The following is a 288,358-nucleotide window of genomic DNA, read 5'->3' as shown; positions in this document are numbered from 1 at the left end:
CAGAAGAAAAAGAAGGAGAAGGACCTCCACTTGAAAGGATGACTAATGAATCGTTTGATGCATGTGTCTTTACAGAGGAAGACGTTCTAAGATTGCTGTCTAAAGTGAAGACAAATAAGTCACAGGGTCCTGATGAGATACACCCAAAATTATTAAAAGAGCTTAGTGGTGAGCTGGCAAAACCACTAACAGATTTATTTAACCAATCATTAGTAACAGGAGTCGTCCCGGAAGATTGGAAATTGGCAAATGTCGTGCCCATTCACAAGAAAGGTAGTAGGGAGGAATCGAGCAACTATAGACCAGTGAGTCTGACATCAATAGTAGGCAAATTAATGGAAACCCTATTAAAGGATAGGATTGTGGAACATCTTAAATCCCATGGATTGCAAGATGAAAAACAACATGGGTTTACTTCAGGGAGATCATGTCAAACAAATCTTATAGATTTTTTTGACTGGGTGACTAAAATAATAGATGGTTGAGGTGCAGTAGACATTGCATATCTAGATTTTAGTAAGGCTTTTGACACTGTCCCACATAGAAGACTTATCAATAAACTGCAGTCATTGAGCATGGACTCCCATATTGTTGAATGGACTAGGCAGTGGCTGAGTGACAGACAACAGAGGGTTGTAGTCAATGGAGAACATTCAGAACAAGGTCATGTTACCAGTGGGGTACCTCAGGGATCTGTACTGGGACCAATTTTGTTTAATATCTTCATAAGTGATATTGCAAAAGGCCTCGATGGTAAGGTTTGTCTTTTTGCTGATGACACAAAGATATGTAACAGGGTTGATGTTCCTGGAGGGAAACGCCAAATGGAAAAGGATTTAGGAAAACTAGAAGAATGGTCAGAACTCTGGCAACTGAAATTTAATGTGGATAAGTGCAAGATAATGCACCTGGGGGGTAAAAACCCAAGGGCAGAATATAGAATATTTGACACAGTCCTGACCTCAGTATCTGAGGAAAGGGATTTAGGAGTAATTATTTCAGAAGACTTAAAGGTGGGAAGACAATGTAATAGAGCAGCACGAAATGCCAGCAGAATGCTTGGATGTATAGGGAGAGGTATAAGCAGTAGAAAGAGAGAAGTGCTTATGCCGCTGTACAGAACACTGGTGAGACCTCACTTGGAGTATTGTGCGCAGTACTGGAGGCCATATCTCCAGAAGGATATAGATACTCTAGAGAGAGTTCAGAGAAGAGCTACTAAACTAGTACATGGATTGCAGGAAAAAACTTACCAGGAAAGGTTAAAGGACCTTAACATGTATAGCTTGGAAGAAAGAAGAGACAGAGGGGATATGATAGAAACTTTTAAATACATAAAGGGAATCAACTCGGTAAAGGAGGAGAGCATATTTAAAAGAAGAAAAACTACCACAAGAGGACACAGTTTTAAATTAGAGGGGCAAAGGTTTAAAAGTAATATGAGGAAGTATTACTTTACTGAGAGAGTAGTGGATGCATGGAATAACCTTCCTGCAGAAGTGGTAGCTGCAAATACAGTGAAGGAGTTTAAGCATGCATGGGATAGGCATAAGGCTATCCTTCATATAAGATAGGGCCAGGGACTATTCATAGGATTCAGATATATTGGGCAGACTAGATGGGCCAAATGGTTCTTATCTGCCGACACATTCTATGTTTCTATGGATGCCAGCTATGATGGATTGGGAGGAGTCTTCCATCAAGAGTACCCAGGAGGGCTAAGGTCTGTTGCTTATATCAGCCGCAGTCTAAGTCCAGCAGAAAAGAATTATCCTGTTCATAAACTGGAATTTCCTGCCCTGAAGTGGGCTATTGTTGAAAAGCTGCATGACTACCTGTATGGAACTCAGTTTGAGGTGAGAACCGACAACAACCCCCTGACTTATGTTTTGACTACAGCTAAGCTAGATGCCACAGGTCATAGGTGGCTTGCTGCCTTGTCTAATTATCAATTCACTCTCAAGTACAAGCCGGGTCCCAAGAATATTGGGGCTGATGCTTTCTCTAGGCGCCCTGGATTACCCATGAACTTGGAAGAAAGTGACTGGAAGTACCTGGGCCTATTGTGGCTGCTTATTGTGCTACAGCTGCTGTACAAGGAGACAATATTGTTTTCTCTGACCTACAAGCTATTGATTCCCTGGGAGCTGGTGAAGAGTGTATTCCAAACATGTATTGCTGCCCCACTGCTTTAGGGGTGCCAGAAAACATCCTTCTACAAAAAAGAGATCCAATAATCAGACATGTCAGAGAGTCTGTTTTCCGGAAAGATCCTACCTACATGAGAAAATACCTACCTGAGCAGAGTACCTACTATCTTAAGGAATGGGAGAAGCTCAAAAAAATCAATGGACTTTTATACAGGGTACATTTGCTTCATGATCATCCTGGAAGGAGACAGCTAGTGCTCCCTCAAGTCTATAGAAACTCTGTTTTGAGAAGTTTGCATGACCAACATGGGCATCTAGGAGTTGAAAAAACCTATGGATTAATCCAAGACCGATTCTTTTGGCCACGAATGAGGGAAGCTGTTGTGGACTATTGCCGCCGTTGTGTGAGATGTCTGCAACGGAAAACTCTGCCTACTCGAGCTGCTCCTATGGAACACTTGAAAAGTTCTGGTTCCATGGATTTAGTGTGCATGGACTTTTTGTGTATTGACAATGGCAGCAGTGGTGTGGGAAATATTTTGATTGTGACTGATCACTATACTCGCTATGCTCAAGCCTATCCCACCAAAGATCAGAAAGCAGTAACTGGAGCTAAAGTGTTGTGGGAGAAGTTTTTTGTTCACTATGGATTGCCAAATCGACTTCACTCTGACCAGGGGCGGGACTTTGAAAGTCGCCTAATTAAAGAGATGTTAACATTGCTTAACATCAACAAGAGCCGCACCACCCCTTATCATCCAGAGGGTGATGCTCTCCCTGAATGTTTCAATTGTACCTTGTTGAACATGTTGGGTACCCTCCCTAATGGTGCTAAGCAGACCTGGAGCCGACATGTTGGAGCTATGGTACATGCCTACAATTGCACCAGACATGAATCCACTGGCTTTTCTCCTTATTTTCTCATGTTTGGGAGAGAAACCCGTCTCCCTATTGACATTCAGTTGGGCGTGTCTACTGATGGAGTGGAACAGAGGAATCACTATCAGTATGTGGCACGACTCAAACAGAGTTTGAAAGAGGCCTATCAGATGGCTGAGGAAAATGCTGCGAAATTAAATGCTGCCAATAAAAGGCATTTTGATTCCAAAGTTCGTTACAAAGACTTACAACCTGGTGATAAAGTGTTTCTCCGCAATTTGGGACCCTCAGCCAAACATAAGTTAGCTGATCGCTGGAGAAATGAGTTGTTTGAAGTTGTAGAAAAACTGCCTAGGATTCCAGTATACAGGATTCGAGGACCTGAGGGTCGGATCAAAGCCTGGCATTGGAATCATTTGCTTCCGGTACCACAAGTTGCTACTGTTGATGAGGAGCCACAATCTGACATTGCTACAGATTCTAATAATGTGCCTTGTGCCAACAGTGGAGACCAGAGTGATGACAGTGACTGGTTTACACCTCCACCAGAGTCTCCTGTACAGGTTCCTTCACCTAGTACTGATGGGGGCCTCCACCAGAGTCTCCTGTACAGGTTCCTTCACCTAGTACTGATGGGGGCCTCCACCAGAGTCTCCTGTACAGGTTCCTTCACCTAGTACTGATGGGGGCCTCCACCAGAGTCTCCTGTACAGGTTCCTTCACCTAGTACTGATGGGGGCCTCCACCAGAGTCTCCTGTACAGGTTCCTTCACCTAGTACTGATGGGGGCCTCCACCAGAGTCTCCTGTACAGGTTCCTTCACCTAGTACTGATGGGGGCCTCCACCAGAGTCTCCAGTACAGGTTCCTTCACCTAGTACTGATGGGGGCCTCCACCAGAGTCTCCTGTACAGGTTCCTTCACCTAGTATTGATGGGGGCCTCCACCAGAGTCTCCTGTACAGGTTCCTTCACCTAGTACTGATGGGGGCCTCCACCAGAGTCTCCAGTACAGGTTCCTTCACCTAGTACTGATGGGGACCTCCACCAGAGTCTCCAGTACGGGTTCCTTCACCTAGTACTGATGGGGGCCTCCACCAGAGTCTCCAGTACAGGTTCCTTCACCTAGTACTTATGGGGGCCTCCATCAGAGTCTCCAGTACAGGTTCCTTCACCTAGTAGTGATGGGGGCCTCCACCAGAGTCTCCTGTACAGGTTCCTTCACCTAGTACTGATGGGGGCCTCCACCAGAGTCTCCTGTACAGGTTCCTTCACCTAGTACTGATGGGGGCCTCCACCAGAGTCCCCTGTACAGGTTCCTTCACCTAGTACTGATGGGGACCTCCACCAGAGTCTCCTGTACAGGTTCCTTCACCTAGTACTGATGGGGGCCTCCACCAGAGTCTCCAGTACAGGTTCCTTCACCTAGTACTGATGGGGGCCTCCACCAGAGTCTCCTGTACAGGTTCCTTCACCTAGTACTGATGGGGGCCTCCACCAGAGTCCCCTGTACAGGTTCCTTCACCTAGTACTGATGGGGGCCTCCACCAGAGTCTCCTGTACGGGTTCCTTCACCTAGTACTGATGGGGGCCTCCACCAGAGTCTCCAGTACAGGTTCCTTCACCTAGTACTTATGGGGGCCTCCATCAGAGTCTCCAGTACAGGTTCCTTCACCTAGTAGTGATGGGGGCCTCCACCAGAGTCTCCTGTACAGGTTCCTTCACCTAGTACTGATGGGGGCCTCCACCAGAGTCTCCTGTACAGGTTCCTTCACCTAGTACTGATGGGGGCCTCCACCAGAGTCCCCTGTACAGGTTCCTTCACCTAGTACTGATGGGGACCTCCACCAGAGTCTCCTGTACAGGTTCCTTCACCTAGTACTGATGGGGGCCTCCACCAGAGTCTCCAGTACAGGTTCCTTCACCTAGTACTGATGGGGGCCTCCACCAGAGTCTCCTGTACAGGTTCCTTCACCTAGTACTGATGGGGGCCTCCACCAGAGTCCCCTGTACAGGTTCCTTCACCTAGTACTGATGGGGGCCTCCACCAGAGTCCCCTGTACAGGTTCCTTCACCTAGTACTGATGGGGACCTCCACCAGAGTCTCCTGTACAGGTTCCTTCACCTAGTACGGATGGGGGCCTCTACCAGAGTCTCCTGTACAGGTTCCTTCACCTAGTACTGATGGGGGCCTCCACCAGAGTCTCCTGTACAGGTTCCTTCACCTAGTACTGATGGGGGCCTCCACCAGAGTCTCCAGTACAGGTTCCTTCACCTAGTACTGATGGGGGCCTCCACCAGAGTCTCCTGTACAGGTTCCTTCACCTAGTACTGATGGGGGCCTCCACCAGAGTCTCCAGTACAGGTTCCTTCACCTAGTACTGATGGGGACCTCCACCAGAGTCTCCAGTACAGGTTCCTTCACCTAGTACTGATGGGGACCTCCACCAGAGTCTCCTGTACAGGTTCCTTCACCTAGTACTGATGGGGGCCTCCACCAGAGTCTCCAGTACGGGTTCCTTCACCTAGTACTGATGGGGGCCTCCACCAGAGTCTCCAGTACAGGTTCCTTCACCTAGTACTGATGGGGGCCTCCACCAGAGTCTCCAGTACAGGTTCCTTCACCTAGTACTGATGGGGACCTCCACCAGAGTCTCCTGTACAGGTTCCTTCACCTAGTACTTATGGGGGCCTCCATCAGAGTCTCCAGTACAGGTTCCTTCACCTAGTAGTGATGGGGGCCTCCACCAGAGTCTCCTGTACAGGTTCCTTCACCTAGTACTGATGGGGGCCTCCACCAGAGTCTCCTGTACAGGTTCCTTCACCTAGTACTGATGGGGGCCTCCACCAGAGTCCCCTGTACAGGTTCCTTCACCTAGTACTGATGGGGGCCTCCACCAGAGTCCCCTGTACAGGTTCCTTCACCTAGTACTGATGGGGACCTCCACCAGAGTCTCCTGTACAGGTTCCTTCACCTAGTACTGATGGGGGCCTCCACCAGAGTCTCCAGTACAGGTTCCTTCACCTAGTACGGATGGGGGCCTCTACCAGAGTCTCCTGTACAGGTTCCTTCACCTAGTACGGATGGGGGCCTCTACCAGAGTCTCCTGTACAGGTTCCTTCACCTAGTACTGATGGGTGCCTCCATCAGAGTCTCCAGTACGGGTTCCTTCACCTAGTACTGATGGGGGCCTCCACCAGAGTCTCCAGTACAGGTTCCTTCACCTAGTACTGATGGGGACCTCCACCAGAGTCTCCTGTACAGGTTCCTTCACCTAGTACTGATGGGGGCCTCCACCAGAGTCTCCTGTACAGGTTCCTTCACCTAGTACGGATGGGGGCCTCTACCAGAGTCTACTGTACAGGTTCCTTCACCTAGTACGGATGGGGGCCTCTACCAGAGTCTCCTGTACAGGTTCCTTCACCTAGTACTGATGGGTGCCTCCATCAGAGTCTCCAGTACGGGTTCCTTCACCTAGTACTGATGGGGGCCTCCACCAGAGTCTCCAGTACAGGTTCCTTCACCTAGTACTGATGGGGACCTCCACCAGAGTCTCCAGTACGGGTTCCTTCACCTAGTACTGATGGGGGCCTCCACCAGAGTCTCCAGTACAGGTTCCTTCACCTAGTACTGATGGGGGCCTCCATCAGAGTCTCCTGTACAGGTTCCTTCACCTAGTACTGATGGGGGCCCCCCTCAGAGTCTCCTGTACAGGTTCCTTCACATAGTACTGATGGGGGCCTCCACCAGAGTCTCCTGTACAGGTTCCTTCACCTAGTACTGATGGGGGCCTCCACCAGAGTCTCCTGTACAGGTTCCTTCACCTAGTACTGATGGGGGCCTCCACCAGAGTCCCCTGTACAGGTTCCTTCACCTAGTACTGATGGGGGCCTCCACCAGAGTCTCCTGTACAGGTTCCTTCACCTAGTACTGATGGGGGCCTCCACCAGAGTCTCCTGTACAGGTTCCTTCACATAGTACTGATGGGGGCCTCCACCGGAGTCTCCAGTACAGGTTCCTTCACCTAGTACTGATGGGGGCCTCCACCGGAGTCTCCAGTACAGGTTCCTTCACCTAGTACTGATGGGGGCCTCCACCAGAGTCTCCTGTACAGGTTCCTTCACATAGTACTGATGGGGGCCTCCACCGGAGTCTCCAGTACAGGTTCCTTCACCTAGTACTGATGGGGGCCTCCTTCAGAGGGGAGGTTTGAACCCAGCTACTCCTGCTTTTGAACCAACAGTCCAAAGTTTTGTGCCTACAGTTCCAGGCATGGTTGGAGCACCAAGTTTCCCCACTAATGCTGTCCCAGAGTTCTCTGGATTTATGCCTAGGGGTTGAGGAGAGGAGATCGTGTTCGACGTCCTCCACCGGGGTTTACTTATGACACTTTGGGAAGACCCTGCTATGCTGTACAGAACTACGTACAACCTCATGTTCTGACGGACATGATTGCAGCTCATTCTAGACTGGTTAGCATGATGCCTATTTGTTACTAACCATACTTTCTTTGCAGCGAAGCACTGTAATAGATTGCTTCTGGAGAAGTGGTCTGCAGAAGGCGACAATGATGTTAATTTTTGTTGTTATTTTATGTGTATATCCTTGCCAGGTCGGAAGGATTTTCAGCAGGAGGAGAATGTAGTGATGTGATAATTTCTTTGTCCATCTTTCAAGTGTGTATTCCTGTTATGCAGTGTTTGTTTTGCCCTTTGTCAATATGGCTGCTGTGCTTTCTTTCTCTCTCTGCAAGAAGGATGAGGTCATCAAAAAGGGCAGAGCAAGGATTTCTGGGTAAGACTGGAGAAATAAGAGACATGAGGAGACACAGGAATTTCATGCTTAGAGAACAGAGACTGTAAGTGCTGTAAGATCCCCTCACTGAGACACACAGAGACACTGCTGATGATTTCATGTTCCTGAGGAAAATATCTTATGTTGTATGGATCACTCAGTGCTGGGACAAGGTCATTCGGTGCCCAGGGCGAAGATGGCAAACTGCGCCCCCCCCCCCCCCCCCCCAGGTGTAAAGAAAGATTCAGTGTCATTTCAAAACAAGAAAATACACAATAGTAATCCACAGCATCCGCATCAGTTTCTATAACAATGATCCCTAGCAATGGTGCTAGCTTATTTAATAACCCCCAGCATTGATGGCAGTGACTGAGATCCCCATGTGAACTGGCTGCAGTGGTTAACTCTCTGGGAGGTTAATTAACCAATTGCGCTCTAGAAGATTTTACCCCCGTCATGCAACGCTGTACCCAAATAAAATGTATGTCATTTTTTTTTTAACACAAAAAAAAAAGCTTTCTTTTGGGGGTATTTGCACACCACTGGATTGTGTTCGCTTTTATTATGTGAATGAAAAAGGAAAAAAACAATTTTGAAAAAATATATATATATATCTTTTTTACTTTCTGCTATAAAACATCCAATAAAAAAAAAATTCTTCCAAAATTTAGACCAAAATGAAATCTGCTGTCATTAGTAAACAAATAAGTGTATATTAATGTGTTTGTGTGAAAGCTAAAATGCCTACAAATGAGATATATAATGGAATTTCTTATTTTTTTATATATACCAGAAATGGTGGTGATCAGCAATTTAGGGTCCTTTCACATGGTCCGCATCCGCTGACGGAGTCCGTTCTGCTCAGCAGGGATCGATCCGCTGATCCCCACTGAGCAGGCGGATGACAGCTCCGGCTCCGCTCTGTGTGTGGAGACAGAGGTGTCAGATCTCCACTGTCCTCTATGGAGGAATCGAATGAGAATGGACCACCTGTCCGTTCTCATCCCATCCGATCCGCTGGACGGATGGAAAATAGGGTTTCCATCCGTCCGGATTTCACGGATAGGATCAGAAGAGGATAGCAGCGGGTGTCAGCGGAGATGTCTCCGCTGACATCCGCTGCCTCATAGGGACGCATGGAGCATCCAATCCGATCCGCCTGAAAAACTTACAGGCGGATCTGATCGGATTGTTTGTGGGAAAGGACCCTAATAGTGGGACTGTGATCATGACACGAACTGACACTTTGTGGGAACTGACTAACTACCACATCACCAGTGACACTAATAGAGTAATCAGTGATAATACTATACACGGTCACTGTACTAATGACACCGGCTAAGAAGGGGTTAACATCTAGGGGCAATCAAGGGGCTAATTGTGTGCCTAACAATGTGTAACGTGTGCTGCTTTTTACTACCGATCGATTTGTTTATTTCCTCTGCTTTGCGGGGAGAAAAAAAAAAAAGCGATAATTCCCTCTGTAAAGAGCCCTGTATTGATTGTCAACACAGAGCTCTGGGCTGTGATTTCACACAGCCGATCAGCAGGTCTCGGCCATGAATCATTGGCTGAGATCTGCTGACAGTCTCCTGCTGTGTGAAATCACAGGGGAGTAGGTGGGTGAGAGCATGTGCGTACGCCTGTAGCTGCTACCCCATCACAGTACATATACTGCGACGGGACAGCAAGTGGTTAATTGCCAATGATATTTGTAATATGCAGCATGATGGTATAATGTATTTCCACTGGTCACGGATGCACTAGTGACCGGCCAGTGGCAGTAAATTAACCCCTATGTGCTGCATTAGTGGCACCAATGTTAGTGTTAACACTGACACTGGTGCCACTAATGCAGCACATAGGGGTTAATTAACAGCCATTGTTCGGTCACTAGTGCATCCGTGACCAGTGGAAATACACTATACCATCATGCTGCATATTACAAATATCATTAGTAATGAACCTCCCCACAGCCTCAGCCTCTCTCTCACCAAGCCCCCCCCCCTAAGAGGTATTGCTTGCTTGTGCGATACTAACTTCGTTCCTCCTTTGCGCTCCTCTGGCAGCACACTCTGCCCCTCCGCTCTGAGTCCTCTCCCATCCCGCCGGTGCATCAGTGACGTCATGCCAAGCCGGTGCCTGTCAAGGGGGAGTGTCTTTGCTGCGAGGGAAGGGAAAGGCTCTGCTGCTCTAGGCTTGTGCAGAGTGCAGGAGTGCACTCGGCACATCGTTGCAGGCTTGCAGCTATATAGCGGATGGTGTGTAGTGTACAGTCATACACACACACAGAGTGTACTCTGCGGGCACTTCACCTGCGCCCCCCCTCCTCTAGTAAATGGTACCGCCCAGGGCACCCGTCCCTTCCGCCCACCTCTTGTACCGGCCCTGGGTTCACTGAATGTTATTTCTTCAATACATGGAGATTTATACTCTGCTGTGTGGATTATTGTCTATATGGAAATGTTTTCTCAATTGGGATTTCACTTGCTAATCACAAGCCCTGATTGAGTGGAGGCACTGCGCTTACTATAAATCCTGTCCTGATCACACAGATTATATAGACTCTGCTCCTAAATACTACACAGGTGGCGTCATCAAGAGTGACTAAAATAGCGCTACAAACGCAAAGTCAGTAAAAGACCCCTGGTGTATTTGGGGAGCCCATAAAGCCTATATGAGGGGAATCTGCATTCAGCAGAACTCCAGACTCAAAAAACAATACAAACTTAAAACTACACGCATTTTATCCCAAATTCACGACCTTGAATCCCAAAATAAGATCATTCCAGACCCCCAAACGACTGCTACCTTATTTAAACTCAGAGCATAACTCCGTTCTATTCTAATGAAGCAAAATGACGCCCACTTTCGAAGACTTAAACTATTCTGCTATGCACATGCCAACAGAATAGGCAAGTCACTAGCCAACAGAATTAAATCCCGACAAATCAGATCTAAAATCGCAAACCTTAAACAAACCCGTACAGGACATATACTTACCCACCCCCAAGACATAGCAGATGAATTTGCTGACTATTATCACACACTCTATAAACTGCACTCAGACTCCTCTACTTTCCAGCCATTACACGCCAACATCTCTAAATTTTTAGACAACCTCTCCTTACCCCGATTATCAGCATCCCAACTCCAAAACCTCAATATGCCCATATCACTTGACAAAATCAGAAAAACAATCCTATCACTACCCCAAGGGAAATCCCCAGGTCCAGACGGCTTTCCCAGCGAGTATTATAAACAATTCCATCACACCCTATCACCGTTTCTATTAGAAGTATTCAATAAGGCAATTGAAACATCCTCATTCCCGAAAGAAATGCTGGGAGCATATGTTACCACAATTCCTAAGCAAGGTAAAGACCTGACCCTACCGGAAAGTTACCGGCCAATCTCACTGTTAAACACGGATTTAAAAATATTTGCAAAACTGTTGGCTAAAAGATTGCAAAAAGTCCTTCCTTCTCTGGTCCAAAATGACCAATTAGGCTTTATACCTGGACGTCAAACGTCAGACGCCACTAGGAGAATTATCAATATCACCAATGTCGCGGAAAAACGTCAAACGCCTTCTCTGTTGCTCACGCTTGATGCAGAGAAGGCGTTCGACAGGATCAATTGGAAATATATGTCGTTAGTTTTGCAAAAATTTGGCTTAGAAGGCAATGTATACTCAGCAATAATGTCATTATATTCCCAACCCTCAGCCAGGGTCTTCACCTCTGGAACACTGTCTAAACCCTTTCATATCTCAAATGGAACCAGACAAGGTTGCCGTCTATCCCCAACTATTTTCAACCTATCAATTGAACTGCTTGCAGAAGCGATCAGAACAGCACCTAACATCAAAGGTTTCATTATTGGTAATGCCGACCATAGGATTACTCTATTTTCCAACGACATTATTCTAATGCTAACTGACCCTAAACTGTCCCTACCCACGGCCCATACTATTCTAAACAGTTTTAGTAAGATTTCTTACTATAAAGTTAACTCAAAATCCCTAGTCCTTAACCTAAATGTAGAACCAGGCCTAAAAAGCAAGTTGCAACAAGAGTGCCCTTTCTCATGGACAGAGGAAAAAATACCTTATATAGGTATCCTCATCACTCCCAAAACCTCTGACCTAATTCATGTAAACCTCAAATCCCTAAAACACAAATTCGCGGAAGATCTAAAGTCCCTAACTAATATAGACCTTTCCCGGGGTGCCAAAATGTCAATAATCAAAATGACGATTCTCCCGCAAATCCTATACCTATTTAGAACCCTACCTGTCCCTATGCCCAAATCCCAATTGAATGCCCTTACCAACCTGATGAGGAAATTCATCTGGTCGGGGAAGAAAGCGCGTATAGCGTTCGAATTACTAACAGCACACCAATCCATGGGAGGAGCAGGTTTACCCAACCTTCAAACGTATTGGTGGGCCTCTAGACTAGCCCAATTTAAATACTGGTTCCTAGATAATGATAAACCAAGATGGGCACTGATGGAAGAACAACTTATCCCAACCAGAAACTTAGTACACATGCTCCTGAGCGACCTTTGGATTCCTTGGCAATGGTCCAAAATACCCATCACAATCAAAGCCTCATTGCAGGCCTGGAGGATCATTTCAACTTTCTCTCCCAAAATAAACCTCTTCCATACCTACAATATCCCTATCAAATTAATTGAATCGAAATTTAGTAAACTTGACACTGACAACTTAAGGAAGGCCGGACTATCCCTAATTTCCCAGTTATACGATAATAACATACTCAAAACAGTTGAAGAAACTACACGCGATCACTCTCTCCCTCCACAGACTTCTATCATCATCCCTAAGATAACTAGCGAAACACCCCATTGTCAATTTAAACACTGACTCCAAAACGTGGAGTTTCCTCACAGCAACATCACAACAAACTAAGAGTATTTCCTTTTTCTACTCTAGACTAACATTTACCTCCCTTACAGTCAAATCTACTCACATGGAAAAATGGGAAAAATCCCTAAACAATTCCTTTACCCTTAAACAATGGCAAAAAGCTTGTCAGGGTTATTTGGGGAGGTTAAATTTATGAATAGAAATGAAATGTTATATTTTATTTTACATAGAAATGTTGAAGCAATGACATCCATTTTTTGTTAGGTTACTGAAAGGTTAAATCTCCTTTAAAAGTGCCTATTCAACAGGTTTACACCAAACATGCTGTGTTGACCTAAGGTAATAAATAAATAGTCTGTTTAAACTTTAAGATAAAGTCTAGCTGACGCTATACCAGGATAATCTTGTCTGTATGGTAGTCATAAACCCTGGTCAGTAATTTTTTTTTTTTTGTGTGTTTAGACCCATTTAAAAAAAAAAAAGATTTAAATATATATTATAATTAGAGTTGAGCGGACACCTGGATGTCCGTGTTTGGCGGGTTCGGCCGAACTTGAAAAAAAAGTCCGGGTCCGTGTCCCGGACTTTTGCCGAACTTTACCCGGACACCGAACCCCATTGAAGTCAATGGGGACCCGAACTTTCAGGCACTAAAATGGCTGTAAAACCCCAAAGGAAAGGGCTAGAGTGCTGCAAATGGCAGCAAAACGTAGTTAAGAGCATGGCAAGTGCTCTGCAAACAAATGTGGATAGGGAAATAACTTAAAACAACAAAAAAAAAACAGAAAAATAACAATGTTCTTCATCTGTGAAGGACGAGGCCCATATGGAGTAGGAGGGAGGTTGAGGTGGTGGTGGATGTGGCGGTGTCATAGGCGTGCGCACAGGGTGTGCCAGGTGTGCCTGGGCACACCCTAATCACCTAGGGCACATTAGCATTATCGCTCTGTTTGCCAGTGAGGAGATGGGAAAGATCTCCCTCGGACCTGCTCTGCCATAAGAGAAGTGCCACACACTTCTATTTCACTTTGCCAGCAGGGAGAGTAATGTACCGGGGCCATATACATGTAGGCAAACACATGCATGTGTATTTAAACTTTGGGGTGCACACCCTAATGCAATAGGCTGCGCACACCTATGGGCGGTGTAGGTGGAAGCGGCGGTGGAGGAGGACGAGGTAGCCAACACTGCTTTTTTTCAGTCATTTTAAATTAGGGTACACCCCAAAAGAGTGAGAAAGAGCAAAAATATAACAATGGCTGGGTAAGGTCGGTATCCCTCGCTATTCTGCACAAGGTACGGAAAAGTCCCGTGGGATCCATGCCTGGTTCATTTTAATGAACGTGAGCTTGTCCACATTGTCTCTGGACAGGCGGCTGCGCTTGTCTGTGATAACGCCCCCAGTCGTGCTAAATACACGTTCAGATAATACACTGACTGCAGGGCACGCCAGCACCTCCAAGGCGTAAAGGGCAAGCTCAGGCCATGTGCCCAATTTGGAGACCCAGAAGTTGAAGGGCAGACCCCTTTATTCACTACATGTAGGCGTGTGCACACATACTGCTCCACCATGTTGGTGAAATGCTGCCTCCTGCTAAGACGTTCCATATGAGCTGCTGGTGCTGCTGTTTGTTGTGGCGTGCTGACAAAGCTTTTCCACATTTCGGTCATGCTAACCCTGCCTTCTGAGGTGCTGGCGGTGCCCTGGTTGCGTTGGGGACCTCTTCCTCCTCCTCCTCCTCCTCTGCCTTGGCCTTGTGCTTCCACTGTGGCCCCGCTGTCAGGTGGGAATGCCAGCAGCATTGCGTCTACCAGCGTGCGCTTGTAATCGCGCATCTTGCGATCGCGCTCCAGTGAGTGAATTAAGGACGGTACGTTGTCCTTGTAACAGGGATCCAGCAGCGTGGCCACCCAGTAATCAGCACAAGTTAGAATGTGGGCAACTCGGCGGTCATTGTGGAGACACTGCAGCATGTAATCGCTCATGTGTGCCAGGCTGCCCAGAGGCAACGAAAGGCTGTAATCTGTAGGAGGTGTATCGTCTGTGTCCTCTGTATCCCCCCAGCCACGAACCAGTGATGGCCATGAGCTGGCCTGGGTGCCACCCTGCTGTGAACATGGTTCCATCTCCTCCTCCATCTCCTCATCCTCCAGAACTGTGCCCCTGCTGGAAAATTGTGTCCCTGGCGTTTGTGGGTGCAGGAACCCACCCTCGGAGCAACTTGCGAATGACTGCCCTGAAAGCCTTGGAAATGTTACCTCTTCATCCTCCTCCTCCTCCTCCTCATCCTGTGCCACATCCTCTTCCATCATTGCCCAAATTGTTTTTTGAAGGAGGCATAGAAGTGGGATAGTTAAGCTGAGAACGGCGTCATCGGCACTGGCCATGTTGGTGGAGTACTCAAAACAGCGCAACAAGGCACACAGGTCTCGCATGGAGGCCCAGTTATTGGTGGTGAAGTGGTGCTGTTCCGCAGAGCGACTCACGCGTGCGTGCTGCAGCTGAAACTCCACTATGGCCTGCTGCTGCTCGCACAGTCTTTCCAGCATGTGCAAGGTGGAGTTCCACCTTGTGGGCACGTCACATATGAGGCGGTGAGCGGGAAGGCCGAAGTTACGCTGCAGCGCTGACAGGCGAGCAGCAGCAGGGTGAGAACGCCGAAAGTGCGCACAAACGGCCCGCACTTTCTGCAGCAGCTATGACATATCGGGGTAATTTTTAAGGAACCTCTGCACCACCAAATTCAGCACATGCGCCAGGCAAGGGATGTGCGTCAAACCGGCTAGGCCCAGAGCTGCTATGAGATTTCGCCCGTTATCGCACACCACCAGGCCGGGCTTGAGGCTCGCTGGCAGCAACCACTAATTTGTCTGCTGTTCCATGCTCCTCCACAACTCCTGCGCGGTGTGTGGTTTTTTCCCCCAAACAGGCAAGTTGTAAAACTGCCTGCTGTCGTTTACCCCTGGCTGTGCTGAAGTTGGTGGTGAAGGTGTTACGGTTGAGGAGGCGGTAGAGGATAAGGAAGCGGAGTAGGAGGAGATAGGAACAGGAGGCAAATTGAAGCGCCCTGCAATCCTCGGTGGTGGAAGGACATGCGCCAAATTGCTATCCGCCTCAGGCCCATCCGCCACTGCATTTACCCAGTGTGCCGTTAGGGAGATATAACGCCCCTGACCGTGCTTACTGGTCCACGTATCGGTAGTTAGGTGGACCTTGGCACAGATGGCGTTGCGCAGTGCACACCTGATTTTTTCCCCCACTTGGTTGTGCAGGGAAGGGATGGCTTGCCTGGAAAAGTAGTAGCGGCTGGGCACGACGTACTGTGGGACAGCCACCGACAGCTTTTAAAACTGTGCGTCTCCACCAGACGGAATGACAGCATTTCAAAGGCCAAGAATTTTGAAATGCTGGCATTCAGGGCCAGGGATCGCGGGTGGGTAGGGGTGTACTTCCTCTTCCTCTGAAGTGTTTGGGAGATGGAAAGCTGAACGCTTCCACAGGACATTGTGGAGATGGTTGGTGACCCAGGTGGTGGTGTTGCTGACAGATCGTCTGTTTGCGGGGTGGCAGGTGCCGGTATCACTACAGAGGTGGATGGAGAGACCGAGACTGCAGCAGAAGAGGAAGCAGGAGGAGCCAGAGACCTTTCTTGGTTTTGAAGGTGTCTACTCCCCTGCAGCTCGTGCTTTGCACTTAGATGCCTGATCATGCAGGTTGTGCTCAGGTTGAGAAGGTTTATGCCTCGCTTCAGGCTCTGATTGCACAGGGTGCAAACCACTCGTGTCCTGTCATCAGCACATTTTCTGAAGAACTTCCACGCTAGAGAACTCCTTTGAGCTGGCTTTAGTGAACTCAGTCCCTTGCTGCGTTGGGCAGTAGCAGGCGTAGTGTCTAGGGCACGGCCGCTCCGCTTCTGCACCCTGCTCCCTCTTCTGCTGTGCTGGTGGCTCTGTGTGACCACCGCCTCTTCCTCCAAACTACTCAGGTCACCTGCATGACCTTCATTCCATGTGGGGTCGAGGACCTCATCGTCCTCCACATCATCTTCCCCCCAGTCTTCACCCTGCCCTCCTTGTCGGTCTCCACAATTCTGAGTGCCGCAGCAGTTGGCACCTGTGTTTCGTCATCATCGGAGACGTGCTGCGATGGTCCTTCCATGTACTCATCTTGAGAAATAAGTGGTTGGGCATCGCTGCACTCAATCTCTTCCACTTCTGGGGCAGGGCTAGGTGGATGGCCCTGGGAAACCCTGCTGACAGAGTCATCAAAAAGAAGAAGAGACTGCTGCATGACTTGGGGCTCAGACTGCTTGCCTGATTTGCAAGGGGGTGAGGTGAAAGACGGTTGGACATCGGCTGCAGGTGCCAACTCTGACCTTTCTGCAGTAGACTGGGTGGGAGACAATGTGAAGGAACCAGAGGCACTGTCAGCAACCCAATCTACTATCGCCTGTACTTCTTCTGGCCTCATCACTTCTAGAGGCGCATGATGCCCTACCAAATACTGCTGCAGGTTCTGTCGCCTACTCACACTTGAGGAAGGTGTTTCACTTGTGCGTGTAGCTGGCACAGATCGACCACGTCCTCTCCTTGCAACAGGAGCTCTACCAGCAGCACCACGACCCAGGCCACGGCCCCTATTTGACGGTCTCCTCATATTTCTGTAATTTATGATCTTGCCCTAGAAAGGTGTTTATTGAATAGCGGAACAAAACAACAACAGTATCGCACGGGTGAATCTCACGGTCAAATATGCAAACTATGCCGCAATTTAATTTTTTTTACCCCAAAAGGTTGTTTATTAAATAGCGGAATAGAAAAACAGTATACAAATACAACGGGTGTATCTCACAGTCAAATATGCAAAGTATGACGCAAATTTAATTTTTTTCACCCCAAAAGGGTGTATATTGAATAGCGGAATAGAAAAAAGGATATAAAATGGTGTATCTCACACGTACAAACACAGACTAGGCCCCGATTACAATTTTTTGTACCCTAAAGGGAGGATGAGGAAGAAGAGTAGGAGGAGTTCAGAACAGGAGGCAAACTGAAGCGCCCTGCAATCCTTGGCGATGGAAGGAGATGCGCCAAACAAATTTAAAAGGTGTATCTCACACGTACCGATACAGACTATGCCGTAATTAAATTTTTTACACTCAAACAGGGTGTATATTGAATAGCGGAATAGAAAAAATTTTATAAAACGGTGTATCTCACACGTACAAACACAGACTAGGCCCCGATTACAATTTTTTGTACCCTAAAGGCAGGATGAGGATGATGAGTAGGAGGAGTTCGGAACAGGAGGCAAACTGAAGCACCCTGCAATCCTCGGCGGTGGAAGGAGATGCGGCAAACAAATTTAAAAGGTGTATCTCACACGTACCGATACAGACTATGCCGTAATTAAATTTTTTACACTCAAACAGGGTGTATATTGAATAGCGGAATCGGAAAAATTTCATAAAACGGTGTATCTCACACGTACAAACACAGACTAGGCCCCGATTACAATTTTTTGTACCCTAAAGGCAGGATGAGGATGAGGAGTAGGAGGAGTTCGGAACAGGAGGCAAACTGAAGCACCCTGCAATCCTCGGCGGTGGAAGATGCGCCCCAAAAGATTGGAAGGTGTATCTCACACGTACCGATACAGACTATGCCGCAATTTAATTCTTTTTACCCCAAAGGGTGTAGATTGAATAGCGGAATAGAAAATATGATATCAAAAGGTGTATCTCACACATACAGACCCAGACTAGGTCCCGATTACTATTTTTTGTACCCCAAAGGCAGGATGAGGAGTAGGAGGAGTTCGGAACAGGCAGGAGGCAAACTGAAGCACCCTGCAATCCTCGGCGGTGGAAGATGCGCCCCAAGATTGGAAAGGTGTATCTCACACGTACCGATACAGACTATCCCGCAATTTAATTGTTTTTACCCCAAGGGTGTAGATTGAATAGCGGAATAGAAAATATGATATAAAATTGGTGATTTTTCAATAGCACATGTGAACACAGCAGTGTCTTATGTCAGTCAGTTCTGCTGCAGGCTATGAAGGGAAAAAAAAAGAAAATTCCCCTTTAAGTATTGTAATTTTTAAATAGATTAGTACAGACTATGCCACAATTTAATTTTTTTTAACCCAAAAGGGTGTATATTGAATAGTGGAATAGAAAAAAGTGTATAAAATTTAAAATCACTCAATAGCACATGTGAACACAGCAGTGTCTTATCACAGTCAGCACTGAAGCAAAAACGCTGCACACAACTGACTGATAAAAATAGATTTTTTCCTCCCACCTCCTCCTCCTCAGCGGGCTTAACTGAGGGCAAAAAGATTGTGTTCACTGCACCCCCCCCCCCCCCACACACAGCAAAATCGATGTAGAACACTGACCCTGCCTATTCTCCAGCCTGTCCCTAATATGTTCGATAAGATCATTCACTGGCACTGCACAACCCTCCACTCAGTAAAATCGATGTAGAACACTGACCCTGTGTCACGGAACCATGAACCAGACGTACAACAACAGATAAGTGAAAATAAGAAGGCTTTATTGAAAATCAGCTGTAAAGCAAAAGTCCAAACGGATGGCGAAACCGGAGCAGTCTCGCGAAGCCAGAGGTCAGGAACCAGGAGGGTAGTCAGACGAAGCCGGGATCAGGAACCAGCAGGGTAGTCAGACGAAGCCAGGATCAGGAACCAGCAGGGTAGTCAGACGAAGTCAGGATCAGGAACCAGAAGCAGCAGCAGTCTTAGAAGCATGTGAACACAGGAGGACCAAGCAAGGAACTGAAGCCACAGACCTCCTATATATATGAGCTAGGCATCCAGCTCCTCCCAGTGGGAAGGAGGAGCTGCAGGGTGGGAGGCTACAAGAAACCCAGAAACCAAGATGGCCGCCAGCACATGTCAAACGAAGGAGAACAGCAAGAAGGTAAGACCATGACAGTACCTCCCCCTCAAGGGCCCCTCCTCCGCGGAGTAAAGAACGGTTTCTGAGGGAAGCGTGCGTGGAAGGCTCGGAGCAAGGCAGGAGCATGGACATCTGCGGAGGGAACCCAGGAACGCTCCTCTGGACCATAACCACGCCAATGAACCAAAAACTGCACCCGACCGCGGACCAGGCGTGAGTCCAGGATATTGCTCACCTCATACTCCTCACGATTGCCCACTTGGACCGGACGAGGCCGAGGAACCGAGGAAGTGAAACGATTACACACCAGTGGCTTCAACAGGGAGACATGAAACACGTTGGAGATCCGCATGCCAGGAGGAAGCGCAAGGGCATAGGCTACCGGGTTTACCCTGCGAAGCACTCGGAAGGGACCAACAAAGCGAGGCGCCAACTTGGGAGTGGGCACTCGAAGGTTGAGGTTGCGGGTGGACAACCATACACGGTCTCCGACCTGGTAGGAAGGAGCAGGCGCTCGTCTGCGATCGGCCTGGAGTCTTTGGCGCTGCGCAGAGACCTCAAGGGACTTCTGGATCTGTACCCAAGAAGCACGTAGAACGGAAAGGTGATCCTCCACAGCCGGAATCTCCTGGGGAGAGAATACCTCCGGTAACACGGCAGGTTGGAACCCATAATTGGCCATGAAGGGAGACGTCCCAGAGGTGTTCCTGGCAAACTCAGCCCAAGGCAGGAGGTCAACCCAATTGTCTTGGTGATCGGAGACATAGCAACGAAGGAATTGCTCCAAGGCCTGATTGGATCGTTCTGCGGCCCCATTGGACTGAGGGTGGTAGGCCGAGGAGAAGGAGAGATGAATCCCCAACTGGGAGCAAAAGGCGCGCCAGAACCTGGACACAAACTGACTCCCTCGATCCGACACAATCTCCTTGGGCAAACCGTGCAACCGGAAGACCTCCCTGGCAAAAATCGTGGCCAACTCTTGTGCAGAGGGTAACTTCTTGAGAGGAACACAGTGGCACATTTTGGAAAACCGATCCACAATCATGAGAATGACCGTATGGCCTCGGGATGCAGGGAGGTCCACAATGAAATCCATCCCCAGGTGTGACCATGGGCGCTCCCCGGTGGCTATGGGTTGCAGCAGGCCCAACGGAAGGTGCCGAGGGGACTTACTCTGGGCACAAACGGAGCATGCCGCTACATATGCGGCGATGTTGGAACGTAGGGAAGGCCACCAGAACAGACGTGAAACAGCCCAGGACAGCTGATTCTTTCCAGGATGCCCCGCGGTCTTGGAGTTATGGTAGGTTCGCAACAACCGAGTGCGCAACTCCTCAGGCACAAAACACCTGCCGTTGGGTCTCCCAGAGGGAGCACCAGATTGAGCCGCCAAAATCTGCTCACCCAGGGGAGAGGTCAGGCTGGTGCGAATGGCGGCCAGGATCTGATTCGGAGGTATGACCGAAGTCGGAATCGACTCCTCCCTGGACAGGTCGGAGTACTGCCGTGATAAGGCATCCGCCCTGATGTTCTTGGAACCGGGTAGGTAGGAGACCACGTAATTAAAACGTGACAAGAACAGAGCCCATCTGGCCTGACGTGGTGTCAATCTCTTGGCCTCAGAAAGGTAGGTCAGATTCTTGTGGTCCGTCAGGATGAGGACCGGAACCACCGAACCCTCGAGCAAGTGCCTCCATTCTTTAAGGGCCTGCACGATGGCCAATAACTCCCTGTCACCAATCTGATAGTTGCACTCCGCGGAAGACAGTTTCCGGGAGTAAAACCCACAAGGAAGCAGAGGGCCCTCTGGTGTCCTACGCTGAGACAGAAGGGCGCCTACTCCCGTCTCAGACGCGTCCACCTCGAGGACAAAGGCAACCCAGGGTTGGGATGCGACAGAATCGGAGCCGACACAAAGGCGGACTTTAGAGCCTCAAAAGCTCGGATGGCCTCGAGCGGCCAGACCTGGGAATTACTGCCCTTCCTGGTTAGATCCGTGAGAGGCTTGGCTAGCATGGAAAAGTCCCTGATGAACTTCCGATAATAATTGGCAAAGCCCAAAAAGCGCTGCAGGGAGCGAAGACCACTGGGCTGGGGCCACTGTAAGACAGCCGAAACCTTCTCAGGATCTATGGAGAACCCCTCAGCGGAAATGATGTAACCTAAGAAGGTTACCTGGGATCCGTGAAATTTGCATTTCTCAAGCTTACCGAACAGCTTGTTCTCTCGTAACCATTGCAACACTCGTCTGACATCCAAAATGTGGGTCTCCATGGATTCAGAATATACCAAAATGTCATCCAAATAGACCACCACACACTGCTGCAACAGGTCACGGAAAACATCGTTGATGAATTCCTGAAAGACTGCGGGCGCATTGCACAACCCAAAGGGCATAACCAAGGATTCGTAATGACCGGTCCTGGTGTTAAACGCGGTCTTCCACTCATCGCCCGCCTTGATCCTTACGAGGTTATATGCCGCCCTCGGGTAAGCATTCTTGATCGTGATGCGATTGAGACCCCTGTAATCAATGCAAGGCCTCAACTCACCGCCCCTCTTTTTCACAAAGAAAAATCCAGCCCCTGCCGGAGACGAGGATTTGCGAATGTGTCCGCGTGAAAGCGCCTCCCTCACGTACTCCTCCATGGCCTCATTCTCCGCTACCGACAGTGGATAGACTTTGCCACGAGGAGGAACGGCACCAGATTGTAACTCTATGGCACAATCGTATGGGCGGTGCGGAGGCAGGGCAACCGCGCGCACCTTATCGAATACATCCCGGTACTCCTCGTATTCAGGAGGCAACAGAGAGTCCGAGGAAGTACACAGCAACTTGACAGGCCCATGGATGCAACTAGCCCCACACTGCGGTGACCACGAGAGGATCTCGGCCGATCTCCAATCGAAAGTCGGATTATGCTTCTGGAGCCAGGGGTACCCCAAGACCACCGAGTAGTGTGGAGACGAAATAATCTGGAAGCAGGCCGACTCTCTGTGAACGGCACCAATGGCTATCCCCACTGGAAGGGTCTCATGAGTCACGTGTGGCGGCAGAAGGGGTCTGCCGTCTATCGCCTCCAGAGCCAGTGGGGAACCTCGAGCCTGCAGAGGAATGGAATTGGCGGCAGCGAACACACTATCAATGAACAAACCACCAGCACCAGAGTCCACCAACGCCTGGGTCGTCACCGAGCCCCCGACCCAGGAGAGGACAACAGTAATCAGTGGTTTGTCAACACGGGAAACCGGGGACTAGGAGACTCCACCCAAGATCTGCCCCCGACAGGATCTCAGGTGCGAGCGTTTCCCGGACGGTTCGGACATGCCAACCGAAAATGCCCACCGAGACCACAGTACATGCATCGGCCCTCGCGTCTCCGGAGTACCCTCTCCTCCTCGGACAGGCGAGCAAACCCCAGCTGCATGGGTTCACCCCCAGGCAAGTCATCCCCAAGAGGCGTGGGAGGAGAGGGAGGCACGGGTGGGACAGCAAACGTAGGGGCCAATCTGTTAGGAGACCTCCGCAGACTCTCCTTAAAGGAAGGTCTCTCCCTGAGTCTGGTGTCAATCAAAATCAGGAAAGAAATAAGAGACTCGAGCTCCACTGGTAGGTCCTTAGCTGCAACCTCATCCTTCAAGGCATCCGAGAGACCATGAGAGAAAGCAGCGACCAGAGCCTCATTATTCCAGCCCACCTCTGCTGCCAGGGTACGAAACTCAATGGCGTATTCAGCTACGGATCGTGAACCCTGTCTGATGGACATAAGGAGCTTCGCAGCAGAGGCAGCACGAGCCGGCACATCGAATACCTTCCGAAGAGAAGCAACAAAACCGGAAAACTCGGCAACCACCGGATTGTTGTTCTCCCATAAAGGGCTGGCCCAGGCCAAGGCCTTGTCCGAGAGCAGCGAGATCAGGAAGCCCACCTTTGATCTCTCAGTAGGAAAGGCATGTGGCAGCAACTCGAAATAAATGCCCACCTGGTTAAGGAAACCTCGGCACTGAGTTGGCTCTCCCCCAAAGCGCTGTGGAAGAGGGGCAGAACCGGTCATACCCCGAAACACCGCAGGCGCAACAACAGGTGTCGGGGTAGACACTGGCGCAACAACCGGAGCGGCAGTAGGAGCGGGCCCAGGAGCGACAACCGACCCATCGGCAACGGGAGCGAAATGAGCCGTGCGTTCAAGTAGGGTTTGCAACGCCACGGCGAACCGACCCAACAGGTGATCCTGCTGATCAAGTCTGGCAACCAGCGTGGGTAGCGAGGATGGCCCTGTACCGTCAGAATTCATGGCTTGGTCCTAATCAGGGCCGGATTAAGAGCATCATGGGCCTGGTGCTGAGGATTTTGGTGGGCCTTTTTATGAAAAAAAATAAAATGAAAAGTAAAATAAAATGAAAACGCAAACATTTTTTTGTTAAAATAAATTAAAGAGAGTGAGAGATGGGCTGAGAGAGAGAGAAGGGGGTCGAAAGAGAGAGAGAGGGGGCTGAAAGCAAGGGGATGAGAGAGAGAGGGGGGTGAAAGTGAGAGAGAGAAAGAGGGGGTGAGAAAAATGGGGATAAAGAGAGGGTGAGAGAGACAGTGAGTGGTAGGAAAGAGGGGGTGCGAGAGAGTGGGGGGAAAGAGAGAGAGAGTGGTAGGAGAGAGGGGGTTAAGGGGGCGAGAGAGAGAGAGAGAAAGGGTAGAGGGGAGGTGAGTCTGTGGGGGGGCACAGTATAGTACAATACATGGGGGTAATAGCAAAGTACATTACATGGTGGGCACAGCACACTAAATGGTGGATACATGGATACAGTACATTACATTACATGGTGGGCACAACACATGACATAGTGGGCACTGCACAGCACATTACATGGTGGGCACAACACAGCACATGGTGGGCAAATCACCTTATATGGTGGGCACAGCACATGACATGGCTGGCACAGCACATTACATGTTGGGCACTGCACATCATATGGTGGGCACAGCACAATATATGGTGGGTACTGCACATGGCATGGTGGGCACTGGACATCACATTACCTGGGGCACTCCACGGCACCACATTGTGGGTGCAGAACATTTCATGGTGAGCACTGCACATGACATGGTGGGCACTGCACAACACAGCACATTACATGGTGGGCAAAGTACATGACATGGTGAGCACGGCACAGCACATTTTATAGTGGGTACTGCATGGCACACGACATGGTGGGCAATACACAGCACATTACATGGTGGGTACAGCACATTACATGGTAGGCATTGCATGGTGCAGCACATGACAAGATAGGCACAACACAGCACATGACATGGTGGGCACTGAACAGCAATTGACATGGGAGGCCTTCATGGCATAGCACATTACATGGTGGGCAATACACATGACATGGTGGGCAATGCACAGCACATTACATTTTGGGCACAGCACATTACATTTTGGGCACAGCACATTACATGGTGGGCACAGCACATTATATGGTGGGCACTGCATGTGACATGGTGGGCACTGCTGCATAGCACATTACACAGTGGGCACAACGCATTACATGGTGGGCACAGCACATTACATGGTGGGCACAGCACATTATATGGTGGGCACTGCATGTGACATGGTGGGCACTGCTGCATAGCACATTACACAGTGGGCACAACGCATTACATGCTGGGCACAGCACATTACATGGTGGGCACTGCATGTGACATGGTGGGCACTGCACAGCACACGACATGGTGGGCACTGCTGCATAGCACATTACACAGTGGGCAAAACACATTGCATGCTGGGCACAGCATATGACATGGTGGACACTGCACGTGACATGGTGGCCACTGCATGGCACAGCACATGACATGGTGGGAACTGCACATGACATGGTGGGAACTGCACGTGACATGGTGGGCAATGCACAGCACATTACATTTTGGGCACAGCACATTACATGGTGGGCACAACACATTACATTTTGGGCACAGCACATTACATGGTGGGCACAACACATTACATTTTGGGCACAGCACATTATATGGTGGGCGCTGCATGTGACATGGTGGGCACTGCTGCATAGCACATTACACAGTGGGCACAACGTATTACATGCTGGGCACAGCACATTACATGGTGGGCACTGCATGTGACATGGTGGGCACTGCACAGCACACGACATGGTGGGCACTGCTGCATAGCACATTACACAGCGGGCAAAACACATTGCATGCTGGGCACAGCATATGACATGGTGGACACTGCATGGCACAGCACATGACATGGTGGGCACTGCACATGACATGGTGGGCACTGCATGTGACATGGTGGGCACTGCATGTGACATGGTGGGCACTGCATGGCACAGCACATGGCATGATAGGCACTGCACATTAAATGGTAGGCCCTGCATGGCACAGCACATTACATGGTGGACACTGCATGGTACATCATATGGCATAGTGGGCACTGCTCATAACATAGTGGACACTGCATGGCACAGCACATTACATGGTGGACACTGCATGGTACATCATATGGCATAGTGGGCACTGCTCATAACATAGTGGACACTGCATGGCACAGTACATTACATGGTGGGCACTGCATGGCACTTTACATTACATGGTGGGCACTGCATATTACACTGCAAGCACTGCATGGCACAGTACATTACATGGTGGGCACTGCATGGCACAGTACATTACATGGTGGGCACTGCATATTACAGGGCTCAAAATTTAAAGTCCTGAGCTACTAGCCAGGCCTTAAGGGTTACTCGCCACCAGTTGCCCCACCCAACTCCTACCCTGCCCCGCCCCTAATTCTGCCCCTAAACACGCCCTCATAAATTATCTCCTAAAATTACACTGTTAAATGTTTTTGCTTTAATGCAGAAGTTACAAAAATAAATATTAATAACAACGTTTTCAGTGACCATCAGTGCAACCTATCAGTGACCATCAGTGCAGCATCATCAATAAAGCTTATCAGTGCGGCCTCAACAGAGCCCATCAGTGAAACCTAAACAGTGCCCATCAGTGCCTATCAATGCAGCCTCCCCTGTGCCCATCAATGCAGTCTCCGCTGTGCCCATCAAAGCAGTTTCACCCATGCCCATCAAAGCAGTCTCACCCATGCCCATCAAAGCAGTCTCGCCCGTGTATGTCAATTCAGTCTCGCCAGTGCATGTCAATGCAACCTCACATCAGAAGGATGCACGTGTCACATGGCTCAATCCATTGCAGACCCCGCATGTGACACAATGGGGCATGCACATGTTGGGGAGCAGGCCAGCCCTATACCAGGACATATAGTGCCAAAGTAGTATAATACCCAGTGACAAACGATAGCGATTGTAAACAGCATCCAGCCCCAATATATATGTGGCTGGGATGAAGAAAAGCCAGGGAAGGAAAAGCAAAGCATATATCCGTCCCCAAATATTGGAGGTGGATCCATAGAGGACAAAAATAAAGGAAACAAAAATGAGATGGGTAAAAAATAATAGGAATAAATAGTAAAGTGAAAGTGAGCACGAGTAAATATCGGCAGACTAACTCTCTTACATCTTTACAGATACCAGGCAGATATATTTCCAGCAAGAGAAAACATGGTATCGATACAGAGGACATATACAGATACATTGGGGTGTATATAAAAATGTATACAACATGATGCATGAATATACATGAATCATAGACAAGCTTTCGATTAAACCAAAAAGAAGGAAGTGAGAATTGGGAAAACCAAGAGAGAAGAAAGGAAGTGCAATCATAGATTCACCTCAGAACCTGGCCGGATAATGACAGAGCGGCGGATCATCCCACTGTTACAGTTGTAATTGTAATTGCCGGGCGCTCGGTGACACGCACAGTCCCGCCTCCTAGCCCGGCTTCTTTGATAGACAGAACACCTGGCCAACCAGGACGTGAAGCGTCTATCAAAGAAGCCGGGCTAGGAGGCGGGACTGTGTGTGTCACCGAGCGCCCGGCAATTACAATTACAACTGTCCATTTACATAGATGCATCAGACAGAAGCTCCTGGGCATGAGAGGATGTATCGATCATAGATTCACCTCAGAACCTGGCCGGATAATGACAGAGCGGCGGATCATCCCGCTGTGACAGTTGTAATTGTAATTGCTGGGCGCTAGGTGACACACACAGTCCCGCCTCCTAGCCCGGCTTCTTTGATAGACGTCTCATGTCCTGGTTGGCCAGGTGTTCTGTCTATCAAAGAAGCCGGGCTAGGAGGCGGGACTGTGCGTATCACCGAGCGCCCGGCAATTACAATTACAACTGTAACAGTGGGATGATCCGCCGCTCTGTCATTATCCGGCCAGGTTCTGAGGTGAATCTATGATCGATAGATCCTCTCATGCCCAGGAGCTTCTGTCTGATGCATCGGCTGGGCTGGCCGGCTTTCCTCCTCCTCTCCTCTCTTCACCTGATCGGCTCCCGGAGCAGCCCCACGCTCGCTCGCCATAAATAATTTTCCACTCGCAAAATGCGAGCAGGCGAGTGGAAAATTTGAGGGCTGGCATATTACACTGCAAGCACTGCATGGCACAGTACATTACATGGTGGGCACTGCATATTACACTGCAAGCACTGCATGGCACAGTACATTACATGGTGGGCACTGCATGACACAGTACATTACATGGTGGGCACTGCATATTACACTGCAAGCACTGCATGGCACAGTACATTACATGGTGGGCACTGCATATTACACTGCAAGCACTGCATGGCACAGCATATAACATGGTGGGCACTGTATGGCATAACACATTACATTGTGGGCAAAAGGGAACACATTACATGGGGGGAAGCAGCAGTCTCTCCAACAATCATCACAGCCCCCAGGAGAGTTTTTGCACAATCCTCTCTCCCTAATAAGTTTACTAACCTCATTTGAGCAGCATGAAATATTTCCTTTCTCCCGGGCTTCTGATGGTTAGGATGACATCAGCACCCCTCCCCCTGACGGCTGCCTGCATCTCCTTTACACTGAGGATCTGTGTGAGTGTAACAGATCCTGTGATAGGACCCAAGCATCGGCAGGAACAGGACTCAGCTGCAGCAGCTGAGACTTCTCTCCTTCACATGTGCAGTGCAGAGGGGACTTCTTCTTCAAGACAGCACACGTAGATATCGATAAGCCACTGGCATAGGCCTATATTCAGGGAGGGGCCTGGAGCTGCAGCTCCAATAGCCCCTATGTTAATCCGGCCCTGGTCCTAATGTCACGGAACCATGAACCAGACGTACAACAACAGATAAGTGAAAATAAGAAGGCTTTATTGAAAATCAGCTGTAAAGCAAAAGTCCAAACGGATGGCGAAACCGGAGCAGAGTCTCGCGAAGCCAGAGGTCAGGAACCAGGAGGGTAGTCAGACGAAGCCGGGATCAGGAACCAGCAGGGTAGTCAGACGAAGCCAGGATCAGGAACCAGCAGGGTAGTCAGACGAAGCCAGGATCAGGAACCAGCAGGGTAGTCAGACGAAGCCAGGATCAGGAACCAGAAGCAGCAGCAGTCTTAGAAGCATGTGAACACAGGAGGACCAAGCAAGGAACTGAAGCCACAGACCTCCTATATATATGAGCTAGGCATCCAGCTCCTCCCAGTGGGAAGGAGGAGCTGCAGGGTGGGAGGCTACAAGAAACCCAGAAACCAAGATGGCCGCCAGCACATGTCAAACGAAGGAGAACAGCAAGAAGGTAAGACCATGACACCCTGCCTATTCTCCAGCCTCGCCCTAAAATGCTCTAATAATTCTCCCTGCCTGCACTCCGACCTGACCCTGCATTCTTTTCGGACAACATTTTTCACAGAATCACTGTCTTTCCCTAATTAGCAGCCAGCACGTATGATGTGTGCTCTGTTCCTAAACTACAGCAGAATGACGCAGCGCGCTGGGGCTCTCGAACTTATAAAAACATAGTCATATGCTTCCAGAGATGTATAGTAACGAAGTAGAACTACTTAAGTACTGTACTTAAGTACCGAAATGCGGTATCTGTACTTTCCTAGAGTAGAATTTTTTTCTCCTACTTCTACTTTTACTTCACTACATTTTTTCGATGATTTTGATACTTCTACTCAAGTATTTTTTTTTTGTGCTGCATAGTTACTCGTTACTTTTAAAAAAATTACCACTGCCAGAACAGTAGATGGCAGGTTGCATAAAGCTCAAAAAAATGTGTATAATGTCATTTGTAAATCAGCGCATACGAAAATAAAGGCTGTGTATAATAAAAGCTGCTATACCAAATCTTTCCAATAAAAAGAAAATATGAAACAAACAAATAAATGGTGCTACAGAGCTTAAAGTGCATCAAGAAACTACTAACAAACACAGGTTAATCATTTGAATAAATCATTTGAAATAATAAAAAAACAATATGATTTTCAAACTTTTGACTTCTTTCTTTAATAACTACATAACACAGTACTTGTACTTCTACTTTCAGTACTTGAGTAGAAATTTTTTTTCAAAACTACTGGTACTTTTTACTTTTAGTACTTAAGTAGCACATTTTTTGAAAAAACTACTTGCAATACTTAAGTAAAAAAAATGTTGAATACTTTAGTACTTCTACTTAAGTAACTTTTTCTGCAAGCACTTCCACTTCTACTCAAGTCACTTTTTGATCGAGCACTTGTACTTTTACTCAAGTAGAAATTTTGAGTACTTTATACAAGTCTGTATGCTTCAGATGGCCAATCACAGCTACTAATACATTTGTAGGCATGGCTGGGATGGCTTAAGGTACACCAGTTAAACGCTTGTTGATTGGCTGTTGAAAGCCCGCCATTAAAAGCGCGCCATTACATACAAAACAGGAAATAAAATGACCGAACACGGATTTTAAACCCGAACATACAGTAAAGTTTTCGGGTCCGTGTTCAGGGAACAAAAATCCAATTATTCGGTACGAACACGAATAATACAGTCCGTGTTCGCTCAACACTATAGATGAGAGAAAAGCCACGTGTCACATCTGTCATGTTGGTTGCCATATTTTATGTCTTCCTGGTAGACTATTAATCATCTTCTAAAAGTCTTTGGTTATGATCATTTTATTATTCTGAGACAAAATTCTTTGATTTTATTCTCATATTACCTGTGTGATTTGTTTCATTGTATTTTATGCTAACTTTGTGTTTATCACCAATTATATTTTAACATTTTATCTTGCACTTAAGTATTCAATAAATATATATATTTTTGCACAGAAATTGTATAATCCTTATCTTCAGTTTAGTGTCACTTAAAACGATCTTGCATTTTGTCGATTTATGGAAATAAGTTCAGAATCTCCTACTTACAGATCTTTGCTTATTTGCATAGATAGACACTGTTATATCAGAGCAGTATAAACATTCTGACAAGCTCTAATCGCAACGCACAAACTATCACATTGTAACAATCACTGGGAGATGATGACAAAAATTACCAATAGATGGTACTTTACCCCGTATAGATTATCTAAAATGAGCTCTACTCTCTCCCCATTATGTTGGAGGGAATGTGGGAAGATTGGTACCCTACAGCACATCCTATGGAAATGCCCCTCTCCCACAAGTTTCTGGAGGTCAATATTCAGGTGCATAGCATCCACGACAGGAATCCTGTCTCCCCCGAAACCAGAATTAGCACTACTAAACTTAAATATTGATCTATACCCACTCAATTTTAGACAGATGGTTCTGCACCTCCTATTGGCCTCCAGAACTCTAATTCTATGCAAATGGAAAACCACTGAAGTCCCAAATCTTTCCAAAGTGATAGCCCTAGTGAATGACAACTATAAAGAGGAAAAAGCCCTCTCCTTCAATAATCTATCCTACCAAAAATTCCAAAAAGATTGGTTGGCATGGCCCTACTTACCACCTGTAATTAAGAATTAACAAAGTGTTAACAGCTGAGGCTTCAAATCCTTCCTCAAAGAGGAGAGGGAGGCACCCGCTGCCTCTGACCCGGTGTCATTGCTCCCTATGGGGTTCCGGCCTGGAGGCAGTGGTTGCTACCCCTTTCCTCTTCCAGTCAGAAATGTACTTGTATGATATATTGCTAAGACATTACTATGATACATGTATACAATTCTTGTACCGTATTTGCTAATTTTCATATGCACTCTACAAGCTCACCATGGAAGATGTTCCGCTACCCTGTTGTTTCTTATGTTACCTACATCACGTTGATGTTTTCTTGTTCTCATGTATGTTTTCCCTTTTTAAAATGCAAATAAAAATTTATTGATTGAAAAAAAAATATCTGTTATATAACAGGGAGGGGAGCATGGATCCGTTCTACTATGGGAGGCGGGTAAAACGGTTCTATGGGGCAACATACTAGCATATACCACAAGATATAAAAAGACCCTAATGGCTACATATACACAACTTAGCGAGCAATTACGAGCTGCTCAACAGAACATGACACAGTCCAACACCCTAGAAAATATTATTCTGTGGCACAATGCTAAACAAAATTTCAATCTTTGGGCCGAAAGGGTGGAACAAATGAAGCGCTCACACACAGAGGCCAAAATTCATCGGTATGGTAACAAACCTAGCAAATTAATGTTGAGATTGATAAAGGGGGCACATATTCCGACACAAATGACATCTCTTTGCGATCAGCAAGGAAAGGTTACTCATTCTCCTGTGGTCATCACGGCCATCCTGGAGAAATATTATACAGAATCATATGCAAAGGATTTTATAGATTCAGAAGCGGCGGTGAAATTATTAAATAACATAAATCTTCCCTCCCTTTCAGAGGCCCAAACAGATATGATTAATGCACCGATATCCAGAGATGAAATAAATAATATAATTAAAACCTCAGAAAATGAAAAAGCTCCGGGACCTGACGGGCGGCTATACGAATGAATTTTATAGGGGAATGGTAAATAGTTTGTTACCTTATCTTACATCAATGTTCAATGAACTATGGAATAAAGGTACAATAAATAATAATCCTCAGCCTTACGCCTAAACTGTAGAATTATCTCTGCGCTTCAGGATACACCAGCAAACAGCTGGTAGAGGAAAATACCAATAAAGCTGCTACTTGAACAAATAACGAATATACTTGATAACAGAAACAGGAAGAATGATAGTAGCGCTGAAACAGTATAAAAAAGTCTCATAAAATAAACTGTAGAAATCCCCCAAATGACAGTGTGGTTAGTGACTCAATCCTCACAGCATTCAGTGAATAGTCCCACAAGCTTATTGTGACAACGGTATACTAAACATCAATCCCCTCCAGATCACCGATAACATCAAGCGTTCCTCATATACTAAACATCAATCCCCTCCAGATCACCGATAACATCAAGAGTCTAAGCGTTCCTCATATAAACATGAAGGCACACACTGCAGAAACGCCAATGTTCCGTGTAGTCTGGTAGGGTCACCGCTAATCCACCACCAAGTGCAGAGGGGAAGTAAGAAATGGCCACTCACCGACTCCCAATGCTCACTTATTCTCATAAATGAGCACACCTCGCATGCAAATAACAAATCCACACATTGTCAAACGTAGCCACAGGATAAGCAGGTAACAGCAAGGGATGGTTCAAGGTCCAGCTCAGTAGCCCTCTTCCACTATTCCTCCCATATATGTGGAAAATAAGAGATATCTCCACTAGTGCAATATGTCTGATACTGACTTTATTAAAGAAATAACAACATACATCGCACTCACTTGTAGTAGCATAACAGTAGGCTCATCTCACATAAACGGCAAGTTTAGGGCCTCCACTCCTACTCTGATGTGGCTCCACGCCAGATCGGGTAGTCCCAGAAGTCCCTCACCGCCGTAATCCACGATTGGGTGCGTCGTCTGGCCACATCCCGACGCGTTTCGTCACTTCCTGACTTCAACTGGAGGCCCCAGTTATTTCTTTAATAAAGTCAGTATCAGACATATTACACTAGTGGAGATATCTCTTATTTTCCACATATATGGGAGGAATAGTGGAAGAGGGCTACTGAGCTGGACCTTGAACCATCCCTTGCTGTTACCTGCTTATCCTGTGGCTAAGTTTGACAACGTGTAGATTTGTTATTTGCATGCGCTCATTTATGAGAATAAGTGAGCATTGGGATCTGGTGAGTGGCCATTTCTTACTTCCCCTCTGCACTTGGTGGTGGATTAGCGGTGACCCTACCAGACTACACGGAACATTGGCGTTTCTGCAGTGTGTGCCTTCATGTTTATATGAGGAACGCTTAGACTCTTGATGTTATCGGTGATCTGGAGGGGATTGATGTTTAGTATACCGTTGTCACAATAAGCTTGTGGGACTATTCACTGAATGCTGTGAGGATTGAGTCACTAACCCCACTGTCATTTGGGGGATTTCTACAGTTTATTTTATGAGACTTTTTTATACTGTTCCAGCGCTACTATCATTCTTCCTATTTATGGAATAAAGGTACCTACCTTCCAACAGGATATGAATCATACATTAAACTCATCCCCAAAAAGGGCAAAGATACCTTACAGCCTGGCTCATATTGTCCAATCGCGTTATTGAACATTGATGCAAAGATTTTGGCTAGATTGATAGCCACTAGATTAGCCACAATATTACCATCCCTCATACATGAGACACAATCAGGTTTTGTCAAAGGTCGATCAGCCACTTTAAACATCCGGAAGATCATAGCGGTCTTAGAACATGCAAGAGCAAACCCGTTGAAATCTATGGCCATTGTCTCCCTCGATGCAGAAAAGGCCTTTGATCACATCAATTTGGAGTGGCTATTTCTGAGTTCGGGGAGATTGGGCTTTACGGGACGTGCTTTAAGCTTTTTCTGAGCAATGTACACTAGACCCACAACAAAAATTGTGTCTTCGGCTGGGATGTCTGCCTCAATACTCTTATATAAGGGTACGAGGCAGGGATGCCCTCTTTCCCCAATCCTTTTTAACCTCGCCTTGGAACCCCTATCCAGATTTTTTCTGGAACAGGCCCCTATGTAGGGTATCCAAATAGGGAACAAAGAAATACGAACGGCATTATTTGCCGACGATAAACTGCTTTTTGCATCTAATCCTAGGGCCGATTTAAAAACCATACAACAGATTTTAAACGACTTTGAAAAATTGACAGGCTTTAAAGTAAACTATGATAAAAGCGAGGTTCTCCCGCTTACTTCACCTACCATTCTTCATTGGGACATATCCTGCCCTTTCCCTCTAGCACAGTCATATATCACATACTTAGGAATCAAAATTAGTAGAGATGTGTCCTCTCTATATATGTTGAATTTTACTCCACTGTTTAAAAAAATTAGGAAAGAACTGCATATGTGGCAGAATTTACCCCTGTCATTTTTCGGGAGATGCCACTTAATTAAAATGATTAGTTTCCCACGCCTATTATATCAGTTACAAACTATACCCCTATTATTGAAGCATAAAGATGTTCAACTCTTGAATAGGGCTTTTTCAAAATGTATTTGGCAGGGAAAACGCTCGCGAATTTCGCTGGCTAGGTTGCATCTCCCGAAGAACACAGGGGGGGCTGGACTTCCAAATGTTAGGTTATATAATCTGGTATGTTTGATGAGATATGGGCTAGACTGGTTAGTGGAAGGAAATCGTTATACTAACAACGCCCTGGAGGAACAAATAGCTTATCCCTTCAGCCTGGCAGGTATCCTGCATAGCAAATTTTCATCATTACCAAAAAGTATACAACAACATGCTGTATTAAGAGATACCTCTTATAGCCTGGAGAGAAACTACACCTACCACTTAATATCTCAAAATATCTTCCGCTGGTGGGGAACCCAATGTTTCCTCAGGCAAGGGACCAACCAGCTTTTGAACTATGGAAAACTAAAGGCTTGGTGAAAGCTTATTCTCTAATTCAAACAGAAGATGGGATTTCTAGACTCAAACCTAAATCTTTCCCGGCTCTTGCTGCAGAATACGATCTTCCTAAATCACATTTTCTGGCCTATTATCAAGCAATTTCATATATCTCTTCTTGTGCATCAAGTCTGTCAGAAGGCTTTCAGCATACAGTGATCGATACCTTATTGCAACAACGGTCTTACTCAATATCAATGATTTTCAAAACCTTACAAGATGAGATGTCTCCTCTCTCTGCAGATAGATCTTTTGAAAAGTGGTATACAGACTTTCCTGGACCAGAATTCTCACATCAAATTCTCCAGCGCTATAGGCTTATCAGGACACTTACCGTGAATGAGATATGGAGAGAGACCCAATTTAAATTTATACACAAAGCCTACAGTGGGTACGGAAAGTATTCAGACCCTCTTAAATTTTTCACTCTTTGTTATATTGCAGCCATTTGCTAAAATCATTTAGGTTCATTCTTCTTCCTCATGAATGTACACATAGCACCCCATACTGACAGAAAAACACAGAATTGTTGACATTGTTGCAGATTTATTAAAAAAGAAAAACTGAAATATCACATGGTCCTAAGTATTCAGACCCTTTGCTGTGACACTCATATATTTAACTCAGGTGCTTTCCATTTCTTCTGATCATCCTTGAGATGGTTCTACACCTTCATTTGAGTCCAGCTGTGTTTGATTATACTGATTGGACTTGATTAGGAAAGCCACACACCTGTCTATATAAGACCTTCCAGATCACAATGCATGTCAGAGCAAATGAGAATCATGAGGTCAAAGGAACTGCCTGAAGAGCTCAGAGACAGAATTGTGGCAAGGCACAGATCTGGCCAAGGTTACAAAAAGATTTCTGCTGCACTTAAGGTTCCTAAGCGCACAGTGGCCTCCATAATCCTCAAATGGAAGACGTTTGGGACGACCAGAACCCTTCCTAGAGCTGGCCGTCCGGCCAAACTGAGCTATCGGGGGAGAAGAGCCTTGGTGAGAGAGGTAAAGAAGAACCCAAAGATCACTGTGGCTGAGCTCCAGAAATGCAGTCAGGAGATGGGAGAAAGTTGTAGAAAGTCAACCATCACTGCAGCCCTCCACCAGTCGGGGCTTTATGGCAGAGTGGCCCGACGGAAGCCTATCCTCAGTGTAAGACCCATGAAAGCCCGCATGGAGTTTGCTAAAAAACACCTGAAGGACTCCAAGATGGTGAGAAATAAGATTCTCTGGTCTGATGAGACCAAAATAGAACTTTTTGGCCTTAATTATAAGCGGTATGTGTGGAGAAAACCAGGCACTGCTCATCACCTGTCCAATACAGTCCCAACAGTGAAGCATGGTGGTGGCAGCATCATGCTGTGGGGGTGTTTTTCAGCTGCAGGGACAGGACGACTGGTTGCAATCGAGGGAAAGATGAATGCGGACAAGTACAGGGATATCCTGGACAAAAACCTTCTCCAGAGTGCTCTGGACCTCAGACTGGGCCGAAGGTTTACCTTCCAACAAGACAATGACCCTAAGCACACAGCTAAAATAACGAAGGAGTGGCTTCACAACAACTCCGTGACTGTTCTTGAATGGCCCAGCCAGAGCCCTGACTTAAACCCAATTGAGCATCTCTGGAGAGACCTAAAAATGGCTGTCCACCAACGTTTACCATCCAACCTGACAGAACTGGAGAGGATCTGCAAGGAGGAATGGCAGAGGATCCCCAAATCCAGGTGTGAAAGACTTGTTGCATCTTTCCCAAAAAGACTCCTGGCTGTATTAGATCAAAAGGGGGCTTCTACTAAATACTGAGCAAAGGGTCTGAATACTTAGGACCATGTGATATTTCAGTTTTTCTTTTTTAATAAATCTGCAACAATGTCAACAATTCTGTGTTTTTCTGTCAGTATGGGGTGCTATGTGTACATTCATGAGGAAGAAGAATGAACTTAAATGATTTTAGCAAATGGCTGCAATATAACAAAGAGTGAAAAATTTAAGGGGGTCTGAATACTTTCCGTACCCACTGTATATATGCATATACCTATATGTATCACACACAAGAGGATATAAAAAATTATACAAATTTTATTTGGACATACACTGTAGAACAAATATACATCAATACATCTACAAAAATCAACAAGGTAGACAAATTTGTACAGAGTTATCAAATATAAGAGATTGCTGGAGCTACGCGTTTCGCAACAGGTGCTTCCTCAGGGTCCAGCGTTTGATGTATATCTTTTTAGAAAATATATCAATTTTAAATATCTAAGGGTACATAATGCATTTATTAAATATATAGACAATGTGCTTTCAACAATAAAAACATCTTTTATCTAATCAATTGAACATGATATTTTTGCTCTATTTATTCATCTTTTTTTTTTTTTGAAAATCATAGATGAAGAGTTGTTATATCATATATTATTATGAATTACATCTCTTATTGGAGAGAGATTCTTTATATACTACATAGATAACAAATTATGATTCGTTTCATTAGTTAAATTCCTTATATGTTATCCTGTATCAAATACATTGCAAGATCAGGAAAAGAGGCAAAAAAGTATCTTAGAAATTGTACATAAAACTTCAAAAAGAAGAAGGGGAGAGGGAGAAAAAAAAAAAAAAAAACAAACAGAAGTGGTGTAGAAAATGAATCATCAGGTAGCTCAGAGGGGGGGGCAGTAAGAAGGTAGACCAGTGCACTGGGCTGACAAACAGACCAGGGAGTGGTCAACTGACATCAGGGACAGGGCAGGGAGCCGAACAGATAGAACATGAAAGGGTCTTTGTCAAGAATATTCAGACCAAAGGAATAAATAAAGGTATATTCTTACCCTAGTTTGATGAGATAAGTAGATGGTGTAGATGCTACTTGTTAAATTTAAAATCGAATAAAAACGGGGAGTGAATCATAGATCCTTTAAATTAGAAGATAAAGGAAAAAATATCTTTAAATGTTTGTTCAAGTATATTGGGGTATGTCAAATAAGGGCATAGAGAAAAGTCATGAAGTATATACTTACCGGAAAAGACTTTTCTAATGAGTTCATTTAAAGTGATATGTGCAATATAGAGTGGCCAAATTTGTAAGGGTAATATCAATTAATGTAAGATCTACATATTGTGCATAGAGTGCAGATAATAATTCATGATATGTGCAATGACATGTATCAATAGGGCCACATGTAATACATAAATTCAAGGGTTGAATATAACAAGGTGCTCAAAGTCCAGTGGATATTTATTCCGGATATAAGATCTATGGGAATAAACATTAAAAAGTGCGTGATTATTAATGGGGTATTGCAAAAGAAAACAGTGTGTGAAAGATCAGTTAGGGATAAGTTGCTTACCGGTTACTCCGACCATGTGTGTCTGCAAAGGTTCGGCAGTCTAGATATAGCCCTGCTAGCTCTTGTTCCAATAAACTTACCTTAAATACTTTTTTTTAAATGAGTCACATCCCGCCCCTCCCCTATGTCTCCCGCCCCCCACATCCGCCCGCCAAAGGCGTCCACATGTGGATGCCGCGGGAGGATGTTCCCGCAAACCGGAAGTAGTCATCACTTCCGGTCCGCGGATCGGAAGTGACGCTATATCAACAGAGACTGTGCATGGCCGATAAAGCTGAGCTTATGAGAGGGATCCCTAGCGACATCTAGTGGGAAACCAAGATTAGTACATATAAGTATTACACAGATAGGGGATATGAATGAAAAAGGTCTATCTATAATAATGCTTATTTTGATGGAAATCTCAAAAATAGCAAATTCATATATTAGCAACATATCAGATTGTAGTCAAGGATTTTTAACACTAATATCACTCGGTGCCAATTATTTTTTCCAACAAGAAGGACTAAATTAATGAGATAGCCTCGCCATATAATAGAATTTAATTTTTGGCCATGCAGAGCTCGGTATGCGAGACAATGAACCACATAATGATCAGATTCACATCAAATGAAAAATAATAGAATCAGAATAAGAAATAATGAATAAATAAATAAATATAAAAAAAAATAAAAAAATTTTATAAAAAGTTCTATTCCCAATTTAAACAATATTAATCCTCCAGAAAGGGAGCGAAGCTCAAATGCTCAAATTTTCTTTTCTTGAAATTGCAAGCAATTTTGGCTTTAGTATATGGTTCCGTTGTGATGTATTCTTTATGGTAGATTAACTAAATAGAAACATATTTTACCAAAACTAACCTGGGCTTTTTGAGGCATGGTACAACAATGTTGATCCATGCAACTTTATTTAAAACATAGGAATTGAACATCTGTTAGATGAGAGAAAAGCCACGTGTCACATCTGTCATGTTGGTTGCCATATTTTATGTCTTCCTGGTAGACTATTAATCATCTTCTAAAAGTCTTTGGTTATGATCATTTTATTATTCTGAGACAAAATTCTTTGATTTTATTCTCATATTACCTGTGTGATTTGTTTCATTGTATTTTATGCTAACTTTGTGTTTATCACCAATTATATTTTAACATTTTATCTTGCACTTAAGTATTCAATAAATATATATATTTTTGCACAGAAATTGTATAATCCTTATCTTCAGTTTAGTGTCACTTAAAACGATCTTGCATTTTGTCGATTTATGGAAATAAGTTCAGAATCTCCTACTTACAGATCTTTGCTTATTTGCATAGATAGACACTGTTATATCAGAGCAGTATAAACATTCTGACAAGCTCTAATCGCAACGCACAAACTATCACATTGTAACAATCACTGGGAGATGATGACAAAAATTACCAATAGATGGTACTTTACCCCGTATAGATTATCTAAAATGAGCTCTACTCTCTCCCCATTATGTTGGAGGGAATGTGGGAAGATTGGTACCCTACAGCACATCCTATGGAAATGCCCCTCTCCCACAAGTTTCTGGAGGTCAATATTCAGGTGCATAGCATCCACGACAGGAATCCTGTCTCCCCCGAAACCAGAATTAGCACTACTAAACTTAAATATTGATCTATACCCACTCAATTTTAGACAGATGGTTCTGCACCTCCTATTGGCCTCCAGAACTCTAATTCTATGCAAATGGAAAACCACTGAAGTCCCAAATCTTTCCAAAGTGATAGCCCTAGTGAATGACAACTATAAAGAGGAAAAAGCCCTCTCCTTCAATAATCTATCCTACCAAAAATTCCAAAAAGATTGGTTGGCATGGCCCTACTTACCACCTGTAATTAAGAATTAACAAAGTGTTAACAGCTGAGGCTTCAAATCCTTCCTCAAAGAGGAGAGGGAGGCACCCGCTGCCTCTGACCCGGTGTCATTGCTCCCTATGGGGTTCCGGCCTGGAGGCAGTGGTTGCTACCCCTTTCCTCTTCCAGTCAGAAATGTACTTGTATGATATATTGCTAAGACATTACTATGATACATGTATACAATTCTTGTACCGTATTTGCTAATTTTCATATGCACTCTACAAGCTCACCATGGAAGATGTTCCGCTACCCTGTTGTTTCTTATGTTACCTATATCACGTTGATGTTTTCTTGTTCTCATGTATGTTTTCCCTTTTTAAAATGCAAATAAAAATTTATTGATTGAAAAAAAAATATCTGTTATATAACAGGGAGGGGAGCATGGATCCGTTCTACTATGGGAGGTGGGTAAAACGCCTACGGGGCAACATACTAGCATATACCACAAGATATAAAAAGACCCTAATGGCTACATATACACAACTTAGCGAGCAATTACGAGCTGCTCAACAGAACATGACACAGTCCAACACCCTAGAAAATATTAATCTGTGGCACAATGCTAAACAAAATTTCAATCTTTGGGCCGAAAGGGTGGAACAAATGAAGCGCTCACACACAGAGGCCAAAATTCATCGGTATGGTAACAAACCTAGCAAATTAATGTTGAGATTGATAAAGGGGGCACATATTCCGACACAAATGACATCTCTTTGCGATCAGCAAGGAAAGGTTACTCATTCTCCTGTGGTCATCACGGCCATCCTGGAGAAATATTATACAGAATCATATGCAAAGGATTTTATAGATTCAGAAGCGGCGGTGAAATTATTAAATAACATAAATCTTCCCTCCCTTTCAGAGGCCCAAACAGATATGATTAATGCACCGATATCCAGAGATGAAATAAATAATATAATTAAAACCTCAGAAAATGAAAAAGCTCCGGGACCTGACGGCTATACGAATGAATTTTATAGGGGAATGGTAGATAGTTTGTTACCTTATCTTACATCAATGTTCAATGAACTATGGAATAAAGGTACAATAAATAATAATCCTCAGCCTTACGCCTAAACTGTAGAATTATCTCTGCGCTTCAGGATATACCAGCAAACAGCTGGTAGAGGAAAATATCAATAAAGCTGCTACTTGAACAAATAACGAATATACTTGATAACAGAAACAGGAAGAATGATAGTAGCGCTGAAACAGTATAAAAAAGTCTCATAAAATTAACTGTAGAAATCCCCCAAATGACAGTGTGGTTAGTGACTCAATCCTCACAGCATTCAGTGAATAGTCCCACAAGCTTATTGTGACAACGGTATACTAAACATCAATCCCCTCCAGATCACCGATAACATCAAGAGTCTAAGCGTTCCTCATATAAACATGAAGGCACACACTGCAGAAACGCCAATGTTCCGTGTAGTCTGGTAGGGTCATCGCTAATCCACCACCAAGTGCAGAGGGGAAGTAAGAGATGGCCACTCACCGGATCCCAATGCTCACTTATTCTCATAAATGAGCACACCTCGCATGCAAATAACAAATCCACACGTTGTCAAACGTAGCCACAGGGTAAGCAGGTAACAGCAAGGGATGGTTCAAGGTCCAGCTCAGTAGCCCTCTTCCACTATTCCTCCCATATATGTGGAAAATAAGAGATATCTCCTCTAGTGCAATATATCTGATACTGACTTTATTAAAGAAATAACAACATACATCGCACTCACTTGTAGTAGCATAACAGTAGGCTCATCTCACATAAACGGCAAGTTTAGGGCCTCCACTCCTACTCTGATGTGGCTCCACGCCAGATCGGGTAGTCCCAGAAGTCCCTCACCGCCGTAATCCACGATTGTGTGCGTCGTCTGGCCACGTCCCGACGCGTTTCGTCACTTCCTGACTTCAACTGGAGGCCCCAGTTATTTCTTTAATAAAGTCAGTATCAGACATATTGCACTAGTGGAGATATCTCTTATTTTCCACATATATGGGAGGAATAGTGGAAGAGGGCTACTGAGCTGGACCTTGAACCATCCCTTGCTGTTACCTGCTTATCCTGTGGCTACGTTTGACAACGTGTGGATTTGTTATTTGCATGCGAGGTGCGCTCATTTATGAGAATAAGTGAGCATTGGGATCCGGTGAGTGCCCATTTCTTACTTCCCCTCTGCACTTGGTGGTGGATTAGCGGTGACCCTACCAGACTACACGGAACATTGGCGTTTCTGCAGTGTGTGCCTTCATGTTTATATGAGGAACGCTTAGACCCTTGATGTTATCGGTGATCTGGAGGGGATTGATGTTTAGTATACCGTTGTCACAATAAGCTTGTGGGACTATTCACTGAATGCTGTGAGGATTGAGTCACTAATCACACTGTCATTTGGGGGATTTCTACAGTTTCTTTTATGAGACTTTTTTATACTGTTTCAGCGCTACTATCATTCTTCCTATTTATGGAATAAAGGTACCTACCTTCCAACAGGATATGAATCATACATTAAACTCATCCCCAAAAAGGGCAAAGATACCTTACAGCCTGGCTCATATCGTCCAATCGCGTTATTGAACATTGATGCAAAGATTTTGGCTAGATTGATAGCCACTAGATTAGCCACTAGATTAGCCACGATATTACCATCCCTCATACATGAGACACAATCAGGTTTTGTCAAAGGTCGATCAGCCACTTTAAACATCCGGAAGATCATAGCAGTCTTAGAACATGCAAGAGCAAACCCGTTGAAATCTATGGCCATTGTCTCCCTCGATGCAGAAAAGGCCTTTGATCACATCAATTTGGAGTGGCTATTTCTGAGTTTGGGGAGATTGGGCTTTACGGGACGTGCTTTAAGCTTTTTCCGAGCAATGTACACTAGACCCACAACAAAAATTGTGTCTTCGGCTGGGATGTCTGCCTCAATACCCTTATATAAGGGTACGAGGCAGGGATGCCCTCTTTCCCCAATCCTTTTTAACCTCGCCTTGGAACCCCTATCCAGATTTTTTCTGGAACAGGCCCCTATGCAGGGTATCCAAATAGGGAACGAAGAAATACGAACGGCATTATTTGCCGATGATATACTGCTTTTTACATCTAATCCTAGGGTCGATTTAAAAACCATACAACAGATTTTAAACGACTTTGAAAAATTGACAGGCTTTAAAGTAAACTATGATAAAAGCGAGGTTCTCCCGCTTACTTCACCTACCATTTTTCATTGGGACATACCCTGCCCTTTCCCTCTAGCACAGTCATATATCACATACTTAGGAATCAAAATTAGTAGAGATGTGTCCTCTTTGTATATGTTGAATTTTACTCCACTGTTTGAAAAAATTAGGAAAGAATTGCATATGTGGCAGAATTTACCCCTGTCATTTTTCGGGAGATGCCACTTAATTAAAATGATTAGTTTCCCACGCCTATTATATCAGTTACAAACTATACCCCTATTATTGAAGCATAAAGATGTTCAACTCTTGAATAGGGCTTTTTCAAAATGTATTTGGCAGGGAAAACGCTTGCGAATTTCGCTGGCTAGGTTGCATCTCCCGAAGAACACAGGGGGGGGGCTGGTCTTCCAGATGTTAGGTTATATAATCTGGTATGTTTGATGAGATATGGGCTAGATTGGTTAGTGGAAGGAAATCGTTATACTCACAACGCCCTGGAGGAACAAATAGCTTACCCCTTTAGCCTGGCGGGTATCCTGCATAGCAAATTTTCATCATTACCAAAAAGTATACAACATCATGCTGTATTAAGAGATACCTTTTATAGCCTGGAGAGAAACTACACCTACCACTTAGTATCTCAAAATATCTTCCGCTGGTGGGGAACCCAATGTTTCCTCAGGCAAGGGACCAACCAGCTTTTGAACTATGGAAAACTAAAGGCTTGGTGAAAGCTTATTCTCTAATTCAAACAGAAGATGGGATTTCTAGACTCAAACCTAAATCTTTCCCGGCTCTTGCTGCAGAATACGATCTTCCTAAATCACATTTTCTGGCCTATTATCAAGCAATTTCATATATCTCTTCTTGTGCATCAAGTCTGTCAGAAGGCTTTCAGCATACAGTGATCGATACCTTATTGCAACAACGGTCTTACTCAATATCAATGATTTTCAAAACCTTACAAGATGAGATGTCTCCTCTCTCTGCAGATAGATCTTTTGAAAAGTGGCATACAGACTTTCCTGGACCAGAATACTCACATCAAATTCTCCAGGGCTATAGGCTTATCAGGACACTTACCGTGAATGAGATATGGAGAGAGACCCAATTTAAATTGATACACAAAGCCTATATCCCAGCTCTCTTTACTAGGGACAACAAAACCAGAGCAGTATGCCCCCTATGTACGTCAACAAGGCCTACATTGGCTCAGAGTGATTCCATTCTGGGACAAGGTGGTTCACTATGCCAATACAGTAATGGATACCCGTTTACGGAAGTCTCCGCATCTTATGCTATTTGGAATTAACCATCCGAACACCATAGATCAGTTAAGCACGTTGGCCACTGCCCCCCTGTGGTCACATTTGTGCTTCTTGGCGGCCAAAAGAACTATCTTAAAATCATGGATCCAACCTAACCCTCCTACCTTATCTGCCCTTAAGACGGAGCTCAGGTCGTTATTGTACAATGAACGTATGGACACAGTCCTACAACATCATACAGTATCTTTACCAAAAAGTTCTTTGACAAATGGAAATTCTTTATAGAGCAGGAACTTACGGATGAGGACATTCAACACTTTATGAAGCCCTTCAGATATACGGATCGGTACTCAAAGGCGGAAGCAGCACAAACTTTGGGTAGATTAAAAATAGATTGAAAAAAAAAAAAAATAGATGTTTTGTAGGTCTGATTACTGTTACTGTTATCACTTTCTCCCTCAAATTAATCTATTTTTTTTTTTATATATATATCTAGGCTCTATGCCCACATATATAAGGGTGACGTGCTAATACTAATACTATCACTTAAATGGACCAGCCTATGCTAGGATGTTGAGAAATTATATTTTATATATTCATTATATTCTATGTATTCCTTCTTTTTTTTTCTTTCTCTCTTTTCTTTCTCTTTCTTTTTCTTTTTTCTTTTCCTTTGTCTTCTATTATAGAATAATGTGTTTTGATATTTGAGATTGTTTTCCATTTTTTTTTGTATGACTTGTTAGTTTGTAAAATTGAATAAAAAGAGATTAAAAAAAAAAGGAAGCTGCCATGATGGATGGACTCTTTGGGACTTGTTACCCGACTAACTCAGGCACAGACCGATTGGAGGTCTGGTACCTGGTTCGTCTACCTTTGGGGGAAAGATATGTGACAGTATTCACCGTCCCTGGAATTTAAAGACAGATAAGTAATGGTTTGGATTGCTTCATATTTGCCAGCAATATCTCCATATAGAAATATTAGGATTTATTCCCATTTGCCATGAAATCTGTAATTCCTAAATAGGCCTGCGGAATATAATCGAAAGATCTATGCATCGCGATTTGACCCTTCGCGATTCTGCATCGATGCGGGTTGCCGGCAACATCGATTAGGAAATGACGTCATCAGCCGCGGCCACGCCCTATCGCGCAAGGGAGAAGATCGCAGCTGATTGGTGGATTAGTGCGGGAGCTTAATAAAAAGGCTCCGCCCCTCCTCTTCCGTCTCTTTGACCCGGCCGAGGCGCAGCAAGAACATCCCCCACGTGTATCGGCGTCCCACCTGTGGCCTTGCAGCCAAGAAGCCAGCCAGCCAGCCAAGCCAGAAGCCAGTCCACACTCCACACACAGAAGCCCCAAGTGCGTCCCCATTGCAGCCAGCCAGCGCCGCCCGCCTCACCGTAGCCATCCCAGGCCCAGCCGCCACGCCACTGCCAGTGACGCCAGCCTCCCGCCACTGAGCCCAGAGAGCAGCACAGCACCTGTCCTCCTCTGCAATGCAGTGCACAACAACAACCCACACAGTCACACAGCAGGTATGTTAAGTCCGAACGAATAATTCATAATTGTATTAATCATGGGGGTCTCGAGTCTGTATCTCTGGGGGATGTCTGTGATGGGGGGGCCTGGGACAGGGGACGGTCGGTCGGGGCCCAGGGGTACTGTTCTGCTGTGGCAGGCTGGCAGCCAGGGGGGCTCTCTCTGAGTGTCAGTGGGGGCACTGGGGGGTCTCTGTCAGTGTCAGCTGTGGGGGTCTGGGCAAGGGGGGGACTCACTCAGTGTTTGTCAGTGCTGTGGGGGATTGGGGAAGGTGTGGGACAGTGGGACATCCAGGTCTCTGTCAGTGTGTCAGGCTGTCAGCTCAGCTGTGGGGAGAGGGGGGGTCTCTGTCAGTGTCACTGTCACAGGCAGCTGTGGGGTAAGGGGGGGCCCCGGGGGTTTTGGCTCAGTGCGTGCATAAGGGAGTCTGACAGACAGACAGACAGTCATATTTTATGAAAGATGTTGCTTGGTTGGCTTGTTGCGGCTTAGTTTACAAGTGGTATTTTTATTTTTTTTAAACACTGACAGAGTTTGGCAACTTACGTCATCCGTCTCCGTCACATACATGGTAGTATGGTAATGGCAGAAGGAGAAAAATATAGAGAGATAAAAAAATGCACCTAGCGTTTTAAGAGCAAACATCTGGGCACATTTTGGATTTTACGAACACACAGGGAAGCGTGAGTTGGACAAGACACACGCCGTGTGTAGAGCCTGTCACACAAAAATTAAATACCTAGGGAATACTACGAACTTGAGAAACCATGTTAGCCGTTTTCACTCTGAATTAGTAACACCTGTCGCCTCCAGCAGTGCCACCACCGCCAAGGAAAGACTGCTAGACCCAGATCAGCCAAGAATTGATGCCATACTGTCAACTTATCCGCCCCAACTCAGAAAAAGGGAAGAAACTAACCAAAGCTGTGGCAGCTTTCATCGCCATGGACCTACGGCCTTACTCAGTTGTGGACAACGCCGGGTTTCGCTACCTTTTGAAGACGCTAGAGCCACGTTATAAGATCCCATCACGCAGTCACTTTACAGAAAACGTTATACCTGCACTCTACCACGACACCAAAGCTCAGGTACTTGCATCAATGAACCAAGCCAGTCGAGTCACAATAATGTATGATTCATGGACTTCAGTCACAACGGAGTCCTATGTTACAATAACAGCACATTACGTTACTAAGGACTGGCAGGTCTTGTCACATGTGTTGCAAACAAGAGCCATTTATGAGTCTCACACAGGTGCTCATCTGGCAGAGCTACTGTCTCATGTCGTGGAAGAATGGCAGCTGTCTGATAAATCTGTAGTGCTTGTGACCGACAACGCGGCAAACATGATAGTTGCAGCTCAAGTTGGTAAATTTCCTCATGTTAAATGTTTTGCCCATACACTCAATATTGCATGTCAGCGGGCACTGAAAGGGGCCACGCTCTCCAGGCTTCTCGCCAGAGTGCGACGAATATCCACATTCTTCCATCGCAGCACTAGAGCAAGCCACGGTCTAAAAGAGAAACAGAAATGTCTGGGCCTGAAGAATCATAAGCTAATAACTGATGTGCCAGCAAGATGGAACAGCGCATATGACATGGTCGAGAGGTTCTTAGAACAACAACCTGCAGTTTGTGCCACCTTGCTGTCTCCAGAAGTCAGAAAAGGAGAGTCTGATCTCTGCACTCTCAATGAAACAGATGTGTCAAATGCAGAGGATGCTGTGACTGCATTAAAGCCAATGAAGGATGCAACCTTGCTGATGTCAGAAGAGTGCAACCCAACAGTGTCTCTCATTGCCCCTCTAAATGCACAACTGCTTCAGAGCATGACAGACACCATGGGAGACACACCCATGACCCATGAGATCAAGAATGCCATCAAAACAGATCTCCTGAAGAGGTACAGCAGTGAGGCAGAGAAGAAGATCCTTCATACAGCCTCTGCACTGGATCCTAGCTTTAAAGGACTGCCTTTTATTCTCACAGAGGAGGAGAGATCGGAGATATACAGAGGAGTGACTGAGGAGGCTGCATCTTTGGAGGTAATTAGAATTTCATCATGTTTCCTCCCAGACAGCTAGAAGCTCAGCTACATTGTGTTGTGTAATAACAACCTGATTCACTGATGCAGTGAGGGAAATGGAACTGTATGGTATGGATTACCGTGCAGTTTCCCACACCTCATCAATGAATCACACTCTTAGTCAGTTCAGCTCTTCTTATACTATTATCTTTTGTTCAAACACACAGATTACATCTAATAGAAGGACAAATGTGGATGAAGTGCCTAGGGAAAAAGCAACTGTGGAAGAAGAAACACCCATTGAGGACAGCCATTCTCCTCCCAAAAAAAAGACCACAACATTGCTGCTCATGACTTTGCTGGGGCAGTCTTTCACTGATGGTGCAATAGAACCTAAGACCCCCTATGCCAAAGCAGAAGACGAAATTGAAAAATATTGTAAAGCCCCACCTCTGCCTCTCACTGAGAACCCTTTGAAATGGTGACGTGAGCATGAGGTCATATTTCCCCTCCTCTCTCAGCTGTCAAAGCAATACTTGTGTATCCCAGGTACAAGTGTATCTGCAGAGCGGGTTTTCTCTACTGTAGGAGATGTTATAACAGCGAAAAGAAGCAGTCTGAAACCTGAGCATGTGGATCAGCTAGTGTTCTTACAGAAAAACCTACATTTTCCCAAATGCTAAGCACTGAATTAATTACTAATTCATGTTTTTAATGAAATAGTAATTACTAATTCAGTCTGCCGCCAGTCACCAGTCAGTCACACCACCAGTCTTGTTTTATAGCTTTATAGCACTGATAGTTTGTTTTTGAAGATTGTCCTGTCCAATGTGTCCATTTCCAATCCATAATCCGTTCCGTTGCTTCACACTAAAAGTGTCTAGGCAAGTACTAGGGGTTCATTTAACCCTCAACCAAATAAATAATATTAAAGTGTATTTTCTTCTAGACAACTGACTGACACCAAGCCAGCCACGGTGCAGCATTATAGGAAGGAAAATCATTGAGAGAAATAACTTGTACATTTGAAGCATAACCTTGAGTAAATCTTATCTTATTGGATCACAAATAAATACACCAATTGTGGATTCTTGTGTAATATACTATATTTGTGAGTTTGTGAATGTGACCCCCATAGGATTTCCTCAAGGTTAAGCTTCAGTTGACAATTTATTCTCTCAAGGATTTTCCTTCCTCTAATGGTGGCTTGTTGGCTAGCTTGGCTTCAGTTACAGATGTAATCGACGTGGTAGAGTGCTGCTCAGTGCAGTGCAGGTAAAGTTTTCTTTCTGTAACGAGACTGGCTGACTGTCGTGACAACTCAAGAGCTTATAACACAGTGTGTGTGTGTGTGTTGAGTTGATGCTGAGGCTGCGTATAAGCTTTTGAGTTGTCACGAGTCACGACACACACACACTGTGTTTAGTTGACTGGCAATGGCAGGGGCAAACACAATCGCAGTGAACCTGGAACATTTTATATTTTTTACAGCTTTTCTGGCACTGGAGAGATGGAGAATGGCTTGTTTTCAAAAATGGTCCATTCACATAAGTGAATTGATAATTATTTAAGCTTAAGCTTATATTTGTATAACTCCCCTCTAGCAGCCATCAACTCACTTCACTTGAGTTGACTGGCAGTTGCAGGGGGAAAGAAACATCACGGTGAACATGGAAGTTATGCAGCAGTGCACTATTGTCAGGTTCACCTTTGATATTTGCTACTAGTCAGGAAGTGCTCTGTTTTGTAGAGGACAGGTTATGGCACACACCTGGAATTTATTGCAACGCATGTCTGTCTGCTGGTCTGTTGTACTCTGTAGCAATAGCAAGTGTAGGGGGTTCCCTCAACCAAACAAATACTAAAGGTAAAAGTGTATCTAGACAACTGAAGGCAAGCCAGTCAGCCACGGTACAGGAAAGGACATCCTTGAAAGATTAAATCAATCATACATTGAAGCGTAAAACCTTGATTAAATCTTTACTGGATCACAAATACACACAAACCTGACCTAACCTATATGCCTTGAGTTGTACCAGTGTGCCAATGCCAAACCTTTCTTCAGTTCTCATGATTCTGATGCAGACAATCGTGTTGTGTGTTTTTTTGTGATCCCATGAAGATTTACTCAAGGTTTAAGGCAGCTTCAGTTGATCATTTACTCTGTCAAGGGTTTTCCTTCCTCTAATGGTGGCTTTGGCTTAGCTTCAGTTGGGTTTAATCGTGGTAGAGAGACAGAGACTGTCTGCAGGACAGGTAAAGTTTTCTGTAAAGTAAGTGACATAAAAGTGACATAAGTGAATTGATAAGCTTAAAGCTTATATTTGTAACTCCCCTCTAGCAGCCATCAACTCACTTGAGTTGACTGGCAGTTGCAGAGGGAAACAAACATCACGGTGAACATGGAAGTTATGCAGCAGTGCACTATTGCCAGGTTCACCCTTGATGTTTGCTACTAGTCAGGAAGTGCTCTGTTTTGTAGAGGACAGGTTATGGCACACCTGGAATTTATTGCAATGCATATTCACATAAAAGGATTTATATATAATGTTTTGTGGGAATTTATGATGACCATTTTCACAAGAATATTAGCTTGGCTGGCTGGCTGGCTTCTTCTATCTTGGCTTTAAAGTACAACTATAGGCAAAACTTTATCCAAAATCAAAAAAGTTTTGCTTTTAGTCGTACTTTAAATGGTGGTAGACCTGGCTTATATTAATATTTTCTTTTATGAAGCAGTAAACTGCACTACTACAGTTTTGTTTACTAATTTTACTGTTACTTCTAGTAAAATACTAGTGTTGTTGTCTGTCTCTGCTATGCTGTTTGCATTATCAGACCTTCCTATATGTTCGTGATGCATTGCGGAATCGAATCGTATCAAATCGCGACCCTAATAATCGTAATCGCATCGAATCGTGAGGTAAGTGAAGATGCGCAGCCCTATTCCTAAATGCTGTGTATATTACATATCTTTCAATGTCAGCAAGGTTTTCCTTTTGTTGTGTATTGGGAGGGAATGTGGATTGACCTGTCTCATTGTTAAGTTCTAATAACCTCCCATTGTTCTGTGTCTGGCTATTGTGTACATTGATTGCCCCCTGGGGACTTCTGTCTCATTGCACATGGCAGTCCTTCTGGTCAAGCTATCGGACCAATCCCTGCTGACTCATTTTCAAGTCCTCATTTGCATGGCTAAGGAGGACCACAGGTACTTTACAATTGACCAATAGGAAAGGGGTTGTTGAGGGCGAAATGTTCCAAATTCTGTAGATAAGTCTTATTCAATAAAGTTGTTCTAGAGTTAGTTCACCCTCAATCTAGAGTTCTGTCTCTTATTGGGGGAATCTGCTGCAAGGGATTGCTATGGTCTTCCATACTCCCTTGGAGAATCCCTGAGCTCTTGTAAGAGCTTGTGTAAGAGATTGTTCGTGCTGCACTCTCTGGGGAAAGAGAGGTTCACCCACAGGAACCTGGAGCCTTGTCGTAGGTCCAGGGTGGGCAGGAGATGCCAAGACCCTAACCAAGCTGCGGCGGTTCATGGAGTCTGAAGAGCTTACGGTGTCTGGTGGAGTGCTTGGAGCCCTCGGGAAGCACTAGGAGCATCTGTCAACAGAGGTACCCGCTCAGGGGTGCCCTGTTCCGTTACAAGGGTGACACCAAGCAAGCCAACCAGGCACCACAGAGACTGGTCCTGAAAGCCAGCCACCCATAACAGGGTGACACCAAGCCAGCCAGCCACCACAGTGTTCCTGCAAGCCAGCCACCCATAACAGGGTGACACCAAGCCATCCAACCAGCCACCACAGACTGTTCCTGAAAGCCAGCCACCAATAACAAGGTGACACCAGTCACCAAGCCAGCCAGCCAGCCACCCATAACAGGGTGACACCAAGCCAGCCAGCCACCACAGACTGTTCCTGCAAGCCAGCCTCCCATAACAGGGTGACACCAAGCCAGCCACCCACCACAGTGTTCCTGCAAGCCAGCCACCCATAACAGGGTGAGACCAATCCAGCCACCCACCACATTGTTCCTGCAAGCCAGCCATCCATAACGGGGTGACACCAAGCAAGCCAACCAGGCACCACAGAGACTGGTCCTGAAAGCCAGCCACCCATAACAGGGTGACACCAAGCCAGCCACCCACCACAGTGTTCCTGCAAGCCAGCCACCCATAACAGGGTGACATCAAGCAACCCAACCAGGCACCACAGAGACTGTTCCTGCAAGCCAGCCACCCATAACAGGGCAGGGTGACACCAATCCAGCCAGCCACCACAGTGTTCCTGCAAGCCAGCCACCCATAACAGGGTGACACCAAGCCACCCAACCAGCCACCACAGACTGTTCCTGAAAGCCAGCCACCAATAACAAGGTGACACCAGTCACCAAGCCAGCCAGCCACCCATAACAGGGTGACACCAAGCCAGCCAACCAGCCACCACACAGTCAACCATCCACCACAGACTGTTCCTGAAAGCCAGCCACCAATAACAAGGTGACACCAGTCACCAAGCCAGCCAGCCACCCATAACAGGGTGACACCAAGCTAGCCACCCACCACAGTGTTCCTGCAAGCCAGCCACCCATAACAGGGTGACATCAAGCAACCCAACCAGGCACCACAGAGACTGTTCCTGCAAGCCAGCCACCCATAACAGGGCAGGGTGACACCAATCCAGCCAGCCACCACAGTGTTCCTGCAAGCCAGCCACCCATAACAGGGTGACACCAAGCCACCCAACCAGCCACCACAGACTGTTCCTGAAAGCCAGCCACCAATAACAAGGTGACACCAGTCACCAAGCCAGCCAGCCACCCATAACAGGGTGACACCAAGCCAGCCAACCAGCCACCACACAGTCAACCATCCACCACAGACTGTTCCTGAAAGCCAGCCACCAATAACAAGGTGACACCAGTCACCAAGCCAGCCAGCCACCCATAACAGGGTGACACCAAGCTAGCCACCCACCACAGTGTTCCTGCAAGCCAGCCACCCATAACAGGGGGACACCAAGCCAGCCACCCACCCACCACAGTGTTCCTGCAAGCCAGCCACCCATAACAGGGTAACACCAATCCAGCCAGCCACCACAGTGTTCCTGCAAGCCAGCCACCCATAACAGGGTGACACCAAGCCATCCAACCAGCCACCACAGACTGTTCCTGAAAGCCAGCCACCAATATCAAGGTGACACCAGTCACCAAGCCAGCCAGTCAACCATAACAGGGCGACACCAAGCCAGCCAACCAGCCACCACACAGCCAGCCAGCCACCACAGACTGTTCCTGAAAGCCAGCCACCAATAACAAGGTGACACCAGTCACCAAGCCAGCTAGCCAGTGCCACCACAGTGTCCCTGACAGCCAGCTACCCAGAACAGGGTGACGCCAGCCACCACAGTGTTCTGGCAAGCAAGCCACCCACAACAGGGTGACACCAAGCCAGCCACACTGCCAGGCATCCGCCACCAACCCACAACAGGGTGCCAGTGCCAGCATCAGCAGCAACTTCAGCTTAAGCAAACCATTTCTTTAATCTTTTTTGTGTCTTTCAAGTTGAAACGGAGATGGATGAGGAGAGAAAGAGTAAAAGTGTGGTCTGGGACTATTTCTCGTCTCAACCATCTCCAGGAAATGCAGCAGTGTGCAACACATGTACGAACAACATAAGCATGGGATCAGTAACTGCAAAAAAACAAAAATACATCAAATCTTTGGGCCCATCTAAGAGTTCATCATATTGAATTGTATCATGCAGTACAGAAAAAACAAAATGAATATCAATGTGATTTTGATTCAATACCTTCTCCACTATCCCAGGTAACAATAACAGATATCTTTGTGAAATAAAACAGATGTCACTGTCTAGATTCAGATGGAAGATCCCAACTGCTGGACAGAGTAATCACAGAGATGATGGTGACTGATAACCAGCCATTTACAATGGTGTCTGACTCAGGATTTAAGCGGGTGATGTCCATACTTGAGCCAAGCTACACACTGATGAGTGAGAAGTATTATCAAACTGAAATGCTGGTAAAGTGACACCAAAAGGTAGTTGACAAAGTAAAGGTTATGCTGCAACCAGAGAATGCTGGCAACTCGCTCTCATTCACGACAGACTGCTGGTCACAAACACAGTCTGAGTCACTAATGATTCTTACATGCCACTTCATTGACAGCGGATGGACAAAAAAGCAATTGGTGTTGAATACAAAAGTGATGCAAAGATCCCACACTGAGTACAGTAGAGAAATGTTTCTAGGCATGCTTTAAGAATGGAGAATCGGCAAAGACCGAATGATGCTTGCACAACTTAGAGACAGTGGAGCAAACATGCGGAAAGGAATGAGGCTTGCTGATACGTCAGACCTCTGTGTCATCATGGCACACAACACCCTCCAACTTTCAAATGATGGTCTGTCAAGCCAAAAAGCTTTGATTGATATATGTTTTGAGAAGCATGAAAAGATTAAACATGTTGTGCTTGCAAGTCTTTGGATTCCTCGATACAAGAACCATGCTTTCTCTTCTGATGATGTATTGGCTAAGGCAAAACAATGGCTGACAGAAGATATGGAGGTGCAGGAGGTTCCTGCTGAAAAGAAAAGTCCAGAACACTACTTTTATGAAGAGCAGCATGCTGAAAAAACAGACAAATGTCCAAAAATACGTTAACGAACAGAAGAGAATCTGCTTCATTGTCGTCGAATTGATCAGGACATTTTCTGTGTTTTATTGGGGCCTCATGCGGAGGATTCAATTTCTTCTGAATCTGCAATGATAAGCCTGGATGATGAACTTCATCTCTATTTGAAAGAAGCCGTAATCGACAGAAGAAGTCATCCTCTTCAGTGGTGGAGAGAAAATGAGGCACGCTACAAAAGACTTGCTTCCCATGCTAGAAGATACCTCTCTCTCTCTCTCTGCTCCTCTGTCCTCCTCTCCTCCTGAGCATGCTTATGAAGTTGCAGCATTGTTTGAACAAAACAGAAGACCTTTAATAGGTGACCATGGACATGCTGAAATGTTCTGCTTTTTGCATTATAATATTGTTCTACTTAACTGGGAGTATTGAAAAGAGTAGTGTCCACTCCACTCCTCCACTCCAATCCAATCTTCAACTCCAATCCACTGTCTAGCTGTTGCTACCTTTTTTTCTAGCAGTTTTGCACTGACTGCTGTAGTTGCAGTGAGTGCCCTACTGCAGAGGTAGTCCACTGACTCCAATCCAATCCACTGTCTAGCTGTTGCCTAGCTTTTTTTCCAGCAATTTTGTACTGACTGCTGTAGTTGCAGTGAGTAACCTGCTGCAGAAGTAGTCCACTGAGTGACTCCAATCCACTGTCTAGCTGTTGCCTAGCTTTTTTCTAGCAGTTTTTCACTGACTGCTGTGGTTGCAGTGAGTGCCCTACTGCTAAGAGTACAAATCCAATGTCTAGCTGTTGCCTAGCTTTTTTTCTAGCAGTTTTGCACTGACTGCACTGCATTAGGTAGTCCAATCCACTGTCACATGTGTAGCTGTTGCCTTGCTCTTTTTCTAGCAGGTATATTAAAGTATTATCGTATATACTGTATCACTGTAGTGATAGCAGAAAATGTATAGATGTAAAACAGCACCAGTGTTTGGAAACCATTGAGAGAGGGGCAGTGCCAAAAGTTGTACATATATATGTGCATATATGTGGTTGTGAATGAAAGGAATAGTGAGGGAAGTGGAAAGTTCCCCAAGTGTGAAAAAGCAAAAGAAGTGAGAGGAAATACCGTGTGTTGAATGGTATCAAATTGTACCACCACTATGTACCAACGGAAGTAAACTATGCGCCATAGAAAGTTGGAGGACACCTGTAGTGCTTCCAAAGTTGTTGCTCACCTGATGGCCCATCTGGATAGCGTGCAAAGCTGGTTCCTGATAAGAAAAGGGTGCGGCTGGTTATTGTGAAATTTCTGGGACAGGTAATGTCATTCACATTCAGTTTCTTCGAAATAAACACGTCACTATCACGCCACCCTATACCATGGAGAGGGTCATCTAATCCCCATCTAATGTAGAAGAGAAGAGAATTACGATCCAGGTGAGTAGTTGGTGTTGGGGGAAGGTGTAGGGGGGTTGATGTGTGGAGGGGGGTACATGTTGGGGTAGGTGTCTGGAGGGTGGTAGCTGTGTGGAGAGTAGATGTCAGGGGGTAGGTGTGTGGAGGGTAGATATCAGGGGGTAGGTGTGTGGAGGGTAGATATCAGGGGGTAGGTGTCGGGGGGGGGTGTTGGGGGTAGGTGTGTGGAGGGGGTAGGTTTGTGGAGTGTAGATGTCAGGGGGTAGGTGTGTGGAGGGGGGTACATGTGGGGGTAGGTGTAGGAGGTTGGTATGTGGAGGGAATAGGTGTGTGGAGGGTAGATGTCAGGGGGTAGGTGTGTGGAGGGTAGATATCAGGGGGTAGGTGTGTGGAGGGTAGATATCAGGGGGTAAGGGCATGGAGGGGAGTAGGTGTGTGGAGGGTATGTGTTGGCGTTAGGTGTGGGGGCTGTTGGGGGTAGATGTGTGGAGGGGGTAGGTTTGTGGAGGGTAGATGCCAGAGGTAGGTGTGGGGGGAGGTGTAGGGGGGTAGGTTTGTGGAGGAGGGTAGGTGTGGAGGGGGGTACATGTTGGGGTAGGTGTTGGGGGGTAGATGTGTGGAGGGGGTACATGTTGGGGTAGGTGTGGAGGGGTAGGTGTGGGGGGTAGGTGTGTGGAGGGGGTACATGTTGGGGTAGGTGCCGGGGGGAGGTGTGTGGAGAGTAGATGTCAGGGGGTAGGTGTGTGGAGGGGGGTAGATGTGTTGAGGGTAGATATCAGGGGATAGGTGTGTGCAGGGGGGAAGGTGTGTGGAGGGTAGATATCAGGGGTAGGTATTGGGGGTAGGTGTCAGGGGGAGGTGTTGGGGATAGGTGTGTGGAGGGGGTAGGTTTGTGGAGGGTAGATGTCAGGGGGTAGGTGTGGGGGGGAAGGTGTAGGGGGTAGGTGTGTGGAGGGGTGTAGGTGTGGAGGGGGTACATCTTGGGGTAGGTGTGGGGGGGGGTAGGTGTGGAGGGGGGGCCCTCTACAGTCTGTGTTGGGTATTTATCTAGCTGTGATATTACTCTGGAGGTCTGATATCTGGATTTATTAGAACATGTTACAATGTAATCAGTTTAGCTATAATAGTTGAAAAAAGAGGGGGTTTTTTGGTGTCTCAAGCCAAGGATAATGGGACTTTGTGGGCAAGTAAGTATCAATTGAACATGAGTAAAATGATATCTCAATTTATTACCAAATTTACATAGAAGTAAATAAATAAATAAGAAAATATTGTAACTCAGTTGTGAGTATTGGTGTTGGGTACAGGCCCAATGTGATAAAGATAAGAATAAAGAAGAAGGATTCTCAGTGAATCCGTGACACATGTGATAAGTTGTGACAGTTTTATGGATCTTGTCTCTGTGTATTCCGTATGTAGGAGGTTCACAGAGTTTCATCCATAATTTCTGATGCGTTTCGGCTGTATCAGCCTTTTTCAAAGTTTTTCTGTCACCCAGCTGTAATGTATAATAGATAATATTCAATATTTCCATTTGCTGGAAATATACGTGAAATTAGTATATACAAGAAAAAATAATGAATACATACTTGTATTTTTAAAATCTTGTTACTGCAAACCAAAATTGTCTCTGTCCCCTCTAAACCTGCAGCAAGGAGCCGTGTGGTACCATGGTCTGAAAGGATATATTAGTTGTCTTTTTTATCGTATGAAAAATAAGGGTCATATACTGCCAATGTTGGCTACTCACATCCAGGTTTGGAGGTGTTCATATAAGGATATTGGATTGTTGTTCCAGTAGTGTCCTGGATCGTTCTGGGAGGAGTATATATATGTATATGTTAATATTATATCTCCCATGGTAAGTAATTAATGTGGGTGTCCAAGCCCAGATAAACACTTACATTTGCAGATTTTATATAGATTTAGAGGAGGGGAAGGTATCTCTCCTGATGCCGCAGTCATAAATGGATTGCTGCCGCCAGTTAGCCGTTCTGAAAAGGGTCATATGTCTATGAAGTGTTTTATTACAATTTGTGAGTTTGTGAATAAAAGGTATTTTATTTGTGACTTCAAGCAAAAGGACGTTCGTCCAGACTTACATTTTTTCAAGGAGATATTAGGTGTTAGAAGAAGAGGTAGAGGTGAAATCCTTCACCGCCGCTGGTCCACGTCCGTCCTGTTCCCTCTGCAAGAGGGAAGTGAGGGTGGATGCCGGCTCCCCGGCCTTATAAAGCCGTTCGCGCATGCGCATGGTGTGCTGCACGTCATCGGCTTCTTCCATCGGTGACTCAGGCTTTTGTACTGCGCAGGCGCCTGGGTGATGCGCGCGCAGTACAAGCCGGTCCTGACAGCTCGGCCGCCGACACAGTGTATGGGAGATCCAGGAAAAGACTCAGCCGTGGCCGGCAGATTTCCGTCTCCATAGTAACCCCTGTCACAGGGAAGTGGCAGGGGCTTACCGTGCCGGGTGCAGGATGGGGGGAAAAACAAAGTGGTTTGCTCATGAAAACAAGATGTACATCTTCATATAAATATATACACAGAACTGTTACATGTGGTACAAGAAAAAAAGGGTAGTAAATAAGTAGTAAATATATATATTATATGTAACATTCTTGGTTTGTTTTAACAGCAGTAATTATATCTAGATGCCCGAGAGGATATCCCCAATGGAGGTGTTGGAGGAATATCCACAGGTCTGGCACATCAAAAGGGGTTTTTAAAGGACGTTAAGTGTGATCTCCGAATTCTGGTATCTTGGGATAGATCCCATGATATATGTATGGTCTGATTGGTGGTGGTTATATTTTTTCTATGATGTTAGTCTGTTTTGCCAGATGCAAAACCCTCCAGAAAGGGTCTGAAGCTTTCTGTTTTTTCGTTGAGCCCTGGGTATGTGGTGGCATTTAGACACCTGATCCATCTCATCTCCATTTGTAAGAGTTTCTTATTCCAATCGCCCCCCGTTGCGGTATGTGCATTCTCTCTAGGGCGATGAAAATGACTTTCGGCATTTTGTTGTTGTGCATGTTTTTGACATGTCTGCCAAGCGGTAGATGGAAGTTGCATATTTCCATGCTTTGGATATGCTTATTGATTCTCTTGCCCATTTCCTGTTTGGTCTTGCCAACATAAAACGACCCACATTCGCACCTCATAAGGTACACGACTCCTCTCGTCCTACAGTTGACATAGTGTCGTGGTCTAAAGTGTTCACCATTGGGGAGGATAGTGTCCGTGCATTTTTTTATGACACTGCACTGTGTGCAAGTACCACAAGGGTATGTACCTTTATCCTTACATGGATCTTTCCTTTTTTCCTTAAATTCGCTATGTATTAGGTTTTGTTTGAGGGAGCCGGCCTTTTTGTAGGTCACTAGTGGGCCATCTGGTACAAATGGTTTCACCACAGGATCTTCACTTAGTATGTTCCAATGTTTCTGGAGGATTTCTTTTATTTTGTAGTGTTCATTTGTAAATCGTAGAATGATACAACTTTTTTCTCCTTGTTCTTTTATTTCATCCATTCTTTTAGTTTGAAAAAGAGTTCGTTCCTTTGTCGTTTTTTTACCTTATTAAATGCTTTCCTGAGAGTGCTTCTGGTATACCCTCTTTCTAGTAGTCTACCAATAAGAAGATCAGTTTCTTTTTGGAAATCATTCTCGTCTGTACAGTTCCTCTTTAGTCTTAAGAATTGGCTATATGGTATAGCTCTTTTCAATGATGTGGGGTGGAAACTTGTGGCATGCAGGATTGAGTTTCCCGCTGTTTCCTTGCGGTAAAGAGTGGTTTTGATTGTTCCATTGTCCTCTTTCAGTATCCAGGTGTCTAAGAATGCAATCTTACTCTTATCATAATTGAGTGTAAAATACATGTTGTATGTATTATTGTTCATTACTTTCAAACATTCTCCAATTAAGTTTTCCGGACCTGTCCAAATGATGAAAATATCATCTAGGAAACGCTGCCATAGTAGTATATGGTCTACAAAAGTGCTGTTTTTCTCTTCAGCTAGAAAATCAGATTCCCAGGCTCCTAAATAAATGTTTGCATACAATGGTGCGCAGCTCGTACCCATCGCAACACCGCACGTTTGTAGGTAATAGGTGCCATTAAATGTGAAAACATTGTGGTTCAATATATATTCCAACATTGTTACAATGAATTTGTTAAACTTGTGGTCCCATTCACTCTGTTGTTTAAGTGTTTCTCTTATTATCTCAATGCCTTTTTTATGGGGAATGTTGCTGTAAAGGGCTTCAACATCAATGGTAATCAAGAAAGCATCGCTGGAGACCTGAAGTGACCACTAGAACACGCAGTAAGTTATCACATCAAGTCCAAGGTTTATTTTGGGCAACTGTTCTTATATAGAGACAGTGACGTAGCAAATGTAAAAGCTCTCATCAAATCACAGTAATCAAAGGCATTGGTAAAGATATTTTAACCAATAATATCATTACAGCGTACAAGTTGGCAGTAAAATAAGAGCATGGACATCTCATGATATTGAACAGTAATTATTAACATACTGTAGAACTAGCAGTCTCTAAAATCCATCATTTCTGCAGCTTTCAGGTCAAACTGACTCTATAAGTCAATATCGGCTTATTGACATAAGCCTTGCCAAATTATCAGTAACTTATGAAATGAGACAAACAGCCCGTTTGCAGAATAGTGGATTTTAGCTATTTTGTGAGGTGAAAATGATTCCTGATTTAACTCGTTCATTACCTCACAATCCCCTCTTCCAAATGAAATTACAAAGTAATTTTCTTTTGAGACCCAGGGCGGTGTCTCCTACCAATTCTACTAATTAGAAAAACAACAAATTTCCATACTAGATAGAGAAAGAGAAGGAAAAGTAAACACATCAATATCAAAGCGCCAACCTTCTTAACCACTTAAGCCCCAGCCCTATTTCGGACACTTTTTGTTTACAAGTTTAAATCAGTATTTTTTCCTAGAAAACTACTTAGAACCCCCAAACATTATATATATTTTTTTAGCAAAGACTCTGGAGAATAAAATGTCGGTCATTGTAATATTTTTTATCACGCGGTATTTGCGCAGCGGTCTTTAAAGCGCCATTTTTTTGGAAAATTTTTGAAAAATCACATTTCACTAATTTTAAAAAATACTAAACAGTAAAGTTAGCCCATTTTTTTTGTATATTGTGAAAGAACATGTCACGCCGAGTAAATAGATACCCAACATGTTACGGTTTAAAATTGCGCCCCCCCGTGGGATCGCGACAAACTACGGTCAAAAGAGATCTCAATCTGCGACGCTTTAAATTTATGTAACGGTTACCAGTTTAGAGTTAGAGTGTAGCTCTTTTTTTTAAATTATTGCTCACGCTCTGGCGATCGCGGCGATACCTCACATGTGTGGTTTGAACAGCGATTTCATTTGCGGCTCGACTTCCGTATACGTTTTTTTTTGTGCGCGAGCTAACGGTGACGGGGGCGGCTAAATTTTTTTTTTTTTTTATTTTCCCATTTATTTTATTTATTTTTTTAACTTTATTAAAGTTTTAAAAAAAAAAAAAAAATCTGATCACTTTTATTGCTGTCACAAGCAATGTAAACATCCCTTGTGACAACAATATGTAGTGACAGGTACACTTTATGGAGGGATCGAGGGTCTAAAAGACCCTAGACCCCTCCACTACACTTCCCTGTATGCAAAACGCCGAAAACGGCATTTTTGCATACAGCCGTTTTTCAAATTTGCCGCCTTTTGCAGCACAGTAACCCGGAAGTGACGTCATGGACGCCGCCTCCGGGTTACGTCATCGGAGACCCGATCGATGCCGTTTCCGGCATTCATCGGGACTCCATCCAGCCGGCGGACGTGCCGGCTGGGTGCTCGGGGCTCCCGGTGGAACGGGAGCCCCGGGCAAAGCCACGGAAGGCGGCGGGAGGGGGGGGGACGTCCCCTCCCGCCCCCCCGGGTACCGATCGAGCGGCTCCCGAGCCGCATCGGTCGGTACCGACGGAAAGCCAACCGTCGGCTCTAAACCACGGTACCGGGATGGTGCCTCTAGCTAGAGGCATCATCCCGGTACACTACCGCAAAGTTTACTGACGTAGACCTACGTTAGTATGCGGTAAGTGGTTAAACCATTGAAAAATCCCTCCAAAGATGTCTCCAAGGCCACCCAACCCCTTGAAGGGGTTCCAACCTTCCTCAGCAATTTTCCTGGCTTTTTCTTGTAGGTTGGTGACCTCTTTCCTATGCTTACTAATTACGTCATAATAATCTGGAATTTCAAAACTTGTATTATATATCCATGTACAACATTCATAGTCTTCTGTCATCTCACACAGTCCTGTCAATGCTGCACTCATAGATTCAATGGCTAGATTCTGAACTTCTAGCTGTTTCCTAATTGCTCTCTGTTCCACACTTAAAAGTTTAATGTCTTCTGCGTTTCTCTCAATTATCTCATCTAATATACTTGAGTAATTATTCAACCTATTCATCATCTCCATGCCCCAGCCTAACCAGGACGGAAACCATGTCCATACTTTGTCAGCCTGTGTAAACAGCTCACGCTTCTCCTTGTGTCTAAGTGGATATTTGGGATGAGGGCCTGCTTCTAAGTGATTTTGTTGTTTTCCTTCTTCTCCTGCCAACACTCCTAGTACAGGTATTACATGGGCCAAATAACACCACCCTTCTGCTCTTATGGGGATCCAAGGATAACAAACTTTCCCACAGCAAATATATGTGTTATTCCCAAGTGAGAAAGGGCGTCTGCTTAAGACCCTTTGTGCATAAGTGGAAATTCCTGCTAAAGCTAGGAGAGCAATAACCTTCTTTAAAGCGGGGTTATTATCCTCAATCATGAGTTTATACATGGTTCTATTTAGTTCCGCATCTTGAGTGGTAAATACTGATGTCATATTTACATCTAGGGAGAAATTTAACTTGGATTCACTACATGCTCCTCTTCCCTCATTGTGTACCTTTCCTAATCTAAAACACCAGTCTGGAGAGTGAGTTTTACTGACTATGTGAAAAGAGACAGTATCATTATCATAGATTGCAGAGATATTAGTCAAAACCATGGGAGGGATACCATTAAGGAAAGGAACTGCTCATAAAGGGGAAGCTATTAAAGGAATTCTAGCAGAGCTGGGGTGTAACTTACTACAGATCCAACACTTATCATATCCTGATTTTTGTGCATACATATACTTTAGCTTAAGCAATACCATTCTTTCATTAAATATTTCTACGTCATTATAAGCAATTTCTCTTCTATTCCTGGTGTTGATGCTGGGAGTTCCACAAACGAAGCGGAACACCCCCAAGTCTTCTGGATGGTATATACAGTTAGTAATGATCCATGTTGGCATGAACACTGTCGGGGGGGCGATTGGAATAAGAAACTCTTACAAATGGAGATGAGATGGATCAGGCGTCTAAATGCCACCACATACCCAGGGCTCAACTAAACAGAAAGCTTCAGACCCTTTCTGGAGGGTTTTGCATCTGGCAAAACAGACTAACATCATAGAAAAAATATAACCACCACCAATCAGACCATACATATATCATGGGATCTATCCCAAGATACCAGAATTCGGAGATCACACTTAACGTCCTTTAAAAACCCCTTTTGATGTGCCAGACCTGTGGATATTCCTCCAACACCTCCATTGGGGATATCCTCTCGGGCATCTAGATATAATTACTGCTGTTAAAACAAACCAAGAATGTTACATATAATATATATATTTACTACTTATTTACTACCCTTTTTTTCTTGTACCACATGTAACAGTTCTGTGTATATATTTATATGAAGATGTACATCTTGTTTTCATGAGCAAACCACTTTGTTTTTCCCCCCATCCTGCACCCGGCACGGTAAGCCCCTGCCACTTCCCTGTGACAGGGGTTACTATGGAGACGGAAATCTGCCGGCCACGGCTGAGTCTTTTCCTGGATCTCCCATACACTGTGTCGGCGGCCGAGCTGTCAGGACCGGCTTGTACTGCGCGCGCATCACCCAGGCGCCTGCGCAGTACAAAAGCCTGAGTCACCGATGGAAGAAGCCGATGACGTGCAGCACACCATGCGCATGCGCGAACGGCTTTATAAGGCCGGGGAGCCGGCATCCACCCTCACTTCCCTCTTGCAGAGGGAACAGGACGGACGTGGACCAGCGGCGGTGAAGGATTTCACCTCTACCTCTTCTTCTAACACCTAATATCTCCTTGAAAAAATGTAAGTCTGGACGAACGTCCTTTTGCTTGAAGTCACAAATAAAATACCTTTTATTCACAAACTCACAAATTGTAATAAAACACTTCATAGACATATGACCCTTTTCAGAACGGCTAACTGGCGGCAGCAATCCATTTATGACTGCGGCATCAGGAGAGATACCTTCCCCTCCTCTAAATCTATATAAAATCTGCAAATGTAAGTGTTTATCTGGGCTTGGACACCCACATTAATTACTTACCATGGGAGATATAATATTAACATATACATATATATACTCCTCCCAGAACGATCCAGGACACTACTGGAACAACAATCCAATATCCTTATATGAACACCTCCAAACCTGGATGTGAGTAGCCAACATTGGCAGTATATGACCCTTATTTTTCATACGATAAAAAAGACAACTAATATATCCTTTCAGACCATGGTACCACACGGCTCCTTGCTGCAGGTTTAGAGGGGACAGAGACAATTTTGGTTTGCAGTAACAAGATTTTAAAAATACAAGTATGTATTCATTATTTTTTCTTGTATATACTAATTTCACGTATATTTCCAGCAAATGGAAATATTGAATATTATCTATTATACATTACAGCTGGGTGACAGAAAAACTTTGAAAAAGGCTGATACAGCCGAAACGCATCAGAAATTATGGATGAAACTCTGTGAACCTCCTACATACGGAATACACAGAGACAAGATCCATAAAACTGTCACAACTTATCACATGTGTCACGGATTCACTGAGAATCCTTCTTCTTTATTCTTATCTTTATCACATTGGGCCTGTACCCAACACCAATACTCACAACTGAGTTACAATATTTTCTTATTTATTTATTTACTTCTATGTAAATTTGGTAATAAATTGAGATATAATTTTACTCATGTTCAATTGATACTTACTTGCCCACAAAGTCCCATTATCCTTGGCTTGAGACACCAAAAAACCCCCTCTTTTTTCAAGACATAGGGACGGAGGCAGCACTTACTCACACCACCTATAAGATCAAAACCCACACCCCCTCGTAGCTATAATAGTTGTCTACTTTATATTCCAGGTCCTCATCTGATTGGTGGATCTCCTACCATAAACAATGGCGTCCGGTGTTCCTGGAGGTGAGAACTCCCATGCTGGACAGGTTGTTGGTGTGCATTTTGTTGTAGAATGTATTTCTATAAATATAATATAGAACAGAAGGAGGACAGATACCATTCAGGCACCAGTCAGTCCAGCCTTGGAGGCAGTAGACTTCCTCAGGGTTGTCTTCTAGTAGGACTATAGAAGGACTGGCTTTTGGGATTGTATATGAAAGTTTGACTCAAACATGATATGTTTTCTGAAAGCAGACACCGTGGAGAATAAAATGGTGGCAGTCCCAATGTTTTATGTCAGACAATATCAGTACTACAGTTTATCAATCTCACATGTAACGACACCCCAAAGTATGAAAGGGGTTACAGTCGTCTAGGATAATCCGCTCCCGAACACCAGGACAGCTATCGACCACTCCAATCCGCCATACATGAAGCCCATACAAATAATCCCCCCCCCCCCCAAGTACGAGACAATGCTCCATATTGAGTTCAAGTGAGAATAACTCTCTTCTTCTTTATTGAAAGAAACACAGAATTTATATACACTTTGAGAATACCACATGAACAATGACTGTGTAATTACATCCCTTAGTAGACAGCCAGGTGAACTCATTAACATACTTGTCAATAGTCTCAGACCCAATTAACATACTGTCCTATTTTAGACAAAAGCACTTAGTTAATCAGTAGACATTCTTTAGGAGGGGCTGCTGGAAACAATCCCCCCTCTCTCTGCAGCTAATACATATTGATTAGCAGACACGGTGTCTCTCCTATTTCCTTGATGCCCAAATTAGGAGTTGCACTTCCTGTGTCTTAGTGTATAGGAATAAGATAGATCTCCATATTTCCTGAGAGATATTGGTAATGCATATTACTGTCCCATTTGAAGTAGTCAAAACCATATTCTCAGTGTACACTGTAATGGTATCATGGTATCGACACCATCCTGTCCTCGACGTCCATCTTGTTCAGTGACACAGGCGACATTCCAGTAAGCTGTAACAGCAGATGTGTACTCCGCAGAGGTATTTCCTCTCCCCCCCTCCCCCCTCCCCTCTCTCTCACTCACAAGTTCCTTATCTTCAAACACATCCTGGTTGCCTGGTTGTAAAGCTTTATCAGCCCTTCTAGCAGGAGTTAGGTCTCCGAGGACAGCAGGGGGTCAGATTAGATGTCCAGTGAAATTGCTTTGTACATTCTCAAAGCCAAATTGTTAACTTAACTCTCTCAATCCATGCTGGAAACACCCCCCCCCCCCCTTCGCTCTGCAGCTAATACACATTGATTAGCAGACATGTTGTCTCTCATAGTTCCTGGACGCCCAAATTAGGAGTTGCACTTCCTGTGCCTTACAGTGTATAGGAATAAGATAGATCTCCATATTTCCTGAGAGATACTGGTAATGCATATTACTGTCCCATTTGAAGTAGTCCAAACCATATTCTCAGTGTACACCATCCTCCCGGTCACCCTGCATCCATAAAAGATGCAGGGTGACTTAAACATAAGAAAGCCACACAAGGCTGGGCATTGTGCCTCCCAACCTCTTTAAAGGAATTTGGGGTCCACAACCCCCATGCCCAAAGTGACTCCTGTCACATTTCTCACTTTTCGGCAGGAGACTAACACAGAAGGAGACCCCAAACGGGTTTACTTCAAAGTTAGTCCGTAGTTCCAGTCCTCCAATGTCTGCACCCACAACGTACCCCAAACAAATTGTCTGGGACAGAACGTCACTCACCCAGCCAACCTCTTGTAGAACATCCCCTCTGTGGGGAAGAAGCATGAACTGGCCCTCCTCCCAGGATTCTTTTCAGCTGCTGGAGAGAGGACAGGGTGGCTGGGCTCACTTCCTCATGCTGTTGGGGATCTGGGCCAACTGCCCAGCATCCCTGGGGTATACAGGTGGAGATTTTAGTCTCATCCACCTTCTAAGGAAATCCATCCTTTGTAAGTTGAGGGCAGAGGCCAGCAGCACTCTGCTCTGTTGCTAGCCCTTCTGCTGGGTTGGTGTCATCATTCTGGGACACACTCTGCTGCTGGGAAGGGACCACCACCTTTTCACCCTGGGCCTCCAGAACTACCACAGGTGTAGGGCAGAGGTCTTGGACCCTCTGTCCAGTTGTCAGCGCTTCTGCTGTAGAGGTTTCTTGTAACTCCACAGATGCTGCTCTTGGTGTTGGACAGAGCTCAGTGACATAAGGCCCTGATGTCAGTGGTTCTGCTGGCAAGTAAACTGCAATGCCAGTGGCCTGGCACCCACCTTCCTGGGTCACCAATTGTTGCCTCCAGAGGTCAGCAGCGCTATGCCTGGATGGCTGCTCATCTGCTGTAGGCTCACTGGGAGGTTCCTCCTCAGCAGAAAAGTCTAATAAATCTCCAGTCTCTGGAATTGCTGAAAGTCCAGGACACAGACTGGTGGCACTTGGGCCCAGTGCCAACACTTTTGCAGGTGATTTATAATCCAAATCATCCTCCGATGGAAAGTCCATTCAATTTGTAATCCGTGGTTGGGGCATGAAGATGGCTTCCTCTTCTCCCATACCTTTATCATGCTGCTGGACAGATGCATTCCCCCCTCCAATCTCATCCTGTGCAGAAACAGGTTCATCCAGGTGAGTCAACACTTGCTGCATCCGCCATAAGACCTCCGTATTTAAAGCTGGGATTGCAGATGAGCAAAGCACACTATTACTGTGCCACATTGTCGAATCTTCAGCCAGGATTTCCAGACTGTCAGCTGGTACTTCTGGATTTTCCCAGGCAAGGGGAGCCCAGCCCTGGCGCTGAACAGAGACAAGCAGCCGTCTGTAGGCGATCTCAAGCTCCCATTCCTGATTGGCTAGAAACTCCAAATCTTCCAGTGCCCAGTCTATATCCATGACATCCATCATCTCTTCTCTATAATCCACAATTTCCTCCAAACGTCACTCCGAATCGCTCCCAAAGTCAGGGTCCTTGGACAGCCTCTCTAATAACAGCCCCAGGCCGCCGTAGCCAAAGCCTTCCGTTGGGCTGTTGTCCGCTTTCCATGGGAACACTTAGGTTATATACCAATGTAGTGCTCTGTAGTCCTCATCCAACCGTATCTCCGCCTGGACCAGCCTGCTTAACTCCATTCCTCATGCGGTTGTCTCCCCAAAAACGCCATTTGCACTCCGTACTGTGACCAGTACCTTTCCTGGTAGGAGAAGAGTATTTTTCCCTGGCGTCACTGCTCACGGGCAAGCGCTTCTTTTCAGAGTTCCCAGTGAATTGAATTACCCAAACATAGTAGGACCTGCTCTGACCCTGGTTCCCTGCGATCTACTGGTATCTCTCGCAACCTCCTTTCGAATTCCACTTCCATGGCTTGTGTCCTCTTGTAGCTGTCCTTCTGGGCTGTGGAAATCCCCCCGCCGCTTTCCACCAATTGTAACGACACCCCAAAGTATGAAAGGGGTTACAGTCGTCTAGGATAATCCGCTCCCGAACACCAGGACAGCTATTGATCACTCCAATCCGCCATACATGAAGCCCATACAAATAATTCCCCTCCCAAGTACGAGACAAGGCTCCGTAGTGAGGTCAAGTGAGAATAACTCTCTTCTTCCCCTTTTATTGAAAGAAACACAGCATTTATATACACTTTGAGAATACCACATGAACAATGACTGTGTAATTACATCCCTTAGTAGACAGCCAGGTGAGCTCATTAACATACTTGTCAATAGTCTCAGACCCAATTAACATACTGTCCTATTTTAGACAAAAGCACTTAGTTAATCAGTAGACATTCTTTAGGAGGGGCTGCTGGAAACAATCCCCCCTTCTCTCTGCAGCTAATACACATTGATTAGCAGACATGGTGTCTCTCCTATTTCCTGGACGCCCAAATTAGGAGTTGCACTTCCTGTGCCTTAGTGTATAGGAATAAGATAGATCTCCATATTTCCTGAGAGATATTGGTAATGCATATTACTGTCCCATTTGAAGTAGTCAAAACCATATTCTCAGTGTACACTGTAATGGTATCATGGTATCGACACCATCCTGTCCTCGGCGTCCATCTTGTTCAGTGACACAGGCGACATTCCAGTAAGCTGTAACAGCAGATGTGTACTCCGCAGAGGTATTTCCTCTCCCCCCTCCCCTCTTTCTCACTCACGAGTTCCTTATCTTCAAACACATCCTGGTTGCCTGGTTGTAAAGCATTATCAGCCCTTCTAGCAGGAGTTGGGTCTCCGAGGACAGCAGGGGGTCAGATTAGATGTCCAGTGAAATTGCTTTGTACATTCTCAAAGCCAAATTGTTAACTTACATCTCTCAATCTGTGCTCAAATCATATCTTTTTAACCGAGCATAACATATTAACAGAAAGTAGATATTTGGGTGCCCCATAAAATACCAATCAAATTAAGTCCCAGCACGGACACCGTCATGCCTAGGAAAGGCAAGCTAGCGATCCAATTCCGTGCTAACCCATGTTTAGTGTCTAAAGATAGGACATTCCAAACCAGACCATGAAATATCGGTTTCAAGCGTGTCACCGTTTCATATCTCCAGATATGAGTGCTTTTATGAATCTGTCAAAGCGGGAGGTCATTTAGCAGTTTATAGACTCAGAGCCATTGGCTGAGTATTTCTGGTGACACCCCCTGGAGAGTCAGAGAAAAACACAGGAACTGAGAGAGTTCTCATTTCTCATCCTAAGATCGAAGGCATAACACCCCCCAAGGGGAACCAAACCTACCTGTTCAACTCTGAAACTAAGGTAATACCAGGACCGTTTTAATGCAAGTATTTTCATTCTTTTATTCTCCTATTTCCTAATAGCTGTATTGTGTCTCTATTTCTTTGTAACCCATTTTTCTGTAAATATTTTTATTCGCACCAATTTTTAACCTTTCTTATAATTAAACCTTATTTTGAAAAGTGTTAACTTTGTCTCTAAGCTCTTAAACGCAACTTGACCCAAACAAATCTGCCTCCTGAAGAGCGCTACTGTGTGTTATAGACAGTTTTTTTAAAGTCATAATTGATATTTGTACTGTTTAGGCTAACCTATCTGAAACATTCTTGTCATGTGACAGTGTGTTACAGACGGTTATTCTAAAGTCATAATTGATATTTGTCAAACCACAAGCATCCTCTAGGCTCAGTATAACGTAGAGGTGGTGGCAGGAAAGGGTTAATCATTTAATTAACCAGGTGAAAATCGCTCTCAGTCTGCTGGCATCTAGATTGTGGTCCCGCAAGCTGGACAATCTGTGTGCTGGGTGCAGCTGAGGGTGGCATTGTTACGCAAGTGACGGCAGAGTGTGAGATTGCTTGGTCTTTGGTCACGAGGTGGATGAGAAGGCCAGGGGTCTGATACCCACCTCCGTCACATATTGGCTGGCAGCGTACGTGGGATAGTCTTGCATTTAAGAGCATTCGGTGCACTGTTAGGAATTAGCTCTGCACTGAAGGATTGTAACGGTTGTGGAAAGCAGTCCTTAGAGACAAACTGATGCATATTTTTTTGAAAAGAGACATACAGCAATCTCTACTTTCTACAGCTCCTTCCTATCTTGCTTTCTGTTCTATCTTTTCTGCTTGCAAACATGCCTGGTTTATCGGAATATAAAAAAATGAACAAAAATGAACTTGCTACGGAGTGCACATCAAAAGGACTTGACATCAGTGGCAAAACTCGTGAAGTAATGATTCATGCCCTGCAGGAGTATGATATGCAGGCAAGCCGAAATCTGGCGGACCCAGAGGAAGAGGCTTCCGTTTCTTCAGAGCCCAGTAATTCAGGAATGGCCGCGCAGGATGGGCCAGCAGAGACTGACACTGGAACACCACTGGATGTCACCTCCACTCCACAGCATGTGCAGACCAGCCCCAGCTTGCCTGCAACCAGCACAGACTCTCCTCAAATGCAGGAAACACTACAACGTGTCAAGGAGATGGATCCTATGGCGTACCTGCAGTTTCTAGAACGCCAGGCTGCGGCTGAGAGAGAGGAGCGCCGGGCGGTGGCTTAGAGAGAGGCTGCTGAGAGGGAGGCTAATCGTCGGCATGAACTGGAGATGGCTAAGCTCCCGCCGAAGCCCCAGTCTCAGAACCTCGGATCCCTAGAGCACAGGGACACCTCTTTGCTTGTGAGCCCGGCAGCCAAATTTCCAGTCATGGAAAAGGACAGTGACATTGATGTGTACCTGCTGTCGTTTGAAAAGACTTGCCGTCAGTACCAGCTGCCCCAAGCACAATGGGCTCGGTACCTGACGCCAGGGCTGCGAGGCAAGGCCCTGGACGCTTACGTCGAATTGCCAACGGAACAGGATGGTGATTATGAGGCCATCAAGGCTGCTATCACCCAAAAGTACCAGTTAACCCCGGAAGTGTACCGGAAGCAATTTAGGTCCCTGCAAAAGTGACCTGGGGACTCTGGTGGTAAGCCGTTCCGTCAGTGGACTAAGGGCTTGAAGGCCATTACGTTTGAGTCCCTGGAGGATCTCATGATTGGAGATCAATTGTTGCACATCTGTCCTACAGACGTCAGACAGTTTGTGCTGGAACGAAAGCCAGCCTCTGCCCAAGAAGCAGCAGAAGTGGCAGATGCCTACATCCACACTCGGGTGTCTGACCATCGCAAGGCTCCTCTGTATGGCACGAAAGGAGGGAAATCGCACATGGAAACACCTCCTGCCCCTAGGAGTCATGTTCACCAGCAACCAGCCCCTGCAGTTCCTGGTGCCAAGGCATTCCTGACTGACAACCGCAGATGTTACGCCTGTGGAAAAGCCGGCCATCTCAGGACGCAGTGCCCTGAGCAGAAGAAAACGACATCATCTGGCCAGCCGGCCAGCAACCCTGCTGCCGTGCTGTTCGTCAGTGGGAAACCTCAGGAAAACTACGCCAATTTGCAGCCAGTCATCATAGGCAACCAGACTGTAACTGGGTTTCGTGACACCGGAGCTGAAGTCACTTTGGTCAGACCAGAGGTGATAAATGAAACTGACATCATCCCAGAGAGGTTTCTTACCCTCACCGGAGTTGGGGGCACCCGTTCCCCCCCTTCCCCCCCACCTATGTGTTCATTGATTGGGGCGCAGGAAGTGGGATGAGGGAGGTGGGAGTCTCTGAGGAAATCCCCACAGCTGTTTTGTTGGGTGCTGATTTAGGTACCCTTGTTTCTGGACTTAACAAGGTACTGTGTGCAGATGTTGGGTTAATGTCTGGGCAACCTATGGATGGACAGAGGGAGGGGGAGGGGAAGGGTAGCGTTGAATTACCAGGTCCTCCAGCTGTTGAAGAAGGAAAGGAGGCCCTCTTGCCTGTGAAGTTAACAGGGGTATACTGTAGTAATGTTGATGATGAGGCTAATGATTATGCAAATAATGTTGATGATGATGATATTAGTGATGATGGAAATGATGTTGCTAATAATGCTGATGATAGTGATAATGATGTTGTGCCAATATTGGTGGTCACTCGCAGTGCCGCAAAGGCGGCGGAGATGTAGGCCCTGGTCGCAGAACAGAAATGGAAACTCATTCAGCGCTACAATCAGCAAAATGGAGTAAAAAGCTGCTGAACACCGATGAAGGTCAAATCTACCAAAACCCAGAGAAAGCATAAAATACAAAAGGGGTGCAGCGCTACAATATAAAATATAAAATATAAAATGTATAATTGTGAAAAAAGTCCTGACTGAACAATTAAATCACAAATACTATGTAAGCATAAAAATGAAGGTAAAGAAGAGTCCTTTAAATGACACAAATCCAAGCCATAAGATTAAGGGAAACCCGTGCTGTGAAGGATGAAACTATTGCACCTCTTCATATGTGACTCCATCACCAGAGTGTGTGCTAGCCTCTCACCTCAATTCCCAGACCTCTAGGGTCATAGCGCAGTGTGTTATCAAACACCTAATGGGCTCCCAATCTGCTCAGCTTTGCCTCCAACCTCCAACCTCAGACCGATCATAAAGTAAGAGATTCCATCATGTAGAGGAGGGAACAAAAGGACATCTAGTGCTCTCCGTATATTCAACAATTTATTAAATAATAAAAGGTAATGCACTTACAAACATGGCACTTTCCCAGTGCATAACGAACAGCAAATGTGTAAAACAGCACAGCCAGCTGGCCGCTCGGTGTGCGATCCCTTCTGAGCGTCGCGGGTGACGTCACAGCTCCTCCCCCGTACGCGTTGCGTCAGTGGGCGTGACTTCTTCAGCGGGGTACGTGGAGGGCGGCACCCGCACGCTATTTATCGATGCTGCTAAGCGACCGGACCAATCATCCCAGGGCGTAACAGGAAACTCTCAGGTTTCCATTTTGGAATAGGGAAAACCAGCCCTACTTCCTGGGGACTCCGGAGCTAACAAAAAACTCTTGTTTACAGACCGGAAACTGGGGAAAAGACACGGATCAATTCCTCTCAGCCTCTGTCAATGTAGTAAAGAGCAAATAAATATACTATTGCACTTCGTGGATGCTAGGGGCACAGAACCTTTAACAGGACATAAAGTGACAATGCATAGTGCATAATATAATAAATTTAATTCCTTAAAGGTAAACTTACCTAAAAATTTCCAAAAAAAACTCTTTTTTAAAAAAACTCTATTTTAAAAAACTTTCTTTAAAAATCTTTTGGAAAGTTAACAAATATCAAATAAGATAGTAAATACAATTCTAAAATCCTCTCATAAAAGCTAAAAAAAGACGTGTAACCGCGATGCTCCGTATGGATCTTACAAACACATGTATATATACAAAAAACATAACAGAAAAAACATCTAAAAATCAGCAATTATCATCTATTGAAAATAAAACAATTCAGATCAAATTCCACATTCAATCCCCCCCGGTACTAGAACTTTAGTCTGGTAAATCCAGAATGATTCTCTTCGACTTAGTTGCCTAGTAAAGTTACCTCCCCTCCAGTGTCTGGTAGTTTTCTCAATCCCCAAAACTTTAATCCGGTGGGGTCACAGTGATGGTATCTTTTAAAGTGTTTGGGGACATTGTGCTTATCCTTTCCCTTTCTGATTCTGTTCATATGCTCTCCTACTCGAACATGCAATGCCCTCGTGGTTCTGCCCACGTATTGATATCCGCATTTACATTCGAGCATATAAACTACACATATAAACTGCTGTTCTGCTGGTCGCAGAACAGCAGGGAGAGGTCACTGTGCCCTCCCCTTGTTCTGACCCAGTGGACTCCACTTCTGGTGAGCCTCAGCAGCTCTCCATGTTCGCCACAGGACTGCTAGCTGGGACTTGTGGTACCGCCTTTGAGACAGCACTGCAGACAGACCAAACCCTAGAGCAGTTGAGGAGTGTAGCTGATTGCCCCCCTACCGAGAATGACAAACAGAAGGTCTACTGGGACAAAGGGAAACTGTACAGAGAGGGTTTTCCTGCAGGAAAAGACCAGTGTAACCTAGGTAGAAGGCAGCTTGTTGTACCCAGTCAATTCAGGGGGCAATTGCTGAAAGTGGCTCATGAGATCCCCCTAGCAGGGCACTTGGGGATCACTAAGACACGAGGGAGGTTGATACATACCTTTTATTGGCCTACCATGTTCGCGGACATAGCTGACTACTGTCGGTCCTGTGCTGTCTGCCAGCGAGTTGGCAAGGCAGGAGAGGTACACAGGGCCCCACTACAACCTTTGCCTGTGATTGACGAACCTTTTAAAAGGGTGGCAGTGGATATAATTTGGCCCCTAGCCATCCCTAGCAGTTCAGGCAAACGTTATATACTGACAGTTGTCGATTATGCCACGCGTTATCCAGAGGCTGTGGCTCTCTCCTCCCTCCGAGCCGATAAGGTCGCTGATGCTCTGCTGGGGATCTTCACAAGAGTGGGGTTCCCAGCCGAGCTCATTAGCGATCAAGGCCCCCAGTTTGTGTCGGACTTGATTCAAGCTCTCTGTCAGAAAATACAGATGACGCATATCATGGCCAGTCCTTATCATCCCCAAACCAACAGCTTGTGTGAGCGTTTCAATGGGACCCTAAAACAAATGTTGTGCACCTTTGTGGAGTCGCAAGGGAAGGACTGGGAACGATATCTGCCTCATCTGCTGTTTGCTTACAGAGAGGTGCCCCAGGAGTCCACCGGCTTTTTGCCGTTTGAACTGCTGTACGGACGGAGGGTAAGTGGGCCCCTGGACCTAATCCAGGAAACTTGGGAGGGCAAAATTGCTGACCCAGAAGTCTCTGTTGTGGATTACGTCCTAAAATTCTGAGACAAAATGGAGACGCTGGTGGGAATTGTACGGGAAAACCTGACCCAGACCAAGCAGAAGCGTTGGTATGACCGTAAGGCTAGGGAGCGGACATTCAACGTTGGTCAGCAGGTGTATTTCTGCTTCCCCTGTGGCAGAACAAACTCCAAGCAGCATGGGAAGGCCCATACACCATCACCCAGCGGCTGAATAATGTCACTTACCTCGTCAGGCTGGGAGAGGGGAATAGACGGCCGAAGGACTTCTATGTGAACATGATTAAAGCTCATCATGAGCGCACGGCCTATGCCCTGCCAGTCTGCAGCAGGCCCGAGCCTGAGGAGGCTGATCCCCTTTTAGACCTGGTCGCTGACACCAAGGAGGGGGACTCGGCCCTCCCAATAAACTCCAATCTGACCCCCTCACAGGTACCTGGACTGCAGAGCGTACTGGCAGTGTATAGCATCAGGTTCACGGGAAAACCTGGGAGGACACCCCTCGCTTTCCACCAGGTGGATACAGGGACACATCCTCCCATTAAACAGTCGGCCTATCGTGTCTCTCTGGAGGTGCTGGCTGACATGAAAAGGGAGGTGGAGGAAATTCTGCAGCTGGGGGTGATTCAGAAGTCCCACAGTGCCTGGGCGTCACCAGTCGTCCTGGTCCCCAAAAAGGATCAGACGACCAGGTTCTGTGTGGACTACCGGAAGCTGAATGCAATCACCACTGCAGACGCCTACCCCATGCCACGGATTGATGAGTTGTTGGATAGGCTGGCGGCTGCCTGCTATATCACAATCATGGATCTGAGCAGGGGGTACTGGCACATCCCTCTAGCCCTTGAGGCACGGGAAAAGTCGGCCTTCATCACCCCATTCGGCTTGTTCGAATTTACGGTCATGCCGTTTGGGATGAAGAATGCCCCAGCCACCTTCCAAAGGGTTATGAATGACTTACTGGGGGGGATGGAAACCTTTGCTGTTGCCTACCTGGATGACATTGCCGTGTTCAGCCCTACCTGGGAAGACCATCTGGGGAACATGTCAGAAGTCCTGGACCGACTGACAGCTGCCAATCTGACTGTCAAACCCAGCAAGTGTCAGATAGGCATGACTGATGTCCAGTACTTGGGACACCAGGTAGGAGGCGGAATCTTGAGACCCGAGACGGGGAAGGTTGAGGCCATCCTGGCCTGGCCTACCCCTCAAACCAAAAAGCAGGTTATGTCATTCCTGGGAACTGCTGGCTACTATAGGAAGTTTGTCTGTAACTACAGTAGCCTGGCAAAACCCCTGACTGACCTAACCAAAAAGAAACTGCCCAAGATGGTGTCATGGACCCCAGAGTGTGAAAGGGCATTTCAGGCCTTGAAAGAGGCACTAGCCAGCGCCCCTGTGCTACAGGCTCCAGACTTCACCCGCCGCTTCCTAGAGCAGACTGATTCCTCTGCATATGGATTGGGTGCAGTCCTGAGCCAGGTGGATGATGCTGGAGAGGAACATCCCATCCTCTATCTGAGCCGGAAGCTGCTCCCCAGGGAAGTAGCGTACGCTACGATCGAAAAAGAGTGCCTTGCGATCGTGTGGGCCCTCCAGAAGTTGCAGATGTACCTGTATGGACGGCACTTCACTGTGATCACCGATCACAACCCCCTAAGCTGGCTAAATCGTGTTGCTGGGGAGAACGGCAAACTACTTCGGTGGAGCTTAAGTCTCCAGCAATACGATTTCACCATCCAGCATAAGAAAGGTAGCACCCATGGCAATGCTGATGGTTTGTCGCGTCAAGCTGAGCCGCAGGAGACGGGTGCGTCTGGAGGGGAATTGTACTCCCCTCCTATGCACCCACAAGAGGGGGAGGTGTAATGGTATCATGGTATCGACACCATCCTGTCCTCAGCGTCCATCTTGTTCAGTGACACAGGCGACATTCCAGTAAGCTTTAACAGCAGATGTGTACTCTGCAGAGGTATTTCCTCTCCCCCCTCCCCTCTCTCTCACTCACGAGTTCCTTATCTTCAAACACATCCTGGTTGCCTGGTTGTAAAGCATTATCAGTCCTTCTAGCAGGAGTTGGGTCTCCGAAGACAGCAGAGGGTCAGATTAGATGTCCAGTGAAATTGCTTTGTACATTCTCAAAGCCAAATTGTTAACTTACATCTCACAATCCGTGCTCAAATCATATCTTTTTAACCGAACATAACATATTAACAGAAAGTAGATATTTGGGTGCCCCATAAAATACCAATCGAATTAAGTCCCAGCACGGACACCGTCATGCCTAGGAAAGGCAAGCTAGCGATCCAATGCCGTACAGGTCAGAGGTTATTCCGTGCTAACCCATGTTTAGTGTCTAAAGATAGGACATTCCAAACCGAACCATGAAATATCGGTTTCAAGTGTGTCACCGTTTCATATCTCCAGATATGAGTGCTTTTATGAATATGTCAAAGCGGGAGGTCATTTAGCAGTTTATAGACTCAGAGACATTTGCTGAGTACTTCTGGTGACACCCCCTGGAGAGTCAGAGAAAAACACAGCAACTGAGAGAGTTCTCAGTTCTCATCCTAAGATCGAAGGCATAACACCGCCCAAGGGGAACCAAACCTACCTGTTCAACTCTGAAACTAAGGTAATACCAGGACCGTTTTAATGCAAGTATTTTCATTCTTTTATTCTCCTATTTCTTAATTGTTGTATTGTGCCTCTATTTCTTTGTAACCCATTTTTCTGTAAATATTTTTATTCATACCAATTTTAAACCTTTCTTATAATTAAACCTTATTTTGAAAAGTGTTAACTTTGTCTCTAAGCTCTTAAACGCAACTTGACCCAAACAAATCTGCCTCCTGAAGAGCGCTACTGTGTGTTATAGACAGTTATTTTAAAGTCATAATTGATATTTGTACTGTTTAGGCTAACCTATCTGAAACATTCTTGTCATGTGACAGTGTGTTACAGACGGTTATTCTAAAGTCATAATTGATATTTGTCAAACCACGAGCATCCTCTAGGCTCAGTATAACGTAGAGGTGGTGGCAGGAAAGGGTTAATCGTTTAATTAACCCGGTAACAATTGCTCTCAGTCTGCTGGCATCTAGATTGTGGTCCCGCAAGCTGGACAATCTGTGTGCTGGGTGCAGCTGAGAGTGGCATTGTTACGCAAGCGACGGCAGGGTATGAGATTGCTTGGTCTTTGGTCACGAGGTGGATGAGAAGGCCAGGGGTCTGATACCCGCCTCCGTCACATACACCACCCTCCCGGTCATCCTACATCCATAAAAGATGCAGGGTGACTTAAACATAAGAAAGCCACACAAGGCTGGACATGGTGCCTCCCAACCTCTTTAAAGGAATTTGGGGTCCACAATCCCCATGCCCAAAGTGACTCCTGTCACATCACATTTTCAGTAAAAAATACCCTGATTCATTTTAGGGTACACAATGGCGGGATTTACTAAAACTGCAGAGTGCAAAATCTGGTGCAGCTGTGCATAGCAACCAATCAGCTTCCAGGTTTTAGTTCAAAGCTTAATTGAAGGAGCTGAAATTAGAAGGTGATTGGCTACCATGCACAGCTGCACCAGATTTACCCCTCTCCAGTTTTAGTAAATCAGCCCCAAAGTTATACCAATTTTTTGGTAAAAAGATGGGGATGCTCCAAGTAAATAGATACCAAACATGTCAAACCTTAAAATTGTGTGCGCCTGTGGGATGGGGACAAAGGTCAGTGCTCTATATGTCTTTATAAGCCCCCTAAAGCCATCTGTTTAGAGTTAGCTGTGAATGATGGCCCGGGAATGATTGCTCTCACTCCAGCATGTTCATATTTATATGTGCATGTACTATATGTGGGGTGTGGGGCTCAGACATTTTCAGGAGGCTTTAAATAATTGGGTGTAACCTTCATTTTTTACACTTTTCACTAAACTTTTTTGTTTATGTAGCACCCTCCTAGGTAGGTGCCAGTGAGGACATGGCTTGTTTGGCAGGGGGTGGATGTAGCATCCTCCTAGGTAGGTGCTAGTGAGGACATGGCTCGGTTTGGCAGGGGGTGGATGTAGCATCCTCCTAGGTAGTTGCTAGTAGGGACATGGCTTGGTTTGGTGGGGGGTGAGTGTAGCACCCTCTTAGGTAGGTGCTAGTGAGAAAGTATAGTTTGAGCTCTGTCTGCTTACCAGAGGGGCTGCAGGTAAATCTATATTGTTCTCTGCCTATCAGAGATCAGGATCTATTAGTGAGGTCTGCTCATTGAGCTCAATATGCGATTCATTCAGTCTAGAGAGTGTTTTATGCTGGTCCAATAGGGAGACATGTTGGACAGTGGGAGTAAACCAGACAAATGGGTGCATGGGCTTTTGATACAGTCCTGACAATTGGCAGAGAGAAAGTTGCCTTGGTACATGTTGGGATACTGTATAAAAGTCAGAAGCACATGTGTGCAAGGTCTTTCGGCTGGATAGTGGAGTCCCAGATGGAGGGGGCGGCGGCCTCCTCCTCTTTAGAGGTGCCATGCAGCCTCAGGGGGTCGACCTGAAGGCCTGGAGAGTAGCAGTGAGGAGTTGAACCCGGAGGTCCAGAGGAGGTGACTGAGAGTGGAAACACTGGAGGATCTGTCTTTGCAGTACAGTGAGTACAGAAACTTGTGTCAAGGGGCCTGACCTGAGGAGGGCCACCCCTGCTCCTAGGATAGTCAGTGGATGGGTGTCAGTGGGAAGAAGATGGTAGTGAGAGGGTCCTGAAGATAAGTTATCATCCATCAAGTCATCTTGTCAGAGAGCAAGAGATTTAACCCCATCCACACTTGTGGCAGTGTGGATTAACAGCCAGGATGTTCCAAATTCTCAAGCAAAGTTCTGAAGATAGAAGTCCTCAACCGATGTGAATAATTCAGTTGGAGTATCCCACTATTCCCTTCTCTTATACCAATTACCAATAAACAACAACAAAAAACCAACACCATAGACGACAACAAACACAAGGGCGCACCGGCCTAGTGCATTATCTCTTAGACGGGTTTATTAAAATAATGGATTAAAAATACTCACAAACGAGTTTCTTGATAAAAAGCACATCAAATAGATATAAAATCCTCAGCATCAAGATCGGGGCTCTGAGGAAGAGGCGCTGCCTCGAAACGCGTAAGCCTGTACAGCTTCACAGGACGATCCAATCCCGATCTTGATGCTGAGGATTTTATATCTATTTGATGTGCTTTTTATCAAGAAACTCGTTTGTGAGTATTTTTAATCCATTATTTTAATAAACCTGTCTAAGAGATAATGCACTAGGCTGGTGCGCCCTTGTGTTTGTTGTCGTTTATAGTGTTCCCGGACCACCCTGGTCCAGCAAGGGGCTGCAAGGCTGAAGTATTATAAAGTTGCCGTGTTATCTGTTCTCATTTACAAGCCTACAGTCAGGTTGGATAGAGGATTGCACCACTCAGAGCGCAGGGAATAGGTGCTGCATTGACAGTACCTCTACTGGTGTGAAAAAACCAACACCCCTAGACTGTTCATTCGTGTGACCAGCCATCAGTAACAAGGTGGGATCTAGGGATTTATTCCAAAGGTAATTGAGTGCTGGTAACCAGGAGGGCCCGTCATGTTACGAGTCACCAGGAACAAGGTGGGATCCAGGGACTTATTCCAAAGGTAATTGAGTGCTGGTAAGTCCCGTCATGTGGCGAGTCATCAGAAATAGTGATGGACGAACATCGGCCGGGGCGGTTCACAAACGTCAGCCGCAAATTTTCTCAAATGTCCGCGAACCGCAAGTTCGCGGCAGGCCCCATTGACTGTAACGGGAGGCGAACTTTAAAAACCTTTAGGTCATATTTACAGCCACAAAAGACTTACTAGCTGTGCACAAATAGTCCCAGCACATGGACAATGTCATAACAGAAGTATTGCTATTGGAAAAGTTGCCCTAAAAATTTTTTTTTTTTTTACAGCAAAATTTTTTTTCTTTTTTTTCATAAATCAGCCAGAACTGACAGCAGCCGGTAAATACATGTCAAATACATATAGGGTCTATTCACACATCTGTAAAATGGGTCCGCATCCATTCCACAATTTGGCAGAACGTTTACCGACCCATTGATTTTCAATTCCAGTCTGAAAAATTAGGCATTCACAGGATAAAGAAGTAAGTGTCGGCCAGTACAGGCCCCAAAAATTAGCCCACATGCGTTTACCTGACAGCTAAGAATGTTCTATTCTGTGACTGAAGGTACATTAGGCATTCACAGGACACAGAAGTAAGTGTCGGCCATTCCAGGCCCCAAAAATTAACCCACATGGGTTTACCTGACAGCTAAGAATGTAATATTCTGTGGCTGGAGGTACATTAGGCATTCACAGGAAACAGAAGTAAGTGTCGGCCACTATAGGCCCCAAAAATTAGCCCACATGGGTTTACCTGACAGCCAAGAACGTAGTATTTGGTGGCTGGAGGTACATTAGGCATTCACAGGATACAGAAGTAAGTGTCTGCCACTATAGGCCCCAAAAATTAGCCCACATGGTTTTACCAGACAGCTAAGAATGTAGTATTTGGTGGCTGGAGGTACATTAGGCCTTCACAGGATAAAGCAGTAAGTGTCGACCAGTATAGGCCCCAAAAATTAGCCCACATGGGTTTACCTGACAGCTAAGAACATAGTATTCTGTGGCTGAAGGCTCATTAGGCATTGACAGAAAAAATAATTGTCGGCCATGAAAGGCCCCAAAAATTAGGCATTCAATGGACATGAAATGCCTTTTATTCCGCTGTATTTAGCAAAGACAAGGACCAGAATTGTTGTGGGTGGATGGCGGTCTGGCGGATATTTGTGACCTATCATGAGGAATTTCAATGAAACACGGTCTACTGGTCACATGTGTTGAATTCCTCAGAGATCCATGCCTCATTCATTTTTATAAATGTGAGGTAGTCTACACTGTCATGAGCTAGGCGAGTGTGCTTATCGGTCACGATCCCCCCCTGCTGCACTGAACGTCCTTTCGGACAGGACACTGGACGGGGGGCAAGCCAACAGTTCCATTGCAAATTGTGCAAGCTCTGGCCAGAGGTCAAGCCTGCCCACCCAGTATTCCAGGGGTTCATCACTCCTCAGAGCATCCACATCGGCCGCTAACCTGTTGTAGTCGGACACCTGTCGGTCTATACGTTCCCTGATGCTGGATCCAGAGTACAGCTGCCGATGGGTCGGCTGAAAGAAGGATCTCATATCTGAAGTGACCAAGACATCTTCAAACCGCCCTCTTGTTGCAGGCGCTGTTGGATTGCTACCCGCAACTGTCTCTCTGTGACTGGAAATTCCTCTGCCAGTGCACGCAAAAGCAGAATGCAGCATTTCTCGCCGCAAGGCCTGGAAGTGCTGCATTCTGACCGCCCTCTGTGATGCTGGTAAAATTTTTTTGTTTGTAGTTTGGGTCTAAGTACGTTGCCACCCAGTACTGGTCCTTGGCCTTTATGCTTTTTATATGGGGGTCCCCCTTAAAACACTGGAGCATGAAGGCCCCCATTCGCACTAAACTGGAAGCGGTGTAGTGGCCTGGCTCCAGCTCATCATCCAGGATAATGTCGTCCTCGTTCTCCTCCCCCCATCCACGGATAACACCAGGGATCCCAGAAAGGTTTAAAGCATGCTCTTCCTGCTCCTCCTCATCCGCCCCAGCACCATCCTCCTCTGACTCCTCTTCAGACTCCTGTTGACTTGTCTCAGATGGAGTAGCACTTCCTGGGAATTCATCCAACATTGCGACTTCCTCATCTTCCTGCTCCTCGACGGCTTGAACAATGACACGACGCAATGCACGCTCCAGAAGAAGGCGTAAGGTATGATGTCACTGATGGCGCCCTGGCCGTGACTGACCAGTTTGTTGATCTCATCGAATGGCCGCAGAAGTCTGCATGCGTCACGCATGAGCAGCTACTGGCGAGGTGAAAAAAACCCAAGCTCCCCAGAACCTGTCATAGTTACATAGTTACATAGTTACATAGTAGGTGAGGTTGAATAAAGACAATAGTCCATCCAGTTCCCCCTGTGTAGGTGTGTGTGACTGTAATCATCTAACATAGCCCTTAATCTCCTGATCCTTGAGATGTAAGTCTAAGAGTCTTTTGAAAGTCACCATACTACCCGCAGAAACCACCTCTTGTGGTAGACAATTCCACAATCTTGTAGCCCTAACAGTAAAGAACCCTCCTCGTTGCCTGAGGTTAAAACGCTTCTCCTCTAATCGCATTGTATGTCCTCGAGTCCTCATGCAATTCCTTCGAATAAACAGCTTTTTTTCTAAGCTGAGATCCCCATTAAGATATTTATAAATTGCTATCATGTCTCCTCTCAGACGTCTCTTCTCCAGGGAAAATAAATCGAGCGATTGCAGCCGCTCTTCATAGTTAAGGTCCTCCAACCCCCTAATCAGTTTGGTTGCCCTTCTCTGGACTTTCTCCAGCTCCAACACATCCCTCCTGAGGACTGGCGACCAGAACTGGACAGAATACTCCAGATGCGGTCGGACCAGAGTTTTATAAAGTGGAAGGATTATAGTCTTATCTCTGGAATACATCCCTTTCTTTATGCATGCTAATATTCTGCTGGCTTTGGAAGCTACCGCTTGACATTGCATGCTGTTGCCTAATCTATCATCAACCAAGACTCCCAGATCTTTCTCCATTTTTGATTCCCCAAGGGTTCCCCTCCTAACGTGTATTGTGTTCTTATGTTTTTAGTCCCCAAGTGCAGAACCTTACACTTCTCCACGTTAAACCTCATTTGCCATGTCGTTGCCCACTCCGTAATTTTGTCCAGGTCATTCTGTAGGATATCTGCTTCATGCTGTGCAGTTATTGCCCTGGCCAATTTTGTGTCATCTGCAAAAACTGATAACGAACTACTGATCCCGACCTCAATGCGGTTTATGAATAAATTGAACAAGGTTGGTCCCAGGACTGAGCCCTGGGGGACCCCGCTTACCACCTCAGACCAGTCTGAGTATGCGCTGTTTATTACCACCCTTTGGACACGGCCTTTTAACCAGTTCCGTATCCAAGAGCAAACCCTGCTGTCGATACCTGCAGACCTTATTTTATAAATTAAGCGCTTGTGGGGAACTGTATCAAACGCCTTAGCGAAATCCAAGTACCTTACATAGTTACATAGTAGGTGAGGTTGAATAAAGACAATAGTCCATCTAGTTCAACCTGTGTAGGTGTATGTGGCCATAATCATCTCTCATACCCCTGAATGTTCTGATTCTTGAGATGTACGTTTAAGAGTCTTTTGAAAGCCACCATACTTCCAGCAGAAACCACCTCTTGTGGTAGAGAATTCCACAATCTTGTAGCCCTAACAGTAAAGAACCCCCCACGTTGCCTGAGGTTAAAACGCCTCTCCTCTAATCGCATTGTATGCCCTCTAGTCCTCATGCAATCCTTTCGACTGAATAGCTTTTTTTCTATGCTGAGATCACCATTGAGATATTTATAAATTGCTATCATGTCCCCTCTCAGGCGTCTCTTCTCCAGGGAGAATAAATCAAGCGAATGCAGACGCTCTTCATAATTAAGGTCCTCCAATCCCCTTATTAGTTTAGTTGCCCTTCTCTGGACTCTCTCCAGCTCCAATCAGAACTGGACAGAATACTCCAGATGCGGTCGGACCAGAGTTTTATAAAGTGGAAGGATTATAGTCTTATCTCTGGAATACATCCCTTTCTTTATGCATGCTAATATTCTGCCGGCTTTGGCAGCTGCCGCTTGACATTGCATGCTATTGCTTAGTCTATCCTCTACCAGGACTCCCAGATCTTTCTCCATTTTTGATTCCCCCAAAGGTTCCCCCCCTAAAGTGTATTGTGCTTTTATGTTTTCAGTCCCCAAGTGCAAAACCTTACACTTCTCCACATTAAACCTCATTTGCCATGTCGTTGCCCGCTCTGTTATTTTGTCCAGGTCATTCTGTTGGATATCTGCTTCATGCTGTGCAGTTATTGCCCTGCCCAATTTTGTGTCATCTGCAAAAACTGATATAGAACTACTGATCCCGTCCTCAATGCTGTTTATGAATAAATTGAACAAGGTTGGTCCCAGGACTGTTCATCCATGTCATGTTTGTGCACAGGTGCACAGTCATGTTGGAACAGAAAAGCCATCCCTAAACTGTTCCCATAAAGTTGAGAGCATGAAATTGTCCAAAATTTATTGGTATGCTGACGTTCCCTTCACGGGGCTTCCCTCCAGCAGGGGGAGCGCTCAGCTCTGGCGCCGTTCTTTCCCAGCACTCCTCTCTATAGTGTGTGTTCACTATGTGAGGCCGCTGGAGGATTTTTCCCGGTGGGAGTGCGACCGAGAGAGCGCAGTGCATCATGGGGAAGCGCGACAACCGAGTGGCATATATGAACCCTATAGCTATGGCCAGATCCAGGGGCCCTGTAGCTTCAGGTGGACCAACCATTCAGGATTATTTAAGCAGGCCAAGACCTACCTGGGAGGAAGTGAAAGAACAGCTAGAAAAGAAGAAGAAAGGGTCCAGGGCGCTGGCTGAGTTTGAGGAAAAGATGAATAAAGTGTGCTTTTATTCTTTTTTAACTTTCCCTTTTAATCAGACAATGAAATGTTAATCTATATGTCTGTATGACTTGCACCTCAAAAATGAAACTCAAAAAGATTTGAGGTTCCAATATAAAGTGCAGTGGGTTCTTATTGCATCCACTGACACCTGTGCTGGGGGTTCTTATTGAATCCACTGACATATGTGCTGGGGGTTCTTATTGAATCCATTGACACCAATGCTGGGGGTTCTTATTGTGTCCGCTGACATAAATGCTGGGGGTTCTTATTGAATCCACTGACACCAATGCTGGGGTGTTCTTATTGTGTCGCCGAGTTCGTACAGGTAGTCATTAACTGCACGTTTCTGCTGGAGCAGCCTATCAAGCATATACATCGTTGAGTTCCATCGTGTCGGGCAGTCACAAATAAGACGCCTGACAGGCTGGTTGTGTCGCCGCTGAATGTCAGCAAGGCGAGCCATGGCTGTATAAGATCTTCGGAAATGGCCCGAGATTTTCCTGGCCTGCCGCAAGACGTTCTGGACCCCAGGGTATTTGCCAATGAATTGCTGCACGACCAAGTTCAGGACGTGTGCCATGCATGGCACGTGTGTTATTTTGCCCTGTTCCAGCGCGCTCAGCAGATTGGCACTGTTGTCGCACACCACTTTAGCAACTGTCAAATTCAGCGGTGTCAGCCACTGATCTGCCTGTGAACGCAAAGCTGAAAGGAGTGCTGGACCAGTGTGGCTCTTGGCTTCCAGGCACAACAGACGCAGAACAGCATGACAAAGTCTCACCTGGCATGTGGAATAGGTTCTGGGGATCTTGGGCGGCGCAGCGGAAGAGACGGTAGCAGCGGAAAAGGAGGAGTCAGCCGAGGAGAAGAGGGAGGATGGAGGAGGAGGAGAAGAGGCAGGCCTGCATGCAATCCGTGGCGGTACAACCAAATCTACACGGGTGCTACGGGTTACATGCTTGACGGCCGTCAGAAGGTTCACCCAGTGGGCAGTAAAAGTGATATAACTTCCCTGCCTGTGTTTTCTAGACCATGTGTCTGTGGTCAGATGTATCTTGGCATCGACACTGTGTGCCAGAGATATATTCACTTGCCGCTGAACATGGCCATACAGCTCTGAAAATGCCCTTCTGGGAGAAATATTTCCTGCCTGGGACCTTCCATTGTGGTGTTCCAATGGCCACAAATTTCCGAAAGGCCTCCGAGTCCACCAGTAGATATGGCAGTAGTTGGCGGGCTATCAGTTCCGACAAGCCAGCAGTGTAACGTTGGGCAAGAGGGTTATTCGGCGTCATCATTTTTTTCCGCTCCAACATTTGGGCCACGGAAGCCTGCTTTTTTCCAGAACAAAGTGACAACGGCATCATGGAAGGTGGAGTGGAGGACAATTGTGAGGAGGAGGAGAAGAGGCTGGATGGTGAGAGCCTCGAGTGTGGCTTTGTGGGTCTTGACGGTGTTGCTCCCACTGGGCTCGGTGATGGGAGTTCAGGTGCCTTCTTAAGGCAGTCGTCCCTAGGTGAGTGTTGGGCTTACCGCGACTTATGCGTTGACTGCAAAGGCTGCAGATTGCAACACTGTTGTCAGCAACGGACACATTAAAAAAGCCTACACTGCGGAGCCATGTGCCGGCGTCCTGGGAGCACCAGATGTGACTGTACATGGTTGATGGCTCGCTCCTGATACATTTGCAGTCTGCTTTGTACCTCTTGTGCAAAATAATTCCAGTGACTCAAGCGGAGGGTATGTGGTGGTGGTGGTGTTTGTGGTGGTGTCTTTGGGGGTGCACACAGCAGAGAGTGAAGAGGGTGCAGATAGAGAGGATGAGGATGGTGCAGAAGAGGAAGGCTGAGTGAGCCACTCAACCAAGTCTGGTGCGTCCTTTGACGTAATCGAACGCACCTTCTGAAACTTTACACTTTGGCTCCGGCCTACTGCTCCTGCCCTACCCCTACCACCCCTGCTAAAGGGCCTGCCTCTTCCTCTGCCTGTCATTTTTTAAATTACCCTGTGAAAAAAGTCTCTAGAGAATCGCAGTATATCTGGAACAAGGTATATAACACCCCGCTTCAATCTGTTGTATTGGGGGGCCACAGGTTTATCACACCAATTCTACAAATAATTGGCCAGTAACTGTTGTCACTGTGTGTAGCACAGTTAACGCAGCAAAAGAGGCCACATTTTTGCAGGAATAAAATACATTCTTAGAAAAGTATACTGTTAAATTACACCCCACTTCAATATGTGGTATTGGGGGGCCACTGGTTTATCACACCAGTTGTTCAAAAAATTGTCCAGGGGGTTTGGCACTGTGTGTAGCAGTGTAAACGCAGCAAAAGAGGTAATATTGTTGCAGGACACAAATACACTTATAAAAGTATACTCAGATAACACCACACTTCAATATGTGGTATTGGGGGGCCACTGGTCTATCACACTAGTTATAATACATTAAAAGTGCTTTTGTACCTTTTTGTAGTATTGCTGCAGCAACGCTCGCCACACCAGTCACAATGCTGCACAGTGCACAATACAAATCCACTATAATCTGCTTTCTATATTAGAAAGTACAAACCCAATTCCAAAAAAGTTGGGACACTGTACAAATTGTGAGTAAAAAAAGAATGGACTAATTTACAAATCTCATAAACGTATATTTTATTCCCAATATAATACAGATAACATATCAAATGTTGAAAGTGAGACATTTTGAAATGTAATGCCAAATATTGGCTCATTTTGGATTTCATGAGAGCTACACATTCCAAAAAAGTTGGGACAGGTAGCAATAAGTGGCCGGAAAAGTTAAATGTACATATAAGGACAGTTTATTATCAGTATTGAGGGAATGTGAGGTATCATGCTTCCTGTGACCGATACACAATATTGATTTGTGATTTTAATATTTTGTGCCTGCCAGTAGGTGGCGCAATTAACTTTTAATTTTAGGCCTTTAATGGGCACTGGCATTCAATTTGATGCTAAGGTGACATTAATGTTGCCATAAAACTTCTAGTTTGAAATTCAGGCATATACCCCCTTGCGAAGTACCCTAGTGCAATTAGTGGCGGTCTGCCATCAGTGCGGACATCACTGCCTTTGGTCTTCGGCAAGATGGTGGATGGTCCCGCCCTCGATGGTCACACGGGGCGTGATTCCTAATGTATTTAAGCGGTGTCGTCAGCACGCCGCCCGTACCTTGAAAACGTCATATTTGACGAAACGTGCGTCGGTCGCGGCGTGCTGACGTCACCAGCTTGTTGAGGACGGGCGGAGGAGCCAACCGGCCGGCGGCTCATCTCAATCCCTGTATCTACGCTTGATGCTTCTTATGCTTGTGAGTAGAATATACCATTTGTGAATAAAGGGTTTGTTGGTTTTACACTATCAAGCTTTCTTTTATTGCATACTTGGTTGTGATTTGGAGTGATCGTTCCACCTACTGCTGGTTCCGAGGGTCATCTATGGGATATTTGGCGTTTACCCATATGCGATTTGGTAAGAGGCAGTGGTGTTGGGGTGATCTTTCAATCTTTGAATCTGGTGGCTTTTGTGTGTCCCTTTACTTATCTTCTGGTAAGCATTTGGAACATAGGGGTGCTGGTGCATAACTTTCATCCTTATCTGCTCTGGTGGTGGTGTGCACTTCTCAGGGTGTCATTTAACAACAGTATTATGCTATGGAAGCTTCTGTTTTCTTTACATGATTTCCATCCATCACCTGAGACGAATATGGGCTTGCAGATCTGAGATTGGCAGACCTAATTTGAGTTTGGCTTTTCCCTTTCCTTTATCCGGTAAGGAGACTACATCACCGGTGATACACGTTTCTGATTTGGGAATTTACATTTTGGACTGTGTTTATTTCTGGAGATTATTTGGGACTTTTTGTGGACATTCATTTGGAGTTAACATCATATTGTGCCTTAATTTGACATTCATTGCCATTTATAACACAATTTAGCGCAACTTATTTTTATATATACTTTTTTGATTGTTTGTCGCAATTTAAGTTGCTGCTGGATCTCATTAGTTAGCGCAGTTATCTTCTTGTATAAATTTGTATTTTGACTACCTTTAACTGCTGCTTACTATACAAATATGTCAATCACAGACATTTTTGCTTATCGCGCTGCCAAGGTGTTCAACACCGAGGGAGTCTTTGAAGTTTTCTCCCCCAAAGATGACGACCTGGGGGGCCTTTTCATGCGCCTCAAGAATTTAATGATCTCTGAGATTCATACGCAGTGGGACATTGCTTTCCTTGAGACGTATTTGAAAAACAGCATGGTCCCCAGGAGCCTTAGGTGGGAGGTATGCCCCCAAACGGGGGAATCAGAATTGGAGGAATGGTACAAATATTTTAATGAGGCAGGCCTGTCTTTTCTTAAATTTCTGATGGGGAGAAAGAAAGCAAAACTGTCTAGATTGGATGAAGAAGTTAAGTCCATCAAGGATAAACTCTCTCCTTTTATGGACAGTGAGGAATATAAAGCCGCCTCTGGAAATCTTCTTAAGACCCTCGAAAAAGAGGAAAAGGAGCAAAAAATTAAGAAAAGGAAGAAGTATAATCGAGACATTCTTGATTACCAGAAAGGGAGTGTATTTGAATGGCAAAAGAAATTACTTTTGGGGACTGACGAGGAGACTGATGCGCCAATGGATGTTACACAGCCTGGGGTATCGGCCTCCTCTATGGTCCCAGTATCTGGTGCCCCGCAGAGGGGAGCTAATACATCTAAAACTCCCAAAAATAAACAGAGGGCTTCTCAGAGATCACCCGTTAGGGGGCAAAACTTGAATAAGGGGAGACCCCAAAATAGGCCTACTGGACCCTATGTTTCCCACCAGCCTAGCCACTGGAATGGTAATGCCGTGGGACCACGGGGTGCTCCATGGAATGGACCTCAGTGGCGAGGTTCTGATGGTGGAAGGCAGGGTCCTTATCGCAATTTTGGCCCTCAATGGAGGCCCCACCCTTCTGATCAACATACTCCCTATAGGTATGATCAGACCCCTCAATGGAGACAGGGACCACCCAATTTTAGGCAGAATCAGTCATGGATGAACCCTAACTATGGTCAGAACGAATATGGTGACTATGAGGAAGGTCCTTATGGTAATGAGCAACGCCAGGGTGGGCAGTATTATAATGTACCGACCAGAAACCAATTCTTTCCCCTAAGGGACAATGAATGTCCCGAAGACGAGGAGCCTGTCAGTTCTCAGCCATTGCAACAACGTAGGGTTGTAGATACTGGGGCCCCCCCCTTCTCGGGCACTCAGCAATTGGGCCAGGGATATCCGGGTTGGGGTTTTTCCAGGGTAAATCAAGGCATCAAGAGGTCGGCAGAACAAGACGAGGCACCAGAGGGGGGAGAAGGATCCAACTCAAAAAAAGTAAAGATGTAGCAGGAGTTGGGATCTTCAACTTAAGTAAAGTTGTCCTATCTGAACCTGAAAAACGGATTCTAGACAAGGGTCTTAAGTTTGCCCCCCCGAGAACCCTTAATAAATTTGAGACGTACATGGACGTCCACAAATTTATTAGGAAAGTGAACATCAAACGCTACATCGCTAGCAACCCTGTTAAAGAGAATCGCATGGTATCCCAGTATCAGCACTCTGGGCTTGCGAATGCCTCTTTGTTCAACCCCCCAGGCTCCCTAGCTCCATCTGTCAAAGTCTTCAGAGATATTGTCCTGAGGGACCTTGAGTCCATGAAGGTCCATAAGTGCAAACTAAATAGGGACTTACAAGAAGGACTTGATTCTTTATGTAAAAATAAAGAGTTAATTATTAGGCCTGCGGACAAGGGAGGGGCCATCGTTGTCCTGGATAGATGCGATTACTTACGAGAAATGCATCGTATTCTGGATGATGGCTCCACCTACTCTGTCCTGTCGAGGGACCCCAAAGGCCCATATAAACGGGAATTGGGGAGTATTATTGATAGGGGATATCAATTAAACATTCTTAATAAGAAGGAGACGTCTTTCTTAATACCTAAATGTCCTCGTACCCCTGTCATATACTACTTGCCCAAGATTCATAAAAGTCTGACTTCCCCCCCGGGTCGTCCCATAGTCAGTGGCATCGACTCTGTGACGTCCCGGGTGGGGAAATATATTGACTTTTATCTACAGCCCTTAGTACAGAGGATGCCATCTTATGTGCGGGACACTAGACAGGTTATTAACGCACTTTCTAACTTCACTCCTACTCATGGTATGTGGATGGTGACGGCAGACGTGTCGTCACTGTACACAATCATTCCTCATGAGTTGGGTTTGGGTGCAGTCAATATGTATCTAAATAGAGACTCAGGCTTGTCCAATATACAAATTTCATACATTATGGAATTATTGGAATTTGCAACCAAGCACAATTATTTTTGGTTTGGGGGCCGGTTCTACCAGCAGGATACTGGAGCTGCCATGGGCGCCAAATACGCCCCATCCCTGGCTAACTTATTCATGGCCCAATGGGAGGAGGATGTCATCTATGGCCGCAACAGACCGCAATTGGTGTTGTGGGCCAGATATATAGATGACATCCTCCTCCTGTGGGACGGTCAAGAGTCTGACCTTGTCGTTTTTCTGGAGTCGCTTAATGTCAACACTAGGGGAATTAATTTAAACTATGAAATCAGCCAAAGTAACATCACCTTTTTGGATTTGTCCATCTCTATACGAAATGATATGTTTGTCACCAAGACGCATTTCAAGGCCACTGACAGGAACTCCTACATACCAGTTGACAGTTGTCATCATGAGTCCTGGTTGAAGGCTGTTCCGAAGGGACAATATATGCGCCTACGGCGTAATTGCTCAGATCATAGCGATTTTCTTGCCCAGGCCCAGACTCTCACCGAGAGATTTCTGGAAAAGGGTTATGACAGGGGGTCTCTCGATGAAACCCTGGAGGAGGTTAGTAGGATGGACAGACTAAGTTTGTTGACACCTGGTGCTCGTGGGGTGGGCACTGATGTCAATGTTTGTCCTTCTTTCATTACCACCTTTTCTAACCAACACATGGGCATTAAGAAAATTATACAGCGTCATTGGCATATCTTACGGAATGACCCTATATTGAAGAAAATTATGGTTGAAAAACCCTGAGTCATCTTTAAAGGGACACCGAGCCTTCGCGATTTGGTTGCCCCAAATGTCATTGAGGCACCCACAAAACAACCAACCTTTTTGGAGCAACTAAAGGGATACTATAAGTGTAACAGGTGCCAAGTGTGCCGCCTGAATTGTATTAGGCAGAAAAACACCAAGGAGTTTGTTTCTACCAGCAATGGGAGGACCTTTAAGATCAGTCCCTTTGTTTCCTGCACGAGCACTGGGGTCGTCTATCTGCTCCAGTGCCCGTGCGGGTTGCAATATATTGGGCGGACCAAACGTCCTCTGAATGTTCGTTTGAACGAACATATTGCCAATATACGCAAGGGATTTGATAGACACTCGGTCTCTAAACATTTTTTGGTGGCACATAACAAAGATCCGAGGAATATGTTGTTTTTAGGGATTGATAAGTTCTCCCCTCATTGGAGGGGCGAACCTCTAGTACGAAGCATCTCCAAAATGGAGATGTCATGGATCCATAGAGTCCGAACATATACGCCGTACGGACTTAATGTTGACACAGATGTCAATGCATTCATTGACACAGCCTGAGGATATGGCATTTTTAAGTTTATTATTTATTATTTCTTTGAGATGATTGCTTTGGTTCTATAGGATTTAATACATTTGTTGCTTTCATTCTTCACAATTCATTACTGATTTGGACATTGCTTATTAGCTCTCTATGTGTCTAATATTTATTTAGCGTAATTGATGCTTATTTGACTACATCATGTACTGTGGAGCACCAGAGTTCACGAAACTGGCATTTATATGTTAGTATGAAGTGGACATATGTTTTTGTCACTTGGTGGCGCTATCATTTACCCCATTGACTGAAAGCTTATTTATTTCTATATTATATGTAAATTTAATTAATTTTTTATATTTACATTTTTTATTTTTATTCTCAATTATATTGAGTATATTCGTTTAATGTTTAATTGTATTATCAGTATTGAGGGAATGTGAGGTATCATGCTTCCTGTGACCGATACACAATATTGATTTGTGATTTTAATATTTTGTGCCTGCCAGTAGGTGGCGCAATTAACTTTTAATTTTTAGCCTTTAATGGGCACTGGCATTCAATTTGATGCTAAGGTGACATTAATGTTGCCATAAAACTTCTAGTTTGAAATTCAGGCATATACCCCCTTGCGAAGTACCCTAGTGCAATTAGTGGCGGTCTGTCATCAGTGCGGACATCACTGCCTTTGGTCTTCAGCAAGATGGTGGATGGTCCCGCCCTCGATGGTCACACGGGGCGTGATTCCTAATGTATTTAAGCGGTGTCGTCAGCACGCCGCCCGTACCTTGAAAACGTCATATTTGACGAAACGTGCGTCGGTCGCGGCGTGCTGACGTCACCAGCTTGTTGAGGACGGGCGGAGGAGCCAACCGGCCGGCGGCTCATCTCAATCCCTGTATCTACGCTTGATGCTTCTTATGTTTGTGAGTAGAATATACCATTTGTGAATAAAGGGTTTGTTGGTTTTACACTATCAAGCTTTCTTTTATTGCATACTTGGTTGTGATTTGGAGTGATCGTTCCACCTACTGCTGGTTCCGAGGGTCATCTATGGGATATTTGGCGTTTACCCAGTTGCGATTTGGTAAGAGGCAGTGGTGTTGGGGTGATCTTTCAATCTTTGAATCTGGTGGCTTTTGTGTGTCCCTTTACTTATCTTCTGGTAAGCATTTGGAACATAGGGGTGCTGGTGCATAACTTTCATCCTTATCTGCTCTGGTGGTGGTGTGCACTTCTCAGGGTGTCATTTAACAACAGTATTATGCTATGGAAGCTTCTGTTTTCTTTACATGATTTCCATCCATCACCTGAGATGAATATGGGCTTGCAGATCTGAGATTGGCAGACCTAATTTGAGTTTGGCTTTTCCCTTTCCTTTATCCGGTAAGGAGACTACATCACCGGTGATACACGTTTCTGATTTGGGAATTTACATTTTGGACTGTGTTTATTTCTGGAGATTATTTGGGACTTTTTGTGGACATTCATTTGGAGTTAACATCATATTGTGCCTTAATTTGACATTCATTGCCATTTATAACACAATTTAGCGCAACTTATTTTTATATATACATATAAGGAACAGCTGGAGGACCAATTTGCAACTTATTCGGTCAATTGGCAACATGATTGGGTATAAAAAGAGCCTCTCAGAGTGGCAGTGTCTCTCAGAAGTCAAGATGGGCCGAGGATCACCAATTCCCCCAATGCTGTGGCGAAAAAAATGGTGGAGCAATATCAGAAAGGAGTTTCTCAGAGAAAAATTGCAAAGAGTTTGAAGTTCTCATCATCTACAGTGCATAATATCATCCAAAGATTCAGAGAATCTGGAAAAATCTCTGTGTGTAAGGGTCAAGGTCGGAAAACCATACTGGATGACGGTGATCTTCGGGCCCTTAGACGGCACTGCATCACATACAGGAATGCTACTGTAATGGAAATCACAACATGGGCTCAGGAATACTTCCAGAAAACATTGTCGGTGAACACAATCCACCGTGCCATTCGCCGTTGCCGGATAAAACTCTATAGGCCAAAAAAGAAGCCAAATCTAAACCTGATCCAGAAGCACAGGCGTTTTCTCTGGGCCAAGGCTCATTTATAATGGTCTGTGGCAAAGTGGAAAACTGTTCTGTGGTCAGACTAATCAAAATTTGAAGTTCTTTTTGGAAAACTGGGACGCCATGTCATCCGGACTAAAGAGGACAAGGACAACCCAAGCTGTTATCAGCGCTCAGTTCAGAAGCCTGCATTTCTGATGGTATGGGGGTTGCATGAGTGCGTGTGGCATGGGCAGCTTACACATCTGGAAAGGCACCATCAATGCTGAAAGGTCTATCCAAGTTCTAGAACAACATATGATCCATCCAGACGTCGTCTCTTTCAGGGAAGACCTTGCATTTTCCAACATGACAATGCCAGACCACATACTGCATCAATTACATCATCATGGCTGCGTAGAAGAAGGATCCGGGTACTGAAATGGCCAGCCTGCAGTCCAGACCTTTCACCCATAGAAAACATTTGGCGCATCATAAAGAGGAAGATGCGACAAAGAAAACCTAAGACAGTTGTGGAACTAGAAGCCTGTATTAGACAAGAATGGGACAACATTCCTATTCCTAAACTTCAGCAACTTCTCCTCAGTCCCCAGATGTTTGCAGACTGTTATAAAAAGAAGAGGGGAGGCCACACAGTGGTAAAAGTGGCATGGCATTGTCCCAACTTTTTTGAGATGTGTTGATGCCATAACATTTAAAATCATTTTATTTTCCCCTTAAAATTATACATTTTCTCAGTTTAAACATTTGATATGTCATCTTTGTTGTATTCTGAATAAAATATTAAAATTTGAAACTTCCACATCATTGCATTCTGTTTTTATTCACATTCTGTACAGTGTCCCGACTTTTTTAGAATCGGGTTTATATATTATATGTGGATTACATCCCTATGTAGTGCACTGCACACCTATACCAAATAGCAGCCCTTAAAAGGACTTTTGTGGACCTTAACAGAGCGATTTGTGTTACTGACGATCTGTCCCTGATGCACTCGCCAACCTCTCCCTACACTGATAAAAAGTGGAATGTGAAATGGCCGACAGCTCAGGTCTATTTATAGGGTAGGGGGACTGTTCATGTGCTGAAATGTTTCAATTGGCTGTCCCGTTCCACCTGACGGCTGTGTCATGGGTCAAAGTTCTCCCCAATGTAAACTAATATGGCCGCCGCAAACAACGCCATGTGTTCGCAAAATCGGCGGGCTACGAACGAGCAAAATTTGCCACAAACCGACCGCTGGGCGAACCGCAAGGCCATCCCTAATCAGAAACAAGGAGGGATCCAGGGATTTATTCCAAAGGTAATTGAGTGCTGGTAACCAGGGGGGTCAGTCATGTGACGAGTCATCAGGAACAAGGTGGGATCCAGGCACTTATTCCAAAGGTAATTGAGTGCTGGTAACCAGGGGGGTCCGTCATGTGACGAGTCATCAGGAACATGGTGGGATCCAGGGACTTATTCCAAAGGTAATTGAGTGCTGGTAACCAGGGGGGTCCGTCATGTGACGAGTCATCAGGAACAAGGTGGGATCCAGGGACTTATTCCAAAGGTAATTGAGTGCTGGTAACCAGGGGGGCCGTCATGTGACGAGTCATCAGGAACAAGGTGGGATCCAGGGACTTATTCCAAAGGTAATTGAGTGCTGGTAGCCAGGGGGGTCCGTCATGTGACGAGTCATCAGGAACAAGGTGGGATCCAGGCACTTATTCCAAAGGTAATTGAGTGCTGGTAACCAGGGGGGTCCGTCATGTGACGAGTCATCAGGAACAAGGTGGGATCCAGGGACTTATTCCAAAGGTAATTGAGTGCTGGTAACCAGGGGGGTCCGTCATGTGACGAGTCATCAGGAACAAGGTGGGATCCAGGGACTTATTCCAAAGGTAATTGAGTGCTGGTAACCAGGGGGGTCCGTCATGTGACGAGTCATCAGGAACAAGGTGGGATCCAGGCACTTATTCCAAAGGTAATTGAGTGCTGGTAACCAGGGGGGGTCCGTCATGTGACGAGTCATCAGGAACAAGGTGGGATCCAGGGACTTATTCCAAAGGTAATTGAGTGCTGGTAACCAGGGGGGTCCGTCATGTGACGAGTCATCAGGAACAAGGTGGGATCCAGGGACTTATTCCAAAGGTAATTGAGTGCTGGTAACCAGGGGGGTCCGTCATGTGACGAGTCATCAGGAACAAGGTGGGATCCAGGGACTTATTCCAAAGGTAATTGAGTGCTGGTAACCAGGGGGGCCGTCATGTGACGAGTCATCAGGAACAAGGTGGGATCCAGGGACTTATTCCAAAGGTAATTGAGTGCTGGTAACCAGGGGGACCCAACAACATCATACTCGGCAGTTCCTGCGGGGACAGTGCTACATTTATGACATAGGGAAAAAAGCTCCCATGTGATAATATTTTGTAATGACACGTTCTCTTTAAGACATCCGGGGTCATTTAGACCTCCATTGAAGGGGAAGTGACAGTCGGACCCGGAAGTGATGGAATACGCATTGCTTTTCGGTTCTTACTAGAAAGAGGAGATCAGCAATGGCATGATCACTGGTCCCCTTCTATCCTGGGGCACCTGTCATACCCGTCCTGGGTCAGCAGGGGGATCAGAGAGCCCAGGTCACATGGCAAAGGGCCCACGCTGGGGGGATTTATGGAAAGGATCCTATCTGACAGATGACGGTTACTGCAGCAGCTGGGAGTCTATGTAGATCTGTCTGCTCCTCCCACCATATGTCAGTCACAGTGAGGGGGGTTGAGGGGGACCCCATTAGACATGTGCAATTAATTTCATACCAATATAAATTGTAACAAAATTTTGGTTTTTTGGAGATTCGGATGTATCGAATCCCTGAATGAAATAGTAACAAATTTCATTAAAGTTTGTTTCGTTTATTCGTTTTCTAATGAATTCCAAATTTTTGGAAGGATTGGATTTCTGTGTGAAGAACAGCTGGTTGTTAAGCAGTGGGTCGGGAAGACGCCCTCCATGTCCTTAATCGCTTTCTGACCGTATTCCGTCCATATATATACGATGGCAAGGCGGCTCTCCTGTGCAGAATCACTTACCTGCTTGCACAGTAAGCAGCTTGCTATGGGTGCACCTGAGCCATAGCTCCTTGTGTCCATTCAGACATGGAGCCATAGCTCGGCCCTGCCCCACCCCCCTCTTTCTCCTCATTGGCTGACTGACTTTGATTGACAGCGGTGGGAGCCAATGGTGCTGTGCTGCTGTCTCAGCCATTGAGGAGGGACAGTCTCGGGCAGCCAAGAAACTCCTGCAACATTGCTGCATGGAGATGGGGCTCAGGTAAGTATTAGGGGGGTTTGGGGGAGCTCAGGTAAGTATTGGGTGGGTTGGAGGGGCTCAGTTATTATGGGGGCTGCTGCACACTGAAGGCTTTTTATCTTCATGCATAGAATGCACCTTCTGCCTTTACAATCACTTTAATGCATTCCCAATGTTGTCCTCAAAGTCACAAGAAAAGACCCTCCCCCGCTGTATTGTATTTAGCTTCCTTTGCATCTTTTGACAATAGTTTTCCTATCAGCCCTAAAAATGTCCAGAACGTCAAGATTTACCTCCCATAGATTTCAGTAGGGTCCTCCACGAAGTTCATGAATACTGGACTTCACTGTTGGTGGATGGAACCCGGGCAGAATCACTGACCCCTAATAATAAATCCATCCAGAATACATATTACCATCTATACAGATGTGATCTATTATATATGAAGTAGAAGTCATGTGACCGTGTGATTTATATTCTTGTACTGAAGGTGAGGAGCACTTTGTAGATCGGTATCGGGAAGAGCTCATCCAGCGGATCACTATGATACCTCCAGTGTTGGACAATCTACTACAAGAAGGTCTTCTGACTCAGGAACATTATGACACTGTGAAGGCTAAGAAGACCCCCCAGAAAAAGATGAGGGGTCTGTATCAGTTCAGCAGAGGATGGAGCATTCCTGACAAGGACTTCTTCTACCAAGCTCTCCAAGCCAGCAATCCCGGGGTCATAGAACACCTGGAAGGAACATCCTTATCAGGTATGTTACCCAGAGATGTTTTCTTTGTATCTTTTCAGCTACTTTGAAGTAAAGTGAGGAAATGAAAACCTTGAAGTATATTAATGTGCTTTTACTAAACAAGAATGTTACATATACAAACTGCTTACAAATGTAGCAAGGTTTCCAGGCCTATGGCCTGATGTGGGTCTGCCATCAGTACCGGTACTTTCCCCAGCCCATGTGAGCTGTGACCCTGTGACCCTGGGTGTGACAACTGAAGCAGCGACAACTCCGGCATCTTTGTTTGTGGTTTTTATTGGTTTTGTAGGGGATGGGAGAAGGGAATGAGTGGGATACTCCTTGAGGCTTAAACTATACACACTTGGGACTTTTACTCCTGAAAACACCCGTTGGTGCTTCCTTGGCGCCAGCCGGCGCCACCCAACGCTCACTAACGCTGAGAATACTTTGTAGAACACAGAAGTGCTGAATCCTCGACTTTTAGTCCAGAAGATCCAGGACTGAATACTGTAGAACTCCTGACACTGTTTAGCTGGGTAAGTCACTGAATTCTGTCCTCCGCTTTGGCCAGCTTGAGGTAGTATGAAGTAGAACTCTGTATTGCTGTGCTGGAAACTGACACACTCTGTACAATTCAGGACCCAACTGCAGGCGCCCCCTTTAACCTCAAACTCTTCAGGGTCCACTGACTATGTACCCCCCTCTGTAACTTCTGGGTCCTCAACCTAGGTACCCCCTTTACAGCTAGCTGACACTGGATCCCAGAACCTCTTCCGGAGTGGTCCCCTCTGACACTAGGTAGACCCCCAGGGGCAATCCTCAGTACTCACGACCTGTGTAGGTTTTCCTGGGACTGGACCCCTCCCACTCTCTGCAGGTTCTCGGCACACCGGATCCCCTCAGCTCACTCAGCACTCTCTGGATATTCAGGCGACACCCCGAGACATCCACCTTCCTCAGACAGGAGGGGAGACACTCTCCCTCCTGGGACTCCAAACTCCGCCAAAGACACTGTGTCACGCACTTCCCCCAAACTTATACCTACTCCCAGAATCCTCTGCGGCATAATCTGCCTTCTGGGGTAGTTACAAGCTTGGATATGCCCCCTGATTGGGCTTCCTCCACTGCCCTATGAGAAGCCTCTCACAGGAACCAGTGGGGAGACTTCCCTCCCAGCAGGTATATCTGGAAACCATGACTATACCTAACAAATCTTGCCCTCACTCGACTTCCTGCCTGTGAGGAGTGCGGACCGGATCATTTTCCCCGCTACCGGCGGGTCCAGTAAGCAGGGAAAATGATCGGGAAGCAGCGGGGGGAACCTCTCCCGCTGCACCGTAAGGGTGATCCCGCAGGGAATGCGCCATTGGGACCACCCTTATGTGAAAGAGGACTGCCGGCAGTTTAAAAAAATACCCGGGTTATGGCTGCTATCTGCTATCTGCTGCCATAACCTCGGTATTTTTAACGTCAAAGTACCGACATAAAACTGTGGTGGGCGGCCCGGAACTGGTTAAATCACTGCTCCTGAGAAAACTATTGTTTTTTAAAAAAAAATGTTATTGATACATGTCCCCCAGGGCAGTACTCGGACCCCCGTACCCGGACAACCACACCCCTTTTATAGCCAAGTACTTGCATATGACATAAAGGCCTATGTCACCTTTTTGGTTTTTCCTGTTCAGGTTAGAACATTTCCCCTGTTCAGCGAACCCAACAGGGGGGTGTTTGGTGCATTCCTGCTTAGGAAAACAATACAAGACATACAGAGTAGTACAAATATAACACACATGCACACGATATCTAACCTTCCTAGCTAATGAGCATTGACAATGGTCTGTATGCTATAAGGAGACACTAAAAGTCTCTTAGCCAGACTTGTATAAAGTACTCAAAATTTCTACTTGAGTAAAAGTACAAGTGCTCGATCAAAAAGTGACTTGAGTAGAAGTGGAAGTGCTCGCAGAAAAAGTTACTTAAGTAGAAGTACTAAAGTATTCAACATTTTTTTTACTTAAGTATTGCAAGTAGTTTTTTCAAAAAATTTGCTACTTAAGTACTAAAAGTAAAAAGTACCAGTAGTTTTGAAAAAAAAATTCTACTCAAGTACTGAAAGTAGAAGTACAAGTACTGTGTTATGTAGTTATTAAAGAAAGAAGTCAAACGTTTGAACATCATATTGTTTTTTATTATTTCAAATGATTTATTCAAATGATTAACCTAAAGGACAATCACAATTTCTTAGGCTGTAACTTTTTGTAAACAAAAAACAGATAAAGTCCCTCCCTTCCCCTTTTAAAGCCAGGGGTGGTCTCCTTCCTGAGCTTCGTCACTCTCACAGCCAGGCAGATCACTTGAAGTTGAAGGGCCAGGGGTGGAAGGCGGTGTTTTTGGTTCGTCCATCTTTTCAGCTGATCAAAAGGCAGAACAGGAGCATGCGCAGTCTTCTTAATCACGGTTTGATTTGATTTGCTCTCAATTGATGATGATGTGCCAGGCCAGCTTCATCAAACCTACAACGCTTAAAGTGAAAAATGCATCAAAAACTACTAACAAAGTGGCTGTGCTAAAAATGCTAATAAAGCGCCTGCAATTATATATATTCTTCTTGTATTCAAAATCATCGCCCACAGTATCAAAAATAAAGTGACATGTCTGTGCTAAATGCAGTGCAAATTATTCCCACAATGTAAATGTAATTCATATAAAATATATATGACAATACCACAATAAAATAAGTTGTGATTGTGAATAAGTTAGGTGAAAGTTTAAGTGTGTAAACTTTATAAGGAAAAGTCCATAACTGAATTCCAGTGTGCAATCTAAGAAGTGCTGTCACTTGCTGTCAGATGCTTCCACCTTTCTTCTGTCATCTGCTCAGTAAAGTGGTGGACTGGATAGCCTCTCTCTCTGCCTCTCACCTTAGTAGCACTGGCACTGCACTGCTTCAAAAAGCTGTCTATATTATTTTCATTATAAGAACTTGTCAGAACATGCTTCCACCACCTGTCCTTCACACTAGTAGTGCTCATTTGCTTTGCTCAAGTCAAGTGCCACTGCCAGTGGCCACTGCAGTGCAGGCACAGCCGCACAGGCAGAGGCAGGCCGCAGGAAGCACAGGCAGAGGCAGGCCGCAGGAAGCACAGGCAGAGGCAGGCGCAGGAAGCACAGGCAGAGGCAGGCCGCAGGAAGCACAGGCAGAGGCAGGCCGCAGGAAGCACAGGCACCACCACAACACAACACTTATGGTCCATGGACCATGGATGGTCGGATAATCATCATAGCCGTCAGTCTCACTCTTCTTGGTTCAAAAAAGCCACCCATGACCCGTGTGTATATAATATATTCATATTTTATATTGATTATTTGATTCTCAAATGGCACATTTGCCATGGCAAGGATTAGGCCCTCTCTACGGTCCACCTCACTCACCTCATAGAGAAGAAGATGAGATAACGAAGAAAATGCTCCCGCGTCCCGCCGCCTGCGTCACAACTCCTCTCAGTAAGGGCCCTAAGGGGTGGAGTCTGAGTGACACACAACACGTTTAGAGACGGAGACCTCGAGCGGGAAGACGGCAGCACGGCTCCTCCAGTGCGGTCTTAACTTGATGATCGTGACAGTGATTCCGCAGGCCGCGGCGCGAGCGAGGCTGTGGGATTGATTGAGTTGAGTTGTGCTGCCTACTGCTACACGCTACCTACTACTAAATTGTGAGTCAGTATATTTTATTTCATTTTTATATATAAAAGCGGTATTGTTGAGCACTACTAGCCACTAGATCTCCTGGCTGTCACTTTGTCACATGTTGGGGAGTCACAGCGGCTCGGCTCCAGAAGTGGCGGGTGTCCCCGTCATCCTGCCAGGGCCGCCAAGAAGTTCATCACCTAATCTTAAGTTATTAATATCTTATGAGGAGAGGACCTATGAGATTGAGAATTGAAATAATTAAATATATATGGCTTTTTGAACCAGTGCAGTCAGTGCCACCCAGACGCTATCCACCAGTGCCACCACCATTAAGTGTGTTGGTCGGTCACTCGAGCACTGAAGGAGGTGGAAGCATCTGACAAGTGAAGTGACACTTTAGATTTGCACACTGGAATTCATTTATGGACTTTTCGTTATAGATAGGTTTACACACTTCAACCTGACCTAACTTATTTCATAACTTATTTTATTGTGATTTATTGTCATATTTTATATGAATTGAATTTACTGTTACATTGTGGGAATAATTATTTTCACTGCATTTAGGCTTTAGCACATTCATGTCACTTTATTTTTGATACTGTGTGGAGTGTGGGCAGGGCACTGGGGGCAACGATGATATTATATCGATTGCACAGGCACTTCATTCGCACAGCCAAGTTGTGTTTGTTAGTAGTTTCTTGATGCACTTTAAGCGCTGTAGCACAATTTATTTGTTTGTTTCATATTTTCTTTTTATTGGAAAGATTTGGTATAGCAGCTTTTATTATACACAGCCTTTATTTTCGTATGCGCTGATAATACACATGTTTTGAGCTTTATGTAACCTGCCATCTACTGTTCTGGCAGTGGTAATTTTTTTAAAAGTAACGAGTAACTATGCAGCACAAAAAAAAAATACTTGAGTAGAAGTATCGAAATCATCGAAAAAATGTAGTGAAGTAAAAGTAGAAGTAGGAGAAAAAAATTCTACTCTAGGAAAGTACAGATACCGCATTTCGGTACATAAGTACAGTACTTAAGTAGTTCTACTTCGTTACTATACATCTCTGCTCTTAGCTTACATTATAATTGGTTCAGAATCTCTGTAACAATCTGGAATCCAGCCTACCCGAGTGTTTACAGGAAACCGGGTTCTCTCATAGTGTAGATTTAGTGTCACCCCCAGGTGAAGACCCTTCTTTGGTCCAATCATTCCTACATGGGTGTGGCCCTTTCTATCTACTTCCTTTCTACATTATTTTCTATGAGGAAAAACTTCCCAACTCTAAACTCTAGATGGCATTGTAGTATCATACATGACATGGGTCAAATCTGTCAGAAGGTCAGGCTATTGTTGACTTTTATTAGCTCCTATACGGTTTTTTAGTACGTTTCTGCAAAATTTAAATAGTTTCCTATGGGACACGTTCACATCTATGTGTTTTTCAGCCTCTGCGTTTTTGGAAATGGTCAGGGACTTTTCTCCCACAGCAGGTTGTGTTTTGTGTGAAATAGACTTCAATGGACCTGAACCAAAAATTCAAGTGTTGTGTTTGATGCATTCTGCTAATAGGAAAATATGAGAGTTCTGTTCATGTAGAGCGACTTTGATGAGACTTTACACTCTCTGGCACTCAAATAGCATCAAAGTAGTACAGGAATCTTTATGTGTCCAAAGTTGCATTTTAAGGTTAAGGGTTAAATGTTAGGGTTAGTGGCAAGTCTTAGGTTTAGAATGCTAACTATAACCCCAACCCTAAGGATTACCACTAACCCTTAACCTTAAAATGCAACGTTGGACACATTTAGGTTCCTGCATTACTTTTATGTGACTTTGATGCGACATGAGTGCCAGAGAGTGTAAAGTCTCATCAAAGTCACACTACATGAACAAAACGCAGAATGCATCAGAAATGCAAAATGCGCTAGAAAACGCACCAACCATCACCTTCATAGATGAGAATCTCGCCTAACATAGCCAGTTTGACCAGAACTCCTGTAAACCAATGGGAGCAGCTAAAATTATGTACATTGCCCATCCAATCATTTAGATTGGCCCAATAAAGAAGAATAGTATCTGTATCCCTATTGGAGGAGAGGCCAGCTAGTCCTGTACACACACTTTTCCTGATAGAACAATGACATACATAGAAATGTCCCCCCACAGCCTGGTGTCCTTTATTCCTATAAAACGCTCGATGTGTCTGTCAGAATGTTTATACTGCTCTGATAAGCCGTGTCTATTTATGGAAATAAGCAAGGATCTATAAGTAAGGAGATTCTCAACTTATTTCCATAAATCAACAAAAACTCAAGATCGTTTTATTGGCGCTAACCTGAAGATAAGAGGAATATAATTTTGTTCAAAAATATATAATTTTATAAAATCAGAGCAGAATAATGTCAGAAAGATAACTGGTAAAAAACACAAAATGTAGAAAAAATTCAAAAATAAGTATCACACAGGAAATGTGAGAAATACAATCAAAGAATATTATTACAGAATATCAATGTAACCAAAACACGGAACTTATGGAATGTGATTAATAGCTTCTCATCAGCTCACAAAATATGAAAACAAAAATATACAGATTTGACATGTGACCTCTCTCAGCCAATCGACGTTCACAACTCAATGTTTAAAAAATGCATGGACCAAAATTATTACACCATGCACCAAACCGGCTATAAGCCAAGAATGTATTCGGGATGAAGATAAACTTCCACTAAGTTCATTTATTTAGTATACATCACTACGGCACCATTTACTATGAACTGAAATCAGCCTCAAGGGGATATAATACATCTGTGTATAATCTCCCAAGATTAGACCATAGACCGGTCATACTGCAGTTAGAATGATCTAAATTCAAATCTTGGTGCTATAATATATATATTCAGTCAGATGTATATGGCAAACAAATTCCCTATAGAAAAATAGAAATTTATACTTTACCAAAAACTACGTCTGTTGTCTGAGAAGTCACTTTGGTGTCTCGGATCCCTTGAATAGCCCACCATCAACTTCAAATGTCTCCCATCAGTGTGTCAGAACCTCCTCCGAGTCCTCCTACTTCCTTCTCCCTTCTCCATCTCTTCTTCTCTTACTTTTAATCATTAAAATGTTATCCTCAAATATAATCTTCTGACCTAAACCTTGGAGAAAAACCTAAATGCTTTCTCCCATGCCAGCTACTGTCAGATTACCGGCTCCCTTAACCACTTAAGCCCCCTTTTACCCCCTTCCTGACCAGGGCCTATTTTGCGATTCGGCACTGCGTGACTTTAACGGACAATTGCGCGGTCGTGCGACGCTGTACCCAAATGAATTTGACGTCCTTTTTCCCCACAAACAGATCTTTCTTTTGGTGGTATTTGATCACCTGTGCGATTTTTTGATCATGTGCTATAAACAAAAAAAGAGCGTCAATTTTGCAAAAATAACAATATTTTTCACATTTTTTTATATGAAATTCCCCAAAAAAATGTAAAAATCAAAATTTTTTAACATTTTAGGCCAATTTCTGCTACATATGTTTGGTAACACAAATCGCAAAAAGCGTATTTTGATTGGCTTGCACAAAAGTTATTGCGTTTACAAATTAAGGGAAAGATTTTTGTCATTTTTGTTGTTTTTTTTTTTAACGAGTAATGGCGGCAATCTGCGATTTATTTTTTTTGCGGGACTGCGACATTGCGGCGGACAGATCGGACCCTTGACTGACATTTTTTACACTTTTGGGGGTACCAGTGACATTACTGCAGTAATCAGTGCTATACATATGCACTGTTACTGTAAAAATTACACTGGCAATGAAGGGGTTAACTTTATTTGAGAAGGAGGGGCTAAATGTGTCCCTAGGGGCGTGCTTCTAACTGTGATTGGATGTGGCTTTACATGTAACAGCAGAGATCTACGGTCCTACATAGCAGGACCGTATGATCTCTGCTGTTACACAATGGAGAATGACAGGCGGCTGTGTTTACATTAGCCGCCTGCCTTTCTCCCGGTGTAACCGACGATCGCGAGTGAGCGGCGGACATCAGGTCCGCCGCTCACACGCACGGGGGGTCCGTGAGCGAGCGGGAGCGCGCCTCCAGCGGCACGCGCTTGCTCCCTAGAGCCTCACAGGCTAGCGATGTAGTACTACGTCGCTTTGCCTGTGAGGGGCTGACTGCCGCAGTAAATATACTGTGGGCGGTCGTCAAGCGGTTAATATATATATTGCTGAATAAAGTCTGAAACCACAGAAATTAACATTCCTTCTCCAAATACCTTGAAAGTGAAGTAATTTGGTTCAAAACACAAATGAGCTTTATGCATATGTAGCACTGCCCCCTAGAGGACTGCTGAGAATTGCACTTTCTGGGTTCCCCTGGGTTACCCGTAGCAACAGTCTATGAAACGTATCACTTTAAGTCTTTGGCTCAGACAATGAACATTCCAGGAGATTTGTTTTTTGTGTGTTTTATTTAGAACTGGGATAGGAGAAGGGATGAGTGGGATACTCCAACTATGAACTATACACATACTTGAGGACAACGATCTTTAGTGTGCTGCAAGGCCGCTGCTTCACCTCGTCTCTGAAGGGAGCATAATGAATAGGCTCCTGTTAAGGTTATTCTTCAGGGTCCTAGCTTGGCAACCCATTTCTCACTTGCTGTGTGTGCTGGCTCCTGTCCACTGACTCTCCACTGGAGTGGTCCTGGGCAGACCCCTGGCAAGCTTCCCGGTACTCACGGACACTGTTTTTCCCAAGGTTGCTCTGCCTTCAACTCCCTGGTCCGCATCCACTGGACCTCTTGGCTCAGCAAGACAAAGACAAGAATGACATCACTCTCATTATCAGTGTTAATTTCGTCGACTAAAACGTTTTCGTAGACTAAATTAACACAATTTTAGTCGAAAATACGACTAAAACTAAAACAATTCAGATGACTAAAATACAACTAAAACTAAAATGGCATTTTAGTCAAAAGACTATAACTAAAACTAAATTGAATTTTGCTGCCAAAATGAACACTGGTGCATGCTCAAAGCTTAATATCATAAATAATAACATATTAGATTTTTCACTCCAGGACCAGCTGTAGTATATAATGAGTTTGGAAATTGTAGAGAAATGCTTAAATAATGCATTACAAATTACAATTGAACTACACCCATTAGATTATAGATGACTAAAATTAGTTATAGTCGACTAAAATGTACTGGAGTTTTAGTCGACTAAATACGACTAAAACACTTGCAGACTAAAGACTAAAATGGGACTAAAACTAAAATGCCATTTTAGTCCTAAGACTAAGACTAAAACTAAATTGAAATTTGCTGCCAAAATTAACACTGCTCATTATAACCCGACCTGGCACCATGGCTGGTCCTTATCATGGCGTGTTGTCTGTCTGGGCCACTTTAATTTATTGGCCTGAGAAGGTCTTTGCTAAGCCTCTAAAATTTTCTGTAAGACTCTTCACCCAATGACAATGAACTTCCATTCCCCACATAACAAAGATGGCTGCCAGGATATAACAATATGTATAAAATAATAGGTATGGGCCTTATATGATTGCTTTTAGCCCCAATAGTTCTGACATGTTTATGTAAGTGTGAGAAATCACAGACCCCATACTACACGGGAGGGGAACCCCCCCCTCCCCTCCCCCTCCCCCTCCCCCTGGGTACTGGCTGTGCATTCTGATTTACACCATAGTCTCCAACATCACACCACACCACAGAGGAGGAAAGTGTGTGTATATATATACTGAGTGTATATAGTTAAATCCCTACAACCTTCTTTCATCAATTGGGCGTCCCATATGCACCCTTCCCCATCCAAGTTCAATTCTCCTCAACCCTCCTAACCCCAATCCTAGCCCTAAACCCTAACCCCAATCCTAGCCCCTAACCCCCTAATCCTAAATACTAACCCCAATCCTAGCCCCTAACCCCCTAATCCTAAATACTAACCCCAACCCTAGCCCTTAACCATAACCCCCAACCCCTAATCCTAAACCTTAACCCCCTAACCCTCGCCCTAACCCCCGAAACCTAACCTCAACCCTAGCCCCTAACCCCCTAATCCTAAACCCTAACCCCCACCCTAGCCCCTGAACCTAACCCTATCCCCTAAACCTCATACCTAAACCTCTAACCCTAGCCCCTAACCCCAACCCTAGCCCCCTAATCCTAAATACTAACACTAGCCCTGAACCCCCACCCCTAATCCTTAACCCCAACCCTAGCCCCTAACCCCCTAATCCTAAACCCTAACCCCCACCCTAGCCCCTGAACCTAACCCTATCCCCTAAACCTCATACCTAAACCCCTAACCCTAGCCCCTAACCCCAACCCTAGCCCCCTAATCCTAAATACTAACACTAGCCCTTAACCCCCACCCCTAATCCTTAACCCAAACCCTAGCCCCTAAACCTAATACCTAAACCCCTATCCCTAATCCCTAGCCCCTAACACTAACCCCACCCCCTAATCCTAAATCTTAACCCCTAACCCTAACAACCACCCTAGCCCCCTAACCCCCTAATCCTAAATCCTAACCCCAAACCCTAGCCCCTTAACCTAAACCCAACCCCCTAACCATATCCTCTAAACCTAATACGTAAAACCCTAACCCTAGCCCCTGACCCTAACCCCCACCCCCTAATCCTAAACCTTAACCCCCTAACCTCCACCCTAGCCCCTAACCCATAATCCTAAACCCTAGCCCCTAACACCCACCCCTTAATATTAAACCCTAACCCCCACCCTATCCCCTAATCACCACCCCCTAATCCTAAACTCTAACCCCCATCCTAGCCCCTAAACCTAACCCAACCCCTTAACCCTATCCCCTAGACCTAATACCTAAACCCCTAACCTCAACCCTAGCCCCTTAATCCTAAATACTAACCCTAGACCTTAACAGCCACCCCCTAATCCTAAACCTTAACCCCTAACAACACCCTAGCCCCTAACCCTAGCCCCCTAACCCCTTAACCCTAACCCCTAGCCCCTAACCCCCGTAAACATAGCCCCCTAATCCTAAACCCTAACCCTATCCCCTAAACCTAATACCAAAACCCCGAACCCTATACCCTAGCCCCTAACCCCCTAACCCAACTCTAACCCCCTAACCATAACGCTCTAACCCTCTAAACTGAATACCAAAACCCCTAATCCTAAACCCTAACCCTATCCCCTAAACCTAATACCAAAACCCCTAATCCTAAACCCTAACCCCTAAACCTAACTCTATCCCCCTAACCCCTAACCATAACGCTCTAACCCCCTAAACCTATATCCTCTTAGATTATGAATATGTTGATGTCCTTGAACTGTACCAATAAAGTCCACAAGAAGCCTCCAAACACTTTTCTTGTAAGTTTTTTATTCTGATATAACATAGCCATGGGAGGACTCTTCACTTGCTCCGCCCCGCACTGTGCATTAGGTGGGTGGAGCAAGCAGGTAACCTGTGACCGATCCTGTAGACATCACTGCAGGAAGATCTTTCTTTTTTCCCCCTATGGCCACCCAGTGGTGATTGGTGGTATTGCAGTCATGTGGAGTCGTCCTGCAAGCTGTGAAAGAGTTGCATGGTGCACTATAGGAAGGAAGAGAATAGCTTCACTAGAGGGAAATAATGGAGCATGCTCAGTGCAAGTGGCAACAAAGCAGCCTCTGGATTGGCTGCTATAACATTGCCACTAACGGCAGGGAGGTGCAAGAGAAGCGGAAGGATCAACCAGGAATTTACTATAAATTATATAATGGGGGATTTAATGGTTCAGCCCACTGGTAGAACGGGTGATTGCTAATTAAAAAGCACACAGACAATTTTTTGCATTTAATGAAGTTTTGAACCAAGTAAAAACCGCCCAAAACAATAAATCCCGCCAATTCCATAAATATAGTAAATTGTAATTTTTCAGTAAGATCCAGGAAGGTGGAAGGTTGGAGAATCGCAGTACTGATGATTATTGTGTTATGTCTTCTTATTTCTTAATTCCCATTCCGGGGTCACCCCCAGTTCCTGACCAGAACCCTCCCCCGAGGAGAGTGAACACATGGCTCCTCTGCTCTGACCTCCCACTAAGCCCCTCCAATACATTATATATGGGGGAACTCCTCACTCTCTGCCTACAGGGGGTGCTGTACAATTATAGGGAAGGTAACCCCCTCCTTCACATTGTAAGTCAAGCTGCACCAAACACTGTTACACGGCACATAAAAATGTAACAAAAACTGTCAGATAATAAAACTCACAAACAATGCGCCCCCCACATGTAACAACGCAGGTCAACCATGGCCACCAGTTTTCCTGTGATGGGGAGGTCACTGTACAGACTGGTACAGATCCTGTTCTGAAGGCCGCACTCACACCATGAGATCTTTTAGGATGCGCCTCCTCTGGTTCCGCTCATGGTAACCAGCCTTAAACACTTAGTATGATGGATTATAGTCCCCGGGGTTCCCATAATCTTCGAGCTCCTGGAAGATGTCCCAGATGGACTTATTGTTGCTCCATCACCAGTCCTTCTGGGAGGTAATAAAATTCTAACTCATATAGAACACACACATGGGCATTGAAGAAGTGCTGTAGGTGGTCAGGTCTGTCCAGCTTCTGTCCTCCTGCATCACCTGGGGGAAGGAAGATTCCTCCACATGGACAACTGGAACAGCTGAACCAAAATCTGTCTGTCTGCTATCATCCAGGAGACTTTGTGAAGAAGGAAGACTTCCATACCCCGGTGAGCTGGCAATCTGGCCAAGCCGGTATTCTATGACTTTATCTCAGACGCTATGAGGCTGGTATCCCACACTGGGGCAATGTCCTTCCTGTCTGGGGGGGGGTCCCGATGCAGGAGTACTGGAAGTATCACTCTCTGCACTGGGCAAGTCATAGTCCTGCTCCTCTAGGTCAGGGACCTCCAAGGCAGCTTCTTGTGATACAGACAGGGATGACACCCAGCCTCTCACTCAGAGAGAAACTTGAACAAGAAAGTCCCACATGATGGCATTGTGCCGAGGAGCTGACCTCTGTGGAAGGTTCAAGACAGGTGCAACAAAAGGGGGAGAGCAGATCATGGCCCACATCCCAGGAAAGGGTAAATCTTGCACAGGTTGGAAATACAGATCTGTATTAAGCTGAGATAAGATGTCTCAGTGCCGCTCTATGCTGACTGTACCATGTGCTCCCTCTAAGTTCATTTCTACACGTGTCTGTCTCTTCTTCTTCTGTACCACAAATTATCCACCTCACCTACTTAGGAACACCCTCCTCTTCTACCAGCATTCAATCACATTGTGACTTTGGCCCTAGACCTGCCTCCTCTACCAGCATTCAATCACATCGTGACTTTGGCCCTAGACCCGCCTCCTCTACCAGCATTCAATCACATTGTGACTTTGTCCTTAGACCCGCCTCCTATTCCAGCATTCAATCACATTGTGACTTTGTCCTTAGACCCGCCTCCTTTACCTGCATTCAATCACATTGTGACTTTGTCCTTAGACCCGCCTCCTATTCCAGCATTCAATCAAATTGTGACTTTGTCCTTAGACCCGCCTCCTTTACCAGCATTCAATCACATTGTGACTTTGTCCTTAGACCCGCCTCCTTTACCAGCATTCAATCACATTGTGACTTTGTCCATAGACCCGCCTCCTCTACCAGCATTCAATCACATCGTGACTTTGGCCCTAGACCCGCCTGCTTTACCAGCATTCAATCACATTGTGACTTTGGCCCTAGACCCGCCTCCTCTACCAGCATTCAATCACATTGTGACTTTGGCCCTAGACCCGCCTCCTCTACCAGCATTCAATCACAGTGTGACTTTGGCCCTAGACCTGCCTCCTTTACCAGCATTCAATCACATCATGACTTTGGCCCTAGACCCGCCTCCTTTACCAGCATTCAATCACATAGTGACTTTGGCCCTAGACCCGCTTCCTTTACAGCATTCAATCACATTGTAACTTTGGCCCTAAACCCGCCTCCTTTACAGCATTCAATCACATAGTGATTTTGGCATTGGACCCGTCTTCTTTTCCACAGCAGCCAATCCTGATGACTACACTAATCCAGAACAGCCCGTAGCAAAATAACATAAAGCGCAGGGCTGCATGACTGGGCAGTCAGGGGGAGCTGGTTTAGGCAGGGCAATGTCCGGTTTTTTCATAACAGACCCATCCCCCAGCAGATAGGGGGGTCTCATTACAGGGGGTGGGGCTACTGGGAGGTCAGGTAAGGACCACCTTTACCTGGTCGCCATTTCAAGCGTGGCCAAGGAAGCAAGAACATCACCTTTACTTCTTCACAACAACAATAGCCTGATCTGTAATGGCCGATGCTGAAGCGCTGAGACTACAGCTGAACGAGATGGCTGCATCTATGGGCGCCGACTGGCTACAGCAGCAGGTCTCTTACCTTATGGGAGCTGCAGCTTCTACCTCGGGGAATCCCCTGGCAAGACGCGCTCGGCGGGCACGACCCCCGGTTCGCTTTAGCCCCTCATCGGAACATGGAGCTCAGCGCCACTCCAGGAGCCCCCCTAGGGACCCTCCAGGCGCGGCGGAGCAGCATCTCCAGGCTGCTTCCGCCCCTCGCCCTGAGAGGAATCCTCGTCGCAGGCGGAGCTCCGCAGGCAGGGACCGATCGTCTTCTGTGACCGTCCCGCCTGCAGCAGGGCCGGACTGGCCTACCGGGATACCGGGAAATTTCCCGGTGGGCCGCCGGCCCTGGGGCCGCTTTAAGATCGTGGCCGCTTTAAGACGCGGCCGCTATTGGTTGCCGCGTCGCGGCCGCTATTGGTTGCCGCGCCGCGGCCGCTATAGGTTGCCGCGCCGCGGCCGCTATAGGTTGCCGCGCCGCGGCCGCTATTGGTTGCCGCGCCGCGGCCGCGCTGTGATGGCCGCTGCAGCCCTGTCTTTCCTACGTCAGCCGCTATGAGCGGCATGACGTCACACATGGCGCCGGCGGGAGCGGCTGCGCAGAGCCGGCGGTGGATTATGGACGGTCACTGCTCCGAGAGTACCCAACACACAGTACACAGTCAGTGTACTACACAGAAGCCAGCAGCATGATTTCACCCGGGGAATCGAGTCCGACTGACCACCAAGTTAGTAAGAAAAACCAGCAGTGCAATTAGTAATCCCATCCTCCAACCTCCACCAGTCCAGACAACCACCCACCACTGCCCCCTGCTGATCTCACCACCCCCACAGATCTTATTCCTGATAGGATGGGGGGGGAAGCAGTGGCGGTGGGGAGGATGGCACCCCCCACATCACCACTGCCACTAATCTCCCCTCACCACTATAGCTTCCACTGATCTCACCACCACTACTGATCCCCCCACCACCCCTGCCACTGATCCCACCACCCCTGCCACTGTTCCCATCCCCCTCACCACCACCGCTGCCACCGATCCCACCCCCCTCACCACCACCACCGCTGCCACCAATCCCACCCCCCTTATCAACACCACCGCTGCCACCAACCCCACCCCCCTCATCACCACCACCGCTGCCACCAACCCCACCCCCCTCATCACCACCACCGCTGCCACCGACCCCACCCCCCTCATCACCGCCACTGACCCCACCCCCTCATCACCACCACCGCTGCCACCGATCACACCCCCTCATCACCACCACCGCTGCCACAGATCGCACCCCCCTCATCACCACCACCGCTGCCACCGATCCCACCCCCCTCATCACCACCACCCCTGCTGCCACCGATCCCGACCGCCCCCTCACCATCACTGCTGCCACTGATCCCAACCCCCTCACCACCACCACTGCCACGATCCCACCCCCCTCACTATCACCACTGCTTCCACTGATTCCACAACCCTCACCATCACCCCTGCTGCCACTCATCCCACCCCCCTCAACATGTCTGCAACCTCTGACATCTCCTGTACTATGTCTGCAACCTCTGACATCTCCTGTACCATGTCCGCCCAGCCTCTGACATCTCCTGTACCATGTCCGTCCAGCCTCTGACATCTCCTGTACCATGTCCGCCCAGCCTCTGACATCTCCTGTACCATGTCCGCCCAGCCTCTGACATCTCCTGTACCATGTCCACACAGCCTCTGACATCTCCTGTACCATGTCCACACAGCCTCTGACATCTCCTGTACCATGTCCACACAGCCTCTGACATCTCCTGTACCATGTCCACATAGCCTCTGACATCTCCTGTACCATGTCCGCACAGCCTCTGACATCTCCTGTACCATGTCCGCACAGCCTCTGACATCTCCTGTGCCATGTCCGCACAGCCTATGACATCTCCTGTACCATGTCCGCACAGCCTCTGACATCTCCTGTACCATGTCCACACAGCCTATGACATCTCCTGTACCATGTCCGCACAGCCCCTGACATCTCCTGTACCATGTCCGCACAGCCTCTGACATCTCCTGTACCATGTCTGCAACCTCTGACATCTCCTGTACCATGTCTGCAACCTCTGACATTTCCTGTACCATGTCTGCAACCTCTGACATCTCCTGTACCATGTCTGCAACCTCTGACATCTCCTGTACCATGTCCGCACAGCCTATGACCATCTCTTGTCTTTTATCATGTCTGCAGTCTCTGAGGGGGGAGTCTGGAGAGGAGTCGGGAGTGGGAGTGCCACTGGGATGGGGGTCACGGGAGAAGTCAAATGTCTGTGGACTGTGGAGAGAAGACTATAGGATAAACCCAGAGCCAACAAGCTGGGGCCAACTGACTGAGCCCTGCACGGTCCCCCTGAGAGGAGGTCAGTGACACTTCCGCCAGACCAGGCTGAGTGGGGGTCAGTGATGTAAGGGGGAAATGAATACAGTAATGTAAGGGGGGGCATTGATATAAAGGCCCCCCTTATATCAGTAACCCCCCTTCTATCTGCAGAAGGTGGTCTATGGTCACATTTCCAGAGTTCCTGGGGTTCCCCTTTACATCAGAGTCTGCAGAATTCCTCATTACAGTGCAAGGGGGAACTCTGCGGACCCTCATGTAAAGGCAAACTTTGATTATTTTTTATTCTGGTAATATATCACCATCGCAATAAGTGGACTGTTCTTGATAATTGCTCCACTTTTAACTGGAATTTGCTCGTATGTATGTATGTATATATATGTATATGTATAATATATATATATTATATATATATATATATATATATATATATATATATATATATATATATATATATATATATATATATATATATATATATATATATATATATATATATATATAAACCCTATGTGATTTCATATCTGTCTTATCTACATATAATACACACTTCACATGTGCTTTAAAATGCATGGTTTTCCCTTTTATAATAAAAAAAATGACGCTGTGCTGTTGGGCCGGTATTAAAATGCTATGGGGCTGGTATGAAATTATTTCCAGGGCTGGTTTTTATTCCCAGTCCGGCCCTGGCCTGCAGTCTTCAGGAATACGGAACTTTCGGCCGCCTCTGGGTGCATCGCTGTAGAGGAGAGGGCTCGGCGTGGGAGAGAGAGAACAAAGGCCACTGTAGACAGAGCGGCTGTATGCACTTCATCGCCCCCAGTGGAGGAAAGAAGAAACTACAGGAAAACTAGAGCGTCTGTAAGCACTTCAGCGCCCCTAGTGGCGGAGAATACAAACTGCAGGCAAACTACCATCTGTACCAGTAAAAAAAGAAGGAGAACAGCAGCATCACAGAGGCAGGTGAAGGACAGACGGAGACCTTTGTTGGCGGCGGTCGGCTCGTCAGCGCCAGACCTTTACCACGACGAGCAGCAAGATTTTTCCAGGTCAGAAGGGGAGTTGTCGAGCTCAGAGGACGGCGAAACTACAAGACAGGCGACAACGGTGGTTTACGGATCGGCGGCGGAGGGACCTCGTCCTGGTCAGCCTGGTAAGTGCACCTCTAATCCTAATTTTTCCATACAACATGTGTTAGATGTGGGGGTGGAGCAAGGGGTAGGTCCAGTACTGGGAGTTGGGCCAGGCCTCATTACATGCCCGGGGGGCGGGTCTTCCACTGTAAGAGCGGCAGGCACGGCGCATGCTGCGTCCGGGTCTCCCGCCACATTGCAGGAGCTACTTAATGGTCTGCGCGCATTAGTGCAGCGTTTAGACACGGGTTCACCTCCCGATGTTTCGCCAGTGGCGGCTTGGTTGCAAGCTCCGGGGGTTTTGGGGGGCACAAAAGCTCAACCATCAGCATTTCCTACGGTAGGACCTCCTCCGGTTTCAGCGGCGGAGGTTGCTACGGTTATAGGAAGCCCCCAAGGGGCAGCTGAGAAGACAGCCCCTGTTACGCCTAATGAAGCGAACACGTACCCGTTGCACCTGGCGGACTCGGCGAAGTGCGAAGTCTACGTTTGCTTTGAAGGTCCCTTAGGGGCCCATCTTAAGGCAGAGGTTAGGGAAAAAATCTGGCGGGGGGATTATGTAGAAATTTTCACGTTGTTACCTCTTGAAAAATTTAATCTGGACAGGATTAAACCAGAGGAATATAAGAGGGAAGAGGAGGAAAAGCGAAGGCACCGCTTGATTCCAAGGACTTTTACCAACTGGTTGCAGGCTTTTGCCATTTTTGCAAGCGTAGTGGGGGAAAAAGCCCCTGAGAATTGTTCCCCCTTATTTTGTTATCTTAATTCCATCAGTGAAGCACAGCGTGTATATGGGGGGGTGGCGTGGCTGAGGTATGACGAGCAGTTTCGTCAGCGTAAATCGATCAGGCCCTCTCTGCGTTGGGACCACAAGGACATCAGCCTGTGGATGAACCTGATGACCTCGGCCCGGGCTCCCTCTTCGTTTTTTCCAGGGGGGGGCGGCGGTTCGGCCGCCCCCGGACAGTCGGCCACAAAACGGCGTGGGTTTTGCTGGCAATTCAATGAGGGTGCATGTCGGTTCGGCACAGGTTGCCGATACAAGCATGAGTGCTCGCACTGCGGGGGAACTCACCCCCTGTCCAAATGTTTTAAGGCCGGTAAGTCCCGTTTCGGCGATCTTGCGGGAAAAAGGCATGACTCCAGTGAGGGTGGCCAGGATGGCCCCCTTTCTAAGTAGATATCCAGATCGGCAAGCAGCCCGGCTGTTGGAGGCAGGTTTCACGGACGGTTTTGTGATCCCATGCTCTCTGACTCAGACCCCGCCCGTGGCCGATAATTTACGTTCTGCTCATATTCACTCTGCTGTGGTTGCGGAAAAAATCACCAAGGAAGTTTCCTTGGGTCGCATGGCCGGTCCATTTTCGCACCCACCCTTACGGGATTTCGTGGTGTCCCCATTGGGTGTCGTTCCTAAGAAGGAACCTAACAAGTTCCGCTTGATTCACCATCTCTCCTTCCCCAAGGGCGGGTCTGTTAATGATTTCATTGATCCAGAGGCCAGCTCAGTATCGTACACCTCTTTCGATGCGGCTGTTTCTTGGGTACGGCATTACGGGCGGGGCTCCCTCATGGCTAAGACGGACATCGAATCAGCCTTTCGGCTGTTACCGGTCCACCCCTCCAGCTTTCACCTGTTAGGTTGCCAATGGGCGGGTTCTTATTATGTCGACCGTTGCCTTCCCATGGGGTGTTCGGTTTCCTGCGCCCTATTTGAAGCTTTTAGCTCTTTTGTGGAATGGGTGGTCCGAGACGTGGCGGGAGCCAATTCGGTCGTCCATTATTTGGACGATTTCTTATGTATTGGTCCTCCATCATCCAAATTATGTGGGGTGCTGCTGGCCACTGTACAGCACATTGCAGAGCGTTTCGGCATCCCTCTTGCGGCAGACAAGACGGAGGCTCCCACGCCTATGATTAAGTTCTTGGGAATTGTCATAGATTCTCAGGCAATGGAGTGTCGTTTGCCGGATGATAAGCTGTTTTCTCTAAAGGAAGAAGTTCGGCTTGCATCGGGTAAGCGTAAGCTCCGATTGCGCGAGCTGCAGTCTTTGATAGGCAAGTTGAACTTTGCTTGTCGTATTATGCCAATGGGCAGGGTTTTCAGCCGTCGGCTCTCGGCTGCCACTGCAGGGGCACGCTCGCCTAATCATTTCATTCGCATAACCAGGGAACTGTCGGACGACTTACAGGTGTGGCACGCCTTTTTGGGGGCGTTTAACGGTCGCTCACTCTGGATGAATGGGCCGGTTAGCAACTGCGACCTGAATCTCTACACCGACGCAGCGGGCTCCACCGGTTATGGGGCCTTTTGTCGCGGCCAGTGGAGTGCAGAGCGCTGGCCAACAGCATGGCGTGAGGCGGGCTTCTTGAGGAACTTGGTCCTTCTTGAGCTCTTTCCGGTGCTGGTTGCCCTGGAATTATGGGGCGAGTGGTTCAAGAATAAGAAAGTTAGACTCCACTGTGATAACTTGGGGGTGGTCCAGGTCATCAACTCACTCTCTGGTTCTTCGCCGCCAGTGGTTAGGCTTTTACGTCACCTTGTCTTGCGTTGCCTTCAATTGAATGTATTTTTGTATGCGGTGCATATTCCGGGGGCAAAAAACTCAATGGCTGACGCTTTATCCCGCTTTCAGTTGGACAGGTTCAGGGAGTTGGCACCGGAGGCGGAGCAGCTCGGAGCCCCTTGTCCACAGCGGCTATGGAAGATTGCGTTGGGATTGCCTCAGGACTGATTCGCGATTCTTTGACTGAATCGACTTGGCATGCATACCGCAGGGTCTGGCAAGAGTGGTGGGAGCTTCTTCAGCGGGCGGGCTTGGACATGGTCAGCTCTGAGATTAGAACTGTAGTGATTTACTTCATCTGCTTGAATTTTTCGGGGGGAGTATCGGCTTCGGCCATTAATCGCAAGTTGAGTGCTTTAGCTTTCCTATTCAAATTGTGGGGCTTACCGGATTTCACAAAAGATTTTTTGTTGAAGCAGGCCCTACGGGGTTATAGAAAGGGTTCACGCCGGCCTGACGGGCGCCGACCTATCACTTTTGAAATTCTGGGGGCTTTATTCAAGCAAACAGGTTCCATTTGTTCTTCGGCTTACGAGGGCCTCTTATTCCGGGTGGCTTTTGCTCTAGCTTTCTACGGGGCTCTCAGGGTGGGCGAATTGGTGAGCCCGTCTAAGTCGGCCCAGGGGGGCCTGCTGGCAGCAGACGTTCGCTGCAATCATGCCACTGTGTCTCTTTTCATCCGCCGCTCAAAAACGGATCAGACGGGTAAGGGAGTTCGCTTGCAGCTGCTTCGGGTGCAGGGATCACCCATTTGCCCTGTTTCGGCTGTACTAGAGTACTTGCGTTTTCGCCCTCCTGGGCCTGGTTCTTTTCTTAAGCACGCTGACGGTGGGGCTCTGTCCCGTTTTCAATTCATTACGGTTCTCCGCCGCTGTCTGACGGCAGCAGGATTGGAGGCTCGCAGCTACGCCTCGCACTCCTTTCGCATCGGGGCAGCCACGGAAGCCGCCAGGTGGGGGTTGGAGGATTCCATTTTGCAGCGTATTGGCAGGTGGGAATCTGACCGGTATCGGCTTTACGTCCGCCCTCACTTGGTTTAAAAAATATGCTTGGTACACGTGGCGGGGGTGGGAAAAGAGCTTTTTATGTTGCTTTCAATTATGGGTGTTAGAGCGTACCGTTACTTACGTTCGTGCTCTTCCATTTGCTTCATTTCTTTACAGATGCTGCGTGCCTCGTATGGATCTTGGGCCACTCCTACGTATACTGGGGGGCCAGGAGGGCGGACGTTAGACATGAAGGACGTCAGTTAGGTTTCCCCCGGTGCGAGGCCAAGGTCCGGTGGATAGGCATTTCAGGCATGTTATGGCACAGGGTGGTACCCGAGGTACATAGGGTCGCTCGCTGGGACAGGGCCCCTGACGTGCTGGTCATCCATGCGGGTGGCAACGATCTGGGGGTCCGGTCCTGTCGCCATCTCATCCGGGATGTCAAGTTTGATGTCCTACGGTTGAGGACGGATTTTCCGGACATGGTGGTGGTTTGGTCGGACATTGTTGGCCGATCATCATGGCGACTCGCCCGGTCAGTGGAAAAACTCAACAAAGCCAGAGTGAAGGTCAACAAAGAAGTGGGCAGGTTCATTGTGCGCAACGGGGGTGTGGTGGTCAGGCACAGAGAGCTGGAAGTGGATACCTGGCGCTACCTTCGCCACGATGGGGTACATCTGAATGCGGTGGGCATCGACCTGTGGGCACTGGGTTTACAGGACGGGGTGCAGAGGGCCTTACGGGTTTGGCGGGGCACAAAGGTGTGAGGTGGTCCCACTTTGTGCCGGTGGCGGGTGGGGTCTTTTGAGGTGGGTAAAATAACATGCTATTTTATCAGTTTAGGGACCCATCTAAGGTATGGAGTCACCTCTGGAATGCCAGTTAATGGCGGTTTTAACTGGAAGGTAAAAATGGTGGTATCTGCTGAATATCGAGGTCGTCCCCGAGCCGGAGGGTGCGGCTGGGGACCAAGAAAATAGTTAAGCAGATGATTGATAATTGGTGCCTCCAAAGATCGGCAACCTCAGTTTTTCTTGTCACTGTATTATTTGTTTCCGGATTTAAGGAATGTTTGGTATAATTTGTTTTGGTTTTTAATAAACGGCCATTACGGCCAATATTTTACTGCAAGAATTGTGTTTGCCAATTTTTATAGATAATGGGGGTAGCAATAAGGGGGGTTGGATCAGGGCTGGAGGTTTGGGTCCAAGAGCACATCTGAAGTGCCTTAGTCAAGAACAGCCCGTAGCAAAATAACATAAAGCGCAGGGCTGCATGACTGGGCAGTCAGGGGGAGCTGGTTTAGGCAGGGCAATGTCCGGTTTTTTCATAACAGACCCATCCCCCAGCAGATAGGGGGGTCTCATTACAGGGGGTGGGGCTACTGGGAGGTCAGGTAAGGACCACCTTTACCTGGCCGCCATTTCAAGCGTGGCCAAGGAAGCAAGAACATCCCCGCCCTCCCTCCCTTTATCGGGTAGTTATTGACATCAACATGGACCTGTGCATGGCGGGTGGGGTCTTTTGAGGTGGGTAAAATAACATGCTATTTTATCAGTTTAGGGACCCATCTAAGGTATGGAGTCACCTCTGGAATGCCAGTTAATGGCGGTTTTAACTGGAAGGTAAAAATGGTGGTATCTGCTGAATATCGAGGTCGTCCCCGAGCCGGAGGGTGCGGCTGGGGACCAAGAAAATAGTTAAGCAGATGATTGATAATTGGTGCCTCCAAAGATCGGCAACCTCAGTTTTTCTTGTCACTGTATTATTTGTTTCCGGATTTAAGGAATGTTTGGTATAATTTGTTTTGGTTTTTAATAAACGGCCATTACGGCCAATATTTTACTGCAAGAATTGTGTTTGCCAATTTTTATAGATAATGGGGGTAGCAATAAGGGGGGTTGGATCAGGGCTGGAGGTTTGGGTCCAAGAGCACATCTGAAGTGCCTTAGTCATGTAAGCGTGGGACTCCTCATGGGTGAATGTCTTAGCTAGTGTCCTATAGGAACATTCTCTGTACTCTGTACCCATCCGATCCCTGCCTGCCACACAAAGGATGCAGATGGTGGTTGGAGACTCTTACACTCCATCCCCCGAATACAAGTCCATAACAACCACCATATGCCTGGAGCACACTTTACACAGGACCTGCAGAACAATCATGGTTCAGATGAGGACTCTAGAAGTCCACCCAAACCCCCGGATATGAGGGATGAGGGTCAGGGTCCCCTGATATGTTTACAATTGAGGGGTCCTTTCTCACCACCAGGAGGGTGACCCCTTTCCCTAACCACCACCAGCCCCTGGACCAATCAGGTTTGCTTTAGTCACTCAAATGCCCCCTATCACCAGTTATTGGCTTTGCATTCTGATTTACACTTTTAGTGCCTCTCGTTACATCACATGGAGGACTCCTACAATTATCTTCTTTACTTAATGTGAGTGAAAACCGTCCACAGCAGTGAGATCAGTGCAATTCCATACATATGGTAAATGGTTACATAACAGTCCATGAAGATGGGAAACAGTCCCATAATAAGCAGTGCCATCTTAAAAGCCTTATAAGCCCCTGGGCACTGCAGTGCACTGGGGCCCCCTGCCTACACAATCACCCACGAGAATAAAAATGGCGGGGTGGAGAGCAGTCCGGAGGAGGTGAGCGAGGACATGCATTCATCATGGCAAGAGAGTACAACTACCTGGAGTATATACCTTACTATATACATATTACAGGGACCCGTATATACTACAAGAGAGTACAACTAACTACCTGAAGGGTATACTACAAGTCTCTTGTAGTATATAGCGTTCCCTGTAATATGTATATAGTAATGTATATACTCCAGGTAGTTGTACTCTCTTGTAGTATATATTGGTCCCCGTAATATGTATATAGTAAGGTATATACTCCAGGTAGTTGTACTCTCTTGTAGTGTAGTGTTCCCTGTAATCAGGGGAGGGCTGGCAGCCTTAGGCCTGGGGGGCAAGTCCAGTCAAGTGGCCCATTGAACCATCGAATCAGTTTACCATCCATGCCCACCTGGTTTTGGACTTGCAGCTGTATACAGTGTCTGGCCCCTACATTAATCCAGCCCTGAGTGAGGCCTTTTTACCAGTTTTACCACTTTTCAGAGTGGCCTGGGGGGCAATTGCCCCCCTGCCCCCCCTGCCAGTCCTCCCCTGCCTGTAATGTGTATATAGTAAGGTACTGTATATCCTCCAGGTAGTAGTTGTACTCTCTTGTAGTAGATAGTGTTCCATGTAATATGTATATAGACTATATACACATTACAGGGAACACTATATACTACAAGAGAGTAGAACTACCTGGAGGATATACATAGTTACATAGTAGGTGAGGTTGAATAAAGACAATAGTCCATCCAGTTCCCCCTGTGTGGTGTGTGTGACTGTAATCATCTAACGTAGCCCTCAATCTCCTGATCCTTGAGATGTAAGTCTAATAGTCTTTTGAAAGTCACCATACTTCCCGCAGAAACCACCTCTTGTGGTAGAGAATTCCACAATCTTGTAGCCCTAACAGTAAAGAACCCCCCACGTTGCCTGATGTTAAAACTCTTCTCCTCTAATCGCATTGTATGCCTTCGAGTCCTCATGCAATTCCTTCGAATGAACAGCTTTTCTTCTAAGCTGAGATCCCCATTAAGATATTTATAAATTGCTATCATGTCCCCTCTCAGACGTCTTTTCTCCAGGGAAAATAAATCGAGCGATTGCAGCCGCTCTTCATAGGTAAGGTCCTCCAACCCCCTAATCAGTTTAGTTGTCCTTCTCTGGACTCTCTCCAGCTCCAACACATCCCTCCTGAGGACTGGCGACCAGAACTGGACAGAATACTACAGATGCGGTCGGACCAGAGTTTTATAAAGTGGAAGGATTATAGTCTTATCTCTGGAATACATCCCTTTCTTTATGCATACTAATATTCTGTTAGCTTACTATATACACATTACAGGGAACACTTTACTACAAGAGAGTACAACTACTACCTGGAGGATATATACCTTACTATATACATATTACAGGGACCAATATATAGTAAGGTATATCCTCCAGGTACTAGTTCTCTCTTGTGTGGATGGAGAGAGACAGTGAAAAAAAAAGAAAATCAAGCAGCCTGGCAGCTGGGCTGGCTGCCTTACCTTTCACAACGGCTGCACATGAAGGGAGAAGTTGGGTGAAGGCGGAGCCAGTCTTCTAGGCGCGTAGAGGTGGATGAGCCGACGAGGAGCTGTGCATCATGGGTCTGCTCTGCTCTCAGAACGTGACGTCACTGGTTGCTAGATGCCAATCGGCCTGGCCTTAGCAACCAGTGGACTCGAGCCACCGGCAGACAATAACGGGGGGCGGCGGGGCCTGGCGGACAACGGGGGGGCCCTAGACCACCAGGTAAACTAATCTGGAGGATTCTGGCCTGTTGACAGTGATTGCCACCATGTGTGTGGGCTGTGGGGCCCCTTGGCAAGTGGGGCCCCCAGGCAACCGCCGGGCATGCCCATTGGAAAAGACGGCGCTGATAATAAGGTCACTCTTCAATAATGTCCAGCAAGGTGGAAGGACGGAGAATTGTGGTCCTCATGATTGTGTCATGTCCTCTACTTATTTCCTAATTCCCATTCCAGTTCCTGAGCAGACCTCTCCCCTATGAAGAGAGAACCCCACGGCTCCTCTGCTACATTCTCAGCTCTGTGTCTGTTCAGAGGGATAATCTGTCTCATCATCAGGAATAAATCTGTTGCAGTTGTCTGCCCAGGAATCCAGACACACAGGGTCACAAATACACAGTAGGTGTGTCACAGAGAATTTATGTTAGAGGAATCCTCATTTCCATCTAAACGAGTCACTAATTTTCTTCATTAATATCCCCCGATGACTTCAGAGTCACTCAGCATGCCGGACAGTGTAATACAATGGTGGCCACTTACCTATCTCACAGAACCTCCACATCTGTGGCCGTATTCCAGAGATACCCCCATCAGTGTTGCTCGATGTTCTGAACCTTCTGTCCTGTGAATCCATCTAAATATATTTTTTCTTTTTCCAGCCAAACAGACAAAGAAGAGGAAACTGGAGAACAGTTTACCAGGTTGGTAGGACGTCCATGTTTGATATGAAATCTCTTCTGGATGAACATTTTGTTGGGTTTTAGGCTCACACTGTGGTGGATCCAGGAATTGTGTAAATTTCACGTTCCCGACCCTCAGACACAACACACAGCTCTTTAGAAGATGCCCCAGGGTGCTGCTAATTCTTCATGGCATCCCAACACATCTGAGGATGCAGCACCATGTAGTCCTGTGTGGCTGCATTATTTACCCACTCCCGGACCGGAAGGATTTCCCCCTTAATGACCAGGCCATATTTTGTGATTCGGCACTGCGTTACTTTAACTGACAATTGCGCAGTCTTTTAACGCTGTACCCAAATACAATTGATGTCCTTTTAAATAGAGCTTGTTTTTGGTGGTATTTCATCACCTCTGCGATTTTTATTTTTTGCACTATAAACTAAAAAATAGCGACAATTCTGAAAAAAAAAAAACAAACAAAATTTTTCACATTCTGCTATATAACATTCCCATGAAAATTTTTTTAAAAAATCTAAGTTTTTTAACATTTGTGGCCAATTTGTTTTCTGCTATATATTTTTGAAAAAAAAAAATCGTAATAAGCGTGTTTTGATTTGTTTGCGCAAAAGTTATCGCGTTTACAAACTAGGAGAAATATTTATGTTATTTTTATTGTTGTTTTTTTTTTTTTTACTAGTAATGACGGTGATTTGCATTTTTGGAGGGACTGCGACATTGCGGCGGACAGATCGGACCCCTAACTGACATTTTTGACACTTTTGGGGTTACCAGTGACATTACTACAGTAATCAGTGCTATACATATGATAATAGGATGTAAACACAGCCGTCCATCCTCCTCCCTGTGACGATCACACAGATCATGTGATCCTGCTATGTAGGATCGTATGTCTCTGTGATCATCTCAAAAGCCACGCCCCCCCCACAGTAAGAATCACACCCCTAGGGACACACTTAACCCCTTGATTACCAGTAAAGTTAACCCCTTCCCTGCCAGTGACAGTATTACAGTGACAGTGCATATTTTTAGCACTGATTACTGTAGTAATGTCACTGGTCCCCCCAAAAGTGTCAAAAATGTCAGTCAGGGGTCCGATCTGTCCGCCGCAATGTCGCAGTCCTGCTAAAAATCGCAGATCACCGCCATTACTAGTAAAAAAAAAAAAACAATAAAAATGACATAAAACTTTCCTGTAGTTAGTAAACGCAATAACTTTTGCGTAAACCAATCAATATACGCTTATTGCGATTTTTTTTTTTACCAAACATATGTAGCAGAAAACAAATTGGCCTAAAATGTTAAAAAAATTTAGATTTTTACATTTTTTGTTTGAGAATTTCATATAAAAAAATGTGAAAAATATTGTTATTTTTTCAAAATTGTCGCTATTTTTTTGTTTATAGCGCAAAAAGTAAAAATTGCACAGGTGATCAAATACCTCCAAAAGAAAGCTCTGTTTGTGGGGAAAAAAGGACGTCAATTTCGTTTGGGTACAGCGTCGCACGACCGCACAATTGTCCGTTAAAGTCACGCAGTGCCGAATCGCAAAATAGGCCCTGGTCATTGAGCAGCCAAATCCTCTGGGGCTGAAGTGGTCAAATGATCTCTCCTCTCACATGTACATATAGGGGGAAATAAAAAGGAATCCACCAGTGCAATACGGTTTTAAAACTCCAATTTTTATTGTTAAATCATAACAGTTGCACTCACATAAACCGAAATCAAGAGCGCATGTAAAATATGGGGTTTGGGGTGTCCCCGTCCTCACCAACTCCACGCTAATGTGCCAGACCTGGAGGAACTGCCACCGCTTCACCCGTTCACTTCTCCTGTCTGCTGTGTAGCCATGCCCTAACGTTTCGTCATTCCGACTTTGTCAAAGCGTGGAGTTGGTGAGGAGGGGGGAGGGGACACCCCAAATCCCATATTTTACATGCTCTGTTGATTTTGGTTTATGTGAGTGTAACTATTATGTTTTAACAATAAAAATTGGAGTTTTAAAACCGTATTGCACTGGTGGATTCCCCTTTGTTTTCCCTATATGTACATGCGAGAGGAGATATCATTTAAGGAGGACCCCCACACCTAATGGTCATAGCCCTGACCATGAAAATGGGGGGCATCTTGTTGGGGTGAGTTAGCAGCTGATGGGGGAGGAATCATGCAGGTGGTGGATCTAAGTGGTGTCCAACATTCAGCTCGGAGCTCCTTTCTTCACACCGGTCACTATTTTAGCACATTTGATTAATGGACTTTATCTGATTTATTTTGTGCACAATTCCACCTTATATGTGTTAGTTTTTTATGATTATTTGTTGCAATATTGTATATTTTGCACACATTTATTTGAACACTTATTTCTTTGAAGTGTTTTTGCGCAGCTTGTGGGAGTTTTTTTTCACACTTTTTTTATAGTGCTAAAAAATATGCACTGTCACTGTACTAATGACACTGGCAGGGAAGGGGTTAACATCAGGGGTAATGAAAGGGTTAAATGTGAGCATAGGGGCGTTATTCTAACTGTGGGGGGCGTGGCTTGTGAAATGACCATAGAGACCTGTGTTCCTATATAGAAGGTGCTCTGTGATCATTCCAGGGAGAAGAACGGTCAGCTGTGTTTAAATCATCCGACCGTCCTTCTCTCTCAGCAGGGAGCGATCGCCAGTGGCAGGCGGCAATCAGAGCTGCTAGCCCCGTTCATCGGAGTCCCTGCTGATGAGTGGGGGCGGGAGCGCACTGCCAGCGGCGCGCACTCGCCCCCTATCTGCAGGTGCGCAACCAACGTATACCTACGTCGGTTCACACAGAAGGGCCGCCCGGCTGCAGTATAACTGCAGCGAGTGGTCAGGAAGTGGTTAAAAAGGGTCGGGGACTTTTTTCCCAGCAGGTACAGCAGTCACTAATTTGCTTTATTATCCCCCCCCCCCCCCGATGACTTCAGAGTCACTCAGCATGCCGGACAGTGTAATACAATGGTGGCCACTTACCTATCTCACAGAACCTCCACATCTGTGGCCGTATTCCAGAGATACCCCCATCAGTGTTGCTCGATGTTCTGAACCTTCTGTCCTGTGAATCCATCTAAATATATTTTTTCTTTTTCCAGCCAAACAGACAAAGAAGAGGAAACTGGAGAACAGTTTACCAGGTTGGTAGGACGTCCATGTTTGATATGAAATCTCTTCTGGATGAACATTTTGTTGGGTTTTAGGCTCACACTGTGGTGGATCCAGGAATTGTGTAAATTTCACGTTCCCGACCCTCAGACACAACACACAGCTCTTTAGAAGATGCCCCAGGGTGCTGCTAATTCTTCATGGCATCCCAACACATCTGAGGATGCAGCACCATGTAGTCCTGTGTGGCTGCATTATTTACCCACTCCCGGACCGGAAGGATTTCCCCCTTAATGACCAGGCCATATTTTGTGATTCGGCACTGCGTTACTTTAACTGACAATTGCGCAGTCTTTTAACGCTGTACCCAAATACAATTGATGTCCTTTTAAATAGAGCTTGTTTTTGGTGGTATTTCATCACCTCTGCGATTTTTATTTTTTGCACTATAAACTAAAAAATAGCGACAATTCTGAAAAAAAAAAAACAAACAAAATTTTTCACATTCTGCTATATAACATTCCCATGAAAATTTTTTTAAAAAATCTAAGTTTTTTAACATTTGTGGCCAATTTGTTTTCTGCTATATATTTTTGAAAAAAAAAAATCGTAATAAGCGTGTTTTGATTTGTTTGCGCAAAAGTTATCGCGTTTACAAACTAGGAGAAATATTTATGTTATTTTTATTGTTGTTTTTTTTTTTTTTACTAGTAATGACGGTGATTTGCATTTTTGGAGGGACTGCGACATTGCGGCGGACAGATCGGACCCCTAACTGACATTTTTGACACTTTTGGGGTTACCAGTGACATTACTACAGTAATCAGTGCTATACATATGATAATAGGATGTAAACACAGCCGTCCATCCTCCTCCCTGTGACGATCACACAGATCATGTGATCCTGCTATGTAGGATCGTATGTCTCTGTGATCATCTCAAAAGCCACGCCCCCCCCACAGTAAGAATCACACCCCTAGGGACACACTTAACCCCTTGATTACCAGTAAAGTTAACCCCTTCCCTGCCAGTGACAGTATTACAGTGACAGTGCATATTTTTAGCACTGATTACTGTAGTAATGTCACTGGTCCCCCCAAAAGTGTCAAAAATGTCAGTCAGGGGTCCGATCTGTCCGCCGCAATGTCGCAGTCCTGCTAAAAATCGCAGATCACCGCCATTACTAGTAAAAAAAAAAAAACAATAAAAATGACATAAAACTTTCCTGTAGTTAGTAAACGCAATAACTTTTGCGTAAACCAATCAATATACGCTTATTGCGATTTTTTTTTTTACCAAACATATGTAGCAGAAAACAAATTGGCCTAAAATGTTAAAAAAATTTAGATTTTTACATTTTTTGTTTGAGAATTTCATATAAAAAAATGTGAAAAATATTGTTATTTTTTCAAAATTGTCGCTATTTTTTTGTTTATAGCGCAAAAAGTAAAAATTGCACAGGTGATCAAATACCTCCAAAAGAAAGCTCTGTTTGTGGGGAAAAAAGGACGTCAATTTCGTTTGGGTACAGCGTCGCACGACCGCACAATTGTCCGTTAAAGTCACGCAGTGCCGAATCGCAAAATAGGCCCTGGTCATTGAGCAGCCAAATCCTCTGGGGCTGAAGTGGTCAAATGATCTCTCCTCTCACATGTACATATAGGGGGAAATAAAAAGGAATCCACCAGTGCAATACGGTTTTAAAACTCCAATTTTTATTGTTAAATCATAACAGTTGCACTCACATAAACCGAAATCAAGAGCGCATGTAAAATATGGGGTTTGGGGTGTCCCCGTCCTCACCAACTCCACGCTAATGTGCCAGACCTGGAGGAACTGCCACCGCTTCACCCGTTCACTTCTCCTGTCTGCTGTGTAGCCATGCCCTAACGTTTCGTCATTCCGACTTTGTCAAAGCGTGGAGTTGGTGAGGAGGGGGGAGGGGACACCCCAAATCCCATATTTTACATGCTCTGTTGATTTTGGTTTATGTGAGTGTAACTATTATGTTTTAACAATAAAAATTGGAGTTTTAAAACCGTATTGCACTGGTGGATTCCCCTTTGTTTTCCCTATATGTACATGCGAGAGGAGATATCATTTAAGGAGGACCCCCACACCTAATGGTCATAGCCCTGACCATGAAAATGGGGGGCATCTTGTTGGGGTGAGTTAGCAGCTGATGGGGGAGGAATCATGCAGGTGGTGGATCTAAGTGGTGTCCAACATTCAGCTCGGAGCTCCTTTCTTCACACCGGTCACTATTTTAGCACATTTGATTAATGGACTTTATCTGATTTATTTTGTGCACAATTCCACCTTATATGTGTTAGTTTTTTATGATTATTTGTTGCAATATTGTATATTTTGCACACATTTATTTGAACACTTATTTCTTTGAAGTGTTTTTGCGCAGCTTGTGGGAGTTTTTTTTCACACTTTTTTTATAGTGCTAAAAAATATGCACTGTCACTGTACTAATGACACTGGCAGGGAAGGGGTTAACATCAGGGGTAATGAAAGGGTTAAATGTGAGCATAGGGGCGTTATTCTAACTGTGGGGGGCGTGGCTTGTGAAATGACCATAGAGACCTGTGTTCCTATATAGAAGGTGCTCTGTGATCATTCCAGGGAGAAGAACGGTCAGCTGTGTTTAAATCATCCGACCGTCCTTCTCTCTCAGCAGGGAGCGATCGCCAGTGGCAGGCGGCAATCAGAGCTGCTAGCCCCGTTCATCGGAGTCCCTGCTGATGAGTGGGGGCGGGAGCGCACTGCCAGCGGCGCGCACTCGCCCCCTATCTGCAGGTGCGCAACCAACGTATACCTACGTCGGTTCACACAGAAGGGCCGCCCGGCTGCAGTATAACTGCAGCGAGTGGTCAGGAAGTGGTTAAAAAGGGTCGGGGACTTTTTTCCCAGCAGGTACAGCAGTCACTAATTTGCTTTATTATCCCCCCCCCCCCCGATGACTTCAGAGTCACTCAGCATGCCGGACAGTGTAATACAATGGTGGCCACTTACCTATCTCACAGAACCTCCACATCTGTGGCCGTATTCCAGAGATACCCCCATCAGTGTTGCTCGATGTTCTGAACCTTCTGTCCTGTGAATCCATCTAAATATATTTTTTCTTTTTCCAGCCAAACAGACAAAGAAGAGGAAACTGGAGAACAGATTCTCAGGTTGGTAGGACATCCATGTTTGATATGAAATCTCTTCTGGATGAACATTTTGTTGTGTTTTAGGCTCACACTGTGGTGGATCCAGGAATTGTGTAAATTTCACGTTCCCGACCCTCAGACACAACGCACAGCTCTTTAGAAGATGCCCCAGGGTGCTGGGAATTCTTCATGGCATCCCAACACATCTGAGGATGCAGCACCATGTAGTCCTGTGTGGCTGCTTTATTATAAAAAGGGGCGGGGACTTCTTTCTGGCAGGTACAGCAGTCCATTCACATGAATAGGTTACTGTGCCCACACCAATGCACCTGCATGGACCCAATACAACGTGACCTAGCTTTAGTCTGGATGATGAGTCCATAGTTTGGAGGCTTCCACAATCCTCCAGTATTTCATGGGATATCTTCTTTTATGGTTCCATTCTTGGGGTTTATGGTTAGAATCAGAAGAAAAGGTAGCCGACAACTCCAGAATCCAGGAAAATGAATAATCTTTATTGCTACATAGAGGGGGATAAAAACCGCGTACATGTTTCATCACAAAGCCTTGATCACCGCAGATTTTTACCAATGGAAGACAAACCTATAGAGACACCTCACACCTCATTTCAGGGTGGATACTACAAGAAAACAATCCATTACATAAAATAAAACCAAATAAGAAAGCTGTGCTAAATCGTGACAACAATACAAATAAATGTATTGAAGAAATTTGTGTAAAAATTGTGTAGATAAATAAATAAGTGAATATTTCAACTTAATAATAAAGTCCCAGAGGTAGTGATAACGATAATTAGTGTATAAAATTTAGTCCCAAAAATAGGTGATAAAGATGATAAAAAACAGTTCAAATGCGTCGTCCTCAACCGCGGTGCATCAATCACCAAGACATGCGGATATTCTTACCAGATGCCGGTAAGTAATGTGCCAATCAAGCAGCCACTTATATGCAGATCAAGATGACAATTTCCACAGGAGATCCGGGCAGCAGAGAGACACCAATATGGCGGCACAGCACCAGGAAACAGCTGACGTCAGCACCCAACCCGGAAGGACAGGCAGATACGGAATCCAACCGGCTTTGTCTGTGTTCTTAGCGATTACTATTCTATTGAATGCGAGTTTTTCTCTTTTTATTTAACCACTTGCCGACTGCCGCACAACTATATACAGCGGCAGTCAGCCCCTCCTGGGCAAAGCGACGTACCGTCGTACAAGATGGACTTGAATTAATTTATGTATGGATTTGTAGGAATTTGGTATTGGATTGGCACATAATTTTGCACATTTGCACATATATTTGTATTTTTAATAATTGCACAATTTTTATGTTACATGTTTTACTATCTTAGCAAGCGCGGTAGATAGCCCTATTCCTAGGACTATTTTTTCTCAATTTATACCGTTTACACTACTGCTGCTGCTATTTAAACACACTTGTTATTATTTATACTTAAAGCACTCATTCCTAGGCGCGGGGAGTACACCTTTCTTTGAAAGAGGTACTTGCTCTCACCATAGTGTAATATGTCTTAAAATACTTTATTAATAAGCCCCGGAGGATTTGACTGCTCAAAGACCAGGGCCTATTTTGTAATTCAGCACTGCATGACTTTAACGGACAATTGTGCGGTCGTGTGACGCTGTACCTAAACAAATTTGACGTCCTTTTTTTCCCACAAACAGAGCTTTCTTTTGGTGGTATTTGATCACCTGTGCGATTTTTACTTTCTGCGCTATAAACAAAAAAGAGCGAAAATTTTTAAAAAATAACAATATTTTTCACATTTTTTTTATATGAAATTCCTAAAAAAAATGTAAAAATCAAAATTTTTTAACATTTTAGGTCAATTTGTTTTCTGCTACATATGTTTGGTAAAAGAAATTGCAATAAGCGTATTTTGATTGGTTTGCGCAAAAGTTATCAGTGCTAAACATATGCACTGTTACTGTAAAAATGACACTGGCAGGGAAGGGGTTAATTTTATTAGTGATCAAGGGGTTAAGTGTGTCCCTAGGGGTGTGATTCTTACTGTCAAGGGGCGTGGCTTGTGATGTAGCCACAGAGACATATGATCCTATATAGCAGGATCGTATGATCTCTGTTCTTACATCAGGGAGAATGACAGACGGTTGTGTTTACATCATCCAGTCAATCGCGCTGGAATGTCAGGGAACGAGCGGGGGGCGGGAGTGCGCCTCCGGCGGCGCGCGCTCGCCCCCCAGAGGCTCGTGGGCGAGCGACGTACCGGTACGTCGCTTTGCCCAGGAGGGGCTGACTGCCGCTGTATATAGTTGTGCGGCAGTCGGCAAGTGGTTAAATAAAAAGAGAAAAACTCGCATTCAATAGAATAGTAATCGCTAAGAACACAGACAAAGCCGGTTGGATTCCGTATCTGCCTGTCCTTCCGGGTTGGGTGCTGACGTCAGCTGTTTCCTGGTGCTGTGCCGCCATATTGGTGTCTCTCTGCTGCCCGGATCTCCTGTGGAAATTGTCATCTTGATCTGCATATAAGTGGCTGCTTGATTGGCACATTACTTACCGGCATCTGGTAAGTATATCCGCATGTCTTGGTGATTGATTCACTGAGGTTGAGGACGATACATTTGCACTATTTTTTATCATTTTTATCACCTATTTTTGGGACTAATTTTTATACACAAATTATTTGTTATCACTACCTCTGGGAATTTATTATTAAGTTGAAATATTCACTTATTTATTTATCTACACAATTTTTACACAGATTTCTTCGATACATTTATTTGTATTGTTGTCACGATTTAGCACAGCTTTCTTATTTGGTTTTATTCTCTGGTGCTATCTCACTATAAGTTGCAGCTTATACTAATATTAGTGCGGTTATACCTTTGCTACATTACATACAATCAAGTCTAATCAGTGGACAGAGAAAAAAGCAGCAGTAGATAGTAATCACGTGGTCTGTGACCCCTTCTGGGGAAAGGAAGGATCAATAAATGTGAAATGTTGTCACCCATCTAGAAAACATTATATTGTATTATTATCTATCTAAACATTCCTCAGTGATACAAAGATGCCTCAGACTAAAAAAAAAATCAGAAAACGATGGATATAGAAGATTACTTCAAAAATAAATCTAAATCCCATCTGGATTTCATGCCAAAGGGAATTCTAATATTCATGGTGAAAATCCAGCAGACTTCCCTCTCGGAGTCTGTGGTGGAGATCCCCTCCCCCGAGGAAGTTTTTTAACCCTCTCTAGACCTTTGAAAAGAAAAGAGTCCGTGTTCCCTGCATGCACATACTTAAAATGTTTAGAAAGGTTTGACACGTTTTTGTCACTGGAGTATGATGTGCCGTTGTAGTGTTCCCTTATTCTAACCCTAAGGGTTCTAGATGTACAGCCCACATACTGTAGGGAACATGTGATCCATTCTACCATATACACCACATATTTTCTGCTGCAGATGATGAAGCCACGAATGTTCCGCTCCTTCCCTGTAGAGATAACAGACTTATTATTCCTGTCATGTGTATTGCATACTTGCCAACTGTCCCATTTTTCCTGGGACAGTCCCTGCAAATAGGAGCCTGTCCCAGGTAATTTATATTGTCCCTGGAAGCGCTGCCCATAAATGTTACACAGAAGTAGTGCAGCTGAATGGGAGAATTATTTCAACTCTGCTACTGTGGCCTTAAGTTTGAATTTCCTGTAATTCTCTCTATATTGAGTAGACCCTATAATCTGATAAGTAGGCGAGATTAATTATGCAGAGTGGGCGGAGCTTCAGGAAAGTGGGTTTGGAAATTGATAGCTGTGCTGCAAAGTGTCCCTGGAATTTTTTTTTTTAATGTTGGCAACTATGGTATTGCAATAGCGGCGTGTTTATAAACCACATTGAACCACACATATATATATATTTTTTTTGGATGGTTATGATATTTATCATCAATTTTTTGTTCATTTGATGATTGCGGCACTAGCACTTTATGTGGGTAGCGTAACGTTTTTATGTTTATTAGATGATTCGATTTATGTGGATTTATAGTGAGTGCAGCTATCACTGTTTTAGGTTTTAGTCACTGAAATTATTCTGATTTCAGCACTCAGCGTAATCAATTTTATTCTTTGACTATTTCATGTGTGTGTGAGGAATAAAATCTTCTCCTTTCTCTCATAAAGACATCAGCAAGGAACACAAAGAGTCAATGAAGGAGAACTTCCAGAGGATTCCAGAATATAATTCCCGTATGGGGGAGAAAGTTCATCTAAAGAAAAGATTCTCCAAGTTATGGATGATAAAGGGACGCCAGAATAAAGAGGAAAAAGAAGAAGAAATAAGGAGTTCAGGCAGAAAACATCTACAGATCATGGAGAAAAGATCCCCAACCACAATCCAGGCCCTCTTTGACTCTGATGAAGATGGGTTCATCCCTAAGATTGTGGTGTTAGAAGGATCTGCTGGGATTGGAAAAACAATGACCGCCATGAAGATCGTGCTGGACTGGGCCTCTGGGGATCTCTATGAAGACAAGTTTGACTTTGTGTTTTATCTAAGCTGTAGAGAAATCAGCACCATCCCTGGAAAGATAAGCCTTGTGGGACTTTTCTCCAGAACCTGCAGTCTGAGTTCAGATGACCTGGTGTCTATTCTGGAGGATCCTGGAAGTCAGAGAAAACTTCTCACCATAGTTGATGGGTTTGATGAACTGAGGTGGACTCTGGAGGAGAATTCTGAGGTTTGTCCTGACATTTCTATGGAAACCAACAAAGAAATAATTCTCCAAAGCTTGCTCAGGAGACAGATTCTCCAAAAATCTTCTCTGATCATCACCACGAGGTCACTGGCCATAAAGAAACTGAACACATTCATCAAAGATTCTCGCAATGTAGAAATCCAGGGATTTACAAGGGAGGATCGAGAGGAATATGTCCATCAATTCTTTGGAAATAAAGAAGATGCAGACAAGGTTCTCAGTATAATAAAGGACAATGAAGTTCTGTACACCATGTGTGCCGTCCCCATCACATGCTGGATTGTCTGCACTGTCATGAAACAAGGAATAAAGAAAGATTTGGGTTCAATTCGGTGTCATACGACGACTTCAATTTACCTTCTCTACCTGGAGGTTTTACTAACCCATCACAGTAAGAAGGAGCAGTCTGTAGACCAGAAACAAACCTGTCTGAAGAAGCTGTGTGCTCTGGCCAATCAGGGAGTTCTGAACCAACAAATCTTATTTGAGAAGAAAGATCTAGAAAGACATGGACTTTCTCTGGATGAGGTGGAGTCTGTATTTCTGAATGAGAACATCTTTCATTGGGACGTCCGCACCCAGACCTGCTACAGCTTCATCCACCTGAGTGTACAGGAGTTCCTTGCTGCTCTGTACTATGTGCTGGATGATGGGTCTGGGTCTATGGAAGGCACTTTCCTCCCGGAGATCTGTGAAGGGAAATCATTCCGTTACTTCTATATGTATTCCTCACGTTTAGAATTATCTCTACAATTCCTGTTTGGTCTCTTAAATGAAAATCGGGTGAAGACTTTCTCAGGGTTCACAAGAATCCCCATCTCACTCCGAGCCAAACCTGCAATCCTAGAATGGGCCATGAAGGACAATATTCAGATTTTCTATACTCAGACCATCTTCTGTCTGTATGAGACTCAGGATGAGGACTTCATTGGGAGAGTCATGTCTGGTTGTAGAAGTTTGGAGCTGCGTAGCTCATATACTAATCACTTGTGGATGAACAGGAATTATTCCAAGCAGCTGAGCTATTGCCTGAAGACTTTGAAGCAAGAAAGTTTTCAGTCTTTATATTTTGAATCTCTCACTGTGGGTCCAGAGTGCCAGAAAATTCTCTCTCCATTCCTACACAGGAGTCAGAAGGTCAGGTAAGTGAGTGTGAGAATCTCCTAACTGAATGCAGAGAATGGTCAGGAACCTGCATAGAGTATAACGGGGAGAGAATGGTCAGGAACCTGCATAGAGTATAACGGGGAGAGAACGGTCAGGAACCTGCATAGAGTATAACGGGGAGAGAATGGTCAGGAACCTGCATAGAGAATAACAAGGAGAGAATGGTCAGGAACCTGCATAGAGTATAACGGGGAGAGAATGGTCAGGAACCTGCATAGAGTATAACAGGGAGAGGATGGTCCGGAACCTGCATAGAGTATAACGGGGAGAGAATGGTCAGGAACCTGCATAGAGTATAACGGGGAGAGAACGGTCAGGAACCTGCATAGAGTATAACGGGGAGAGAACGGTCAGGAACCTGCATAGAGTATAACGGGGAGAGAATGGTCAGGAACCTGCATAGAGAATAACAAGGAGAGAATGGTCAGGAACCTGCATAGAGTATAACGGGGAGAGAATGGTCAGGAACCTGCATAGAGTATAACAGGGAGAGGATGGTCCGGAACCTGCATAGAGTATAACGGGGAGAGAATGGTCAGGAACCTGCATAGAGTATAACGGGGAGAGAATGGTCAGGAACCTGCATAGAGTATAATGAGGAGAGAATGGTCAGGAGCCTGCATAGAGTATAACGGGGAGAGAATGGTCAGGAACCTGCATAGAGTATAACGGGGAGAGAATGGTCAGGAAGGTCATGAGGGGGAGGAGCCTAACGGCACGCACGTAGGCCGGAGGGGGAGAAGGCTATCTCCTACATGAAAGAACTAAGGATCCCGACCGCTCCCGACCCACCCTCGGCCAGACTCTAGACGCCTAAGTTCCCGGGGATGAGCGCGGGCACTGTGAGCGGTGAACCTCGTTGACCCCCCCCCCTGCCTGACGTCTCCCTCCATGGTTTGATACCACGCTCCGTGCAGCACCAATACCTGGAGGAGTTCCGCTCGCCTTGCAGCACACTGACGCCGACGCTGGCGAGCCCTGTCTCCTGCACGGCGACGCAGGTGGGCAGCCACAGCGGCGATAGGTGAGACCTCTATGCTAGCCGCCAGCGCGGGAAGCCGGACGTGGACGGTAAGAAGCGGATCCCGAGGGAGCGGACCTCAAGAGAGCTGCCCGGTCCACCTGAGTCCTGTGAGTGACGTGAAGTCAACAGGGTAGCTGAAAAGGAGAGAAACACTCCTCACCATTTTTGCACCGTCTCACCCTATCCCGCATAATCTATTAGGAGATGCCGATGCCCTGATGCCTGAGGGCTGGGAAGCTGAGGAGACAGGAGAGCAAACAGCCTACAGATGAACAGAAAGAAATTTTAAAAGAGGACAGTCTACAAAACCGTGAGTTACAGAGGAGTAAACCCTCTTTCTATATCATCTCTACTGTTACCCTACTGTTTATTAGAAGGACTTATAATAGACTTCCTAGAGATAATATACAACAAAACAGTATGGTAAAACATAAAGTCAGCACACCTGAGACTGATCTAGCTGCTCCTTGTTTAAACCAGTAACTTCACATAAGCGTCTTTTATTGGATTAGCAGCTGCAACAGTTTCTCCATACCTTACCTTAAATCAGCACATGTCTATATTACATTGTACCTCGGCAGCCGGACCATCATATGTAGGTACATATGTATGTATACCAATTTAGTAGGTGAAGGAATGAAGGATCTACACAGAGACTCATAAGAAGAACACAGGTATAAACAAAGACCTCGGGGCTATATAAAACAATTAACACTTTCTCTGTGAAATAATAACTGGCATTGCCCAAGCATTCTGTTATCCCATACAGCATGAGTTTCTTTCTTGCTCTTTTGCTTTTTTTCATTTTTTAACATTTAAGGATGAGATTCACCCCAGCTTGTATAAGGACCTGAGTAGAGAGGTGGAAGGCTGGAAGTGCCTCATACTTCTATCCTTTATAGCTGCCTGTTAATACGGAGTCAAAATAGAGGTTACTCGGCCTTTCTGTGTCTCCCTCCGGCTTGAATGCAAACAAATTTTATACTGAATATCAACACGGTATACCTAATTTCTGAGTACCAACATATGGAGTTGTGAGACTTTATAAAGGAACCTCGGAACAACTCTCTACATCATGAGGGGTAAATCCACAAGAGGAGGAGCTATTGCAAAATCACCAAGGGTGACCTCAAGCCCTAATACAATAAGGAAATTTATGACACAAGAAAACGTCTCAGGAAAAACATCTCAGGAAAAACAACAAGGAACAGACAAGAAGAAAGCGGAGAAAAGTCAAAAAGCGGAAGTAGCTAAATCACCAATCAGTTCAGCTAACTCAGACTTAAGCCTAAGGACTGAAAATGATGAGGAAGAAGAGGAAGAGCAGGGAGAAACAAAAGAACACGCCCCCACAAAAGGTGAAATGCGAGAAATGTTCGCAGGATTGGAAAAATCATTAAAAATCGAATTGATTAAAATTCAGACCGACCTAGGCCGTGTCCAGATGGATCTGGGACACGCCCTGGGACGGGTAGAAGAACTAGAGAAAAAACAAGAGGACCAAACAAAAATAATACAGGGAATGAGAAAAGAAATAAATGAGACCAAGAAAAAAGCCAGAGACCTAGCTTATAAACTAGAGGATCAAGAGAACAGAGCAAGACGAAAAAATTTGAGGATCCGAGGATTAAGGGATACAGCACAGGAAGAAAATTTAGGAGATAAACTTCAAAAAATCTTAAACCCAGTATTAGGTAGAGGGGAAGAAGACCAATTACTGATTGAAAGAGCCCATCGCATAAGAAAACCGACAGGAATCCCAGCAGAATCACCTAGAGATGTGATAATCAGGTTTCAAAACTATACAGATAAAGCACAAATATGGGAAAACCTAAAGAAGAATAAATCATTACTAAATGCAGTAAATACAGAAAATGACAAGATACAGATATTTACAGATTTGACACCGGAAACATTGAGGAGGAGAAGAATTTTAAAGCCCTTGACAGAAGAGATGCAAAAACAAGGAATCAGATATAACTGGGGTTTCCCAGCTAGTTTAATAGGAAAAAGAGATGGACGATCAGCAAAACTCACTTTTCCAGAGGAAACTCAAGAATTTTGCAAAAAACTTGATATACAGGAGCCAAACCTGCCTGGATGGTATGAAGGTGACAAGGAAGATGAACCAGGAAGAAACTCACAAACGGAAGAACAACAATGGACATTAGCTAGGAAAAACAAAAGATAAAATACGTGGAAATACTGTCTAAATAATGCAAACCGGGAGAGAACCCTTTTTTTTTTTTTTTTTTTTTTTCTTCCTCTTCTCTCCTGCCATACGCTGAGGGGCTCTCTCCTACCCTCATATCGATGTGAACTGTGTGGGGGGACTGAAGGGAGGGGGGGTCGGGGAGGGGGGAAGGAGGGAGGGGGAGGGAGGGGAAGGGAGGTAAGCTATACAAAGGAAGTAGGATAGCCCCCCCAAAGCCGGAATGTCCTTCCAATTGAGGTAGGAGATATATCGTGCTAATCCATTAGAGCATCACCCCAAAGGAAATGGGTATCAGGGAGAAGGACCCAAAGAAACAACTAAATACCCTAAGATCAAAAGCTGATCAAAAGAATATCAATACGAGACGGAGAGGGACGGAGGTGGGGGGGAGGGGGGGGGGAGAGGGAGAGAGATGGGAGGAAGGGAAGGGACAGGGAAACTCTCCATTGCCTAAAAGGAAAAGAAATTTTAAAAGTTTGTCAGACCAACAACATTGGTAGTATGCTGTCAGCAGAATTTAAATCGATCCGGCGCCTCCGTGTTCGAGGAGGAGCTGGACCGAACAGAAAAAATAAAAATGAATGATGAACAACTAAAAATAATAACATACAATGTAAGAGGATTAAATTCCCATATAAAAAGGTATAAAATATTGGAAGAGTTGAGGAGAGAAGCAGCAAATATCGCTTTTTTGCAGGAAACGCACATCTCTCTCCACTCGAATATAAAACTTTTTTCTAAACACTTTCCTAAATGGTATTACGGGGACTCACCAATAGAGCGTGCAAGAGGAGTAGCAATAGGAATAGCTAGAAATATAGAATTCTCCCTAGATGAAATGAAAACAGATCCGAATGGTCGATACATTTTTCTTAAGGGACAAATAAGGGGGATGGAGCTGACATTAGCCAATATCTATAACCCAAACAAAAAACCAAGTGAATATCTGGGGAGAATCCTGTATGACCTAGAGAGCTTTAAAAAAGGCTATTTGATAATGGCAGGGGATATAAATTTTTGTATAGACCCAAGCGTCGACAGTACATCGGGTGTAAGGATGCTGGGAGAAAAAAAACTAAGGAAAATAAGGGTAAAGCTACACCAGAGTCAATTAGTAGATGCATGGAGGGTTCAACATCCAAAAAAAAGAGATTATACTTACTATTCCTCAATACACTCGATGTACTCAAGACTGGATTACTTTTTTATTGATCACCGCCTATTGGAATTTATAGAAACTACAGAAATAGGTACAACCACATTGTCAGACCACGCTCCCCTAACCTTAACAATTAAGACACCGACCCACCACAAAAGTATGGGAACATGGAGGTTAAACGAAGAACTAATTCTAGAGGAAGAAATAGGAAATAGACTAGAAAAAGAACTAGAGTTATATTTTCAAAAGAATGACACGCCAGAAATATCATCCGCTATACTCTGGGAAGCACACAAAGCGTATATCCGAGGAATATTAATATCTAGTGCATCAAGAAAAAAGAAAGAGAGGTCCAATCAAATCAATACACTCATAAGAGAAATATATGATCTAGAACAAAAACATAAAAAAGAATTTAAAAAAGAAATAGAGAAAAACCTTATAATTAAAAGAGATGAATTAAAAGATCTATTGGAAGAAGAATCTAGAAATCATTTCAATAAGATAGCCAGATACAGATACAAATTTGGAAATAAACCAGGGAAATCTCTAGCAAGATTACTGAGGAAGAAAAAATCAAAAAATTACATAGAAAAAATTAAAAACAGTAAAAACGAAACAGTTAATTCAACCACAGGAATAGCTAAAGCGTTTCATGCCTTTTATAGTGCTTTATACAACGTCCGGAAGGAAGAAACCTCAAAAATAAGACAGGAAAGAATAAAAAATATCCAAAAATATATTGAGGAAGCAAACCTGCCCAAAATCCCAGAAGATAAATTGGAACTTCTCGAGGCTCCAATTACTGAAAATGAAATAAGAGAAGCATTAAAAACCACTCAAAATGGAAGGAGTCCGGGTCCGGATGGATACACAATAAAGTATTACAAAAGATTTAAAGAAATATTAATACCAAAAATGCAAGAATACCTGAATAAAATAGGGAAGGAAGAACTAAGAGAAGAATCTCTAATGGCATATATAACGGTCATACCGAAAGAAGGGAAAGATCAAACCCTTTGCTCTAGTTATAGGCCAATTGCGTTGTTAAACGCAGACACAAAATTATTTGCGAAAATCTTGGCAACGAGATTAAAAGAATTACAAAAAACGTGGATCCATCCGGACCAGACCGGATTCGTTCCAGGTAGAGAAGGGAAGGGTAATGTGATACGCACCCTGCTTCTCCTACAGAAAACAAAAAAACATGAGACCCCCTCCATCCTATTATCAATTGACGCCGAAAAGGCTTTTGATAGGGTGGACTGGGACTTCATGAAAGAAACCATAAAAAATTTAGGGATTGGGTTAAGAATGAGGCAATGGATAGAGGCATTATATAACAACCCCACGGCAAAAATCAAAATAAACGGAAGTCTATCAGAGAAATTTGGAATGAGTAATGGGACGAGACAGGGATGTCCCCTGTCACCCCTATTATTCGTGTTAACCCTGGAACCATTACTGGCAAAAATTAGACAAAATGTAGACATAAAAGGAGTGATGGTAAACCAAGATGAACACAAAGTCGCAGCATACGCTGACGACTTGTTATTCATCGTCACAAATCCAAGGATTACCCTCCCAAACATTCAAAAGGAGTTAAAAGATTATGGAAAGTTGTCAAACTTTAAAATAAATCCAATAAAATCAGAAATTTTGAATATAGGGTTAAATACTCAGGAAGAACAAAATATAAAAACATACTTCCCATATACGTGGACAAAAGAAAAATTAAAATACTTAGGGATATACTTAACACCTCAAACTGAAAAATTATACCAAGCTAATTATATACCGTTATTGAACGAAATAAAAACAGAAATAAGAAAGAAATCAAATGGTCAAATCTCATGGATCGGAAGAAACAATGTTGTTAAGATGTTTATCTTGCCAAAAATCTTATACACCTTCTCTCTGTTGCCAATAAACATCCCCGCAACTTTTTTTAGGGTAATCAGAACCTTACTGACAAAGTATATATGGCAGTGGAAAAAACCCAGAGTACAGTACAAGATCCTTACAAGAAGCAAAACACAAGGAGGATTAGCTACTCCAGATATAGAAAGGTATTATAAGGCGGTAATTATTACACGAATGGTGGATTGGACGAAAACAGAAAGGAGGGAAAAAAGATGGGTAGAGATAGAATGTACACAAAATAATAATCAGTTACACAAAACAATATGGATCCCACCAAAATATAGGGAAACACAGGGAGCACATGAACTGACAAAGGTAGTTTATAAAATATGGGATGGGATAAACAAACAACTGAAATGGGAATACAATTCACCAATGATAGCATTAAATGGCACTAAATACTTCCCACCCGGGGAAGAAGAACAGGGTGGAAATTGGATAGGGAACACTCAATTAAAAGATATCTTACACAAAGGTCACATAAAAACACTTCAGAAATTAAAACAAGAAAATAATAATATAAAAATAGACGATTGGAGATATCTCCAGCTGAAACATTTTGTCAGCTCATTACCACAGCCGATTAGGTCTGAAAAAAATCTTAACATTATCGAGAAATTGAGCTACTCTTCCATGCAAAGGCATGGAGTGTCTCAGATTTACAAAATGCTGACGGAATGGCACAGTATGGAGAAACCTCCATATATAGTAAAATGGGAGAAAGAAATAGGGACACATTTGCAAGGACAGGAACTTGGGACTGTACTGGGGATGGTCGGATCCACAGCCATAGACGTAAGTACCACAGAACTAAACTATAAATGTCTATTTAGGTGGTATATCACCCCAGAAGTAATAAATAAATACCAACCAGGCAAGACAGACAAATGCTGGCGGGATTGTGGCAACATAGGTACAATATATCATTTATTTTGGGATTGTCCCAAGATAAAAGATTTCTGGTTAGAGGTAAGACAACTGATTGAAGAAATCACCGAAATAAAAGTGCCGGACGATCCATGGGCCTGCCTATTTCATAAAACAACAATACCTTTAAAAAAATATAATATGACTCTGGTCCCAACCATGCTGAATATAGCAAAAGGAACCATACCAAAAAAGTGGAGAGAAAAGGAGAGCCCGAAAATAAAGGAATGGTGTAAAAAGATAAATAACAACTTTAATATGGAATATGTATGTAATACTCAAGAGGAGATCCCAAGAAATATGAAAAGAAAATGGGGGAAATGGATAGAATTTAAAAAATCATCTAAATATATTGAATTAAATAGTTAAGCATATCTACCATGGGGTGGCACTGTAGAATGGAAACTGCTGGCAAGAAGGGGAGGAATCCTGGGAGGGGGGGGGAGGGTGGGAAGGGAAAAATGTATGATATTTAATGTATGAATTACTGTATTTCCTTTTTTCTTTTTTTTTCCCTTCTGCATAATTTTATTATGTATTTTGTGAATCTAAATCAAATTGGTGGAATACTGTTATATATTGAAATTTTATATGCAAATAAAAATAAAGTAAAAAAAAAAAGAATGGTCAGGAACCTGCATAGAGTATAACGGGGAGAGAATGGTCAGGAACCTGCATAGAGTATAACGGGGAGAGGATGGTCAGGAACCTGCATAGAGTATAACGGGGAGAGAATGGTCAGGAACCTGCATAGAGTATAACGGGGAGAGAATGGTCAGGAACCTGCATAGAGTATAACGGGGAGAGAACGGTCAGGAACCTGCATAGAGTATAACTGGGAGAGAACGGTCAGGAACCTGCATAGAGTATAACGGGGAGAGAATGGTCAGGAACATGCATAGAGTATAACGGGGAGAGAATGGTCAGGAACCTGCATAGAGTATAACAGGGAGAGGAAGGTCAGGAACCTGCATAGAGTATAACGGGGAGAGAATGGTCAGGAACCTGCATAGAGTATAACAGGGAGAGGAAGGTCAGGAACCTGCATAGAGTATAACGGGGAGAAGATGGTCAGGAACCTGCATAGAGTATAACAGGGAGAGAATGGTCAGGAACCTGCATAGAGTATAACAGGGAGAGAATGGTCAGGAACCTGCATAGAGTATAACGGGGAGAGAATGGTCAGGAACCTGCATAGAGTATAACAGGGAGAGGAAGGTCAGGAACCTGCATAGAGTATAACGGGGAGAAGATGGTCAGGAACCTGCATAGAGTATAACAGGGAGAGAATGGTCAGGAACCTGCATAGAGTATAACAGGGAGAGAATGGTCAGGAACCTGCATAGAGTATAACAGGGAGAGGAAGGTCAGGAACCTGCATAGAGTATAACGGGGAGAGAATGGTCAGGAACCTGCATAGAGTATAACAGGGAGAGGAAGGTCAGGAACCTGCATAGAGTATAACGGGGAGAAGATGGTCAGGAACCTGCATAGAGTATAACAGGGAGAGAATGGTCAGGAACCTGCATAGAGTATAACAGGGAGAGAATGGTCAGGAACCTGCATAGAGTATAACGGGGAGAGAATGGTCAGGAACCTGCATAGAGTATAACGGGGAGAGGAAGGTCAGGAACCTGCATAGAGTATAACGGGGAGAGAATGGTCAGGAACCTGCATAGAGTATAACAGGGAGAGGAAGGTCAGGAACCTGCATAGAGTATAACGGGGAGAGGAAGGTCAGGAACCTGCATAGAGTATAACAGGGAGAGGAAGGTCAGGAACCTGCATAGAGTATAATGAGGAGAGGATGGTCAGGAACCTGCATAGAGTATAACGAGGAGAGAATGGTCAGGAACCTGCATAGAGTATAATGAGGAGAGAATGGTCAGGAACCTGCATAGAGTATAACGGGGAGAGAACGGTCAGGAACCTGCATAGAGTATAATGGGGAGAGAATGGTCAGGAACCTGCATAGAGTATAACGGGGAGAGAATGGTCAGGAACCTGCATAGAGTATAACGAGGAGAGAATGGTCAGGAACCTGCATAGAGTATAACGGGGAGAGAATGGTCAGGAACCTGCATAGAGTATAATGAGGAGAGGATGGTCAGGAACCTGCATAGAGTATAACGGGGAGAGAACGGTCAGGAACCTGCATAGAGTATAACGGGGAGAGAATGGTCAGGAACCTGCATAGAGTATAACGAGGAGAGAATGGTCAGGAACCTGCATAGAGTATAACGGGGAGAGAATGGTCAGGAACCTGCATAGAGTATAATGAGGAGAGGATGGTCAGGAACCTGCATAGAGTATAACGAGGAGAGAATGGTCAGGAACCTGCATAGAGTATAATGAGGAGAGAATGGTCAGGAACCTGCATAGAGTATAACGGGGAGAGAACGGTCAGGAACCTGCATAGAGTATAATGAGGAGAGGATGGTCAGGAACCTGCATAGAGTATAACGGGGAGAGAACGGTCAGGAACCTGCATAGAGTATAACGAGGAGAGAATGGTCAGGAACCTGCATAGAGTATAACGGGGAGAGAATGGTCAGGAACCTGCATAGAGTATAACGGGGAGAGAATGGTCAGGAACCTGCATAGAGTATAACGGGGAGAGAATGGTCAGGAACCTGCATAGAGTATAACGGGGAGAGAATGGTCAGGAGCCTGCATAGAGTATAACGGGGTTATCAGACATGTTCTTCTTGTTAGAAGTCCTGGGAACTCCGGCTTTCCTCAGTCCCTAAATGGTGCCCCTCCCCCCCATATCACCTCCTACAATCACATGATTTCCATGGTAAGAACCAATCACTGACCCCCAATTCTACCATTTATCACACCCAGGAGAACATCTCACCAACATCTACTAAATCCCCCCAGAACTTCACATTTCCTTATAGCAGAGATCCGGGGAATAAAACGAAGCTCTTTGTATTTTATGTTGGGTTCTATTTATAAAGAATTGTGTGAATGTTTTATAATTTCACCAGAATGTGAGATGTCAGCTTCTATCTGTGGCCTCTCACAGGGTGAATGTAACATTCCCCAACATTCCATCCTAAGAGAATCTCCCTAAGAAGATTGGAGGGAATAATGTGAGATTCCTCCACTCAGTGTATGGAGATTCCTCTGCTCAGTGTATGGAGATTACTCCACTCAGTGTATGGAGATTCCTCCACTCAGTGTATGGAGATTACTCACTCAGTGTATGGAGATTACTCCTCTCAGTGTATGGAGATTCCTCCACTCAGTGTATGGAGATTCCTTAGCTCAGTGTATGGAGATTCCTCCACTCAGTGTATGGAGATTCCTTAGCTCAGTGTATGGAGATTCCTCTGCTCAGTGTATGGAGATTCCTCCACTCAGTGTATGGAGATTCCTCACTCAGTGTATGGAGATTCCCCTATGGAATGATCAGATCCTGCAGAGGGAAGTTTTATACAGAATGGATACAATGTTGCAGAGACAGAAGTGTGTTGCATATGGAGATTCCTCGCTCAGTGTATGGAGATTCCTCCACTCTGTGTATGGAGATTCCTCCACTCTATATATGGAGATTCCTCGCTCGGCGTATGGAGATTCCTCGATCGGTGTGTGGCGATTACTCGCTTTGTGTGTGGAGATTCCTCTCTCGTTTGTATGCAGATTTCTGGCTTGGTGTGTGGAGATTCCTCGCTTGGTGTATGGAGATTCCTCACTCGGTGTAAGGAGATTTGGTGATCTGTGAAGGGTTCAGGGTCGGATCGCACCACATGCAGTTCAGTGTATGCAGATTCCTCGCTCGGTGTGTGGAGATTCCTTGATTGGTCTGTGGAGATTCTTCGCTCTGTATGTGGAAATTTAGTGATCTGTGAAGGGTTCAGGGCCGGATCGTAACACATGCAATCCAGTGTATGGAGATTCCTCGTTTGGTGTATGGAGATTCCTTGCTTGTGTATGGAGATTCTTAGCTCGGTCTGTGGAGGTTCCTCGCTCGCTGTATGGAGATTCCTCGCTCGGTGTATTGAGATTTCTCGCTCGGTGTATTGAGATTCCTCGCTCGGTGTATTGAGATTCCTCGCTCGTTGTATAGAGAATCCTTGTTCGTTGTGTGGAGATTCCTCACTCGGTGTGTGGAGATTCCTCGCTCGGGGTGTGGAGATTCCTCGCTCTGTGTATGGAGATTCCTCGCTCTGTGTATGGAGATTCCTCGCTCAGTGTATGGAGATTCCTCGCTCAGTGTGTGGAGATTCCTCACTCGATATGTGAATATTCCTCGCTAGATTGTGGGGATTCTTCGCTCGTATGCAGATTTCTGGCTCGGTGTATGGAGATTCCTCGCTCGGTGTATGGAGATTGCTTGCTCGGTGTGTGGAGATTCCTCGCTCTGTGTGGGGATTCCTCGCTCGGTGTGTGGAGATTCCTGTACTTGGTGTATGGAGATTCCTCGCTCGGTGTGTGGAGATTCCTCGCTATGTGTGTGCAGATTCCTCGCTCTATGTGTTGAGTTTCCTTGCTTGGTATGTGGAGATTCCTGGCTCGATGTTTGGAGATTCAGTGATCGGTGAAGGGTTCAGGGTCGGGGTGGCACCGCATGCAGTTCGGTGTACAGAGATTCCTAGGTCGTGTATGGAGATTCCTCACTCGGTGTGTGGAGATTCCTCGATTGGTGTGAAGATTCCTTGCTGTGTGTGTGGAGATTCCTCGCTGTGTGTGTGGAGATTCCACGCTCTGTGGAGATTCTTTGCTCGGTGTGTGGAAATTCCTCGCTCGGTGTGTGGAGATTCCTCGCCCGGTGTGTGGAGATTCCTCGCTCGTAAGGAGATTCAGTGATCTGTGAAGGGTTCAGGGTCGGGTGGCACCACATGCAGTTCGGTGTACAGATATTCCTCAGTTGGTGTATGGATATTCCTCAGTTGGTGTGTAGATATTCCTCTTTCAGTGTGTAGAGATTCCTCGCTTGATGTGTGGAGATTCCTTGTCGGTGTATGGAGATTCCTGGTTCGGTGTGTAGAGATTCCTCGCTTGATGTGTGGAGATTCCTTGCTTGGTGTATGGAGATTCCTCGCTCGTGTGTGGAGATTCCTGGCTCGTGTGTGTTTAGATTCCTTGCTCGGTGTGTGGAGATCCCTGTGCTCTGTGTGTGGAGATTCCTGTGCTCTGTGTGTGGAGATTCCTAGCTCTGTGTGTGGAGATTCCTGGCTCTGTGTGTGGAGATTCCTGGCTCTGTGTGTGGAGATTCCTGGCTCTGTCTGTGGAGATTCCTGGCTCTGTGTGTGGAGATTCCTGGCTCTATGTGTGGAGATCCCTGGCTCTGTCTGTGGAGATTCCTGGCTCTGTGTGTGGAGATTCCTGGCTTGGTGTATGGAGATTCCTCTCTTAATGTGTGGAGAATCTTCGCTAGTGATGGACGAACATCGGCCGGGGCGGTTCGCGAACGTCAGCTGCGAATTTTCTCAAAAGTCTGCGAACCGCGAGTTTGCGGCGAGCCCCAATGACTTTAATAGGAGGCAAACTTTAAAAACCTTTAGGTCATATTTGCAGCCACAAAACACTCATTGGTGTGCACAAATAGTCCCAGCACATGGACAATGTCATAACAGAAGTAAGTGTCGGCCATTCCAGGCCCCAAAAATTAGCCCACATGGGTTTACCTGACAGCTAAGAACGTAGTATTCTGTGGCTGAAGGTACATTAGGCATTCACAGTGTCGGCCTGTATAGGCTGCAAAAATGAGCTCACATGGTTTGAACTGACAGCAAAGAACTTAGTATTTGGTGGCTAGAGGTACATTAGGCATTCACAGAAAAAATAATTGTCGGCCCTGAAAGGCCCTAAAAATTTGCCATTCAATGGACATGAAATGCCTTTTATGCCACTGTATGTAGCGAAGCCAAGGACCAGGAATTGTTGTGGGTGGAGGAATTTCGATGAAACCCGGTCTACTGGTCTAGGCGTTCCCTGATGCTGGATCCGGAGTACAGCTGTCGATGGTTCGGCTGAAAGAATTATCTCATATCTGAAGTGACCAAGACATCTTCAAACCCCCCTCTTCTTGCAGGCGCTGTTGGATTGCTACCCGCAACTGTCTCTCTGTGACTGGAAATTCCTCTGCCAGCGCACGGAAAAGTAGAATGCAGCATTTCCCTCAGCAAGGCCTGGAAGTGCTGTATTCTGACCGCCCTCTGTGATTGTGGTAACATTTCCGCCATTTTGTGTTTGTACCGGGGGTCTAAGTACGTTGCCACCCAGTACTGGTCCTTGGCCTTTATGCGTTTTATACGGGGGTCCCCCTTAAAAACACTGGAGCATGTAGGCCCCCATTCCCACTAAACTGGAAGCGGTATAGTGGCCTGCTTCCAGCTCATCATCCAGGATAATGTCGTCCTCGTTCTCCTCCCCCCATCCACAGACAACACCAGGGATCCCAGAAAGGTTTAAAGCATGCTCTTCTTGCTCCTCCTCATCCCCCCCCTGGCACCATCCTCCTCCTCTGACTCCTCTTCAGACTCCTGCTGTTGATTTGTCTCATATGGAGTAGCCCCCCCTGGGAATTCATACAACATTGCGACTTCCTGATCTTCCTGCTCCTGCTCCCCGATGGCTTGATCAATGACACGACGCAATGCACGCTCCAGAAAGAAGGCATAAGGTATGATGTCACTGATGGCGCCCTGGCCCTGACTGACCAGTTTGGTGATTTCATTGAATGGCCGCAGAAGTCTGCATGCATCCCGCATGAGCAGCCACTGGCGAGGTGAAAAAAAAACAAGCTCCCCACAACCTGTCCTGCTGCAGAGTTCGTACATGTAGTCATTAACTGCACGTTTCTGCTGGAGCAGCCTATCAAGCATATACAACGTTGAGTTCCATCGCGTCGGGCAGTCACAAATAAGACGCCCGAGGGGCAGGTTGTGTCGCCGCTGAATCTCAGCAAGGTGAGCCATGGCTGTGTAAGATCTTTGGAAATGGCCCGAGATTTTCCTGGCCTGCCGCAAGACGTCCTGGACCCCAGGGTATTTGGCAACGAATCGCTGCACGACCAAGTTCAGGACGTGTGCCATGAATGGCACGTGTGTTATTTTGCCCTGTTTCAGCGCGCTCAGCAGATTGGCACCGTTGTCACACACCACTTTACCAACTGACAAATTCAGCGGTGACAGCCACTGATCTGCCTGTGAACACAAAACTGAAAGGAGTGCAGGACCAGTGTGGCTCTTGACTTCCAGGCACAACAGACACAGCACAGCATGGCAACGTCTCACCTGGCATGTGGAATAGGTTCTGGGGATCTTGGGTGGCGCAGGAGAAGAGACGGTAGCAGTGGAAGAGGAGGAGTCAGCCGAAGAGGAGAGGGAGGATGGAGGAGGAGGAGAAGAAGAGGCAGGCCTGCTTGCAATCCGTGGCGGTACAACTAAATCTACACGGGTGCCACGGGTTGCATGCTTAACGGCCGTCAGAAGGTTCACCCAGTGGGCAGTAAAAGTGATATACCTTCCCTGCCTGTGTTTGCTAGACCATGTGTCTGTGTAGATAACACCCCGCTTCAATCTGTGGTATTGGGGGGCCACAGGTTTATTACACCAGTTCTACAAATAATTGGCCAGTATCTGTTGTCAATGTGTGTAGCACAGTTAACACAGCAAAAGATGCCAAATTTTTGCAAGACTAAAATACAATCTTAGAAGAAAAGTATACTGTTAAATAACACCCCGCTTCAATATGTGCTATTGGGGGGCCACTGGTCTATCACACCAGTTGTTCAAAAAATTGGCCAGTGAGTTTGGCACTGTGTGTATCAGACTTCACTCAGCAAAAGAGGCAATATTGTTGCAGGACACAAATACACTTGTAAAAGTATACACAGATAGGCTCCAAAAATGAGCTCACATGGTTTGAACTGACAGCAAAGAACGTAGTATATGATGGCTAGAGGTAAAGTAGGCGTTCACAGTATACACAAGTTGGTGGCAGCCTGTTTAGGCCGCAAACATGATCTCACATGGGTTGAACTGACAGTAAAGAACGTAGTATATGATGGCTAGAGGTACAGTAGGCGTTCACAGTATACACAAGTTGGTGGCGGGCTGTTTAGGCCACAAACATGAGCTCACATGGGTTGAACTGACACCTTTTTTTACGCTCCAACATTTGGGCCACAGAAGCCTGCCTTTTCCAGAACAACGTGACGATGGCATCATGGAAGGTGGAGTGTTGGACAACTGTGAGGAGACAGGAGAAGGAGAAGAGGCTGGACGGTGAGAGCCTGGAGTGTGGCTTTGTGGGTTCTGACAGTTTTGCTCCCACTGGGCTTGGTGATGGGATTTCAGGTGCCTTCTTAAGGCGGTTGTCCCTAGGTGAGTGTTGGGCTTACCGTGACTTATGCGTTGACTGCAAAGGCTGCAGATGGCAACACTGGTGTCAGCAACGGACACATTAAAAAAAGCCCACACTGCGGAGCCATGTGACGGCGTCCTGGGAGCGCCAGATGTGACGGTAAATGGTTGATGGCTCGCTCCTGATACATTTGCAGTCTGCTTTCTACCTCTTCTGCAATGCAAGTTCTGCCTGCCTCTCCTCCCTATCTGCCGGTCCGTCAGTCCGCCAGTTCTACAAATAATTGGCCAGTAACTGTTGTCACTGTGTGTAGCAGAGTTAACACAGCAAAAGAGGCCAAATGTTTGCAGAGCTAAAATCCAATCTTAGAAAAATATACTGTTAAATAACACCTCAATTCAATATGTGGCATTGGGGGGGGGGGGGCACAGGTTTATTACACCAGTTCTACAAATAATTGGCCAATAACTGTTGTCACTGTGTGTAGCACTGTTTACACAGCAAGAGGCCAAATTTTTGCAGGACTAAAATACACTCTTAGAAATGTATACTGTTAAATTTTAACACCCCACTTCAATATGTGGCATTGGGGGGGGGGGGGGGGGCATTGGTGTAGCACACCAGTTCAAAAAATTGGCCAGTGAGTTTGGCACTGTGTGTACCAGACTTCACTCAGCAAACGAGGCAATATTGTTGCATGACACAAATACACTTGAAAAAGTTTACTCAGATAACACCCCACTTCAATATGTGGCATTTGGGGGGGGGGGGCAATTGGTCTATCACACCAGTTATAATACATTATAAGTGCTTTTGTCACTGTGTGTAGTATTGCTGCAGAAACGCTCAGTCTCACCACCACACCTGTCACAATGCTGAACAGTGCACAATAATAGTACTAATCCACTATAATACGCTTTCTACAAAGTATATCATACTGTGGATTACCCCCCCCCCCCCCCCACACTTTTTAGTGCACTGCACAGCAATACCAAGAAATTTGCAGCCCTTTACATGACTTTTGTGGACATTGACAGAGCAATTTGTGTGTGACTGCAGCGGATCTCTAACTGCCCCTAAAGCAACCACAGGATACCTCTCCCTAACCTGAAAAGAGACTGTAGGAGGCCTATACTGAAATACCAGCCCTGGAAAGGACTTTTGTGGATCTTCACAGCACTATATGTGTCTAGCAAACTCTCCCTGATGAGCTCAGCAGACCTCTCCCTACACTGGCAGTAAACGGAATGTGAAATGGCCAGATCGGGTCTCTTTATAGGGTAGGGGGACTGTCCATGTGCTGGAATGTTTCAATTGGCTGTCCCGTTCCACCTGACAGCTGTGTCATGGGTCAAAGTTCTCCCCAATGTAAACAAATATGGCCGCCACGAACAACGCCATGTGTCCGAAAATTTGGCTGGTAGCGAACAAGCAAAATTCGCCGCGAACTGACCGCAAGGCCATCTCTAATCTTCGCTCGATGTGTGGAGATTCCTCGCTCGTTGTGTGGAGATTCCTGGCTCAGTGTATGGAGATTCCTCGTTCGATGTGTGGAGAATCCTGGCTCAGTGTATGGAGATTCCTCGTTTGATGTGTGGAGAATCCTGACTTAGTGTATGGAGATTCCTGGCTCAGTGTATGGAGGTTCCTCGTTTGATGTGTGGAGATTCCTAGCTCAGTGTATGGAGATTCCTCGCTTGATGTGTGGAGATTCCTCGCTCGATGTGTGGAGATTCCTTGCTCAGTGTGTGGAGATTCCTCGATTGGTGTGTGGAGATTCCTCGCTCGGTGTAATAAATGTTTGCCTGTGATTTGTGTTGGTTTCTAGGAGACGGCACCCGCCGGTGTCCTAACAATGATGAGTCATCCCTGCTGTCAGAGGGGATTCCCCGCTGACAGCACAAAAATAAATGCAGCACGAGGCTCCGCCCACTCCATATCAGACCCTTGTTAGAACATGGAGCCCGGTAGGACAGAAAAGGGGGGAGGGGCGAGCAAGCTCCACCCCAATTCATACCAAGTCACATTCCCTCCACATGGGGGGGGGCAGTTTGCCGGGGGGGGGGGGCATCTTGTCCCCATTTTGATGAAAAAAGTAAATAAAACATAAATGCAGTTTCTGACAAATTCTTTCCTCCAAACTAATTACATCATCATTAATGGCAGCCACCGACCTGCATGGAACCCCCTTTCCCCCGCCCCCCAAATACCGGCACCACTTTCCCTGCCGCTAAGTAAAAAAAAGGGGTGGAGCCACCTAGTGACCCCACCTCATGACACGGTCACCCCCCATGTTGAAGGCATGTGGCCTGGTATGATTCAGGAGAATGGGGGCGCTCGCTTGTCCCCCCTTTTCCTGGTCTGTCAGTCTTCAGGCTCATAAAAGGGTCTGATATGGATTTTGGGGGTCACAAACCACGGGGTTCCCCTAAATTCCATAGCAGGCTCAATGGCCTGGTATGGGGGGAGGGGGGACCCTACAATATTCCTTTTAATGCCGGCTCTTTGGTTTACATTGTGATGTTAGCGGGGAATCCCTTCTGACAGGAGGGAGGAGTCACCATTGTTAGGACGCTGGCGGGTGCCATCTCCTAGCAACCAAAACTCAGGAAATGTTGCCAAAAACCCCCAGAGGAAACCGTGCACCGGAACGCATGAGAAGAGCGTCTGCAGAAACACATCGGAGTCACAGAAGTGTGGTGTGAACCGGCCCTCAGTCTGGTATTTCCTCTCATCAGCTCCATCTAGTGGCCATAATGCGGTATTTTCCTGATTCATTCTATTTCTTATGAATGTAAAGCATTGGAAGTGGAGAGAAAATCCCATAATAACATTTGTTTTCCCCCATTCACACAAAGTGAATATAGATGGAGGATCACAGGATGAATAGCTGTGACCTTTCTATAAATCCCCCCTTAGTATACAGTGCGGAGGTCTCCCTCTTCTGATTGGATGTTCTTATCCTATACTGTGAGGATATTTTCTCTATTGGTGGAATGTTCTTTACCTTCTGTGGTCGAATGTCCTTACGGCTCTTTCTTCTCAGGATGGAATGTTACTGAATGTTCCATTCACTCTCTGAGAGGCAACAGATAGAAGCTGACATCTCACACATATTACACACATTACGGGGATTATTGGGGACATTTTATATAAGTAGAACCCTAAAATGATTTCTAGTCCCACAATCCGATCCTCAGACTCCCCATTACATAGAAAAGAAGTCTGAGAAACTACAACCTTCAACATTGGGAATACAGCTCATCAATCCGGAGTCTCCCTAAAAGAGGCTGGAAATGGTTCCTCCCTTCTGGGGTGTGGAAACCTCAATATGTCTTATACAATAGGGGTGTCTGAGGGGGACGTGTGTGTGTGTGTGTATGGGGGGGGGGGGTGTATATTCTTTACAGATTTATTTCTATGACAAGGAAGGGGAGGGGTTCTACAAGGAAAAGGGAGGGGTTTTACAATGAGGGGGAGGGGTTCTACAAGGACAGGGGAGGTGTTCAACAAGGAAGGGGGAGGGGTTCTACAAGCAAAAGGGAGAAAGGGAGGGGTTCTACAAGGAAACTGGAGGGGTTCTACAAGGAAGGGGGTCCACAAGAATGGGGAGGGGTCTACAAGAAGGGGATATGATTCTATAAAGAAGAGGTAGGGGTTCTACAAGGAAGGGGAAGGGGTTCTACAATGTAAGAGTGGGGGGTTCTACAAGGAAGAAGGAGAGGGGTTCAACAAGAAAAAGAGGGGTTCAACAAGGAAGGGGGAGGGGTTCTACAAGAAGGAGAGGGGTTCTAAAAGGAAGGGGGAGGGGTTCTACAAGAAGGAGAGGTGTTCAACAAGGAAGGGGGAGGGGTTCTACAAGGAAGGAGGAGGGGTTCTACAAAGAGGGGGGGCTTCTACAAGGAAGAGGGAGGGGTTCTACAAGGAAGGGGGAGGGGTTCTACAAGAAGGCGTAGATCCAGCTGTCACATTTCTAGATCCGTCTCTGGCCTCCATTGTGTCCATGGCCTCTCACGGCCCCACCATAATAGTTCCAGCCGTAGTGGTAATAAAAGGAGATTTCTTCTTCTGGAGGAACCTGGAATCCCCGGAGTTCCTCCAATTCCTCTGCTTAGAAAAGTGGAAGAAATGGGAGATTCTAAGATTCCTCCACCTGGAAATCCTTTCCTCCACTACAACTCCAATCTTCTCTCCCTGGAAATCCTTTCCTCCACTACAACTCCAATCTTCTCCCCCTGGAAATCCTTTCCTCCACTACAACTCCAATCTTCTCTCCCTGGAAATCCTTTCCTCCACTACAACTCCAATCTTCTCTCCCTGGAAATCCTTTCCTCCACTACAACTCCAATCTTCTCTCCCTGGAAATCCTTTCCTCCACTACAACTCCAATCTTCTCTCCCTGGATATCCTTTCCTCCACTACAACTCCAATCTTCTCCCCCTGGAAATCCTTTCCTCCACTACAACTCCAATCTTCTCTCCCTGGAAATCCTTTCCTCCACTACAACTCCAATCTTCTCTCCCTGGAAATCCTTTCCTCCACTACAACTCCAATCTTCTCTCCCTGGAAATCCTTTCCTCCACTACAACTCCAATCTTCTCTCCCTGGATATCCTTTCCTCCACTACAACTCCAATCTTCTCTCCCTGGAAATCCTTTCCTCCACTACAACTCCAATCTTCTCTCCCTGGAAATCCTTTCCTCCACTACAACTCCAATCTTCCCTCCCTGGAAATCCTTTCCTCCACTACAACTCCAATCTTCTCTCCCTGGAAATCCTTTCCTCCACTACAACTCCAATCTTCTCTCCCTGGAAATCCTTTCCTCCACTACAACTCCAATCTTCTCCCCCTGGAAATCCTTTCCTCCACTACAACTCCAATCTTCCCTCCCTGGAAATCCTTTCCTCCACTACAACTCCAATCTTCTCTCCCTGGAAATCCTTTCCTCCACTACAACTCCAATCTTCTCTCCCTGGAAATCCTTTCCTCCACTACAACTCCAATCTTCTCTCCCTGGAAATCCTTTCCTCCACTACAACTCCAATCTTCTCTCCCTGGAAATCCTTTCCTCCACTACAACTCCAATCTTCTCTCCCTGGAAATCCTTTCCTCCACTACAACTCCAATCTTCTCCCCCTGGAAATCCTTTCCTCCACTACAACTCCAATCTTCTCTCCCTGGAAATCCTTTCCTCCACTACAACTCCAATCTTCTCTCCCTGGAAATCCTTTCCTCCACTACAACTCCAATCTTCTCTCCCTGGAAATCCTTTCCTCCACTACAACTCCAATCTTCTCTCCCTGGAAATCCTTTCCTCCACTACAACTCCAATCTTCTCCCCCTGGAAATCCTTTCCTCCACTACAACTCCAATCTTCTCTCCCTGGAAATCCTTTCCTCCACTACAACTCCAATCTTCTCTCCCTGGAAATCCTTTCCTCCACTACAACTCCAATCTTCTCTCCCTGGAAATCCTTTCCTCCACTACAACTCCAATCTTCTCTCCCTGGAAATCCTTTCCTCCACTACAACTCCAATCTTCTCTCCCTGGAAATCCTTTCCTCCACTACAACTCCAATCTTCTCTCCCTGGAAATCCTTTCCTCCACTACAACTCCAATCTTCTCTCCCTGGAAATCCTTTCCTCCACTACAACTCCAATCTTCTCTCCCTGGAAATCCTTTCCTCCACTACAACTCCAATCTTCTCTCCCTGGAAATCCTTTCCTCCACTACAACTCCAATCTTCTCCTCCCTGGAAATCCTTTCCTCCACTACAACTCCAATCTTCTCCCCCTGGAAATCCTTTCCTCCACTACAACTCCAATCTTCTCTCCCTGGAAATCCTTTCCTCCACTACAACTCCAATCTTCTCTCCCTGGAAATCCTTTCCTCCACTACAACTCCAATCTTCTCTCCCTGGAAATCCTTTCCTCCACTACAACTCCAATCTTCTCTCCCTGGAAATCCTTTCCTCCACTACAACTCCAATCTTCTCTCCCTGGAAATCCTTTCCTCCACTACAACTCCAATCTTCTCTCCCTGGAAATCCTTTCCTCCACTACAACTCCAATCTTCTCTCCCTGGAAATCCTTTCCTCCACTACAACTCCAATCTTCTCTCCCTGGAAATCCTTTCCTCCACTACAACTCCAATCTTCTCTCCCCTGGAAATCCTTTCCTCCACTACAACTCCAATCTTCTCTCCCTGGAAATCCTTTCCTCCACTACAACTCCAATCTTCTCCCCCTGGAAATCCTTTCCTCCACTACAACTCCAATCTTCTCTCCCTGGAAATCCTTTCCTCCACTACAACTCCAATCTTCTCTCCCTGGAAATCCTTTCCTCCACTACAACTCCAATCTTCTCCCCCTGGAAATCCTTTCCTCCACTACAACTCCAATCTTCTCTCCCTGGAAATCCTTTCCTCCACTACAACTCCAATCTTCTCTCCCTGGAAATCCTTTCCTCCACTACAACTCCAATCTTCTCTCCCTGGAAATCCTTTCCTCCACTACAACTCCAATCTTCTCCCCCTGGAAATCCTTTCCTCCACTACAAACTCCAATCTTCTCTCCCTGGAAATCCTTTCCTCCACTACAACTCCAATCTTCTCTCCCTGGAAATCCTTTCCTCCACTACAACTCCAATCTTCTCTCCCTGGAAATCCTTTCCTCCACTACAACTCCAATCTTCTCTCCTGGAAATCCTTTCCTCCACTACAACTCCAATCTTCTCTCCCTGGAAATCCTTTCCTCCACTACAACTCCAATCTTCTCTCCCTGGAAATCCTTTCCTCCACTACAACTCCAATCTTCCTCTCCCTGGAAATCCTTTCCTCCACTACAACTCCAATCTTCTCTCCCTGGAAATCCTTTCCTCCACTACAACTCCAATCTTCTCCCCCTGGAAATCCTTTCCTCCACTACAACTCCAATCTTCTCTCCCTGGAAATCCTTTCCTCCACTACAACTCCAATCTTCTCTCCCTGGAAATCCTTTCCTCCACTACAACTCCAATCTTCTCTCCCTGGAAATCCTTTCCTCCACTACAACTCCAATCTTCTCTCCCTGGAAATCCTTTCCTCCACTACAACTCCAATCTTCTCTCCCCTGGAAATCCTTTCCTCCACTACAACTCCAATCTTCTCTCCCCCTGGAAATCCTTTCCTCCACTACAACTCCAATCTTCTCTCCCTGGAAATCCTTTCCTCCACTACAACTCCAATCTTCCTCCCCCTGGAAATCCTTTCCTCCACTACAACTCCAATCTTCTCTCCCTGGAAATCCTTTCCTCCACTACAACTCCAATCTTCTCTCCCTGGAAATCCTTTCCTCCACTACAACTCCAATCTTCTCCCCCTGGAAATCCTTTCCTCCACTACAACTCCAATCTTCTCTCCCTGGAAATCCTTTCCTCCACTACAACTCCAATCTTCTCTCCCCTGGAAATCCTTTCCTCCACTACAACTCCAATCTTCTCTCCCTGGAAAATCCTTTCCTCCACTACAACTCCCAATCTTCTCTCCCTGGATATCCTTTCCTCCACTACAACTCCAATCTTCTCCCCCTGGAAATCCTTTCCTCCACTACAACTCCAATCTTCTCTCCTGGAAATCCTTTCCTCCACTACAACTCCAATCTTCTCTCCCTGGAAATCCTTTCCTCCACTACAACTCCAATCTTCTCTCCCCTGGAAATCCTTTCCTCCACTACAACTCCAATCTTCTCTCCCTGGAAATCCTTTCCTCCACTACAACTCCAATCTTCTCTCCCTGGAAATCCTTTCCTCCACTACAACTCCAATCTTCTCTCCCTGGAAATCCTTTCCTCCACTACAACTCCAATCTTCTCTCCCTGGAAATCCTTTCCTCCACTACAACTCCAATCTTCTCTCCCCCTGGAAATCCCTTTCCTCCACTACAACTCCAATCTTCTCTCCCTGGAAATCCTTTCCTCCACTACAACTCCAATCTTCTCTCCCTGGAAATCCTTTCCTCCACTACAACTCCAATCTTCTCTCCCTGGAAATCCTTTCCTCCACTACAACTCCAATCTTCTCTCCCTGGAAATCCTTTCCTCCACTACAACTCCAATCTTCTCTCCCTGGAAATCCTTTCCTCCACTACAACTCCAATCTTCTCTCCCTGGAAATCCTTTCCTCCACTACAACTCCAATCTTCTCTCCCCTGGAAATCCTTTCCTCCACTACAACTCCAATCTTCTCTCCCTGGAAATCCTTTCCTCCACTACAACTCCAATCTTCTCTCCCTGGAAATCCTTTCCTCCACTACAACTCCAATCTTCTCTCCCTGGAAATCCTTTCCTCCACTACAACTCCAATCTTCTCCCCTGGAAATCCTTTCCTCCACTACAACTCCAATCTTCTCTCCCTGGAAATCCTTTCCTCCACTACAACTCCAATCTTCTCTCCCTGGAAATCCTTTCCTCCACTACAACTCCAATCTTCTCTCCCTGGAAATTCCTTTCCTCCACTACAACTCCAATCTTCTCTCCCTGGAAATCCTTTCCTCCACTACAACTCCAATCTTCTCCCCTGGAAATCCTTTCCTCCACTACAACTCCAATCTTCTCTCCCTGGAAATCCTTTCCTCCACTACAAACTCCAATCTTCTCCCCCTGGAAATCCTTTCCTCCACTACAACTCCAATCTTCTCTCCCTGGAAATCCTTTCCTCCACTACAACTCCAATCTTCTCTCCCTGGAAAATCCTTTCCTCCACTACAACTCCAATCTTCTCCCCTGGAAATCCTTTCCTCCACTACAACTCCAATCTTCTCTCCCTGGAAATCCTTTCCTCCACTACAACTCCAATCTTCTCTCCCTGGAAATCCTTTCCTCCACTACAACTCCAATCTTCTCTCCCTGGAAATCCTTTCCTCCACTACAACTCCAATCTTCTCTCCCTGGAAATCCTTTCCTCCACTACAACTCCAATCTTCTCTCCCTGGAAATCCTTTCCTCCACTACAACTCCAATCTTCTCTCCCTGGATATCCTTTCCTCCACTACAAACTCCAATCTTCTCCCCCCTGGAAATCCTTTCCTCCACTACAACTCCAATCTTCTCTCCCCTGGAAATCCTTTCCTCCACTACAACTCCAATCTTCTCTCCCTGGAAATCCTTTCCTCCACTACAACTCCAATCTTCTCTCCCTGGAAATCCTTTCCTCCACTACAACTCCAATCTTCTCTCCCTGGAAAATCCTTTCCTCCACTACAAACTCCAATCTTCTCTCCCTGGAAATCCTTTCCTCCACTACAACTCCAATCTTCTCCCCCCTGGAAATCCTTTCCTCCACTACAACTCCAATCTTCTCTCCCTGGAAATCCTTTCCTCCACTACAACTCCAATCTTCTCTCCCTGGAAATCCTTTTCCTCCACTACAACTCCAATCTTCTCTCCCTGGAAATCCTTTCCTCCACTACAACTCCAATCTTCTCTCCCTGGAAATCCTTTCCTCCACTACAACTCCAATCTTCTCTCCCTGGAAATCCTTTCCTCCACTACAACTCCAATCTTCTCTCCCTGGAAATCCTTTCCTCCACTACAACTCCAATCTTCTCTCCCTGGATATCCTTTCCTCCACTACAACTCCAATCTTCTCCCCCTGGAAATCCTTTCCTCCACTACAACTCCAATCTTCTCTCCCTGGAAATCCTTTCCTCCACTACAACTCCAATCTTCTCTCCCTGGAAATCCTTTCCTCCACTACAACTCCAATCTTCTCTCCCTGGAAATCCTTTCCTCCACTACAACTCCAATCTTCTCTCCCTGGAAATCCTTTCCTCCACTACAACTCCAATCTTCTCCCCCTGGAAATCCTTTCCTCCACTACAACTCCAATCTTCTCTCCCTGGAAATCCTTTCCTCCACTACAACTCCAATCTTCTCTCCCTGGAAATCCTTTCCTCCACTACAACTCCAATCTTCTCTCCCTGGAAATCCTTTCCTCCACTACAACTCCAATCTTCTCCCCTGGAAATCCTTTCCTCCACTACAACTCCAATCTTCTCTCCCTGGAAATCCTTTCCTCCACTACAACTCCAATCTTCTCTCCCTGGATATCCTTTCCTCCACTACAACTCCAATCTTCTCTCCCCTGGAAATCCTTTCCTCCACTACAACTCCAATCTTCTCTCCCTGGAAATCCTTTCCTCCACTACAACTCCAATCTTCTCCCCCTGGAAATCCTTTCCTCCACTACAACTCCAATCTTCTCTCCCTGGAAATCCTTTCCTCCACTACAACTCCAATCTTCTCTCCCTGGAAATCCTTTCCTCCACTACAACTCCAATCTTCTCCCCCTGGAAATCCTTTCCTCCACTACAACTCCAATCTTCTCTCCCTGGAAACTCCTTTCCTCCACTACAACTCCAATCTTCTCTCCCTGGAAATCCTTTCCTCCACTACAACTCCAATCTTCTCTCCCTGGAAATCCTTTCCTCCACTACAACTCCAATCTTCTCTCCTGGAAAATCCTTTCCTCCACTACAACTCCAATCTTCTCTCCCTGGAAATCCTTTCCTCCACTACAACTCCAATCTTCTCTCCCTGGAAATCCTTTCCTCCACTACAACTCCAATCTTCTCTCCCTGGAAATCCTTTCCTCCACTACAACTCCAATCTTCTCTCCCTGGAAATCCTTTCCTCCACTACAACTCCAATCTTCTCTCCCTGGAAAATCCTTTCCTCCACTACAACTCCAATCTTCTCTCCCTGGAAATCCTTTCCTCCACTACAACTCCAATCTTCTCTCCCTGGAAATCCTTTCCTCCACTACAACTCCAATCTTCTCCCCTGGAAATCCTTTCCTCCACTACAACTCCAATCTTCTCTCCCTGGAAATCCTTTCCTCCACTACAACTCCAATCTTCTCTCCCTGGAAATCCTTTTCCTCCACTACAACTCCAATCTTCTCTCCCTGGAAATCCTTTCCTCCACTACAACTCCAATCTTCTCTCCCTGGAAATCCTTTCCTCCACTACAACTCCAATCTTCTCTCCCTGGAAATCCTTTCCTCCACTACAACTCCAATCTTCTCTCCCTGGAAATCCTTTCCTCCACTACAACTCCAATCTTCTCTCCCCTGGAAATCCTTTCCTCCACTACAACTCCAATCTTCTCTCCCTGGAAATCCTTTCCTCCACTACAACTCCAATCTTCTCTCCCTGGAAATCCTTTCCTCCACTACAACTCCAATCTTCTCTCCCTGGAAATCCTTTCCTCCACTACAACTCCAATCTTCTCTCCCTGGAAATCCTTTCCTCCACTACAACTCCAATCTTCTCTCCCTGGAAATCCTTTCCTCCACTACAACTCCAATCTTCTCTCCCTGGAAATCCTTTCCTCCACTACAACTCCAATCTTCTCCCCCTGGAAATCCTTTCCTCCACTACAACTCCAATCTTCTCTCCCTGGAAATCCTTTCCTCCACTACAACTCCAATCTTCTCTCCCTGGAAATCCTTTCCTCCACTACAACTCCAATCTTCTCCCCTGGAAATCCTTTCCTCCACTACAACTCCAATCTTCTCTCCCTGGAAATCCTTTCCTCCACTACAACTCCAATCTTCTCTCCCTGGAAATCCTTTCCTCCACTACAACTCCAATCTTCTCTCCCTGGAAATCCTTTCCTCCACTACAACTCCAATCTTCTCTCCCTGGAAATCCTTTCCTCCACTACAACTCCAATCTTCTCTCCCTGGAAATCCTTTCCTCCACTACAACTCCAATCTTCTCCCCTGGAAATCCTTTCCTCCACTACAACTCCAATCTTCTCTCCCTGGAAATCCTTTCCTCCACTACAACTCCAATCTTCTCCCCCTGGAAATCCTTTCCTCCACTACAACTCCAATCTTCTCTCCCTGGAAATCCTTTCCTCCACTACAACTCCAATCTTCTCTCCCCTGAAATCCTTTCCTCCACTACAACTCCAATCTTCTCTCCCCTGGAAATCCTTTCCTCCACTACAACTCCAATCTTCTCTCCCTGGAAATCCTTTCCTCCACTACAACTCCAATCTTCTCTCCCTGGAAATCCTTTCCTCCACTACAACTCCAATCTTCTCTCCCTGGAAATCCTTTCCTCCACTACAACTCCAATCTTCTCCCCCTGGAAATCCTTTCCTCCACTACAACTCCAATCTTCTCTCCCTGGAAATCCTTTCCTCCACTACAACTCCAATCTTCTCTCCCTGGAAATCCTTTCCTCCACTACAACTCCCAATCTTCTCACCCTGGAAATCCTTTCCTCCACTACAACTCCAATCTTCTCTCCCTGGAAATCCTTTCCTCCACTACAACTCCAATCTTCTCCCCCTGGAAATCCTTTCCCTCCACTACAACTCCAATCTTCTCTCCCTGGAAATCCTTTCCTCCACTACAACTCCAATCTTCTCTCCCTGGAAATCCTTTCCTCCACTACAACTCCAATCTTCTCTCCCTGGAAATCCTTTCCTCCACTACAACTCCAATCTTCTCTCCCTGGAAATCCTTTCCTCCACTACAACTCCAATCTTCTCTCCCTGGAAATCCTTTCCTCCACTACAACTCCAATCTTCTCTCCCTGGAAATCCTTTCCTCCACTACAACTCCAATCTTCTCTCCCTGGAAATCCTTTCCTCCACTACAACTCCAATCTTCTCTCCCTGGAAATCCTTTCCTCCACTACAACTCCAATCTTCTCCCCTGGAAATCCTTTCCTCCACTACAACTCCAATCTTCTCTCCCTGGAAATCCTTTCCTCCACTACAACTCCAATCTTCTCTCCCTGGAAATCCTTTCCTCCACTACAACTCCAATCTTCTCTCCCTGGAAATCCTTTCCTCCACTACAACTCCAATCTTCTCTCCCTGGAAATCCTTTCCTCCACTACAACTCCAATCTTCTCTCCCTGGAAATCCTTTCCTCCACTACAACTCCAATCTTCTCTCCCTGGAAATCCTTTCCTCCACTACAACTCCAATCTTCTCCCCTGGAAATCCTTTCCTCCACTACAACTCCAATCTTCTCTCCCTGGAAATCCTTTCCTCCACTACAACTCCAATCTTCTCTCCCTGGAAATCCTTTCCTCCACTACAACTCCAATCTTCTCTCCCTGGAAATCCTTTCTCCACTACAACTCCAATCTTCTCTCCCTGGAAATCCTTTCCTCCACTACAACTCCAATCTTCTCCCCCTGGAAATCCTTTCCTCCACTACAACTCCAATCTTCTCTCCCTGGAAATCCTTTCCTCCACTACAACTCCAATCTTCTCTCCCTGGAAATCCTTTCCTCCACTACAACTCCAATCTTCTCTCCCTGGAAATCCTTTCCTCCACTACAACTCCAATCTTCTCTCCCTGGAAATCCTTTCCTCCACTACAACTCCCAATCTTCTCTCCCTGGAAATCCTTTCCTCCACTACAACTCCAATCTTCTCTCCCTGGAAAATCCTTTCCTCCACTACAACTCCAATCTTCTCTCCCTGGAAATCCTTTCCTCCACTACAACTCCAATCTTCTCTCCCCTGGAAATCCTTTCCTCCACTACAACTCCAATCTTCTCTCCCTGGAAATCCTTTCCTCCACTACAACTCCAATCTTCTCTCCCTGGAAATCCTTTCCTCCACTACAACTCCAATCTTCTCCCCTGGAAATCCTTTCCTCCACTACAACTCCAATCTTCTCTCCCTGGAAATCCTTTCCTCCACTACAACTCCAATCTTCTCTCCCTGGAAATCCTTTCCTCCACTACAACTCCAATCTTCTCTCCCTGGAAATCCTTTCCTCCACTACAACTCCAATCTTCTCTCCCCTGGAAATCCCTTTCCTCCACTACAACTCCAATCTTCTCTCCCTGGAAATCCTTTCCTCCACTACAACTCCAATCTTCTCTCCCTGGAAATCCTTTCCTCCACTACAACTCCAATCTTCTCTCCCTGGAAATCCTTTCCTCCACTACAACTCCAATCTTCTCTCCCTGGAAATCCTTTCCTCCACTACAACTCCAATCTTCTCTCCCTGGAAATCCTTTCCTCCACTACAACTCCAATCTTCTCTCCCTGGAAATCCTTTCCTCCACTACAACTCCAATCTTCTCTCCCCTGGAAATCCTTTCCTCCACTACAACTCCAATCTTCTCTCCCTGGAAATCCTTTCCTCCACTACAACTCCAATCTTCTCTCCCTGGAAATCCTTTCCTCCACTACAACTCCAATCTTCTCTCCCTGGAAATCCTTTCCTCCACTACAACTCCAATCTTCTCTCCCTGGAAATCCTTTCCTCCACTACAACTCCAATCTTCTCTCCCTGGAAATCCTTTCCTCCACTACAACTCCAATCTTCTCTCCCTGGAAATCCTTTCCTCCACTACAACTCCAATCTTCTCCCCCTGGAAATCCTTTCCCTCCACCTACAACTCCAATCTTCTCTCCCTGGAAATCCTTTCCTCCACTACAACTCCAATCTTTCTCCCCTGGAAATCCTTTCCTCCACTACAACTCCAATCTTCTCTCCCTGGAAATCCTTTCCTCCACTACAACTCCAATCTTCTCTCCCTGGAAATCCTTTCCTCCACTACAACTCCAATCTTCTCCCCTGGAAATCCTTTCCTCCACTACAACTCCAATCTTCTCTCCCCTGGAAATCCTTTCCTCCACTACAACTCCAATCTTCTCTCCCTGGAAATCCTTTCCTCCACTACAACTCCAATCTTCTCTCCCTGGAAATCCTTTCCTCCACTACAACTCCAATCTTCTCTCCCTGGAAATCCTTTCCTCCACTACAACTCCAATCTTCTCCCCCTGGAAATCCTTTCCTCCACTACAACTCCAATCTTCTCTCCCTGGAAATCCTTTCCTCCACTACAACTCCAATCTTCTCTCCCTGGAAATCCTTTCCTCCACTACAACTCCAATCTTCTCTCCCCTGGAAATCCTTTCCTCCACTACAACTCCAATCTTCTCTCCCCTGGAAATCCTTTCCTCCACTACAACTCCAATCTTCTCTCCCTGGAAATCCTTTCCTCCACTACAACTCCAATCTTCTCTCCCCTGGAAATCCTTTCCTCCACTACAACTCCAATCTTCTCTCCCCTGGAAATCCTTTCCTCCACTACAACTCCAATCTTCTCTCCCTGGAAATCCTTTCCTCCACTACAACTCCAATCTTCTCCCCTGGAAATCCTTTCCTCCACTACAACTCCAATCTTCTCTCCCTGGAAATCCTTTCCTCCACTACAACTCCAATCTTCTCTCCCTGGAAATCCTTTCCTCCACTACAACTCCAATCTTCTCCCCCTGGAAATCCTTTCCTCCACTACAACTCCAATCTTCTCTCCCTGGAAATCCTTTCCTCCACTACAACTCCAATCTTCTCTCCCTGGAAATCCTTTCCTCCACTACAACTCCAATCTTCTCTCCCTGGAAATCCTTTCCTCCACTACAACTCCAATCTTCTCTCTCTGGAAATCCTTTCCTCCACTACAACTCCAATCTTCTCTCCCTGGAAATCCTTTCCCACTACAACTCCAATCTTCCTCCCTCCTCCCTGGAAATCCTTTCCTCCACTACAACTCCAATCTTCTCTCCCTGGAAATCCTTTCCTCCACTACAACTCCAATCTTCTCTCCCTGGAAATCCTTTCCTCCACTACAACTCCAATCTTCTCTCCCTGGAAATCCTTTCCTCCACTACAACTCCAATCTTCTCTCCCTGGAAATCCTTTCCTCCACTACAACTCCAATCTTCTCTCCCTGGAAATCCTTTCCTCCACTACAACTCCAATCTTCTCTCCCTGGAAATCCTTTCCTCCACTACAACTCCAATCTTCTCTCCCTGGAAATCCTTTCCTCCACTACAACTCCAATCTTCTCTCCCTGGAAATCCTTTCCTCCACTACAACTCCAATCTTCTCTCCCTGGAAATCCTTTCCTCCACTACAACTCCAATCTTCTCTCCCTGGAAATCCTTTCCTCCACTACAACTCCAATCTTCTCTCCCTGGAAATCCTTTCCTCCACTACAACTCCAATCTTCTCTCCCTGGAAATCCTTTCCTCCACTACACTACAACTCCAATCTTCTCTCCCTGGAAATCCTTTCCTCCACTACAACTCCAATCTTCTCTCCCTGGAAATCCTTTCCTCCACTACAACTCCAATCTTCTCTCCCTGGAAATCCTTTCCTCCACTACAACTCCAATCTTCTCTCCCTGGAAATCCTTTCCTCCACTACAACTCCAATCTTCTCTCCCTGGAAATCCTTTCCTCCACTACAACTCCAATCTTCTCTCCCTGGAAATATCTTCCTCCAATATTGGAGGCAGTACAGACACAAGTCAGAAGGTTCCTCTTCATTTCTCCCTTTTTCTATCTCCCAATATACAGCACAGACCCCCAACATGAAAGGATTATAGGTTGGTCAGTACACATATAGAGGGTTCCCCTAAACCTGTATGGGGGTGAGATGATCAGTGGGGTGAAATGATGACAGCAATCCTCACATCTCACTTCATAGCCCCCCCAGTATTGTGATATTATGTCCAGAGATGTATAGTAACGAAGTAGAACTACTTAAGTACTGTACTTAAGTACCGAAATGCGGTATCTGTACTTTCCTAGAGTAGAATTTTTTTCTCCTACTTCTACTTTTACTTCACTACATTTTTTCGATGATTTCGATACTTCTACTCAAGTATTTTTTTTTTGTGCTGCATAGTTACTCGTTACTTTAAAAAAAATTACCACTGCCAGAACAGTAGATGGCAGGTTGCATAAAGCTCAAAAAAATGTGTATAATGTCATTTGTAAATCAGCGCATAGGAAAATAAAGGCTGTGTATAATAAAAGCTGCTATACCAAATCTTTCCAATAAAAAGAAAATATGAAACAAACAAATAAATGGTGCTACAGCGCTTAAAGTGCATCAAGAAACTACTAACAAACACAGGTTAATCATTTGAATAAATCATTTGAAATAATAAAAACAATATGATGTTCAAACTTTTGACTTCTTTCTTTAATAACTACATAACACAGTACTTGTACTTCTACTTTCAGTACTTGAGTAGAATTTTTTTTTCAAAACTACTGGTACTTTTACTTTACTGTTTACTTTTAGTACTTAAGTAGCAAATTTTTTGAAAAAACTACTTGCAATACTTAAGTAAAAAAAATGTTGAATACTTTAGTACTTCTACTTAAGTAACTTTTTCTGCGAGCACTTCCACTTCTACTCAAGTAATTTTTTGATCGAGCACTTGTACTTTTACTCAAGTAGAAATTTTGAGTACTTTATACAAGTCTGATTATGTCCCATCAATAGATTCTATGGCCTTCCCAGTGTGTCATTGTTATTCTTGGTGTCAGAGGTCATCCATTATTGGTGGTAATTATTATCTCATTATTGGGTTTTAGATTTGAGGGTTGTACTATTTCCAGTGAAGATTGTCTGGGAGATGAAGAAGAGTTCTCCTCTACAGGATATGGAAGGAAGTCTGATACTCTTTCCTTTCTGATGAACCCGGAGAGTAAAATTCAGGAATTACGGTAAGAGAAATGTGTGATCCTGCAGTGATGGGGAAATGTGACGTCTTGTGATTGTTCCCATCTCTCAGTGTTTCCTTCTATCTCTGGGTGTCCTCCATCCTCACCCATCTTCCATCACCTCTCCTCTTCTCATGTCTTCTCCTCTCTCTGAATGGAACATTTCATCCTGACCATAATAAAGACAGAAAACACGACACATTCCTCTGAAGGTAAAGACCTCAGACAGTTCTCACTTCTGTATAAAAGGCCGTCCCATAACCAATACAACTCCTACTCCAGAAATATCATCTGTCATTGTCTCACTTCTGCAGGATTCTATTCTATTCTTTTCTATTCCAATTTGGATTTATTCTATCCCAAATTCGAATTTTGAAAGGTGGTTCTATAATTTCTATTCTTTTTCTATTCTACAGCGCATCCGGAAAGTTCTCACAGCGCTTCACTTTTTCCACATTTTATGTTACAGCTTTATTCCAAAATGGATTTAATTAACTATTTTTCTCAAAATTCTACAAACATCCCCCATAATGACAACGTGAAAGAAGTTTGTTGGAAATGTTTGCAAATTTATTAAAAATAAAAAAGGAAAAACTCCCATGAACATAAGTATTCACCCCCTTTGCCCAATACTTTGGTGAAGCTCCTTTGGCACCAATTCCAGCCTCCAGTATTTCTGAGTATGATGCTACAAGCTTGGCACTCCTATTTTTGGGAAGTTTCTCCCATTCTTCTTTGCAGGACCTCTCAAGCTCCATCAGGTTGGATGGGGGAGGGTCGGTGCTCAGCCATTTTCAGATCTCTCCAGAGATGTCCAATCGGGTTCAAGTCTGGGCTCTGGCTGGGCCACTCAAGGACATTTACAGAGTTGACCCGTAGCCACTCCTTTGTTATCTTGGCTGTGTGCTTAGGAAAGGCTTAAGAAAATAATGAATTCATTCCATTTTGGAATAAGGAAATAACAAAAAAATGTGGAAAAAGTGAAGCGCTGTGAATACTTTCCGGATGCGTTTTATTCTTTTCTATTATATTAAAATTCAAAATTATTATATTTGAAATTTGAATTTCAGAAGATGGTTATAATCGTTTTTATTATTCTATTCTTTTACCATGTTTTTATTTAAGAATTGCAAATAAAATACAAACAATTAAATAGAACATTTTCCATTTTCTGCCAGCATAGTGCTTATTACATTGGCGTCTGGCTCAACATTGTCAACGGTAGCAATACAGGCGAGACATAGCACAACGATAAACACACAGAGCATAGAGGATTCTGGCGACGTCGCCGATGCCCCTAGAACGTCCAAACACCCCCATTGGGAACTATCTGTGTCCGGATGGGGCCAAGACCAATCCTCCTCATCAGTTCCTAATGAGTTGTTATCCATGCAAATGTTATTATCTCCTGTCGCTATAATGTATTATGTATAAAAAAAAATGAACTCCTAAGTCGTAACAAATACCGAGGCGAGAACCCTAAATCTAGTTATCAGATGGTAAAAATGTTACAAAAAGTGTGACCCTGGATATGCTGAAACGTTTAGCTTCAGCCCAAGAAATCTATCCAAGGCCCAAAAAGGAAAACAAGAGGGGTAAAAAAAAAAAAACTATAATAGACTTCAACATGTCCTAAATTGTTGAAAGTGTTTGAGAAGAAAGTGTTGAATCTGGTAGGCACTGAGGGGGTCCAAATCCAGATCCGGCCAAGCCACGATCTCCGCATGAGTAGGTGGGCAACCCCGTGCCCAAACGTCCAAAAGGCGGGCCCTCCCGGCCTGGGCCATGCCCAGCACCCTGGCACTCGTGCAACCCAGAGGGAAGTCAGGATTGCCCAGAAGAGGTGTCATAGGAGAAGTCGAGGGGGCGACCATCGGATGACGTTGTATCCTCCGAGATTCCCGCAGGGTGGCCCGATCGTCGGGTGAGAATAGAGTGGATCAGCCGTTAGCAGGGGTGTCCATGGGGCCATGGGCAAAGGACAGCCAGCGATCGTGTTTTCCAGACCCACCCATTGCTTATTTGAAGCATTACAATGCCAGTCCAGGACCCGCACAAGATGGGAAGCCCTATGATAACAAAGGAGGCAGGCCCACCCCCCCCCCCCCCTCGCCTTGGGAAGAGAGAGGATTCGCAGCCCGATCCAGGGGGACTTGGTAGCCCACACAAAGGACCAGAATAGCGACCGCACCTGGATGAAAAAGGCAAGGGGCACCGCTATTGGCAGAGCTTGTAAAATATAGAGTAAATGCGGTAGCACATTCATTTTTAGCGCATTACAGCAGCCAAACCAGATTCTTGTAAGCGACTGCCAGGTGCGAATGTCTGAGCGAAGAATCCCCAAAAAGCGAAGAAAATTAGTCAAATAGAGGTCACTAGGGTCAGCCGTGATGCGCACCCCGAGGTATACCAAGGAGCCATCAGCCCATTGGAACGTAAAGGAGGACCAGAAAAAACACAAGGTATCCGAGGGTAAGGAGATATTGAGCACAGCGGATTTAGAGAGATTTATTTTATAATGGGAAATATTCCCATAGACAAGAAGTGCATCCAAAATCTGCGGAAGGGACGTAATGGGATTTGAAACAAAAAAGATCAAATCATCGGCGTATGCGGCTACTTTGTGGTGGCTGTCCGCCAATTGAAGACCAGTGACATCTGGGTTCCCACGCAGCGTGCAGAGGAAAGGTTCAAGAGCCAAAATAAAAATCAGAGGAGACAGTGGGCAACCCTGGCGGGTGCCATTGCTGATAGGGAAAAAATCAGATCTCCATTCATTGACCCGCACTGCTGCCGAAGGTGCGGAGTAGAGAGCCATGATGCAAGTCAACATCCAAGACCCCAGGCCGATATGCGACAGGGTGGCCTCGATAAAATCCCAGCGGACGACGAGATGCGTGGGAACAATAAATTAGGTCAACCACCTGGGTCATATTGTCCCTGGCCTCCCTAGATGGTACAAAGTCAACCTGATCGTAACGTATCAGCTGGGGAATATGGGGTATGAGTCGGTTAGCGAGAATCTTAGCAAATAGCTTGAGATCCTCATTAAGGAGGGAAATGGGACGATAACTCTCGCAGGATGACGGGTCTTTTCCCTCCTTATGGATGAGGGTGATGTAGGCCCGCAGAGAATCCACGGGCATAGAACCCCCCCCCTCCGATAGCATTGTAGTGGGATAGGAGAGAGGAGTCCTCAGGCGCGACATAAATTGCTGGTAATAAGGCAAGGTAAAGCCGTCGGGGCCCGGCACCTTGTGGGGCTTGGACTGAGATAGGGCCATAGTTAATTCATCCTCAGAGATCTCCCCCTCCAAGGCGGAGGCCTGCTCCGCCGTAAGAGAGGGCATACCGAGGACCGGATGTAAACAGCCGCCGTGTCGAGCCCGCCAGGGGGGCCCAAGGATGAACCCGGAGGGGAAAGTTTATACAGAGAATGAAAAAAGGTGCGGAATTCATCGGCGATAGCCGCTGACGAGTGAACTTTGCGGCCAGCCGCGGACTGTATATGGGGGATCACTGTGCGTTTCCGAGGACCACGCAGAGCCCGCGCCAACATTACCCCGGGTTTATCGGAAAATTCATAATAGTATCGCCTGGCCCAGGCCAGGCTCCGCACCGTTCTGTGAAACAATAAGTTATTCAGTTCTTCCCATGCTCTCGTGAGAGGCAGCAAGTGCTCCGTCGCCAGGGACTGCTTATGGGACGAACTCAGGGTCGTAATGCGCGATAGAAATGCAGCTACCACGCTCTCTTGTTCCCGTTTGTGGTGAGAGACGATTCGTATGAGAACCCCCGGGATAATGCATTTATGGGCTTCCCAAATGACCGAGGGGGATAAGGCAGGGTCTATATTATTAGAACGTGGACAGGGATGCATTAATTTTGGCGCGGGCCGCGGGGAGTTGCAGTAGAGATTCGTTAAATCACCAGGTCGGCGGTCTCGGTGGCCCAGAGTCCCAGTCAATAGAAATACGGATGGGTGAGTGGTCCGAGAAAGAGAAGGAGTCAATGTGAGAGGAGGAAATCAGGGAGAGATCGCTCTGAGGAATCAGGAAACGGTCTATCCTAGAGTAAATGTTATGGGTGGCAGAATAATAGGTGTAATCTCGCTCACCTGGATGCATGATTCGCCACGGATCGACCAGGTCGAGGATGGAGAGTTCCCTTTTAAGTCTATGCAGCCGTGCATAGGAGAGGTGGGATGATCCACGCAAGGTATCAATGAGGGGCTCAGGAGCAAAATTGAAGTCCCCGCCCACAATGAGGTGACCCTCACGGAAGTCCATAATAATCAGAGTTAAAAGCTAGACATTTACTAGAGTGACTACCCGATGGCCTAAGGTGCCCTTCCCCAGCAAATATCTACCCTGGGGATCTGCCCGCATGGCCTCAAAAGTCCAGGGGACAGTTTTGGAAATAACAATGCTCACTCCCTTGGACTTTGGGATGGGCGAAGGGGCATGATACGCCCACGGAAAATCCCTAGTGTGCAATCTGGGAACTAAATCCATCTTAAAATAGGTCTCCTGAAAAAAGGCAATATGGGAGCGGCTGCGCCAGAGATCGAGCAACAGCCGTGAGCGCTTCTCAGGGGTAGAGAGGCCTCGCACATTCAGCGAGGTCAGTTTATAGCCCGACGCCGGGTGCCCGACAGAGGCCGAAATGGCCAGCTCCGTCATCTGCGAGGGGGGGGATACAAGGAGACCAACAGACCACCAGGTGGGCATGGGTGGGGGGGGGAGGAGCAACTCCATGCGGGTGGCACGGCAGGGGTAACCCAAGAGGGGAGTAGAAGGGGGGCAACAACACGAGCCAGAGACCCTCCAGGTAACCTGCAGAATGCAGAGGGGTCAGTGTTCAACAGTCCTACAATTCAGAAGAGGCAGGAGCCTCAGCCGAGTCTCTGCGCCTGGCGGACCTGGAGTGGTGCCCCCGAAGGTCTTGATGAAGAAGGCCTCGGTGAATGTTGTTGCCAGGGGTCATCCAACCAGTCAGGGACGGAGGCAGGGGGAGCTTCCAGAAAGGCAAAAAGCTCAGGCAGTTGATCCGGCCAGCGCAGAGCAAAGGTGGACCCACCTCTCAAGACCAATAGATGGAAGGGGTGACCCCAATGGTAAGTGGCACCAGCAGTATGGACGGTCTCCAGGAGGGGTTTCAGGAGGGCTCTCATCCGTAGAGTATGGCGGGACAAATCCTGGAACAGGCGTATAGTAGCCCCATCAAAATCCAGCGGGCCCCTGGCCCAGGCCTTCTTCGTGATCTCTTCCTTGAGGGAGAAAAAATGTACCCTGGCCCGCACGTTGCATGGATGGTCAGCCCCCGAGCTGGGGGGGGGGCCCGGACCCTGTGTACTCGGTCTAATTCAATGTCCTTCGTGGAGGGCTGATCCAAAAGCCTGTTGAAAATTGCAGTAGCCATAGCCTTCAAGTCAGGGCCCTGGGTCGCCTCTGGAAGGCCCCGCAGGCGGACATTATTTCTTGTGGCTGCGGTTCTCCCCTTCATCCTGCTGCAGCTGGAGTGTAATTAAATGTTTGTGGAATAAGGACTGGGAGGTTTCCAATGCAGAGACCCTGGAGGTCAGAGAGGAATGTACTGATGCCACAGCCTCTACCCTGCTATCTACTTGATCTATTTGGTGCTTGAGGGAGTTAATCTCCTGAGAGAGGGTATTTACAATAGATGCCGCCATCTCCGTGAAGTCCTGCTTAGTAGGTATAAGGTAAAGGATCTCTCCATTCAGATGCAGGGGGCTGCTGCGGCTGATAAGATGATGCAGAGACCGCCAAGGGGTTTACAAGCGGCAGCTCCGGCGAGAGAATCGGGGATGATGGACTCCCGGGAGAAGGATCCTGCACCCCAGCCTGGCTGGAACTAGTTTTCCCGTTCCTCTTAGATGCAGCGGATCCCGCCGTGGACAGGCGCGGCGGCGCCATCTTGGAGGCCAAGGGGTTCGGCTGTGAAGGAGGATGCCGGAGGAAATAAGTAGAAATGTCAGGCCCCCCGAGTGATCGCCTGGGACCCCAGAGGCTTAGCACTGGTGGGCATGTAAAGAAGGGGCTAAAACGCTGACCGTAGAGGGCTGAATCACCACTAAGGGTCACAGAGCTCCAGGATGTGAGTCTTTATCACTCCATTGTTTTTCTTTTAACTTCCAGCTCTCAGCTCCAAGCTATGTCTCTCTCCATACCGTACCATAGCGGGGTTCCTCCTAAGAGACCTGCAGAGGGTGCAGGGTCAGGTCATAACCCCTCCATGTCGGCTCCTGGTCGGTGTCCTCAGCTGGAGTGGACAGTGCAGCTATGCGGCTGGTGCGTCTGCGAACAGAAGAGCCTCCGGGATCTTACAGTGTGGGGAAAAGGGAGAAGACCGTCCACTGTGTCCTCCGACGAGTAGATATCAGCTGCCAAGGTATGGCGTCCGGCCGGAGAGCTAGCAGGCGGGCGTGCAGGCTAAGCAGGTGAGGGGGGAGCCAGGAGCAGAGGATCGCTTTCACCGCAGCTACATAGGACACAAGCTCCTTGTCTACACGGCTGTCTTACTTGTAGAGCAAGGAGGCTCCTCTCTGGTTTGTGCATACCAGAGCACTGTCTATTATTCTATTCCAATCTTTTATTTTCTATTCTATTTTATTCTCTTTGGAAATTTTAATTCAAATTAGATTGGAAAATTATTCTAATTTAAAATCTATTTGAAAACGTTTCAAATTTTGTCCAAAGTTTTGTTCCGTTATGCCCCACAGCACCCTCCAGGAGGGCGCTCACTCGTCCCCTCCCCTTTCCTGGTCTGGTGTGGATTTTTTTTGTGTTTTTTAATTTTGGCGTGGCCACAGTGGCAAGACCTGAAGGACCTGGTATGGACTGGGGGACCCCACAACGTCTTTCTTAAAATTTTTTTACCGACACATTGATAGCTGATGGCTCATTGATTGATAAGAACGCTGCCAGTGGCTTCCCTGCCCGCTCCTTAACAACAAATTCACACTGTGCCAATTGGCCAAAGCTTTGACCAATCAGAGCGAAGAATGCACTATGCAGTGCTCAGTGTATTACAGGGTGTTAGGGTGAACACACAATGAACACCCTGCAAATTCGGGTGTTCAGCGAATGGCAAAACAGGCAAATGTTTGGCCCAAACTCATACTGGGGCCAAACCATTCACACTTTAACCACTTGCCGACTGCCAACAGTAATCCTACTGCGGCAGTGCAGCTCTCCTGGGTCCAGCGATGTAGACCTCGGGCCGGAGGAGGCGAGGCGGCGTTTGCCTTCTCTCGTCTGGGAAACTGCAAGAAGACCCATCTGCTTATGTAAACAAAGCAGCCGGATCTTCTCTGTGACAGACAGGGAGAGATCAGCAGATTCAGAACAGTGAATCTAGTAGTGTGTCTGTCACAGAACCCCCCGCCCCCACACACACACACACACGCACACGTCAGTAAACTTGAGGCACACATTTAACCCCTTGATCACCAACAGTGTTAACCCCTTCCCTGCCAGTGTCATTAGTACAGTGACAGTAGTGCATATGTATAGCACTGATTACTGCAGCAAATGTCACTGGTACCCCCAAAAGTGTCAGAAATGTCAGTTAGGGGTCCGATCTGTCCGCCGCAATGTCGCAGTCCTGCAAAAAATCGGGAATGTTATATAGCAGAATGTGAAAAATACTGTTTTTTTTTTTTTTCTAAATTATCGCTCTTTTTTTGTTTATAGCGCAAAAATAAAAATTGCACAGGTGATCAAATACCACCAAAATAAATCTTTATTTGTGGGGAAAAAAGGACATCCATTTTATTTCGGTACAGCATTGCACAACCGCGCAATTGTCCGTTAACCACTTAAGCCCCGGAGGATTTGGCTGCTCAAAGACCAGGCCCTATTTTGTGATTCGGCACTGCGTGACTTTAACGGACAATTGCGCGGTCGTGCGACGCTGTACCCAAATGAAATTGATGTCCTTTTTTTTCCCCACAAACAGAGCTTTCTTTTGGTGGTATTTGATCACCTGTGCAATTTTTACTTTTTGCGCTACAAACAAAAAAAGAGCGACAATTCTGAAAAAATAACAATATTTTTCACATTTTTTATATGAAATTCTCAGAAAAAAAAAGTAAAAATCAAAATTTTAACATTTTAGGCCAATTTGTTTTCTGCTACATATTTTTGGTAAAAAAAAAAAATCGCAATAAGCGTATTTTGATTGGTTTGTGCAAAAGTTATTGTGTTTACTAACTAAGGGAAAGATTTATGTAATTTTTATTGTTTTTTTTTAACTAGTAATCTGCGTTTATTTTAGCGGGACTGCGACATTGCGGCGGACAGATCGGACCCTTGACTGACATTTTTGACACTTTTGGGGTTACCAGTGACATTACTGCAGTAATCAGTGCTATACATATGCACTGTTACTGTAAAATGACACTGGCAGTGAAGGGGGGGTTAACTTTATTAGTGATCAGTGGGTTAAGTGTGTCCCTAGGAGGGTGATTCTAACTGTGGGGGGCGTGACTAGTGATGTAACCACAGAGACATACGATCCTACATAGCAGGATCGTATGATCTCTGCAGTTATACCAGGGAGAATGACAGGCGGCTTTGTTTACATCAACGCCTGCCTTTCTCCCTCTCTAGCGGGAGATCGCGAGTGGCCGGCGGACATCGGAGCTGCTGGTGACTCATGCGGGGATGTCAGGGAACGAGCCTAGAGGCTCATGGGCGAGTGAAGTACCCCTACGTCACTTTGCCCAGGAGGGGCTGACCGCTGCAGTACATAGTTGTGCGGCAGTCGGCAAGTGGTTAAAGTAACGCAGTGCCGAATCGCAAAATAGGGCCTGGTCAGAAAGAGGGCAAATCCTTCTGGGGCTGAAGTGGTTAAAATGAGAGTGACAGTGGGGAAGTGTAAAGTGGCCCCTCTGTACTAAGGATGGGCTTGATGTTCACTGAACACAGGAACAAATGGGGCGCTCGGGGGGAAGCTCAGCTGATGAGCCCCCCATAATGCACTGCGCTGGTCCTTTAAATAAATTACTGATGATTGGCCAAAGCATGCCCATGACCTGTATGCTTTGGCCAATTACAGTACAGTGTCCTGTCAGAGCCATGATGGGCCAAAGGCAAGCTGCCTTTAGCCAATCATGGCTCAGGAGCGAAGTCCACGCCCCACACTATATAAGGCTGCTGCTTACACGGCAGTTGTGTATAGTGTGTGATAATAGAGGTCAGGCAGGTAATTAGTGGATAGTGAGTTGAGTTAGATTAGTGCAGTAAGTGTAATGTACAGGTTATACCCCACTTTTATCATGTATGGATATGTTGTAGTTCTGGGTCCCCTCTCAGTGCTCCCCAAGTTTTGTGTCCCTGTCACTTATAGTTCATGTGCAGTGCCATGCCAAGCTGACCGAGGTTTCCCATACACGCCAATGTTAAAGATTGGGTGCAGTGCCATGTTACGTGATGTCAGAAGGGGCGGTGCCACCGGGTAATGTAACTGGGTGTCCCCACCCCTTTCCTATAAAAGAGCTGTCATGGCTCAAGCGGCTCATTAGCCAGGAGGCGTCTGAAAAGGTGGGAGCATCTTTTTTTTTTTCTATTTTTTGGGTTCAGCGGGCGACATGATTGACTATGGATTTTCATTGGGGGACACTATTTTTTTTTTTTAAATAAAGGACTAGTCAGAAACTGGCTGTTGTCATTATTTTTTGGTATTTTTTTTTTTTTGGTGAATGGGTAGGGGTAAGATGTACCCGATATCCATTCACATGGGGGGGGAGCATCCCAAAGCACCCTCCCCATGATTGAAGGCAAGCGGCCTGGTATGGTTCAGGAGGGGGGGCGCTCGCTTGTCCCGCCCCCCCCCCCCCATCCTGGCCAGCCAGGCTGCATGCTCAGATAAGGGTTTGGTATGGATTTGGGGGGGGGGGGATCCTATACCGTTTTTTTTTTTTTTTCGTTTTTTTTCATCTGTATTGCCGGGAGCCGACAATACATTACAGCCGCGAGTACGCTTAAATTACATTTTCTCCTTTTAGAAATGTCAGTATAGCTGCAGCAGGCTCCATACATCGTACAGATGCGCTACTTTACAGGCACATTAAGGGGACCCCCCCAAGCACGATATTTAAAGGAATTTTTCATTTTTTTGTTTCACTTTAAGCCTCATTAAAATCGCTGCTCCTGAAAAACAACCGTTGTAAAAAATTATTTTTGCATTGGTATATGTCCCCCAGGGCAGTATCCGGACCCCCATACACTTTTTATGGCCAATAAGGTGCATATAAGTCGCATCTTCCCTGTTCAAGATGTTCTGGGATGAACCGAACAGGGGGGTGCTCAGCCCATCACTAATCTGTACCATGTATAGAACCTGCTGCATTAGAACTGAAGGTTATAAAGAAATTGAAATTGCGGGAAATGCAAAAAGATTTAAAAAAAATGGCCCGGGGGGCCCCTCAATCCATTTTTTATTGACTTGCTGACCGCCCCAAACAGATTTACTGTGGCAGGGCAGCTCGGCTGCGCATAATCAAGTTGATCTAAATGATTATGTGCATGTGGAATCGGCAGTGCGTGAGTGATTAGACACAGCGGGAGCCAGACCGCAGGAGGAGCGTGGCGATTACCGCCGGCCTCCCACATTCTTCGGGGAAACTGACAGAAGAGCCGTCTGCTTTTGTAAACAAAGCAGGCGAGTCTTCTGTCACACAGGCAGAGAGATGAGGAGTTTCAGCTAAGCTACAACCCCGATCTCTCTGTGCCTGTCACAGAACCCTCCCCCCCCCCCCCCCCACAGTCAGTAAGCACAAATAGGCCTACATTTAACCCTTTGATCACCCCCAGTATTAACCCTTTCCCTGCCAGTGTCATTAGTGCATATTATTTAGCACTGATTACTGTAGTAATGTCACAGGTCCCCAAAAAGTGTAAAAAAAGTTAGTTGGGTGTCCGACCTGTTAGCTGCAATGTCGCAGTCCCGCTAAAAATCACTGATCTCCGCCATTACTAATAAACAAAAATACAAAAAAAGTCCAAAAATCTTTCCCGTAGTTTGTAAACGCTATAACTTTTGCGCAAACCAATTAAAATATGCTTTTTGGGATTTTTTTTACCAAAAATATGTAGCAGAATACAAATTGGCCTAAACTGATAAAAAAAAATTTTTTTTTAATTTTTCATCGTTTTTTTTTCAAAATTTTCGCTCTTTTTTTGTTTATAGTGCAAAATCTAAAAACCGCAGAGGTGATCAAATACCACCAAAAGAAATCTCTGTTTGTGGGGAAAAAAGGACATCAATTTTATTTGGGTACAGCATTGCAAAACCACGCAATTTTTCACTAAAGTAACGCAGTGCTGAATCGCAAAAAATGGCCTGGTCATTAAGGGGGAAAAACCTTCCAGAGCTGAAGTGGTTAAGGGGAACCCAGACAAAATAAAAAAAAAACACATCATGGGGTCTCCACCAAAATTCATACCAGATGCTTATAGGAGTTCCATTGCGTCGAGCAGTTGCAAATAAGACGCCTGAGGGGCAGGTTGTGTTGCCGCTGAATGTCAGCAAGGCGAGCCATGGCTGTGTAAGATCTTCTGAAATGGTCCGAGATTTTCCTGGCCTGCTGCTAGACGTCCTGGACCCCAGGGTATTTGGCAACGAATCGCTGCACGACCAAGTTCAGGACGTGTGCCATGCTTGGCACGTGTGTTATTTTGCCCTGTTTCAGCGCGCTTAGCAGATTGGCACTGTTGTCGCACACCACTTTACCAACTGTCAAATTCAGCTGTCAGCCACTGATCTGCCTGTGAACACAAAGCTGAAAGGAGTGCAGGACCAGTGTGGCTCTTGGTTTCCAGGCACAACAAACGCAGCACAGCATGGCAACGTCTCACCTGGCATGTGGAATAGGTTCTGGGGATCTTGGGCGGCACAGCGGAAGAGACGGTAGCAGCGAAAAAGGAGGAGTCAGCCGAGGAGGAGAGGGAGGATGGAGGAGGAGAAGAAGAGGTAGGCCTGCATGCAATGTGTGGCGGTACAACCAAATCTACACGGGTGCCACGGGTTACATGCTTGACAGCCGTCAGAAGGTTTACCCAGTGGGCAGTAAAAGTTATATACTTTCCCTGCCCGTGTTTGCTAGACCACGTGTCTGTGGTCAGATGTATCTTGGCACCAACACTGTGTGCCAGAGATATATTCACTTGCCGCTGAACATGGCCATACAGCTCTGGAATGCCCTTCTGCGAGAAATATTTCCTGCCTGGGACCTTTCATTGTGGTGTTCCAATGGCCACAAATTTCCGAAAGGCCTCCGAGCCCAACAGTTGATATGGCAGTAGTTGGCGGGCTATCAGTTCCGACAAGCCAGCAGTCAAAGTTGGGCAAGAGGGTTATCCGGCGTCATCATTTTTTTACGCTCCAACATTTGGCCCACGGAAGCCTGACTTTTCCCAGAACAACGTGACGACGGCATCATGGAAGGTGGAGTGGAGGACAATTGTGAGGAGAGAGGAGAAGAGGCTGGACGGGTGAGAGCCTGGAGTGTGGCTTTGTGGGTTCTGACGGCGTTGCTCCCACTGGGCTCGGTGATGGGAGTTCAGGTGCCTTCTTAAGGCAGTTGTCCCTAGGTGAGTGTTGGGCTTACCGGGACTTATGCATTGACTGCAAAGGCTGCAGATGGCAACACTGATGTCGGCAACGGACACATTAAAAAAAGCCCACACTGTGGAGCCATGTGCCGGAGTCCTGGGAGCGCCAGATGTGACTGTACATGGTTGATGGCTCGCTCCTGATACATTTGCAGTCTGCTTTGTCCCTCTTGTGCAATGAAGGTTCCTCCTCCTTCTCCTCCCTATCTGCCGGTCTGTCTCTCCCTCTGAACTCCCCTCCTCTTCCTCTCTTGTGGCCACCCATGTGACATCCATAGACACGTCATCATCCACGTCACCTTCCCCACCACTAACATTCGAGATCTCGGAGTAGGCAGCAACAGCGGGGACCAACCTACTTGGGCTGATCTAAGTACTGTCGTCAGACTCCTGGGTGGTGGCTGTTGCTACCTCCTCTTCCTGATCCGATGCCAACAATGCCTGCGCATCGCTAATGTCTTGTGATGGATCGGAAAATAATTCCAGTGACTCAAGCGGAGGGTATATGGTGGTGGTGTTGGTGGTGTCTTTGGGGGTGCAAACAGCAGAGAGTGAGGAGGGTGCAGAAGAGGAAGGCTGAGTGAGCCACTCAACCAAGTCTGGTGCGTCCTTTGACGTAATCGAATGCACCTTCTGAAACTTATCACTTTGGCTCCGGCCTACTGCTCCCGCCCTACCCCTACCACCCCTGCGTAAATGCCTGCCCCTTCCCCTGCCTGTCATTTTTTAAATTACCCTGTGACAAAAGTCTCTAGAGAAGCGCAGTATATGTGGAAGAAGGTATATAACACCCCGCTTCAATCTGTGGTATTGGGGGGCCACAGGTTTATCACACCAGTTCTACAAATAATTGGCTAGTAACTGTTGTCACTGTGTGTAGCACAGTTAACGCAGTAAAAGAGGCCAAATTTTTGCAGGACTTAAATACACTCTTATAAAAGTATACTGGTAAATAACACCCCACTTCAATATGTGGTATAGGGGGGGGGGGCACTGGTTTATCACACCAGTTCTTTAAATAATTGGCTAGTAACTGTTGTCACTGTGTGTAGCACAGTTAACGCAGTGAAAGAGGCCACATTTTTGCAGGACTTAAATACACTCTTATAAAAGTATACTGGTAAATAACACCCCACTTCAATATGTGGTATTGGGGGGGCCACTGGTTTATCACACCAGTTGTACAAAAAATTGGCCAGTGAGTTTGGCCCTGTCTGTAGCAGAGTTTAAGCAGCAAAAGAGGCAATATTGTTGCAGGACATAAATACACTTATAAAAGTATACTCAGCTAACACCCCACTTCAATATGTGGTATTGGGGGGCCACTGGTCTATCACACCAGTTGTACAAAATATTGGCCAGTGAGTTTGGCGCTGTCTGTAGCAGAGTAAATGCAGCAAAAGAGGCAATATTGTTACAGGACACAAATGCACTTATAAAGTATACTCAGATAACACCCCACTTCAATATGTGGTATTGGGGGGCCACTGTTCTATCACACCAGTTATAATACTTTAAAAGTGATTTTGTCACTATTTGTAGTATTGCTGCAGAAACGCTCAACACACCAGTCACAATGCTGCACAGTGCACAATACAAATGCATTAGAAAGTATATTATAAGTAAATTACACCCCTATATAGTGCACTGCACACCTATACCAAATACCAGTCATTAAAATGACTTTTGTGGACATTAACAGAGCGATTTGTGTCACTGACGAACAATCTGTTCCTGCAGCTCACAACAAACCTTTCCCTACACTGACAAAAGAGACTGCAGAACTTCCTATACCAAATACCAGCCCTTAAAAGTACTTTTGTGGATGTTAACAGAGCGATTTGCTTCACTGGCAGTCTTTCCCTGCAGCACACAGCAACCTCACCCTATGCTGACAAAAAGCAGAATGTGAAATGGATGCCAGCTCAGGTCTATTTATAAGGTGGGGGGACTGTCCATGTGCTGCAATTTTTCAATTGGCTGTCCCGTTCCACCTGATGGCTTTGTCATGGGTCAAAGTCCTCCCCAATGTAAACTAATATGGCCGCCGTGAACAACGCCATGTGTCCGCCAAATCGGCGGACTGCGAACGAGCAAAGTTTGCCGCTAACCGACAGCCGGGCGAACCGCGAGGCCATCTCTACTCCCGACCACCAGAAGACCCTCCTCTGGGTGCCTTCTGTCCTGAAGGCTGCTGTCTTCTCCAGTTTTTCTGGAATTGACAGCCAGGCTTATATAGGCGAGCATCCCTTGCCCAATTAGCCACTTGCCTAGGCTGAGACCTCTTCTGGTCCAGCAAGCGCCTATCCTGGGGAAGAAACCCCCAACTTAACACCTGTGGCATGGGAAATGGCGCTCTCTAACTTGTTGCCAAATAGGGAAGACCCTTTAAAACGGAATTCGGCACCAAGTCTGCTTTGATGCAGGATCGGCCAACCAAGGACGTAACCAAAGAGCCCGTTTTGCAGTGACCAACAAAAGCATCACCCGCGCAACCAGGCGGACCATGTCTAGGGAGGCATCCCCCAAAAAAGCCGCTGCCAGCCTCAGCTCATGTACTGGCGAACTCCTTGCGACTTCTTCCGACACGCTCCTGAGCGTTGTGTCCACGCTATCTGTCCACGCCTCCATCGCTTTAGACAGAGCTGCGAGAGCCAATGCTGGTTTGCACGACATTCCAGCTGACACATAGATGTTCTTGAGGTCTGAATCAATACGCCTCTCAAGGCCATCCTTAAAGGTGATTGTATCTTCAAGCGGAAGGGTGACATGACGCACCTGACGCATCAGTGCTGCATCCACCAGAGGCGCTGATTCTAGGTGTTTAACCTCTTCCATTTTAAATGGGTACTGTAACGGATCTTTGTACCCCAGCTGGGCACATCCGCCTGAACTGTGTCTCCTGTCCTCCAAACGCACCCACAGCCTGCAGAGAAGCCATATCCAGCCCGTAACCCCTCAATCACGAGACAATCCACACAGGTGTTGAGGGTTAAACATGCAGAGCTTAAACTGTTTATTACATTCCAAGACAACAGTTTTACATACAGTTAGGGAAACTCCCCTTAGCCTTTCCATAGAAGGGGGGAAGGGAACAGGGACCAACCAATGAGAACTGAACATTTGTACATTTGAAACATGCAGTCTTAATACACACCCCCTGCGGAGAGATGTCTCCAACTCAGACCATTGTCTGCCATGAATCCACACACTTAGACACAGAAACAGGAGGGGGGGGGGATGGGTTGTAACATTATATTACATGCCGTGAGTCAGTTGTTCAGAGGATGAATAAAGGGAAAATAAAATGCAATGTCCCAAACTCATAAGAAAATGACACAAAGGGGTTTACAATCCAGGGACAGGGTGATCCGTCACCCATAGTGATGGTTAGTACCGTCACATCTCTTCCCCCCAAAGGTAGACTAATCCAGGTACCAGACCTCCAACTGGTCTGTGCCTGAGATAGTCGGGTAACAAATCCCAAAGAGTCAATGTCTGTTTGCCTGGATAATTCGTCGGCGTTGCCGTTTTGCTTCCCAGTGCAGTAGTGGATGGTAAAGTCAAAAGGCTGCAGCGCCAAACTCCAGTATCTTCTGGCCCATAGTCTGTCGGTAGGAGGCTTGCGCACAGTCCCCTCCAAAACACACAGTGACAGTGGGTTCTGTCACATTTCTCCCCTTTTAAAAACAGGCTAACGAGGTTCCTGACCCTCAAATGGTCTGGACCTGTGTTAGTCACAAACTTCCACCCCAGGCAACCAGGAAAAGTAAAAGTACGACTCTGGCACTGGGGAGCAAAACCGCACATAGGGTCTCCCATGAATAAAAACAGCCGCTGCAGAGTGGGAACAGCTGTCTGCACTCCTCTGATCCAGGGCTGGGTTGCAGATATTGGGGGGAGCTGAATAATTCTCTGCCCTGATGCCAGCGCTTCCGCTGGTAGGGAATGTAGGCTGGTAGGGCTATGCATTTGGGGAGAAAAAGGTACTTGCTTTTCTCCTGGTGTAGTTACGAGCCGCTGAGAAGGTATCTTGCAGGGACTGTCTCCCGGATTCTTCATCTCTGGTTCTGATGCTGGGCAGAGACCATCAGCACTCTGTCCTGTAGCCAGCGCTTCTGCCGGAGGGATAAACACTGGGGTAGTGTCCAATTGTTGGGGAGGGAGAATTGCTTCCTCTACTCCCGGTGGGGATATCTGCTGTTGGGAAAACAGCTCACGCAGATCCTCTCTCAGACTCTCCGGATCCAACTCTTTTTCTGATGCTGGGCAGATGCCAGGGGCACTCTGCCCTGTAGCCAGCGCTTCTGCTGGGGCGATAAACACTGGGGTAGTGTCCAAGTGCTGGGGAAACGGCTCACTGAGGTCACCCCTCGGACTCCATGGATCTACCTCTGAGGGTGGGCAGAGGCCAGCGGCACTCTGCCCCGTAGCCAGCGCTTCTGCTGGGGCGATAAACACTGGGGTAGTGTCCAAGTGCTGGGGAAACGGCTCACTGAGGTCACCCCTCGGACTCCCTGGATCTACCTCTGAGGGTGGGCAGAGGCCAGCGGCACTCTGCCCCGTAGCCAGCGCTTCTGCTGGGGGGATAAACACTGGGGTAGTGTCCAAGTGCTGGGGAAACGGCTCACTGAGGTCACCCCTCGGACTCCCTGGATCTACCTCTGAGGGTGGGCAGAGGCCAGCGGCACTCTGCCCCGTAGCCAGCGCTTCTGCTGGGGGGATAACCACTGGGGTAGTGTCCAAGTGCTGGGGAAACGGCTCACTGAGGTCACCCCTCGGACTCCCTGGATCTACCTCTGAGGGTGGGCAGAGGCCAGCGGCACTCTGCCCCGTAGCCAGCGCTTCTGCTGGGGGAATAAACACTGGAGTAGTGTCCAATTGTTGGGGAGGGAGAATTGCTTCCTCTACTCCCGGTGGGGGTATCTGCTGTTGGGAAAACAGCTCACGCAGATCCTCTCTCAGACTCTCCGGATCCAACTCTTTTTCTGATGCTGGGCAGATGCCAGGGGTACTCTGCCCTGTAGCCAATGCTTCTGCTGGGGCACCAGATGAGATACTCTGGACTTGCTGCTGATCACCATTTCCCAGCCTTCCAGCGCCTGTCTCAACTCCCCCTTCTGAGACCTTCATGCTATCAGCTTGTCTCGCTGCCTGGTGGACCTCCGGTGCGTTCCGGCATTCTAGCGCTTGCAGTGCCCTCTGTATCATCGCTGCTTCTTCCATTGCAGTTAGTACGGGAAAACGCAGGGTCACCCCTGGCCCCATTTGCTTCTCATCTTCGTGACTGTCTGCTATTTCTCTCGGACAGTCCCAGGCAACGGGAGCCATGCCAGGCTGCTGATCACTGTCAAACAGCCGCTTGTAGGCAATCTCGAGCTCCCATTCCTGCTCAACCAGGAACTCCAATTCCTCCAGGTCACACGCCTCTTCGGGGAGGTCCAGCACCTCATCTCGGAAGTCCAGGATGTTTTCCAGCTGCCACTCCTCCTCGCTCCCAAAGTCTGGGTCTCTGTACATTTTTTGATGGAGCAGCCCCACGCCGCCATTGGCAATGCCTTCTGTCGGGCTGCCATCTGCTGTGCAGCGCTCTAAAAATAATAAAACACAATGGAATAAAATCGCAGCTAAAATCGCAGATAAAACACAAAAGCAAAGTCCATCTATAAGAGCCAGATCAGAGGTCGGGTAAGAAGTAGTAGGTGTAATAGTCCTTATAAGGTGCAAAGATTTCTAATGAATTCCCGAGGAGCCAGGTGCAGATAGCAGAAGACACACACACTCCCTCCACCTTCCAGAGTGGCCTCTCACCTTATTAAGGTTTTACACGGGCATTGTAAACATAGACACATCACCAACTCCAACCTCTTGACGATCCTTCCGGTTATCAATGAAGGAAAACAATCTGTAGTAAGCATGAACCTACACAGCTTCGTACTGCACACTCCTGGATGTCTCTCCGATGACAGGGTATTAAAAGGAAAAAAACGCCAGGATAGTGTAATACTGATTTTTAATATGATTAAAAACTTCACAAAGTGGCCTCTTACTTGTTAAAGATGGACATCAGGCATATAACAATAGAAGGACCGGGACAGCGGGACTCGCTCGGTGTCACTCGGTCTCCTCCGTGCCAGCGGGTGACGTCAGACGCTCGACTCCTCCTCCCTCCGCACGCGTATCGCCTCCGTGGGTGGAGGCTTCGTCAGCGATGAAGAGGATTGGTCCAACGTCACCTTATTAATAATCCTCCCCTTAATCTGATTGGCCAGTCCTTCTACAACGTTCCCATGGATACCCTAATGCCGGAACTAGAGGGAAATCCCAGCTCAGACTTCAGACAATCCCGAGTATGGCTATAAACAAGATGAGAGGAAACTTAACCCCTTCTCCACCTTCGGGCAGCTTAATACGCTCCCCAAAGCCAATTATTAACAGGATCAGGATGGATAGCACTCAATTGATGTGCTTAATTAAGAGTTTAAAAAATAATAAATAATACAACAGCGTATGACGCCATATACCCGTTGGCACGGAAGATACATAAAGAATATATACATCATAAATATACATGTTAAGAACGATAAAAACTTTAAACATGATAATACAACTACTTAGAACACTGCACATGTAGCTATATAAATAAAAATAGAAATGAACATAAAAGAATAATTTATCGATCAGAAATAAAACAATTCAAATCAAAATCCGTGTTCAGACCCCGGGGTACGGCAACTTTCATTTCATAAATCCAAAAGGATTCCCTTTTACTTAATTGGCGAATGTAGTTGCCGCCCCTCCAGTGCTTTTTAACTTTTTCAATGCCCCAGAAATTCATATCCTTGGGGTCTTTGTTATGGAAGTTTTTGAAATGCTGGTACAGAAAATGGGGGGATTTTCCCTTTCTAATGCACCTAACATGTTCAGCAAGTCTTACTTGGAGGGCTCTTGAGGTCCTACCGACGTACTGTAGTCCACAACTACATTCGATCACATACACAACCCCAGTAGTCGCACAGGTAATAAGGTCATTGATCTTATACTCTCTACCTGTCGCCTGAGCCACGAAATCCTTCCTGCGTTTCACATTCTTTTTCGCAGAACGGCACACTATGCATTTGCCACATGCATAAAAACCTTTCAAGAAAGCAAACAATTTATTATGTGCCTCCACTGGGGGATCTACTACTCCTGGGGCTAAAATATTCCTCAAAGTAGGTGCCCGTTTATAAACAAAACGTGGTCTGGCTGGGAGATGGTCGCATAGTACTCGGTCTTGCATCAAAATGGGCCAATGTTTGTTAAAAATACTTTCAATTTTTTTGTATTGAATATTGTAATCTAAAACAATCCTTACATCACCTTTTGGTGCTTCTCGTTTGGGGCCACTAGTTAACAGCGTATTACGGTCAATCTCTTTGACACTTGAGAGGTCCTTAGATAGTCTCTCTTTATTGTAACCTTTCTGTAAAAACCTTTCAGATAAGACATTGGCCTGTTCCATATAGTCAACTTCTGAGGAACAATTGCGTCTTAGCCTGACAAACTGTCCTTTCGGAATGTTACAGAGCCAAGAGGCATGATGGCAGCTGTCGAGAGGGATGTATGCATTTCTGTCAGTTGGTTTGAAGTGGTTACTAGTCATGAACCCTCTGGTTCCCTTTGAGATGACCAGATCCAGAAAAACTACACTGGTAGTACTAGTGGTCCATGTGAGTACTATGTTTTTGTTATTATTATTTAATTTACTCATAAATGTCTCAAGGTGGTCCATTTCACCGTTCCACACAAAGAACACGTCATCGATGTACCTTTTATAGCACACCAGTTCGGGGGGACGGTCATGAAACACCACCTCCTCCTCCCAGTGGGCCATAAATAGGTTGGCCACACTGGGAGCGAAACGGGCGCCCATGGCCACACCTCTTTTCTGGAGATAATAGTTATTGCCATACCAGAAATAATTTCTTGAGAGGCAAAAGAATAAACTACTTAGGAGAAAACTCCTAAGTTTCCTCGGAAGGTTAGATGTTGCAAATGCCCACTTGACTGCTGCCTCTGCTTCTTCATGGTCCATGATAGTATACAGCGAACCTACGTCCGCTGTAACTAAAATAGAATTAGAAGCGCAGGGCACATCTTGCAGAAGCTGGATAATGTGCTTAGTGTCTTTCAAGTAGGCTTCTGTAGACACTACTAATGGTTGAAGGTGCACATCGACAAATTGGCCCAACCGGGATGTCACGGAATCAATACCGTTGACAATCGGTCTTCCCGGTGGGCGTTCCCTGTCTTTGTGCACCTTCGGTAGACAATAGATAATCGGAGTTCTACAGAAAAGTGGATCCAAATAAAGTGACTCTTTCTTGTTGAGGACTCCCTTATGTTTGCCTGACTCTATTAATTTGCTCAGTTCCCCTTTGAATTTCAAAGAGGGGTCACTCCTTAATAGTTCATATGTATCGCTATCTGCCAATAAGCGGTTCATCTCCTCTTTATAGTATTCCAGACTCAGTACTACCAGACCTCCACCTTTATCGGCAGGTCTGATCACAATTCCTTTGTTATCTTCAAGAGATTTTATACCTGCTTTAATATATTGTGGGTCCGATATCCTTTTAACCTTCAAACTTTCCAGGTCCTTACAGACCATATTTTTGAAGACATCAATAAATTTATTGTTTTTATTAAGAGGATTGAATACTGATTTATTCCGCAAATTGGAACTGGGCATAACTGTGCTCGATGAACTAGTTAGTTGGCTTCTGCAAGATGTGCCCTGCGCTTCTAATTCTATTTTAGTTACAGCGGACGTAGGTTCGCTGTATACTATCATGGACCATGAAGAAGCAGAGGCAGCAGTCAAGTGGGCATTTGCAACATCTAACCTTCCGAGGAAACTTAGGAGTTTTCTCCTAAGTAGTTTATTCTTTTGCCTCTCAAGAAATTATTTCTGGTATGGCAATAACTATTATCTCCAGAAAAGAGGTGTGGCCATGGGCGCCCGTTTCGCTCCCAGTGTGGCCAACCTATTTATGGCCCACTGGGAGGAGGAGGTGGTATTTCATGACCGTCCCCCCGAACTGGTGTGCTATAAAAGGTACATCGATGACGTGTTCTTTGTGTGGAACGGTGAAATGGACCACCTTGAGACATTTATGAGTAAATTAAATAATAATAACAAAAACATAGTACTCACATGGACCACTAGTACTACCAGTGTAGTTTTTCTGGATCTGGTCATCTCAAAGGGAACCAGAGGGTTCATGACTAGTAACCACTTCAAACCAACTGACAGAAATGCATACATCCCTCTCGACAGCTGCCATCATGCCTCTTGGCTCTGTAACATTCCGAAAGGACAGTTTGTCAGGCTAAGACGCAATTGTTCCTCAGAAGTTGACTATATGGAACAGGCCAATGTCTTATCTGAAAGGTTTTTACAGAAAGGTTACAATAAAGAGAGACTATCTAAGGACCTCTCAAGTGTCAAAGAGATTGACCGTAATACGCTGTTAACTAGTGGCCCCAAACGAGAAGCACCAAAAGGTGATGTAAGGATTGTTTTAGATTACAATATTCAATACAAAAAAATTGAAAGTATTTTTAACAAACATTGGCCCATTTTGATGCAAGACCGAGTACTATGCGACCATCTCCCAGCCAGACCACGTTTTGTTTATAAACGGGCACCTACTTTGAGGAATATTTTAGCCCCAGGAGTAGTAGATCCCCCAGTGGAGGCACATAATAAATTGTTTGCTTTCCTGAAAGGTTTTTATGCATGTGGCAAATGCATAGTGTGCCGTTCTGCGAAAAAGAATGTGAAACGCAGGAAGGATTTCGTGGCTCAGGCGACAGGTAGAGAGTATAAGATCAATGACCTTATTACCTGTGCGACTACTGGGGTTGTGTATGTGATCGAATGTAGTTGTGGACTACAGTACGTCGGTAGGACCTCAAGAGCCCTCCAAGTAAGACTTGCTGAACATGTTAGGTGCATTAGAAAGGGAAAATCCCCCCATTTTCTGTACCAGCATTTCAAAAACTTCCATAACAAAGACCCCAAGGATATGAATTTCTGGGGCATTGAAAAAGTTAAAAAGCACTGGAGGGGCGGCAACTACATTCGCCAATTAAGTAAAAGGGAATCCTTTTGGATTTATGAAATGAAAGTTGCCGTACCCCGGGGTCTGAACACGGATTTTGATTTGAATTGTTTTATTTCTGATCGATAAATTATTCTTTTATGTTCATTTCTATTTTTATTTATATAGCTACATGTGCAGTGTTCTAAGTAGTTGTATTATCATGTTTAAAGTTTTTATCGTTCTTAACATGTATATTTATGATGTATATATTCTTTATGTATCTTCCGTGCCAACGGGTATATGGCGTCATACGCTGTTGTATTATTTATTATTTTTTAAACTCTTAATTAAGCACATCAATTGAGTGCTATCCATCCTGATCCTGTTAATAATTGGCTTTGGGGAGCGTATTAAGCTGCCCGAAGGTGGAGAAGGGGTTAAGTTTCCTCTCATCTTGTTTATAGCCATACTCGGGATTGTCTGAAGTCTGAGCTGGGATTTCCCTCTAGTTCCGGCATTAGGGTATCCATGGGAACGTTGTAGAAGGACTGGCCAATCAGATTAAGGGGAGGATTATTAATAAGGTGACGTTGGACCAATCCTCTTCATCGCTGACGAAGCCTCCACCCACGGAGGCGATACGCGTGCGGAGGGAGGAGGAGTCGAGCGTCTGACGTCACCCGCTGGCACGGAGGAGACCGAGTGACACCGAGCGAGTCCCGCTGTCCCGGTCCTTCTATTGTTATATGCCTGATGTCCATCTTTAACAAGTAAGAGGCCACTTTGTGAAGTTTTTAATCATATTAAAAATCAGTATTACACTATCCTGGCGTTTTTTTCCTTTTAATACCCTGTCATCGGAGAGACATCCAGGAGTGTGCAGTACGAAGCTGTGTAGGTTCATGCTTACTACAGATTGTTTTCCTTCATTGATAACCGGAAGGATCGTCAAGAGGTTGGAGTTGGTGATGTGTCTATGTTTACAATGCCCGTGTAAAACCTTAATAAGGTGAGAGGCCACTCTGGAAGGTGGAGGGAGTGTGTGTGTCTTCTGCTATCTGCACCTGGCTCCTCGGGAATTCATTAGAAATCTTTGCACCTTATAAGGACTATTACACCTACTACTTCTTACCCGACCTCTGATCTGGCTCTTATAGATGGACTTTGCTTTTGTGTTTTATCTGCGATTTTAGCTGCGATTTTATTCCATTGTGTTTTATTATTTTTAGAGCGCTGCACTGTTCTACTGTTTATATTTTTGCTACCCAGGTTTTGTTTCTGTGCCTGTTTTTAGTGTCCAGCTGCTATCTGATAGGGTTGAGCGCTGATATTTCTTACCATTTGTTTGTGCCATCTGCTGTACCTGGCCACAGTTGAGCCGCGAACCACCGGAGGGCTCTGTAGCTGGCGTCCAGCCTCATTTCCTCCTGGACCAATCTTCCGAGCTCCGTCTTCCCCTCATCTCGCGGTCGTTCCCTCAGGAACACCTCTCGCGCACGGTACTGCTTCTGGTACATCTCTGTAGAGGAGGGAAGGATCTTCCCCTGATGGTGCCGCTCGTGGCTTAGCGCCTCATGCCAGAGTTGCCGGCAGATCACATCCTCCCAGCCGAGCATGGTGTGCTCTGTCGCTGGTCCCCGATGGTGCTTCCACATGCCTTGCAGCCTCCTCCCGAACTCCGCTCTCATGCTGGCTGGTCCCCGTATCACTCCTCGGCAGCTGCCCAGATCTTGAATCATGGTGGTGGTTTGGATGTCCTGGACTGCAGGAGACATCCCACCGCTGCCAACCAATGTAACGGATCTTTGTACCCCAGCTGGGCACATCCGCCGAAACTGTGTCTCCTGTCCTCCAAACGCATCCACAGCCTGCAGAGAAGCCATCCCCAGCCCGTAACCCCTCAATCACGAGACAATCCACACAGGTGTTGAGGGTTAAACATGCAGAGCTTAAACTGTTTATTACATTCCAAGACAACAGTTTTACACACAGTTAGGGAAACTCCCCTTAGCCTTTCCACAGAAGGGGGGGAAGGGAACAGGGACCAACCAATGAGAACTGAACATTTGTACATTTGAAACATGCAGTCTTAATACACACCCCCTGCGGAGAGATGTCTCCAACTCAGACCATTGTCTGCCATGAATCCACACACTTAGACACAGAAACAGGAGGGGGGGGGGGGGGATGGGTTGTAACATTACATTAACTCAATGCCATGAGTCAGTTGTTCAGAGGATGAATAAAGGGAAAATAAAATGCAATGTCCCAAACTCATAAGAAAATGACACAAAGGGGTTTACAATCCAGGGACAGGGTGATCCGTCACCCATAGTGACGGCTAGTACCGTCACAGGTACATTTTATTTATTTTGGAGAGTAGAGAGTTCTTTCTCTCTGTGCAGCCCCATTCATCTGTAATAATCTCCTCGCCAACCTCCCCTAGCAGGGGAAAGAAAGGGCACTCCTTCTTGAGGTGCTTAAAATACCTCTTCTGTTTAGAGGGTGACTCTACCGGCTCATCCCACTTCAGGGCTTCCTTCAGCGCTTTGACCAAGGAGGGAACCATGGAAAAGTCAAAACCTGCACCAGGGTCGTCTGTTTCAAGCTCACCCTCAGAGTTGTCAGATGAGGAGTGACTGTGCTGGGAAGGCCCAGGGATATAGGTGTTATCACCGGCCGAAGTACTTGCCATCCTGGGGGAGGAAGTACCAGCACGAGCAGGATCAAAGGTTTTTAAGGATTCCTTAACCACTCGCCTGACCAGCGACTCCATCTGCTGGTTGCTGTCTTCCCTTTCGTTTGCAGCGTGTTCACAGAGGGCTCACAGAGGGCTCACAGAGCGACTTTCCACCAGGCACCTGTGCCCCACATCCGCAGCAGGATCTTTTGTCAGAGTAATGGTGTCCTGAAGTTGCTCCAGACTCTTCACCATGGCGCCTCGAGGACAACCGTTGGCGCCTGGAACTTGATGATGAATGCCACCTTTGTGACCTGGGAGGATCTTTATCTTCGCGGGCTGAGTTGCGGGCTGAGTGATGTCTTTCAGACCTAGAAGGGCTTTAGGAAAAAATAACAGAACAGAAGAAAAAAACCCAAACATTACAGGGAGAGGAATAAAACCAATCTTACCTGTAATGTAAGGGCTGGCCACCAGGGGGCAGTGAAACATCCATATCACTATAGGAAAACTGCAAGAGACCCATGAATGAGTGACAGGCAGAGGGGAGGCATGAAGCCTAAGCCCATAATCACAGCCATCTCTCACCTGTAACAGATTCCTGCAGAGCACAGGGAAGCCGCTGGAAACACTGCTGAGCAAACCCACCGACAGCTGAAACTGACAGCTATTTGAATTTGCCGCTGGAATTACATCACCACCCCCCCCCCCCACACACACCTGTGCGAACCAAGCCTCGATTCAGATCGAGCTCGGAAGGCACCAGGAAGCAGTGGAGCGGAGGGGAAGGACGCGGAATGGAACGCTGTGCGTCCCACAGCCAAACTAGACCCCAGGGAAAGATAAGTAACAACAACAGGAAGAAACACAAAATACAAACTGCTGCCATAAAATGTAAAGCAGGGTACATCACCACTTCCACGACCAGACCTTGGACCATACGGACACCGCGGCTGCACACATGATAGGGCGTATTAATGGGCCTCCTGCTAATAGCTGGGACGATTGGCCAAATGTCGCTTTGCCTGCCATTGGCCAGGCTTGTAAGCTCTTCTGACAACCGACTCCACACCCGTGTCCTACCCCACTAATAGCTAGGACATGAAGGGGACACCACCGGATCCAACGTGCAGACCGCCAGGCCTGAATCGGGAATCTTCATGAGGTAAGATTTGACCATAATCCTTTGAGGAGGACAAAAAAGGAACACGGCCTCTGGCATGGAGTAAAAATTTATGGGAGTGGGGTCCTATGAGGTGGGAGGAGGCGGGACTAACCCACACGTAAGCTGCCATGGAGTCTGTCAGGAAAGCAGTTTATCTCAAGATCATATAACACATCTTTCCCAAGCATTTTTTATTTTTTTCCTGCCGTATATTGTGATTTTGAACAAAGCAGTCCAGCTTTTAGCTGGACTGTTTTTAACTCCAGCCCTGACGTTATTTGATCTTAGTGAATTTCACATTGCTCATAACGTTCCTGATGGAGGTATAGTGAATTGCATTTGCGCCTTCGCCTAGTCGCTGCTCACTTCTGCAAAATTAACTCCAAGCTAAACTCATTAGCATCTTAACCACTTGCTGACCGCCGCACGACTATTTGCAGGACTAAAATACACTCTTAGAAAAGTATACTGTTAAATAACACCCCACTTCAATCTGTGGTATTGGGGGGCCACTGGTCTACCATAGTATTGCAAGTAGTTTTTTTTTTAAATTTTGCTACTCAAGTACTGAAAGTAAGAGTACAAGTACTGTGTTATGTAGTTATTAAAGAAAGAAGTCAAAAGTTTGAACATCATATTGTTTTTTATTATTTCAAATGCAGCTTTTATTTATACATAGAGTAGCATTTATTTTCGTATGCGCTGATAATACACAATGTTTTGAGCTTCATGAAACCTCCATCTACTGTTCTGGCAGTGGTAATTTTTATAATAGTAACGAGTAACTATGCAGCACAAAAAAAAAAAATATTGGAGTAGAAGTATTGAAATCATTGAAAAAAATGTAGCGAAGTAAAAGTGGAAGTAGGAGAAAAAAATTCTACTCTAGGAAAGTACAGATACCGCATTTCTGTACTTAAGTACAGTAGTGAAGTAGTTCTACTTAGTTACTATACATCTCTGGGCAAATTTTAGAACACATGGCGTTGTTCACGGCGGCCATATTTGTTTACATTTGGGAGAACTTTGACCCATGACACAGCCGTCAGGTGGAACAGGACAGCCAATTGAAACATTCCAGCACATGGACAGTCCCCCTACCCTATAAATAGACCTGAGCTGGCGGCCATTTCACATTCCGCTTTCTGCCAGTGTAGGGAGAGGTCTGCTGTGCTCATCAGGCAGAGTTTGCCAGACACATATAGTGCTGTGAAGATCCACAAAAGTCCTTTCCAGGGCTGGTATTTTGGTATAGGCCTTCTACAGTCTCTTTTCAGGTTAGGAACAGGTATCCTGTGGTTGCTTTAGGTGCAGTTAGAGAACGGCTGCAGTCACAAATCGCTCTGTCAATGTCCACAAAAGTCCTTTTCAGGGCTGGTATTTTGGTATAGGTCCAGTCTCTCTTCATTATAGGGACAGGTTATCCAGTCTGTGCTGTAGGGGCAGTTAGAGATCGTCATCTGCAGTGACACAAATCGCTCTGTTAATGTCCACAAAAGTCATTTAAAGTGCTCCAATGTTGTTATAGGGTCTATTACAGTCTCTTTAGTATAGGGAGAGGTATCCTGTGGTTGCTGTAGGGGCAGTTAGAGATCGTCAGCAGTGACACAAATCGCTCTGTCAATGTCCACAGAAGTCATTTAAAGGGCTGCAAATTTTTTGGTATCTGTGTGCAGTGCACTAAAAAGGGGGGGGGATGGGGGAGGGGGTTAATCCACAGTATGATATACTTTGTAGAAAGCATATTATAGTGGATTAGTAGTATTATTGTGCACTGTGCAGCATTGTGACAGGTGTGGTGGTGAGACTGAGCGTTTCTGCAGCAACTCTACACACAGTGGCAAACTCCCTGGCCAATTATTTGTAGAACTGGTGTGATAGACCAGTGCCCCCCCAATACCACATATTGAAGTGGGGTGTTAGCTGAGTATACTTTTATAAGTGTATTTGTGTCCTGCAACAATATTGCCTTTTTTGCTGAGTGAAGTCTGGTACACACAGTGCCAAACTCGCTGGCCAATTTTTTGAACTGGTGTGATACACCAATGCCCCCCCCCCCCCCCCAATGCCACATATTGAAGTGGGGTGTTATTTAACAGTATACTTTTCTAAGAGTGTATTTTAGTCCTGCAAAAATGTGGCCTCTCTTGCTGTGTTGACTGTGCTGCACACAGTGACAACAGTTACTGGCCAATTATTTGTAGAACTGGTGTGATAAAACTGTGGCCCCCCAATATCACATATTGAAGCGGGGTGTTATTTAACAGTATACTTTTCTAAGAGTGTATTGTAGTCCTGCAAAAATTTGGCCTCTTTTTCTGTGTTAACTATGCTACACACAGTGACAACAGATACTGGCCAATTATTTGTAGGTCTGATGTGATACACTTGTGGCCCCCCAATACCACAGATTGAAGCGGGGTGTTATCTACCTCTTTCCAGGTATACTGCGATTCTCTAGACTTTTGTCACAGCTTAATTAAAAAACATGACAGGCCGAGGAAGAGGCAGAGACGTAGGCAGGGGTGGTAGAGGTAGGGCAGGAGCAGTAGGCCGGAGCCTAACTGTGAAGTTTCAAAAGCCGCGTGCAATTACGACAAAGGACGCACCAGACTTGGTTGAGTGGGTCACTCAGCCTTCCTCTTCTGCACCCTCCTCATCCTCTCTATCTGCACCCTCTTCACGCTCTGCTGTGTGCACCCCCAAAGACACGACTACCACCACCACATACCCTCCACTTGAGTCACTGGAATTATTTTCCGAACCATCACAAGACGTTTGCGATGCAAAGCCATTGTTGGCATCGGATCAAGAAGAGGAGGTATCAACAGCCGCCACTCAGCAGTCTGACGACAGTACCCAGATCAGCCCAAGGAGGTTGGTTCCCGCTGTTGCTGCCTACTCCGAGATCTCGAATGTTAGTGGTGGGGAAGGTGACGTGGATGATGACGTGTCTATGGATGTCACGTGGGTGTCCACAAGAAAGGAAGGGGAAGGGAGTTCAGAGGGAGAGACGGACTGGCAGATAGGGAGGAGAGGCAGGCAGAACTTGCATTGCACAAGAGGTAGAAAGCAGACTGCAAATGTATCAGGAGCGAGCCATCAACCATGTACAGTCACATCTGGCACTCCCAGGACACCGGCACATGTCTCCGCAGTGTGGGATTTTTTAAATGTGTTCGTTGCGGACAACATTGTTGCCATCTGCAGCCTTTGCAGGCAACGCATAAGTCCCGGTAAGCCCAACACTCACCTAGGGATGACCGCCTTAAGAAGGCACCTGAACTCCCATCACCGTGCCAAGTGGGAGCAACACCATCAGAACCCACAAAGCCACACTCCAGGCTCTCACCGTCCAGCCCCTTCTCCTTCTCCTCTCTCCTCACATTTGCCCTCCACTCCACCTTCCATGATGCCGTCGTCACGTTGTTCTGGAAAAGGGCAGGCTTCTGTGGTCCAAATGTTGGAGCGGAAAAAAATGATGACGCCGGATAACCCTCTTGCCCAACGTTTGACTGCTGGCTTGTCAGAACCGATAGCCCGCCAACTACTGCCATATCAACTGGTGGACTCGGAGGCCTTTTGTAAATTTGTGGCCATTGGAACACCACAATGGAAAGTCCCAGGCAGGAAATATTTCTCGCAGAAAGGCATTCCAGAGCTGTATGGCCATGTTCAGCGGCAAGTGAATATATCTCTGGCACACAGTGTTGGTGCCAAGATACATCTGACCACAGACACATGGTCTAGCAAACATGGGCAGGGAAGGTATATCACTTTTACTGCCCACTGGATGAACCTTCTGGCCCGTGGCACCCGTGTAGATTTAGTTGTACCGCCACGGATTGCAAGCAGGCCTGCCTCTTCTTCTCCTCCTCCATCCTCCCTCTCCTCCTCAGCTGACTCCTCCTCTTCCGCTGCTACCGTCTCTTCTCCTGCGCCGCCCAAAATCCCCAGAACCTATTCCACATGCCAGGTGAGACGTTGCCATGCTGTGCTGCGTCTGTTGTGCCTGGAAGCCAAGAGCCACACTTGTCCTGCACTCCTTTCATCTTTGCGTTCACAGGCAGATCAGTGGCTGAGACCGCTCAATTTGACAGTTGGTAAAGTGGTGTGCGACAACGGTGCCAATCTGCTGAGCGCGCTGAAACAGGGCAAATTAACACACGTGCCATGCATGGCACACGTCCTGAACTTGGTGGTGCAGCGATTCGTTGGCAAATACCCTGGGGTCCAGGACTTCTTGTGGCAGGGAAATCTCAGGCCATTTCTGAAGATCTTACACAGCCATGGCTCGCCTTGCTGAGATTCAGCGGCGACACAACCTGCCCATCAGGCGTCTTATTTGTGACTGCACGACATGATGGAACTCAACGTTGCATATGCTCGATAGGCTGCTCCACCAGAAACGTGCAGTTAATGACTACCTGTTCGAACTCGGCGGCAGGACAGGTTCTGGGGAGCTTGGGTTTTTTTCACCCCGCCAGTGGCTGCTCATGCGGGATGCATGCAGACTTCTGCGGCCATTTGATGAGATCACCAAACTGGTCAGTCACGGCCAGGGCGCCATAAGTGACATCATACCTTACGCCTTCTTTCTGGAGCGTGCATTGCGTCGTGTCATTGATCAAGCCGTCGAGGAGCAGGAGCAGGAAGATCAGGAAGTCACAATGTTGGATGAATTCCCAGTGGGTGCTACTCCAGCTGAGACAAGTCAACAACAGGAGTCTGAAGAAGAGTCAGAGAAGGATGGTTCCGGGACAGATGAGGAAGAGCAAGAAGAGCATGCTTTAAACCTTTCTAGGATCCCTGGTGTTATCCATGGATGGGGGGAGGAGAACGAGGACGACACTATCCTGGATGATGAGCTGGAAGCAGGCCACTATACCGCTTCCAGTTTAGTGGGAATGGGGGCCTACATGCTGCAGTGTTTTAAGGGGGACCCCTGTATAAAACACATAAAGGCCAAGGACCAGTACTGGGTGGCAACGTACTTAGACCCCCGGTACAAACACAAAATGGCGGAAATGTTACCACAATCACAGAGGGCGGTCAGAATACAGCACTTCCAGGCCTTGCTGAGGGAAATGCTGCATTCTGCTTTTCCGTGCGCTGGCAGAGGAATTTCCAGTCACAGAGAGACAGTTGCGGGTAGCAATCCAACAGTGCCTGCAAGAAGAGGGCGGTTGGAAGATGTCTTGGTCACTTCAGATATGAGATCCTTCTTTCAGCCGAACCATCGACAGCTTTACTCCGGATGTAGCATGAGGGAACGCCTAGACCAACAGGTGTCCGACTACATCGGGTTAACGGCCGATGTGGACGCTCTGAGGAGTGATGAACCACTGGACTACTGGGTGGGCAGGCTTGACCTCTGGCCAGAGCTTGCACAATTTTCAATGGAAATGTTGGCTTGCCCCCCCGTCCAGTGTCCTGTCTGAAAGGACGTTCAGCGCAGCAGGGGGGATCGTGACCGATAAGCGTACTCGCCTAGCTCATGACAGTGTAGACTACCTCACATTTATAAAAATTAATGAGACATGGATCTCTGAGGAGTTCAACACATGTGACCAGTAGACCAGGTTTCATCGAAATTCCAGGCCACAAATATCCGAAAGACCGCCATCCACCCACAACAATTCCTGGTCCTTGGCTTCGCTACATACAGCGGCATAAAAGGCATTTCATATCCATTAAATGGCAAATTTTTGGGGCCTTTCAGGGCCGACAATTAATTTTTCTGTGAATGCCTAATGTACCTCCAGCCACCAAATACTAAGTTCTTTGCTATCAGTTCAAACCATGTGAGCTAATTTTTGGAGCCTATACAGGCCGCCACTTACTTCTGTATACTGTGAATGCCTACTGTACCTCTAGCCATCAAAACCTAAGTTCTTTGCTGTCAGTTCAACCCATGTGAGCTAATTTTTGCAGCCTATACAGGCCGACACTTACTGTTCTGTGTACTGTGAATGCCTACTGTACCTCTAGCCATCAAATACTAGGTTCTTTGCTTTCAGTTCAACCCATGTGAGCTCATTTTTGCAGCCTATACAGGCCGACACTTACTTCTGTATACTGTGTGAATGCCTAATGTACCTTCAGCCACAGAATACTACGTACTTAGTTGTCAGGTAAGCCCATGTGGGCTAATTTATGGAGCCTATACAGGCCGACACTTACTTATGTATCTTGTGAACGCCTACTGTAACTCTAGCCATCAAAAACGAAGTTCTTTGCTGTCAGTTCAAACCATGTGAGCTAATTTTTGCAGCCTATACAGGCCGCCACTTACTTCTGTATACTGTGAATGCCTACTGTACCTCCAGCCATCAAATATACTACGTTCTTTGCTGTCAGTTCAACCCATGTGAGCTCATTTTTGCAGCCTATACAGGCCGACACTTACTGTTCTGTGTACTGTAAATGCCTACTGTACCTCTAGCCATCAAAAACGAAGTTCTTTGCTGTCAGTTCAACCCATGTGAGCTAATTTTTGCAGCCTATACAGGCCGACACTTACTGTTCTGTGTACTGTCAATGCCTACTGTACCTCTAGCCATCAAAAACGAAGTTCTTTGCTGTCAGTTCAACCCATGTGAGCTAATTTTTGCAGCCTATACAGGCCGACACTTACTGTTCTGTGTACTGTGAATGCCTACTGTACCTTTAGCCATCAAATACTACGTTCTTTGCTTTCAGTTCAACCCATGTGAGCTAATTTTTGCAGCCTATACCGGCCACCACTTACTTCTGTATACTGTGAATGCCTACTGTACCTCTAGCCATCATATACTACGTTCTTTGCTGTCAGTTCAACCCATGTGAGCTCATTTTTGCAGCCTATACAGGCCGACACTTACTGTTCTGTGTACTGTAAATGCCTACTGTACCTCTAGCCATCAAAAACGAAGTTCTTTGCTGTCAGTTCAACCCATGTGAGCTAATTTTTGCAGCCTATACAGGCCGACACTTACTGTTCTGTGTACTGTCAATGCCTACTGTACCTCTAGCCATCAAAAACGAAGTTCTTTGCTGTCAGTTCAACCCATGTGAGCTAATTTTTGCAGCCTATACAGGCCGACACTTACTGTTCTGTGTACTGTGAATGCCTACTGTACCTTTAGCCATCAAATACTACGTTCTTTGCTTTCAGTTCAACCCATGTGAGCTAATTTTTGCAGCCTATACCGGCCACCACTTACTTCTGTATACTGTGAATGCCTACTGTACCTCTAGCCATCATATACTACGTTCTTTGCTGTCAGTTCAACCCATGTGAGCTCATTTTTGCAGCCTATACAGGCCGACACTTACTGTTCTGTGTACTGTAAATGCCTACTGTACCTCTAGCCATCAAAAACGAAGTTCTTTGCTGTCAGTTCAACCCATGTGAGCTAATTTTTGCAGCCTATACAGGCCGACACTTACTGTTCTGTGTACTGTGAATGCCTACTGTACCTTTAGCCATCAAATACTACGTTCTTTGCTTTCATTTCAACCCATGTGAGCTAATTTTTGCAGCCTATACCGGCCGCCACTTACTTCTGTATACTGTGAATGCCTACTGTACCTCCAGCCATCAAATACACTACGTTGTTTGCTGTCAGTTAAACCCATGCGGGCTAATTTTGGGGCCTATACAGGCCGATACTTACTTCTGTATACTGTGTGAATGCCTAATGTACCTTCAGCCAAAGAATACTACGTACTTAGCTGTCAGGTAAACCCATGTGGGCTAATTTTTGGAGCCTATACAGGCCGACACTTACTTATGTATCCTGTGAACGCCTACTGTACCTCTAGCCATCAAAAACAAAGTTCTTTGCTGTCAGTTCAAACCACGTGAGCTAATTTTTGGAGCCTATACAGGCCGACACTTACTTATGTATCCTGTGAACACCTACTGTACCTCTAGCCATCAAAAACGAAGTTCTTTGCTGTCAGTTCAAACCATGTGAGATAATTTTTGGAGCCTATACAGGCCATGTATCCTGTGAACGCCTACTGTACCTCTAGCCATCAAAAACAAAGTTCTTTGCTGTCAGTTCAAACCACGTGAGCTAATTTTTGGAGCCTATACAGGCCGACACTTACTTATGTATCCTGTGAACACCTACTGTACCTCTAGCCATCAAAAACGAAGTTCTTTGCTGTCAGTTCAAACCATGTGAGATAATTTTTGGAGCCTATACAGGCCATGTATCCTGTGAACGCCTACTGTACCTCTAGCCATCAAAAACGAAGTTCTTTGCTGTCAGTTCAAACCCCGCGAGCTAATTTTTGGAGCCTATACAGGCTGACACCTAATTCTGTATACTGTGAACGCCTACTGTACCTCTAGCCATCAAAAACGAAGTTCTTTGCTGTCAGTTCAAACCCCGTGAGCTAATTTTTGGAGCCTATACTGGCCGACACTTACTTATGTATCCTGTGAACGCCTACCTCTAGCCATCAAAAACAAAGTTCTTTGCTGTCAGTTAAACCCATGTGGGCTAATTTTTGGGGCCAATACTGGCCGACACTTACTTCTGTATCCTGTGAATTTCTAATGTACCTTCAGCCACAGAATACTACGTTCTTAGTCTGTCAGGTAAACCCATGTGGGCTAATTTTTGGAGCCTATACAGGCCATGTATCCTGCGAACACCTACTGTACCTCTAGCCATCAAAAACGAACTTCTTTGCTGTCAGTTAAACCCATGTGGGCTAATTTTTGAGGCCAATACTGGCCGACACTTATTTCTGTATCCTGTGAATGCCTAATGTACCTTCAGCCACAGAATACAACGTTCTTAGCTGTCAGGTAAAGGCATGTGGACTAATTTTTGGGGCCTGGAATGACCGACACTTACTTCTTTATCCAGTGAATGCCTAATTTTTCAGACTGGAAATGAAAATCACTGGGTCTGTAGAGGTTCCGCCAAATTTTGGAATGGATGTGGACCCATTTTACAGATGTGTGAATGGACCCTATATGTATTAGACATGTATTTACCGGCTGCTGTCAGTTCTGGCTGATTTATGAAAAAAATATATATATTATTTGCTGTAAAAAAAAAAAAAAAAGATTTAGGGCAACTTTTTCAATTGCAATACTTCTGTTATGACATTGTCCATGTGCTATTTGTGCACAGCTAGTACGTCTTTTGTGTCTGCAAATATGACCTAAACGTTTTTAACATTCGCCTCCCATTAAAGTCAATGGGGCCAGCCGCGAACTCGCGGTTCGCGGACTTTTGAGAAAATTTGCGGCTGGCGTTTGCGAACTGCCCCGGCCGATGTTCGTTCATCACTACTGGCTGGCACTGTGAGACTCTAATATGCAGCACTGATGGACACTGATAGGCGGCACTGATATACAGCATTGATGGGCATTGATAGGTGGCACTGATGGGCAATGATTGGCACTGGTGGGCAGCACTGATAGATGGTAATGATGGGCAGCACTGACGAGGAGGGCACTAACATGCTCCCTGAGCACTGATTGGCATCAATGGTGGCATGGGTGGGCATCCCTGGTGGCCATGGGTCAGCAATCCCTGGTGGCTCTAGTGGCATCCCCCAAGGGTCTGCACTGGTAATAAATGCTCTGATTACAAGCACAGACCCCCCCCCCCCCACACACACACACACACACACACTTACTTTGCAATATGAATGTCATTTCTTCACGGCTGAAAATGGCCCTCACCATGATTAGCCAGTTGATTGTGACCACTTCCTGGAATGTGTGCAACCCAATTTGGTGTCATTTCTAGTCCAGGGCGAACGCCTATGTGCCATTTGCAATTTATTTTAAAGGTATTTTGCTTTATTTTAAAAATGGTGCACACAGACCTAGGCCAGTGATGTTAATCCTTAACCCAACCTAAATGTTTTTGCCCTACATTTCCCATAATGCTCATGTACTCTGCAGTGTAGATGAGCATCATGGGAAATGTTGTTACAAAACACCTGTGTTGCCAAGGTTCACTATCACTGACCTAGGCCAACTAAAAGGGTGAAACAAACAAAAATAAAATTCCCAGTTCAATTTGCCAACCAGTCTGCTTACCAACCAAATTAACCTGTCTAACAGTTTGCGTCAAAACAGGGGTTTAGTTTGCACATAATTACCTTTCAGGAGGTATGGGCCACCTCCAGGCTCACCTGCCCCCTATCTATCTTATAAATTCATTAGAGTAGGACTGCAGGTAATACAGGGAGCCGTGAAGTGGCCCTGCAGCTTTCACATGCGTTTGCAAATGTGTGCTAACTAAACCCCTGTTTTGACGCAAACTGTTAGACAGGTTAATTTGGTTGGTAAGCAGACTGGTTGGCAAATTGAACTGGGAATTTTATTTGTGCGTTGCCCTTCCATGTGTTCTTTGCTATGAAGGCCAGTTATAGGTGGGGGCAGAGGCCATTTTCTTTGCAACTAAAAAGGTGAGTCAGTCATGCATGAATACAGCGCTGTAGCAATCTTTTATTTAGTAATCATTTTTCCTGGTGCCTCCATGGGAGCATACCAATGATAGAGCTTCGCCTCTACTCCTCCTTCAGGACTAGTGAATAGCATAAATTAAGGACTGACCCCCTGTCCAAGGATTCTCCTTTTTTTCCTCATACCTTCTTGACTGGTGAAGAGTTTGCAGTATGTACTTACCTGCTGACCATCTGGCAACTTCCGCCTGGGTTAAGCCTCTCCCGTGCGCAGTCCCTGTTCTTGGGTCGCTCAAAGCACTAATAAGACTGGGAACCCCTTTGGTGGATCTGGGGGTACTGTGCAGAGTTTCCTCATAGGAACGCATTCTGCCTACAGAGAAAAACATTTTGGATGAATTGCTTGCAGGTTTTTGCAGAAGGACCCACTATCTCTGACCTCCTTGTTTTCCTTTTTTTATGTGTATGTTGTTTTGTCTTCCTTTCTTTCTCCTCTCTCTCTCTATTCTCTAATTTATCTTCCCTTCCCCCCCCCCTCCCTTTTTCTTTTTTTAAAAAAAGAAAGGAAAGGTACCCCTTTTAATTTTCATCTTTTACCTTCTCTCCAGTTTCCTTTTTTATGGGTTGTTTCTCTCTCCATCCACGTGTGCTTCTCGCATGGAGTGCCCCCATACGTCCTCTCGGCGTTAGGGTTAGTGTTCGGAGGAGTCAAAAGCGGCCATCTTGGTTAAGGGAAACATTCAGGGCTTTTTTGCCCATTGTTTCCCTTAACATTGTAGTCAATGGAGGAGGAGGGATTTCTGGCTCCCTCCCTCCTCCTTTCCTTATTAAGGGACCATTTGCCTTGGAGTTCTCCAGGCTGATGGTTGCCTGCCTCCTCCTCCTCTTCTTAAACCCAAGGTAATGCCTTGCATTCTGCGGGGCAGCAGGGTGTGGGAGAAGAAAAAAAAATAAAAAATAATAATTAAAAAAAAATAATATATATATGGAGAGGAAGCTTTTATTTTCTTTTTCATCATCTTCCTATCCTTTCCCATGGGAAGAGGAGCCTGCTTCCTGCTCTCTCTCTAAATATCCTTCTTTCATCTATGCTATTTTTTGTGTCCAGTCAGCCCTCCTGTAACGCGATGAGCCACTCATCTCGTATTCAAGATCATCACAATAGGTATAGGACCACCTCTCGTGAGTATATATATAGGTAATAAAAGAGTGCATTGTTGGGCTGACAAGAGTCCTTTATTTCAGCCCTACTCATTCTAGAAGATCAGGAAGGTCCTCAAGACACCACGACGATGACAGCCCTGATCGCAGGTCCCGCCACAGATCTTCAGAGAGATCAAGATCAAAACATCATCGCTCTCCCTCTGCATCCCCCTTGTGGATGCAGAGGGTATACACACCACGGAAGCCAAAGTTGATGCTTTAGTAAAAGCTCCAGCCCCAACCAACGTCCAACAGCTGCGATCATACCTGGGCTTGCTGAACTATTACCACAAATTCCTGCCAGATCTAGCACACGCTTTGTTTCCATTAAACAAGCTTTTGGAGAAATACTCCAGATGGAACTGGTCGGCTGCATGCCAACGTGCTTTTGAAGTTTCTAAGCGAAAGCTGTTGGCGTCACGCATGCTTGTGCACTATGACCTCCAAAGGCCTCTCACCTTGGCTTGTGATGCCTCGCCCTATGGTCTAGGGGCTGTACTATCTCACGTTTTACCAGAAGGGTCAGAGAAACCTGTGGCATTCGCCTCCAGGTCCTTGACAAAAGCAGAAAGCAATTACTCTCACATTGACAAAGAGGCTCTAGCGCTCATATGGGCAATTAAGAAGTTTCATCTTTACCTGTATGGTAGGGAATTCACCATACTGACTGATCATAAACCACTCCTTCAGATCTTTAGCCCTGACAAAGGCATCTCCCAGACGACTGCGGCCCGTCTTCAACGCTATGCCCTATTCTTGGGAGCATATAGCTACAAAATCCAGTATCGCAGCCATGATGCCAATGCTAATGCGGACGCCATGTCCCGTCTGACAGGGACATTAACAGACTCTTCTCCACCGGTCAAGAGTTGTCGTTACACCAGCCTGTCCTTTCTGTCTTCAAGGGAAGTAGCAGCCCACACAGCCAAGGATACCTTCCTTAAGACAATACTCTCCTGGGTACGGTACGGTTGGCCTGCAACTGTCACACAGGATTATGAATCTTACTTCCGTAGGCGTCTGGAATTAACTGTGTCTGGCAACTGTGTTTTATGGGGAGACCGAGTGATCGTTCCACAGACCCTCCGGAGACACATTCTGGACTTGCTACATACTGGTCATCCCGGGGGCACACGTATGAAACAAAAGACCCGAGGCTATGTGTGGTGGCCGAACCTCGACTCCGATATCACGACATATGTGAATGCTTGTGCTGGATGTGCACAAACTGCAAGGGACCCTCCTCGAGGGTGCGTCCAGCCCTGGACTTGGCCCACGGTTCCCTGGTTTTGCCTACACTTGGACTTTGCAGGCCCGATCAGAGGACACACCTTTTTGATCATTATTGATGCCCATTCAAAGTGGCCTGAGGTCATTCCTGTTACCCAGCCGACGACTAAGGCGACGATTCCCATACTGTTACATCTCGCTGCTACGTTTGGATACCCCAGACAAATTGTCACAGACAACGGTGCACAATTCACAAGCCAGGAGTTTCAGAGTTTCCTGACTGCCCACAACATCAAACACAAGTTGACCGCACCTTACCAACCGGCTACAAATGGTCAAGCAGAAAGGTTTGTACAGACCTTCAAACGCTATTTCAAAGCTACTGTGGCTACAAGTAAACAACAGTCCCTGTCACCCCAGCAGCTGGACTCCTTCCTTTCTGCTTACAGAACCACACCACATGCAACCACTGGGAAAACTCCAGCTGAACTTCTTTTGGGTTGGCAGCCATGGACTGTTTTGGACATGCTCCGCCCTCAAACGGTCCAGGAACATGTACGGCAGTCCCAAGACAAGAGGGTCGAACACGATGAGATTCCCCGGTTTACAGCCCAGCAAAAGGTATGGGCTCGATCTTATGGCGCTTCCAAGACTCGTTGGCTTCCTGCTATAGTCGCAGAGACTTTGGGACCCAAAATGTATAGGGTCTGCCAGGAAGATGGTTCCATTTGCAGACGGCATGCAGACCAATTGCGTCCTCGTTCTTAGCTTCCCGAATCCCTGACATCGGCTGCACCTCCAGTGTCTCAAGGATCTGCTCCTACCGGATCAGGAGGCATTAAGACTGATGCTTGGGGGAACTCTGAACTTTTGAACTCTATAACAGTATTGCCCCCTATGTACTGCCCCCTGTGTACTGCCCCCTGTGTACTGCCCCCTGTGTACTGCCCCCTGTGTATTGCCCCCTGTGTATTGCCCCCAGTGTATTTCCCCCTGTGGGTCGCCTCCTCCTTACTCCTTCCTGTATAGTTACACACTCAGAGATAAAGGGGTTGTAAACCTCGGAAATGAGAAATGAACAAAGTATATCCTTCTATAGTGTGCACTGACCTCATATCACAGCACCTCGTGTGCTTCCTATCTGCTCTCTTCCCTCCGTTATCTGCATTAGTTACTTATATCAGTCTGTGCCGTCACCACAGAATCCTGGAGAAGCCCCCCAGCACATAGCAGGTGATTGATCGTCTCAGCTGTGCATGTTTTCCTATGATGTCATATAGAGGGGGTGTGTCCTGTCCCTACACTCGGATCTCAGATTACACTCAGCTTTCCTCTCTATGCTGTGCAATGTGTGATATCAGATCCCCACCCCGCCTGCTGGTGCAGAGAAAAAGCCTTTGATCTGTGTGTTTTAGATGGCTGTAGAGGAGATATGGCAGTAGATAAACAGGTACAACATATGTAGAAGGATTTGTTTCATCTCTGTGTATCCCCTGAGGCCGGTCACTGGGTACATATGGAGGGTTTACATCCAATCAGATCATCAGGTGATCCTTCTGACACCAACAAATTCTCCCCCCAGGACTGACTTGTTGGGGGTGCAGGAGGACAGCTCCAGGCTATCAATGTAGAATTGGCAGCACAGGATGTGAGAGAAGTTCTGATCAGTATATCACCTGTTACGTCTCACCCTCCAATGTCACCCCCAAAAATCAACCCCCCCTATCACCCTCCGATGTCACCCCCAAAAATCAATCCCCCCCATCACCCCAATCATCACCCTCCGATGTCACCCTCAAAAATCAATCCCCCATCACCCCAATCATCACCCCCAGATGTCACCCCCAAAAATGTATTCCCCTATCACCCCAATCATCACCCTCCGATGTCACCCCCAAAACTCAATCCCCCATCACCCCAATCATCACCCTCCAATGTCACCCCCAAAAATCAATCCCCCCATCACCCCAATCATCACCCTCCGATGTCACCCCCAAAAATCAATCCCCCCTATCACCCTCCGATGTCACCCCCAAAAATCAATCCCCCCATCACCCCAATCATCACCCTCCGATGTCACCCCCAAAATCAATCCCCCATTACCCCAATCATCACCCTCCGATGTCACCCCCAAAAATCAATCCCCCTATCACCCCAATCATCACCCTCCAATGTCACCCCCAAAAATCAATCCCCCATCACCCCAATCATCACCCTCTGATGTCACCCCCAAAAATCAATCATCCTCCGATGTCACCCCCAAAAATCAATCACCCATAACCCCAATCATCACCCTCCGATGTCACCCCCAAAAATCAATCCCCCATTACCCCAATCATCACCCTCCGATGTCACCCCCAAAAATCAATCCCCCTATCACCCCAATCATCACCCTCCGATGTCACCCCCAAAAATCAATCCCCCATTACCCCAATCATCACCCTTCAATGTCACCCCCAAAAATCAATCCCCCTATCACTCCAATCATCACCCTCCGATGTCACCCCCAAAAATCAATCCCCCATCACTCCAATCATCACCCTCCGATGTCACCCCCAAAAATCAATCCCCCCTATCACCCCAATCATTACCCTCAGATGTCACCCCCAAAAATCAATCCCCCATCACCCCAATCATCACCCTCCGATGTCACCCCCAAAAATCAATCCCCCTATCACCCCAATCATCACCCTCCAATGTCACCCCCAAAAATCAATCCCCCATCGCCCCAATCATCACCCTTCAATGTTACCCCCAAAAATCATTCCCCCCATCACCCCAATCATCACCCTCCGATGTCACCCCCAAAAATCAATCCCCCTCCGATGTCACCCCCAAAAATCAATCCCCCATCACCCCAATCATCACCCTCTGATGTCACCCCCAAAAATCAATCCCCCATTACCCCAATCATCACCCTCCGATGTCACCCCCAAAAATCAATCCCCCTATCACCCCAATCATCACCCTCCGATGTCACCCCCAAAAATCAATCCCCCATTACCCCAATCATCACCCTTCAATGTCACCCCCAAAAATCAATCCCCCTATCACTCCAATCATCACCCTCCGATGTCACCCCCAAAAATCAATCCCCCATCACTCCAATCATCACCCTCCGATGTCACCCCCAAAAATCAATCCCCCCTATCACCCCAATCATTACCCTCAGATGTCACCCCCAAAAATCAATCCCCCATCACCCCAATCATCACCCTCCGATGTCACCCCCAAAAATCAATCCCCCTATCACCCCAATCATCACCCTCCAATGTCACCCCCAAAAATCAATCCCCCATCGCCCCAATCATCACCCTTCAATGTTACCCCCAAAAATCATTCCCCCCATCACCCCAATCATCACCCTCCGATGTCACCCCCAAAAATCAATCCCCCTCCGATGTCACCCCCAAAAATCAATCCCCCATCACCCCAATCATCACCCTCCGATGTCACCCCCAAAAATCAATCCCCCTATCACCCCAATCATCACCCTTCAATGTCACCCCCAAAAATCAATCCCCCATCGCCCCAATCATCACCCTCCAATGTCACCCCCAAAAATCAATCACCCTCCGATGTCACCCCCAAAAATCAATCCTCCTATCAACCCAATCATAGGAACATTGTACATTTATATTATTCTTATTACAATATTTTACAATCCTCTAAATGTTGGGGATCTTCCATACCAGTAGTAGATCCTCTATGAATCCAAATCCAGCCTAACTAAACATATATACAGGTCCTAAAGGGAACATGACCCCTCCCCCCACCATCCCATATAGGGATTATAGGGGGAGAACCCCCCCCCTCCCCCCACCATCCCATATAGAGATTATAGAGGGAGAACCCCTCCCCCCACCATCCCATATAGAGATTATAGAGGGAGAACCCCTCCCCCACCATCCCATATAGGGATTATAGAGGGAGAATGCCCCCCTCCCCCCACCATCCCATATAGGAATTATAGAGGGAGAACCCCTCCCCCCACCATTCCATATAGAGATTATAGAGGGAGAACCCCTCCCCCCACCATCCCATATAGAGATTATAGAGGGAGAACCCCTCCCCCCACCATCCCATATAGGGATTATAGAGGGAGAATGCCCCCCTCCCCCCACCATCCCATATAGGAATTATAGAGGGAGAACCCCTCCCCCCACCATTCCATATAGAGATTATAGAGGGAGAACCCCTCCCCCCACCATCCCATATAGAGATTATAGAGGGAGAACCCCTCCCCCCACCATCCCATATAGAGATTATAGAGGGAGAACCCCTCCCCCCACCATCCCATATAGGGATTATAGAGGGAGAACCCCTCCCCCCACCATCCCATATAGGGATTATAGAGGGAGAACCCCTCCCCCACATTTCTGTACACAGTACACACCATCAGATAAGAAAAATGAGGAGTTGATAGAAATCCAACAGATATGAATAATTCTGTAACTCCGAGTATATGATCGGTATCTATGGAGATGGATCTGAGTGATGTCACTGATAAAGAATGGGGGATGGGAGAATAAAGTGCTGTGATGTCACGTGTCCCCCATGTGAATGTAGAATATTCCCCAATATAGTACTTGTACCTCTCATATATCCCAGAAGCCTCAGCACTACCCCCCTCCCCCCCTACATTCTATATAAGGAAGCCGATTCCTGCCACAATCCGGTGACCTCTGCAGAACTCCTGATTTGTGGGCTTTAGGAAGGTGATGGAATATTGGGGTCCCTGGGGGATCCACCATCAGAAATTCCCCAGACATATTTCCTAAGACCCCCCCCCCCCCATCCTTTCCTTTATCTATTTCTATACCACTGTGTGAGGCACTGTGTGAGGTTCTGTTTAATACCCGGGTACATAAGGGGGTGACTGAGCTGTCACAGCGCCCCCTCTCTATACTGTGTAGACATAAGTACTACAACAGCTTCACCTTTATCAGATTCCCTAATAAGAAGATCTTTCCAGTGTATAAGATTCTGTATATCCGGATATTCCGCTCTACTGATGTTATGTTACTTCTCTCTAAATGGGAATAATTCCTCATATTCAGCCTATAATATAATATCATGTGTCTGGATTTCTCTCTGCAGGTTGTGGGTGTGTGACGTGACTTCCTCTGGCTGGGAGGATCTCCGATCCATTCTTATCACTAACCGATCCCTCATCAAACTGGAGATATCATGTAATAATCTGGAAGACTCTGGAATAAAACTTCTATGTGAGGGGCTCAGACATCCCGGCTGTACTCTGCAGGATCTGAGGTGAGTCCTTGTCTGCCATAAAAAGTCCCCAGACTTCCTCTGTCCTGGCTCTGGGCAGTGAGTGTCTATCTCCCCCTCTCTGCTCCTGGTGGGGGTTCTGTTCAGGTATGAAGGTCCTATGTACATAACCCCCCTCCGGAGTCTGTCACGATTCGACCACGCCCACGGCGACTAGCTAACCAAGACGCGGTGAATCGTGACTGGGGAAGTATAAGGGGATAACAGATTAAAGAAAATTCATACTGAGTAATTAGATTGGCTGCAATACTTTCACAGCCTGCACTGCCTTCAGTCACCACTAGAGGGAGACTCCACTCCAATCCAGCTGGCTGACCACACACAGGCAGATACAAATCTTACATACAATCTGGTGCACTCTAAGGGTTGGGGAGCAGTTTAGCAATTACCACACACTACTAGGATTCCTCCAGCTATCCTGCCAGCTAGAACCCCTGTGTTGATCACTCTTCCCACTGTCCCTACACCCACACACCACAAACGATAGCCTGCCACCACCCAACAGTTTGTCCGCAGACTGGTCTGCTGGGACACCACACACACGCAGATCTCCGTCTGGTGTACAATCTGCATGCAATTTGCCAACACACAGTGCAATTGCATACAGATTGGCATGTAGCGTATATATCAAGCGATTTAGGCACTAAAATGCAAATAAAATCTCTCTAGAGGTATGAGTCCTAGCTTAGTACACAGAAGTCACTTATTAATTTTATAATTTAATATCACAAAAGTGGGCAGTGCATAAAAAATATATACAAAGCAAAAACAGTTCCAAAAATACAAAAAAGATAAAAAGACACACAATTGGCAATTTGCTATGAAAATAAAAGGGAATAACACAGAAATAAACTTTACCTAAGCTTATCTCTTTGGCAGAAGCATACCGGAAATCGTGCGGGAACTCCCCAGTTCAGAACTGGCTTCAAGGAAGAACAATGTGCAAATCTCAGATCCCCAATTTATTGGAATATTGATGTGGGCTGGACTTTAGCCCTTAACGAATCAGCCACAAGGGGTTGCCCCCAGCTCAGCCCACCCGAAGTCCTGTGTTCTGAACTGACCATAGTTGAATTGGCCCAGAATGGCGCTGACCGCTGGGCCAGGGATAGGAGTTCTGACACCAGCGCATCGGTCTGATTCCGACAGTACCAAACACTGCTTGCCTATCGCAATCAGGCGCCATACAAAGGTTTTGTGCAATTCTCCAGGACCCCACCCATGCCACAGACACAAATTCATATGTACTCGTAGCCCCATATGTGAGCCACGAGAAGGAATTATTTTCATCTCTCTGCCACTAATATTTTAACTTTTATGAGAGATAAAATACATTCCTTTGATCTGATAAAAGCAGCAACAGCTCACAGACGGTTCGGAACCTATTGTCACCCTCCTGCGGATTTCTGCAGCCAAAATGACTAGCAGTCTTCTTTGAAGCCTCCGGATGGTGACAATTCTCTTGTTCAATTGCATGGGGGACCTTATTGGCATGTAGGTGTCAACTCTATCTTAGGATGGCCCCTGTCTTTTCAAATGCTAATAACAGGACATGTGTGTGTGTGACTGATACTAAATGAATTAACTCAAAATGACACTACATCTACAGATCACTCACTTCATATTTCATATTTCGCTATCACAAAGCTACCCTATATCTGACATTTATGTTACAGGAGTCCCCCCACAACCCCATATTATACTATGTAGAGCGGGGCAGTCAGCTTCATCTTATTGTATTTTCTTCCTTTCTGTTGGATTTCCTCATTACAAACGATTTCTCCATAAGATGAGTAGAGTTCTCCTCTGGTGAGGAGCGTCCTCCATATATTCTCCTTCTGGAGGGTTTTACCCATTTCTGAATTTCAGGTTTTCTGGGTGATATCACCAGGAAAGTGTCCTTTGTGTCTCCTGTCTTTCTGTGTGATTACTTCTGTCTGCAGATGTGTGACGTCACCAACACATGGGTCAAATGTCGGGGGCGATATCGGCCTGTTCAAAAAAAAATGTCTGACATTCGGCCCGTGTGTACTGTAGTCCAGGAGAAAGAGAGGTGTAGCCGCTCAGGTGTGTGTCTAAAACCAGGTGCAGGTCGGATCCGTAGTCCAGGAACATGCGAAAATTGAAAAAGTAAGACCGCACTCCGGTTAATGGTTTAGTTGAAATCAAAAAATTGTTTCCTTTATTCTTCAAGTAAAAGCAAAAAGACAGACAGTGTACAAGCAGACGTATAGGTTGATGCGTTTCACGACATTCCCAGTCGCTTACTCATAACCACACTGTGAGATTGCAAAGGTCGGCCGAGTATTTTTAAGAAAGTCAATCAATTAACATCAATCAAGTGGTATGAAAAACACATGTTGAAACACTTGGACAGATGATTTTGCCGAACTGTTTGCAATAACATAGTGAGGACATTTTAATTGCACATAAGATCCCGATAGGGAAAAGTGATAAAGAGTTTAAACAAACGATTACAAAAACATAAAAACATATGTACACAACGGATTCTCTCAGAAAACAGGCTACATAAATATATATATATAGAAGAAAAAATTATTATATAAATGTGAAAAGTAAACTATCACCTATATGAGTATATATAATTGTATAAAGATCTTATTTGTGTAATGAAAAACAAACTCCAAGGCAGAGATGGAGATGTATATAAAAATCAAAAAAGAAATATGAAGAAAAAGGGGAGCCTATATGAAAAAGAAGAAAACCAGTGTGAAAGGTATGCGGTAATCACCAATGAAATAAAATCCACATATTATGGAACACACTAAAAAAGACAAACACATGCATAATATATAATATGTTTAAAATATGTTTACATTTTAGAATTCAAATCACTGGTGACACACACATACAAAGCTCCAATATATGAATAGTGATATTCAGCTAAAAGCCCATGAAGGGTATGGGAAATAGAGATGTATAGAACTGTTCGCCGGCGAACAGTTCCCGGCGAACTTCGCATGTTCGCGTTCGCCGCTGCGGGCGAACATATGCGATGTTCGGTCCGCCTCCTATACATCATCATTGAGGCAAACTTTGACCCTGAACATCACAGTCAGCAGACACATTCCAGGCCAATCAGCATACCTCCCTCCCACACCCTCCCACCTCCTATAAATAAGGAAGGGCAGCATCCATCTTACATCATTTCTGTGTTACTGAGAGCAGGGAAAGTGCTGCTGCTGCTGTTATAGCTAGGGACAGTTCCCGGTCTTGTTAGCCAGTGTTCTTGGTACACTCCTGCTGTAAGGACAGCACCCCAAAAAGCCCTTCCTAGGGCTGGTATTTGAGGTTTTTTTTTGGATATATATCTATTGTCCCCAAATGCCCTTTTGAGGGCTGGTATTTGTGTAATTTTTTTGGTTCTGTGATATATATATATATATATATATATATATATATATACAGTATATATATATTGTCCCCAAAAGCCCCTTTGAGGGCTGGTATTTGTGTAATTTTTTTGGTTCTGTGATATATATATATATATATATATATATATATATATACAGTATATATATATTGTCCCCAAAAGCCCCTTTGAGAGCTGGTATTTGAGTATTTTTTTAATATATGTAGCATGTCCAGAACCAGAAAAAAAAATTAATATAGGTGTAAAAGGGGTTCCCACCATCCCTGCTCTACTGCAAAATTATCTTTTTTTTCTGGTTCTGGACATGCTACAGAGCTGAAACTTCACAGGTACACTTTTTAGACCCCCCAGATGCTAAATCCAAAGAAATTTTTTATTTTTATTTTTTTTTTAATTTTTCCAATAATTGGCTCTCTATCAAAAAATTACAATTTTTAAGAACTTTTTTTTGTGTGATCCCTCTCTGGCATGCCACAGTCCAGGTGTTAGTCCCCTTGAAACAACTTTTCCATTACTATTGTGGCCAGAAAGAGTCCCTGTGGGTTTTAAAATTCGCCTGCCTATTGAAGTCTATGGCGGTTTGCCCGGTTCGCCGGTTCGCGAACATTCGCCGATGTTCGCGTTCGCCGTTCACGAACGGCGAATTTTAGGTTCGTGACATCACTAATGGGAAAGTGCTGGAGTGAGGGTAAAAATAATCATATATGAGTGTTTAAAGTAACACTCAATAAAGGTGTACTAAACACCAAAAATATTGATCCACAAATATTCAAAAGACTGAAGCCTGTGTAGGAGAGAAACCGTGTGCATAAACATGTCCAAATTGTGGAAAAACGGTCTCATTATAAAAAGATACATATTAAAAATTGATATCAAATACTGGAAATAATCCAGGTAAATCTAATAGACATGTGTAAAACAGCAGATGTGCATATATATATATATACGCATGCAAAAACAGTAATCGCTGTTGATTTGTAAACGATAAATACTGAATATATAGAAATCATTATAATTAAGCGCATATAAGACAAAAGCCACACATGTGTAGGTTTAAAAAAAAAATACACATGTCTGGATAAGATGTATCTATAACACAATAGAATGTATCTATAACATATGCACATATCGACCAAAACAAAAGTCGACATATGGATATCAAATGAGAACGAAACCACAAAAGATACGATGGAGAAAAACCCTCCCACCTATACTATCATCAAATGTATATCAAATCTAAATCCACAAAACAACAGAGTTATACGGAACTAGTATATATAGAAAACATAACAATATAAATGTTTCCATAAAAACTCTTAGGACAAGAATTTACCAGGGAGAGCAAAACTATAGCACACAACTCTCTCAAGATAAAAATCGCTGTTAAAGTGCCATACACAAACCGATATGGTCCAACTATGTGGATATAGTAAAAAAGATGGAAATACGGGAAATACCCATAAGGAGCCCACCTATATATACAGAGCACATATATGGACAACTCAAGGAACAACAACCCGGGAAGGGGATGTCACTCGTAAAAATGAGTGACATCCCATTCCCAATTTAGGCCGTGTGGCATCCGAGTATGGAGCCTGAAAATCCACAAAACTTCTTTCCTGCAGAGAAGTCGGAACACATCACCGCCTCTGATGGGTTTGGTGATGTGATCTATGACTTGTACCTATACCAATGCTGTATCGCCCCCATGAGTGTTGTTAAAATGTTGTGCTACATTTGTAGATTTAAGTGTGCGTATGTCGCTAAGATGTTCCCTAAAACGTTCCTTAAAGAGGAAGTAAACCCTCCTCAGGAAGTTGTACCTATAGGTAAGCCTATGATAAGGCTTACCTATAAGTACTGTAAATATCTCCTAAACATGTACCGTTTAGGAGATATTTACCTTTAATGCAGCCAGTGACGTCACTGGCGCATGCGCTCTGAAGGAACGGCAGATCGTGCCGTTCCTTCAGAGCCCCGTGCCGTGACCATCGGCTCCCGCGCGCGTGCGCGGGAGTGACGTCACCGCGGCTCCGGCCAATCAGATGGCCGGATGCCGCGATCCCGGAAGACGGGCGACTATACATGTCGCCCGTCATACAGGTAAGCGGACGGCACGGCGGGGGCTCGTTCTAAGGTAAGTATTTCATAATGAGCTACTATGCGATGCATACTAGCTCATTATGGGTTTCTCTTTCAGGATGTAAAGAAGAGAAAAAAAATTTTTCTCGGTTTACAACCTCTTTAAGTTTGCGCGTGGTTCTACCAACGTATTGTGCGGAGCATGCTTTACATGTGATAAGGTAAATTACATACTGAGTATTGCAATTGAAGAATTTGCATATATCATATGTTTTGTTGTTGTGGCTAGAAATAAAGTTGTTTCTCTGCAGGATGTGAGGACAGGTTACACAATCCGTCATGCCACATCTAAAATTGCCCTTAAAATGTAACCAAGTGGTAGATGTATTGCATTTTTTAGAGGCATACAAACTGGGTGACAAGCAGTGCTTTAACTGGGCCGGTACGCCCCGGTACTCAGTAACGCCACTTCTGTGGAAAGCTGTAGAGAGTATCGCCACCTCTCCCTGCTCCCAGAACGTAATTTTAACGTACCGGTACGCAGGGCTGATCCATCATCCACTGACGAAAAGGGGGGGGGGGGCGCCGCTCTGCAGACACAACATCGATGCCGATCGCTGACCAGAGCCTCTGCTGTGTCCCTCCCTCTGTAGCACAAACACTGACCGTGACGTCATATGCCCGGCCCGCCGCCCCAGCATTCACAGCGGAGGAGGAACTTATTCCTCCGCGCGCGCGGCAGTGCTCCATCCCCCACCCCCTCCAGCAGAGCGTGGTGTGGTGTCCTGACTGAGACTCCTGACTCCTGAGCACCTGCCTGGCCTGCCACCTGCCACCACAGCACCTGCCTGGCCTGCCACCTGCCACCACAGCACCTGCCTGACCTGCCACCTGCCACCACAGCACCTGCCTGGCCTGCCACCTGCCACCACAGCACCTGCCTGGCCTGCCGTGCCATCCTTCCTGCCACCAGCACAACACATCAGGTGAGTTACCATTACCACCAGGCCCAAAATATCCTGGCTTCGTGCCGGTTCACACTAGTGCAGCTGCGGAGATCACATGTAATTCGGAGCGCACTGCTCCTTCATTACATGCGATCTCATGTGCAGATGCGAATTCAGCCATACACTTTGTATGGCTGAAATTCGCACTGCACCCGCACAAAAGATGCACAGGACCCTTTTTCCAGCCGCATCAGGATCGGATCGCACAGTGGTTCACACTTGTGCGATTCGATCCTGTGCGAACTGTCAGATCGCACTGCGATATGCGATCAAATTGGGGGTGTCGTTAACATTTAATTGACACCCCCTGCGTATCGCATATGGCAGTGTGAACTGCCTCTTGTGCGGATGCGATGCGGGAACAGGCTGCGAATTCGCAGCCTTCCCGCATCGCACAAGTGTGAACCGGCACGTCCCGGTTCACACTTGTGCTATGTGGGAAGGCTGCGAATTCGCAGCCTGTTCCCGCATCGCAAACGCACATCTGGCAGTTCACACTGCCATATGCGATACGCAGGGGGTGTCAATTAAATGTTAACGACACCCCCAATTTGATCGCATATCGCAGTGCGATCTGACAGTTCGCACAGGATCGAATCGCACAAGTGTGAACCACTGTGCGATCCGATCCTGATGCGGCTGGAAAAAGGGTCCTGTGCGACTTTACTGCGGATACAGTGCGAATTTCAGCCATACAAAGTGTAAAAAATAGAGTACCGGCACCTCTTTTGGGCCACTTAAAACACTGGTGACAAGGAATTTCCTAGGGTAACTGCCCTTTTGGCAACTATATTAACCCCATCACTCAATATGTCGGCACAAATCTCATCAGAGTTTAGAATGGGCAAATGACTTTGAATTATCTTTTTGACCTCATTGAATTCTAGGCTGTAAGGCAAAGATAGAGTGACAGACGAGAATGTTTTCACTTTACTTATATTATTGTTCTTATTTTTATTCTTATATTTATGGGTCACTCTATTTTTGTAACCACATTTGTCGGTAGCTATGGCACAATTGTCCATGTCCTGGGCAGCACTTCCAACAACATCACTATTTACCTCAAGAAACTCTTTTGGGCTCCCTGAACATAAAAGGTCAGTACGATTCTTGTCTAGAGCTATATAGTACGCTCTATCAAGCATCCAATGCGGATAACCTCTTTCGAGGAACCGAAAATAAAGTGCAGATGCTTCTACCTTAAAATCAGACAAATTACTGCAGATTCTGCGTAGTCTCAAAAACTGACCAACAGGTACTGTATGCCCTTGATTGTACAGTATGCAGAGGATGGCTGGATTTTGCATGTAAGAGGCTATTGCCGGATAAAGGTTTTCTATATAGATTAGATGTAACTTTGTTACCTGAATGGCCCAGTGTAACATCCACAAATTCTATGTTATCAGTACTCTTTTGGCCCGTAAATTTTAAATTTAGCGAATTACAATTAAGATAATGCAAAAAATCTTCTAAATTGACATCCCGATGGCATACAAAGACCAGATCGTCATTATATCGAAAAAATAGAGCGATCTGGTCTCTGTAAGGATTTTTACCTCCAAAGATGTGGGATCTCTCCCACCAACCCATGTATAGGTTGGCGAGAGAGGGGGAAAACTTGGCTCCCATCGCTGCCCCACATCTTTGGAGGTAAAAATTGCCATCAAAAGAAAAATAATTGTGTGTCAAAAGAAATTTTTTGATTTCAACTAAACCATTAACCGGAGTGCGGTCTTACTGTAGCCCAGGGCCATGCAGTGACCTTTGGAGGGGCAGGTGCTCAAAATATAAAAGGGGCACATGGAACTGGGCTTTAAATAGGTCAGGTGCAGGGGGTGATCAGTGGCTGCGGACATGGTGCAGGGGGTGATCAGTGGCTGCGGACATGGTGCAGGGGGTGATCGGTGGCTGCGGACATGGTGCAGGGGGTGATCAGTGGCTGCGGACATGGTGCAGGGGGTGATCGGTGGCTGCGGACATGGTGCCCCCTACACTGACCCCCTACACTGACACCTTCACTAACAACTACACTGACCCTCCCTACACTGACAACTACAATGACAACCCCTATACTGACCCCACTACACTGACCCCCCTACATTGACCCCCCCATACACTGACACCTACACTGACACCCCCCTACACTTACACCCCCCTACACTGACACCCCTCTTCATTCCCACATACACTGACCCCCTACACTTACCCCCCATACTGACCCCCCCATACACTGACACCTACATTGAACACCACATACACTGACACCTACACTGACCGCCACACTGACCCCCCTACACTGACACCGACACTGACCCCTACACTGACACCTATACTGACCCCCCACATTCCCACATACACTGACCCCCCATACACTGACACCTACACTGACCCCCCTTCACTAACCCCCACAACACTGACACATACACCGACCCCCCCATACACTGACACCTACACTGACCCTCTTACACTGACCCCTACACTGACACCTATACTGACCCCCCACATTCCCACATACACTGACCCCTACACTGACTCCCCCCTACATTTCCACATACACTGACCCCCCCATACACTGACACCCTATACTGACACCTCCTACACTGACCCCCCCATACACTGACACCTACACTGACCCCCACGCTGACCCCCCTACACTGACACCGACACTGACCCCCCACACTCACCCCCCCCCCCACATTCCCACATACACTGACCCCCCCATACACTGACACCTACACTGACCCCCACTACACTGACCCCCCATACACTGACCCCCCTACATTTCCACATACACTGACCCCCCCATACACTAACACCCCCTACACTTATCTCCCCATACACTGACACCTACACTGACCCCCCTACACTGACCCCCCCCATACACTGACCCCCCCTACACTGACCCCCATACACTGACACCTACACTAACACCTATACTGAACGCCCACACACTGACACCCCCATACACTGACACCTATACTGACCCCTAAATACACTGACACCTATACTGACCCCACCTACACTGACCCCCTTACATTCCCACATACACTGACCCCCCCTATATTGACCCCCCCCCATACACTGACTCCTACACTGACGCCTACACTGTCCCCCCTACACTGACACATACACTGACACCCCCATACACTGACCTCCCCTACACTAACAGCTATACTGACCCCCCCACACACGGACACCTATACTGACCCCCCCATACACTGACACCTATACTGACCCCCCTACGCTGACCCCCCCATACACTGACACCTATACTGACCCCCTACACTGACACATACACTGACACTACCATACACTGACCCCCCCTACACTGACCTCTACCCTAACAGCTATACTGACCCCCCATACACTGACACCTATACTGACCCCCCTACGCTGACCCCCCCATGCACTGACACCTATACTGACACCCCCTTCACTGACCCCCTCCCTCCCCCTGCCATGTACACTACCCTGGACCCCGGGGGCAGGCAGCACATCACTTACATTGTTCTGTGCCCAAACATTGGCGACTCGAGGAGGGGAGAGACAGCGTGTCGGTGGCCAGCCTGGACAGCAGGGGGAGACTCCGGAAGCGGTGCGGTGCTGCACATGGACCGAGCCACAGACTGGCATCTTCATCCACGACCCGCCCCGCTCCCTGGTCGCAAGTGACACCTTCAGCGGTCCGCCGCTCGTCCTGCACAAAGCGGCAGTCAAGGAGCCAAGAGGAGCAGTGCAACGTCAGAATAAAGGGACACTATGATCCCGCAGATGGCGGGCATGGGATGCTCCCCCTAAATGTTCCACCCGGTGCCAGTGGCCCCCTCAGCACCCCCCACGGTACGCCACTGTGTGGTGGTCTGGTCAGAGGCTCTGGACATGGTGCAGGGAGTGGTCAGAGGCTGCGGACATGATGCAGGTGGTGGTCTGGTAAGAGGCTGCAGACATGGTGCAGGTGATGGTCTGGTCAGAGGCGGCGAACATGGTGCAAGGAGTGGTCAGAGGCTGCGGACATGGTGCAGGGGGTGGTCTGGTCAGAGGCTGTGGACATGGTGCAAGGAGTGGTCAGAGGCTGTGGACATGGTGCAGGGAGTGGTCAGAGGCTGCGGACATGGTGCAGGTGATGGTCTGGTCAGAGGCGACGGACAAGGTGCGGGGGGTAATCATTGGCTGTGGACATGGTGCGGGGGGGATCAGTGGCTGCGGACATGGTGCGGGGGGTGATCAGTGGCTGCGGACATGTTGCAGGGGGTGATCAGTGGCTGCGGACATGGTGCGGGGGGTGATCAGAGGCTGCAGACATGGTGCAGGTGGTGGTCTGGTCAGAGGCTGCGGATATAGTGCCGGGGTGATCAGTGGCAGCGGATTTGGTTCGGGGGATGATCAGTAGCTGTGGACATGGTGCGGGGGTGATTAGTGGCTGCAGACATGGTGCTGGGGGGGGTGATTAATGGCTGCAGACATGGTGCAGGGAGTAATCAGTGGCTGCGGACATGGTGCAGGTCTGGTCAGAGGCTGCGGACATGGTGCAGGGGGTGGTCTGGTCAGAGTCTGCGGACATGGTGCAGGGAGTGGTCTGGTCAGAGGCTGCGGACATGGTGCAGGTGGTGGTCTGTTCAGAGGCTGTGGACGTGGGGCAGTGGGTGGTCTGGTCAGAGGCTGCGGACATGGCGCAGGTGGTGGTCTGGTCAGAGGCTGTGGACATGTTGCAGGGAGTGGTCAGAGGCTGCGGACATGGTGCGGGGGTGATTAGTGGTTGCAGACATGGTGCGGGGGGTGATTAGTGGCTGCGGACATGGTGCAGGGGGTGAATAGTGGCTGTGGACATGGTGTGGGGGGGGATCAGTGGCTGCGGACATGGTGCGAGGGGGGGATCAGTGGCTGCGTACATGGTGTGGGGGGGGATCAGTGGCTACGGACATGGTGCGGGGGGGGGATCAGTGGATGCGGATATGGTGCGGGGGGTGATCACAGGCTGCGGATATGGTGCGGGGGGGATGATCAGAGGCTGCGGACATGGTGCGGGGGGTGATCAGTGGCTGCGGACATGTTGCAGGGGGTGATCAGTGGCTGCGGACATGGTGCGGGGGGTGATCAGAGGCTGCAGACATGGTGCAGGTGGTGGTCTGGTCAGAGGCTGCGGATATGGTGCGGGGGTGATCAGTGGCTGCGGATATGGTGAAGGGGGTGATCAGTGACTGCAGATATGGTGAAGGGGGTGATCAGAGGCGGTGGACATGGTGCGGGGAGTGATCAGTGGCTGCGGATATGGTGAAGGGGGTGATCAGAGGCGGCGGACGTGGTGCGGGGGGTGATTAGTGGCTGCAGACATGGTGCGGGGGTGATTAGTGGCTGCGGACATGGTGCGGGGGGAGGGGGATCAGTGGCTGCGGACATGGTGCAGGTGGTGGTCTGGTCAGAGGCTGCGGACATGGTGCAGGTGGTGGTCTGGTCAGAGGCTGCAGACATGGTGCAGGGGGTGGTCTGGTCAGAGGCTGCGGACATGGTGCAGATGGTTGTCTGGTCAGAGGTTGCGGACATGGTGCAGGGGGTGGTCTGGTCAGAGGCTGCGGATATAGTGCCGGGGTGATCAGTGGCAGCGGATTTGGTTCGGGGGATGATCAGTAGCTGTGGACATGGTGCGGGGGTGATTAGTGGCTGCAGACATGGTGCTGGGGGGGGGTGATTAATGGCTGCAGACATGGTGCAGGGAGTAATCAGTGGCTGCGGACATGGTGCAGGTCTGGTCAGAGGCTGCGGACATGGTGCAGGGGGTGGTCTGGTCAGAGTCTGCGGACATGGTGCAGGGAGTGGTCTGGTCAGAGGCTGCGGACATGGTGCAGGTGGTGGTCTGTTCAGAGGCTGTGGACGTGGGGCAGTGGGTGGTCTGGTCAGAGGCTGCGGACATGGTGCAGGTGGTGGTCTGGTCAGAGGCTGTGGACATGTTGCAGGGAGTGGTCAGAGGCTGCGGACATGGTGCGGGGGTGATTAGTGGTTGCAGACATGGTGCGGGGGGTGATTAGTGGCTGCGGACATGGTGCAGGGGGTGAATAGTGGCTGTGGACATGGTGCAGGGGGTGAATAGTGGCTGTGGACATGGTGTGGGGGGGGGATCAGTGGCTGCGGACATGGTGCGAGGGGGGGATCAGTGGCTGCGTACATGGTGTGGGGGGGGATCAGTGGCTACGGACATGGTGCGGGGGGGGGATCAGTGGATGCGGATATGGTGCGGGGGGTGATCACAGGCTGCGGATAGGGTGCGGGGGGGATGATCAGAGGCTGCGGACATGGTGCGGAAGGTGATCAGAGGCTGCGGATATGGTGCGGGGGTGATCAGTGGCTGCGGACATGGTGCGGGGGTGATCAGTGGCTGCGGATATGGTGCGGGGGTGATCAGTGGCTGCGGATATGGTGAAGGGGGTGATCAGTGACTGCAGATATGGTGAAGGGGGTGATCAGAGGCGGTGGACATGGTGCGGGGAGTGATCAGTGGCTGCGGATATGGTGAAGGGGGTGATCAGAGGCGGCGGACGTGGTGCGGGGGGTGATTAGTGGCTGCAGACATGGTGCGGGGGTGATTAGTGGCTGCGGACATGGTGCGGGGGGAGGGGGATCAGTGGCTGCGGACATGGTGCAGGTGGTGGTCTGGTCAGAGGCTGCGGACATGGTGCAGGTGGTGGTCTGGTCAGAGGCTGCAGACATGGTGCAGGGGGTGGTCTGGTCAGAGGCTGCGGACATGGTGCAGATGGTTGTCTGGTCAGAGGTTGCGGACATGGTGCAGGGGGTGGTCTGGTCAGAGGCTGCGGATATAGTGCCGGGGTGATCAGTGGCAGCGGATTTGGTTCGGGGGATGATCAGTAGCTGTGGACATGGTGCGGGGGGTGATTAGTGGCTGCGGACATGGTGCAGGGGGGGAATAGTGGCTGTGGACATGGTGCAGGGGGTGAATAGTGGCTGTGGACATGGTGTGGGGGGGGGATCAGTGGCTGCGGACATGGTGCGAGGGGGGGATCAGTGGCTGCGTACATGGTGTGGGGGGGGATCAGTGGCTACGGACATGGTGCGGGGGGGGGATCAGTGGATGCGGATATGGTGCGGGGGGTGATCACAGGCTGCGGATATGGTGCGGGGGGATGATCAGAGGCTGCGGACATGGTGCGGAAGGTGATCAGAGGCTGCGGATATGGTGCGGGGGTGATCAGTGGCTGCGGACATGGTGCGGGGGTGATCAGTGGCTGCGGATATGGTGCGGGGGTGATCAGTGGCTGCGGATATGGTGAAGGGGGTGATCAGTGACTGCAGATATGGTGAAGGGGGTGATCAGAGGCGGTGGACATGGTGCGGGGAGTGATCAGTGGCTGCGGATATGGTGAAGGGGGTGATCAGAGGCGGCGGACGTGGTGCGGGGGGTGATTAGTGGCTGCAGACATGGTGCGGGGGTGATTAGTGGCTGCGGACATGGTGCGGGGGGAGGGGGATCAGTGGCTGCGGACATGGTGCAGGTGGTGGTCTGGTCAGAGGCTGCGGACATGGTGCAGGTGGTGGTCTGGTCAGAGGCTGCAGACATGGTGCAGGGGGTGGTCTGGTCAGAGGCTGCGGACATGGTGCAGATGGTTGTCTGGTCAGAGGTTGCGGACATGGTGCAGGGGGTGGTCTGGTCAGAGGTTGCGGACATGGTGCAGGGGGTGGTCTGGTCAGAGGCTGTGGACATGGTGCAGGTGGTGGTCTGGTCAGAGGCTGTGGACATGGTGCAGGGGGTGGTCTGGTCAGAGGCTGCGGACATGGTGCAGATGGTGGTCTGGTCAGAGGCTGTGGACGTGGTGCGTGGGGTAGTCTGGTCAGAGGCTGCGGACGTGGTGCAGGGGGTAGTCTGGTCAGAGGCTGTGGACATGGTGCAGGTGGTGGTCTGGTCAGAGGCTGTGGACATGGTGCAGGGGGTGGTCTGGTCAGAGGCTGTGGACGTGGTGCGTGGGGTAGTCTGGTCAGAGGCTGCGGACGTGGTGCAGGGGGTAGTCTGGTCAGAGGCTCCGGACATGGTGCAGGGGGTGGTAAGAGGCTGTGGACATGGTGTAGATGGTTGTCTGGTCAGAGGCTGCGGACATGGTGCAGGTGGTGGTCTGTTCAGAGGTTGCGGACATGGTGCAGGTGGTGGTCTGGTCAGAGGCTGCAGACATGGTGCAGGGGGTAGTCTGGTCAGGGGCTGCGGACATGGTGCATGGTGCAGGTGGTGGTCTGGTCAGAGCAGGGTTCGTACGGTCATGAAAATCCTGGAAAAGTCATGGAAAATGAGTAAACCCCACTAAGTTTTGGAAAAGTCATGGAATTTTGGGCAACTATTTTATTTAGAAAATGTATTGTATTGTACTGTATTCTGTGGACTATTTTCTCTGTTTCGGGTTTAGGCGGATTAATGAGTCGCAGCGCACTGCACAGCTGAAGCCTGATCACTGGTCTCTTCAATATGAATAGACCGTGACAGGCTGGGAACTCTGCGGCGGATTTATCTGCTGAAACCTGAAACTGAGAAGTGCACTTACTGTCCCGCTCTCAGGGGCGTACCAGTGGGGGGGGAGGGAGGGGGGCGCACGCACTGGGGGTGTCAGTTGGGCCACTCGGATCGCCACACTGAGGGGTGTCAGGCCGCACTGGGGGGGGTGTCAGGCCGGTGTCCACCGGGCCGCCCGCATCGCCGCACTGGGGGTTGTCCGAAGGGCTGCCCGCATCACCGTACTGATGGGTGTCAGTGCCTGAGGAGTCTCGTTTTGTGTGCTGGATAGGAGGGGGATGGGATGGGATAGCTGCATAGAGATGAATTGAACTTTCCATATTTATTCCTCATGCTGTCGCTGAATTCTTGTTACTCCTCCTCTCAGCGGCTGCAGGAGGAATATGGAAAGTTCAATTCATCTATATGCAGCTGCCCCAACCCCCTCCTATACAACTTCCTTTGCTGGCCCCCCTCAGTGCTCTTTAGCCCCCCCCATGCTCTTTAGCCCCCCCTCAGTGCAATTAACCCACCAGTGCTATTAACCCCCCCTTCAGTGCTCTTTACCCCCTCAGTGCTCTTTAGCCCCCCCCCGTGCTCTTCAGCTCCCCTCAGTGCTTTTCATCTCCCCCCATGCTCTCTGGCTCCCCCAGTGCTCTCCACCCCCTGTGCTCCCTGGCTCTCCCCTCAGTTATTTCCAGTTCCCCCCCCAGACAGTGCTCTCCAGTCCCCCCCCCCCTCCCCCTGTGCTCTCCATCCCCCTGGTTTTCCCTGCTTCCCCCCCCTGCGCCTTCCAACCCCCCTGCAATGCTTTCCAAACAGCCCCTTAATTCTCTCCAGTCCCCCCCCTGCGTGCCATTCAGCTCCTCCAGTGCTCTCTGCTTCCCCCTGTGCTCTCCAGCCTCCCTAGTGCTCTTCTATCTTCTATCATGTCCGCAGTTCTTGACCTTCTCTTGTATCATGTCTGCAGTCTCTGACCATCTCTTGTATCATGTCCACAGTCTCTGACCATCTCTTGTATCATGTCTGCAGTCTCTGACCATCTCTTGTATCATGTCCGCAGTCTCTGACCATCTCTTGTATCATGTCCGCAGTCTCTGACCATCTCCTGTAACATGTCCGCAGTCTCCGACCATCTCCTGTATCATGTCTGCAGTCTCTGACCATCTCCTGTATCATGTCCGCAGTCTCTGACCATCTCTTGTATCATGTCCGCAGTCTCTGACCATCTCCTGTATCATGTCCGCAGTCTCTGACCATCTCCTGTATCATGTCCGCAGTCTCTGACCATCTCTTGTATCATGTCTGCAGTCTCTGACCATCTCTTGTATCATGTCCGCAGTCTCTGACCATCTCTTGTATCATGTCCGCAGTCTCTGACCATCTCCTGTAACATGTCCGCAGTCTCCGACCATCTCCTGTATCATGTCCGCAGTCTCTGACCATCTCCTGTATCATGTCCGCAGTCTCTGACCATCTCTTGTATCATGTCCGCAGTCTCTGACCATCTCCTGTATCATGTCCGCAGTCTCTGACCATCTCCTGTATCATGTCCGCAGTCTCTGACCATCTCTTGTATCATGTCCGCAGTCTCTGACCATCTCCTGTATCATGTCCGCAGTCTCTGACCATCTCTTGTATCATGTCCGCAGTCTCTGACCATCTCTTGTATCATGTCCGCAGTCTCTGACCATCTCTTGTATCATGTCCGCAGTCTCTGACCATCTCTTGTATCATGTCCGCAGTCTCTGACCATCTCCTGTATCATGTCCGCAGTCTCTGACCATCTCTTGTATCATGTCCACAGTCTCTGACCATCTCTTGTATCATGTCCGCAGTCTCTGACAATCTCTTGTATCATGTCCGCAGTCTCTGACCATCTCTTGTATCATGTCCGCAGTCTCTGACCATCTCTTGTATCATGTCCGCAGCCTCTGATCATCTCATGTATCATGTCCGCAGTCTCTGACCATCTCTTGTATCATGTCCGCAGCCTCCGACCATCTCCTGTATCATGTCCGCCGTCTCCGACCATCTCTTGTATCATGTCCGCAGTCTCCGACCATCTCTTGTATCATGTCCGCAGTCTCCGACCATCTCCTGTAACATGTCCGCAGTCTCCGACCATCTCTTGTATCATGTCCTCAGTCTCCGACCATCTCTTGTATCATGTCCGCAGTCTCCGACCATCTCTTGTATCATGTCCGCAGTCTCCGACCATCTCTTGTATCATGTCCGCAGTCTCCGACCATCTCTTGTATTATGTCCGCAGTCTCCGACCATCTCTTGTATCATGTCCGCAGTCTCCGACCATCTCTTGTATCATGTCCGCAGTCTCTGACCATCTCTTATTTAACATGTATACATAGACATTTCATGAAACTTTAGGTAATGAATATTTACGTGAAGTCATGGAAAAGTCATGGAATTTTATTGGTAAAAATGTGTATGAACCCTGTCAGAGGCTGCGGACATGGTGCAGGTGGTGGTCTGGTCAGAGGCTGCGGACGTGGTGCAGGTGGTGGTCTGGTCAGAGGCTGCGGACGTGGTGCAGGGGGTGGTCTGGTCAGAGGCTGCGGACGTGGTGCAGGGGGTGGTCTGGTCAGAGGCTGTGGACATGGTGCAGGTGGTGGTCTGGTCAGAGGCTGTGGACGTGGTGCAGGGGGTGGTATGGTCAGAGGCTGCAGACCTGGTGCAGGTGGTGGTCTGGTCAGAGGCTGTGGACATGGTGCAGGTGGTGGTCTGGTCAGAGGCTGCGGACATGGGGCGGGGGGTGATCAGAGGCTGCGGATATAGTGCAGGGAGTGGTCAGAGGCTGCGGACATGGTGCAGGTGGTTGTCTGGTCAGAGGCTGTGGACATGGTCCAGGTGGTGGTCTGGTCAGAGGCTGCGGACATGGTGCAGGTGGTGGTCTGGACAGGGGCTGCGGACATGGTTCAGAGGGTGGTCTGGTTAGAGGCTGCGAACATGGTGCGGGGGGTGATCAGAGGCTGTGGACATGGTGCAGGTGGTGGTCTGGTCAGAGGCTGTGAACATGGTGCAGGTGGTGGTCTGGTCAGAGGCTGTGGACATGGTGCAGGTGGTTGTCTGGTCAGAGGCTGTGGAAATGGTGCAGGTGGTGGTCTGGTCAGAGGCTGTGGACATGGTGCAGGTGGTTGTCTGGTCAGAGGCTGTGGACATGGTGCAGGTGGTGGTCTGGTCAGAGGCTGCGGACATGGTGCGGGGGGTGATCAGAGGCTGCGGACATGGTGCAGGGAGTGGTCAGAGGCTGCGGACTTGGTGCAGGTGGTGGTCTGGTCAGAGGCTGCGGACATGGTGCAGGGAGTGGTCAGAGGCTGCGGACTTGGTGCAGGTGGTGGTCTGGTCAGAGGCTTTGGACATGGTGCAGGTGGTGATCTGGTCAGAGGCTTTGGACATGGTGCAGGTGGTGATCTGGTCAGAGGCTGTGGACAAGGTGCAGGTGGTGATCTGGTCAGAGGCTTTGGACATGGTGCAGGTGGTGATCTGGTCAGAGGCTGTGGACATGGTGCAGGTGGTGGTCTGGTCAGAGGCTGCAGACATAGTGCAGGGAGTGGTCAGAGGCTGTGGACATGGTGCAGGGGGTAGTCAGAGGCTGTGGAGTGGTCCGGGGTCTGGTCTTAGCTGCTGATGTGACAACAAGGTGCTGTTGCTGCGCTGAGACTGAGTGCCTCACTTTCAAAAATGGCGCCAGGTGGCGCTATTATGTCACTGCTCATGCGCCCGCTCTGCCGAGCATGTACGAGCTTTCCCGAGCCCTGGTAGGCAGAGGTGGGGGACTCGAGTCACATGAATTGACTTAAGTCAAGCCCCGTACACACGTACCGATGGTCGGCTTACAAATGTTCCTCTTTTCTCCCCGGGATGTCGGTGTCTGCTGAAAAGTGCAAAGACAGCACAAGGACAGCACAAGAATTTTGTCCGCCGACTGCAGAAGTGATGTCATGTAATGGTTAACTTTCCCTGTGTTTTCTATTTTCTGAGCATGCCCAGTCTTGCAAATCTGCGGTCTGTCGGCCGAATTGTGTACTGACAGGCGAACAATCGTCCGTTCTGGTGTCGGCATACAAATATTTTCATGTTTGCACGAAAGACTTTTGTCCGCGGATTGTGCGCAGACATCTGTCGGAGGCACCATACTAACACGTGTACAATCGGCAGATCCTTCGTCCACCGACGTTTGTATGCCGACGATCGGTACGTGTGTACGGGCCTTCAGACTCAAGTCACCAGTTTGAGGACTTTAGATTTGCTTGACTAAAATTAATAAAAGACTCGACTTTCACTTGGTATTCATGACTTGAGACTTGACTTTGACTTGAGACACATGACTCGAAATGACTTTACTTTTTTAAGTTATTAAATATTTGCATTTTCTCAGGATGTGTTAAAGCAAAATGAATGTGCCTGTTATGTTTCTGACACCACAGTCACTTAAAAACCTCAGTGTGTTCTGATTTTTAGGACACTGGCTGTTTAACAATGGAAATACTTAACATGTTTTTACTGACTGTGGTGTTGATGACCGGACGAAGGATTTTGAGCTGTTTGGGCATTCAAAGTGTTTCTTTAATATAAAAGAAACAATATAAAAGAAAATTTAACCCACGCCCCTATAAGACTAAAGCAGCAAACTCCAAACACTGGTAGGTTATAGGATACAAAAGAAAGAAAGGGGAGTTGCGCTATAGCCCATAAAACATTCCACACATATATCAATAGCTTGAGTATGCTGATGGATATAACTAAGATAAAATGACTGAAAAATACACATACAGTAAAACCTTGGATTGCGAGCATAATTCGTTCTGGAAGCATGCTTGTAATCCAAAGCACTCTTATATCAAAGCGAATTTCCCCATAAGAAATAATGGAAACTCAGATGATTCGTTCCACAACCATTTATTCATAAGTCCTTCAGTTTATAGTCCATATAAAAAGATTATAGCATTGCGATAGGTTGTGTAACCATAAAATGTCCATCTACAAATAGCCGCTTCCACAAGAGGATTAGAAGCAAAATCCAGCAGGAGCTACAGAGTATCAAAGAGAAGAGAGGAGCCTCTAAGTGTAGCAATATGGTTCCATTTAATGAAGGTACAACATTTAGCAACTCACAAGGTTGATGAATAAAACAGGCACATCTAAGTATGCAGGCATCCGGGGTAAAGCTGTCCACATAGACCATCTTCTGCACTGCTGGCTGCCAGTCTGTAATCCTGACCGGGAAGACCACCCTGCAGTAAAGCGATCTGAAAGCGAGGGGCAGCATGGAAGGGATGATGTAGATGGCGGTGCAGAAGATAGTCTATGTGGACAGCTTTAGCCTGGATGCCTGCATCCTTAGATGTGCCTGTTCCAATCATCAACCATGTGAGTTGCTAAATGTTGTACCTTCATTAAATGTAACCATATTGCTACACTTAGAGGCACCTCTCTCCTCTTTTATACTCAGCTGTGACTTGAGGCTACTTGTATATCAAGTCAAAATTTATTTGAAAATTTTGCTTGTCTTGCAAAGCACTCTTAAACCAAGTTACTCTCAAACCAAGGTTTTACTGTATATTGAAACAGTCCACATGAATCAAATAGGCTGTAGATGTAAAATTTAGACATAAGCCAGTATAGCCTATAACGAAAGTGGTATAAAATCCAGACAAATATACTGTAAAGATCAGGGCCGGCCTTAGGTGTTCAGTCGCCCTGTGCGAGCTAATTCTGTGCCCCCCCCCCCCCGCGCATTTTCTTGAACCTTTTTTGCACTTTATTTGACTTTTCTTTTTTATGATCACTAATAACTTAGCCCCCCTTACATCAGAGACCCCACACACAGAGCCCCCTTTACATCAGAGACCCCGCACACAAAGCCCCCCTTAATTTAGAGCCCCACCCACATCATCAGAGAGCCCCCCACACAGCCCCCCCTCACATCAGAGACCCACCTCACATCAGAGACCCCCCACACAAAGCCCCCCTCACATCAGAGACCCCACACACAAAGCCCCCCTCACATCAGAGACCCCCACACAAAGCCCCCCTCACATCAGAGAACCCCTACACAAAGCCCCCCTCACATCAGAGACCCCCCACACAGAGCCCCCTTACATCAGAGACCCCACACACAGAGCCCCCTTACATCAGAGACCCCCCACACAAAGCCCCCCTCACATCAGAGGCCCCCACACAGAGCCCCCCTCACATCAGAGACCCCCCACACAGAGCCCCCCTCACATCAGAGACCCCCCCACACAAAGCCCCCCTAACATCAGAGACCCCCTACACACACACAAAGCCCCCCTTACATCACAGACCCCTTACATCAGAGCCCCCCCACATCAGAGAGCCCCCCTTACATCACAGGCCCCCCACACAAAGCCCACTTACATCAGAGCCCCCCACATCAGAGACCCCCCTTACATTTTTTGAAGGAGACCTCACTTACCTCACTCTCTCTGCACGTGCACTCTGCAGCTTTTTTTTTTCTTTAAACTTCCCGCCCACACATCCCTGGGGATTGTGGGCAGGGCGGGAGGAAGAGGAGAAGGGGCGCGGCGAGGAGGAGCTGACGATCTCTCCTCTGGCGTCCTACAGGGAGGAGAGATCTGTCACCGTGGATCGGAGGCTGAGCTGTGTGTAATACACAGCTCGCCTCAGTAGGTGACCATGAGGTGACTGAGGCACAGCCGCACAGCGGGAGGTAAGCGGCGGCCTGTGTTTGCCCTGTCCAGGCCGCGGTCACCGCTTACCTCCCGCTGTGCAGCCTGAATCGCCTGATCTTCTGTGAGCTGTGATGCCCGCACGGCGCCCTTGTTGCCCATGGCGCGCCCTGTGCGGCCGCACAGCTCGCACACCCCAAAGGCCGGCCCTGGCAAACATTATCCACCCAGCCAATAAAGCCTGTAGCAAAAGTGGTTGAAAGTCCAGACAAATACACTGCAAAGGTTATCCACCCAGGTGATTATGATGACATCAAGCAACGTGAGTTCCCGACCACCATGTACTGCCTCTTACCAGAAAGCGGTGGGATAAGCGCATCGAGTAGTTTAGGACTACTGCAGCCTATCTCCCGAACCCAACTGCTCCAGGGACTTCCAAACCACTTGAAGTGACCGGAACAGGCTCCCCTCTGGATCTTGATAGTATGTGTCTCACACAGAGTATCTCACATGGAGTGGGGGATAATAAACAAACGGGACATGCCCATAGTGTATTACCTCAAAGACAATTTATTAACAGTAACAATAGGGTATGCACTCACCCACAAAGGATATAAGCAAACATGTAAGAGCTGTGGAGAACCGGAGGCTTTCGGCGATAGATCTTCCCAGTACCACCGAAAAATAATAATAATAATAATATGCCAAAAAAAAGCACTAAGCAGTTTTGTTAATGTTGAAAATAAAACAAAACCTTTCCTGACTTTTAACTGATTTAAAGGTGAAAATTGGGGTAGATCAGTATTTTGACTTAATTTGTGACTTGACCAAAATAAATGACTTGACTTGCTTGCTTTTCACTACAGTAACTTGGGACTTGCTTGAGACTTGAAGGTTAAGCCTTGAGACTTGCTTGTGACTTGCACATGTGTGACTTACTTCCTTGTCTGCTGGCAGGCTTCAGGAATGGCGCATGCGCAGTTGTACTGTCGGCCCGCAGCCATACTATTTATGGGTGCTGCTGTGAAAATTTTGCCTTGACAAAAGGGCACTTTGGGCATCAAGCACCCTCGAGCACCCTCCACCCCACCCCCCTCTGCATGTGCCTGCTGTAGCTGGTCAGACAGAAGGCGACCGTTTGAACGGCTTTTGTTAAAGGGGCATGATGGAAAAAGGTCTGCCGATCAGCGCTCTCAGCCAATGATCGGTGTGTTCTAGTGGGGGGTAGGGTGACCACATCTCCAAACTGCCATTCCGGGACCCCCCCCCCCCCAAAATAAAAATTATGTTTTTTGATACCTTCATTTGCCAATTTTTGAGCAGTGTGGGGGGGGGGGGGGTGCCACATGTCACATTACACAGCCCAATCAGAAAAAATAGAATGGCCAAAGCACAGCGCTGAGCGCACGCTGTGTACCCAGAACATTACACACCCCTGACTAATTACTTTCTTCTCAATGCAATGAAACGTCTCATATTAAAGGACAAGAAACACTGTCCTGACGTGACGTCATAAGATATGATTGTACAATGTATGTTCCTCTCTAGAAGTGTCTAAGTTACCAGATCCTTCAGCTGGGCCGCCTGCTCCTTATGATAGTCCAGCTTGCTGAGGGCGCTGGGCCGGTATTTGTCCACCCACAGACTCATCGTCTCCTCCACTCGGAGCACCGACTCCGCTCTTCACCTTCAAATCCGGCGCGAAACCATCCAACACCCCCAAACCCGCGAAATCACAGTCCTGACATGAGCATGCGCAGTGCAGGGCTCGCAGACATGCCGCTGATAGGGGAGCTGCTTCCGGGTATTCAATGTCTTCACTCCGCTCCCCGGTATATGGTCTCCTTGAAAATGGCCGCCGGCCCAGTCACGTCACCGTCGTCACGGAAGGGGAGGACTTGGAGCAGCGGACTCGCCATGCTCGTGCACTTCCGCGGACGGCGGCCGCGGCTCATCACGGGCCATTCCAGGACACTGCATTGTCCCAGAATGAGGGTGACCGGGACCCGGGACAGACTCTCCAAATGCGGGACTGTCCCGGGCGATCCGGGACATGTGGTCACCATAGTGGGGGGGCATTCCCTCTGTCAGAACACAATAGCTCAGCAGGGAGATCACTAACATCACAGTTAGTGCAGCGGCTGCTCCCGACCTCAGATAATGTGTACCGGGCTTTATTCTGGTGACACGACCTGTACAGGGTGACTGGACTGCAGGAGGTATTTACCCCCCCCCCTCCATGGATCATCAGAAAGGCCTTCCCTTGTCTTCTTCCTTCTTTCTTTTCTATTACATTTATTATGACCTTTCTCTAAGAGTTTTATGTTATTTCCCCAATATACTCTCATGTGTCTGGATTTCTCTCTGCAGGTTGAAGGGATGTGATGGGACTTTCTCTGCCTGTGATGATCTCCGATCCATTCTTATCACTAACCGATCCCTCACCACACTGCATTTATCACATAATGATCTGCAAGACTCTGGAATAAAACTTCTATGTGAGGGGCTCACACATCCTGACTGTACTCTGCAGTGGCTGAGGTGAGAATTATACTATAAATGATATAATAATTGCAGTGTTCCGTGAGAATTACCTACCCGTGAGAAAAACCTACCCTCGTCACTTCCGGTTCTCACTCAGTGTGTGTAACGCGGCGGTTACATTAAAACAGCTGGGCTACAATACGAGTCATCTCCACTCCTGTCACTGTCACTTCCCTGCTCTCGGCTACTAAATATTAAAGCGGCGGCGGCTGTATGAAAAGATAAATCACGGAGCCGAGAGCTGCTTTTATATTTACTAGCCGAGAGCAGGGAAGTGACAGTGACAGGAGCGGAGATGACTCATATTGTAGCCCAGCTGTTTTAATGTAACCCCCGCGTGGGTAGGTTTTTTCACGGACACCGTGATCGTTTAATACTAGTGAGCATGCGCACTAGTCTGCTCCTCGGCTGTTCCATTAGGTATCCGGGGCTGGGAGCATGCGCACTGCTGCGCTGCTCAGCTGTTCCTGGCCGGAAGGGACGAGGGTAGGTTTTTCTCACGGGGTAGGTAATTCTAACGTTACACCGGTATAAATCTTCTGTGATAGGGAACAGGGCTGGACTGGGAATAAAATTCAGCCCTGGAAATAATTTCATACCAGCCCCACAGCATTATTATACCGACCCAACAGCATAATGCCATTATTTTCTTCTTCATAAAAGGGAAAATCATGCATTTTAAAGCACATTTGAAGATTGTCTTACATATAGAGAAGACAGATATGAAAGTGCATAGGGCTTTATATATATAAATGCAAATTCGGGTTAAAAGTGGTAAAAGTTCGGACATGGTACAGGAGGTGGTCAGAGGCTGTGTGGGCATGGTATAGGAGATGTCAGAGGCTGTGCGGACATGGTATAGGAGATGTCAGAGGCTGTGGACATAGTACAGGAGGACATGTGAGAGGCTACAGGCATGGAACAGGAGATGCAGGGGCTGCGGACATGGTACAGGAGATGCAGGGGCTGCGAGCATGGTACAGGAGATGCAGGGGCTGCGAGCATGGTACAGGAGATGCAGGCTGTGGGCATGGTACAGGAGATGCAGGGGCTGCGGGCATGGTACAGGAGATGCAGGGGCTGTGGATATGGAGCAGGAGATGCAGGGGGTCCAGACATAATGCAGGGGCTATGGGCATGGTACAGGAGATGTCAGGGGCTGCAGGCATGGTTCAGGAGATGCAGGGGCTGCAGGCATGGTTCAGGAGATGCAGGGGCTGTGGGCATGGTGCAGGAGATGCAGGCGCTGTGGGCATGGTGCAAGAGATGCAGGGGTTGCAGGCATGGTGCAGGAGATTCAGGGGCTGTGGGCATTGTGCAGGGGCGGCGGACATGGTACAGGTGATGCAAGGGCTGCAGGCATGGTGCAGGAGATGCAGGGGCTGCAGGCATGGTGTAGGGGCTACAGGCACGGTGCAGGGGCTGCGGGCATGGTACAGGAGATGCAGGGGTTGCGTGCATGGTGCAGGAGATGCAGGGGTTGCGGGCATGGTGCAGGAGATTCAGGGGCTGTGCGCATGGTGCAGGGGTAGCGGACATGGTACAGGAGATGCAGGGGCTGCAGGCATGGTACAGGAGATGCAGGGGCTGTGGGCATGGTGCAGGAGATGCAGGGGTTGCGGGCATGGTGCAGGAGATGCAGGGGTTGCGGGCATGGTGTTGGAGATTCAGGGGCTGTGCGCATGGTGCAGGGGTAGCGGACATGGTACAGGAGATGCAGGGGCTGCAGGCATGGTGTAGGATATTCAGGGGCTGCGGGCATGGTGCAGGAGATGCAGGGGCTGCGGGCATGATGCAGGAGATGCAGGGGCTGTGGGGGTGGTACAGGAGATGCAGGGCTCCGGGCATGGTACACAGGATGCAGAGGCTGCGGGCATGATACAGGAGCTGCAGGGGCTGCGGGCATGGTGCAGCAGATGCAGGGGCTGCGGGCATGGTACAGGAGATGCAGTGGCTGCGGGCATGGGCAGGGGCTGCGGGCATGGTGCAGGAGATGCAGGGCTGTGGGCATGGGCAGGGGCTGCGGGCATGGTGCAGGAGATGCAGGGCTGGGGGCATGGTGCAGGGGCTGCAGACATGGTACAGGAGATGCAGGGCTGTGGGCATGGTGCAGGAGATGTCAGAGGCTGCGGGCATGGTGCAGGAGATGCAGGGCTGTGGGGATGGTACAGGAGATGCAGGGCTGTGGGCATGGTACAAGAGATGCAGGGCTGCAGGCATAGTGTAGGAGATGCAGTGCTGGGGGCATGGTACAGGACAATCACCTGTACCATGCCTGCAGCACTGGGGCTGCAGAGGAGTCTCACTTACCTTTTGGTGAGGCACCTTACATTTTGAAATGGCGCCGCCCGGCACCAACACGTCACCGTGCATGCGCCGTCTGCCTGGAAATAGCCGAACCTGTACGGGCTTTCTCGAGCAGTGGCGGCGCATGCGCAGTGCGCATATCGGGCTGGCCGCGGCCATTTTTTTTTACAGGTCTTACTCTTAGCAACCCCAGGGCAGGGGGAACTTGCCCGCCTACTGGGAAATTTACCGGTATCTCGGTAGGCCAGACCGGCCCTGATAAGGAATCAGACATCCTGGCTGTACCCGGAAGGAGATGAGGTGAGAATTATACTATACATGATAAAATATTCTGCCAGATTCCAGAATAAATCTTCTATGTGATGGATCCAGACATGTTTCCTACATAAAGCAGGGCCGGCGCTCCCGCTAGGCGAACCAGGCAGCCGCCTAGGGCGCACTGCCGCCTAGGACGCACGCGCAGCCATACCTCCCGCTCCAAGCATCCCTGATTCGTCTGGGATCGTCCCCGGGCAAATCAGTGGTGAGTCCTGGAATGGAGATTGGTGAGTGTATGAACTGGGGGGGGGTGTATGTATGGATATGGAGGGTGTATGAACTGGGGGGTGTATGGAGATGGAGGGTGTATGTATGGATATGGAGGGTGTATGAACTGGGGGGGTGTATGGAGATGGAGGGTGTATGTATGGATATGGAGGGTGTATGAACTGGGGGGGTGTATGGAGATGGAGGGTGTATGAACTGGGGGGGGGATGTATGTCATCTTCCTACCATCCCATCCCCTGACATCTTCACCCCCCCCGTCATCTTCCTACCATCCCACCCCCATTCATCTTCATCACCCATCAGCTTTCCACCATCCCACCCCCTGTCATCTTCATCCCCCCTGTACCCCACTGTCATCTTCCTACCATCCCTACCCTGTCATCTTCATCCCCGCTGTCAGCTTCCTACCATCCCACCCCCTGTCATCTTCATCCCCGCTGTCAGCTTCCTACCATCCCACCCCTGTCATCTTCATCCTCCCTGTCAGCTTCCTACCATCCCACCCCTGTCATCTTCATCCTCCTGTACCCCACTGTCATCTTCATCCTCCCTGTCATCTTCCCACCATCCCACCCCCTGTCATCTTCATCCCCCCTGTCAGCTTCCTACCATCCCACCCCTGTCATCTTCATCCCCGCTGTCATCTTCCTACCATCCCACCCCTGTCATCTTCATCCCCCCTGTCAGCTTCCCACCATCCCACCCCCTTTCATCTTCATCCCCCCTGTCAGCTTCCTACCATTCCACCCCCTGTCATCTTCATCCTCCCTGTCATCTTCATCCCCCCTGTCAGCTTCCTACCATTCCACCCCCTGTCATCTTCATCCCCCTGTACCCCACTGTCATCTTCATCCTCCCTGTCATCTTCCCACCATCCCACCCCCTGTCATCTTCATCCCCCCTGTCAGCTTCCTACCATCCCACCCCTGTCATCTTCATCCCCGCTGTCATCTTCCTACCATCCCACCCCTGTCATCTTCATCCCCCCTGTCAGCTTCCCACCATCCCACCCCCTGTCATCTTCATCCCCCCTGTCAGCTTCCTACCATTCCACCCCCTGTCATCTTCATCCCCCTGTACCCCACTGTCATCTTCATCCTCCCTGTCATCTTCCCACCATCCCACCCCCTGTCATCTTCATCCCCCTGTCATCTTCATCCCCCTGTACCCCACTGTCATCTTCATCCTCCCTGTCATCTTCATCCCCCCTGTCAGCTTCCTACCATTCCACCCCCTGTCATCTTCATCCCCCTGTACCCCACTGTCATCTTCATCCTCCCTGTCATCTTCCCACCATCCCACCCCCTGTCATCTTCATCCCCCTGTCATCTTCATCCCCCTGTACCCCACTGTCATCTTCATCCTCCCTGTCATCTTCATCCCCCCTGTCAGCTTCCTACCATTCCACCCCCTGTCATCTTCATCCCCCTGTACCCCACTGTCATCTTCATCCTCCCTGTCATCTTCCCACCATCCCACCCCCTGTCATCTTCATCCCCCTGTACCCCACTGCCAGCTTCCTACCACCCAAGCCCCTTAAATTTACTGGTGCACATCATATATGATGGATGCAGGGACAATGTTTTTCTTCCAGTGACAACACGGAGACAAGGACATTTCAACTTCCAGTGAAATCACCAATGCAGGGATTTTTTTTTATTTCAGTGACACCACAGATGCATTTCTACCCAAAACCCTGATCACCCATAGTGCAGTGACCGTGTTTTTTTTTTTGGGGGGGGGGGGGGGGGCGCAAGTAGCTGGTCTTGCCTAGGGCACAAAATAGTCTAGCATCGGCCCTGACATAAAGATTCAAATTTTTTTTCTATATTCCAGCCCCCCTGTGTACCAATATACCATGAATGGACTTCTTTTGCAGAAATAAAAAATCTTTCTATTTATCTTACACCCCCCTTACCTCACTGTCCAGCTTGTTGTATAAGAAAACATCTTCATTACTTCCTCCACCCATCCTATCACATACATGTTTTCCCAATGCAATCAATGGATATCATTGAGGAAGAAAAAAAGGGGAGAAATGTATGCTGAAAACAACACAAATATACCCTCCAAGGGAAAAGCGGACTTTCAAAGGCACAAAGTAGGATGTATGACTCAAAATATAAAAGAAAAAGAATATTTAATGGTTACATAATAAAATTAGGTAGAGAGTGGCAAAAAGAGGTCACTCCTTCATAGACAAAAAAGACTATACATAATATCAAAGAAAAAGACATATTAAAAACAAAGCTATTAACATATGGTAATGCATTCAAGAGTACTATGTATTGTAATTGGTAAATTATTTCTACTTGACTGATGCAAGGAATGCTTGATTAACAGGTCTACGCGTTTCGCAGTATGCTTCTTTAGGACCTTTATTAATCACAGTAATTCTTCTCTATATTATGCATGGCAGAGAGTCTCCCGGGCGGGCACAGGGGACCAATAGGAGTGAGGGCAGCTAAAGCAGATGTAGGAGTTTAGAAGAGTTATTTTTTTGTGAGTATCACATATGGTCTAGTGCGGCATCCAAAAAAGCCTTGAGTTTGAATTTGGATATAATAGCTTCAGTAGTCAGCTGGTAGCTGGCAACAAGAGACTAATTTAGATATGGTAAAGAGGCATGCCACTTCCAGTGATTGCACAAATAAAGAGCCTCAAATAATGGAGTCTCAAAAATATGCAATAGCCAATATATGGTGACCATTGGATCCTGTATGGTCCAGATAAAAGGTCCACACCAGTCCTGTGGTATTAGGATATTGTGTGTATATATATATATAGGGGCAAGTCTGTTTTATTTTATAACCGGGAAAGCCTGGCAGTATCAGGGAGATGACAACCCCTACAGCCTGTAATGGTGTGGATCGCAATTATAATATATATAAACACGTAGACCTGTTAAGCATTCCTTGCATCAGTCAAGTAGAAATAATTTACCAATTACAATACATAGTACTCATGAATGCATTACCATAAGTTATTGGCTTTGTTTTTAATATGTCTTTTTCTTTGATATTATGTATAGTCTTTTTTGTCTATGTAGGAGTGACCTCTTTTGGCCACTCTCTACCTAATTTTATTATGTAACAAATAAAGTTTGTTTTTCTTATATATTTTGAGTCATACATCCTACTTTGTGCCTTTGAAAGTCCGCCTTTCCCTTGGAGGGTATGTTTGTGTTTTCAACATATCAACATACTGTACATTTCCCCCCTTTTTTTCTTCCTCAATTACTTGGATGATGGCACTTAATGGGTTGTTCACTAGTATTTTCAATGAATATCATTGTCACTAAATACACCGCCATAGACCATTCATTTGGCAGAGTGTGCAGGAGCTGAGCGAACAGACAACAGCCTGTGTGGATAGAGCTGAACTATTGAAAACAGGAGAAGTGTGTCCTGGGCTCTGTAATGCCTCGTACACACAATGAACAAATCTGATGAAAAATACCGCTTTCATAATCTGATCGTTAGTACACAGCTTCCCAGAGATCACAACAGTTCAAGCGAAAATATCCGAAGGGACAAGCATGACATTTTTTCTCTTACGATACCAAAATGAACGATTTTCGTGTAATTAAGCATCATAAACACAGTAGGAATATCAGACGAATGATCGTCCATTTGTTTTTGCATGCTAATCTCATATTGAAAACCAATAGGTTACTAAAGTTCCCGGGAATTCTCATACCCCAGAATACGACTTCAGAAGTGATGTCATAAGTTGTATTGGAATGTATTCTTTCCTTCCTGAGCATGCGTGGTTTAGTCACTTGATTTTTTCATACAAATACTGTACTAATTACACCAAAATCATTCCGTTATCGTATGAGAAAAATGTTTGTGCTTGTTCCTTCGGATAATTTTGCATGAACTGCTGTGATTGGCTCTGGAAAGCTGTGCACTAACCATCAGATTATCGACCAAACCCAATTCTTCCATAATCTATGCTTGGAGTTTGTCAGAATTTGTGAAGTTTTTTTGTTCCCCCGCCTCTTGAGGATTGACCACAAGTTCTCAATGGGATGAAGGTCTGGGGAGTTTCCTGGCCATGGACCCAAAATTTCCATGTTTTGTTCCCCAAACCACTTAGTTATGACTTTTGCCTTATGGGAAGGAGCTCCATCATGCTGGAGAAGGCATTGATCCTCACTAAACTCTTCTTGGATGGTTGGGAGAAGTTGCCCCCGGAGGATGTTTTTGTACCATTCTTTATTCTTGAAAAATTGTGAGTGAGCCCCTCCCTTGGCTGAGAAGCACCCCCCCCCCCCCCCACACCCATGAATGGTCTCAGGAGGCATGACACAGGACTGATAGTAGTGCTCACCTTTTCCTCTCCGGATGCCCCAAACTATGGGAAAGGGGATTCATCAGAGAAAATGACTTTCCCTCAGTTCTCAGCAGTCCAATCCCTGTACCTCTGCAGAATATTAGTCTGTCCCGGATGGTTTTCCTGGAGAAAAGTGGCTTCTTTGCTGTCCTACTTGACACCAGGCCATCCTCCAAAAGGGTTCTCCTCACTGTGCGTGCCGACACACTCACACCTGCCTGCTGCCATTCCTGAGCAATCTCTGCACTGGTGGTGCCCCCGTCCCCCCACCTCTGCACTGATGGTGCCCCGATCCACCCATCTATGAACAGGTGGTGCCCCCATCCCCCACCTCTGCACTGGTGGTGCCCCCATCCCCCCCCACCTCTGCACTGATGGTGCCCCGATCCACCCCTTCTCTGCATTAGTGGTGCCCCCACCTCTTTACTGGTGGTGTCCTCCCCCCTCTCTGCACTGGTTGTAAGCGCCCCTGAGGTCAAGCTTAGTAAAGACCTTTGCTCCGCGCAACCAGTCAAAGAGCTCCGAGATGAGAGGCAGCGGGTAGCGATTCTTTACCGTGATTTTGTTGAGACCGCGATAATCAATACAAGGGCGTAGTGACCCATCTTTTTTGGCAACAAAAAAGAATCCTGCTCCGGCAGGAGAGGAAGACTTCCTGATGAAACCTTTCTTGAGATTCTCCTGAATGTACTCCGACATGGCCTTGGTTTCAGGAGCGGAGAGAGGGTAAATCCTGCCACGAGGTGGTGTGGTACCAGGAAGTAAGTCAATGGGGCAGTCGAAGGGTCTATGTGGTGGTAAGACCTCTGCCTGTTTCTTGCAAAAGACGTCAGCAAAGTCTCGATAGGCTTTAGGAAGGCCGAGCAAAGGAGAGGAGATTTGTCTGGTGGGTACCGACTTGAGGCAATGAGTGTGGCAGGTAGGGCCCCATGATTTAATGTCCCCAGAGGTCCAGTCGAGGGTAGGAGCGTGGCGCTGGAGCCAAGGCAAGCCAAGAAGGATGTCAGAAGTGCAGTTAGGCAGAACAAAAAATTCAATCGTCTCTTGGTGGAGAACCCCTATGGTCATGAGCACGGGTTCTGTGCGGTAACGCACGGTGCAGTTCAGATTCTCTCCGTTAACTGTGGAAATAAAGAAGGGCTTGATGAGACGGATAACAGGGATGTCAAACCGGTTGATGAAAGAGGCTTTAATGAAGTTTCCTGCAGAACCAGAGTCCAAGAAGGCCTCCGCAGAGAAGAAGACTTTAGTGGCTAGAGAAATTCGTACTGGAATGATCAGGCGTGGAGAGGAAGAATTTACACCCAGTGACGTCTCTCCCACGTTCACTAGGTGCAAGCGTTTTCCCAGACGCTGAGGACGAAGAGGACAGTCCTTTAAGAAGTGTTCAGAGCTCGCACAATATAAACATAAGTTCTCGTTCCTCCGGCGAGACCTCTCTTGTTGGGTCAGGCGAGACCGATCCACTTGCATGGCCTCCTCGGTGGAAGGCACGGTAGCAGACTGCAAAGGGTGCTGGAAGAGAGGAGCCAGGCGTGGGTATCGCCTGACATGACCAAGATCTTTTTCCTGGCGGAGCTCTTGACGCCTTTCAATGTAGCGCATATCTATGCGAGTAGCCAAGTGGATAAGTTCAGTCAGGGAGGCAGGTATTTCTCTTGCGGCCAGACAATCCTTGATATGGCTGGATAAACCCTTTTTAAAGGTCGCGCAGAGAGCCTCGTTGTTCCAGGCCAATTCGGAGGCCAGAGTGCGAAATTGTATAGCATATTCGCCCACTGTAGAGTCTCCTTGGACGAGGTTCAGCAAGGCTGTTTCCGTGGACGAGGCACGGGCAGGTTCCTCGAAGACACTGCGGATTTCGGAAACAAAGGACTGGACAGAGTTAGTGGCAGGATCGTTGCGGTCCCAAAGCGGTGTGGCCCAGGCCAAGGCCTTCCCGGATAATAAACTGACCATGAACGCCACCTTAGACTGTTCTGTGGGAAACTGGTCTGACAACATCTCTAGGTGCAGGGAACATTGGGACAATAATCCCCGGCACATCTTAGAGTCCCCATCAAACTTGTCCGGGAGAGATAAGCGGACTCTAGCGGTAGCAGCGGCAGCTCGGGGAGGAGGAGATGCAGAAGCTGGCTGTGATGGCAGAAGCTGTTGAATCATGGCGGTCAACTGCTTCAGTTGTTGTCCTTGTTGGGCAATCTGCTGGGACTGCTGGGCAACCACACATCAGCGGGATCCATGGCCGGATCTACTGTCAGGGTCCGGACTGGCGGCAGGTGACTGCACTGGAGGTGGATCCTCTGTGTCAGTGAGGGATTGGTGTGGACCGTACTAGAGGACCGGTTCTAAGTTACTACCGGTTTTCACCAGAGCCTGCCGCAAGGTGGGATGGACTTGCTGCGGCGGTAGCAACCAGGTCGTATCCTCCGGTAATGGCTCAACCTCACAGACAGCTGATTCAGGCGTGGTACAGAAGGACAAGGCAAAGGCAGGGTCAGACAAAGCAAAAGGTCAAGGCAGGCAGCAACGGTTCGTAGTCAGGGGCAACAGCAGAAGGTCTGATACACAGGCAGGGAAAATACACCAAACGCTTTCTCAAGGCACAAAAGGCAACAAGATCCGGCAAGGACAGGAAGGGGGAGTGGGTTTATATAGGAAACAGGAAACAGGTCACAGGAAACAGGTCACAGGAACAGGAAACGGGTCACAGGAAACAGGTCACAGGAAACAGGAAGGGAGGTTTGGACCAGGCACCAATTACTGGTGCACAGGCCCCTTAAATTTCAAACAACCGGCGCACGCGCCCTATGGTGCAGGGGCGCACGCGCCGGGAACCACGTGAGCGGGGAGCGGAGGAGGGAGCCGGAGCGGGCACAGGTGAGTGGATCTGGAACGAACGCGTTACATCTATACTGCACTATATATATATATATATATATATATATATATATATATATATATATATATATATATACACACACACAGGATATGGCATCCTCTATACTGCACTATATATATATATATATATATATATATGTATATATATATATATATATATACACACACACACACAGGATATGGCGTCCTCTATACTGCACTATATATATATATATATATATATATACACACACACAGGATATGGCATCCTCTATACTGCACTAATATATATATATATATATATATATATATATATATATATACACACACACACACACACACAGGATATGGCGTCCTCGATACTGCACTCTATATATATATATATATATATATATATATACACACACACACACAGGATATGGCGTCCTCTATACTGCACTATATATATATATATATATATATATATATATATACACACACAAAGGATGTGGCCTCCTCTATAATGCACACATAGTCATATATATATACATACACAGGGTTCGTACGGTCATGAAAATCCTGGAAAAGTCCTGGAAAATGAGTAAACTTACTAAGTTTTGGAAAAGTCATGGAAAAGTGTTGTGCAACTATTTAATTTTGTCTCGGGGCCCCCTGTATTCTGTGGGAGCGGGGGACAGTAAGTGGACTATTTTCTGTGTTTCGGGTATAGGTGGATTAATCAGCCACACTGCACAGCTGAAGCCTGGTCACCGGTCTCTTCAATATGAATAGACCGTGACAGGCTGGGAACTCTGCGGCGGATTAATCCGCTGAAACCTGAAACTGAGAAATTGTGCATTTACTGTCCCGCTCTCAGGGACGTACCAGAGAGGGGGGGCGTGCACTGGGGGGTGTCAGGCCGGTGTCCGTCGGGCCGCTCACATCTCTGTGTGAAGAAGGCAGCGGCAGAAGGAAGGTCAGTGAGGAGTCTCGTGTGCTGGATAGGAGGGGGATGGGATGGGACAGCTGCATAGAGAGGAATTGAACTTTCATATGCCTCATGTCACTGAATGTTGTTTCTCCTCCTCTCAGAAGGTGCATTAGGAATATGGAAAGTTCAATTCCTCTATATGCAGCTGCCCCATCCCCCTCCTATACAACTTCCTTTGCTGGCCCCCCCTCAGTGCTCTTTTAGCCCCCCCAGTGCTCTTTTAGCCCCCCCTCAGTGCTCTTTTAGCCCCCCAGTGCTCTTTTAGCCCCCCCCTCAGTGCTCTTAGCCCCCTCCGTGCTCTTAGTCTGGCTCCCCCAGTGATCTCCACCCCCCCTGTGCTCCTCGGCTCCCCCTCAGTGATTTCCTGTCCCCCCCCAGACAGTGCTCTCCAGTTCCCCCCCTCCCCCTGTGCTCTACATCCCTGCCTGCCCCCCCCCAGTGCTCTCCACTCCCCTGGGCCTTCCAAGCCCCCTGCAATGCTTTCCAAACCCCCCCTTAATTCTCTCTATTCCCCCCCCCATGCCCTTCAGCTCCTCCAGTGCTCTCTGCTTCCCCTGTGCTCTCCGGCCCCCGCTAGTGCTCTTCAATCTTCTATCATGTCTGCAGTCTCTGACCTTCTCTTGTATTATGTCAGCAGTCCCTGACTGTCTCTTCTTGTATCGTCCGCAGTCTCTGACCATCTCTTCTACCATGTCCGCAGCCTCTGACCATCTCTTGTACCATGTCTGCAGCCTTTGACCACCTCCTGTACCATGTCCGCAGCCTGTAACCACCTCCTGCACCATGTCCACAGCCTCTAACCACCTCCTGTACCATGTCCGCAGCCTCATACCACCTCCTGTACCATGTCCGCAGCCTCTAACCACCTCCTGTACCATGTCCACAGCCTCTAACCACCTCTTGCACCATGTCCACAGCCTCTAACCACCTCCTGTACCATGTCCACAGCCTCTAACCACCTCCTGTACCATGTCCACAGCCTTTGACCACCTCCTGTATCATGTCCGCAGCCTTTGACCACCTCCTGTATCATGTCTGCAGCCTCTAACCACCTCCTGTATCATGTCCACAGCCTTTGACCACCTCCTGTATCATGTCTGCAGCCTCTAACCACCTCCTGTACCATGTCCACAGCCTTTGAAAATCTCCTGTATCATGTCCGCATCCTCTGACCGCCTCCTGTATCATGTCCGCAGCCTCTAACCACCTCCTGTACCATGTCCGCAGCCTCTAACCACCTCCTGTACCATGTCCACCGCCTTTGACCACCTCCTGTACCATGTCCGCAGCCTCTAACCACCTCCTGTACCATGTCCACCGCCTTTGACCACCTCCTGTACCATGTCCACCGCCTTTGACCACCTCCTGTACCATGTCCGCAGCCTCTGACCACCTCCTGTACCATGTCCACAGCCTTTGACCACCTCCTGTACCATGTCCACAGCCTTTGACCACCTCCTGTATCACGTCCGCAGCCTCTAACCACCTCCTGTATCATGTTCACAGCCTTTGACCACCTCCTGTATCATGTCCGCAGCCTCTAACCACCTCCTGTACCATGTCTGCAGCCTCTAACCACCTCCTGTACCATGTCCTCAGCCTCTAACCATCTCTTCTATCATGCCCATAATCTCTTACCATCTCTTGTCTTTTATCATGTCTGCAGTCTCTGAGGGGGTCTGGAGAGGAGTCAAAAGTGGGAGTGCTGTCGGGATGGGGATGACAGGAGAAGTCAGACATGTGTGGACTGGGGGGAGGAGACTACAGGATAAAACCAGAGCATGGTGCACCTAAGAGGAGGTCAGTGACAGTGCTGCCCGTCCAGTCTGAGGGGGGGTCACTGATGTAAGGGGGCACTGTTATAAAGGTTCCTCCTTGTATCAGGACCCCCCCCTCCCTTCCTTAGTGCATTCACTCTGTGGAAAGTGGTCTCTGGTCACCAGAGTCCCCCCTACATCAGAGTTCTCAGCTTTTTCACCCGTGCGCCTGAAGTGACACCCACTCCGAGCTGCGGCAGTGGTGCTTCCATCTCATCCACTGTAAAACAAGGGACCATTTTGAGTAGCGCTGTATCCAGAAACGAAACCCTAACTGCCGAGGTACTGTACACTACAAAGATTGTCATTTATTTTAGAAAAAATATGCTGGGTGTGACATAGATTTTCTTCTTATTTAACATGTATACATAGACATTTCATGAAAAATTAGGTCATAAATATTTACGTGAAGTCTTGGAAAAGTCATGGAAAAGTCATGGAATTTTATTGGTTAAAATGTGTATGAACCCTGTTATATACACACAGGATGTGGCCTCCTCTATACTGCACTATATATATATATATATATATATATATATATATGTATATATATTATAGATTATATATCTATCTATCTATCGGTGCCACCTTATCAGTGCCACCTTATCAGGGCCCATCAGTGCCGCCTCATTAGCGCACATTATTGAAGGAGAACAACTACCTGTTTGCAAAATTTTATAACCTAACAGTGTTTTTTTTTTTTATATAACCTAAACATTATCTTTAATGGATACACAGATGATTAAAAATGAATAGAAATTGATGTAAAAAGACAAACAACAGAATATCTAACTCTTTAATGATTGGGGGGTGGGGGGGGGGGCGCCGATACAGCTTCTCGCCAAGGTACGCCTCTGCCCCCCCCCCTCTCTCTCCTCCAGCTAATTAACTCCCTGCGTCACTTAACATTAGTATGCAGGCTTCAAAAAGAGCTGTTACTTCAAAGGACCTTATCTAAAGGGCCATACACACTATAAGATTTCCTGAAGACTTTTTCCTTTAGACTTACCAAAACCATATAATATGAGGTCAAACCTAAACACTTTCAATTTGTATGTAATCCGGCCGGCCCTTGCACTACATAGAAAAGGTAAATCTGAAGGAAATCTAACCACAAAAGTTGGATAGTGTGTATCCAGCTTTAGAACCTTATCTTAGCACATCCTAGCAGATGTCCACTAAGACTGGCCAGAGCAGTGTTGTAAATACCTCCACAGCCAAATTGTTAATTTGAGATGTCCCACTACATCTCACAATTTATACCCAATTCATAAATGCTGACAGTAACATGATGCATTAACAGAAAGTATATATTTGGATGAGAAATGAAATACTGATCGAATTAACCGGTTGCCGATCGCCACAAGTACATTTACTGCGGCGGTCAGCCCCGGTTAGGCAAACTGACGTAGGGGTATGTCACTTGCCTGTCACTGGCTTGTGAGCCAATAGCGGGCGAGCGCGCGCCCGCCGAAGCGCGCGCCCGCCCCGGCTCGTTCACGGACAAGTCAGTGCGTGTGACCGCTGGACCCGATCGTCCGCCGGTCACTCGCGATCGTTCACCAGGAAGGGAGAAAGGCAGGCGGCTGATGTAAACAAGCCGCCTGTCATTCTCCCCTGTGTAAAAAGGGAGATCAGACGGTTCTACTATGTAGAACCGTTGATCTCTGTTCTTACACCAGTAGCCACAGCCAATCACAGTTAGAAGCACGCCCCTAGGACACACTTAACCCCTCCCTCTCCAATACAGTTAACCCCTTCCCTGCCAGTGTCATTTTTGCAGTAACAGTGCATATGTATAGCACTGATTACTGTAGTAATGTCACTGGTACCCCCAAAAGTGTCAAAAATGTCAGTCAGTCTAATAAGAATGAAAATAGAAAAAAATAGAAAAAAAGTGCGCTGATAATAAACTTGTGCTGCTACCAAGATCCAATGAGTGGAAATAAATGTATGTGAAGAATAATTGGTGCGCTACAATGTGATAGGAGTTCATTTAAATATAAACATATAAACATAAACAATTGCAATGTGCATACACCACGTGATAACAATGATGAGTGAAGGTACAAATTATGTTCGATCAACACTGTGACCCACAAAAATCCCAAAAAATAGTCCAAAACTCAAATATATTGTCCACCAAGTGAAATGCCACATATACAATGAAAATAAAGATGTGCTGAGTCTACAGCCCGATAACACCGACTGTTCAATGTTTCTGCTGAACACACTCAGTCTCCAACAAGTGATGATGTGAAAACGAAAAATAAACTGGTGATGAAGTGATGAACCGAGTAGGTGACAGTTTCCCACCACCTTCTAGATGTGCTTCTTACCAGATAAAGATAATAAAGGGCATATATAAGTGATCGCTACCCAGAAACTTCTGATAACACCTCCAAACAACTTAGGGTGAATCAATATCCCTTCACCAATGTTTCAGACGGCTCCTTACCAGATGTAAAGAGTTGAAGAGCATATCAAACTGACTCTTATCTTCCTGAACTGGAATGATGGGAAGTTTCTCCTGGCACTTGTCATCGATTTACCATCCACAGCATTTCCCCATGTGAAAGAAAAGCAAGGAAGGCCACAGATAGTGCATTATCCCCAGAATAAAATTTATTTAAAATGGAATACACTTACAAAAATCTGTTGTTAATGATGCCTGTAACGATCGATACCGCGGATTGTCTGCAGCACAATACCGGCGGTGTGTAGAGTGGCGGCGCGACTCCTCCTACTTCTGACGCAGCGTTTCTCCTCAATAGGCTTCCAAAGAGACAGGAGGGAAGTCGGCGCCGTCACTCATGCCCTTTTACACATGTATGCAAGTTTACTTCCGGTGTCATTCGCATTACAAACAGGAAGTGTACCATAGATTGTGGCCACAATGAATTAGGATAATTCCTCATAGAGAATCTCTTACGTCTATATATTTTGCGGACCTACATGTAAATCTTCGTACTCTTCTTATTCTAAGCTGTTTTACATGTTTTATTCACATATCTCTTGCGACCTTTGCACCGGAAGTAAAATTACCTTATGCATCCAAAACTTAACCCTGTCGTGGTTTTCCACAGGGTTTAGAATGTAACCAATACACAGGGATAACCTTTTAAAATAAGTGATCCCCATTTAAAATCTAAGGATTTAAATTACATATTAAAATCCAATACATTTACATTTTAAGTATATTAAAATATTAAAACTTTATTAAAACATATAAAAACAAATATGAGGAGGTTGACATGGAGAGACCATAATATCCCATCTCTGAAGGTCATGCATTAAAGGGTTAAACAACCCACCCCCCATCCACGCACCTATTTAGGAGGTGCAGATGGGTAGGGAAATGCATGATACTTCCACTGGGGACACTGATCTCCCCCCAACCTCACCATATAAGTATATAAATCAAGATATTGAGAGTAGATGTGTGATAGAGAGGAAGAGGAAAAAGGTTGGGTATATCTGCTCAACTGTTGTTAATATATGAGTTTATGTCCCACTCGATACTGTGACCTAGAGGTCTAAAGCATTTCATTTCATAAATCCAGTAGACTTCTCTTCTGGAAATGGACCTTCTTAGGTTACTTCCACGCCAGTGGGGATTGTATTTTTCCATCACTGTAATGGTCATATCTTGTGGATCTTTGTTATGACAGGATGCATAGTGCTTAGATAAGCTATGTCCTGGAAAACCTTTATATATATTGGTCAAATGTTCACCAATCTGAATACTGGCAGTCCTGATGGTTCTGCCAATATATTGCTTCCCACAACTACATGTGAGTAAATAGATTACCCCCTTTGTATGATAAGAAATAAAATCTATTATTGGGTATTCCTTTCCTGTAGTTGTGGACTTAAATTTATTGGTTCTGACCGTATATGCTTCTTTGCAAATCTTGCAATTTTTGCAAGGAAAAAATCCTTTCATGTTAGGAAACATATTAGGTTGTATGGGTTTTTCTACAGGGTTTTTGGCGATCATGTCTCTCAAGTTATTGGACTTGCGGAATATCATCTTTGGTTGTCCAGGTAGGCTTGATCCCAAAATGTTGTCACCCTGCAGTATTCCCCAATGTTTTTTAAACAGGTGATTCAACCATTTGTAGTGGCTGGAAAATTTGGTAATGAAAGCATATTCATATCCCATTTCTTTCTTCTTCAGATTGGATACGCCGATTTCCTTTGGTGTAATCAGTTCAGCTTGTTTGCATTTACCAACAAGTTTGATTTCATCATCCAAACTTGTCGAATCATATCCTTTCTATATAAATCTACCTTTTAGTATTTGAGCTTGTATTTGAAAATCAGAATCCTCAGTGCAGTTTCTTCTGATTCTTTGAAACTGACTTTTGGGCACTGCTTTAAGCCAAGATGGATGATGACAACTATCTGTTGATATGAATCCATTTTTATCTGTTGGCTTAAAGTGGGTCTTTGTTATGAATCCCAAGCCTCTTCTGCTTATGACCAAGTCTAGGTAGTTGATGGAAGAATTGCTGAACTGATAGGTAAATCTGATCCCCCAGTCGTTGCAATTGAGGTTGTTCATAAATTGATGTAGAGATTCTTCATTCCCTTTCCAAATGAACAAGGCGTCGTCTATGTAACGACGCCATAGAATTAGTTCTTTGGCTCTGTTGGAGAAAATGTTGTTATCCTCCCACAGAGCCATAAACAAATTCGCTAAGCTCAGAGCGAACTTGGCTCCCATTGCAACTCCAGTTTTCTGAAGATAAAAGGTGTTTCCAAAGAAAAAATAATTATGTTCCATACCAAAAATCAAGAGTTCCAAAATAAATTTATTCTGTTTTAGCGGGATATTATAATCCTGATCCAAAAATGTGTTTGCAGCTTCATATCCTAAGTGATGCGGGATCACTGTATATAGGGAAGTAACGTCGGCTGTCACTAAAAGGATATTCCCTTCCACCTCTAATTGTGTCATCTCCCTAATGCTTTGGGTGGTATCCTTTAAAAATGCAGGAGTTTCCTGAACTAGCGGCTGCAGAAAAAAATCTACATACTTCCCAATTCTAGCTGTAACTGAATCTATCCCACTTATAATGGGTCTCCCGGGAGGTTTGTTCTGGCATTTATGTACTTTAGGGAGATAGTACATAGTCGGAATTCTGGGTGCCAATGGAACCAAATACTCTTTTTCTTTTTTATTCAGAATTCCTGCCTTGAAGCCTTCATTGACAACTCTTTCTAATTTCACTTTAAAATTGGATGTGGGGTATTTTTTAAGTTTTTGGTATGTGTTCTGGTCCGATAATAAATGTTCCATTTCGGTCAGATAATCATCTCTTTTCAGTAACACAATACCTCCCCCCTTATCCGCTGGTCTTACGACAAGATTTTTGTTGTCACATATGGTCTTCACTCCCTTCTTAAGATCCCATTGTGGTTTTGGATGGATTTCTTTTTCTTCCAGCTCTTTTAATATAACGTCTCTAAAAACTGTGACGTTATTGTTATTTACCTGTGCAGGATTAAACGTCGAAGCATTTCATAGATTGGTTGATATGTACGACTTTTGTTCATAGGATACATAGTTCCTTTCATTGGCTTTTGCCAAAAAATGTCGTTTAACATTCATTTTCCTTATAAATTTGTGCACATCTATGAATGTTTAAAATTTATTCAGGGGTCTTCTCGGAGCATATTTCAATCCTTTATTCAATGTGTGCTTTTCTGATTCCGTAAGGGTTATTCCGATGAGGTTAAAAATACCGGGCGTTTTTACTTCTTCTTTTTTCCGGGTTGAACCTCCCCTGCAGCCCCTTGTTGTTTTTTTCTTTTGCCTTTGACGGTACCTCGGCCTAAAAAACCCTTCAGTTTAGCACTAATTGGTGTTCTTAATGATTGTACCTGATGATCTTCTCTGTCCGATTCATCAAAATCCAGTGCTTCATATCTATTTTGGTTGTGATATTGTGAATATCTAGGGGAGTAGGGTGAATCATGGTAATTACCCATGTAATCCACTCTCTCTTTTGGAGATCTAGATCTCGAATGTCTACGATTCCTCTCCAGAGAGTATCCTCTACTATCCCGCCTGGATCTTGGGTGTTCATACCCCCATGAATCTGTTCTTTTCGGTTTTTCTTCTGTTTTGTTTTTACCTTTTTTAGGGGGACCTCCCTGTTCTTTTAAAGGTTTAAACTTTACAGTATTATTGGATGGACCCTTTGATGTAGAAGGTCCTTGGTTATGAACCCTTTCTTGCACCGCTGAATCTCTTCTGGGTCCATCTTTGGGTTCTCTAAAACCTATTTGTGACGTAGCTGCTGGAATTTCTTCCTCCATTTCTGTTTGCACTTCTGCAATGGGTACCTGATTTTCTTCCAAATGCAACTGCCACTTGAAGACTTTGGCTGATTTATAGTCTTCCAAGTCTCTGAAATACTTTTTCCTCTTCTTTTTCTTTTGATCTTCCTCCTCTATTGCTAGTATCTCTCTCAGTTCCTGATTATATATCTTGTATGCCTCCTGCTGCATACACGGTGTAACAAATGGTGAATAACAACAAAATTTATAATTCAGGTATACTGGACAGCCACTGACATATCTCGTGAATATTTAGAATGAAAGCAGGCACCAAGAGTAGTTTTGATAGAAAAGCATAAAACAAAACTTTACTGGACATCATAAACACAAAGCTTCCTTACACATCTTAAAAGTTACCATTACTGGACATCATAATACATAAAGCTTCCTTGCACATCTTAAAAGTTACCATAAACATCACACAAAATACACTTTGAACATACAACCCTTTTCCCAAAATATATGAAATTATACTTAGCTCTGATGGTGGATTCAGCAGCTTTCCAATGGATCTCTGCAACAACAGGACCAAGAGGTCCTCGCTGCATGTTTTCTCCAACTACCAACAAACAAACAAACCAGGCTCCATCATGGATGTTTTTCTGTATGACCCTCCAGAGCGAGGGTGAGAGGAAAGAGGCTTTCTCATGCAAATTAACCCTTTTTTATAGTACTGTGCACAAGAGAACGCCCACAGGATGTGGTCATACCTCTTGTCCACTCATAGGTCATTTTGAGTGAGGTCATCCACACATGGCTGCACCTCCCCCCCACAAGCACATGGTTCATTAAATATGCGGCAGCCATTTTAGGACCACCTGTGGGTAAGAGATTATTATTATTATTACACATGTATTGGGAACATTTGTAAAAAAATCCACAACTGATACACACTGTGTTAATTTTTCTTTAATCTCCAGGATTTCTTTTTTGAGTCTTATAACTTTTTTCCTTTTTCTCTCTAATAAGAAATTAAGGAGACTCATTCCTGCCCCATTAAAGAATTGGAACCACTCTAGTAGTTCTTTGTCCCCTTGATCTGGGTTAAGGTTCCACCTTAAACTCCTGGGAATCATTTTCTCTTGCACATATTTCTCGAGAAAGACAATATCCCAGGCTGCGTGAAGTTCTGCAACCATAACATTCTTCAATCTCATAAATATGCCTCTAAGATCAGTAGAGTCAAAGTTTGTAGTTTCAAAAATTTCATCTACTGCGATTTTCCTTGAGCTATGATACTCAAAGATATCCATTATATCTTGCTGCACTTCGAATAAATGGTAAGAATGAAAATAGAAAAAAAGTGCGCTGATAATAAACTTGTGCTGCTACCAAGATCCAATGTGTGGAAATAAATGTTTGTGAAAAATAATTGGTGCGCTACAATGTGATAGGATTGTCCTATCATATACATGGTAGGCCCACGGGAAGTCCCTGTTAAAAAATTTCGGTACTGCATCCTTACGGAAGTAAGTCTCCTGAATGAATGCTATTTGCGTTGCATCCCTCTTTAAGTACCCCATAAGTCGTCTACGTTTCTGAGGAGTGGAAAGTCCCCTGACATTATAAGTCATGATCTTACATCCTGATGTCACCTTTTGAATTATTCCCCTTCCAGCTGCCATTATTGATGGTCCCCAGCCTCACGCAGCCTCCTTTTTCATGACCTCTTCTCATATAAACTTATTTAATTCCCCTCCCTTGCCCCTTCCCCTCCCTCCATTAGAAATGTACAGCGGGGTTCCCCCCTACCCCCCCCCCCATCACTATATCTGTATAATTCCTATTCTCCGGCCCCCTGTCTCCAAACTGACTCCCATACTGTGGGCTAAGCCCAAAAAGGAGAATTACATTAAATAATACCCGACCGCTCTTGATCCCCACGACCCCCATGACCCCATATCCCTCCACCTAATTACTTATAATTAGTGCTACTCATAGTATAATACTCATATTTGTTGCATACCTTGTGTGATCCAACACAAAAAAAAAAACACACCCCCCCCCTAATGTGTTAGATCAAACAACTAATATAACACAAATACCAAATAAGCGTGACAAATCTATAACTTCGTTCTCAGGCCCCTTGCTATAGGGCCGAGCCCAGAAGATAACTGAAGACGCCCCATTGGGCTATAAGTGTACATTTTTTTCAACTTGGATGGACACAAACACTTCTTAAAAAAAAAAAAAAAAAAGGCAAACATATTAGTGTAGTACAGTGAGCCTAGAAAAAAAAAAAAAAAAGCCCAGCTTAAGAGGGTGTCTATGGGGTATCTACGGCCTCTGTCTTTACCCACAAACAGAAAAAAATGGGGTGTCAGAGAGAGGCAAAAAATAAAAAAAATAAAAAAACAAAATTGGAAAAGGGCAAAAAGAGGGAAATAGGTGGGGGATCTATGGACATAACCTTAAACCTCACTGAAGTACAAAAATTCAGCCCAGCGCTCACTCCGAATGGGAAGACTGGCGTGCTGCTCTCCTCAGGCAGGGAACTCCAATACAGGTACATAGAAAAGAAAGAAAAGAGGAGGCGCAAACACCTAGTGCATTACCCGTGGTCAATTTGCAAATTGTTTAATAAAAAATGCCAAATGCATACTCACAAACGTAGAGATAAAAACATGTTATAAGAATCCACCATGTGTGAACTGGGACACGTCCTTCAGTCAGGACCGCTAACGCATTTCGGGGGTCAGCTCTGAGGAAGGGGGCCTGACCCCCGAAAACGCGTTAGCGGTCCTGACTGAAGGACGTGTCCCAGCTCACACATGGTGGATTCTTATAACATGTTTTTATCTCTACGTCTGTGAGTATGCATTTGGCATTTTTTATTAAACAATTTGCAAATTGACCACGGGTAATGCACTAGGTGTTTGCGCCTCCTCTTTTAAACCTCACTGACTCTAGGTAAGTCCTTTAAGTATAATTTTATGCTTCCTATCCAGGGCGCATATTGTCCCCCACTCTCGTCTTCTCAAGATTTCTCCTACGTTGTGTGCCTTGATTCGGATTGTAGTTCCCTGAGCTCTGATTTCCAAGAATGTCCAACCAGTCACTCACATGTATAGGGGCACACCCCAGAAATGATCCGGGAGCTGATCCGGCCACTTCAATATAAATGAGTCCCTGTTTACCACCTTCAGATGAAAGGGATGGCCCCAATAGTAGGTTGCTCCCACATTCCTTATAACCTCTAAAAGGGGTTTAATTGCGGCCCTCATCCTTAGGAATCTGGCAATAATTTTAACTGAGTTCCCTCAAAATCAATCAAACACTTTGACCAAGCTTGTCTCATGTCCTCTTTGAGCGAAAACAAATGAATCCTAATCAAAACATCTGATATTAACTCCGTCTCCGGCCTTTGGGGCGCTTTAACTCTGTGAACTCTATCGATTTCCATTTTTTCCATACCGTTGTCTTGAGCTCTGGACCTTTTATGGCTTCTGGTAAGCCCCGCAGTCGTATGTTATTCCTACGACTACGGTTCTCACTATCGTCCTGCTGTAATTGTAACAGAATGATTTGTTTTTGAAACAACTGTGTACTTTCCAGTTCATACATTCTAGAGTCATAATCTGATTGTTCTGTCTCTGCTTTGGCCACCCTGGCCTCTATGTGATCTATTTTTTGTTTTAAGCCATTCATTTCCAATTTAATGTCGCTCACAATTACTGTGGCCATATCTTGAATGTCCTGTTTCGTGGGTATCTGCTTTAAGAAATCTCTCCACTCTGCTGCCGATGGTGGTTGGGGCTGCTGCGGCAGGTTCTGGATCTCATTAACCACCTCCATCCTTTGTTCCTGCAGCATATCTGTTACAGGGGTCTTTCTTACAAGTGTGGCGTTTACTGTGGGCTGAGCGATCATAGCTTTAGACCCTTTCTGCTGTAACGCCGGACCGGTGGCTGTCGGACGCTTCTGTGTCGTCTTGACACCTATGTTACTTCGTGGGACCACTGAGCGTCTTAGAAAATATGAGGTAATGTCTGGTCTTCTTACCTGGGCTTGCTGCTGTTCTAGGCTGGCTGCAGTGTTCATATAGGCGGAGGGGAAGAAGACCTACACGCCTGCTGTCCCAGCTGACTCACCCGCCTGGCCTCGAATCTCCCGCGCCTCTCACGCCCACAGCCTCCTGCACACTTGCCGTACTATCCGCTCTGCGCCTATGTGCCTCGGAAGGTAAGGTCCTGTAAGTCCGCTGTCTATTTTAGCTTGACCACCACTCCAAACACCTCGATACCAGGGCCTCGCTGTCATTTGCCTCTAGTCACAGCGGCCCGCCACCGACATATTTGGCGGGGGAGGAGGGAGCTGACTCGCCCGCAGGACGGCTATCTCATCCACCTGGATCACGGAGCTCCTGCTACTCTGAGTCTCACGGCGCCATTGCCAGACCACTTGTTTTTCAATTAAGCAGTAGTCTTTATTTTAAAAAAAGTAGTGAACACTTGTACAAAGAACGTGAGTGCTTACAAAAAAAAAAAAACAATATACATAATACACCACATCTCTAGAATACATCAGTGTGAAACCAGCGACTGCAGGTAGGAAGCTCAGCACAATGACATGGCTACGACGGGAGAGCAGGAGATATGAGCAGAGCAGAAATAGGGATATGAGCAGAAATAGGGACCAATACCAGTCTCGGGCAAGAGATAGTCCATGGTCTCAGGGGCCTAAAGATGCAGTAATCAGTGACAGACAGTAGTAAATTCATGTAACGAGGCGCTTGCTCGCTCGCTTCCGCTCTCCCGACACTCCTCTGCTACCAGTGAGTCAGCTTGCAGATCGCAACGTCTAATGGTTCAGTCAACCAAGGATCCAGGATCCGTACTACAGCTATGTGCCATCCGGAATCCATTAGAACAAACACCAAGCAGGCTGTATGTAAGTTCAAACAGGAAGACAATTTATTGGAAGAACATAGCACACTTTTATACAGAATTTGGAACATCCTGCCCCCAACAACCGCCCTCCTATTGGTCAATTGCAAAGTACCTGCAGTTCCCCTTCAGGTCCTCTTTAGCCATGCAAATGAGGACTTGAAAATGAGTCAGCAGGGATTGGTCCAGCTTGGATAGCTTGACCAGAAGGACTATTATGTGTAATGAGACAGAAGCCCCAGGGGGCAATCAATGTACACAATAGCCAGACACAGAACAATGGTTCCCTAACGAGCCCCCAATACACATTACTCTGAGTGTCAATACATCCCTTAGCAGACAGCAGGTGAGTTCATTAGCACACCCGACAATAGGTGAATGGAAAGCCACCTCAGACAAAAGCAACATTGTTAGACAGCCCGTCTCCTCATTGAACTTCCTGGAATGACCATATTAGGAGTTGTACTTCCTGGCCAAAGACCTCATGGCAAATGGAAACAAATCTCAATATTTCTACATGGAGACAGTGCTGACAAATATGAAGCAATCCAAACCATCACCCACCTGTCCTTAAATTCCAGTGACGGTGAACACCGTCACAATTCACAATACAGGCAATACATGTCATAGGCAATATAGGCAATTTAGACACACGTCTCCGGGGCCTGGACCCACCTATCCCAAATCAAATTATATTTAGTAGGGCAGCCTCGGTGTGCATAGATCAGTTTTTTATAGGGCAGAGTGGAGTTGACCGCCCTAAGCCAGTCTGTAAAGGACGGGGGGTGGTCCTCATCCACTTTTGCGCAATACATTTCCTAGCGAGGAACAGAGTCTCGTGTAGAAATTGGGTGGTTGATTTATCTATGCTAACATCTGGAAATATACCTAGCAGGCATGGCTTCGGGGTCAGCGTCAGGGGGGAGCCCATGGTGTCATGTAGGAATCCAACCACTTGTTTCCAGAAGCCCTGGAGTTCAGGGCAACTCCAGAGAAGGTGGAAAAATGTACCCCGTTCCCTCCTACACATAGGACAGTCAGGGGAAGCATCTGCCTGGTATTTAGATTGCAGAAGAGGGGTCAGGTAGGCCTTATGGAGTACATACAACTGAGTCAAACGGTTGGACAGCTTTGGGGATACCAATTTACAGTTATCAAGGGCATCCTCCCATTCCTCATCCTCCAGGGGTGCCACATCACCCTCCCACTTGGTTTTAATAGCATAAGCCAAAACTGTAGAAGCGGGAAGAATGAGGGCATTATAAAAGGTGAGAAATGAGTTGTTTAGGTTCAGAACCCCTGAGTACTTCTATCATAGAGATCGGAGCTATATCAGGTAAAGGATGAGGAAACTGGGAGGAAAAGGCCTGTCGGACCTGGAGATATCTAAAAAACATGTGGTTGGGAAGGTCGAACTGTCGTTTAAGAGCTTCGAACAAAGGAACCTCTCCCTGCCCGAGTTGTGAAGGTGGAAAAAATGGGACAATTGCGATGCTATGTAGTACATATTGAAGTCAGGGAGTGCAAGGCCACCCAAATCCGTAGGGCTTTTCAATTTCCTCCAGGCCAATTTATGGCGGCTGGAGCCCCATATGAAGGGTTTGAGAATGGAGTCGATTTGCAAGAACTATTTAAGAGGGAGGTAGATCGGGGAGTGCCAAAATGTATATAGTAATTTGGGGAGTAACACCATTTTAACTAGATTGACCCTACCGCGAACTCCCAACGGGAGACGCACCCAGGTTTGAGTTTTAGACTTCAATAAAGTGAAGAGAGGCTGGATATTATCTGGCAAATAGTTTTTAGGTGAGTTGGTGACCAGGACCCCAAGATATTTGATACTGTCCACCACCTGAAGGGGGAAACGTGGGTCAACAGGGCGGGGAGGGATGTCGTGTATCGGTAAAATTTGTGATTTGTCCCAATTAATCATCAGTCCGGAATAACAGCCAAAGTGCTCTATGATTGACAGAGCTAGCTGGAGTGATTCACCCGGGTCAGACAAGTACAGCAAAGTGTCTTCTGCATACATGCCTATCTTTCCCTCCAAAGCGCCGGCTCTTAGGCCACGAATATCCGGGTGCGATCTAATAGCAATCGCCAGGGGTTCGGCCACCAGGGCATACATGAGGGGGGACAAAGGGCAGCCCTGACGGGTCCCCCTGGAGAGAGGGAACGCCGCCGAGGTGCAGCCATTGGCTAATACCCTGGCGACCGAAGCCTGGTATAGGATACAAACCCACTGGATAAAGTAAGGCCCAAAACTGTAACCCTCGAGGCAGCGCCAGAGAAAGTTCCATTCAACAGAGTCGAATGCCTTGGCTGTATCCAAGGATACCACGACTCTAGACCCAGAGTTGCTGTGTTGCGCCTGTAGGTTCATAAAAAGGCGTCTCAGGTTGAACGAGGTGTTTTTACCCGGCATAAAACCCGACTGGTCCGGGGGAATCAGGGAAAGTACAACTTTGTTAAGTCTTAGCGAGAGCACCTTGGCCAGAATCTTAACGTCCACCTGTAAAAGGGAAATAGGCCCCCCCCCTTTTTTTTTTTTTTTTCTCCGCCTTCGGCCCTCTGTTTCCTTCACTCTTTCCCCTCCCTTGGAACTCCTGCTCTGCACTTCCTTATCTTGTATTTTCAACGTTCTATAAAAGGTTGGGTAGTGACAGTTTGGAAAGAGTTGTTGATACCCTGCTGATATCTTGTATCCCTCTCCGGGTGTCTTGAGCTACTGTAGTTCGGACGAGTCCCGAGGGGGGGGTGTTTCGCCCCCTCTTTTGGATGTGGAGACTTGTTTTTCCAGTTCTCTCTTGCATTAATGTACTACCATTCTTGACTGTTTATTTTGTATGGAATATGCTTCCCCTATTTGACTGGGGTATTTTTCGATCACGGTTGTATTTATGTTTGTTTTTCCCACTGTACTGCCTTTCTCAATAAATAAAATATTTGGAAAAAAAAAAAAAAAAAAAAGGGAAATAGGGCGGTAGGAGGCTGGGAAGTGGGGGTCCTTGCCTGGCTTGGGTATAAGCACTATGAGAGCCTCCCGCATAGAGGGGGGCAAGGAAGAGGTGTCAAAGGCTGTGATGAATACAGTCAAGAGGTGCGGGACTAATATCTCCGAGTATGTAGAGTAAAATTCAATGGGCAGACCATCCAAGCCAGGAGACTTGGATCTTGGGAACTGAGCTATAGCTTTGACTATTTCGTCATGGGTCAAGGGGGCCTCTAACATGGTCAGTTGTTCAGGGGATAATTGAGGTAGGACGTCCAGGGACAAGTAGGGCAAGATTGGGGAGTCATCGTCAGGGGCCACTGAGTAGAGGTCTTGGAAAAAGCAACGAAAGCAATCTGGCACAGCGCCTGGATCTGAAACTGGTGGGCCATCAGCAGAGTGGAGGGTGATCACTACTGGGGGTCTGTCGTTACTATGGACTAAATAGGCCAAAAGTCTACCCGCCCGCTCACCATGCTCAAATAATTTCTGTTTCTGAAAAAAGAGGGACCTATGTGCCTTCTCGTAGTCAAGGTGTTCCACCACCCTGGTAAGGAGCTTTAACTAGTCCGCCCCAGGAGGAGTTGGGTCAGTTAGGAAAGCCGTCTCCGTCGAAGCCAAAGCCTGCTCAGCTTGTTCATACGCCCGAGCAGAGTCAGCCTTAATGGAATTAATAGTGTGAGTCAAAGTGGCTCTAGCATGTAATTTGAAAGTCTCCCATACCACAAGGGGGGAAGCAGAGGTAGCATTATCATCAAAAAAGTGTTGCCAGCTCTCGGATAAGTTTCTCTCCTCAGGAATCAGAGAAAGCCACAAAGGGTTCAATCGCCAAGCAGGTCTGGCCCGGTCGGTCCGCAAACCCACCGTAATCCAGTAGGGCTTGTGGTCAGAGAGGCCACGCGCGCAGAAGCCCGTGTCCAACAATCTAAGGAGCAGTGAGGGGGAGATAAGAATAAGATCTATGCGGGACATGGAGCCATGGGCTGAGGAGTGGCAAGAATAGGCATGAAGGGAAGGGCATTTGACACGCCAGGAGTCAATAAGATTGAATTCCGCCATCAGGCGGGCGAACCTAGTGGTGGTGGGGGGGGTACAGGGGGCCCGGAGACGTGCATCTTGTCCAGGCTGGGGTTCATGGTGTTATTGAAATCCCCGAGCCAAACCACTGGGACCTGGGGGTGTTGAACCATGACATCCAGTCCTTCAAGAAGTATCGTAGATGAGAAGGGGGAGGGACATAAAACGCCATAAGCAGGTAGGGATCCCCGAACAGCAGCACGTCCAAAAACACTTGCAGGGTCTACCAGGGATCCCCGGAGCTCAAAGTGGACAGATTTAGCGATTAAAACCGCAACTTCCCGGGAGTGGGAGGTATACATGGAGTGAAACGTCCAGCCGAGCCACGGGCGTCGCAGGGCCTGCTGCAGAGCACCATCCAGATGCGTCTCCTGCAAAACAATCACATCAGCCCTATGATGTTTGAGCACATCAAACACTGCGGAATGCTTGACCTTGTCTCTCAGACCACGGACATTCCATGTAAGAAACTTAAGGCTGGCCATCAGGAAGGACAAACATAGGCGGGCGCATGAGCTCCAGGGATGCCATTCGACCGGTAATTACATTACATACTGTATACCCCCACCCCCACCACCGGCATCAGCATGCAAGGTAAACAAACTTCTAGAGTTATAATGACAAGTAAGCACTACACACATTAGTAGATATGGCATATGATCAAAAGGCATAAAAAAACTACAAGGAATATGCATTAATAAAGACTGAACACCCACCCCGCCCTGCACAAACCCCAACCCGTGCGGGCCTGAGAGAACCCCATCCAACTAGTCAACCAACCATGTTGACAAATCCCCAGGAACATGGAAACATGAGGACCAGCACTGAAAGAAGAAACATGGAGGGAAAGCCACCACCGTTCCAGGGAAGGGACACCGAAACAGTCAGGAAGGCCTCCCACCCCACTTGGCAACAACAAATTGGGCAGCTGGCTTGTCCATGACTGGGGAGTCTTGGGAGCGAAAGTTCGCTGGGCAGCAAGGCACACAAAGAGGACACAGCAAAAATAAAAACAGGAAAAAAGGGCAGGAGGAAAAACAACAACCTTGGGGGAAACGGGAAAAACGATACACAATAGGGGAAGGTTGATGCAGGCGCTCCGATGGCCTGCAAGGATAGTTCACAACCTGCCGGGTCAGGATAAATCCAGGGGCGGTAAGAGGGGTAGAATAGAATCCCTGGCAGTGCAGAAAGGTGGAAAAAAGGGGAAACAAAAAACCGCCTCCCTACAGGGGGGCCTGGACTGTTGCAGGTGGTCACAGGTAACAGGACAGGCATCCGAAGGGGTGAATCCAGAGAGGGAAGAGAGCAGTAGGGTTCAGGGAAAACAGGTGGAGGCAGGCTAGAATGCAGGAGAGTTCCAGTAACCCAAAGCAGCGTCATGGAAGTAAATCCACAGTGGGAGGCAAAAGGTGCAATCAAGCTCGAGCCTCAAGTCGCTCCAGCCATGTTATAGCAGCTTCATGGTCATCAAAAAAAGTGCACCCTTTCTTCCCCCTCAACACGTAGGCGGGCTGGGTATAGCATAGCATATTTTATGTGTTGAATGCGGAGGCGGCGTTTAGCCTCAATTAAGGTTTTACGTTTCTTCTGGACCTCAGCAGAAAAGTCTGGAAAGATTGCTAGCCTGCCATTTCCATAGGGGATGTTACCCTTTTCTCTAGTGAGCCTAAGGATGGTATCTCTGTCCCGAAAATTGAGTAACTTTGCAATGAAAGTGAGGGGGGGGGGGTGCCCCATGGGGCAGTGGTCTGCCTGAGAGGCGATGTGCCCACTCCACCACAAAAGTGGGGGAGAAAGCTTCACGGCGGTATGTGTCAATCAGCAACTGTTCAAGGAAGTCTGATGGATGGGACCCCTCTGCCCCCTCAGGTAGACCAATTAATCTGATATTGCATCTCCTAAGACGGTTTTCCATGTCATCCTGCTTTAATTGTAACTGGGTCACTTGGAGCTGCAGAGCATCGGAGGTACGCTGAAGGGGGGGGCAGGGCATCTTCCACCCCACTGATGCTCAACCTCGGTCACCCTTTCCCTCGATTTCTGGAGATCTTGGCGGACTAGGGAAATATCTATCTTCACCTCCTCGATTTTAGTAGTGAGGGATGCCTGACACTGAGCTATGGCGTCCAGAACCCGCTCTGTCTCGGCTCCCGCCGAGCTTACCTCCGCTCCCACGCCATTTTGGGCCTGGTCACACTTATCCTGGCGGCGAAATTTGTCAAGTTTAGCGGTGACATCCGCAGGTTTCTTCGGCGGCGACATGTTCTGCGGCGTCAGCGGGGCTGCAAGAGGTACTGGGGAAGCGGTGCAGGATATCGGGGTGCAGGATTAGTGAGATTAGGCCGGCGGAGCTCACCTCAACAGCGTCCTACTTCATGCCGCTCCAGGCCACGCCCCGGGGCTGGAGCTTTTACTAGAGTATCAACTTTGGCTTCCGTGGTGTGTATACCCTCTGCATCCACAAGGTGGCCACAAAACTCCAATTTAGGTACCATGAATTGGCATTTCGCTAAGTCTCACCAGCACAAGCTCCACGTTACACTTGTGTTCCTGGTCCGTCAGGCCCGTGATGAGCATGTCATCTAACAGGCACTGTGTGAAAGGAATGTCCGCCAAAATCTCATCCATTTTGCATTGCCAAATGGCAGGGGCAGGGGCTACACCAAGCACCATCCGATTGTATTCATACAGTCCTTTGTGAGTGTTGATGGTTAGAAACTTGCGGGCCGAAGGGTGGACCTCAAACTGTAAATAAGCTTGCCTGAGATCAAGCTTGGTGAACTTTTGACCTCCTGCAAGAGAGGCAAAAATGTCATCTACTCTGGGTAGGGGATACTGGTCTATCTCCAGTTGAGAATTTAGTGCCATGCGGAAATCGCCACAAATGCGTAAGTCCCCATTCACTTTCTTTACTGGTACAACTGGTGATGCCCACTCGCTATGCTCTACCTTTGAGTCTGACCCTTGTAGGATACCTGTACTTTCACGTACCCCAATGGGTGGAGTATCTGCTTTGAGTATGTCTGCAGTTTGATTGGTGTTGGACGGACAGTTGTTCGGATCAGAAGTTTTCTCCATTGTATATGGGTGATAACTGAAACTGCTGCTCCTGTGTCTACATCCATCTTGAGTTTATTTCCTTCCACGGTTACCTCTACAGTCATTGCTGAGGGTGCTGAATGCATATGATGTATGTCCAATCTGTGGAGCACTTCCTCATCCTCTGATTCCGATGACGATGTATATCTTCCCACCATATATGCCTTTGTCCTGGGGTTCAGAGGTTGTTTATTTCGCACCTTCTTACTATGGCAGACTCGTTTCAGATGGCCTGCCTTACCACAATTATGACAGAACTGATCCTTAAACCGGCAGACTTTGTGATCATGGTCTGTATTCCCACAACAGTAGCAAGCTTGACTCCCGGCTTGGTGAGGGTCTATAGCTGCTGTTGGCTTGACTGCTGTTCTGAAAACTTCCTCTTTAACCTCTTCCCTTCTGCTCTGGGGGTTTAATGCCTCTGTATCTTTCACAGCCATTTCCATCACTGAAGCTATCTCAATTGCCTTTGTAAGGGTAAGATCTTTCTCTGTTAACAGTCTCTTTTGGCTAGACTCACTATTTAGTCCTACGACAAACTTATCCCTCAGTGCAGTCGGTAAATACTCCCCAAAAGAACAGGTTGAGGCTAGTCTGCGAAGGGCGAGCACATAAGCCTTAATATCTTCAACCGGCTGTTGCTGCCGCTGATAGAACCGGAATCTCTCTGCAATCTCTAGTGATTTAGGCTGGAAGTGATTCCCTAACAGTGTCAGGAGCTCTGCCAAAGTCTTAGTTGCTGGTTTTTCAGGGAAAAGGAGATCCCTAAGAGTGTCATATGTCCTAGCACCAACCACTGTCAGAAATACTGCTACTTGCCTGTCGCCTGGGATGGCATTTGCACAAAAATACTGTTCCAGTCTCTCAATCCAGGAACTCCAGGATGTCTGTTCTCCATCAAATTCACTTAATGTCCCGATCAATTAAATTTTCCTGCTGGGCTCTGTGGGTGTTTGTATCCAGCTGACAATCCAGAGTTTTTTTCTTCTTTTCTTTTCTCACACGGATAGTAACTTTGTAAATCCCACCCTCGTCGCCACTGTTATATTCTCCGTGTTGTGAGAGACACAGGACTCTGATCTGGAACAACGGTTGTTTATTCAGGACTCACTGTACACTCCAACATGCATTACAGGACAGCTCTGTATATCAATGCATCTCTTACATGTCTCTAAGATGGCCACTCTGCCCCTTGACCCTTGTCATCACTCCTGGGTGGAGCCAGCCTTAAAGTAACAGTACATGTGAAACCCTTCAGGTATAACAGTAGGGCAGTGGACGGTGTCAGTGGAGCAGAGGACAGTGTCAGTAGGGCAGTGGACTGTGTCAGTAGAGCAGTGGATGGTGTCAGTAGAGCAGTGGACGGTGTCAGTAGGGCAGTGGACAGTGTCAGTAGGGCAGTGGACAGTGTCAGTAGAGCAGTGGACGGTGTCAGTAGAACAGTGGACGGTGTCAGTAGAGCAGTGAACGTTGTCAGTAGGGCAGTGGACGGTGTCAGTAGAGCAGTGGACGGTGTCAGTGGAGCAGAGGACGGTGTCAGTGGAGCAGAGGACGGTGTCAGAAGGGCAGTGGACTGTGTCAGTAGGGCAGTGGACGGTGTCAGTAGAGCAGTGGACGGTGTCAGTAGGGCAGAGGACGGTGTCAGGAGAGCAGTGGACGGTGTCAGTAGAGCAGTGGATGGTGTCAGTAGGGCAGTGGATGGTGTCAGAGCAATGGATGGTGTCAGTAGAGCAGTGGATGGTGTCAGTAGAGTAGTGGACGGTGTCAGTAGGGCAGTGGACAATTTTTTATTTTTTTTTACAATTTTTGTAGGAACCCAGGAGGCTTTGGTGAAATATTAGGGGTCTAAACAGGTGGAATCGGTGTCACACAAGGTGATTAGGGTGTGCCCATTGTTTTTTTCAGCTAAGCACATCTTCCTGTCTGCATGTTTGAGCTGAGGGCAGATGGACTCCCGGAAGTAAATGTTACATGAATCATCTGCCATTAATCAAGATGGCCAGAAATTATAGAAGATGTTTTTAACATCCATGTCTCCATGCTTCAACAAAATAAAGCATAGAGGCATGGATGGATGGAGACATGGATGGTTGGATGGAGACATGGATAGAGACATGGATGGATGGTTGGATGGGGACATGGATGGTTGGATGGAGACATGGATGATTGGATGGACACATGGATAGATGAATAGAGATATGGATAGATGGATGGATGAACACATGGATAGTTGAATGGATGGACACATGGATAGATGAATGGATAGTTGGATGGATGAAGGGATGGATGGAAACATGGATGGTTGGATGGGGATATGGTTGGAGGGAGACATGGATAGTTGTATGGATGGACACATGGATAGATGGATGGAGAAGTGGATGGTTGGATGGGGATATGGATGGATGTACACATGGATAGTTTTTTTTTTTTTTAATTCTTTTTATTTCAATATGTGCATAAAAACGAACATTCCAAACGTCCTCTCACCAAAATGACAAAACAATATTAAATAAAAAAATTAAACAATATCCAAATAATTATCTGTTTACTTAGTATTCATAATCTCTTTATGCCAATGTATATCCATTTAGCTTAATTGATCGCCGTTGTCCTGGTGTGCCCCAACCCCTTGCTCCATTGCATTCATAGATTTATTTCCTCATCATACTATGTGCATCCCTCTATATCCTTTTGGTTATCTCCTTATATTCAACCATTGGTTAATGTTGATTGACACCAATTATCCCAAATTTTATTATATTTCGTTGAGCATCCTCTATGCATATACAATACTTTTTCAAATGGTTAAATCTGATTTACCGCTCTTATCCAGTTCTTAGCAGCAGGGGGCTTCACTTGAATCCACTTAACTGTGATTGTTTTCCTTGCCATAAACAGCGTTTCTCTAAGCATTATCCTGTGATATCTAGACCATGTTATTTCATCTAATATACCCAGCAAACAGGTTTCTGGGGTAAAAGGTACAGGCATATTCAGGACAGAGGATAATATTTGAATTATTTCCTGCCAGAATCTTGATATCACTGGACAAAACCACATAATATGTATAAAGTCTGCCCGCTTAGCACTGCATCTCAAACATTTAGGAGATGCAATGCTTTGCATAGCATAAAGTCTACTTGGAGAGAGATATGATTGATGTAGCATATATAAAATTGTATTAACCTATTGTTTGCTGCTGGCGATACATATAAAAGGGAAGAGCAAGCTTCTTCCCAATCTTCATCAGTTAAATTGGGAATTATTTCCTGCCATTTTGTTCTTATTGCCAAGGGATTCATTCCTGAATTAACCGTGGTTAAATGTGCATATATTTTAGAGATTAATCCTTTAGGGCCCTGGGACCTAAGGATACCAATCATTGGATATCTAGAGATCCCAGGTCCCAAAACTCCAAATTGCGCTTGTAACGCATGTCGCAACTGTAGGCATCTATATAATGAGGTATGTGGTGTTCTGTCCCCACATGAAGGCGATTGAAGGTATAACTGATAATAGCTGTGTGACTTCCTACCTTCGTATCCAAGCAGTGGGGCAGACCGGACCGGCAGAGGCTCAGGTTAGATGAATCCAGACTTAGGCATGAGGATGAAATCAAACGTGGGGTTTATTTAATCCAGATACAGCAATAGACGGTGATACAATACTGTCCTGTAGTAGTGGTATCAATACTGTCCTGTTAGTGTCTATCCTGAGGCTAACTGCTGGTCAAAAACTGATGCCTTCACGAGCCCAAAATGTGGAGTTTTCAGTCACACAGCCATGAGGAACTGAAGATGGCTGCTGCGTGTGATAGAGACACACAGCCTGAAAAAACCATGCCCATGATGTCAAGAAACTTTACTGACAAGAACAAAGAACAAAGGTGTGCGGCATGCAAATTCTGGCCAGCAGATGGCAGCAGTACAACAATGCATAGAAAACAATATTGAGAAAGAAAGATGATAATGCAATGTACAAATAACTATGTGGAGAACAGCACATGTGGTATATCATATTTCATTTGTATATCTGAAAAAGAGTACATATGTGTTATGTCATATACGTCTGCAAGGACGGATATCCCTTTTTGTTCCCAGAACTGATACTCTACCAATTGTTTCAGTTGATTAAACATTGGGTTTCGCCATAGTGGGAGATCCATGTTTATTTGTGTGTTTCCCTCTCTCCATATTGTACGAGCTAATGATAACATTGGTATTTGCTTATATTTTAATTTATTCAAAGGTGCTTCTAGGGCTATAAGTAAATTATCGATTTGTAAAACATGAGCCAGGTGTGATTCTACCATCTGTAGTGTTACTGGTACTATCCATCCTGTGAGATGTTTAAGTATCTGTATATATTAGGAAGAGCCATACCTGCTTCTGTTTTAGCTCTCTGAAGTGTGGTTAACCTTATTCTATTTCTACCCTTTCCCCAAATAAATGTGGTAAATAGGGCATCTATTTTTTTAAAAATAGTTTTAGGGACTATAACCGACATATGTGAAAAAATGTATAAACATTTCGGTAATAGGACCATCTTGATTAAATTTATTCTCCCTGCAACTGAAAGTGGTAATTTAGCCCAAGTAGCTAATTTAGTTTTAATTGTTGTCATGAGTGGATTAAGGTTAGCCTGTAAAGCTGCTTGTGGTAATCTTGTAATATTTATTCCCAAGTATTTGAAAGAGGACACTACCTTTAATAAACTTGAATCCTTGCTTAGTGTGAGTAGTTGTGGTTGCAATGGCATAAGGGAGGATTTTTGCCAATTAATTTTAAGGCCTGAATAAGAACCAAATAGTTCTATTATATGCATAGCTGCTTCCAATGATCCATGTGCATCATTTAAATATAAAACAAGATCATCAGCATATAATCCCACTATATCTATCCTTTCTGCCAATGTAATGCCCCGTACAGAAGGGGTTTGCCGAAGTCGAAGTGCCAAAGATTCAATAGCTACTGAAAATAAGAGTGGTGATAGAGGGCATCCCTGCCGGGTGCCTCTATATAATTGTATGGCCTTGGTTAAAAAGCCATTTACCAACAGCTGAGAAGTAGTGATGTCGCGAACATAAAATTCGCTGTTCGCGAACGGCGAACGCGAACATCGGCGAATGTTCGCGAACCGGCGAACATTGCGAACCGCCATAGACTTTAATAGGCAGGCGAATTTTAAAACCCACAGGGACTCTTTCTGGCCACAATAGTAATGGAAAAGTTGTTTCAAGGGAACAAACACCTGGACTGTGGCATGCCGGAGAGGGATCACACAAAAAAAAGTTCTTAAAAATTGTAATTTTTTGATAGAGAGCCAATTATTGGAAAAATTAAAAAAAAATAAAAATAAAAATAAAAAATTTCTTTGGATTTAGCATCTTGGGGGTCTAAAAGGTGTACCTGTGAAGTTTCAGCTCTGTAGCATGTCCGGAACCAGAAAAAAATACGAATTAGGGTTAGGGCTAGGGTTAGGGCTAGGGTTAAGGTTAGGGTTATTTTTATGGCTAGGCTTAGAGGGTTAGGGTTAAGGTTAGAGGGTTAGGGTTATGGTTAGAGGGTTAGGGTTAGGTTTAGTGTTAGGGGCTAGGGTTAGGGTTACGGTGAGATACTTAGAGTTAGAGTTAGTAGCCCTACCCCTACCCCTCTAACTCTAACCCTAAGCACTAAAAATAACCCTAACCTTAGCCCTGACCCTAGCCCTAACCCTAACCCTAGCCCTAACCCTGATTCTATTTTTTTTCTGGTTCTGGACATGCTGCAGAGCTGAAACTTCACAGGTACACTTTTTAGACCCCCCAGACAATAAATCCAAAGAAATTTTTTTTTTGTTAAGTTTTTTTTTTTTTTCCAATAATTGGCTCTCTATCAAAAATGACAATTTTTAAGAACTTTTTTTGTGTGGTTTAGTGTCTAGGGGGTCTAAAAAGTGTACTTGTGAAGTTTCAGCTCTGTAGCATGTCCAGAACCAGAAAAAAAAGATAATTTTTCAGTAGAGCAGGGATGGTGGGAACCCCTTTTACACCTATATGATCTTTTTTTTCTGGTTCTGGACATGCTACATATATATATATATATATATATATATATATATATATATATATATATATTAAGAAAATACACAAATACCAGCCCTCAAAGGGGCTTTTGGGGACAATATATATATATATATATATCACAGAACAAAAAAAATTACACAAATACCAGCCCTCAAAAGGGCATTTGGGGACAATAGATATATATCCAAAAAAAAACCTCAAATACCAGCCCTAGGAAGGGCTTTTTGGGGTGCTGTCCTTACAGCAGGAGTGTACCAAGAACACTGGCTAACAAGACCGGGAACTGTCCCCAGCTATAACAGCAGCAGCAGCACTTTCCCTGCTCTCAGTAACACAGAAATGATGTAAGATGGATGCTGCCCTTCCTTATTTATAGGAGGTGGGAGGGTGTGGGAGGGAGGTATGCTGATTGGCCTTGAATGTGTCTGCTGACTGTGATGTTCAGGGTCAAAGTTTGCCTCAATGATGATGTATAGGAGGCGGACCGAACATCGCATATGTTCACCCGCAGCGGCGAACGCGAACATGCGAAGTTCGCCGGGAACTGTTCGCCGGGGAACAGTTCTGTACATCTCTACTGAGAAGTTAGATTTAGATACATTATTTCCACCCAAGTACAGATTTTCTCCCCAAATCCAAATGCCCTAAGAACTGCCTGCAAAAAGTGCCATTCAATAGAATCAAAAGCCTTTGCTGTATCAAGAGAGGCCAAGACACTTGAGTCTGGTAGTTGATCTCTAAGCTGAGCTATAAGTTGTGTTCTTTGAAGATTTATAGATGTGGATTTTCCTGGCATAAATCCAGTTTGATCTGGATGTATAATATTAAGTATTACATTGTTTAATCTATGGGCCAACATTTTTGCAAGAATTTTCTAGTCTGTATTTAATAATGAGTAAAATAAAATCCTCGCTAAGGTTATCAGAGGATTGAAAAGGTATGTGCACAGATCAGCTGCAGCCTACCTTGAACTATAGTCCGAGAACTATATAAAATAGTGTATAAAATTGGGGTATTGGCGCTGCTTAATCTATAAAGTGCAGGACAGTGAATTAAATAAGTGTAGAAAATAGGTGTGCTGTTGACACACACAAATATAAATATATAAAATTAATGAATAAATAAAAAATATGTGCAATATAAATATAAGCAACAATAAATATAGTGCAATAATAGTGAATAGCCAACAGAGGGCATGATGAAAGTGCAAAGTGCTTATCATAGTTAATTACTCAATAATTTGGAAAAACTGAAAATTTATATCAAATACTTACCGTCATTTTCCTTTCCTGATGGACTCCATGGCAGCCTACGTGTGGGTTAGTCCCGCCTCCTCCTACCTCATAGGACCCCACTCCCATAAATTTCACTCTGCCCCAGAGACCATGTTCCATAAAATAGCCTCCTCCGGCAGATGGGTGGGGACTCCGGCTGCCATGGAGTCCATCAGGAAAGGAAAATTACGGTAAGTATTTGTTATAAATTTTCCGTTTTCCTGACAGACTCCATGGCAGCCTACGTGTGGGAAATAACTAGCCAAACACACCAGGGTGGGCAATCTGCTGTTCAAAAGAAATTTAATTTGCACCATCAACTGATAGTATCCGCAAACCAAAATCAACAGATGATAAAGAAGCTGGCTCGACACAATAATGAGCCATGAAAGTGTGAATTGAGGACCATGAGGCCGCTTTGCATACAACTTCAGGAGCCACATGACGAAACGCTGCCCAAGAAGTCGACATTCCTCTTGTAGAATGCGCTGTCCCGCCTCCGGGGGAGCCAACCCTTTAGCTCTATAGGCCCACTGAATGGACTGGACAATCCAAGATGCGATCGTTCTAGATGAAGCACGCAAGCCTTTGTTCTTCCCATAGATCAAGACAAACAGATAATCCGTATGGCGGAAATGAGATGTGGCTTCCAGATATAGCTTCAGAATTTGCCCTACATCCAGTGGATGAGTCGCAGAGTCAGAAGATCTGAATGTTGGTAAGACAATTTAGTGATTTTCATGAAAAATAGAGGATACTTTAGGATGAGAATCCAACATAGGAATCAGAACCACCCGATCCGGGAAAAACGTCAAAAAGGGTTCTTTGCAACCCAAAGCTCCCAACTCAGAGACCCTTTTTGCTGAGGTGACTGCCACCAGGAACGCCACAATAAGAGACAATTCTTTGATGGAGAGTTGAACCAGGTTATCTCTTCTGAGGTCTGCAAAGAAATCCAAAACAAGTGGAAGATCCCACTTAGGGAATCTAGGCTTCCTTTGCGGTCTGAGCCTAGAGGCTCCTCTGAAAAATGGTCTCACTAGAGGATGCTTTGCCCAGGATGTTCCTGTGAAGGCCGAGATAGCTGACACTTGAACTCGAAGGGAGCTGACTGATAAAGGCAGATCCAGGCCAGACTGTAGAAAACTAAAAAATGTGCTGAACCTTTGGAGCGCATCCATATTCCCAGTGATGTGAGACATGAACTTCTTCCATATCCTTTTGTAGACTCTATTTGTTCCAGCTCTTCTTGCATTCAACAGTGTGGAGATAGCTCCACTTGGACAACCTAATGCCACCAGCCTTTCCCTTTCAAAAAACAGGCCATCAGGCGCAGATGGGCCGGGCAAGGGTGTAGCACCTTTCCCTGAGACAGGAGATCCTGCCTGGAAGGTAGTGGAACCGGTTCGCGGAAACTCATCTGTAGTAACATCGGAAACCAGGGCCTGTTCGGCCAATATGGGGCTATCACAAGAGCCTCCACTTCTTCTGACCTGAGTCTCGACAGGAATCGAAGGAGGACTGGAACTGGTGGGAAGGCATAGGCCTTGTGAAACCTCAACTGCTCTGTTAGGGCATCTACCCCGAAAGCTTGCGGGCATTTGAATCTGGTGTAATACTTCTCCAACTTGAAGTTGCACGGGGAAGCGAACAGATCCACTTCTGGAAGGAACCCCAGAGAATTGAGCCACTGAAAAACATCGGCATTCAGACTCCACTCGTCCACTCGTTGTCCATGGAGACTCGTGATAGAAAATCCGCCTGGATGTTCTGTGTCCCTGGTAGATAAACCGCAGTGAGGTTGGAAAAGTATTTCTGAGCCCAGACCATTATCGGCTCGACTTCTCTCAATAAAGAGGGACTGCGAGTTCCCCCTTGTCTTTTTATATACGACACTGCCGTCGTGTTGTCCAGCCTCAGGAGGACAGATGTTCCTACTGTAAGGTGACGAAATGCTTGGAGAGCCTGAAATGCTGCTCGAAGCTCCAGGACGTTCGAAACTTCCCTTTGTAACCGAGAGTTCCATTTGCCCTGGGCTATCTCTGATAGGCAGTGAGCGCCCCAACCTGTGTTGCTGGGGTCCGTCGTTATTGTGACCCAAGAGATGGGGAGGATAGAATGGCAATTGAGTAGATTCCTCTTCTGCAACCACCACAGGAGACTGTCCCGCATTACTGGGTAGATCCAAATCAGGTGATCCATGTCACCTGGGCACCATTGGCGAAGAAATCCTGTTTGAAAAGGACGCATCCTCCATTGAGCCCATTTCACCATAGGTGTCGTGGCTACCATGGTACCTATTATTTTGAGGCACTGTGAGGCCCGGAGATGGGATGATGACATGGCCAACTGTACTCTGTCTCTGATAATCGGGATTTTCTCCAGAGGCAAGGAGATGGTGCCCTTGACTGTATTGAATTGAGCCCCCAGAAAGATAAGTGCCTGTGTGGGCTCCAACTGGCTCTTTTCCAAGTTTAGCAACCAGCCGAACTCGAGAAGAGTCGCCGTGACTAGATTTCTGTGGGTCAGGAGTTGCTCTCGATCTTGCGACAGAAGTAGTAAGTCATCTAAATAATGGTGAAGACGAACTCCCTTGATTCTGATCAGAGCTAAAACAGCCAATAAGAGTTTTGAAAATACTCGAGGAGATGTTGTGAGCCCGAATGGGAGACATGTAAACTGAAGGTGTTTTGATCCACAGCAAACCGCAGGTATTTCTGGAATTCTATTGCTATGGGCACATGGAAATATGCATCCTTCAAGTCTATTGACACAAGCCAATCTCCTGGTTGAACCGCCTGGCGGATTGTCAATAGTGTCTCCATTTTGAATTTTTCCTTTTTTATAAAGGAGTTTAAATGTGTGAGGTCTATGATCGGTCTCCAGGAGCCGTTCTTCTTCATTACTAAGAAGAGTGGAGAATAGAGGCCCTGAAACCTTTCTGTGGCTGGTACTGGAACTACTGCGCCTTGAAGTATCAGTGCATCTACGTATGCCGAAAGGATTTGCCTTTTTTCTTCAGACCTTGGAAGAGCTGTGGGAACAAACTTGAGGATAGGTGGACTGCAGAACGACCAGGTGTGGCCCGTGGAGATTGTCCTGATGACCCAAAAATCTTTTATCGAGGCTGCCCAGACGTGTCGAAACCGGAGAAGGCGAGCACCGACCTGATCCCTCTGGACAGGCCCAACATCAAAAGGACTTAGCCGCTTCCCGGCTACTAGAAGAGGCTCCTTTGGAAGCCTTTTGGTTTGAAGATGGATTTTTCCTCCATGTTTTCCGGAACTCCCGACCAGGCCTGTAACTTCGAGCATCCTTCGCTCTATCCGAGGATTGTCTGGACTGTGTCCTTCTCTGACCCAGCAGGCGACGATCCTGTGGGAGGAACCCCGACTTACCACCCGTGGCCTGCGAAATAGCGCTCTCCAATTTGTTTCCAAACAAGGAAGATCCTTCGAAAGGAATACGGCACCAGGCCTGCTTGGAGGCAGGATCAGCCAGCCAGGGGCGCAGCCATAGAGCCCGTTTAGCTGTCACTGAAGAGAGCATGACCCAGGCCACCAGACGAATAATATCTAGGGAAGCCTCCCCCAGAAAAGAAGCCGCCAGTCTGAGTTCATTCACTGCTGAAGCTCTGGCTACTTCTTCTGATACGGGCCTTAGATCCAAATCCACCTCTATTGTCCAGGCCTCCATGGCCTTGGATAAAGCCGCAATGGCTAGGGCTGACTTACAAGCCATTCCAGCAGACATATAAATCTTTTTAAGGTCAGTGTCAATTCTTCTTTCCAGCCCATCTTTAAAAGACACTGTGTCTTCGAGTGGAAGAGTAACGTGCCTCGCTAATCTCATGAGGGCGGCGTCCACTAGGGGCACTGACTCCAGGTGCTTCACATCCTCACTCTTGAATGGGTACATCCTGGAAACTTTGGATACCAGAGAATTTTTCCTCTCTGCACATCCCCATTCATCCGAGATGATTTCGCCCAGCTCACCTAAAAAGGGAAAGTTATTGCGCTCTTTCTTTAGGTGCTTGAAATACCTTCTTTGTTTAGATGGTGACTCTACTGGCTCCTCCCATTTTAGAGCTTCCTTAACCGCCTTAACCAGAGTAGGGACCAAGGCAAAATCAAAGCCTGCGCCAGGAGTATCCGATTCGTCCTCACTATCCGAGGAGTTGAGGCCAGAAATGCTCTGCTGAGAAGGGCCGGGAGTACTGAGGCTATCCCTAACAGGGATGTCTGCCATACCAGCCGAGGGGCTACCGGTGCGGTCAACCTCCAGGTTTTGTAGGGATTCTTGGACCACCCGTCTAACCAGGGATTCCACCTGCTGGCTATCATTCCCCCTTTCTCTAGAGGCTTGGGCAAAACATGCATCACGTAGTGATTTGCCATCAGAGACACGTGCTGAACAACCCCAGCAAGATCTTCTATCAGGGTGTTTGTGTGCTGATGCAACAGTGGAGCTTTCCTTGTGATGTTTGGTAGAAGACTTATGGCGACTAGTGCCAGGAGAAGTGTAATGATGTTGTGACCTGGTAAGGTCCTTATCTTCGCGTGCTTTGGACTGTTTATCAGACCTAGAAGGGCTAAGAGAAAAGAGAAAATTACCCCTACTGCCCTAAATCCGAACCATACAGGGATAGGTAAGAAAAAGGCCACTCTTACCTGTAGAGTAAGGGTTGGCCACTGGGGGGCGGTGAAGTATCCATACTGTCCTAACAGGAAGACTGTAACAAACATAAGTATAAGGAAGTGCTGCATACACTAGGCTACACAAAGATGTTCAGCAGGATTAAGCTTACCGCCAGTAGAGACCGATCAGACACAGGGAAGCCGCCGCATATGCCCGCAGTACAATCCCAATGTGATCCGTTGTGACAGCAGTTTAAATCTGCCGCTAAGTGATGACGTCACCGCCCCCCGTGACAGACAGCATTCGTGCGCATGTGCGAGCATGAACAGCCACTCCGCTGCGCCGGCGCCATCCCCCGGACACCTAGCGATGACCCGGAAGCTGCGCCAGGACACAGGAAGCGCCGGGGTCGCAAGATGGAGCGCACATGCGTTCCAAACACCGCAAGACAAAATACAAATATAAAACGGCTGCCATACATTACCAAAGCACGCTCCAACCGCGGTCAGACCTGGGACACGAAAACCTCCAGCGCATCGATTCGGGGTGTATTGATGGGCCTCCCGCTAGTAGCTAGGACGATTGGCCGTATTCAGCTTGCCCACCAGTGGCCAGGCTTTATGCTTCTCCAATGCATGGGATTGCACACCCGTGTCCTACCCCGCTAGTAGCTCGGGCGTACTGGACTCTTCAGGAATTCAGCCTGGAATCAATCGTGTAATCACCAGGAAATAGACCGAAAATCTTCATGAGGTAAGACTTGATATCCATCCAACAGGAGGAGGACAAAAAAGGAACATGGTCTCTGGGGCAGAGTGAAATTTATGGGAGTGGGGTCCTATGAGGTAGGAGGAGGCGGGACTAACCCACACGTAGGCTGCCATGGAGTCTGTCAGGAAAAATATATATATATACAGCAACTGATATAATGCAATATAGATGAATAAATAACCAACAGGAGGCGTAACCCAGTGCAAAAAACAGCGTCACCATAAATAAATATATATTATAAAAATATATAGAAAGTGCTTGGTATTATAGATGTGAGCAGTAAGTGCTAAATAAAAGAATCAATTATAATTATGAAAACTGTGATGGGTGAATAGGCATAAAATTGTGCTTATAAAATCCAATACGTGAATAATAAATTAGTGTACAGGAAATTCTCTAGAAAAGTGCGGCAGGAGATAATGTCCAATACATTTATAAGGGAAAAAGAAAATAGTCCATATATTAGTGGATGTGCCAAAAAGTGTGAAAAAATGACCTTACGGTGACCCTCAAGGTGGGTGACTGGCGAGGTGCGGGGTGGCGCCTAATAAAAAACCTACTAACCAGATGTACCCACCCCACACAGGGGTATAGAGCGGGTACTTTGGATATGGCTCGGTGGTCCTTCCTCTGACTTCTAAATTCCCTTCGGTATGGGGGGAGATGTAGTGGACGGCCAGTGGAGGTCCCAGGTGTCCCAAAAGAGAGCCAGGTAGTGTGGGGTCCTTTCCTAATGGTATGGGGTCCGGCGGTCTGTGGGTGAAGTCAGGTCACTCAGAGGTATATGGGTGGGAGGGTCACATGGAGCAAAGAAAGGCTCGATAGTGTGATATCGCTTAAACAACTTTATTAAATCAGTAGATAAAAAGATGGGTACTCACAATCGGAAAATATAATACAGAACGTGGTAATGGCGTCCTGGAACGCAATGCGTTCCACCAGGAAACCGGAAGTGATGTGACGGCGCTGTACGCGTTTCGTCATCCGACGTCTTCTGCAGAAGATTTTAGTGTGAAAAGGAATCTATATGGAGCCAATCACACCTCAAATGTGTGCGTTCCCCCGTACTCTGCAATCTACCCCCACCAGTGTGACTCCATACTAAGGGAACGATTCCTTCAAAAAATGCCCTAAAATATCTCATGGGGTAAATCAGTTGTGGAAGATCTCTTCACTGAGAATTTACCATTAACCACTTGCTGACCGCCCGCTGCCTTTTTACTGCAGCAGGGTGGCTCGGCTGCTTCCAGTTATGTAGTACCACGTGACTGGAGTGCATGCGGTTTCAGCATGTGTTTAGACACAGCGGGAGGCGGGCTGTGGGAGGAAGAGGCGGTGATTGCCGCTGCCCTCCCGCAATCATCCAAGAAAGCCAGAGAAGACCCGCCTATGTTATGTAAACAAAGCAGGCGGATCTTCTCACAGACAGGCAGGGAGAGATCAGCAGTTTCAGCTACAACCCCCGATCTCTCTGTGCCTGTCACAGAACCCCACCCCCACACAGTCAGTAAGCACAAACAGGCATACATTTAACCCTTTGATCACCCCCAGTATTAACCCCTTCCCTGCCAGTGTCATTTATACATATCAGTGCATATGTATAGCACTGATTACTTTATTAATGTCACTGGTCCCCAAAAGTGTGAAAAATGTCAGTTAGAGGTCCGATCTGTCCGCTGCAATGTCGCAGTCCCGCTAAAAAATCGCAGATCACCGCCATTACTAGTAAAAAAACAAATAAATAAAAAGTCCAAAAATCTATCCCATAGTTTGTAAATGCGATAACTTTTGCACAAACCAATCAAAATACGCTTTTTGGGATTTTTTTTTACCAAAAATATGTAGCAGAAAACAAATTGGCCTAAAATGATAAAAAAAATTTGATTTTTAATTTTTTTTATTGGGAATGTTATATAGCAGAAAGTAAAAATTATGGCGTTTTTTCAGAATTGTCGCTATTTTTTGTTTGTAGGACAAAATCTAAAAATCACACCAAAAGAAATCTCTGTTTGTGGGGAAAAAAGGACATCAATTCTATTTGGGTACAGCGTTGCACGACTGCGCAATTGTCCGTTAAAATAATGCAGTGCCGAATCGCGAAACATGGTCTGGTCATTAAGGGGGGTAAATCTTCCGGAGCTGAAGTGGTTAAATACAGAATTCATTATTCATTGAATTCTCTGGAATTGCCCCAATATTTCATTGTTACTGTCAATATTTAATATACGGCATTGATCTGGTTGCTAAGGAGCGGGCCGGGATTTGTCTAAAAGCAGCCTGGGGGGGTTTCTGACAATGCTGATTGGTAAGGAGGGGGATGGGAAGCCGGTGACTGCGTCTTTAACCACTTTACCACCGGAGGATTTTGCTGTCTTACATCCAGGCCACTTTTTACGATTCGGCACTGCGTGACTTTAACGGACAATTGTGCGGTTGTGCGACGCTGTACCCAAATGAAATTGACGTCCTTTTTTCCCCCACAAACAGAGATTTCTTTTGGTGGTATTTGATCACCTCTGCGATTTTTACTTTTTGCGCTATAAACAAAAAAAGAGCGAAAAATTTGAAAAAATAACAATATATTTCACATTTTTTTGGGGGGAATTTCGTATAAAAAAATGTGAAAAATATTGTTATTTTTTCAAATTTTTCGCTCTTTTTTTGTTTATAGCGCAAAAAGTAAAAATCTTTTTGGCCAATTTGTTTTCTGCTACATATGTTTGGTAAAAGAAATCATAATAAGCGTATTTTGATTGGTTTGCGCAAAAGTTATTGCGTTTACTAACTAAGGGAAAGATTTTTGTGATTTTTGGTGCTTTTTTTTTTAACGAGTAATGGCGGCGATCTGCGATTTTTTTGGCGGTACTGCGACATTGCGGCGGACAGATCGGACCCCTAACTGACATTTTTGACACTTTTGGGGTTACCAGTGACATTACTGCAGTAATCAGTGCTATACATATGCACTGTTACTGTAAAAATTACACTGGCAGGGAAGGGGTTAACTTTATTGGAGAGGGAGGGGTTAATGTATGCCTGGTGCTTACTGACGTGTGGGGGGGGAGGGGGTTGTGTGACACAGACACAGATCGCAGATTGAGCTATGCTGAATCCTGCAATCTGTCAC

At 46.4% G+C, this 288,358-nt stretch overlaps 1 protein-coding gene and 1 pseudogene across 2 annotated transcripts; both read left to right on the top strand.

The window, feature by feature from the left end:
- The first annotated feature begins 48,365 nt into the window (after positions 1 to 48,365).
- On the top strand, positions 48,366 to 49,476 carry LOC309564477 (E3 SUMO-protein ligase ZBED1-like; annotated as a pseudogene). The gene is made up of 2 exons: positions 48,366 to 48,812; positions 49,021 to 49,476. The product of its transcript is annotated as an E3 SUMO-protein ligase ZBED1-like (transcript).
- Positions 49,477 to 56,832: 7,356 nt separating this feature from the next.
- On the top strand, positions 56,833 to 243,847 carry LOC309562632 (NACHT, LRR and PYD domains-containing protein 12-like). Its single transcript, XM_082266888.1, has 8 exons — positions 56,833 to 56,877; positions 66,171 to 66,228; positions 100,502 to 100,771; positions 137,466 to 139,182; positions 172,186 to 172,317; positions 216,847 to 217,017; positions 241,048 to 241,218; positions 243,829 to 243,847. Exons 2-8 carry the CDS (start codon positions 66,207 to 66,209, stop codon positions 243,830 to 243,832), a joined length of 2,487 nt encoding a protein of 828 aa, XP_082123014.1. The 5' UTR covers positions 56,833 to 56,877; positions 66,171 to 66,206; the 3' UTR covers positions 243,833 to 243,847.
- Positions 243,848 to 288,358: the final 44,511 nt, after the last annotated feature.

The sequence above is a fragment of the Pelophylax lessonae genome, assembly GCF_965119305.1.
Source record: "Pelophylax lessonae genome assembly, chromosome: 9".
NCBI classification, from domain to species: domain Eukaryota; kingdom Metazoa; phylum Chordata; class Amphibia; order Anura; family Ranidae; genus Pelophylax; species Pelophylax lessonae.
Note: the sequence above shows the minus strand (reverse complement) of the source record. Positions and strands in the feature narration are given on the sequence as shown.

Coding starts and splice junctions, on each gene's coding strand:
- LOC309562632 (XM_082266888.1), top strand. CDS start 66,207: ATGGCGTCCGGTGTTCCTGGAG. Junction 100,772..137,465: donor GGAAGGAACATCCTTATCAG/GTATGTTACCCA, acceptor TCTCTCATAAAG/ACATCAGCAAGGAACACAAA. Junction 217,018..241,047: donor TGTACTCTGCAGGATCTGAG/GTGAGTCCTTGT, acceptor TTCTCTCTGCAG/GTTGAAGGGATGTGATGGGA.